The sequence below is a fragment of the Dipodomys spectabilis genome, unplaced genomic scaffold (genome assembly GCF_019054845.1).
Source record: "Dipodomys spectabilis isolate Male_0828 unplaced genomic scaffold, ASM1905484v1 ptg000157l, whole genome shotgun sequence".
NCBI lineage: Eukaryota > Metazoa > Chordata > Mammalia > Rodentia > Heteromyidae > Dipodomys > Dipodomys spectabilis.
Window position 1 is genome coordinate 24,570,918 of NW_024870834.1, and position 288,358 is coordinate 24,859,275.

The 288,358-nt window shown below is 40.0% G+C and overlaps 1 protein-coding gene across 1 annotated transcript; it reads right to left on the reverse strand.

The window, feature by feature from the left end:
- Positions 1-22,830: 22,830 nt before the first annotated feature.
- Positions 22,831-184,544, reverse strand: LOC122118876 (DNA repair protein RAD51 homolog 2-like). The gene is made up of 5 exons (XM_042692845.1): positions 184,431-184,544; positions 173,408-173,504; positions 73,024-73,127; positions 33,392-33,470; positions 22,831-23,837 (listed from the first exon to the last, which is right to left on the reverse strand). Exons 1-5 carry the CDS (start codon positions 184,542-184,544, stop codon positions 23,833-23,835), a joined length of 399 nt encoding a protein of 132 aa, XP_042548779.1. The 3' UTR covers positions 22,831-23,832.
- Positions 184,545-288,358: the final 103,814 nt, after the last annotated feature.

A 288,358-nucleotide genomic window follows, 5' to 3' on the forward strand; every position in this document is an offset into this window, starting at 1 on the left:
CTGTCAGATAACACTAATAAAGGGGACTAGGGTGCTTTAGCACAACCCAACATTCCCCATGTGTGTTTCACTGGCATTTTGCAAGTTTCCTTCACCAATGTTTCTACAAACAACCTGGTGTGGGACTTCCGGATAAAATTTTCACCCTTTATAAAGGAAAGTAGTCCTGAGAATCAGGTAGCAGGGCTAAGAGTCACATGGGACAGATTTTGTTCATCCTTAAAAGCCACTTTTGCCAAGTGCCCGTGCCTTTAATCCTAGCTACTCAGAAGTCAGATCTGAGAATCACAGTACAAGGCCAGCCTAGGCAGGAAAGTCTGTGGGACTCTTATCTCCAATAAACTATCCAAAATGCCATAAGTGACGCTGTGACTCAAATGGTAGAGTGCTGGCTTTGAGCAAAAGAAGCTTAGGGACAGTGTCCAGACCCTGAGTTCAAGCTTCAGATTTGGCTGGCGCACGTGCGCGCGCACACACACACACACACACACACACACACACACACACACACACCCCCGCTTTATCCAAAGCCCAATACCAGAGTGTCCGATGTTTTTCACCATGCCTTCTAGGCTGTTTCTCCCTTAATCAGGACCATAGGTGGCTTCCCCATTCCCCCAGTATACTTCCAAGACAGCTCTTGGTCTTTAGGTATCTAGCAAGGCAAGGAGGTGAGGCTACGATTCCTGACAGGCATAGAGAGGGAGGTGTGCATGGAGTGGGCAAAGCATGTGAACCTTGCTGGCCTTTCCCTATGAGCAAAGGCCCAAGTGAAGAGCCATCAGTACAAATGCTACTTGCAGGAAGTGTTGTCAGAGCCCTTCCAAGTCTATCGAGGCCTGATGAGATCATTAGGGAAACAAGCAGAGAAGCCATGCAAATCATTCTCTCAGAGGCTAGACAGATGACATTGAGAGAGCAGTCTTAAAGTGGGGTTGGGAGTGTGTGTTGGGAGCTCTGACTTGGGAGCCTATTTCCTGCAGAGCAAAGCTTGGACCCTAAGTGGAGGCTCTTCCAATGAGACAGGCTGTTCTTCTAGCCTGCCATCACAGTGGTCTGGAGACTCCTGGAGGCCAGTCACGTGTGGGCCTTGGAGAGAGTCACACATAGACAGAGTGCCACACTAGCTCACATAAAATGTTGGCTCCAGGCAGGGGCCTCCAGCTAATTGACTGAGAATTGTCTGAGAGTGACAGAAGGACGAAGTCCCTCTGTCATCACCATAAACAACTGGAGCCCTGCAGCAGATCAGGGCAAAGCTTGGGAAGTGAGCCTGTCATCATCTCTGGGTCCCTCATCTTGCTCAAAAGTAGCCTTCAGCAGGATTTAGACCTTTCTGCGTTAGTGAACATGTTATGTGGCACCCTCAGCTTTTGCTTCCTGTGCCTCCCCTGGTACCTTTTACTTCCGACAACAACAAGGGTTGTGGTGCAGTCTTCAAAGCACTGCTAAGTTCTCGCTTCATTTCCTGTTTGGTTGAGGCACTCTGTTCTATTGAACCCAATGGTGCTGTCCCTGAACATTTTAGCTCAAGGCTAGCACTCTTCCACTTGAGCCACAGCATTTTTGGTAGTTTACTGGCGACAAAAAGTCCCACAAACTTTCCTGCCTGGGCTGGATTTCAACTACAATGCTCAGATGGCAGCCTCCTGAGTAGCTAGGAATATAGGTATGAACACTAGCACCTGGCTAAGGAGATTTTTTTTTTTTTTGGTCATGAGGCTAGAACTCAGGGTCTGGGTGTCGTCCCTGAGCTTTTCTGCTCACGACTAGCCCTTTTCCACTTGAGCCACACCTCCACTTCCAGCTTTTTGGTATTTAATTAGAGGTAAGAGTCTCACAGACTTTGCTGAGATCCTCAGATCTCAGCCTCATGAGTAACCAGGATTACAGGCATCAGCCAGGAGCATCTGCCTCCCCACCCCCACCCCCATCCCCCAATGCTTCCTTGAATCTAGACTACAGGAGCCTGTGTTCATCAGGAACCCAGTAGATACATAGGACAGCTGATTTAACAAGGTCTTGAGCTATGTCTAAGAGCAATTCTGGCCTTGTGCATAGTTGGTAAAGGCCTCATGGCCCTTGAATGGGACATGAAACACTATGGTTTACGTGAACCATTATTTACCACTATGGTTAATTATCATGAGCTGACCACTACCTGGATAAGCCTATGATCACTAGCAAGGCAGACTCTCAGGAAGTCACATGCCAGTGGGTTTGTTTGCAGAGGGAAATTTCTCCCCATAGTGTAGAGTTCAGAAATGCCTGTCAGTGTGGGTGCACTAGCAGCTTTAGGTCAAACATCCCAACTGACTGTGTGCCACCAATCTGAGAACCTTTTGTGATGTGAAGTCCTCATTCAAAGAACAGGGCATTTAAGTAGTCAAGCTCTCCTCTTCTGTACTACTACACAAAGCCAAGCCAGAATAAAACAGTGAAAAAGCTCATAAACACTTCCTGGGGTTGGGCTGACAAACTACAGCTCAAAGTAGAGCAAGCCAGACGAGTTTAAAAAACACATAAACACATACAAGACTACTCAAGCTGCCACTGCCCAGCAGACTGGGTACAAGGTTGTATTCAGAACAAGGAAGATATGGTTTAAAGATCAGAGCTCTACCTTCTTTTTCTTTCCCCAGAAGCACAGATTCTTGGGTTTAGAATTGTGGATTTACATTGCAAATGGAAAGGGACAAGGACCTCCATCAAGCTCTCCTGTCCTGCTGGTGCACCCCTGTCTGGGCTCCCCTGTGAGACCTGTAGTTTCTGCTAGCAGTCACATTTTGGGTCCTGTATAAACAAGGGTTGGTAACTAGCACAGGAAATGAACTTCACAAACCTGACTGTGTACCATCCTGTGGTATGGGGAGCTTGCCAGACTTTTCTACCTGAGAATTTTCACAGAATCGCAGAACGTTCTTTTAGCTTCCTCGCTGCACACTTGAATGTGGGCACTGCAGTACACACACGTGCATCCGAACACAAAATCTCCTCCCTTCCCATGCACACTGAGGCCTGCCTTCCCCAGACACGTCCCCCCCACCCCAACTTCCTTCCCTTTAATTCTTCCACATATAACACAGTATCCAGGCCAGGCCTGTGGGAGCTCTCTTCCCTGAAGTCGCAGACACATGGAACTATTTCCCGCCCCCCCCCCCCCCCCCCCCGAGCCTAGCCCCTAGCACACAGGAACTGGGGAGCCAAGGATGTTTATATTCCCATGTGTGTACACACACGCACACATGCACGCACACAGAGCCACATTCCAACATTCCAGCACAGCTGGGACAGGCCCCTGGTCTGCTTGCCATTGTTTTTCATTTGCCTCTGTCAAGAGTTCACAAACAGAAAGGAGGTCAGGAGAGGTTTGCCGTCCTGTTTTGTAGCACTTCCCTGGAGCCTGAGTGTGGGGAAGGTGGCTTTTCTAAATAGTGTGTGGGCAGTGGAGTGAAAGGCAGGGACAAAGGCCTCCCTTCCCCTCTCCCGCCTGAGTTTCACTGGCTAATGAGGGCACTTCTGGACAGTTGGAGGATTTCTTTATTTTGCTCGACTGAGACCAGGCTGAGAGCGCAGAGGATTTCTGAAAGTCCACGTTAGACTCTTCTTTATCACTTCTTATAACTGTTCCAATTATTTTAGGCCTAAGCTGCCTGGGGTAATATATGCGTTGAAAGCCTAGTGGGAGGCACCAGCCAAGGAAGCAAAGATGAATTTGGGGAAAACAGAAGGAGATAAAAATGGACCCCAAGAAATACCTACCACCCTTAGAATTCAGGACCAACAGAAAGAAGTGGTACAGAAAAGTTGCTACAGGGATACTTCCCTGCCCCACCCCCAATGCAGAGAATATCCTAAGATTCTTTTAGCAGCACACAGGCAAAAGTAGATACTGTCTTTTTATTAGCAATAATATTAGTTTATGGGCAAGTGTATCTTTTTTTTCTTTCCAAAAGTCAGATGTACTGATTACATGCAAGGGTGTGTGTGTGTGTGTGTGTGTGTGTGTGTGTTTTGTACAAGGGTTTGAACTCAGAGCCACTAGTTCTTGCTTTTATTTATTTTTCTTTTTTTCTCAAGCCTAGAACTCTGTCACTTGAGCCATACCTCTCCTTCTGGCATTTTGGTGTTCAATTAGAGAGATTTTTTTTTTTTTTTTTGCTAGGACCGACTTGAAACCATGATCTTCTAGACATCATTCTCCCGAGTAGGAGGATTGCAACTATAAGCCATCAGCACCTGGTAATGTGCAAATTCTTACTATGTGGACCTGGACAAGAGGGAATGTGTTGTGTTGCCATGTTCACCTAGCACAGCTTTTTCAGTGTGTGCACTGGAGATCTTGACAGGTTCCTCCCTGCCCCCTACACTGTGGCTGAAAAGACATGTATTTTGTCCACAGTCTGTGCTTGTAAATTCCTCCCTACTTTCCTCCCCAGTGGAGTTCAAATAAATTGTTTTTAAAAAGCACAGAGTACAATATTGTTAAAAGAAGGGGTTTCTTCAACTAGGAGATGGGTTCACTGTGTGGATAGGGGAGTTCCATCTGTCCTTGCTTTGTTCTAATTCTTTCCTACTTCAATGTCAGGGAACCTCTGAAGGGTTCCTTGGATCACAGTTTGAAATCCACTATTACAATGCAGGTATTTTCTCATAAGAGTTGATATACTTTAGTACCCAAGGAAACACACAATGATCAAGAGCTATTAAAAATTTGACAGCCCTTCCCAATTAGTCTGAATTTTAGATACTATTCACTCAGGCTCTCAGGTGGGGTGTGACAGAATTATAGACCCCTTGTTGAGCACCACTGGCCTCCCACAGGCCCACAGCCCACAGATGGAGAGTAATTGTACAGAACTCAAGAGAAGAGTGGAAATAAGTCTGGGTTCCAGAGCAGGCTGCTATGGCCTACAAAGGAATTTGTGTCTAATGTTACTTGGCAATAGAGAGAACCACTAAAAAGTTATATGCTTATTTGTCTATCTTTTTTTTTTTTTTGGTTGGTCATGGGGCTTGAACTCTGGGCCTGGGTGCTGTCCCTCAGCTCTTCAGCTCAAGGCTAGCACTCTACTACTTGAGCTATAGTACTGCTTCTGGGTTTCAGGTAGTTAATTGGAGATAAGAGTTTCATGGACTTTCCTGCCTGGGCTGGCTTTGAACCATGATCCTCAGATCTCAGCCTCCTGAGTAGCTAGGATTACAGGCATGAGCCACCAGTGCCCAGCTCTGTCTATTTTTTAAAAAATGTTAAGGCCAGGAAGTGACATGATTGCAAATGAACTAGGAAAAGAATCCTTTGTAGTTTCCATTCCCTCTCCCATACCCAGCAGCCTCAGATACACATTCCCAGGGCCACAAGTCCACCAGGAACAGTTTCTCTCTGGACCTTTAGGATGGACACTGGCGCAGATAGCTTCCTCTATCCTCCATTGGCAGAGGTGCTTATTGTTTAGCATGATATTACCGAAAGTGACTGGTCCAACCTACTCTTCAACTTGTGATGGTGAGCAAACTCAGACATGTAGAAGAACACAGGCCTAAATTAAGGAATGTGCATACGAGCTAACAAAAGGGATATCTGCACTGTGTGCAGGTCAAAGCACAGGCTTAACTGCTCAGTTCTGCTCACCTTCATTTCTAAGACCTTTGACCCCTCTGCCTGCCAAATTTCTCTAGGAACACTTTGGTGTCTTTTGCTGAGCCAGAAAACACAGCTGAAGGTGGCATTCAATCAGGATTGGGGTGTGAAGTGCGCTCTCAGATACAGCTCTGCCCTGTTCGCCTTAGGGGAGAATTGATATCACTTTCGGAACCAGAATGTGTTCATTCTTAAAACCAGGGGTAGGTATTAGCCAGGTGCTGGTGGCTTACACCTGTAAAGCTAGCTACTCAGGAGGCTGAGATCTAAGGATCATGGCCAGCCTGGGCAGGAAAGTCTGTAAGACTCTTATCTACAATTAAAAACCACAAAAGCTGGAAGTAGAACTGTGGCTCAAGTGAAGAGTGCTAACTTTGAGCAAAAAAGCTCAGGAACAGCACCTAGGCCCTGAATTCAAGTCTCAGTACCAGCACTAAACACACACACACACTCACACACACACACACACACACACACTCACACACACAAATGAAAACAAAAACAAAACAAAAACTAGGGATTCTGTAAATGTGTGTCTACCATCTTCAGAAAGGGCTCTGGAGATGAAGAGATAATTAAAGCCTGTGAATGCTTTGTGCTTCCTGGATGAAAGACAACACTGTGAAGTTTTATTATCTACCTACTCTGCTTTTTATATTGTTCCAGTTCCCTTCTGTCTTTCCTTTTGGGGTTCCACATAAACTTTATTGGGTATTCATTTTTAAAAAAGGCATCCTTGTACCTCAGAACAGGATTTATTTTTAGTGTCCCAGAGAATTTCTTTCCATAACTTGAACCCCCCTCTCAAGATTCCTCTTGCTCAGGGTAGATAGAGGCTTGCCTATATTCGGCTTCTCAGCTTAGTTCTATCTAATAAATATTTATGGGACATCTACTTACATCTTTCTAGCCCTGAGAGGCATAGGACTGGAATGAGTAGGAAAGGTTGTAAACTTTGGGTTGAGTTCCAGCTCAATAGTGCCATATGTGTCCTTGAAGGACTGTGGTCCCCAACCTGAACCTCTGTTTAGTCACCTGTAAAATGGAGCTAACCTCATCTGTCTCAAAGGGTCAAGTATTACAAAGATCTAGATCTTAGTGAGCTCAGCCCCTCCCCCACCCCCAGCTGCCTCCTCTTTTTAGGATCTCCCTTCTGAAGAGGGGGGGGTTAGCAAAGAAATGTCTCTTCTTAGGTTCTGATGCTCTTCTCTAAGGCCTTGTGTCCCTCTCCTGAATCTACTCCCAGAAAGATGATCAGCTGGTTGAACCAGCATTCTGAAATTTTCTCATCTCAGTTTCCCCAGCTCTCCAGGACAACTCATTTCACCCATATCCACTCCTCTACCCAAATCTTCCAAGGCATCCACATTATTATCCCCCCTGCCCTCCCTCCAAAACCATTCCCAAGAAGAAGAAAAGAGCTCTCCCTTTCTTTTGAGGAGTGCTGTGGAAGTGGGTTTGCTTTGTTGTACCCACTTCAGAATAGATCAAACCAAACTGCAGGCCCTGTGAAGGGCCAGCCCTCCAAAGGGGCTTCATGCAGGAGGAGGGGCAAGGCCAGGTGGGGGAAGGCTGAGGTTGTCACAGAGGGGTCCTACACAGCTTCCCAGGATACAGGCTGCTTATAAGTGTCCTCATTGCCCTGGACCAGCCAGGAGGATGCCTCTTGAATGTTTCTGGCAAAATGCAACTGTCCAGTCTTAGAAAAGCAAGCTAATGGCATCCACATGGGACCCTTTTCCTCCTTAAATGAGGGCTCTTGTTGAAAAAGAGAGCGATGCAAGGAAGCCCTTGAAAAGGCCCCACTTTAAATTAAGCTTCTGGTGCTTAGAAAGGGGCCTTGGCTTTGCACAAATCCCTCAGTGCATGGACCTCTGTGGCAAGAGTTCAGCCCATTTGATCTTTAAGAACGAAGCCTTGGAAGCCAAGGAGTTATTTGTTTCGGAAAGGTAGGCGCGCATCAGGTGGGTGGTCTTTGCATTTTGTGTGTGTGTGTGTGCTTTGATTCTATGCCTTTCTTGTCAGGACCACTGAGGGGTTTATTTTCCCTCTCCCAGCAGTGCTCCGGAGGCTTGGCTGCACAGTGCATCTGTGCTGGGTTTTCCCACAGGTCCCTGCAAAGACAGCCCAGTTGTTGTCAGAATGCCCTGGGCAGTCCCATAGGGGGAGCCAGCTGCAGCTGTGCACCCCTCCCTTCTGCAACAGGCTTTGATCACTTTTTGTGTGGGGGCTGCGTGCAGCCTGACCTCCCCTCCCCAGCGTCTCTCAGGTGGAAAGTTCTGCGGAGCCCGTCTGTGGCTTCAAAGGCTCTGCTTCTTTGGGGCTGGGATGGGTCTGATAATGGTTCCCATTTTGTTGTGTAATCTCCCAGCAGCCCCATCTTTCAATTGACAGGCTTTTGCTTGTTTGGTCGGACTGCTCTGGCCAGAGTGAAAACACCTTTCTGGTTGAGGAAGCACATTGAGGTCCTCTGTCACTGAGGCCCTTTGATGGCTCAGACATGGCCTACCAGCCAGACAAAGGTGACCGGGAGGCAGTGGCCAGGCACCTGTGGGGTCAGAATCTGAGTGATGAGCAGAGCAGACATCTGTGAGAGACCCAGCCTGCAAGACTGTCAGAGAAATACTTAGTCTCACCCTTCCTAATTCTGTAGAACCAGCTGAAGAAAAGCCTCTACTTTCCTTGAAGGAATCCAGCCCTGATAGTCATGTGGGGCTCCCATCCACACCCCAACTTACTTCGGAATTTGGGCCTAGTGTGGAAAGATCCAAAGTCCTAAAGGTGACTACATCTTTCAAGAACTTGAAGCTACTCAAGAGGCTGACATCTGAGGATCATGATTCAAAGCAAGCCTAGACAGAAAAGTCCAAGAGATGCTTACCTCCAATTAATGAGCAAAAAGCCAGAAGTAGAGGTATGGCGCAAGTGGTAGAGTGTTAGCCTTGTGAGAAAAATGCCAAGTGAGAGCCTGAGACCCTGAGTTTTAAAGGCTCCAGTGTCAGCACAATACATACATACATGCATACATACATACAGCAAAGGACTTGAGCTATTTCCTATCTTGAGAAATAGGCAGTAGGCCAACCAAACTTGTTCTTATAATTTCCAACAGTCGAAGTTTAAGGCTATTCTGGAACTTATTTCTGGCTCCTGCTCCACATGTCACAGATTTTGTGTTCAGCCTGCCAGACTCATGGGCTGGGTAAGAGGATAAGGGTTGGGCCACCAAGGAACTGTCATTGATTTGAATAGAGGTTGCTTCTCACTAGAGGCTGAGTTGGCCTCCACCATGGCTGGCCACTCCTGTGATGGGGACAGGGTTAGGTTGCACATTGCCCTTTTGTTTCCTCACATTTAAAACAGGGGTGGCCAAGGGCAACAGGAATGGCCAGGAGAGCATCCTTCTTCCTCAGCCTGATAGCACAGTGCTCTTCCTTCCTTTTGATCGTACTCAAAACAACTGTAATAGAACAATAAGCCTCCGAGGAGGCCCGAGGGGGATTTATTATGTGGTTGTCCCAGGGCAGCGTCGGTCTGACTTTATCTGGAACAGAGGTCTGCACAGGAGGAAATGTGGCAGACTGTGGCTGTGTCCCGGACGCTACACGGACTGCTGGGAGAACAGGAGAGAAGCTCCCATACTGGCCACACCCAGTCTCAGCCATGGCAAATGAAAATCCACTGAAAGCAGGACCACTGGAACCTCTCATAGTTAGAACTTACCTGGGTCTAGCTCTACAAAGATACCACGCCAAATACTATCTGTTTGTCCAGGTCAAAACCTCGCCAAGATTTTCTCCCCTAGCCAAAGTCCTTCCTCCTTCTGCTGGGGGCAGTGAGTTATGTCAGCAAGGCAGAGAGCAGAGAACAGCAGAGAACAGCCATGAGTACTCCAGCTCCTACCAGACAGCTCATGTGGCTAGGATTTCATCACTTTTGCCAGCATGATTGTGAGGAGAAGGGACCTTGGATCCTTGGGGCAGAGAGAAACTTGGTTGGTTCCAGTCATGTCCACCTTTTCCTCCGTCTGGTTAGCAGGGTCCAACAGGGCATCTCAGCATTTTCCCTCCTGGTACTGGGGCTTGAATTCAAGATCTTCACTTCTGCTTCCAGCTTTCTGCTGGTTAACTGAAGATAAGAATCTCTCAGACTTTTCTGTCTGGCCTAGCTTTCAACTGTGATCCCCAGATCGCAGCCTCTTAAGTAGTTAGGATTGCAGGTGGGAGGCCCTAGTGCCCAGCCATCTCAGTTTTGTGGGTTTTTTTGTTTTTTGGTCGGTCGTGGGGATTGAACTCTGGGCCTGGGCGCTGTCCCTCGGCTCTTCAGCTCAAGGCTAGCGCTCTACTACTTGAGTCACAGCGCCACTTTCAGCTTTTTCTGTGTATGTGGTGCTGAGGAATCAAACCCAGGGCCTCATGCATGCAAGGCAAACATTCTACCACTAAGCCATCTTTCCAGCTCCATCTTAGTATTCTTAATCTTGGTTTTTTGCTTCAACCTCACAGCCAACGACAGACTCCAAGAGTGTTCTTGTTTGAAAACAAATCCTTTCTCACTAGGCAGACTGCTACTGTGGGATGCTGGACCTATGTCCTTGTGGAGTTGTGTGTTTTGTAATGCTATGAATTGGGCACAAGCAGCTATATAGTCAAGATCTGGCTATACTAACATTCACCAAGAGACCTTGAACAGGTTCTGTGACTTCTCAGATCCTCAATTTCCTCATTTGCAAGGTAAGAATATGAACCTTGTAGGATGGTTTTGAGGATTGGTTCAGCTCAGGTTTATGATATAACAAGCATGTATTAAAGATTCTACAATGTCATTTCTTTTCTTTTTTTTCTGGTCGGTCGTGGGGCTTGAATTCTGGGCCTGAGCACTGTCCCTCAGCTCTTCAGCTCAAGGCGAGCGCTCTACCTCTTGAGCCACAGCGCCACTTCTGGTTTTCTAGTGGCTTATTGGAGATGAGAGTCTTACGGACCTTTCTGCCTGGGCTGGTTTTGAACCGTGATCCTCAGATCTTAGCTTCCTGAGTAGCTAGGATTACAGGTGTGAGCCTGGCTAATGTAGTCATCGTTATCACCATCTTTTCTAATCACCCAGGACACGGAGCAAATTACTGATTGAGTTCAGTTTTTCTAAGACAAAAGATTTTCTGTCTTTCTGGCTACATCATCTTTTAGCACAATCCCAACAGGCCGGTTTCCTAAGGCTACAGTGATAAATTGCCACAAACGGGATGTAAAATGACAGAAGTATCTTCTCTCATAGTTCTGGAGGTCAGAAGTGCAAAATCAAGCTGTCCGCAGGGCTATGGGCTCTCTTAAAGGGTCTGGATGAATGTGAAGCCTTGAATTCAAACCTCAGTACCACTACACCAAACCAAACCAGACAAATCAGCTTTGCCTCTCAGGTGGATGAATGAACTATGAAGACTTGCTGTGGGGTGTGTGACCCCTCCCTGTCCCCTTTCTCCTTGCCCTTCTCCCAAGACTCCCAATTCAGAAAATGTCCAGCTTCTCAACTCTCACTCTCTCTGTCAGTACTACAGCTTGAAATCAGGGCCGAAGGCATTGTTTCTTAGCTGCCTGGGCTGGTTTTGAACCATGATCCTCATATCTCAGCTTGACCTCTCCTGTCTGGCTCTTTCTTCAGGCGTAAGGATCCACAACTCCAAGAAAGGCTCCTTTCCTCCTACAGTTTCCAGGCCCCTATCTAAAAGGCTCCCCACAAAGTGCTGATGATGCTTCCACTTCCAAACTGGGAGGAAAGGAAGGTTAGAATACAATATTCTTTTTCTACCTTCCAGGTGCTTTCAAGAAAGAAGCCAGCATGAGCCCTGTCCCTCTGATGGGTCTGATGTAGTTGGTTCTGGGGGTGGCCATGCTTCTATTAACAGCTCTTTTCTTCTTCTTCTTCTTCTTTTTTTTTTTTTAGGTATTCTTCTGATTTCTGGCTTGCAGATGTTGACAAGTCTCATGCATAAAGTGCAGCCTTCATGCATTTGGTAGCTCTGAAGACTGGATCCTGTATTAACAGTCTCCCATATTTACTGGGACCTATGAAAAAGTTGCTGGGTCTGAAGCCCTGAGAACAGAGGAGTAGCAGAGGCTACTTGGAAAGAAGTGAAAATTATACAGAAGTAGACAATGACATGTCAGGTCTGTCCCTGGCGTAATACAAAGGGCACACCAAGGAGATGGCGATGGGTAGGATCATTTCTTCTCTGAACCACCCTTGACCTTATTGTTGGAGGCTCCACTCTCTCCCTTTTCTCTGTGTACATATGTATGTGAAATTGGTGTCTTTACATACAGACTGGAAGCACCCCTTTAGAAGGATCTTTGCTACTCCTGAATGTGACTCTTGGAAGGAGAAGATCCGAGCTGTTCTCATGCCTTGCTGGTGGGAATGGGAAATAGTTTAGCCCTGTTGGAAGGTAGTATGGTGCTTCTTCATGGAGTTACCATGTGAGTGAGCAAATCTACTGCTAAGTTTATAGTCCAAAGACTGGAAACTGTTGCCCAAAGAAATACAAGTATACACAAGTATCTAGCAGTTGTATTCACAATAGCCAAAAGGCAGAAAGAGCTCCCAAGTAGCTGTAGAAAGTAAATGGATAAACAAAAATACAGTTACAATATGTCCTAACGATGGAATATTACTCAGTCATGCAAATAAATGAAGTACTGATGGGTACAGTGTATATGAATCTTGCTAATGAAAGAAGCCAGACATAAAAATGTCACGTACTATCAGGTTATTTTACCTAAAACACGCAGAATAGATAAATCCATAGAGACAAAGCAGATTTGTATTTTCAAGGAGCTGGGACAAGGGGAACTGAGAGTAATCATCAAATGGTTTGGAGTAATGGAAACAGTTTGGAACTACATAGAGGTGGTAGTTGCACAGCATCGTGAATGTACTCATTGACAGGGAATTAATCACTTTAAAATGGTTAATTTCATGTTGTGGAGATGTCAGGTAAATGGAAATTAAAAATGTTTTAAAAGAGAAGATCATTATCCCAATCTTAATCTGGTCCATGGTTCTGTGCATGTACCTCAACCCCTGCTCTCCTACCTATTTGGCATTTCCTTCCTGGGCAAAGCTGGGTGCTCATGTTGGTGCTGATGACTGCCAGGCTTATTCTTGATCCTCTTCTGAACCACATCCCCTGAAATTCAATGACTAAAGCTGTGTCTACAGGGCAGCCAGCAAACGTACTCACACTCGCAGACAACAATGGGTGTGGGCGAGGACACCTGATGAGCCAGGCTATTGTTTCCTAGTATTTTGTTTCTTCAGCAGTTAAGTGGATTTTCTATGCAAGAGAAACAAGTTCTAACATTTCTTACTTTAAGAAGATCTATAGGATGCAGGAAGAAAAGGACATACATGTCAGAGCCACCTTTAAAATGTGTGTGTGTGTGTGGTGTGTGTGTGTGTGTGTGTGTGTGTGTGTGTGTGTGTGTGTGTGTGTGTGTGTGTGTGTATTCCAGGCTGGCATGAAGGGCATACTGGGTTCTCTGTGAAATTGTTGCCTAAGGATGTTTGGGGGGATCAAAGTTCACATTCCTATCTATTGAACTCCCTTTCAGGTTTCATTGGTAAATGTCAAGACCTTACAGTTTTGGATTTTCCAGAACAGAGAAGATTTGGGAGTTGGAGGCTGAAAGTCATGGTCTGGAGATTGACCTGGAATCCATTCATGCACGTGTTCATTCACTCACTGAATGTTGGCCTGCAGGTAGCAGTCTGGAACTCTGACCAGAAAAGACCCCTGCCCTGCCCTCGCTGCTAAAGCAGCTCCATGAAACAGCTGGCAAGCCAGGCCAGAGCAACCTAGAACAATGCTCAGACATGGAATCCTACCAAGGGAGCACGGAGGAGTCAGATCCTGGGGCATTGTTTGAGCCCAGTACTGAAGGAAGATGGATTCAAAGGCTGACCAACATAGAGGTAAGCACTGCACCCACGCTGGCTCGGAGGCATGACAACAGGTGGTGGGTGCATCAGGGGGTGGAGGCTGACTGGGCAAGTTGCAGCCATGCTGGGAAGGACTCTGCATTTGACCCAATTCATTGTGCTGATGTTTTCCTTTTCAGAAGAACAAGAGCCAGAACAATGATCACAAATTGTTTCCTTTAACCCTCTTCTCAGCATCCTCCATCCAAATGGAGCCAGTGAGGCTCACGACAGTTAACCAACGACGGCAAAGAGAGTCTCATCACTGGAACTCTGTCAGGAAAGGCTTGGGGGAAACCGGGGTGGAGGGCTGGCATCCCATAGGAGGCAGGGAACTTGGATTGCATTGAGAATACTTCATTTCTCAGGCTAGAGATGGGCACATGGCTGCTCTTCTGCTTCTCTGTTTATAGAATGTTCTAGGTGCTCTGTTAAGCCTTTGGACTAGTATATAGGGTAACCTCTCTGTGGGAAAGGAGGCAGTGTGTTGAGGTTGAGAGTCTTCTAAAGCCTGTGTGCTGCTGAGTTGGCCACTGTGGTGGAGAGCAGGTCTTTATTTACTCCTCTGCACCAAGGCCTCAGAGGCAATGCTTCAGAGAAAGCAGGATCTGTGGATCTGGCACCCCTAAGGTGGATGATTGCTGGAAGTGATGGTTTCCATCTGGGGATGTTCAAGGAGAGAGTAATGAGTCTGCATCCCACGTGATGTCCTCAGGGACTGCTTCTATGCCCTTTGACAGATAGACCTCAGAGTTCCTTTTCAAGTGAACTTCCCTTCAGTTCCACTGTTTGCTTTTGCTGCCAGAGCATCCTGCCCCCTCCAGTGCAGCCTGGAGGAGGAGGAGATCCCACCCTCTGCCTTCCTGGTGTGCAGAGCTTAAAACAAGAGCCCTCTGCCATCGGACATCCTTACCATTTCCAGCTATTGAGTATAATCAGGTGGGCCAGGATCTCATTTCAAAGCCAAAGGCAAAGGCACTCAGAGGAATCCTCTCTCCCTGTTGCTCCAGTGGAAGACAAAGGGGTCTGAACAAACAGGATGCACAGAGAACGGCAGAGAGCACTCCCCAGCCAGAGGAGTAGGCAGGATGCAGGCTGGATAGAGGGCCTGGGAGCTTGGGCGTTAGCATGTGTGGCAATCATGCCCAAGAGAAACAAAAAACAGGGCAGGAAGACAGACACAGTAACTGAGCTGACAGCCTGTTACTCACCCAAGGTCTGAGGTGCTTGGTGATCCTGATTATCCCCATTCATCTGGCACAGACACTGACATATCTAGACATCAGAGAAATGCCACTAAGCCTCATGGAACAGAGGGGAGGTAAGTACTCAGAGTTCTGTGGCAAATCAGAGCAGAGGTGGAAAAGGCCCACTGGTCACAACCCAATGTTTGAGTCCTAGTATATCCATTTATTTCTGCCCCTGTGTCTAACTTCTATCCCTAATTCTGATATTGAGTAAACCCTCCCAATCATTAACTTGAAAAAGAATCCAGTCAGCGACTGAGCCGACAGCCTCAGGTTCCTTTGGACAACAAGACCCTTATGAGCCCAGAGAAATGGTCAGTATTCTCTCCTTTCTTTCTCACCACTCACTCACATTGTCCATGAGAGAAATCAGGAATGACAATAAATATTTATTAAGACAGAGGCCTCTGAAGGAGGAAGGAGAGGCGGCTTGCAGGGGTGGACTGGCCCCTTCACCGATGGTGGAACTCGACATTTGCCTCCAGTTCACTATCCATCAGAGACAGTATCCCTGGTACCTTGAGCCAGAGGTACTTGGAATACTGTCTAAAGGCACCTCTGGCTGGGAAATGTTCCTGCAATCATTGGGAAGAGGCAGGAAAGGCATATGTCCTCCAGTTCACAGGGCAGTTCTATTCCGAAGAACCATCCCAGATTTTTGCTGATAGAGCAGTACTGTGGAATTGGTCATTTCTGACACTTCACGGAACCTTAAGCATCTCCAACTTGGAGTCATTGAACATGTAACCTCTAGAAAGAGTCACAATCCCAAAGACGCAGCATGTTATTCCTATTTTAGTGCTATCCATACACTACCAAATAATTCATTCACTCATCTGACTATTCCTCCAACCATTTATTCATATAACCATCATCACTCACCTTTTAACACTTCTTGTCTTGCACCCTCTCTACTGGGCAGGTGCACACACACACAAACTGCACTCACACACATACACACAAATGGCAAAATCTGCGTTTTGCAGGTAACATCTACCGTTCTTCCACTTAGATGAACAAGTCTTCATCAAAGGATGTAAAATAGTCTGATGAGGAAAATAGTTAAGGTAGGTGTTATGGATTGAGCTATGTTCCCTCAAAATTTGTATGTTGAAACTAACATCCAGTGTGACGTAGGGCATTTAAAAGTAGGCAAATACGATTAAATAAAGTCAGAAAGATTGGACCCCAATCCACTAAGTCCTGTTGTAAGTAGAGGAAGAGACACTAGGAGTTCGTGGCCAGAGGAAAAGCAGTGTGGAGACACAAAGCAAGGAGAGAGGCCTTAGGAGAACACCAAACCTGCTGGTACCATGATCTTGGACTTCCAGCATCTATAACTATAAGAAAACAAATTCTGCCAGGTGCTCGTGGCTCACACCTGCAATCCTAATGATACTGGAGGCTGAGATCTGAGGATCCTGGTTCAAGGTCAGCCTGGGCACAAAAATCCATGAGACTCTTATCTCCAATCAACCACCACAAAGCTACAAGAAGAGCTGTGGCTCAAGTAGTAGAGTACTAGCCTTGAGCACAAAAGCTCAGGGACAGTGCCCAGGCCCTGAGTTCAAGCCCCATGATTGACAAAGAAAGAAAAAAAGAAAAAGAAAGTAAGAAAGAAAGGAAAAGAAGGAAGGAAGGAAGGAAGGGAGCACAAATTCCTGCTTTCTGTTGTGGGGGTGGTGGTGGGAAGGATGTTGTTTTTTTGGGTCCTTGTTGGTTGATTGTAGGGCTTGAACCCAGGGCCTGGACATTTTCCCTGAGCTTTTGTGCTCAAGGCTAGCATCTACCACTTTGAGCCACAGTTCTATTTCTAGTTTTGGGGGTTAGTTAATTGGAAATAAGAGTCTCATGGACTTTCTTATCCAGGCTTGCTTCAAACTGCATTTCTCAGATCTCAGCCTCTTGCACAGCTAAGACTATGGGCATGAACTGCCAATGCTGGGCAAATTTCTGTTAAACCACACATCTGTGGTGTTCTCCTAGGGCAGCCCGAGCAGACTACATCAGGGAACTGTTTTTCATATGTTTTTGACCACTTCTTTTGCATTTTTCCTCACCTTCCCTTTACCTGTACAGGCAATCCCCTGACGCTAAAGGCATAGGGAGTAGCTTCTAAGAGAAGTTGTCATCAGTGCCAGTGGAGAATGTTTATGATTTGTCCAGCAGGATAAAGTCTTGAGGGTTGGGAAATGGAGGAGAGATGTCACCAAAGAATTCTACCAGGAAGATGAACTCAGAGCACTTCCCTAAATCCTATTGCTTAAAATTAACAGCCTAAGGAGACTTTGGAGCTGAGATACAGGCATGGAAAATATTAGTGATAACTTGAAGAACACAGAGCTCTATAGGTCCATCCCATAGCTGGTTTGATTTAACAGAGCTGATTTTGTCTGGAGATTCTCAGGCAGTCTACTTTAAACAGAGCTACAAAATTCACTTTGTTTAAGCCCTCCTGTGGGTCTCCACCAGGTGTTCTAGTTAGAGAGGCTTATGTTATTGACACAGATAGGTGGTTGCTGATTAACCCCAGAGGGGCCTAGAGACCTGGGAGAAAGCCAAACTGGCTCCTGCTCCATCTTCGCATCAACTTCTAAGCTGTTACCATAGAAATGACTTGGGAGTCTGGGTGATGGTGTTGGCGTGAGAGGGTAGGCAAAACCCAGAGGGGATTCCTGGGGCCCACAGGACAGCCAATGGCAATAGATGTCAACCTTAGATTCTAAATGGAATGAACAGGAATCTGGAAGTGATCCAGAATTGGCTCTAGAATCCCAAAGCAGCAGGTTTAGAAATGCTGTCCAGAGTTACCTTTGCCATCATAGTCTCCAAGGGGAACACTAAAATTTTCCTCAATAGACAAAAATTTCAGTCACAGGACAAGTCTGACTGATGACTTAATCAATGTTGACATGCCCAGAGCTCAAGAAAAGACAGGGAAATGAAGTTGTTTAGATTTACTGCTACTTTAACCCTCATGACCATTAAAATGAGCATAGAATATTGAAGTCTGAAGGCAGATGGTTTAGGTTGGGCTTTTACTTATTGGTGAGGCACAAAGGTAATGGTAGATATTTAAGATGGAAAGTCTGGTATCACGATTCAGTGCTCTCCCAGTCCCTTGATTACATCTGAATTCATGCAGAATACAATTTCTCTAACTCATTTGAAAGAGCAATACTACATATGACTAGCTTTCCAAAGTCATTGTGAAGATTTGTGAATAACTTCAAACCAAGAGCTCTGGGAATTTTTGGAGAACAAAATTGAAAAAACTTGATCCAAATGGGGTCTTTCACTTGTATTCTAAACCTTAGTGTGAAAATAAATTGATTGCAACTTGTTAGTCAAGAATGTGGGTCCAAAGGAATTTGGGAGATGAGTGACGAGATAATGTCTAACCATTTGCTCAAAGTTCTCTCTTTTGCTAGTGTATGCTTTGAGGGGGAAAGGAAAATTACTCCAAGGGCTGGGAGGAGAAAAAGCACCTGAGTCTCATGGTGGAAACACAATTTTCTTTAGCTAAGAGTGTTTTATTTTCATTACACACCTCCCTCAGTCTTTCTTGTATTTCTAAGTATGTCTCACCATTCTGCGCACTGATCCTATTCATCTGTGACTGTGTATGTAAACAACAGAGAAGCAGGACTAAACTGGGGGATGGAGAAGTGATACAATATGCCTGGGCTGTGACAGAAGTGACAAGGCCAGGTCTACAGTGATAGGATGAAGCAAGCGAGAGAATGGGTATCAAGCGGCAAACCAGTTAAAGGATAGAGCATGTATTGGAGTTTATCATTACCTTGCTTTCTCAAGATCCAATACAAGCACCCTTACCCACATCTTTTGCAGCTCAGGCAACCATGTTTTCAGTGACTCCTAAGCCCAAACTTGATTGGCTGGCTGATGATCAATGATGCTATCTGAGACAAGATAAGTCTGAGCCAATCTGATTCTTCTTTAGGAATTTTAAACAAGTGAAAGAATGAATGGGAAATAAAGTTGAGAAGTTGAGATGTCACCCAAAGGAGCTACAGACATCAATAACGTCCATATGTACTGAAACTTCCAGTAAGTAGAACTATGGGATCCAGGATAAGAATGCAGAGAAAAACAGGTACATGCTGACAAACCCAGAGCTGCCTCCCCTCCTAAAGACTTTAAAATCTTACATTGCTCAAATCCTTAATGTTACCTAAGGCAATTAAAGATTCTTCCAAATGAAAAGAACCCAACCTACCATGTGGGTAGGTTGCTGTAAGGAGAATAGTAGGCTAGCTCTTTTACTAAACTTGGTCCCACCACCATAGCTAACTTTGAAGCCATTGGTGTTCTTAAGACTAAGTTTGAGGCAGGAAATAGCATGACCTAATTTCTTCTTTTGTTCTTAGGATGTCAGAGCAGGCCAAGACTATGCTTAGTTTCTAAAGAAAGGAAGTCTTGGCCTCTACAAAGAACTTATCTGGTCTTAGAAAGTCCCTTTTACATGACCAAAATCTGGATCCACAAATCTCTCTGAAAGGAAGCCTTGAAATAATATCCTTTTACCTGGTTAAAGAGAACAAAGAGGTATAAGAGCTGTGTTGGTTCACCAATAAGATCTCATGAAACATTTCTCACCTCTGATTTCAGGACTCAAGAGGACTAAACTGGACAGAAATCCAGGAATGGGTCTTGTCAATACAAGACCTCATCTTTTATGTCGGCAGTCTCTTGGAAATGTCCCCTGGCAAGGCTGCCATTGACACTTGACTCAAAACACATGGAGGCAGACCACTCAGAGCAGGAATTCATTATTGGAAGAATATTAAGGGAAAGTTTTATAATTCTCCCCCACACCTCCCCACTGAGGGAGAGTTGCTTTCTGGAAAAGTCACAGGGCTGAAAGGGAATTTAAATCATGTCTAGTAAGAAGAGAAGGAATGGAAGTAGAAAGGCACATTTCCAGAAGCATTTTCACACAGAGCATGATGGTCCTGGACTATTCAAAGCTGGTTGTTCCATCTTACATGTATTATTAAAACCAGGCCATGGGCTCCTTTTAACCCACTGACCTTTTCCAGAGTTTCTTGTGTCTGATGGCATGAAGGAGAAAGTATCTACAGTTAACTGGTCCTTTCTGGATACTCTCTTTCAAAAAAGTGTAGATAAAAACGGGCTGCAAAACCATTTGGTATCCCTTCCTCAACACCACTCTGTAGATCTTTGATGTATGCCAGATGATCCAAGGAAAGGTTCACATAAAGAAAAAAATGAAAAAGAATAGTGGTGTTTATTGATAGCTAGTTCTCTTTTCCTCCTAAACACAGGGGGAAGCTTGTACTTTTCCATTTCCTTGGTGTTTGGCATGGCTGCCTGGCTGTGTAGTTATAGATGTATAAGTAGTGTATGTGACTCCTTGGAGGAAGAATTTAACTGTCAGTGTTTCTTCTCACACTTTTTTCTTGATCTCTCCTCTTTCGCTCTGAAATGGCAGCTTTTTGAAGGGCATGTTAATACTGAAGTACAATTCTAAGTCACTACATAGGAGAGAGTGGTTCTAGAGACCCACGACATGGACAGACTTTAAGGGATTTTTTTTTGGGGGGGGGGGGGAAATAACGTGTTTGTTTGGCAGCAAAATCAAATCTCTCCTGAGATTTGTACTCTATGATTTGCTGTTTTTCTTTCCTCCCAGATTCATTTGGAGTGCTGGAAAATTGGTGTTTCAATTGAGCTGTGCTTCAGCAGAAGTCAGAAAAGTAGGCAATGTGTTTTCTCTCATACTTATAGTATTGAACTTAGAAGTGTAATGGGTTCCTTTCTTCTATCTGAGGGCTTTGAATTCTGCAGTGAAATACAAGTTCTCTTTCCACAGCTAGAGGACAAAAGTGATAGAGATAATACCAAAATGAAAAGCAAGTAGTTCTAAGACCACATTTTGTTGTTGGTGGTGGTTTTGTTCAGAATCAGATATTTCAGATTTCCCTTTGCTTTCATCCACTTCTTGCCCCAAACCTAAACCATTACCTTCCATTTCCAGAAGTCTCTTTAGGCAGTCTTTATTTTGTTGGAGAAACTTGTACGATGCTATCTCTGAGCAGTATCTTTTGGTTTTTTCCCCCAATATGCAACTTAAAAGAAAGCATCCACAGAATTCAACACCTCTGAGTTAATCCAGAAATATTCTCAATTCTACCTCAGACTGCAGTGCCTCAACCAAATAGCTGGGTTCTGGGTAGACATTCATACAAACACACATACATGTGCACAAGATATATAAATATAGATACACACACATATATATGCGTATTCTCTTAACATCTCAGAATTGTATCATTAATTACTTTCAGTAAAAGTAACAATGTAAGATATCTTGCTAGCATGCATGTCAGACTGAAAGGTTTTTTCAACCTGTTACCACCTGTGTCTTCTTTCCTGCACCCATTCGCTAGGCAACTTTCTTGCCCTTTGATGGTGGTAAAAAGTGATGACCTTCTGTCATCTTCTCAGCTTTATGCCCAGACCTTGTGCAGTTTCTGCTTAGAGCAGATCTAACAACCATAGGATTTCTGGTGATTCTTTTATTTGGAAAACATTTGCTGGCATTCTATAGAATTGTGTGTATCGTAGTACTGTGGGAAGTAGTTTAGTGAGAGGCTTCAATGGCTTGTGAACAGAAATACCACAGGGGAAAGGGATGAAAGTGAGGAAAACAGGGACTGTCTGCACTTGAGTCAAAATTCTGTTCTTTCCAGTAAAAGACAAGTCCTCTCTTGTCTAGGTTCCTCATCAAGTTCACTCCCCTCTATTACATTCCCTTAGCCCCTTGCCCCTTTTCTGCAATAAAATTGATGCGTCTTATGCTACATTCATATCTATCTATCTGTCTGTCTGTCTATCTACCCAGACATCTATATTATTTATATGGATTGTACTTTAACCTTCTTTACTCCCTAGTGTCTTCTTCCCCACCCAACTGATTACCCCACGTAGACCCCTCTTTTAACTCATATCTCATCATCATTATGATTATTTTATGATCTTGGTTAGCATTCTTCTTCCACTGGCTTTCCCTAGAGCAAGGGAAATGTCTTAGCCACATCAGATGGGCCCCAGAAACCATAGGGGAAGAAAAGCAGAATCTTGTTCTCACTGGTTGCAGGATCCTGACTAAGGCCTCTATAATAAAAGATCAAAAAGAGAAAAGCATACAAATTTATTTAATACAAATTTTACACAACATGGGAGCCTTCACAAATGAAGACACAAAGAACTAAGGAAACCTGTGGATCTTTATACTTAGGTTTTGAAGAATGGACAGTCATGCGGAAGTATGATTGGAGCATAAGAGGTATGATCTAATGGTAATAAACTAGGAGGGACTTAGCAGGGTCTGTTTGTTCATATTCTGTTGTACATCACTGTGTCTTCAGAGATAAGGACATTCTTTTCTTCTAGGTATAAGGAGGGCACCTCTGGAATGATGTTTTAATGATCTATTTGAAAGGAAGACAGCCAGGTTTTATGACCTGCTTCAGAAGAAGGGGGGGGGGGATGAGACAGTAATCTTCTTGCTTCTGCTGTTTTCTCCTATTTGGGGTAGTATGTTCTCAACTCTGTCACCAATTCATGTCACAAGAATTCAAGGGAAACCTAGTGTAATCAGTTGCAAAGCTCAATTTGGTTTTCACAAAAATTCTGTGGAACACCTCAAGTTCTCAACATATACCTCACTTAGCTTTTTATTTTAATTATTAGTTTGAGCCTTTGTGTAATACATTTCTTGAGGACATGTATGCATCCTATTACTTTGAAGCTTCACCTGAGCACTTGATAAAAGCTCAGCAATTTACTAAGTCATGAACAAACTCAGACTGCTATCTCTTTATTACTCCCTTGTGCCTTTGTGCACAGCTCTCTGTGGGGCACTGATAGGAGATGGTTTGATTCTAACCCATATCTTATATTTCATCCATATCCAGAGACTTCTAAGCTGCTTAAAATCTCTGAAGGGGGTGCAGGTTAAAGTGATTCTACAGTAGACAGTTTGGAGTCACTAACAACTTGGGTAGTCAGCCTTGGAAGGGGTTAAACCTCGCAGACACTGCACTGAAAGAACTCAGCTGAAGTTTTGCTCCAGGGCTTCAGAGTAGTAGGAATTCATAGACTGGGTGTTCTGCTGGGAAGAACTAAATTATCCCATGGGTCACCGATTGATTTATTTGCTAATTGACTGGCCCAGCTTTGGGTTTGAAATCTATAGAAATCATTTCATCCTTTATTAAATTCTGCTCTGAATCTCAGTCTTTGTTCTGTAGGGTGATACAACAATATACCAGTGGAAGTTGCATTTACACTACAATAGTTAGGCCACTAATGACCTCCCAAATGCCACTAATACCATACATACTCTTCGTGGTTGAATCCGAAACTGTCAGTGAATTCTGAGGTCACGGACCTCCCTGTGACACGGGGGCGTGCCTCCACACTCATGCCCGCTCAGCCTTCCCCATCATTCCATGATTTCATTTATGAATCCGTTACTCTTGGGAGACCCCCAATTCCTTTACACCACTCTCTTTATTTGGTAGACAATACTTTATTCGGAAATGTTCCCTCCTGTAATTACAAATCTTGTTAGTCACCCTCCTCCTCTCCCCAGGAAGATTGTGGGCTTTAATTAATTAATGTGGCTAAACGGCTTTGAGGTGCCTGGTTGAAAGGTGCTATGTAAGTGCAAAGACCTCAGCCTTACATACATCTTGAGTCCTGAACAAAGGCTTCTTCGTCCACACCTTCCCTGCTAGGTCCGAAATCACAGGCTCAATGGTCTAGGAGCAAATCTGTTACCATCTCAACAGCAATCAACTAATTAATCCTCATTATGTTGGCTTCCGTTTCCTTCTTCCAAGTAGCACAGTCCTGTTTCATTTCACAAATCACACCCCCCATCAGCTCTAGACAAAGGTCACAGTATCCCTATGGCCTCTGTTAACCTGAAAGGAAAAAGAAAGAGAGAGAGAGAGAGAGAGAAAGAGAGAGAGAAAAAAAATTTGAGAAGAAAACAACAACAACAAAAAGCATATGCACTAACAATCCATCAGCAATCTAAATAAAACCCTGCAGCAGCAGTCTGCAAATCCCTATTGCTCATCTACCTAGGCACTCTGCTTGCCAGAGACATCCAGAGACACAGTGCAGGTGGAGGTCTGAGGTCCCACAGCTCTGGCTTGACTCTCCACAGTTACAAACAAAGGGCACTGGGTGGGAAAAGGTCATGTAGGAACGCAAGAGCCCCTCTCCAGATTTCTCTACTCTCCCTAAGTTTCCCCTGAGAAAGCCAGCTGCCATCTGGAGCCAGGAAGCCCTCACAAAGGCCAAGGACCATGATTTAGATGTTTTGTGCTACACCTAGCACACCAGAGCCCTTAACAAATGCCCAGTACTTCCACTATGATGGTAGCTATTGAAAGCAGCCCTGTGGGGGAGACTCAGCCTCTCTTAGGAAGGCTGCTGACCAAAACACTCCTTACAAGGTTGTGCCTCAGACCCTTTGTTCCAGTGGATGTGGGCAAGCCTCAGGGGGTCATGTCTTCACCGGCCTTCATTTATCCTCCCTATTGAAGGGCTCCTTCAGGACATCGGTCAGTCTCTGTGGGAAATGATTTGGAGAGCAACAAAAGAACTTGGGCCCTTTGGGGAGCCTTCAGAATTCAGTAAACATCTGGACATGGAAGGCCAGGTTCTCAAGCAGTCTAGCTGGGGACATGTCAAAAGAAGAGAAAGAGCTGTGTGTGCAATGCAAGCTCTCAGTTCTGTGGCGGCATTTGTTGTTGAAAGACACAGACGCCCCAGTAGGTGGATAGGAAGACTTTTCAAAAGCTCCTCTATTTGTCAGCGTTTGTGAGTGCAGCTCACTGTCAGTTCTCATGGTAAGTCAGAGGAAGTGGAAGTTTCGCATGGCTAGCGAACAGCGTGTGATGGATGTTCTGATTCTGTACATATCACTAATAAATAACCCAACATTGCGTAAGCCAGGTAGTTGTTGTTAAGCATTTCTGTTACCTTTGAGGCCTGGAAAGCACTTTCAAGTCAAGGTGACTTATTGGATTCTTTGGGATGAACACATTTGAATTGACAAAATAAAACATGAGGTCCTAAGAGGCTAAGTGATTTACACTTGATCACGGGGGGAGATTCAAGGACCTGAACTCTTGACTCAGAATGTTCCCTTTATTGTTGACTCAATCCATTTAGAACACATTAGTCAGCATGATTCAACATTTGTCACTAATCAGCATTAGTGATGGAACTAATCAGCATTGCCCAGTGTCCTCAAATCTCCCTCCAACAGCAAAAGAAAATGGCCTCTGTCACTCAGAGACAATGGGATGCAGTTTTTGTCAGGATTCAGAAGCTGAATTCAGTTCAAGTCCCCATGCTCTCAGCCCTTAGGAGGCTCTTCTGTCATCTAAATTAGAAAGTGTCTATCTATTCTTGTATGACCCGCCGTTTGAGCCACCATAGCAAGTGTCTCAGCGTGCTGTCCATTAAACTTATCCAACACCCTTGTACAACTACTTAAAGATACCACTACTAAATTTATCTAACTGCTTTGTTTCTAATTGGATTCTGAGTTAGAAACTGTTCTGTTTTATTTGTTTGTCCCCCTCCCCACTTAGATGAGTGTTGTTTGCTTGCAAACAATAGATGTTCAGCAAATACTTGCTGAACTGAAATAGCTGGCATGGAGCTTAAATAGTATTCCAGAAAGAACACCAAGTCCTTTTGAAAGAAGTTTTCATCAATGTCCAGATAATTCTGGACATCCTTTGGTGTTACTACCTGGACATTTTCACAAATGCAAATTGTTAAGTCTACAAAAGGCTTGCAGGTTCTCAAAGAGGACTGTGGATCCAGTCTCTCTCACTTTAGTCCAGGTATTGGGATAGAGGCTCAGTTTTCTATAATCTTAGTTCAGCTGACATTTTGTTCTGTTGTTTTTTTTAATGCAAGCAGAAAAGCACATTGGAGGGGGAAAATATATTTAGCCTATGGGCCCAAGTTCAGGACCTAGTTTGTACTATAAGCGCTAGAAACTTTTATTCAAGTTTCTTTCTCCCATACTTGTGCAACATATACTAAAGTTCCTGCCTGAGGGAGATTCTGTTTGAGAAGAGGGGACTAAGATTTGGGGGTATTGATCCTTGATAGAGTAACTGATGGTGACACTATTCCTTTGCTCAAAACTCTGGAATCAAAGACAGGGGGTGGAAGAAGAAGGAGGAGGAGAGATCATTTTTAACATACACGTAGTATTTACACAGCATTTCAAGAATACCAACTATATGCAGTAAGTCTAGTCCTAGGGTCTACACTATGGTGGGGATGAAGCTCTACAACTAGGATCTTATGAAAGGGCTGTGGCATCGAACATTCACTTTCTCCCCCTTTCTCTCATGGTAATAGAGCCCCAACATTTATTTGGGTATAAAAGCACTCAAATTGTTAACTACATCTTCAGCCATTCTTGTATGTGTTTGCATATATACATATTAGTCAACATTATATATAGCACAAATAAAGTTAATAGCTTCTAGTTAATGTCCTTAGAGAAAGGACAATGTTTTCCATCATCCTTCCCACCATCATGTTATATTCCACATAAATTCTGTTGCTGGATAGAAGACATGATGTTGAGCTATTCTAGGGACCATGACAAAAATACCATAGGTGTGATGGAGCCTGGACAAACATGGGAATCTGATCTATTCCAGCTCTAAGCTATGCTCCTTCCCAATGCTAAAGGAGCAGGCAACAAACTTTATAATACTGTTAGTTTAGAGAGTGGTTATATCCAACTGCTTGCAGGGAATTTCCTGAAGGAACATTCTATCGGTGTAAGTGGTCTATTTTTGCCTAGAATTTCAAGACTGACAGATTCAGGATGGGCCTGGAGTATGTCAATAAAGACCTGCAGAGCTTGAGAGATTAAGCGGCTGTAGGGACTGCCATGATGGAAGAGGAGAGGGCTCCAACCCATTTCTGATTTTCCCAAATCTCAGGTCCAGGCTGCAAACCCACTCCTGTGACAGTGAATCTCACTCACTTCACCTTTTTGGAACTTAAGTTTCCTCACCCAAAGACCAAGATAAGAACTAAGAAATAAGATAAAGCCTAAAAACACTCTTTTTGGGGAACTATGCATACAATTAACTTTAGAAGTAATAAAATAACTTCTATGAGTAAACATTTAAGTACATGCATAAAATGCACAGATTAGTGAATCTCTCTAGAGAATATAGTAAACATACACTCCAATGACAAAGATGAAATAGACATTTATAAAGAATATATAATAAGACTGTCCATGGGAACCTGACAGGAAATACATAATTAGAGACAGTGTAAATTGATAATTCCCTTTGGAGAACAGTATTTGAATATATATTAAAGATAAAAATGCACATGCTTCTTTAGTACATACAACTTAAGATTTTCTTTCTTCTTCTGAAGTATGTTTAGACTTTTTTGTATTTGTACTGACTGTGTTCATATGGTTTAGCTAAGGTTTTCAAAATCAACTTCCTGTAGCTGTATTGGTTTCTAAAATAAAATTTGAGCTGTTGAAAATTTTTTAAAAAGGTGCAATTTGTTATATGTGTTTTCCAAGGCCTTGGTGACACTTGGCCTGACAAGGCAAATGTTTCAGCCAACACCACTCTTCTCTCCATGACTTTTGGGAGAGAAGTTTGTGCTCTTTGTCTGCACTTCCACAGGAGGGCCAGGGAGGAAATTCACCATGTTCATACCTCCATACTGGGGTGGAAATTGAGAATCTTCTAGGTTACTTCGAGTCCACTAGGCGGAAAACATACAACTAGGTTACTAATTCAAACTGAAATGGAAGTATTTGGTGGGGCAGGGGGAGAGGGACTTTTTCCATTAAAATATCCGGTTGACTTAGTGACTGAGAAAATGGTGTGGAAGAATTTAACCTAAGTTTGTGACTAGGGCATAAAGAAGGTGAATGGTTTTTCTGACATGCTTCAAAAAGTGGCCAAGCATGACATTCTAGATTGTAACAGCAAAGCCAGAAAGAGGAGGCACATAGCTTTCCAGCTCTCAAAACAAATCAAAGCAAAACCCAAAAACAGTAACAACAAAACATTGTTTCTTCTGAGTCCCTATACCAAGTGATTGAAGCTAGTTTTGAATCCAGAAACCTCTCTGGATCTATGTCAGATAAATTAGTATAGAACAACTTGGGTGGGATTTAGTGCTCCCTTCTCTCTTCTCAGGTCAGTCCCTTCCTTAGAAGCTCGCTGGGAAAAGTGAGGTGCTGGCTTCCCCTGGGCCTCCTGTGGCATCAGAAGCACAGGCTGACTGCCATTACCATGTTCTGGGTGCTACTACAATGGGGCTTGCTGAGGAGACAAAGGATACAACCACGGCAGATACAAGGTGGAATTAGACTTCACTAAACAACTCTCCTTTGTGTGTATGTGTATGTGTGTATATGTGCACACACACACACACATGCACATCATGATACCGGATTTGAGCTCAGGTTCTGGGTGCTGTTCCTGAATTTTTTCACTCAAGGGTTAGCACTGTATCACTTGAACCACAGTTCCACTTCTGGCTTTTTGGTGGTTAATTGGAGATAAGAGTGTTAGGGGCTTTCCTGCCCTGGCTAGCTTTGAACCATGATCCTCAAATTTTAGCCTCCTGAATAGTTAGGATTATAGGCGTTGTTGTAAGGTGAATCATCCCAGAAGCCACATTTTAAAATATATAATATTGGAGTCTTTATTAGACCGTTAGCAGGATGCAGGCAGCCAGTTGTTACAAAGGCCTGTGGCTCGCAAATACACATAACACAGCTAGGAAATATGCTAAAGAGGAAAGAAGGAACAAAATCAATACCAAAAATCCAATTCAGCTTCAATGGAGAGCTGAATTGGGATGCCATGATGACTGGAGATGAGCCAGGAGACAGGACACAGGACTCGATCGCGGAGACACACATGGCATGGTGTAAGGGCCGTTAAGCTGGTCCAGGCCTAAATAGGTTGGTGCAGGGGGCGGATCCTCAGGAAATTCCCAGTCCCAGGCACTGGACTGACAGATTCCATAACCTATGAGCCAAGTGCCCATCCCTGCCTCCAGGGATCCCGGCACGCCCATTACCTGGGAGACAGGTGATGGGGGGGTTCCTCCCCCAGCATGAAGACAAGATGCCAGACCCTACCATCCACCATGTGGCCAATATGGCACCAGCCAGACCTGACCTCCTTACTTCAACATGAGTCACTAGCACCTGGTCCTTCCTTTCCCTTTCTTTTTGTAGTCAGGCTCTTTGGAGGCCCGCCCTATTCAAGTCAACTTGTTTGCCTTTCCCTCATTCTGGGCTAGTCAACACTCTCAGAGTTTTTACATTTGGTGAGTAATGGGCTTTTCACTGGGCAAATGCAAAGGGGGAAATGGATTCAGGACTCCCCCTCATCTACATCTTTCCTACTCCAGTTTTACAAAGGGGCTGAACTCTCCTTTTGCCCCTACCTGGCCTCCTCTCAGGCTGAGCTGTTGGTGAAGCTGGTGGCTTCCAGCTCACTCTCCTTTGAGGCCCAAGAATTTCCAGGGCCTATAGCCCAGCCAGGAGAGGCCAGGCAGACAAAGGATGGTATTACCATCATGTTAATGGCCAAGTTCTGTGGCCTGAAGATGCTGGGAGGGCGAGTTTCTTTTCCCTACCTTTCTCTTTCTTTCTTTCTTTCTTTCTTTCTTTCTTTCTTTCTTTCTTTCTTTCTTTCTTTCTTTCTTTCTTTCTTTCTTTCTTTCTTTCTTTCTTTCTTTCTTTCTTTCTTTCCTTCCTTCCTTCTTTCTTTTTCTTCTTTCCTTCCTTCCTTTCTGTCTTTCCTCCTCCTCCTCCTCCTCCTCCTCCTCCTCCTCCTCCTTCTTTTTGGCAAAAGGAGAATAGTTCCACTTTCTCTTTTACTACAATAGCATGGACAGGCTCCTTCAAGTGTTTCAAAAAGCTGCCTGAGAAATCTCTAACCAGCTCCTCATCCCTCTAGCCTGCCCTTTCTTTGTCCCCCTCCCCATCCCTGTGAACAAAGGGGAGAGAAGGGTGTCAGGCCCCTAGTAGGCGCCTGTTCTCAGAATTCTAATCCCTAAGAATGGCCTGTGGAGCTGAGCAATTGCATTTTACCCTCACCTTTTATTCCCTCCTTGGGCCAGCCAGTGCACTCAGAGAGTTCAGGTATTAAAGGGAAAAAAAATCCCTCCAGGGTCCGAAGCCTATAGGATCTTGGGATAAAAGGCATGGAGGGACCATTCCCATGTTCACCTGCCTCCAGGGAACCCTGCCTGGAGTGTTTTTCCCACCATTCCAGCCTGGCTTTATTACAGAGACGGATGTCAAGCCATGGTGCAGGTGGCTTCTCTCTTAGTTGGAAGCATGGGAACTGTCTCAGTCTACCATTTCCTTCTCTGCTTCCATGCCCCACAGACATGGTTACAGGTGCTACCCAGAGCTCAGTGTACCAACTCCATGCCATCCCTGGCCATCATGTCAAAGCAGTCTCTCACACCAGCCAAGTTGCTGTGTCCCCTTCCAGGGAGCAAAGGTCTCTCTGCTTTAAATCTGGGGAATTGTGGCTCACATCTGTAATCCTAGCTACTCAGAAAGCCTGGGCAGGAAAAGTCCATGAGAATCTTATCTCCAATAAAACTAACCTCCTCTCCCCACAAAAATCTGGAACTGAAGCTGTGGCTCAAGCGGTAGAGTGATAACCTTGAGCAAAAGAAGCCAGGCCCTTAAGTTCTAGCCCCAGGGCTGGCACCAAAGGACAACAACAAAAACCCCAAACCTAGGGAATTGGGCAGGTATGTTTTAGCTCAGTCATTTGGTAACAATAGGGAAAAATAAGCCTTTATGTTCCAGCCTTTGGCATCTCAAGGATACAACTATACCAAGCTAGATGAATGGTAAGCCTCCTAGAAGAATTGGGTAAGGCTGAAGAGAGACACCTTTAAAAATCACCCAGGCTAGATGACACTTACAATGAATCACACAATAATGAGATAATCTGATATTTTTATATGTGATATAATCTGATAATTTTATATTCTCAACTTCCTTCTTCCCTTCCTTTCTAAGTGCTGGTTGTGACTCAGTCTCACTTTACAGGCCACTAATGGGTCACAGCAAACTTTCCAGAGCCTTGAATCATATTTTCATTTTCAAGCTGACAAAACTAGGTCCCTAGAGTTTTGTGTTTTGTTTTTTTTTCTCAAATTCATACCAAAGCTAGAACTGAGATCCAAGGGTTCTTTCCAAGGATTCCCCTGTTGTTGTTGGGTTTTTTTTCCCCTCTGGGGAGCATATCTAGCCATACTCCCAGCCTCCTCCCCCCCAAAATCTTGGAGCACATAGCAAGAAGGCCAGGAATATATAAGATTGTATTTGGTTCATGACTGATAGAAGCAGGAGGGCTCTCCAATGTCTAGAAACCTCAAAGAGGGAAATGTAGCTGAGAGGGGGGAGGTGGATGGTGGGGATGGTGGGGAAGGAACAGGTTGCTTCCAAAGCAACCAGTGAGATTCTCAAGTCTCCCAGGCATTTTCCTTCCCAAATTCACAGGTTGTGGGAATCTTACATCAGAAGACTTCTTTCTGAATTTTGAAACTCACTGCTCCAGTCAGTTGTCTTAAGCAAGATACCTCCCATCTTTCTCATATCATCTCTTGTTGCATGTTGTGTGTAGTTACTGTTTTAAAATTCCACCAATTCATTGCATCTCTCATTTCTAATTTATCTAAATGTCCTTGTCAAAACCATGATCTTAGTCATGAGTTCTAGGGAGGCAACCCAGTGAATCTTGTCCCCACAAATAACCTCAAGCCATGTTAGACCAGGCCTAGAAATGCTGTTTATCAAAAACAAACATTATAGTACAGCTTTTAATACAAGCTAGCTAGGTGGTACAGATTCTTTTCCTCCTGAATTTATCTTGTAATCTTCCATACAAGTTCTTGAAATCTTCATTTAAACTTGTTTTCAGCTAGATTTCTAATCTTTTAAGACATCCTCTAAAAATGAAGAGCTCAAAGCCACTCTGTGCACTGGGTAAATATAAACCTAGCTTGCTGATTGCTTATTAGTGATACACCCTTACAGAGTATGTAACAAAGGGGCCTGCTATTTGCTTTGCTTAATCTGGTCTTAAAATCTCTGCCTCTTTGTCAGAAAACAATATTTGCAATTGTGAAAAAAAATATTTACCAAGGAACTTGGATAGCACAAGTCAAAGGCTAAGAGCCAAAGGTCAGCAGTTCTTACCCCAGTTTTCTGTGGACCTGGGAGCTGCTGTACCAACAACCCCACTGCTGGGTGAGTCCATTAAGGAGCATATATTTTAGAAGGGGAAAAGCAGGGAGGGCTGCAGCCTGTTCCTCCCTCAGAAGCACAAACTTCCCGGCCTACCCACAGAATCCCTGCTGTGTATCTTCAATGCCATGTACATCCTTAGAGGGGCTATTGCAGAAACTGCTTTGTTTCACAAACCTGAGAGAAAAACCTCAATTTGCAAACTCCTACAGGGCAGACATGGTTCCCACACAAATTAATGCTAATGCTCCTCTAAGGTACAAACTAGACACTCACCTATGTATCTCTGTATGGGCTTCTTGTCTGATAGTAGGCAACAGATGTGTATCCTGAACACTTTCTTTCTTTTTTTAAAAATCTATAGAGCAGCTTTATACATTCAAATGGTGTTGAACTGTGTTTGAATGTATTCCTGTATATTTAATTTCTTTTCTGGAAGAATTCGGCAGTCAGGAGCCCTTCCTAACCATCAGAGTACCCAGAGTTTTGGAATGAGCTACCACTATAGCTCCGTGAGTTTGAGGTTGTGGCCTTGTGATATTCCACTTTGAGCAAGAACTCAGCTCCTTCCAAGTCTAAGCTTATGCCACAAGGCCCATGTTGGCAAGGCCTGGAGCAGGGCCTGTTAGGACTTGAACACAAGGAAAGGAAATGGAGTAACTACAAGAAAACCATGGAAATGGGCTCCTGGGGCCCTGGCATAGTGTCCTGTAGGCGGCAGGCCCAGATAATGCTGCAACTTGTGAAGCATTTATTGCCCAGTTTATATCCCAGAATCTGTGAAGAAGACAGGTGTTGACAATCCCTTGCTTTATTGATTTGATTCTTATTATTTGGTTGTTCCACTGTGGTTTTGCTTAGTTTTGCAATGATGGGGCTCAAACCTAGTGCCCTGCACATGCTAGACAAGTACTGTACCACTGAGCTACGGCTAAAGCCCTTCCACTCACCTATTAAATTCTATAGCTGTCTCTCACCCCCTTCCTCAAACTTCTATCAAATTCTTGCTACAATTGTTAATCTTTTGATCTTATTCACCTTGGCCTTTGAATCTGTCCTGAAATAGATTCCCAAAGGACCACAGCAGTGCCCACTAGCAATGGGCAGCACTGAGTATACTCAGCTTAAATAAGTGATACAATCTAAGGATCTCACCTTGAAGAACCAGGCCTTCCTCCTTGATGCTGTAGGCAAATGAGGTGAATGGAGCCAAAGGTGACTTGGCGATAAGAATCTGCAGAGAAAGCATATTTTTCCAGGGTGAGACAAAAGATCAGGAATGAGCTTCTATGGCTCTTTCTACTTTGACACAAAATGGTAAAATATGGCCATGAGCAATCCACTTTATCATTTTAAAATATTTTGGAACAAAATATTCAAATGATCACTATTTTTTTTCAAACTGGTCACCTTGGAACAATGCTATGCCAAATATTCTAACACTGAATGCCATATTCTTGAACCAATTCTTGCAGAAATAGCATTCATTATTTTAGGTGACATGGTTCAATAGCTACCTTTCTGCTCAAGCCTAACCTGACTCCTAATTTTATCCATAAACTTAGCTATTAAAAAAAAAAAAAAGAAGAACCTCAAAGCTACCTTAAAATTACTATCATTATACATACTCAAAATACTGCAACTTGCTAAGACAAAACAATTGTAAGTTGCTTTATCAACACTATTCTCACTAAGTCACTTTCTCATATGACTAACACTGTACAAGTGTGTTTTCCATGTGTTTTCTTGACTGTGGAGTTGGTCACATGACTGGTGGCAAACAGGTTGTGCCAGTTCCTAGCTTAGACCTCAAGAAGCTCAAGTACTTCCATTTGTTCTTTTACACTTTTGCCATTGACAGAGGAAAATATGTTCAGGGTAGGTTGCTGTCTCAGAACAAGAGTAAGAGATATCTAAAGCAGAGCTGGCAGCCAGGCCCAGCCTAAACAGTTGTCCCTCTGGAGACCCACCTGTGAACGAAACATTGTTGTACACCTCTAAGCTTTTGGGGATGGAGTGATGAAGTAATATCATGGCAAGTGCTGACCCATATTCCAATCAAAACAAAATCTAAAGTGTACTGAACATGGCGTTCTCCTGAAAACAAATAGCTACTGGAAAGAGAAAATCATTAAAGTACTTAAAAAGTCAGAATTATTATCTTATATGTTTCTACAGAACTTCAAAGAACTGGTAGATTATTCATTTAGATACCAAGGAACAGAAATAAGTAACAAGGTCGTTCATGTGACTTTAAAAAAATCTGCTGCTCATAGTCATAGTATATTTTCTAAATCATTCCTGTCTGAAGAACATTTAGTACTTTGCTTCTATAAACTACATTTTTCAAAATCTGCTATAAAGCATTGCTTGTATTAAAAGTGATGCTTTTTTCATTCATTACTTTATATGTTGAGGACATTATGTTCTATTCTTTTAGCAATAGACAGTTAAAATTAGGTATAAATGGGGGAAAGCTTTTTTCTTCTCTTTTCTTTTTTTGGGGTGGGGGGGGGGAGGGAGAGGAGGGCTGGTCCTGAGGCTTGAACTATGGGCCTAGGCCCTGTCCCTGAGCTTCTTTTGCTTAAGGCAAGGCTAGCATTATAACATTGGAGCCCTAGCTCTACTTCCAGGTTTTTTTTTTGTAGCTAACTAGAGATAAGTGTCTGAAGGATGTTCTTGCCCAGGCTGGCTTGGAACTAATTCTTAGTTCCCAGCCTCCAGGGTAGCTAAAATTACAGATCTTAACTACTGGGTGCTCCATTTGTAATATTTTAACAAAAACCTAAAACCCTTACATTGTGTGGAATTCTTAACGATGTACATAAACAAAGAAGGATAGCAAAGAACATATATAGACAGTTACCCCAAATTCCTCAATTTATTTAATGCTTTCTGAGTGTCCTACACGTACTCTACATGGTGCTATGTTAGGGAGAGATGAAGAGGTAGTCACTGAATTTATGCCATATGGTTACAAAATAATTTATTTACTGTAGTTTCATTTTGTAAATATGTACATATATACATAAAATATCTGGAAATGAATATATATTAATTAGCCATCAATGAGTGGGTAAATTAGTTATTTAAAACATAAAATAATAAGCATTTCTTTTGGAATACAGTTTTATTTAAAAAACTTTAGAAAGAAGCTGAGTGACAGTGTTCATGTCTATATGTTAGTTACTCAGGAGGCTGAGATCTCAGGATCAAAGGTCAAAGACAGTTCTGGTAGGAAAGTCTGTGAGACTCTTCTCTCCAATTAACCACCAACAAACCAAAAATGGAGCTGTGACTAGGACAGCACCCAGGCCCTGCATTCAAGCCTCAAGACCAGCACCAAAACAAACAAATAGAAATAATAAATATAATTGCTGGGAATTTTATTGTAATATTCCTACTGAAGGATATCAGTTTCCTCTTATACAAATAAAAATAACATTATCAAAAAAAGTAGCGGTTTGATATAAAACCACTTAGGTAATCAGGAAAGCAAGGAAGAATTTCAAACAACCAAAAACCTTACACATATTTTTTTGTTGTTGTTGTTGTTTTGTTTTTTTTTGTCAGTCATGGGGCTTGAACTCTGGGCCTGGGCATGGTCCCTCAGCTCTTCAGCTCAAGGCTAGCACTCTGCCACTTGAGCCACAGCGCCACTTCCCTTACACATATTTTTATATATTTTATATGTATTTAATATGTATTTTAATGTACTTAAATTCAACAAACACTTACTGACTGTAAGTTTTAAAAGGTAGTGAAAAATGGAGTGAACACCTCATAGATTCTAGTCATAAAGTTTCAGTCTAGATCTTCTACTAATCAGCTGCCTATGTTTCCCACCCCCCTGCCACTTCCCTTCTTGCTTTAGTAAATAACTGTCCCACTTTTTACACTTCTCTGCCTCTTTTACAGCTAGATGTGACAATGTGAATAAAAAAGATAGGTGGGCTCCTTCCTCACCACATACTCTTTTCCTTCCTTCCTTCCTTCCTTCCTTCCTTCCTTCCTTCCTTCCTTCCTTCCTTCCTTCCTTCCTTCCTTCCTTCCTTCCTTCCTTCTTTCTTTCCTCCCTCCCTTCCTTTTCTTCTGGTCATGGTGGGGCTCAGGGTGTGGGTGCTGTCCCTGAGCTTTTTCCACTCAAGGCTAGTGCTCTACCACTTAGAGACATGGCTCTAGTTCCAGTTTACTGGTTGTTAATTGGAGGTAAGAGTCTCATGGACTTTCCTGCCCTGGTTGCCTTCGATCTGCTATCCTCAGATATCAGCCTCTTGAGTAGCTAGGATTACTGGCGCCTAGCTCCTCAGTTTGTTTTCATAAGAAAACTGCATGTCCTTGAGTTCCCTCTTCCTCTTCCCAAAGGCTGGAGCCAGTTCCATCCACAGTGACATAGCCAAAACCTGCAGCTACTGAAGCAACATAGGAGGAGAAAACTGGGTGACCTCAGAGGGTATTAAAGCCTCCCACCCAGGTCACCTGTCTCAATCACTGTATTTCAGACGTTTTTGTCACCAGAGCATAGTTTGAACTCTCAACAATATTATGACTCTTGAGTCTCAGCTTTCTGACTCTTGAGTCTCAGCTTTCTAAGTGGAATTATTATAAGGATTGAATTAAGAAAATAAAATGCTTGTCACATAGCAAGTGTGTAATAAATAATAGGAATATTTCCAATCAAGTCATCATGCATGCTTCCCAAATGCCCTGTCACTCTTATTTACCAAAAAACAACATACTTTGCTTTTACCAGAAGGAAGCCTCCAACTGAATATCAACAATTTTTATATCTGCTCTAAAGTTATCTGATAAATGTGCTCATCATTCTTAGAGCCAATGAATAGACTCAAAACTTAGGGCTGGGAAGGTAGCTCAGTGGTAGAGCGCTTGCCTTGCATGCCTGAGGCCCTGGGTTCGATTCCTCAGCACCACATAAGCAGAAAAAGCCGGAAGTGGCGCTCTGGCTCAAGTGGTAGAGCGCTAGCCTAGAGCTGAGGGACAGCGCCCAGGCCCAGAGTTCAGGCCCCACGACCAGACCTCAAAAAAAAAAAAAAACAAAAACAGTGGACACTTAACGCTTTCATGTCAAAAGCATCTCATTTGAAAATTGAGGTGGATGCATGATGCAGCAAGGTGATAGTCTTGTTTGTAGTGTATCTGAACGGGGACTCAGAATTTGAAAAGGAAGACAAACCAATGGGGGACCAACACACGGTTAGCTGTCCAATGCAATCCACAATCACAGACGCTGCAGGGCATATGTGATGAAAGAGAACTGGGGTGAATGTGCATATGGCTTGCACACAGCACCACTTCTGGCTTTTCCTGCTTATGTGGCGCTGAGGAGTCGAACGCAGGGCCTCATGCTTGCAAGGCAAGCACTCTACCACTGAGCCACCTTCCCAGCCTGCAATATGAGTTTTCATTTACTTCACACATGTTACTAATGGGAAGGTAAGTTTTAGCTTATTAGTTTTAAAGGAATGTAAGTGATATATGTTATTTGTCTTTGTGAATACTCAGTTGCTTTCCTTTTCTAGATTTGACCCAATAATACTCCCTGCCCTTGTGCTTTTCTGCCACTTGAACTATGAACTATCCTCTCCTAAAGCAAATAACCCCCAGCAGATAATTATAGGCTGTGCTGTTTTTGATGATCATCCATCTCATAAACTTAGGGTATTTTAACTCGTGTGTTATTCCATCTTCTCTAATGCATAATGTTCTGCAAAAGTGCAAGGGGCTAGGTGCCTAAACACACACACACACACACACACACACACACACACACACACACACACACGTGCGTGAACTCTAGATCCCTAGCAAAAAAATTATGGTCACAACTCAGTCCTGCATGCAGTGTGTGGAGAAGGCCTGGGGCTCCACGTGGACAGTGTGCCGTACTGTGAGCCATTGATCTCGCTTCCCACAAATAGCCAGGTTGTTTTTCTCGTTTTCTTTATATTAGACCAGTTCAACTTTAACTATACTCTAATGTATATTCATTCTCCTTTCTTTATTCTTTCAAGGAAAGTGGTCACCAAGATTTTAAAAATTTGTTTGAAGAACATTTAAGGCATACCTTATACATTCTACTGGGTTGCAAATTCCACTCTCCATTATTGACCTCGTCCACTTATCCATGCACTTATTCAGTGTGCAAATATTTACTAGGCTCTTTCCTTTGTGCTAGGCCTTATTCTAGATACAGGCGATATAGCAGGGGACAAAACAGAGAGTTCCCTGATGTCACTGACAGGAGGCACAGGTAAACATTTAAGCCTTTGGCTGTTTTCCACATTGATGCTCTATGTGCCTTTCATTCTTGGGCATTGACTCAATCTATCAACTTACATTTATGGAGTACCCACTCTGTGTCAGGCAGATTCAATTTACTCTGTGTCAATTTGCACTTATAAAGACAGCCATCTGTTCCTACTTCAGTTTATTTCTCAGATGCATGCTCTAAATTCTCAGTGAGACTGAGACTATAGGCATGTTCTTTGATCTTTCCTTTATCCCTTCTATAGAGAAAGCCCAGTCAGGGCTTTGTAGTTGTGAATGTGAATTGTGAGATGATTGCTGGGCATTTTCCTCATGGTTCTTTATTTTAGGCTGTTGGTGTGGAGGTTTCTTCCAATTTACAAGTGAAAATACAGAAGCCTAGGTTCTCTAACTAAAACATGTAAGCAGTTATTGGCCTCTGGGGCTCCTCACTGGGCTCCATCCTAGACACTCTCTCTTCCTTTTATGACCCTTCCTCTCAGGTAGCTGAGAGGACTTCTCCTTAGTCCAGAAGTGACAGCTGGCTTCAACCTTCCAGTGTTATCTTCCTCAAGTGTGTTCATTTTAATACAAGACTCTTTAGGGAGAGGAATGGCTGGAGCTATGATGGTAGAAAGTACATTAGAACTGGGGCAGGGGCTGCTAAGGATTTGAAGAAAACCACCACCACCAGCAGTCATTCATCTTTCCAACTACCTTTCCAGGTAGGTAGCTTAGGAATGCTGAAGCTGGATTCTAATTTGAGCTTCATGGTTCAATAGTCTGTACTTACAGAGTGTGATGGCAGTTCACAGTTTGGCACATAAACAATACAATTTTTGAGAGTCATACATCAAATGAAGTAGAATACATAATAGCAAATACAGAACTTTTTTGTAGGAAGGATACTGAATGATGTAAGGCAAAGAAAGGATTGCACAGGGCACTATGTGTTGTGTAAGCTGTTCATGGCTTCCATACCGGCAGTCTTTCGCGTCTGAATGTCCGGTCCTATCTATTCTTCCTACCTCAGGCAAATGCGCCCTTCCCAAAGTTCATGCTGTTTTCTCTAGCCTAGGGTCATCTCTCTTTAGTCTCACTCAGCATGCTTCAACTGAACTTCTTTAATAATGCTATTGATTGTTGTTTCCCAACTGCTTTTTTTGGCATTTGTTTTTTGTTTTGGTGCTGGTCTGGGGCTTGAACTCAGGGCCTGAGTGCTGCCCCTGAGCTTTTTTTGCTCAAGTCTAGCTCTGTACCACTTGGGCCACAATTCCACTTCTGGCTTTTTGGTGGTTAATTGGAGAACAGAGATGAATTGCTTTTCCACCCAGGCTGGCTTTGAACCTCAATTCTCAGATCTCAGCTTCCTAGAATTACAGGTGTGTGCCACTGGTATCTTACAGTTCATGTTACCTGATGCTTTATCATCACCAATGATGACAGCATCGCACTGCTGCCACTGCTGTTAGTCTTCCCCATACAGTACTATGTATATAATTGAAGCTCATCTATGAAATGCTAGAGTGGATGAATAGTGCACAGATTGGTGACCTGCAGCTGCTCTACTGACTTACACTCACTCTAAGCTCTCATCTGACACCCTTTCTGTAAAGCTAGGGGATGTAGAGAATGCCGTAGAAAAGAGCAGACTGCTACGTCTAGTCCTGCCAAGATTCTCAGCTTGGGCAGGGCCCAAAGTCACAGCCTTTGGATCTAGCTTGCTATAGCATCACATGTTTTTCCTGGTCTGATCCCATTTCTAAGCGGCTCAGAAAATGGAAAAGGAGCCACAGAACAGAAAGTGCTGGGCACAGGGAGACCAGGCTTTTTCCAGGATAGTGAAGCCTTCTAGGATAGTACTTATGTTGTCTTTTGAAAGTATAAGTGTGCCATCAACTGGAGCAACTCAGCCCAGGTCTTCTCCGTGGGTGACCAGGATGTCCAGTGGAACATGGATGTCAAGACCCTTAGGGACAGGCTATTCTGCAGGCTGTTTTTGGAATTCCTGCAATAGAGCCCAACCTCAGGAAACAGTGAGTTTAGCCTATGTGGCCTAGGAAAGTGTACACCAATAGGCAGCCATGTGCTGGGAGCAAGCTGGCACTGAATCTTGCACTTTCTCTTCCCCACTTCCTATGCCAGGAAGCCTTCCTTTAACACTGGTGATGAATACTTCCTCTCCTCCATTTCCTTTCCCTCCCACCCACCACCCCAAAGCATACATTGCTTGGACGCGAAGGGCAGAGTGAAATGGTCTGGCAGGGGAAAAGTGTAAGCAGAAGAATTTCTTCATGCAAGGGTGGGTGGTCGGGCTGGTTTTCTGTCTTGCTCTCTGTTATACAATGACATCATAAGATCAGCTGAGAAGACTAGGGTGAGGAGCAACTGAGGGAAATAGTTCAGAAATATGACTCAGTATCATCCACAATTTCCTGTTGTGCTAGATTTTTTAGTTCTGTCTCAGCCTCCTCCATGATAAGCAAGATTATGTGGTTGTTGAATTCAGTAGTGATAAATATATCTGATACTTTGATCTGCATGCAAGGGTCCTCTGAGAAGCTTGGGAGAAACCACTGACTCTCAAATGCCCTTCAACTGGGACCCTATTATCTCACTTCAACTGGAGTTCTGGGCTCATAAAAACCATTGCTAAATTAAACAAACCTTTCCTCTAGTTATGCCAAGTGTCTGCGACAAAAAGCCTGCATGCCAGGGTTTCTCCTCCTTGTCCAAGATTTAGAAAAAGGTTGTTGTCTCAGCTGCTTGGGAGCCCAGAAAGAGAGCCAAGGAGGCAAACAAGCCAGTTAGTCTTGCATCAGATAATTCAACAGGCTTTTGATAACCTTCAGTCTGCCCCTTCTCTAGGTTGAGATGAACTCACCAAGCTAAGGGACAGAGGGGAGGAAATATTCCAGACAGGAAGATCTGAGACTGGAAGGAGGCCATAAGATCAGGGAAACTTGAAGTACACTTAGTGATCCCCACAGGAATTCCCTCTCATTGTGCTGAGAGAGCTGGAGGGAAGTGTGGCAGGGGTCCAGCTCCCAGACCGTATCTGGATCTTAACACTGATTAGAATCTGCTTCATCACTTGGAAAATCAGCCTCTACTCAACACTAAGGCCTCAATACCAACAACTTCCCAGGCTCAAGGGGAGAGCAAGAAAGAGTTGAATGGCAACTAAGCTTCTCCAAATAGAGGAGTATAATCTGTAGAAGACATATATAGTACTAGAAAATGGCGGGGTAGAAACATGAAACGTATTTGAGCAGACATGAATTTTATTCACTTTGACCAACTTCCCTTTGTCTGTAGCCATTAGGGGGACAGAAAATAAGCTAGTCTACGTCCCTGATGAAGTGGAATTCTAGACCTTGAGAAGAATCTCCTAGAAAGTTTACATCTGAGGCTATAAAATCTTATTCCTGCACAGAATATTATAACACTTCCCTAGTGACTGTTTTCAAAATGTTTAATTATTACATATTAGGTTCTGAACATGCATAAAGTTATTGCCTAGAAAGGTGTTTGCTTATTGAAGAAAACATCAATTTCTTCAAGTCAGTGGGATAAAAGCTCTAGTCAATTATAAGATAGTGATAGTTTGAGGTTAGAACAATATCTTCACTTTATCATTTTTGCCCAACATCATATTATGAAAAATTTCAAGCATACAATTTGAAGAATCTTATAATAAATATCCATGAAAGTAAAATTTACATCTAACATTTTTATTATATTTGTTTCTATCACATATATATTCATCTGTCAACTCATTTTTATTGTTGTTGCATTTTTGAAGTGAATTATAAACATTGGTTCATTTTCCCCTAAATACCTGCTCATGATATAACTTTGTGTTTTGTGGAGATTTGTTTATACATTTAAAAAAATCATGTTGGGCTTTTTTTTTTCAACTGCCTTTACATGTGATTTGAAAGTATTAGTGACTCTTTCCAAATTTTACTAGAGTCAGAGAATGTAGTGACAATGTATCTATAGTAGCATGCAAATCTGCACTGTAAAAATATAGACCATTAATCTTTAAATATTAATGTGTTTCACTGATAAAATTTTCATGCAGTAAAATTACTTTTAGGGCTGGGAAGGTGGCTCAGTGGTAGAGTGCTTGCCTTGCATGCATGAGGCCCTGGGTTCGATTCCCCAGCACCACATAAGCAAAAAGGAAAAAAGCCAGAAGTGGCGCTGTGGCTCAAGTGGTAGAGCGCTAGCCTTGAGCTGAAGAGCTGAGGGACAGCGCCTAGGCCCAGAGTTCAGGCCCACGACTGGACTCCCTCAAAAAAAATAAATAAAATAAAATAAAATTACTTTTAGTAAGGCATTCAAGCTATAAACTTCCTCTGCAATTACTTTAACTATATCACATAAGTTACAGTACATTATACTTCTATTTTCATTTTCTCAAAGTATTTTCTATCTTCCTTTGTGATTTATTTTTGATCTGTTGCTTATTTGAGAATGTTTTTGTGTGTTCTAAGATTTGTACACATTTTAGAATTCCCCCAAACTTCCATCTGCTATTGTCTACTAATTTCATTCCATTGCAATTAGAGAAGTTTGTATGATTTCAATTTATTGGGCTCATTTTATAGCCTAAGATATAGTTTATGCTGGAGAATATTCCATTTGAGAAGGATGTGTATGTTTGTGTGTGTGTGTGTGTGTATGTATTTGTTGTTGTTGGGTGGAGTGTTCTATAGATGCTTATTAGTTCAACTTGATTTATAGTATCCTTCCCTCCCTCCCCCTTCTCTCTCCCTCCCATTATCTCCCTTTCTTTTTTACAGTACTGGGGCTTGAACTCAGGGTCTCAAACTTGCCAGGCAAACACTATACCACTTGAGTCATGCATGCCTTCTTTATTTTTCTACAATTTTTTAATGTTAGATACTTTCTAGAATATAATTTTATTAAAAAAAATCTTTTGTTCTTTCTTATACTATACATTTTTTTTCTTATACTATACATTTTTGAGTTATTTTCCCAGTGCTATTTTCTTAGTGAAGATTGATATTAATTTTGTGTGTGTATGCCTGCCTAGGCACTGTTCTTGAGCTTAGCGCAAGGCTAGTAGTCTACCATTTGAGCCTTACCTCTACTTCTAGTTTTTTGGTGGTTAATTGGAGATAAGATTCTAAGGGACTTTCTTGCCCAGGATGACTTTGAACTATGATCCTCAGATCTCAGCCTCCTGAGCAGCTAGGATTGCAGGTGTGAGTCACCGGCACCCAGTTGATGATAATATTTTAACTGAAAACTATTTAGTTAGGTTGAACCACCTTAATTTGAGCACTTCAATCTCTCTGGGGTTTACTTTCTTCATTTCTAAAGTGAGGACAATAAGCTTCACAGGATTGTTATGAAGACAAATGATATGAAAAAAAATAATGACAAATATGGCATATCATAGAAAGCTAAAAGATATTAGTTTCTTTTCATGGTGGAGGGTGAATCCTTTAGGAGCAAAAAGGTTAAAAAATTAGTATTATATTTGTTTTTATACCAAGAGTTAACATAAGAATAATCAATTTCAAATAGGTACAAACTGATTTTTTTATTTTGTCATTTCTATTTGGAATCTTCATTTTAGCTCCAATTAAAAAAACCAAATATTCTAATAGATAATTTCAAGTGACAAAGACCTCCTCATTGCTTTCGTTTATCTTACAGAAGGACTATAAAACTAACCAGAAAACCAACATTTATAGGAGCTCTGTACAGCTGTCAGCACTGAGCTCTCTGGACATCCAGTTAGGCAGGCTTGACTATCCAGCTCCATCAACAGACACGCAGGAAGCTGCAAGCTGGATCTCCTTGTCCAGGCTTATTAGAAAACACTGCCAAGGCAAGGCCACACTAGTCTTCAAGGGTCACAGAAGGAAGGCTGTGGTTATATGATTATTATAGTAAAAAGATGCCAGGAACTCAGAGGGTGTGTCTTGAATTCTGAAGCTGCCTATTACATCAGGCTTGGGCCACACAGGATTTTCTTCAGTCTCATAGGAACTGATTCAAAGAAGGCAACATGTTTCTATGTAAAGAGGCTGAAATTTGGGCTTGACACATCCAAAAACAGCTGGTCAAGTGGAACTGGCTTGTGTAATGTACCACATCCCTGGCCCCGCTGTGATGGGTGGAGGAACCAATGGGAGAAATCAACATGTTCTTTCTTCTAAGCATGGTCAAATTAATTCTCCCTGTTACCACAGCATTCTTACTATTTCCCTAAAGTCTTCCTCCAGTGAAAACAAAAAGGACAAAAATGAACACCAGGCAGAAGTTCAGAGGAGATGAAATATGTAACAGAGGAACAGAGAAGTACCTTTCCCAGCCTTTCCTTCAGAGCTGGGACTTAATCTAGCTTTAACTAGCCTTTGTAACAAGCTCAGTAAGATGGAGGTGAGCTGGAATTTTATATAATAACTTCAGTGTGGTCAGGCATTACAAGGAACCTGTCAGCTTTATCTTTTGTATTTCAATGTGACTGTGTCTAAAATTCATACACACTAACTATAAACATAGAGTGACTCATTCATAAAAGCATTGTTGGGAAATTATAGTATCTTTCATCCACAGAAATAGGGCTACAGATTTGAGTAAGTCAAGAAACAGGGATCTACATTAGGTCTTTAGAAAGAACTTGTTTAGAAGAACTTTATAGCAACCAGATTGGATATATAAGGAGTTTTTTCTGTTCTATCTCTTTGTGAACCCATCAGATTACCATTTGGCAGCCTACTTCAAACATCACAGCTCTTGGAAGACTGTGGATAATCATAGTGATAAGAACTAACATTTGTTAATTAAGATCTCTACTGTGTGCCAGGCACTATTTCTAAGGCATGTAATCCTCATATCAACCCTATGAGGTAAATATTATCATCCCCATTTCACCTATAAGGAAACTGGCATAGACCAAACAAGTCTACCCATCAGAAAACAAGAGGAATTGACTACTTATGTCATGCCTCAAACTTTTACTTACAGAAACCTGAGATCAACAGGCCTACCAGGCAATCACTAACAAGATCTGACTTGAGGATACCAAAAGGTCCCTTAGTTAATATCTCCTCTCTCTTAATGACTTGTTAGGGTCTGAACTTCTCATTAGAATTCTCTATTTGGACTCAATCTGCATAGTCAGGAAGTCTAGCTGGTCACACACACACACACACACACACACACACACACACACACACATCCCACCACCACCACTACAACCAGTAAGAACACATTTTTGTGTGTATGCTAGTCCTGGGGCTTGAACTCAGAGCCTGGGTACTATCCCTGAGCTTTTAAGCTACCTACTACTTGAACCAGAGCTCTACTTCTGGCTTTTTGGTGGTTAATTGAAGAGAAGAGTCTCACAGACTTTACTGCCAAGGCTAGTTTTGAATCTCTATCCTTGGATCTCAGCCTTCTCATGAGTTATCTTGCCTGGAACACACAGCCTTGACACTGAGAATTCAGATGAATATCTATCATCAAAGGAGTCAGACACTATGTCAGATAAAATATTCCTGGGTTGGAAAGTCTGGACAGGGTCTTTGTGGGGTCTGGCATAGCCTGGCACAAAGCCCGCAAAGGAAGGGTGGTAGTTGTTAAAGTTTTCCTGTTTAGTCAGCATGCTAGGAATAGCTTGGCTTAGAATTCCTAGGGGCCCTTTATAGCCCTAGAAGTCTCTCTTATTGTTAATGGTGACTAGCCTCCACTACGACTGTGTATCAGTCTTGCTACGGAACACCTTATTTTCCTCCTCATGCTATGAATATGGCTCTAGGTGGTTCTGTTATATAAATAACATACGTTCATGATAACAAGTCAAGCAATATGGAACATTAGGAGGAACAAAACAAACCAGAGCCTTCTCAGCAATTCTGTATAAGGGAAACTTCACATCAGAACCTCCTTACAGAACAATGTGGGCAAAGTCCAGAAGACCTGGGCATTAAAAGGCCTAAACTATCTGGAGGTCTTTCCAATGGGAGCTTCGGTCTGTCATCCCTTTTCCAGGTAGGTTCCTGACTCCTGGAAAGGCCCACTGTGGCCCTGGGATTGGCTTACTTAGGAGGCCAGTAAAGTAGAACCCTCTCTCTGTTTCCAGGGTTTAGGAGTAAACTAAAGCTCTGCCTAATTACTTAGAGACAAATCTTTCATCTCCAAGAATAGAGCTGCAAGAGTTCTTCACTGTGTAGGCCTAGTTCTTCTAATAGCAGGAGGAAGCCTGAATGAGAGATAAATACCCTACTGACACTTCTCCACACACACAAATATGCTCTCTCCCTCTCATGCACCTACTCACGCATGGTTGTGGGGGGACAGAGATTCATCCCCAGGGATCCAGTCAGCACTGAGATCCCAAACTGAGATCCTAAAGGGTACAGGGGGTAGGGAAGGGCAATGAAAACAAAAAAAAAAGTCAGGTTTCAGCAATATAAGCCTTCCTCAGAGGGCTCAGTCCTCCTTACCATAGCTGCAGAACCTCTGACTGTTGGGTCAAAGTCCTGGATGAGGTGAGGGAGTCCCAGCTTGGGGCTGGATGGGGATGGGTGTTAAGGCACTTCCTTGTTTGGAGTTTGGATTCATTTGGTGACCTGGAACAGTTTACTCTGCTTTAGTTATTAATTTTAGTTTAGTTTTTAAATTTTTTTGGGGGGGGGAATAGTGCTTATGATCAAACCTAGGGTCTTAATGTATGCTTAGCAAACCAAGGGTTCTTGCATTTGCTAAAGCAGTGCTCTACACTGAACTATGTATACCTCCAGCTTCATCTCTCCCTTTAAAATTTTACTGTAAGACAGGCTCAGTTAAGGAGGTCTCAACTAAAAGACATTTAAGAGCAGTAACTAGTTAAAAGATCTGCTAGGTCCAAATCAGTACATAATGACTCCTTTTTATAGAGTCTTTGTAAATGTTTATTTACTGTGCTCTTTGAGGTCCCAAGGTGAAAGGGCTGGGCTAGGTTAGGGACTAAGCAGAGCCTAGCTACAAAGTTCATGCTAAGTCAGCTACTTCTGAAGCTGCTGCCGCTTCTTCTTTGGATAGAATTTTATTGTTGTTGATAATGATGTTCAATAATTAGAAATAAAATACTTCCAAGTTTTCCTAACAGGAATTTAAGAAACCAAAAATTTTATTCATTCTAAGGTCATCATCCTCTTGACCTCATAGATAGATAGATAGATAGATCTATATATATAATACCACCATACTATGGAATAATATGTTTCTGTGACAAAGGATTAGTAACTAGATATACATGAAGAGGTTGTCAGCAATGTCTAGGTTATTTTTAAAGCAAGTTATATAACATATATATATATATATATATATATATATATATATATACATATGTAATACTTACATAAGGGAGTGCCTCAATTAATGTATATGTATACACACATACATTTTCATATGTGCAGAAAAAGTATTATAAGATTATATATCAACACAGGATTTTCTCTCTTACTCTCTATTATCCTATATTGCTTGTAATTAGCATGCATTATTTTTTTGTTTATCATTCTAGGAAAAAACCTATACAACAACTTCCTCTCCCTTATGCAGGTAGGGCAAGTCCGGTTAAAGACAGATTGAGTACGCTCCCATATTCGGTCGGCCATCAAGCCAGAATAGGCAATTTGTTCTTGCCAGAGCTTTCCTGTGGAGCAGGCTGTAGCCTCAGTGAGAACCGAGTGCCACTGAGCGCTCTCAGGCCAGAATGAAAATACAAGACCTTAAAAGGGCACACATACTTTGCACTGATATAAAACTGTATTTACAAGAAGTATAAGCAATGGTTACTTAGAACTGAATGACTTATTTTATGTTATATTCATTCAACAAATATTTACTGAATATCTTCTATGTTCCAGGTACTGAGCTAGACATGAGGGAAAACAAAGACAGATACGATGAAGTCTCTGCCCATAAGTAGCTGAAAAGTCCAGCTTTGAGGTAACCCAGAAGGCCTTGGGAATCCAGAAGATGACACATGCTTTTAAAAAAAATACTTTACTTCCTACCTTTTTGCTTGGGGTAAACAGCAGTCCAGGGCCTTACTGGATTAAATACCTATACTTGTAGCTTCCTCAGATTAATGTGACCAATATACAAAAGAAATGACCTGGTAGAATGTACAGATCATATATCTAAATAATTTTAAAGTGCTTTCTTCCTCTGTCAGACAAATAAGAACTCTGCATGCAAAGCAAAAGCCTTCACCAATAAATTGCAATTCTTTTTGGTGTGTATATTTGTGCCAGTCCTAGGACTTGATCTCAGGGCCTAGGCACTGTCCCTGAGCTTTTTTTGCTCAAGGCCATTGCTCTACCATTTAAGCCAGAGCTCCACTTTCATTTTTTTGGTGGTTAATTGGAGATAAGAGTCTTTTGAACTTTCTCCCTTGCTCGGGCTGGCATCAAACCATGATCCTCAGATCCCAGCCTCCTGAATAGCTAGGATTATAGGCTTGATTATGGTCACCTGGCTAGAATGTTTTTAGCATCTTGAAAGCCATCATCTGTTCCCTGATACATATTTTTTTACATCCTTCAACAGATCTTCCTCCATATGGGCCAATTTCCTGCTTTAAGCTCAACTCTGCCTTCCTGATCACTTCCAAATTGGACCCTGCTAAGTAAATGTGTCAGAGCTACCTTTACTTCTTGGACTGTTCTGTCTACACTGTATGAATTCCACTGGCACTCAGCTCAAAAGTTATCCTCTCTTTGACTCATAAATTGACATATTGAATTGAAATTTCTTGTACAACTATTTAAAGACAATACAAGTCATTCTCTGAAGTCATATTTCACACTCTCAGTGTCACACAGCTGTTCCTCTTTATGTTTTGATGAGATCTCAATTGCAGAGTAATTTCAAACTCTTACTCATAAAGCCTGACTGGACCAGGTTAGCCATTCCAGTTGTGCAAACACTGAAATTCTGCCATTCTATTTGGCAAATAGCTGCTGCCCTTAGTTCTCAAACACCCCAAGGCAACCCCAGGCACAAGACTTTCCTATGTGACCCAACCACTAAGGGGGTATTATTTGCCACTGTGTGTGTGTGTGTGTGTGTGTGTGTGTGTGTGTGTGTGTGTGTGTGTGTGTGTGTTTTGGCACTAGAACCAACACTCCTTGCCCCGAGATTCGTTCTGCAAGGTCTCTTCCTATGCAGTCATTAAATATTTTTACTATCCTCTTGCACATCATACTACATTATGGTCAGTGGTTCTGACACAGCACCAATTTGGCTAGATTTTGAAAATTAGGTTTTATTCGGCTTTGCTTTTTTTTTTTTTTCCACAATCGAGTCCAGTTACACAGAAGATGCTTAGTAGGTATCAGCTTGCTATTCAACCACATTTCCAATATGATTAGTAATTTCATCTTACTTATTTGATGTCACTTTTGAACTGGAAAGAATATTTTACAGCCCATCATTAATGATTAAGTGAGACTAACCAAGCAAAGGCTGTATTTTAGCAGTGGAAGCAATGACATCAAGGACTTCCATCCAGTTTAATACGTGCCAAAGAAGTCATGGATAGAATGGCTAACTAAAACCCAAAAATGATTTTTAATTGCTTTTAAGTTGAAATTTAAAATTTACTCTTTATCTGAACTTTTTTCAAATAGCTGCATAAGCCAGCAAAATTATTTAATGCTACTTAATGTAAGTATCATGCTTTTTTCCCCTCTCCTCTCTGCTATGGTGGAGGTGAATAATGAAAAGGCTAAAAGGACACCAAGAAGAGAAAGAACAAAGGAGGAAAGGGAGAAGCAAAGAAATGGACAAATTTAGAAAAAAGTAAACCTAAATAATCAGAATTTGTCTTTGCCTTATAGAGGATATGATCATCAATTTAATGATCAAGGTTCTCATTAGAATTTTCTGTCTTCATATTTGCATGCAAGTCTGAGCATCTACTGTATGCATTACTTTTCTGGGTAAAGTAATAGAGATGCAAGTTGGGGGGGGGGGTGTAAAAAAACCTCAAAAAGGGAACTTACTGGGTTGCATAACTGGAATGTTTAGAAGTAACTGATTTCAGGTAGGGTTGGATCCAAGGTGTCAGATGATGACCTTAGAAGTGCCCCACCTGCTACCTGTTCCCCTCCTAGCCCCCTGCCCAGTATCAGTTGGTTTTGTTTTATACTAGGCTGATTACACTTATTAGCAAGTGGATGCCCTATATATGGTGGCAAAGATGGCCACCAGGAGTTGAATGCTTACATTCTACCACTTCAGCCATTCTGCTTGTTCAGCTAAGTCTTAGGTTTACTTTAATCAGCTTAGCTTGGGTTCACCAATCTCTAAGGGAACATGAGCCTTCTTTTGCCTGATATAGAGCCAGTGGGTATTATAAGGCCTACCTAGACAATACAGGCTCAAAATTGAAGACTGGGGTTTCCTTACAGGAAAATCACATGCAGGCATTAAAAGAATACATAAGAGATCAAGGGTAAGCAAAACATTAGCAGTCTATTTTACAGTTTATGAGGCAAGATTGGCAGTGGCTAACAGTCACTTTAGAGTTTTGAGTTTGATTCCTTTTTCAGCATTACTAGTTGTTTTAGTTTTAGGAATGCTTCTTAATCTCTCAGAGTTTATTTCCCCATTTGTAAATTCAGGGTCATGGTACCCAGCTCACAATGTTATTGCAGACAGCTTATAGTTTATTACAAATATGATGTTTATATAGCTCTTAGCATATATCTGGCACAAAATGGCAGGTTGTGTTAATTATCAGCATTACTTGTACATAGCAATAGAAAGCACAAAGGCTATAGGAAAGAAGTTGCATAGCCATGATGTACAACACCTTTAAAGTCCCTCTGGAGTTTATTGGCTTGATTTCAGCATTTGAACAAAATCCATGTCTCCAATTCTGTGAATCCTTCTTAGTCTAATATCACATTTGTTTCCACTTTATGGCATAGGTTTCATAGGAAGGACAATCCCACTTGCTCATCAAGTCAATTTCTTTCCCTCTCTCCCTCCCTCCCTTCATCCCTCCTTCCCTCCCTTCCTCCCTCCCTCCCTCCTTCCTTTCTCCTTCCTTCCTTCCTTCCTTCCTTCCTTCCTTCCTTCCTTCCTTCCTTCCTTCTTTTCTTTTTTTAATGTTGGTACTAGTTCTTGAACTTAGACCCTGGGCACTGTCCCTTAGCTTTTTCCCTTAGCTTTGTCACCCTAATATTGAGCCACAGATCCATCTCCAGCTTTTTGGTGGTTAATTGGAGGTAAGAATCTCACAGATGTTCCTATCTAGCTGGCTTCAAACCTAATCTTCAGATCTCAGCCTCCTCAGTAGCTAGGATTACAAGCATGAGCCACTGGTGACCAGCTTAATAAATCATTTTCTGTATACCTGTTTGTGACATTAAGAAAGTCCTAATTTCAAGTTTCCCAATGTAAGGATAATGTACCTTGAAAATAGCCAAAGTCCATTTATTTTTTAAAGTGAGCCAGCAACTATGAATGCTAATTTAAATTATTTTATTATTTGAGGCTTAGTGTTTCAAATAGAAGGAGGAAGGAATCCAAGAAACTCAGTCAATTTTAAGATCTATTTTCATAATTGAATCTTGAGTTGGGGAATAATATAAATAAAAAGAGCTGTCAACTCTTTGAGACTGAATATAAAATGGAGATATTATTTGTATAAGATGCATAGAGAGGGCTGGGAAGGTGGCTCAGTGCTTGCCTTGCATGCTCGAGGCCCTGGGTTCGATTCCTCAGCACCACATAAGCAAAAAGAAAAAAGCCGGAAGTGGCGCTGTGGCTCAAGTGGTAGAGCGCTATCCTTGAGCTGAAGAGCTGAGGGACAGCGCCCAGGCACAGAGTTCAGGCCCCACTACCAGACCCAAAAAAAAAAAAAAAAAAAGATGCATAGAGATAAGAGCATTTACCTTCAAATATCATCATTTTAGTACATCGTAAATGGTTAAATACTTAATGAATATTAGCACTACTGTGTGGAAAGGCAGCAATTAAATAATCTCATTGATCTTTTCTAAGCTAGAGATTTTTTTCCTTCTGGGTGAAAAAAAAGTTTATGTGATCTGGGCAATTATATAGATTTAGGGAGATGGGAAGACAATTGAGCAATTTCTCCTCTTAACTTGTCTCTTTGTTCTAGGCCTTGTGGGCCAGCTCTGAAGGCTATAAGGAGACTACGACTGTGGGAAGACATCCTGTACCTCTAGTTTGCTGTTGGCTTTGGGCTCTATAATGAGGGTCTTTGCCTACCTCTGGACTTTGTGAGAGGAAATATTAGCCAAAGTTCAATTATATATCAAAGAAAGCCACAAAGCCAAAGAGCTCCTGGAGGACCCACACAGACACTTTGTCTACTGCCAAAGCCATGGCCCTAATGCATGGATACGCCTGTCAGCCAAGAGCCAAAGCCACAAAGCTCCACTAGTTCATTTAGCCTTGGCATTTTGACGTACTGAGGGATCTGGTATTTGAGTGGTTGTCCCATTGTTAAGGGTAAAAACAGACATCTTCTCTCCCCCACTCCCCCAACAAAGTTGTGGTCATCTGAAAACCAATATACTATAATCACCACCACTCCCTCCACCCCACCCTAACCTCCACGGTGAGAATAGCCCTATTGCCTTGAGTGACAAAATAGAGCCAATGTCAGCTTCCCTGGCTGGAGATTCCTGGTCTCTTTGTGGTTACTCTTTCCCACGAGCCTGACTTGGATGGGTAAGTTACTACAGTCTAGGGTAGGAACAGTCCTGTAGCCAGTGACACCAACCTGAGTCTGTCTTGATCTGTTTTTCTAGAATGAAATACCCTTTGTGACTTGATTGCTATTGTGATAACCTTTCAAATCTTACTCTAACACCTTCCATCTGAAAACACAAATAAAAATATGTATTTTTTCCACTTGTATTTGTATTTGTATTCTTTGTGTTTGTATTCTTTCCACTTGTGAGATTTGCTTGTTTCTTTAAGTGGTGTTCTCAAATCCAGTGACTACGACTTCCTTTCCTGGAAGCCATGATGCATTCTAAAAATATTCTAAAAATGTGTCCAATTGGAAAACTAGGTAGCAGATTTCCCACAAGAGAATCACAGTTACAGAAAGAAGCTTGTTATCTTTAAAGACATTTCTTCCACTTAGGTCAACAAATGAATGTTGGGTATTTACTCTGTGCTAGGCACTGAGTTGGATCTTTGAGCAGAGCAGCTAGCAGGACAGAAACAGGCAGCAGGTAACTAGACCTAAAGTCATAGGCAACAGTACTCTGAGGGAACCACTTTTTCATGATGGTTTGTTTGATAAGAATATAGGAGAATAGAATCATTAAAGCCAGGCCCATTGGAATAAAGCTGATAAGTTCTAGGCACTACCACATATTGCAAAGTCTTACTAGAAACATACATGTGAATAAAAATCAAATTACAACTAAAAGAGGTATTTAGCACTAGTTCTATTTCTTATCTATGAATTCTGTTTAAATATCCCAAATCTTTCACTAAAAAACTATTCTTTTATTCTTAGAAACAAAAAAAAAACTTTAAAAAAATTAATTTTAAATAAATTTATTTTTTCTTAAAGTAGGGAGATATAATTCTTATGAAAGGAATTATTCAAGGCTGGGCAAAATCTGAACTCTGAAAGTGACCAGGCTGAGGGCAACCACAGAATTCTCATCTTCTGCATTACTATAAGACCACCCTGCTGCCTAATAATAATAATAATAAACCAATGTCATGTCTTAGTTTTGAGCAACTGAAAACAGAAAGCAATGAGACAGGTCAAAATCTCTGATTACCTGGCTTTCTGATTACTTTGAAAATCCACATCAGGCACATGTATCACTCTTCTCTCATTTTGTCAGCATCTGAATTTGTTTGGTCATCATGTGAGTGATGAAAACTTAAAAGCTATGTTGATACATCCAGCATGTGGAAAACCACTCCCAGGTTCTCTTCGCCCTCCAAGAGCCAAAGGTTTATGTACACATTTCCATACACCCAAACACACTGATTTGTCCATCCATATGCACATTCAACACCAACGACACTAGTTTAAGACACAGTGTGTGCTGTGTGCTGTCTTGATCGGAAGCCACAGGCTAAGTTCTCAGACACTAGCCAAGAAGAGATGGTATCCAGCCCATCCTTTGACCACAGGAAAAATACTTTTAACCACAGAGCTGGCTGCAAAATATTCCTTTTGTAGGAGACAAAATGTTTCCAGCCCTGGGATTTTTTTTTTCCCCTTTCACTGTTATTGAGTAGGAGAGGCAAATGCTTAAGCAAGAGGCCAAGTAAACATCTAAGGAAACCCAAACCAGGCTTCTTTGCTGGAGAGTGGAACACATGGCGAATGAGCAGCACACTTGAAAGCTTTGGGAGAACAGCAACTCTACGTGTTTATAGCTTCAGTTTAATCCTGCTTCATTGAAGCTCACCTTATTGACTAAGTAGGTCTGGAAAAGTCACTTTACTCTTATGAGCCTCAGTTCTATGTCAAATGTGAATAAAAATAGTAATATCATATGTTAATATAAAGAATAAAAAATTAGGGGGTAAGGAGTATAGTTCTGTGGCAGAGTGTGCTTAGCATGCATAAGGGCCCTGGGTTTGACCTCCTGCACCAAAAGTAAGAAAACAGACAAACAAACAAATGAGCCTGGTCTGTGGCTTATGCCTGCAATCCTAGCCTCTCAGGAGATCTGAGGATCAATTTGGAGCTAACCCAGACTCATGAGACACAGCTCCACGTGCAAGTGAAACAGTGGCTCAAGGAGAAGAGAGACAGCCTTGAGCAAAAAAGCTTAGAGGATAGCACCCAGCCTCTGAGTTCAAACCCCAGTACCAGCACCAATAAGTAAATGATTAAATACATAGATGAATAAAAATGAAACACGCATAAAACCTACACAATGCCCAGATAAGCATTCAAGAAATACAATTTATTAAGTTAGGCTCAGTAACTCTTATAGGTCACTAGGGAACTACTTTCATGGCCAATTACAACCCAAAGATATCTTGGAGATTAATACACCAGTCTCCATCTTTCATAAATGAAGAAATGGTCCTAGAGAGAGGAAAGGGTCTGGCCAAGTCATCCAGGCAGCAATTAGGACCTTGCTGGCACAAATAGCAAAGAGACCATGTCATTCCCAACACAGAATATACATATGCCGGCGGTTGACAGTGTCACTCTCAGACTGTATGTTCCTAAGAATCACTCAGGAATAGAGAAATGCAGATTTCTCAACATACCACCATAGCTGCTGATTCAGTCTGTGAGGGCCCCACATTCTGAATTTTTAAAAGACTGTATAGAAAGATTGTAAGAGATATTCTTCTGACCACCTGTCAATAAATATTACAAGGGAAGTCATCAGCCAAATTGCTGAGCAGAATGCTAGGATTGTATCCTAGGGGTTAGCCCAAACAAAAGACATGGCAAGCTACTGTAAATAATGAAGACTATGCCTATTGCACAAAACAGTAAAGAAGATAGAACATGATATTGTGTCTTCTTCATAGAACTAGAAAATGCCATCATCTTCTAGGTCCTTTCTCTTTCTTCAAGAAGAGGGCCCTATGACTCAGAGATATCCATTATATATCCCAGATAATCTAATTACAGACAGTGCCAGAACATGATTCTAAAATCTTTCGGGCAGTAGAAAATCCTTCTTTGGTACTTAGAGATAAAAACAGTGGTTTTTGTATGTATATTTATATTTTAGAACCCTGAACTAATCTTAATCTCTGAAAGAATTTTAAAACCATCTTAACTTTTTGATACATTCAAAGGCAATAGTCCTCCCATGGGATTTCTGGGGCCATGACTCATTTCATAGGCTTTCTTTCAGGCTAATGAAGGAAACTTGCTCAGAAGAACTAACAACGTCACATAATGCTGGACATTGCAGAGATACTTGGAACTTTAGTTATATTTCTGCACGCCACCTGCTTCTTTTTCTTTAGAATCCTACTCTTTTAATATAAAACATATATCCAACCTCAAGGTCTATCTATAAAGTCCCATGCGTCATCAAATAACTGCGTAAGTAATGAATGCTGTGTAAAAAAAATTGGAGTTCTTAGACACAGCCCAAATCATTATGGGATTGGGTTCAAAGCATTTTCAAAAGGACAGTTTCAGCTGTTCCCTGTAGTGACAGCATGTGAAAATATCTTAGCAATTTCTGAGATTTTGTCCCTCCAGACTAGCAATGATAACTACTTTCTGTTTTGGTCAAATGCTGAAGATCTGAGCAGATATACACATATAGGTCCTCCACTTTCGCTTTTCTTTGATTAGTGTTTTAAGACAGCAATAACCTTCCTCTCCAACGCAGTCCCTGCTGAAAGTTGCTATGAAAAGTGAGCAACATAGCCAAGTGAAAGCCATGCCACACTTGAAGAAACACAGTCATGCAGCCTGTAGTTGGATGATGCGTGGCCTCACAAAAGTCTCCGAAAGCTCCAATTATTAAGTTAGAAACAGTAGCGTTAGAAAAGAGTCATTATGATTTAGGTCAATTTTACAGCCATTACTTAACCAAATGAGGCCTCCAAAAGGAGGTTATAGGAGTCTCCTTGTAGGATCTAAGATGGTACTTGACCTAGAATCCAAATGTATCACTAACTGCTTTACTATCCTTTCCTTCTTGTATAGCGTTTTGGCCTTTGAAGCAGTTCTGTTCCATGTCATCAGAGCATTCAGAGAATGCCAATGCCTTTCTATGACACAAACCCACTAAAGGATGGGAGCCTGCCATGCATTCAATGAGGAAGGGCAGAGTTTGGATATGTACGTACAGATTCTGGAACATTTCAACACAACTCTTTTAGAGGAGACTGTGTTGGTTTCAAACTCCAACCCCCACAAGACACTATTTCCAGCCATTAAAATTTTTCCTGAGCTTAGATACATCTGGAAAGTTTTAGAAAATCCTACAGGAAAGTGACAAGGCCAAAAGAACTCATTTTCTCTTGCCAGTCAGGAAGTACTGCACAAAATCTTTTCCTTCCAAGACAGTCCAGCCCAGGAACCCAACTCTCAGGGCTGGAGAACTATAGAGATAGGGAAGTCCTATGAAGAAGCACCTATGAAAAAGACTTGGAGTCCTATACTAAATATTTACCAAGAGAGAACTATGCGTCCCATATTGATCAAGGTCCCTCAGAAAGAGGCTAAAACTGTTCGATCCAGACCTATGACAAGAATGGGATTAACGGGAGACTATAATCTGAGACAACTCTGAAAGTAGGGACAAAATTTCTTTCATTTGTTTACTCTACCCCATTCCCAGGATCCAAAATGAATGGAATCAATGGAACGAGTGCTTAGGAAATGCCAATTGTAGGGGTAAGTTCCCACAATGCCAACATCTTGAAGGTCAGGGAGTACATGTGAGAGAAAACAAGCTATTGGCTGCATGAGCCAGCGGTAGAGATTCTTGATTCCCACTTTGTAGATGGAGGCTTTTAGAAAATCTTGAAACCAAAATTTCTACTTCTCCAGATTTGCTATTAATGCTATACCCTTGGACTTGAAGTTTGGTAGAATTCATTGGAGAAGCAGACAGAGTTATCCACAAGGGTTTCTCCTCTCTTTGCTCTACTGCAAATAGTTCCTACCTTTCCTTTTCCCTAGGAAGCATTGCAAAATTTTGTTTCTTATACATTCTGATGGTCACTATCTATACAGTTTTTTTTTTTCAAAGTAAACAGCACTAAGGGTGCTTAAGAAAAGAATGATGGGTGGGAATGGGAGCAGAAGACAAAATTTCTATACAAGAGAATATGCAATCTTAAGGAATCTCTTCTGATCTACAAACTAATTATTTTATTAAAAACATTTATTGTTTGTATGTTCTTCTCCCACAGTATTACCCCTGTTCTCACTAGATTTGATGCCGGTGTTCTGCACCTTGTATATACATTTGTGCAATTTGGGGAAGGGAAGGGATATTGGGGAACACTTAAATGGGGATGCAGGCTGGCCCATTGTGATGACGAGATGTACAGGACACTATGTTGAAAACAAACTTTACAATGTCGGGGTGGAGGGGGCAGGAGGAGTTGGGGAGGTGGGGAAGGAAGTGATGGTAGGGGGAAAACAAAGGAGGAGGTAAAAATGCTCGCTAAGAAATGTACTCATTACCCTACTCATGTAACTGTAACCTTTCTGTACAACATTTTTACTATATATATATATTTATTGTTATTATACTAATGTTATACAGAGGGGTTATGGGTACATAAGTCAGAAAAAGAGTACATTTCTTTTGGAACAATGTTACCCCTTCACTCACTCTCTCCTAGTTTTTCCCTCTCATCCTCACCCACAAGTTGTACAATTCATTGTCAACATAGTGTCTAGTGAGTGTCATTGCTGCATTTGTTTACTTTGTCCCATTTCTGTGTTCCCCTTTACTCTCCCAAAGACAGATGAATGAAAAAACAAGGCAAAAAAGGAAATGAAAACAAAAATAGCAACAAAGAAAAGAAAACCAGCTTATTTCCATTTCCTAGAGTTCATTCCAATAAATATTTTATATGGTCACATATACTTATCAATTGTGCCTATGTGATCCTCTCCTAAGAATATCCTCCTTTGGTCTCACTGTGTGAATGTTTAGAGACCTGTACAATTTATTATGTCCCAATGTACTTTTTTTTTTTTAACATCCAGTGTATTTACTTGTAGATTTGTAGGCCATTCTAGTTGCCATAAATGAGGGAACCCATGAAACCTATATTTCTCTGGGGCTGGCTTACTTCACTTAATGGAATTCTACTCATCCATCAGAAAGAATGTTATTGTACCATTGGTTAGGAAGTCCAAACTAATTCTTGATGACAGTTACTGAAGTCTGGAAAAATGGGAGCAGCAATACTATGACACATAAACAGGCAACTATGCAAGCTTCACATACAGCTTGAACTTGCTTCCCTCCCAGAACTGTTATTTCTCCTGTGCTAGCCCATTTCAGTGGGGGATAACTTCATGAGCTCCCTATAACCTCAGAAATAATCCCCTGCCCACACTCGCCACATCTCTTCCTTGTACTTAAATGCTGTTGATCTTGTGCCCTTACCATCTCAAATCTCTTCCTTCTCCATCTTTCTGACCACTGTCATGGTTTAGGCCATCATCTCTTTGCATCCTATTTCCAATTCCTCCAAATCCATATGGAAAACCCTTGCCCCGGGTGTTCTGAAAGCACAAATCTGATGCCATTGGCTTGTGGGGAGTCAGTGGAACTCTGAAAACCTGGTTTGTCCTGCCCTTCCTTACTTTATATTTATGTACAGGCCCCAGTTTAACCTCCATTCCAGCTATCATACAGCCACAAATCTTCCTCTGGAACGCTAAAGACCTGAGTTCCCACCTCAGGGCTTTTACTCTTATGGCTTCTCAGTCTCCTGCAGTATCTGCCTGGCAAATACCAAAATACCATGTAAGTTTTGCTTCAAATATCATACCTTCCTCTGAATCCTTTTCAGAATAGACTTCTCTGCTGTGAGTTCAAGCAGGCCAATATTAATACCTATACTATGCTCTTCATATTTCCTGTAATATCTTCTTAAACTTATTTGCATGTCTGTTGCATGTTCTATCTTCTCCTACATATTCTTGCAAGTAGGAAAGGCAGGAAAACTGGGCTTTATTTAACTTCAAATTCCCAGTGTTTGTACATATGTGTAGCTGGAAAATTTTTGAAGGAAAAATAAAAAAGGGGATCTTCACAGGGGATAAAGGTGGACAAAAGGGAGGAGTGTCAGCCCAGCACTTAAAGGTTTTGCCTCAGTAAAGTCAGAATTAGAAGAGGACCATATCTATGGCTAGAGAATTCATGGGCTATTAGTATAATTAATAAAGTCTCTACAAGATTTGTTACTGAAGATTTTAAATTGTTATGTATACTGTCCATTTTGTGCTACTATAATACTACAGACTAATTCATGATGAATAGAACCTATTTCTCACTGTCCTGGAGGCTTGGAAGCCCAAAGGTGGGGGAGGGCTGCATCTATAAAGGAATTTTTCTTATGGCATCACATGGTTGGAAGACACAAAAAGGGTTGGAAAGAAACAAAAGGGGAACTAACTCATATTTGTATAATGACAGGATTAATTTGTTCATGAGGGCAAGACCTACTAAATAGCATAATCACTTACTTCTTAATACTGTTAAAAAGAACCATTTAGTTTTTTCACATGCTTTTTCTGTAGTATATCCCTTTTCTAACTAAAAAAAATGTTCATGTTTTAGGGAATAAAAAAAAATGACCATCATCAAAGATGCTATGGCAGCCACTCATTCAACTTGTTTTTGTGAGTTTTCTTAGAAAACTTTTGACCTTTGAACAGCCACACATGTAGCAGAGGCCCTGTTGTTTCATTCAAATTAAGATTATATGTAGTTCCTGAGGCCTGGCCTTCTCATGTCAATGGACTCAAATGCTGACTGATTCTTAGCAGTCATTCACAAAGATCTTGGAGCAAAGTCAAAGTGGGTCAAGGCAGAGAGTATGGTATAAGCAGTCAAGGCCAACCTGGGCAATGATGGCCCATGTCTGTAACCCTAGCTATTTAGGAGCTGAGATATAAGGATTGTAGTTTGAAGCCTGCCCAGGCAGGAAAATTTGTGAAACTCTTATCTTCAATTAACTACCAAAATGCTGCAAGTGGAGCTTTGGCTCAAGTGGTAGAGGGCTAGCCTTGAGCAAAAAAGCTCAGGGACAGTGACCAGGCCCTGAGTTTAAGCCCCAGCACACTCTCCCTCCTCCCCTTTCTCCCTCCCCCGCCCCCTCTCTCTCTCTCTCTCACACACACACACACACACACACACACGACCAGGGCCAAAATGGAAACACAAGTAGGAAACAGATCAGTTACAAAGAAGAGTCTGACATTCCAGTGTGGGTCAGTATAGGGCAGTATGTCTGGAGAGAACATTGTATAAATAGCCATAAATAAGAGCAAATAGCCTGGCATAAGCACAGCTGTTGAAGGTTAGAGGCCATGTTGGATCTAATAACCTTTCTGTTTTAAGGAAGCACCAGTAAAAGAACATGGAACTGCCAGAGAGTTTTCCCGTTTCACTAGCTAATGGTTAAATCTTTAGTATTTTCTTTGGAAAATTCTTTCAGAGAACAGAAAGGACATAAAAGAAATGATGCAGTTGATTACTATGTAGGAAAGTGAGTTAGTGAGGAAAATTAAGAAATAAATAAAGGGCACACCAAGGTATTTCCTGGACCCTGTCAATTCTCACTATAGGGGATCATGGAGAGGCGAGCACAGGTCTGTTCCCAGCAAGGCTCTGCAGGTAATCTCTCTTTCTTCTTTAACAATAAAAGGCAGAACACTTAACTCAAACCCAGGACATAAGAAAGATGTCAACTGGAAAAGCTAACTTGGAAACAGAAAGAGAATGGGCCCATACTTCTCCTGAGTGAATAAGGAGATTCACCGCATTATGTTCTGTCAAGCTCATTCCGATTTCAAACTACTTTGTGCCAAATAAAGCCACAGAGCTATGAGAAATAACTAATGAATATCTTAAAGAGATTGAAACAGCTACAGCTCTCTCATACAAAGTATCATTCTGCCCTTTGAAGGAAGCATTCCACTTAATAAAACCAGTGAAGGTGGTTATCCCACAGGGGTTGACAGGAGAAATTAATTCCAAGAAGCATACATGAATAACCTCACATTATCATAGGATCTAGTATAGGATGACTGTTCAGAACCCAGGAATGTAGAAGGTGGAGTGCAGGTATGAGATTGGAGGTGGGATGGGGGCATTAAAGAGAAGAAAAATTCTGGCTTTGCCTCCTTAGAAGCCATATGATAAAAAGCAAAAAAAAAATTTTAAGGCTCCATAAACTCCAGTGTATTAATCTATAAGTTATACCTAGTTCTATGTAGAATTGTTGTAAAACTTGAACACGAAAATGCCCACAAAGCACACAAAGAAGATTCTATAAATTTCACACAAAGAAGATTCTATAAATGGCTGAGGAGACAAAGCCAAGCAACCAGAAAGCCAGGGCTCTCAAGGCTTGGATAAACCAGGTACCATGTTTATAATTTCCTTAGATTCATAAAGATGTGCCGCTTTCTGGAATTTTGACACTGAGAGAAGAGTTCAGTTACAGAGTTCTGGATAATCATCCCCACTCAATCTCTCACTGCCAATTCTGGAAAGAGGATTCAGAAAATAGGCAGTGAGGCTCAACCAATGTAGTCTGGCTCTGCAAAGGTGTTCTCAAAAGCATAGTCCCTTTGGTAACAATAAAACAGTAGTCCAAGACTCAAAGCACACACAGTCTTTGTCCATGATGCCAAAATGCTTAAACTCTGCCAAGCCAATAAGGGAAACTTCCAGGAAGAGACCCTTAAAGGAAAACTTGAAGGCAGTCACCAGAAACCATTGACTGATTGAAAAATCTCCGCAGGAAGGCAGAGGAGAGAGGCAACTGGATAAGATGAGGAAGGCCAGAGGCTGAAGGAAGGAAGGAGTATGTCAACACCGTAGCAACTGAGAACTCCAAATTATTTAGAGCAGCAGAAATCAGGAACCTGCAAAGGCTTACATTGCATTTGACAATCAATCACCCATTGGGCAATGTATAACATATTATAAAATGGTATGGTAACATAATAAGACTTACCTAAATTCAAACTGAATGCTTCTTATTGGATTTGTTTTTCTCACACTTCTGTCATATCAAACCTACATCTCAGTCCTCGACCCCTAGCTTCACATGCTATTGGAATAATGGAAGGAAGTACCTCACTCTACCCATTGCTCTAATCAGTGATCTCAAGGAAGGATTTGAAATGCAAACTAGCATCATACCATGCTGTGTTTTTTCTCAGTCATAGTTCCCCAAAGTAGAGGCCACAGACTCATGCAGTGTACACGGCACCGTGAAGATTCTGCTCCAACAACAGCAGCCAGATTGCAGTGCTCCAAGCTCACACAGAGTTTGTCCATGTGTGCAATCTCTGCTTTTCAATTCACACACATATACAAAACAGCGAGCTTTTTCCTGATCACAGTCATGTGTCAGGACTATTCCAACTGAAACAACACCCAGCATAAGAACAAAAAGTCAAGAAGTAGTTTATCATCTCCTCCTTTCATGTCCCTGACCCTGAGTGGGAGCTGTAGTTCGCATATGTAACGCAGTAAGCTTTGTAGTTAAGTAAAATGGCTAGATTCAGTAGACATTGGGGAAAAGTCCGAGAGAAAGATAACGTGGACATTGTATTCATTCATTGAAAGCTAAAGGAATAATTATTACTAAGGCTTCACTTCCCCCCCCGCCCCCACCAACTCCTCATTTTATTCCTGAACTTAAAAACTTTAAACAATAGGGCTTGGAATGTGGCTTAGTGGTAAAGTGCTTGCTTAGCATGCATGAAGCCCTGGGTTCCATTCCTCAGTACCTACCACATAGACAGAAAAGGGGCAAAGTGGTGCTGTGGCTCAAGTGGTAGAGTGCTAGCCACTGAGTTCAAGACCAGGACCTGAGTTCAAGACCTAGGACTGGCAAACCCCCTCAAAAAAAAGACAACCACAAAGAACTTTAAACAATAATATCAACAACCCATTACATCTCAAAACACATGGGATAATGGTATATAGCAAAAAAAAAAAAAAAAGAAAAAAGATAAAAAGAAAAAGAAAGTGGGCTCTGGACTTTGACAAATCTTGTCTTCAATTCTTAGTCTCCAATTCTTAATATTACCATTGGATTCAAGTTATATATTGGACTCACTAAGTTTCTTTTTATAAAAATAGAGATGGTAAAATCCATATGGAAGACTATTTTAGGGACTAATAGAAAAAATGCAGGTGAAAGGTCAAATCTGATGGCTGCAACCTGTCCATACTCAGGAAAACAAACTCTCTTCTATTCCTAGAAAATGAAAGAGTGTTAGTATTTCCTGGAACATGGCAACTCAAAAAGATGTTCCTCTCTTATCAAGCAGGGGGCCCTGAAATGGCAAAAAAAAAAAAAAAGGGTTCCACACAAGCTGCCTCCTGCCTCCTCGCCTTTCCTCCACTTATCTCGCTCTGTCTTTTCAAAAATAAAGAGGCAAGATTCATCACAATGGTAACCACCAGGCTAAGAAGAGCAGGTCAGAAAATTCTTTGTTCTAATCATCACACTCTTTAGCGTAGCAAGATGGGCAATAGGAAGCTTTGGTCTTCAAGGTGGCCCCTCCATGAGCACAAATGGCATTTATAGGAGAGAGGCGATATAGCCAGCCCTGTTATAGGATGTTGTTCATAAGTAAAGTCACTACATTGGGAGGTTTATGTTCATTGTGAAGTTCAGCTTGGAAAAAGTTCACTTCTTCACAGGCCTGAAGCCAAGAATTTAAAAAGGTTGACTTCTATAGTTCATTGTGATGTGGGATAAAAGGGTGCTTAATTTTTTTTTCCTGCAGAGATCTGTAAAATTCTTTAATGAAATATAAAAAAATGTAAAATCCTTTAATTGAAAGTGTTAGGACTGTAAGTATAACATTACCTGCAAAATTTGCAATAATTTGGTTAGGTTTGAGGACATTTCTTTTCCCCAGTGTCTTCTACTGTAAATTATCAGATAAAGTACAAAAGACAACAGCTCTCTATTTCTTCTACTTTACTGATCATGTGACTTATCATAAACCATTTAACTCCAACTGCCTACCCACATCTGTAAAATGAAAGGTTGGAATAGAGTATGGGACTAAGGACCACCAAGTGAGAATCACCCAGCATGCTTGCGAAGAACCACAAATCGTGGGCTTGGTCTGTCCTCAATGAATCCATCAGGCAGGGCCTGGAATCTTCATTGATCAAAGCACCAGCATTTCCTAGGCTCACTGTAATTAAGTCGATGGATAAGATCCCTAGAAGGTATCTTCAATTGGACACTGTCAGATTCTAAATGTGTTTGTTCCAGTGACCATTGGTTCACAGTTCATGCAGATACAGAGTCCTAACCAAGGCTAAAATACAATATCCTACCCAATCTTCATTTTTAAGTGAGCCAAACACATTTCAACATCCTTGACTCTCAGGTCACTGCCTTGTCCAAGAGATGTCATAGCTGTTTCCTATGTTGTTTCCCAACTGAAAGCGTTTTTCTTTTCTAGCCAGACAAACAGGGTCTTCAGTTTAGTTCCAAAGGCCTGTGTCTCTTCTATTTCCTGTAACAGCTCAGATTTCTCTAAAAATCTCTCACCCAGCTATTTGGCCTACTTTACTTAGCCAGTTAGAGCTAGGAGGGTCACTGCATAAGGGGATTTGGAACCAGACAAACAGTATGTAAAAATAAAACTAGTCAGAGCTGGAGGAGAAAGATGGCGGTGATAAAATACCTGGTGGAATGAGAGGCTCATTATAGGGGAAATCCACCTTTCAAATGCTCTGTGCATGGATCCATCATCAGATAGCCCCCTGATCGTAGAGATTCCAACACTCAAAGACAAAAATAAGGATTTATAATAAGTCTACCATAAAAATAAGTGCATTCAGTTTAACTACATTAATAAGCCTGTTTCTTTATTCATAGGTATGTCCTTTGAACTTTTTGATGTGAAGGAGCTTTTTCCTTTTTGAAATGGTGGTAACAACTAATTTTTCACCTCTACTTGATAAAAAATATTTTGTTTTCATTTAAACTCTTACTGGCCCCAAGAGAGTTAAAGAAATCTCTGAGGGAAAAAAAAAAATCTCTGAGGAAAGACTACCTCTTCAGCAAAGATACTAGTCAACAAAGATCAGGGGGAAATGACAGCATAGGGAGCATAGTTTTAACCATTTTAGTTTAATAGTAGCTCCTTAAGGAGCCCTCTTTATTGAAACCATTCAGTACTCAGGATTTCTTGGGCACACTGGCTTTTCAAGTCCCATTTGGGTTTCTTTGTTTGTAGGTGGTAGGAAAGATATATTCTTGGTTGTTTTTTGATGTTGTTGTTGTTGTTGCTTTTGGTCTGTTGTGGGCCTTGAACTCTGGGCCTGGGAGCTGTCCTTGGCTCTTCAGCTCAAGGCAAGCACTCTACCACTTAAACCACAGTGACACTTCCGGTTTTCTGGTGGTTAATTGGAGATAAGAGTCTCATGGACTTTCCTGCCCGGGCTGGCTTTGAACTGTGATCCTCAGATCTCAGCCTCCTGAGTAGCTAGGATTACAGGTGTGAGCCACAGGTACCTGGCTGGAAAGATATATTTTTGTCTCAAATAAAAATAGGAAGTAGAGTGGGGTGTGTATTGGTCAAGTGGTAGTGTGCCTATCTAGCAAGTGTGAGGCTCTGAGTTTGAACTCCAGTACTACAAAAAACAAAACAAAAAACAGAAAAAACAGGCAGGCAGGCAAGAAGAAAGGAAGGCAGGAAGGCAGGCAGGAAGGAAGGATGGAAGGAAGGAAGGGATTAGAAAGTATCCATTTGATATCTGTGCTCTCTCTCTGTTGTCCTTGTCCTGTTCTCTGAGAGTATAAACTCACTGCAGCTATTTGCAGTTCCTCCATCCTTTCAGGGAAGATTTCTCAGATTTTCATAAAAATCTGAAAAAGATTTTCTGCAGAAGAATCTTTTCAAAGTCACCTTTTCCCCAATCTTTTCAATACCTGTTAGAACACTTCTGATGGAAGCTGAGCTTTCACACGAGCAGCTCTGAAAAGGGAGGAAACACTTCTACCCAAGGCAAGGGACTTGGCTGGGATTCCATGTTCCTTTTGCTATTTCTGCTTTAAAAAGAATTTTCTCCCACCCCTGCAGCATAGCCAAACTCTCCTCTAGTTAGTCTCTCTTTCTGTCTCTCTGTCTCTGTCTGTCTCTCTCTCTCTCATACACACACACACACACAATGTGCCTAAAAAACAGCCATGAGCTGGGATAGGAAACAAGAAATAATGATGATCTGGAACCACTTCAGCAAAGAACAGGGATTCATGTTTGAGTCAGGGCAACTAAGTCTGATCCTTCTTTGGAGGAATCTGAGAGTAGAAAGATACACAACTTTGACTTACTTCATGTAAAACATCATTCTAGTATCTCTCTTTGGGTGAACACGGATTATAATATATTGAAAATCTACTTTAGAGCTTATGTAGGAAAACTACTTTAGTATCTTTTCTTCAGTTATTCAGTCCTCCATTAAGCCTTCCTAACTACAGATAAAAGTTAAGATGGTAGATAATGGTAATAAAAATGTCTGCCTTTCCTACAACCTTGTCCCTAAAAGCTCCTGGAGAGCCTACCTCTCACAGGCTCTGATTGGCTCAAAGGAATTCAAAGGAATTTCTAGCAGTATTCTAGGGGTAGCCTGTCTCCTTGTCTCTCGCAGGCCCTAGCAGATTGGTTCTTTAAAAAAACATTTCCTGTGGTCTGACTTTTTTATGGTATTTTATAGAGCTATCTGCTTATAATTGCCAATGTATGATACTAACTTTTTAAACCAAAAATTTACCTATGCTTTCAAGGAATTATTAAACTATAAAGCTTAATTTTTATGGGTAAGATTAATTTGAAATCAGCAATATGTTCTTCCTCGAGGTTGCCTTCATGAATAGATAAAATAATGTGTTTCTTTTTCTTTCAAAATACTTGTATCCAGTGTACGCCAAGCATTGTCCTTACCTCAGAGGGACCACAGATAAATTCAGTCACAGGTGTCAAGGGACTTGATGCAGGGCTTAAAAGCACAAGAAGAGGGATGAATACCAGGTACAGCCGTGACCCACAGAGGACAGGGGCATAGTAAGTCTGGGTGCCATGCAAATCGTCACTGTGATGATGTCCAAGACTTTGAAAATACGCAATGGATGCCGAGAGAAGAATTCTATCATGAGAAAGGAACCAGAGTATTTCCAAGGTACAAAGCAACCTGGGGGCTTTGTGAAAAGCCCGGAGGTTCAAATGAAGGCCCTGGCTGTGAGTAATCGTATCGGTGCTGTCAACAATTTCCTAGCTTATCCCTACTGAGGAGGCAAGTTCAGGGCGCCTCCTAGTAGAAGATGAAAATATTATTATAAAGTCTATTTAAATAAACCTCCTATACAAAAAGTCACCCCTTTTGAATTTGTTGAAATAAGAGAGTCATAATATTTATTTCATGAAGAGGGTGTGAGGCTTAGGATTAATTTACTTCATTACTCCTTAGAGTACTTTGAAATTTATAGAATCCCATATGTGGGTTTGGAGGAACTTGATGGGGAATATTCTAGATGCTCCATTAGGTTTTGTATCATCTTCAAGTGCAGTCACCTGCACTCCATCTTTTCTGATCATCATTACAAGACACCTGGTACCCCCAAGGGCCTCCCAAGTGCAGGCCTCAGCCAGCCCACTCTAGGTGATACCTCTTTAATCATTCTAGAAACTTCCTCTCCTCTTAATAATTCATGACATTCTTACAGCACATACTGTTCATATGTTTATGTGTCCCCAAGGAGACTATAGACAACTAGAGATGATCAACTAGCTTTCCTTGTTCTTTGACTCTGGTATCTTACATGGCTATTAGCAGACAAGAAGAGGAAATTAAATAAAGGTTCATTGAATGAGAGCAAGAACTCTGCTCTAGTTACAAGGCAAAACCTTATCGGTACCGTCAGAGGATGGTTTTTATTTGTGCTGTGCATGGACACCAGCACTTCCCCTTTCCAACTAACAATGAATTTAATACCATCTATCACTTAAAGGAGAGGTTCTCACCCTTAGCCACACATTGCAGCCATTTGGGTACAGTTTACAAATGACAAGACACTGATGCCTGTTTCAACCTCTCCCATATCTAGCAAAAATTTTGATTTAATTGTTCATGGTGGAGGTCGTTGGCCATGGTCTTTTTTAAATGCTCCTGTGCTGATTCTGCTATCTAGCTGGGCTTGGGTTACCCAGACTTAATATGGTACTTAAGGAGGTCCCCACCTTCTTCTGGAGACTCAGTGTGATGATTTTACTTTCCTTTGTATTCAGCAGTTACTGTTGTAACCATTCACTAGGTAATAAATGTTTTCTGGGGACAGTACATCAATACTGATTAGTTTAGCTCCTGAGTTACAGTTTGATCACACACACACACACACACACACACACACACACACACACACACACACACACACAAACACACATCTTCTATCCTAGATTGGAATCATCTGGAGGGCAGGAACTATGTCTAGTTCTTCCTGGCATCCTAATGACATGCACATAGCAGACCAGACATGTTGTGATGACTTAAACCAGGGCCAACAACAAATCTAGCGGAGGCCATTTTAATTCTCCTGTGAAGACATGTCTTTGGGAAGAATAAAAATATTGAAGAAAGGGAGGGGTGGAATTGAAGCAGAGTAGAAAAAAAAGAGTAAATAAAAGTCAAGTGGAAAAAAAAAAAGCTAAATTAGTCCAAGAGAAAATATTTCCCGGCTCCTTAAGAGGATTTTTTTTTTTTGTAAACACTGAAGCAGAATAAACAAGAGAATTAACTTGGCTTGTGCCTTGATAAGGAGATTTCTTTCTTAGTTATATAATTTTACAAAGTTTCCAAGGGTGTAAAGAAAATAATCAGACAGGGAGGATTCCTTCTCCAGGGCAATACCATTCAGCTCTTAGGTTAATCAGCTTGAAGAGCTGCTAAGTTTGACCTGACCCCCTTCCATCTCTGTGATCCCAGACTAAGCCTAACATTCAATAGCCCTGGTGGAGAGCCCAAAGTCATAGAAACGGATAAAACATAATCCTCTTTCCATAACCTTGATCCCTTGGTGTAGTGACCTCTACATGCAAACCAAAAAGAAAAAAAAAAACCTAAGAAGCAAAACTCCCCCCAAAACAAAAATCCCTCAAAAAACAAAGCAAACCAACAACAACAAATTATGCCTGGTATCTTCTTTGGCTGATATCTCAGAGGCATAGCTGTATGGATAACTTGGAATAACCTAAGCCTGATTCTTTACTAAGTGGTGTTATAAGAAAATTAAACTTGGTGCAATTACCTTTGAGTCAAGGCTTAAAGCCCAAAAGGCTTATCTTCATATGGTTTCTATACTTTTCTGTGAACTAAGATCACAGGAAAGACTCCCTGCTAACTATGAGGAAAGGTCATCTGATAGAGATGTTTTCTGTATCAAACATTATCCTAGTCACAAATTTAACAAGTGGGTCCTCCAAAACAGGCTTATTTCTACAGAGTAATTAAATATATGTTCTTTTGCCTGTATTGTCCCTTAAAACATTGATTGTTTATTATTGCTTAAAAACAGGGCTCAAAGGAATTTAAACCGAATCCTAATTGATTAGTTGGGATAGTAACAAGTTGTCCTTTGTAGATTAAGATAACACCACTGACCCATCTAATAGGATATGAGCTAATAGACTGTCACTGATCCATCCTCACTTGGCTCTTGGTTCTTGTGAACAGTGCCCTGAATTTGACCTTTTCTGCCAAGAGCCACCAAAATCCTTTAGTCACCAAAGAGATATAAAACCATAGCATTTGTCCTATTAGCCACTTCCTGTTGACACTGAACACATGGAAATGATTAGACATGTTATTACAAGGTGGAGAAAAATGTGGTTATAACTTTGCTCATAAACTCCAGCTAGAAATTGGTAAAACTAGAATCAGGGTGTCTTGAATTGATGATATCATATGTAAGAGACCACATCACAAAATCAGTGCATTACTATAAGAATGTCATCTGAAATATAAAACAGAGATAAACCATCAGTTTTGAAGACGTGAGGTTAAGGATCTATGCAAGTGAATGAGTCGATACTGATTCACAAGAAATTTTTCTCCCTCTAGCGGAGTTTTAGATAGGAATGCCTAACACTCCTTAGTGATATTGCTGATAGCTGCGAAGTTTGTCACTATTTACCACCTAGGGTACGCCCCAAAGCCCACTAGGGTTTCCAGGAATGTTTTGAATGTATTCCACCAAGAGGGGAAGAAGTGGACTCCATACCTGGATCATCAGGGAAAAGCTATCACCAAAATAAGGAGCATGCCAGGGCCTGAAAACCCATGAACACTTACTTCCCTGATGAAAACAAGCTGCTTTATCTTCTCAGACAGGGCTCACCCAATCACCAAGATGGAATGTTATTTACACAGTCCCAAGAAAACCAAGAAGAATCTTCTGGTCCTTAACCAAAGTTATTCACAAAGTTATGTCTAGAACAGGCAATGGCTCTTGTCTGTTTTGGATGCTTCCTGCCTCCTTGATAAAGAGCCAATTACCTAATGCAGGTAAAGGCAACAACACCCACAAACACCCCGTCCTACCTCTTCCAGAAAGGACCACCTGCATGATAGTTTATGTTTCTTTTATTAATTACCTGGATTTGCTGCTTATTTAGTAAGACAGGCAAATTTGGCTTCTAAATTCAAAACATCAGACTATTCACCCTGACTCTTTCCTTCTCCTTCTTGTAGGGTGAGATCATGATTGAGTGATCACAGCAGTATGAGGTAGAGGGAGGATGTGAGGAAAAAGAAATTTCCCTGGTTGTGAGAGAGGTCAGAGGGTGAGGTCTCTTTTTCTAGAATGGGTAGAGAAGATTAAAAAGGGTGGAGAGCAGAACCCATTTTTATTTTTATTTATTTTATTTTATTTATTTGTTGGTGTGGGGCTTGAACTGTGGGCCTGGGCACTGTCCCTCAGCTCAAGGCTAACACTTTACCACTTGAGCCACAGCACCACTTCCAGGTTTTTCTGCTTATGTGGTGCTGAGGAATCGAACCCAGGGCCTCATGCATGCAAGGCAAGCACTCTACCACTGAGCCACCTTCCCCGCCCCAGAATCCTTTTTTAAATGTGTGTGTGTGTATGTGCGTGTGTGTACGTGTGTGTATGTGTGCGTGTGCATGTGCGTGTGTGTGTGTGTGTGTGTGTGTGTGTGTGTGTGTGTCTATATCTGTCTGTGTGTCTGTATGTCTTCACTCAAGGCCAGATAGAAATCCTACTAGGATGTTCATCCTTACAGCGGTCTCTCTGGCATCATTCCTTATTTGAAATCTCTCTCTTACTCAGTAATATAATAGTTCTCAGAGTCTGGGGGATCACTTACTCACTTAGCAGGATCTGTGCAGCTTCAGGCTTTCAAAGCACAAACACGCCAAGAAAGAACATGACTATTATTTAACTTATGAATAAATTTTTATCTAGTCCTCAACAAATATTAGCTAAGTAAAATGATCATTTAGGGAGAATTTGAAATCCCCATCAGTGTGGGTCTCAGTCATTTTCAAATCTCAGTGAGGATGCTAACTCTCTGGGATCTATCCTTACACTGTCCCTCTGCCTGTGGCTAACCCTCCTACTTCATTGTAACTTCTGTTGTGGCATGCAGGGTTTCTTTATCCTCCCCTGGCCAATGCTAGCCCTGAGAAGATAAGAAGGTCAACACTTTCTGAAGAGGCTCTGACTTTTAAGTTCCTTTTGTGCCCTTCATAGTCTGAGAACACTGTCAGAGTACTCACCTGTTTTCTCTCTGAATCAAGGTGCTGGAGAATCAGCCGGGTGTTCACGCTATGACTCCAGGTGTTTCCCAGTGCAGCTACAACACAGCTGGATCCAGAAGTACCTGAAATGAGATAAGGCAAAGCCAGGTTTATGGATGTTCCTTGCTTGTGATGGCATTTGATAGAAACAGTGCCCAGTCATTGCTCATTGCTCAGAGAGTACTTAGAGACTTGGTTTACCGCCACAAAAGCTAATCAATTAGAGGAAGAAGAGAGGGGTTAGGGAACGTGAGACCAAAAAAACAAAAACAAAACAAAACAACACCACTCCCCCACACACAAAAAAAAACCCAAAAAACCAGCACTGGAGTTCCTTCAGCCACAGTGGCAATCATCACCGCTGGGCTGAGAGTAACAGTTACATGTCACCAAGAGTTTGTATCAGAAAGCAGCACGGAGTTGTTGCTAATAATGAACCACGTGCCTCCCCATCCCTGCAAAAAAGTATACTGCCCTTTTACAGGATAACAGCCAGAAATGAAAGTCAGAGCTTAACAGATTTGTTAGAAGATTTTAGTTTCATTTTCCATATCAATACAGAATATTGTGGCACATATGTAATTCTTTTGCTCTCCTCTTTCTGTATACACACAGAAAACGAATCTGGAGGACCTCAACATTTTACATAGAGTCTAGCTCTGACAGTCCTATTTCAAGAGAAGAATTTCTTTACCCTAAGACTTTCCTGTAAAGGGGACAATTGGAAGTAAACTTCATCTGAGTTCCTAATCTACCCCACCTTATACTTCAGACATTCCCTTACATCTCAAAGCTTAATAGGTCCCTCTTGCCAGCACCAGGAAAAGACCATTCCTGATCCCTATGCTTTTCTTCTCCTGAGGCAAGCCTTCCAGTTCTGCCACTGAGAAGCCAGGTTCCACCACTATGCCTAGCACATTCTAAAGTCTTTTCCAAAGTTGGCACAGGTCATGCCAGAGATCCTGGCCTTAGAGGAGTCTCAAAGGGTATTATTTTGTTACCTCATAACCCCAGATGTCATCTCTATTCAATGAGGGGACTAAAGGCATAGAGACTGAAGCCCGCTGAAGTTAAAAAAAAAAAAAGGACTTCAGTTTCTCATTTGTTGCTCCCACTGTGTCACCTGATTTGCATAACTCAATATGAAGTAGGAATGAGTTTCTTTTCTAGGTGTATTTCAGGGTGGTCTGAGGACTGCATATAGTCTTAAGCTCCTAGGCCTACATGCTACAGTTGATAGGTGTCAATTCAGTGGTTTTTAGCTGGAGTCAGCAACATCCAACTGGGATTGCGACTGGCACCTAGAAGGTAGAGATTAGTGACACTGCTAAACAACTTATAATACACAAGATAGGTTCCAAGACAAAAAAAAACTAGCCCAAAACACAACAGCACTAGGTTGAGAACCCATGACTTCGATAATCCCATCCATACATATTTTTCCTGATTTAAGCAGATTCGGCAACTATTTAGATGGAAATAAATAACAAGGGCTTTGGCAAGCTGGGGAGCCCAGCTGAAAGGGAACTTTAGCATCGGAAAGAGCAGAACTGGGGGTAAACATGGTTTATCCTATATACAAATCACGGCAAGCACAAATCAATGTAAAGCCAAATAATCTAGGCTGTGTGGATCTGATTATTCCATTCACCTCAGTTGTTTTCCAGGCCTGAGGATAAAATCTTAAGTCTTAAACAATGATCTCTGGGCGCTTCTCCTCCACCTCTGCGTGTCCCTCTGGTCGCGTCTTTCTTAGGATGACCTCCTGACGTCTCTGTCCTCATCCTCCTTGGCCTCTTGTCAGCAGTTGATAAAGCTTCTCCTTCTTGGCATCTCCTCTCCTAGTCTGTTTCTCCTTTTTACCACGCCAATTACCTCTTTCCCTTCTCTGCTTTCTTTCCTCCCTCTCTTAGCTGGGGAGTTGGGTATGACCATTTTTTCCCCTTTTCTGATACCAAATGCCTTCAGTGGCCATGAAAATAATGTTCATATAAATGTACCCTAATTGTGAAGGCAAGTATTTGTCCATTAGCACACAGAAATTTCTTATTACTACAAAAAGATATACTCTCTTCCATTTTTCTTGACATATAGAATGCTCTCAATTCACCTTTCACTTTCTACTTCTTGAGACACATTTACAGGGAAATACTCTCTGCTGTAGAAAACTAACACTGCAAGAGAAATAGCAACTCTATTTGCATTTTAAAAGACAGCCTTAGTGAGAGAATTCATACATCACCCAATTCATCCGTTTAGAGCATATAGCTCAATGACTTTTTAGTATATTCACCATTATTCAACCATCACTGCCATCCAGTTGAGAGCATTTCATCAGCCCCCAAGAAAGACTGCACCTCTTGGCCATCAGTCTGGTATCCCATGCCTCGTCCCAAGTCTAAGGCAATCATGAATCTATGCCTCCATAGATTCAGCAACTTGCTTTTGATCTTGGAGTGTGAGGGAGGTGATGAGGAGTAGCAGGACTGTGGTGAATTGGTGAATTCATTCAGGACCTCAAGGGAACAGCCTCTATTTAGATCTAGTTGCTGTTGTCATGTGGCAAAGTGAGTTCATAGTTAACCACATTTTTTTAAAAAAAGATAAGCCACGAATCAATATTTTTAAGAAACATTTCCTGGCGTGGCTTAATTTTTACCTTTGTAAGTTTTAAAAACAAACACATTAGTGAGCCAGAGAGACCTCTATCCCATCAAGTTAGCAATGTCTGCTCCATGGGGTGTTTTCTCACTGTTGACAAGGATGTCACTTCCATGTAGGTGATTTCTGAGCTTTTATATCATTCTCTGAATGACATACCTGCCCTTCATTTTCAACCAGATTTTTAACATTCTAACTTTGATATCTTCAAATCAAGCTCATAGCTTTCCCTGTAAATGGACACCCCCTCCCCCTTTTTTTCCTTTTTCCTTTTTGACTTTCAGTTAATCTAGTTTGAAACCTCACAGTTCTGTTTTTAGAACTCTTTCATACTTCCAATTAAGTGTGAAATCCTAGCTGCACACTGGTGGCTCATACCTGTAATCAGGAGGTTAATCAGGAGGCTGAGATCTGAGGATCTCAGTTCAAAGCCATCCTTAGTAGACAAATCTGAGAGATCTTCACTTCCAATTAACCAGCAAAATCTGGAAGTATGGCTCAAGTGGCAGAGTGACTACTTGGAGCAAAAAAGCCAGGTGAGAACATGAAGCCCTGGTTCAACCTTCGATACCAGCATGAGTACATGTTCACACACACACACACACACACACACACACACACACACACACACACACACACACACACACACACACACACAGAGTACGAAAGCCTGTTTATTTACCTGTAAAACCCTATTCTCTTCCTACAATTCCTTTCCAACCTTAGGTCCATATTAGTGTCCACCTATGGGCCACTATTTGAGCTATCTCACTGGTGTCCATGCAGCTATCAGCTTCTCATTACACCACATCCTCTGTGTTACTACCTGATCATCTTCCTTCAATCACACATTTAAGCTTATTAGCTATCCTACCATGTACAACCAGCGTGTTCAAAAACTTTCAACGGCTCTCAGGTACCTTAAAACAATTCTAAATTCCTGAGATGGACATTCAAGGACCTTACCACTTCTCTCACTCCAGTTCAGCTTTTACTCCAATTTAATCAATCCTTGTCCAAGTCTCCTATTCAGCTGGAGTGTACCATATGTCCATAAGTTCAAGGTTTACCCAAGCCTTCAATGACATTTCCCATGTGTTAACTTCTCTTATCACCACAAAAGCATGTGGTCCTCTTTTATACATTCATAACACCTTATTCCATCCTATTATGTTCTATTATGGTGTATTATTTATACACTTTTCTTATTATCCTTAATATATATGATAAAAGAGTCCAAACCATGTCCAATTTATGTCAGCGTGCCTGAATCAAGGATGCTTATAAATACCGATTAAATGATGAAATCATAAATTACTTCCAACAAAGTTTGGATCACGTTATATACTTACTTCAGCAACAGATTTACATTCTTAACTCTATCTTGTTTAAGATAAAATTAATAGGCTTACATTTTTAAAGCAAACTTCAGAAGCCAGTTGCTTACATGTCTGTCAAGTGGCAGGATGGAGTGAGGCTAATCTTTAAAGTTTGCCAAGAAAACACTACATGTGATAATTAGGAGTTACTAATTGTATAAGCACTCATTTTCTTTTTGTGTGTGGGGGATAAAACTGGAGTTTCCCAGGTATTAAGGAAGATTCAGAATGATTTCAGAGCTCACATTTTTATTTGGACCATAACTTTTTAAAGAACCCTATCTCATCAAACCAGTGAGAACCATATAAAAAAAGTTCTCATGTACTTGGCTGTTATCTAACTTGGGTCCCAAGTAAGAGCCATAGTACAAATGGCCACAGAAAATCTTCCAGTAAAAACTCTGAGAGTAAGTTTGAAGAACTGTATTTTCAGGAGGTTATACCAATATCAAGCCAGTCAGTGTAAGAGTAACTACTCCAAGGCCCTAAAAGTTAATGATGATATAGGCAATGTTTGTAAAAGTACCATATGCCAGGTACCATGTAAGCCCTTTAAATAGACAGAGCTTACACACTGTTTGAGTTCCATGTCTTAGTCCCATCTTTTTTGATCCTCACAACAACCTGTGAGGTGGGTAATATAGTCAATTCTATTGACAGACTGAGGCTGTGAAAGATTAAGTCATTCCCTTAAGGTCACATGGCTGGTTAATGACAGAGCCAGGCTTTGAAACTAGCCTAAGTTTTAACCACTACTTCAATTAGCCTTTTCCTACCTCATGGATGTCTTCAGTCAAATATCTTTCCATTCTGCTAGCCCAGGGGGTGGGGGATGGGGGAGGTGAGAGGGTGAGGGTCAGGTCCTAGAAAGCCTTGGAATGCACAAAGACCCACCTCTGACAACAAGGTCTGTTGTGAGCATCTTATCACCAATCTGAACTCTACGTGTCACTCAGCTCCACACCCAGCTTCCTCTGTTCTGATGTACACTGATAACCCAGGGTAAGAGGTTTCCAGAAAGGCAGCACATGCCCTGGCTTGGCACAGTATTTAACCTCACTCAACTGGCCCAGTGGATGGATCCATGCAAATCAAGTAGTCTGTTACTGACCTTCCCTGGTCAGATGTTTTAAAGTCTGGTCTGGAAAGTTATATCACTTATTAGAGCCTTGAGTACAAGAACACACTTGAAGGTGATTGTACTAGTATTATCACTGGGAGATGGGGAATCTGCTAGGTACTATAGTCTTGCCATCTTAGTTTCAACGAGAAAATTTAGTGATCTCTTTATGTCTTTTGACTTTCTAGCATACTTATAAGAGGGTTGTCACAAATGATCATTAATGTTGTTTATGGGAAATTTAAGGTTGGAAGAATTTGCTTACTGGTTTTTCAGAAAAGGTGATTTCCTCCCCAGTGACCTAATTGGTCAGGAAACAGATAAGTGAATCTTCTCTAGGCTGATTTTAAGCAGAAGTCTATTCTTCCTCTCTCCTTTTTGACAACTGTGACATTTAGAATTGCCAAGGCTCCATTGTCTGGAATTTGGTTGTTTCCAATACAAATTTTTAAAATCCAATAAAAGAACTGGGGTTTGAAAATATTTTCATTATCGGGATTATCACAGGATTGAACCTGTAGAAACATCTGGGTGAGCTACAAAAGACTGTGGGAACATTCACTCACCACTCTCTGACCTTCTTTTAGGTAAGTCAAAGCAGGTTCTCTTTCTGTGATTGCTTACCCATCTGTAAAAAGTGAATAATAATTCGTGATTGCTTACCCATCTGTAAAAAGTGAATAATAATTCCTGCCTTCAGGCAACCACAGGTTTTTGATTGGTGGCTTCTAGATGTAGATATTTGATATAGATAAATAATAGGAACAGTGGTGACCAAGCATTTCTCCTCCTATCTAAGAAGAAAAGAACTTTTTAATTACCATCTTCTCTATTATTTTTATTCTGTTAATGATTAGGCAAGATAGTCAAACTTAGTAATGAAGTAGTTAAAACAATAGGATTCAGAATCTGGAACGTCTTTCACGATTACTATCTTTTGGATCCAATTCCCTACTCCTCTGGAGTGGGAGGAGGACAGACTTCTTGGGTGAAAAGGAGCTATCTGCTTGGTTTGTATACAGGGGTGTAGCCCTGGAAAAGTCAGACTGGAGGAGGATAGCCAGATTGTTACGTAGCCCTGACTTCCAGAAAGGTAATGGCCCTCTGGTACCAAGCTGTGTCAGTATTTAGAAGAGGCCTATAATGAGAAAACTCCTTCTCTGAAAACATGTCAATTTATGACTCCTCTGCTAGGTATTTCTGGGAGGTCAGACTGAATCTCTAGTGCATAGCAAAAAAGCACTTGCCCCCAGAGCAGATGGCTCAACTTTAAAAGAATAGACTTTTACATGTACAAAAAGAAAAGTGAAAAAAAAAGCACAATCAAATAAACCCAACCAATCAACCAACTAAACAACCAAACAGCCAAACAGCCAAACAAACAAAAATCTCCAAAGCAGTGACTCCCATAATAGGTACAGAGGGGAAGAGAAGGAAAAGTTCAAGGCTTTGGAGGGTTGGATATTCTGAATATTTGATCCCTCCTGTTAATTATGATGAAAAGAAACCTACTGAGACAAGGAGGAAATTTAAAAATATATATATATGTGGTAGGGAAGGATAACAATACATGTATTTTCAGGATTGAATAAATCTAGGGTTGGGGTGATATGCTACCAATGGAACTTCCAATGTGCTTCATGATAGCCTGTGGTCAGCTGCTGGCTAGGAGGCCAGGCCACCACCTGCAAGTTCTATTTCTGCCTTGGCTGTGGGCTTTTAATAAGTCCAAGTAGGACAAGGAGAGTGGTATAATGAAGAACAGTGGAGTAGGCCACGGTAGTGACTCACTTCTATCACCTCTCTAAGCCTCAGTTTCCTCATCCGTGACAAAAAGGGGTTGTTTGAAATGACCTAAAAAAATTGCAACTCCATTAAAAATTCTAAGTCTAAGCTAGGCGCAGGTGGCTCACGCCTGGAATCCTAGCCTAGTCAGGAGGCTGAGATCTGAGGATCACGGTTCAAAGCCATCCCGGACAGGAAAGTCCGTGACTCTTATCTCCAATAAATCACTAGAAAACCGAAAGTGGGCTGTGGCTCAAGTGGTAGAGCGCTCACCTTGAGCTGAAGAGCTGAGGGACAGCACCCAAGCCCAGAGTTCAAGCCCCATGACGGAGGAAGAAAGGAAGGAAGGAAGGAAGGAAGGAAGGAAGGAAGGAAGGAAGGAAGGAAGGGAAATTCTAAATCTATAGTATTTTAAGGACAAAAAATAAATGCCTCATTCAAGACCTCATTTTCCCCCCCAGGCAATGTGAAAATGTAGTGTGTTGAGTGCTATTATTGAATGGCTGCTCTGTGAGCACCTGGAGACAGTGAAAACCTGTGGCCCTTTTCCATTAGCAAAGTTCTCTTCAGACTAGGGATTTTCTTAGTCTGTTCAACCTACTAAAATAATTATGATGGGTAAACATGTATTGGCCAGTGGCCAAGTCCCAGCAAACAGAACTTCATAATAATGAAGCTGAAAGAGAAGTCTGGATGCTAAAATAGGGATTAGAAGATTATTATCTACTACATTCGGTTTCTCTTGTTTGAAACCAGGCCTCAGAAAGTTGCTGAGCCTAATATATGTTTTTTTTTTTAATTGGGTCATACATCTCAACTAGAAAAGTGGCTGAATATTGGTTACTTCCAGTATAAGAGTGTGTGTGTGTGTGTGTGTGTGTGTGTGTGTGTGTGTGTGTGTGTGTGTGTGTGTGTGTTAGGGAGTAAATTTGCTTTCTCTCTAAATTTCCAAGTAGTCCAAGTTACCTGTCAGTAGTTTACCAACTTTTGTTTTACTTAATGTAGAAAGAATTTCAGCAACTGGAGTTGAAGGAGATAAACTCTATTTTATGAAAGTGGGAGGGAGATTGGCTACATTAGGTTATTTCTAGAACAAAGATTCAAGGTGACCTACCAAGCCATTGGGCAGAGGTACCAAATAAACGATTGGGGTAGGCTCAGGCATCCATTCTTCAGTGAAATTAATTTCCTTGGGGGCTTGTAGTTCACTAACTGAACCTGTGAACCAGCTGTATTTAGTGTGCGTACCACTTCCTCAGGTCTCTAAAACTGACAATGGTCTGTAGGTCAAGTTCCAACGGAAGTGATATTTTTGATCTAGCTCTATAAATACAGCACTGGAAAAAACCATCAGCTGCCGTGGCCCAGGGACCACACTCTATTAAGTAAGTAACCACAGTATCTATGCTACCATTTTAGATAGGAAAGAAATATCTTGTGTGTGTGTGTGTGTGTGTGTGTGTGTGTGTGTATGTTTAAATAATCTTCTGAGATTCTCAAAATACTTTAAGGCTATTAGCCTTTCAGATTTACAAGTAAAGGATCTAAAGCATAAAATCATGTAACAACTGCCTCACCCAAAACCATTTGCCCACTGAGGAAGGCAGCAAAAATACGGTTGCTTCATTTTAGGGAAGCAGAGAATTTCAATTCCAATGTCTTTTGGCTAGGAATGAAGGAACAAATACACTCCTCCAGTTTGTGCTTGTATTATACATCTAGGCTGATTCAAGTCTCCCTATAAAACCTGTTATTGGGGAAAGTAAGAAATGTGGAGCAGAAGACATAAAAGGTGAGGCAATCCTCACCTTTGGAATGCAAGGTTTAGGGGTGGATTAGTCCTCCACAGCAGTGAGTGGAGCAAGAAGGGAGCTAAAATTCTAGGATAAAGGCTAGTATGCATCAGCACAACTCCACTGGCTTGGGGGGCAGGGAAGGGGGTTGTGGTAAAATAAGTTTCCCAGAGTGGTGGAATGTACATGTAAGATATCATCCAACAAGGAAGACGCTTTTGAAATTGGAATGAGGATGTTTTAGAAATTATGTTGAGATGACAGAGATAGATTGGGGTTGTTCCAGAAAAGACAAGATGTATGATCACCCTTTAGGGAGGCTATGAAACAAATGTCCAGAATCAGGGTGAGGGTGCTTGCTCTACTTAGAACAGGTCAGGATGGAAACCATCTTTGGCCAAATGCTCCTGCAGGGATCACTGTAACAGGCTTCTCTGTGTGTTTGCAGGAACAATCATCAGGTTCCTAAATAGTGCTAGGAGAACAGTGGCAGGCTTGAGAACAGAACTGTACTAATTCCTGAGGTCCTTGTATCTGGGTAGGAAGAAGCCATCTCTTCCCACCAGTGCAACTCCCAGGAGGCCACATCTTTTCCAGTATTCCAGTGTTCCTCCTGCTATCTTCTATTTAAGGGTAAAAATCTTAAATGGTCACCTGTAGCCATAGCTCCTGAATCTCTGAAACAAACTTTTTAATTAAAAACAAATTCACTAGTGGGCACAGTAACTCAAACTTGTCATCCTAGATACTTGGGAGATAGAGACTGGGAAACTGTGGTCCAAAATAAGCCTGGAAAAAAAAACAAAAACAAATTCAGGATACTCCATCTTGACCAATGGGTGAGTGCAGTGATAAGTTCCTGTTATCACAGTAATGCAGGGAAGCACAAACAGGAGGACTGTAATCCAGACATAAAGAAAGACTTTATCTTGAAAATAACTAGCACAGCCAGGTATTGATGTCTCATACCTTTAATCTTAGATTTCAAGAGGCTGAGAGCTAAGGATCACAGTTCAAAGCCAGCCTAGGCAGGAAAGTCTGTGAGACTCTTATCTCCAATTAACCACCAAAAAATTGGAAGTGGAGTTGTGGCTCAAAGTGGTAAAGTGCTAGCCTTAAAAAAAAACAACAAAACAAACTCGACAGTGCCCAGGCCCTGAGTTTAATCCTTAGGACTGGTGCATGTGTGTGCAGCCCCTGCCCCTGCCCCCCCCCCCCATATAATAGCCAGAACAAAAAAGCCTGCCAGTAGTGGTAGAGCATCTGCCTAGCAATTGGAAGGCCCTGATTTCAAATCCCAGAATAGAAACAACAACAAAAAACAGTTCACTTATTGGAGAAAACGCATCAATGTTGGGTAAATCTTAGCAAAATAAAGCATAGAAAACAAACCTAAAGCAATCTAAGACATTTTCTTTTTGAATTTCAACTCCATTCAAGTCAGGAAGATGCTTACACAGAATATTTTTATCCCACCACTCCTACATGTGTTCTCTTTGCTTGCTGTGAAGTTTTCAAATCATGCATATCAGCTGTCTTGGCCTGAGCTTTGCTTTTCTGCTTCACTGTGGAATCTGAGGCAGCAGGATGCCAGAGCTAGACTCATGTATTGTACACATCTCATCAGCTCACGTTTTGATCACTGGACATTTGTTTCAGGAGACATGGGATGATACAGAAGACAGCTGCTCAAGCTGATATTAGACTGGCTATAGCCCTGATGGTTGGGAGAAAAATCACTCAGACATGTGTATGTAGCCAAACTGCTTTTGGAGAGAGCTTGGAAAGGGTAAAAAATGGCTATATTTTTTTTTTTGGGGGGGGGTCTGGTTGTGGGGCCTGAACTCTGGGCCTGGGTACTGTCCCTCAGCTCTTCAGCTCAAGGCTAGTGCTCTACCACTTGAGCCACAGCACCACTTCTGGCTTTTTTTTCTTTTTGCTTATGTGGTGCTGAGGAATCAAACCCAGGGCCTCATGCATGCAAGGCAAGCGCTCTACCACTGAGCCACCTTCCTAGCCCCAAAATGGCTCTATCTTTTATTGGTTACTCTTTGTGGGGAAACCTAAGCTATTGTGAAGTAGTTTTTGATAGTTTTATATATTGAGGATCTAGTTTGAATGGGAAAACTGGATCACCACCCATTTCGCTGAAAAGCAAGAGGCCAAATATATGAGCATGGTTTGCAAGGAAAAGCCAGGTCAAGGGGCTGAAGGTGATACAGACTCAGGCCTGGATAAACCTGCTAAGCAGCAAGGACTACAGACAAAAATAAATGCTTTTCTTTATTAGGAATTATGTTGTTGACAAAGAAATTTCTGTGAAACCATCCGTGGTGTAAAACTATTAGTGTGAAATGATGCTTCAACTAAAAGCAGTGTCTAATCCTAGATTGCCTCCTGGAAAAACTTGCCATAAAAACATTACTAGGACACCTGACAAAGTCTGAATATTGCTTATATATTAGATTATAATGTTATATATTATATCTGTTCTAATTTCCTGGGTGAGATCATTGTATTATGGTTATATAAGAGAGCTTTGAATGTTGGTGAGATAATTCTGGAAGTCTCAGGGGATGGAGGATCATGATATCTACAGTTTATTCTCAAATGGTTCTTAAAGGATAGTAAGTCAATAATATTGTAAAGGATAAACTGATAACATGAATATATAAAAGAGATTAACAAATGTGACCCAATATTAACAGTCCAGGCAAAACTACACAGGAAATTGACTGTACTTTTCTTGAAACTTTTCTACAGGTTTGAACTCTTGTCCCATATCTCCCACCACCCAAAATTCAGTGTGAAAATGTAGGTTTGCCTACCATAGATTACCTGAGTCATTGATATAAAAGGACACAGGTTTTTATCTCAATTCAGTTCAAATATGTGTTTTACATAACAAAATCACCTGGTTAACTTCTTAAAATGCTGAATTCTAAGCCCTGTCTCAAATCTAACACATTAGCCTCTTCAGAGGTGCTGTCCAAGGATCTCTACACTTTGAAAAATCTCTCCCAGCTGGTTACTATACGCACTAAAGTTTCCAAACAAATGAGCAAATAAAGCCCCATAGGCTAGGCATTGTCCATTTTGCTTGCGATGATTGACTTTCAGTCTTGACAGACCATGTGTATACTGTCACAAATTTACTCGCATGAGAAAAATCTCCACATAGTTATTTTGCAATATGCCCCCTTCTCGTCTAGGAGACATGGTTTTGGAGAATGCCCTTCAGGCTAGTGTTTAAGACTCCTATCTGCTGACTTTACCCTCTATTCTACTTCCCAAGAGGAATAGACTGGAGAGATATAAGAGCTCTTTATAATGGCCATAATTCATCTGGCTACAGCTGTTGTCAACCAAACCACTTATTCAGAAAACCTTGGGGGAGGAGGGGTGGTTGACAGCCTGGGTCATGAAACAGGCCAGGGCTGGTGTCCTGCCAGATCGTCACTTAGAGACCCTCATTAAGGTCCCTCTTCAGTCATGATCCTTGACCTGCAGTTCTTCAAGACACCAAGCATGGCTCAGTTTTCAGAGGTGTAGGCTCCCCTTGTCTCTACAGAGCAACCGAAACAGTCACTCAGAGAATCAGAATCAAGTGGGACAAGAGACAGATGCCCTGGGGTGCTTTGGAAACTCTGGGGATATAAGTACAGCTGATGTGTTTCTTTCCTTTGATCCTAAGATATGGGAAAAATCATTGCTCCCTATTTAGTAGACAGAACTGACCACTGAAACCCCAACTTACTGGAGGCAGAGCTGGGGCCTAAGCCCAGGCCTTCCAATCCTTTCCGCTGTCCCAGCTGCCTCCCTTCTGGCATCTGAGTGTACATCATTGTGGAGAATGCTTTTAATTATCACCTTGCTCAAGTGTGAAGATTTATTATTATGCTTTCCTCCCACCCATTCAATTGCCCCTTTGGGAAGTAGAAGGATCGTGATAGGAATCAGGACATACTCTTGTGTGGGAGGGAATAGAATGCTGGCATCCCATAGGCCTGCTGCCCGTAAAGGCTCTTAGAAGGGGTGGGGGAAAAGGTTGAATGGTGAAGAGTTTTATAGAGTCCATGCTAGTGTCTTGACTTTCTGAAGTTGTTTTTTTGTTTTTGTTTTTTTGTCTTGGTTTATTTTTGTGCCAGTCCTGGGCTCCAACTCAGAGCTTGGGTGCTGTCTTTTTATGCTCAAGGCTAGCACACTATGACTTGAGCCACAGCTCCACTTTTGACTTTTTGGTGGTTAATTGGAGATAAGAGTCTCATGGACTTTCCTGCCTGGGCTAGTTTTGAACCTTGATTTTCAGATCTCAGCCTCCTGAATAGTTAGGATTACAGGTGTGAGCCACAATGTCTGGCTGTTGACTCCCTGAATTTCAGATGAGAACTCAAAGGGCTTTCATTTCCCACACTGGCAGATTCATGTTAGTTGCCAAGTTCCCTCAGTGTGGCCTGAGTTTCCTCGGCATCTAGAAGTGGGCTCACAGTTCAGACTAGGAGAAGCTGCTGTTCTCTCTCTCTCTCTCTCTCTCTCTCTCTCTCTCTCTCTCTCTCTCTCTCTCTCTCTCTTTCTCCCTCTCTCTTTCTGTGGGGAAAGAATGTATATAAGGGATCAAATGCATGTGAGAGATGTCCCCTGGCTATCATGGCAACACAGGCACACACAATAAACTGAGGCCACAGGAGAGAGGAAAACTCCATTTATGACAGGCATTCACAGTGACCCTACAGATCATAAGTTACAAAGTCCCAGCATTGCCTTAGCAATGGGCATGACCTTGCTTTAACATCCTGAAGTACCCCTGACAGCATGTCCCAATCCATGAGGACTGTGGGGCACTTTCAGGCAGCCGCCTCAGGGCAGAACGGGGAACTGACGAATAAGATGTGCTAACATCAGCTGAGCTATTTTAACTGATGGAACTAGTTTCGGTGGGCAGTCGGTACATCTGCAAAATATGAATTCTAAGCAATGCAATTTCCTTCTTCTTTGACTGACTATCTAGAAATGGGATAGAATGATGGGGTTTCCCAAAAGTGGGTACCCAGTGCCAGAAGAATTGGGAAGATCACCAGTTTATGTAACACATCCCACTGCTCAGACATCAGCTGACACAGACATAACCATCAAGACTTCACAAGGGAACATCTGGGACAGCCAGCATGTTCCAGGTGCTTGGCTGAACACCTCACATTAGCTCCAGGACACAGGCACCAGCATCATACCAAGTTTTGAGAGAAGGAAGCTCAGATTCAAAGAAGGTGATTTGTCCAAGGTCACTTGGCAAGTAGAGTTGAACGGTGGCCAGGATTTGAACTTTACCGTCAGACTTCCAGTGCCTCTCATAACCACATAGGAAGCATTACCAGGATGACTGTTTAGCTCTCTCTCTCTCTAGGAGGAAAAAACTCCTCACCCCCCCCCCCCCAATTTTCTAGACCGTACTTGTTTTCCTTTACTCATCAAATTGCAGAATGTAATTTCTTATTCAAAACCATCTCTGCCCTTCTAAAAACAAAAAGCGTATTTTAATAATGTTTCTCCCCCTTTTCGGAAACTCTTAGTCATATGATAGGTTTCAAGAAATTGAAACTGAAGAAAAATAAATCTCCAGGTTTTCTCCAACTGAAAATATGTAAAATAATCCCAGTTGCCAAAATCATGATTGGCTGTCTTTCTGAGATTATATAGTCCACACATCTGGTTTACTTTCTTTGCCTGAAGTGCGTGATTATATATCTTTTTATGTCTTAGGATATTTCGACATTTTATGACATTTCTAAGTTGTAAAAATTTCTAAGTTAAGCATCATTTCAGTTCCACCAATAATAACATGCTTTTTTTTAAGTGAAAATAATAAAGAGAGTCAGGTGTGAGTGGCCCATGCCTGTAATACTAGCTACACAGGAAGCTGAGATCCCAGGATCACAGTTCAAAGGCAGTTAAGGTAGACAACTCTATGAGCATTTTGTCTCCAATTAACCAGCAAAAAGCTGGAAGTAGAGCTGTGGCTCAGGTGGGAGAACACAAGCCTTGAGTTTTCACTCAGGAAATGAGAGCCCTGGCCCTGAGTTCAAGCCCCAGTACTGGCATAAAGAAAGAAACAAATGCCAAATAGAAGAGTCTCCAGCCCATGTTTTATACCTATACTGTGCTTGTGGAATAGGAAGAGGGACAGTAATCATAGCTGATATTTGCAGGCATCTACTGTGTGCCAGAAACTCTATTACTAAGTACTTACATAATAAAAACAAAAACACTTTCAGTTATCTTGACAGAGATATGAAGTAGATACTATTATTGCTCCCATTTTACTGCTATGTGAATAACTAGCAAGTGGTAGAGCCATGATTCAGACCCCTGCAGTCTGGCTCCCTGGGCCTGTGGGCCAGCTTTTCTCATGATTCTGCAAGCAGCCAGGACTGGGATCTTTGCCCTGCATACTTCTCATGTCAGCAGTCAAGTTAGATCCCAATGGTGGATCATTATCACATCCTTAACCGAGGATGGTCAATAAAGTTTTCATTACCATAGGCTCATCAGATTTATGAACTCAAGTCATTGTACAAACTGGAAAAAATGTGTTAAAATGTTATGAACTAGAAGATTCTATCATCCTTGTTGCTTTCACAAAGTGATATGCTGAAGGTTACTGGTGAGAACGGGGACAAACACCCCCAAGTTGGGGCTTCTGTGTCACTTCAGGGGCCCTGTGAACTAGGAGTGCCTGAATCTGGTCTCCTCTGTAGACGTTGATGCCTTTGTTCAAGTGACAACCTCTGCAGCAGCCCTTCGCTCTAAATTAAAAGCAGCACAACAACAATGATATAGCAGTAACAGTGGAGTAATAATAAAATAAATAGCCAAAAGACCTTGAGAGTGTAACATTTTTCTTAAGCTGATCATCAAAGGCAGGCAAGGAGGATTTCTTCTTTATAGAGACAAGTGCTTGCCAGCAGGAGCCTAAACTCATTATGATTCTGTATTTTCTGTTCTCTTGACTGGATAGTGTTTCTAGCCTCCCCCTTCCTATCTCTCTTAAAAGAATACCCCCAAGACAATCACAAACTTTAAAAGTAGCAAGCCTTCGGGTTTTAGAAAGATTCGTAAACAAAAACTCCAGCTCCCATAGTGGTGGCAAAACTATTTTGTCTAGAAGAAGGGGAAGTTTTATCTTGGATGAGACTAATTTCACAGGACTGGAAAAGGAGAGAGACAAGAGAGGAGAAAGGGGTAGGGGTACAGAAGAGGGGAGGTGGGAGAGGAGGGGATAAAGAGGAAGAATCGCTGGCTTTAAATAGCAACATTGTCCAGAGAGGTGAAAGGGAACAGATGGCCGTGGAGAATGTGGCCCTCAAAGCCCTAAAGAAAGGGGCAATGCTGACAGATCTTGCTGTTTCCCATTGATGCCTGCATGTTCTGGGGTGGGGAGCTGAAGCTGGTGCCGGGGACAGACCTCTGTTCCCAGCGGTTCTCGGGGACACAGGCACTGAGGCTCACTGAGGAAAAGGGCAAGTGGGGAGCAGCAGCTGTGGCCAGGGGGAAAGTCCACACAGGAGGGACTGTGGACATCCATAGAACTCTCGTGGCTTAGGCAGGTCTAGGCTTTTGCCCTGGCAGAGGTGTAGAAAAAGGACAGGAGCCAAAGTTAAACTCTTGGTATCTTGTTCCAAGAAACCTGCTGGCAGAGAAGAGGTGTGTCTGGAATAAAGGAGACACCTTGGAAGTGGGGAATGAAGAAAGATTACAAGTGCTTTTAGTCGAGGGTACCATTTAAACTACAACCAACAAGAAAGCTGGGTTTTGTTGTTGTTTGTTTTTTGGTGCTGGTCCTGGGGCTTGAACTCATAGCCTGGGCACTGTTCCTAAACTTTTTTGCCCAAGGCAAGTGCTCTACCACTTGAGCCACAGCTCCACTTCTGGCTTTTTTGGGGGATGCTTATTTGGAGATAAAGGATCTCACAGATTCTTCTGCCCAGGCTGGCTTTAAACCTTGATCCTCAGATTTCAGCCTCCTGAGTAACTAGGATTAGTGATGTGAGCCACCAGTTTCTGGCAAGAAATCTGGGTTTTAGAAAGATTCAGCTCAATCTCATATTATGAAGTCTCAGGGCAGAGATGCAATGGGCCGAGAAAGATTCAATCATGAGTTGGTAACAGATTCGGGAAAGAACCTGGGGTGAATTTCAGAGGTCAGCTAGTCCCCAAAGGCATGTGGGTATGCAGAGCAGGCCTGCCAGGGCATGGGAGGATGGAAAGGAGGAACTGAGATGTGCCCATATGTCTACTATGCTTGAATGAGGACAGTATGCCCACCACACTGGAAGACTGTCACTCGAGACTCACAAGTCATTCCAGAAAACCGTGGCTGGCTGGTGCGGGTGGAGGGAGGGGTGGAGATACGGTTTGCGGAAGCAATGATTACAAAGAGGCTCATAAACTCCAGGGGGCAAAGATGCAATCAGCGCAATTTCCTTAATATAACTTTGATCAGGAAAATGATCATTCTCAATGCCCTCTTGACCCCTCTCTATTCCTTCAGGAGGGTGATGGGAAATTAAACCCCATTCTTGCCCCTCCACTAAGAGGGAGCCACATTCTTCCTATTCCTTGTCTAGGCAGCCCTGAGGACTCTACAAGCTGAAAATATTTCCCTGGGTCTGTGTTTCCTCTCTTCGTCTCTGGCCCTGAAAATGACAGTGACCTTCCCTGGAAGCTGGGGGTCTTGAGACAAGTATAAGTGAATGTATCAGATCCCAGAAACTTCTTTCGTCTGATCTTCCATAGGAATTAAGTGAATTAACAGAAAGCTCTGAATATATTTATATATATTCAGACGAATATATATAAAGCCTGGCAAGTTGGCTTTACCTGAGGCTAGGCCTCCACTTCAACCTAAATAAGGATGCCATCATCAAACCCCACATTTTGCACTGTCCATACATCGGAGTTGCTGAGCAAATTCCCATAGAATGACATAGTCAAAAAGAAGAACCATGATAAAGACCTGCCTTTATTTCCCTGCTCTGCTTCCCCAGGCCCTGTAGACACTGAAGCTCCACTAATCAGCTTTATAAAGCAGCAGCCCAGCCTGGGCATAGAAATTACTTTGTGTGGCTCCTAAGTGAAATTCCCCTGGGGGAAACAGAAGATGCCCAAGGCTTTAACAATCACAATATAACACAGCCTCGGTAGGAGAATAGAAGACAGGCACACTTTGACATCCCAATTGAAACTTCAGGCTGAATTCTACATGGAAGAATGCAATTACCTTTCCTAGTTTGATGGTACACTAAAGAAACTGGAGAAGTGGAATACCTATTAGGTCTCCACTAATCCTCCTCCTAAATTCAAAGCAGGCTAGTCCCCGGAATTCATTTCTGAGTATTCTTACTCCCCACTATTGTTAAGCAGCTCAATTGATAAGTGCTTCCAGCTAATAATGCTTTCTGCTGAGCTTCCCCCCTCCTCTTTCCCAGGGCTCAAAGCACTTTACAAATATCACCTCATTATTCTTTATAGCACTCAAGTGAGTCTGATAGGTGGAAAGGTTCATTATCTCCTCCTTACCAATAGGGGAAATAGACAAAGGAAGGAGAAGCGACTGGCTGAAGCCAGCAAAACACAAGCAGAACTGGAACTACAACTCAGCCCTTCGCCTGAGTCCCAATATGTGCACATGTCCTATGTCAGCTTGTAAAGCTGATCTGCTGACAGGCAGGATTTTTCTCGCTGTGGGCTCTGTTGTAATTGGCAGGGCCGCAGAATGGCGACCTTGGTCTGGAGGGGAAAAGGGCAGGAGTTGAGATGGAGAGGCTGAAGTCCAATGGTCTTACCTAGGTCAGACAAGTTTCTGTACCTGAGTCTCAGCACCCTTCTCAGAGAAAGGTGTTTAGATTAGGGGAGTCTTCTAGCTCCTGAGAGTTTCAAAAGAGGGCTTCTATTTCTCACCAGAGGCTGTGACCCTCTGGGCCTCATTCCTCTTGAAAGCCTGAAATAGCATCCCTGTCCTTTTATAGTGAGGGTGGGGACCAGATAAGTTGTGAGAGGTGGCAAAGAGACAAGGAGATCTTGAGACAGTAAGTCCAAGCAAGAAAGAAGAGACAGAGACAGGCAGGTAGGGAGAGGAGGAAGATGAAGACAGAAAGGGTGGTAAAAGGGAAAACTGGCAGACAAGATCTTAAGCCATGTCTCAGTCTTAACCAGCAGCACTCCTAATATTCCAAATATCCTATAGAAAGTCCGCCAAAGCATAGGCAGGCCCCACAGAAGCAGAGTTTGCTTTGGTTTTCCTAACACAGAGTTTACTTGCCAACTCCCAAACCCATGGAAACAATGCCCCAATGTACCCTGCAGTGGTGGTTTTCCATTTACACAAAATTTCATGTCAATGAAATAACACTGATGTGCCTACTTCAAGTTAATTAAAACCGGATTACATGGGAGGTTTCATAGTTGATAATTCATGTGTTTTGAACCCAGTAAGCCTGAGCCTTTAGAAAGCCTGCTGTATCTGATTATCTATACTTTCTTCTCCTAAATTATACTTTGTTACTCTTCATGGACCACAAGGAGAGCCAGAGAGAGAGAGAGAGGACAGTCAGTAAGATCAGTATTTGTTTGTAGATGCAGTCCCCACAACCCGACTAATGACCTTGGAAGGAGTTTGGGGTGATGGGCTGATTACAGTGACTTGAGATAGAGGACTGTGCAGCGGCCAGAAGAAACACATTTTTGTAATAACTGAGTTGTTTCTATTGGCCTGGACTTTTGCATTTACCCTGGGAACCGAGTCAAGTTTGCTTGCTTTTCTTTCAGAGATTACAGCTCTGTCTCCCTCTCCCTTCCTCTCCTTCCTTCTTTCTCTTTCTCCTTCTGCTTCTCGCTCTTTTTTTTCTACATACAGGGTCAGAAGAATAAAGAGCATCTCCTGAAAGAGGGAAAGCATGATAAATTAACACCTGTAATTCCATAATCTATAATTCCAGCTACTCAGGAGGCAGAGATCAGGAAGATATCTGCCAACCTTGGCAAAATGTTAGTAAGACCCCACCTCAACCAATAAGCTAGGCATAGTGGTATAAACAAAAATGCAACATCCTCTGGGACATGATAAGTTATACAGGACTCTAGGCATCCACATACAGTGAGACTAAAAGAGGATACTGTTAGGTGAGGAACACAAAGACAGAATGCCTATGTTCATCTGATCATACAAAGTAATTTATTGAAATGAACTTCAGAGAAGGAAATGAGAGTTTTTTTCTTTGTTGTTGTTTTTGCTGTCTTTTCTTTTTGTCTTGTTTGTTCCTTTATATGTCTTTGAGAGAGTAAGGAGAGGAACAGAAATGGAGGGACAAAGGGTGAACAAATGCAGGGTGGTACTCACTAGACACAAAGTTGAAAATGAACTATACAATTTGTGTGTGGAAATGGAAGGAAAAAATTGGGAGAGGGGAGGGAAAGGGTGACATTGTCCCAAAAAGAAATGTAGCCTTTACCTGACTTATGTAACCATAACCTGTCTGCACATCATCTTTATAGTAACAATAAAAAAATAAAAATGAAACACCCTATCTGAAAAAGAACTAAAGCAAAAGGGATGTTGGCATGGTTCAAGAGGTAGAGTGCCCACATACCTAGTAAGCATAAGGCCTTGAGTTCAAACTACAGCAAAAAAAAGAAAGTAAGAAAGAAAGAAGGAAAGAGAGAGAGGAAGAAAGACAGATACAAGTCCAGCTGTAAAGGCAACTGCTTGCAAGCTCTATTCCATCTGCTCTCTCAGAGGACCTCAGCCTGACCTTATAGAACTCTCTTTCTGGGAAGTTAAAGAATTTCCAGAATTAGCTCAAATCCTGAGGCTGATGATTGTGACAATCTACAAAGCTCTCTTAAGGTAATGATTCAGGTCCCATTTCTGTCCAAGGCCAAGATGGCCCCCGGTGAGTTGGACATTTTCTCATTTCCTGGACCTAGATTATAATGTGAGTTGACCCCGGAAGCATTTGGGAAGGACAAGCCTTGGCATCTCTGCCTACTAAAGATTCCACAACTGATACATTTATGACAGCTGGAAGGAAAATCAACTTGAAGAGCAGGGGTGAAAAGGTCATCAGAAACAAGTTTTAAAAAGCACACCACAAGAAAAGAGTCAATCATGGATATTCAGTTGCTTAAATTAAATATAGATTTAAGTCTCCTTCATCTAATTTACAATTGCTATCTAATTCTGGAGGAAGTTATATTGTGACTATCTCCTAAACTATATTTTGGAATTCTTCAGCAAAAGCCAACTTTCCAGTGCTGACCAGATAAAATGTTGAATTCTTCTAGCCATCACAATTCCAAAATAAGGACAACAAATCACTCTTTTTGGCTTGGGGAAGAGAAAGGCCTTAGCTCCTCTGTAGATGGCACTCTTCTAGTGTAGCAGGCTTGGGGGGGGCCACCCGCATCACTCTGCAGAGACACTGTTTGTACCTGAATCTCTACATAGTGCAGGCTTCTGGGTACTAGCTGAAACACCACTGTGACTAAATCATCTATGGCCTCCTAAGACCTTAGTTTCCCTGCTTGAAAAATGTGAAGTAGAGACTAGAGGACCGACCTCTAATATTCCTCCTATTTCTGAAATGCCCTATGACTACTTATGTCTGCAAAAACTGGCTCCAGCACGTTCCCCAGCTAAGGTATATTTTCTCTACCTTTCAAGTGTCACTCAATGCTTGTCCCCTAGGGTCTCTGACAGTCATATCATCAATTCAAGCTTTTCTGGCCAATGGGAATATCTGCTTCTCTCATCCCTGCAGGATGAAGTTAAACTCAGAATTCTAGTGTTTTAGCTGACCTCGCTCAGGAAAACCCACTGGCACATGCCAATATCTACATCCAAAAATGGGTAAGGATGTGAAGATTCTATAAGAAAAAACAAAATGACTGCAGGTTAAGTTCCAAGGTAGCTTTTGAAATAAATGCAGAATCTCAAAGCTTGAGGGTACCTCCCCCTCCCCCAACTACTCAAGATTTGAAATCTAGTTAATAACCTAGCTCAGCAACTATACCCACAACCATGTGTTTCCACAATGGTAGTTGAGAAAATTTGAAGAACAGTCAGCAACTCCAAAGAACTTTTCATTCAAGGACTCCAAAATGTTATGTAAGTATTATTTCTTATGATCCCAAACAGATGTGAAGATGAGGCCATTCAGCTGAGAAGAAATAAGGACTATTTTATAGACTGTCTTAGCTTGTAGAGTAAGCCAGGACTTGAACAGACAAACCAACAAATCACTCTCGGAATTACCTAGTCGCTAATCTGTTATACATTAACAGAATATCTGACTTACAATAGTAAAGAGAAACGAAAGGCCCAACTTGTTCTGAGTATCAGATTTCCCTAGCAACTCAGGGGGGCATTTGATTACTAACTTTATTTGAAAATCTTCTGGAAGTTTCATCAAAATGGACCCAATTTAGAATTGCCAAAATGATGAATATAAATACTGATCTGTGTTTTGGTTTTGTTTTATTAAAAAGATTTCTACTCTTCTGTATTTGATTCAAATTGGAATGAAACCTCTTTAAGATAAGACTAACATTTATGATGCATTGGTGGATCTGGTACAATAAAAAGAAAAGTAAACCACAAAGTAGCTTGTGTGTTATGGTCTAATTTTATTTTTTTGAATTCTTTTTTTAAATTGTTATTATAAGGTGATGTGCAGAGAGGTTACAGTTACATAAGTCAGGTCAAGAATACATTTTTCTGGACAATGTCACCCTTCCCTTGCTCTTTCCATAATTTTTTTTGTGAAAAAAAGTACACAAGTATTTACATACTTGTGATTAGAATTACAAACACTGATATTTTACATTATGCTTTAGTTTTGTGCTCTTGAGACAGGGTCTTAACTATGTACTAAATAAAAGGCAGTCTTTCACTTCTAGACTAGCCTTGAACTAGTGATCCTTCTGCCTTGGACTCCTGAGTGCTGGGATTACAAGTGTCCAACACCATATGTGAATCGATGTACTGGAGATGCAATTTTTATTTTCATTATTTGCTTTATATATTTTCTACTGTATATAAAACAACATGGATAGACTTCATAAACAGGACACTAAGGAAGAGAATCAACACCAAAGAGAAAATCTACTATATAATTCCATTTATATAAAGTTCAAAACCAGGAAACATAATGTATGATTATAGAGGTCCAGAAGGTAGCAATAGCTACTTTGGGGATGAAGGTGGAGAGATCAGAGGCAGCAATGACAGGAAGAAGGAGTCTCTGGGACACCTACTCTTGTTCTTCTTCATAATCTGGATATTGCTTATACATGTGCTTGTTTATTTATGACGTATAAGCTTTTCTGTTTGTATAGATTTATTTTAAAAGTTACTTAAAGGGATCAAATACTAAATAGCAAGGTTCCTCACACATACTGTCAGGAAGTCTAAAGGAATGACTGTTTGGGGAAGGCAGAAGAGGGAGATTTCTAACTGTGCTCTCAATTATACAGTTGCCTCCTTTGGGTACTGGCAATGACAATGATAACCATACCAATGTAGCCCCCCACCCCCCCGGGTGAGAAAGGGACTCTAGTGTCCAACTCCAGAAAAGCGGGAAGAGAAACACAAACCTTCATCAACAAAAAGTCCTGACTCATGAAAATCAGCATCGTTTATACCTCCCTTGAGAACCCAAGACCCATGTTGCCATTAAAACCCCTGTGGGTTTTTCTTTTCTTTTTGTGGGGTACTGAGGTTAGAACTTAGGGCCATGTGCTTTCTCAGAAAGCATGCTATTGTTGAGTTATGTCTGCCTAGCTCATTTCTGTAGTGTCTATTAAAGTTTTACTTCTTGCCCAGGAGTATGCTAGGACTACAATCCTTCTCTCCTCCCACACCCCTCATTTTTTTGTGCTTGAATACCTAGCTGTGTCTGTGTCAGTGAGCTGTTTTGCTCAAGGCTAGTGCTCTGTGACTTGAGCCACAGCTCCACGTCTGGCTTTGGGTGGTTAATAGGAGATAGGAGTCTCATGGACTTTTCTAACTGGGTTGGTTTCAAACACCAGTCTCAAATCTCAGCCTCCTGAATAACTAGGATTATAGGCATGAGCCACCTGGCTCACAATTCTCTTTTTTAAATGTTTCCTGCTGTAGCTGGGATGTCCCATCACACCCAAATATTGTTTGAGGAGTCTTGGGGCTGGCCTCAAACCACAATCCTCCCCACCTCCCACACAGCTGAGACTGCAGGTGTGAACCACTGGCATCAGCTTCTGGTGCCACCTTAAAAAAAATCTATGTTTTCACTGAACTCAAGCACAATTAAAGGGCTTGATATTCATCTTGGACCAGATGCAGCCATGGCGGGAAGTGCACTTTCCACAATAAACTCCCATTCATGAAAATAAGAGGTTGAATGTGCTACAAGAGAAACTTTGTGATGTCAGAGACCTTGGATCCCCAGTGCCTAAAGCAGAACCTTTGTTGAACGGGGCTATTATTTGGACAGTGAAGGTTTAGAATATCCATTTGGTGGCTGCATGTGAGAGAGTATGACAGACACAAGCTAGGTATTCAACCTTGGTTCCATCAGTTCTTGAAGTCATTGTACCAGAGCCCTTCACTTCTACCTTAGTGCCAGGATCTTTGTGTTAATTTCACTTTCTGCTTCAGCCACATTGAGTATGGTTTCTGTCACAAGCAATAGAAGAAGATAGATACAGAGAAAACATGCTTTGGGTGCCTCTTACTGTCAGATAGTAGACCCTAAATCAGCATTGTTGTATTTATAAATTAAGAAGTTAAGTTAGAGCTGGGTTCTGATTATAGGCTCACACCTGTAATCCTAGCTACTCAAAAAGGCTGATATCTGAGGATCATAGTTCAAAGCCAGCCTGGGCAGGAAAGTATATGAGACTCTTATCTCCAATTAATCCCAGACAAAGCCAGAAGTGGAACTGTGGTTCAAATGGTAGAGCACTAGCCTTGAGCAAAAAAAAAAAAAAATCTAGAACACCCAGGTCCTCAGTTCAAGCCTCAAGACTGACACAAAAAAGGAGAGGAAGAAAGGAAAGAGAGAAAGAAAGAGGGAAGGAAGGAAGGAAGGAAGAAAGGAAGAAAGGAAAATGTGCCATCATTTTATTTTGAAGCGTTAACATTTTTTAATATAATTTGCTGTAGGTTATACAATCAATTTGTCAATTCCTTTTGTGAACAAATGAACCAAAGTCAAGTTCCAACTTGAAGAATTCCAGGTGCATTTTAGCTGTAAATTCTGAATCAAACAGGAGTTTAATAAGGCGCAGGCACTACAAGTTACCTGGATACTATCCATCTGAGACTGCCACAATGTAAAAGAAATTAAAGTAATAGTTGTTCTCTCAGCCAACACACCTCCTGCTTCATCTCAAGGCTTGTCTTTCTGCCAACACACATTTACATTTTCTGTGTGTCTCTAGTTAAACATGGAACTGGAGTTTGAGAGGAAATGGGCCAATGGTTAGAGTTTGTGGAGGGAAAGGCAGCAGCCATCCCTGCTACTAAAACCCAAATCATTTGGTGATTAAATAGCATAAAATTTACATTCCAGTGCCATTGTTTATTCCCCTCTGTTAGGACCCGAGCCACATGAGAGAAGTGATAGCAATGAATATGGCTTCTTCTCAATCCCATTTTCTTTCCTATGTCAAGAACCAGGCTTTGGGCATCTTAAAATTGCCAGTGCTACCCTAGTTTCTGGGATGTGCTTATAAGAGGTGTGGCGCCATTCATTTGGAAAGGCTGGATTCAAGGAGAGGCAGAAACAATTGCCTTCCTGGTGACAGAAGCTCTCCTGGGCTGGGGAAGAGTCTCAGACACTGAGTGTGACAAAGAGGAGTTCTTGTTAGGTGTTCAGAGCCTCTGATACTGAAGGGCCCAGGGGATCCAGGAATTCTGGAGGAGACAGGAAGGGTTGCTGGGCTACTAAGCAGTATCAGAGACAGAAAATACCAGAAAGATTAAGCTCTCCAACATCTCCTTCTGTTAAGATTCTTGAGTGCTCCCTGTCTGTGCTGAATGTAGGAAGAAGGTTTCAGAGTTCACTGTAACTCCTGCCATCCAAAGAGGTGGAAGGTATACAGTGCGTGGCTTTCAGCAAAGAGGAGAATGGGGTATGGCATGCTATGAACCTGCGTGTAAGTCCCAGGCTCTTGAATCCCTTTATATCTTGCACAGGTCATTCAATGTTTAAGTGGGAAACTTGACCCAACTGTCTCTGAAGTTGGACCACACACCACTCCTGATGTGCCCTGATTTGCCTTGGTTGAAAGGGTGAAGCAGGTCAAAGATTACTTCAGCCTTCATGTTTGAATTTGCTTGTTGTGCTCGTCCTAATTATGAAGGAGAGAAACAGTGGATGCACATTCCAGCACAAAAGCAGGACTCCTGTGTTCTGTCTTTAGCTTGTGTGTGGCTTTGAAGTCCCTGCTTTTGCCTTAAAGTCCCATTTGTGAAAAGCAGGCAACAATAACCTCCAAAGAATACTGCTCTGCGGATGAGATCATGCCAGAATACCTGTAAGCTTTCAAAAACACAGGAAAGAGAACAACAAAGTGACTGAGGGACCTCCTTACTTGACCAAAATAAATAAACGGCTAAGCCTTGGACAGTGAGTATGATAGAGGGGGTGAGATTGTTTGGAATACAGTATAAACTGTGTGCAGATGTAACAGGGAAATCCTTCCTGTTCAACTCACATAAGCTAGTTTAAGCAAGGAAGAAAGGGAGAAAGAAAACAAAACAGAAAGGAAGGAAGAAGAAAGGAAAGAGAGAAGGAAAGAGAGAAGGAAAGGAAGGTTAAGGCTATAGACTCTGGACCTAACTTCCTGGGCTTAAATACTGCCTCTGCTACTGAGCTACTACAAATGACCTAACCACTTTGTGCCTCCCTTTCTTCATTTGTAAACCAGAAATAGCAATAGTATCTATCTGCTAGGTATCCTTATATAAGAACATGTGTTTTAGATGTTTAAAACAGTGTCAAACACATATAAATATTAGCAAATCCCATTATCAATTAGCATGGCATTCTTTTATTTAATTAATTAATAAATTAAATTGAGACAGGTTCTCCCTGTAGCCTAGGCTAGCCTTGGACTCATAATCTCCTGCTCAGTCTACCAAGTGCTGAGATTATAGGTGTGTAACACCACACCTGACTATATGTCCACTTTTAAAGCTAGAAAAGACACACATATACACACACTCACACATGTTTAATATTTCTCAGAAACATCCTTTTACAGATGAGGAAACTAGGGCTCACAGGGGCCCACATAAGTCAATGGATATGACATATATTTCAGGCTGCTCATCAGAAGAGACATTTCTGAACAATGATTCTGAGAACAGTTGGATGCTCTTAAATACTAGCTTAGGACTGGAAGGCATAGGACTTGCCTTCTGAGTATAATCCTGGGGAACAAATTAGGCCTTACGTGTTGGTTCTTAGCTGCAGGTCATCCTGAAGGGGTTGCTTGAAGGGCTGCTGGGGATGGGAGAGTTGGGGTTAAGAGGCCAAAATAGATCACATTGCATAGAACAGTCTTTGAAGAATGAGCTTAAGTCCAGAGCCTTCCCTTTTTGGTGTGGGGGCTGGGAGGCTCTGTTGCTACGTGCTGCACAGGGAAGGGTGGCAGACCTGGCCTGCTGCCTGACACAGGGAAGCTGTGGCCCAGCTGACGGGTGAGTCAGGGTGATCAGTTCCTCTGTTCCCTTGAGACTTGGATCAAACTCACAGCCAGGGGAAGTGGGGATTAACACAATGTGGCATCCGAGAGCTAATGAGTTAGCAAAACAGAGACAGATGGCAATTGAGTAACTTAACTCGCCCATCTCTGCTTGCCATCCACTCCCGCAGCTTCTCCTCTGTCCTTGTGCTATCTCACTCCACCCAGCCTTTCCCATCCATCCCTGAAGGAGACAGCCTTGGAATTCACATCCCGCCTGAAAAGCCAAGCCAAGCCCACTCTCTGAACATCACTGTCTCTCCCCTCCCTCCCCCGCCCCGTTGGGGTGCAGTGGTGGGGAGCAAGGCTTTCAGATGGCTTTGGACACATACTGACTTCTGGTTTTGGAGAGAAAGCAAAGTGGTTTTTATTGAAGTCTTGTTATTTGATATTTAAGATATAATTCCCTGTCATAATGGTTTAAAAGATAGTGTATAGGATAAAGCTACAAAGGGATATCATGTGCAATTTAGGTAAGAAAACAAGAAAAGGCAACTTTTACACTGGCCCCCAAACAAATTTACATTGGTCAGATTCTTAAGACTGTGCAAGTTTCCTTCACAGGCAACGAGGAGAAGCGCCATGAGATCAACCGGCTCAACCCTGTCACTGTGCCACAAGGTTGGTGACTATCTTGTGCCTCTTTTAAGTTTTTGGTTTTTTGGCACTCCCACCCATGAGCATTATTTCTAGATGGCACTGTGCAGTCAACCACAAGACTAGCCTGACAGGGCACGGCCATTTTGAAAATTCTGCCTTATATGTTTGAATGTTGGGTCTTTGTTTTTGTGTTGGTCCTGGGGCTTGAACTCAGGGCCTAAGTGCTGTCCCTTAGCTTTGTTGCTCAAGGCTAGTGCTCTACCATTTGGCCATGGCTCCACTTCTGGCTTTTTAGTGGTTAATAAGAGTTAAAAATCTCATGCACTCTCCTGCCTAGGTTGGCTTCGAACCTCAATCCTCAGATCTGTGCTGCCTGAGTAGGTAGGATATAGGCATGAGCCACTGGCATCTGGCTGAAGATTGGTTCATTTCTTATAATAATCTCTTTGATAATAAAATTCTAACAACATAAACAATAAAAGAGTATTTTCAGAAGAAAGAGTTTTTTTTTTAAATTCTGATTTATGTATTTTGGTAACTAGTTTATTTTTTTCTCTCGTTCTACCAAGCTCTTCATTCAGTGAGGTAATAGGAAACTCCAAAATCGTTAAGTTCACCCTCATTGGTGCAAATGGAATTTGTTTTTGTAAAGTGAAAAATCTGACTTTATGGGAAGAGACTTCAGTGATTATTGGATGATTTGATCAAACAATTCAATGGCTTTTGAATAGAATTTCATAACAATCAGTTTAGGAGAAATAAGAAACAAATCAATATTGCTTTAAGTAAGGTTTACAATTAGTTCTTCTAAGAAACAGGAGAAGACATATTTTCTGGGGGAGATTACTTGATCAAGTGGAAAGACTGGAAATCTGGTAAGCCAGTTTCTAGCTCACTAAACTAGCTGTGTGGCTAGTTGGAGATTTGGTTTTTCTCATCCAAAAACAAAAGCTCACTGCCAGCCACTAAACTGGATGATCATTGGCACAAAGAAAACAGAATGTACAGGGAAATGGGAAAGGGTGGAGATTTGGTAGAAATATGAAAATGATTTCATGGCTTAGATTGATGGCTCTTTTAATTCAACAGCCTATCAACAGATGCCCATGAAACTGTAATTTCCCTATGTTGATCACACTTAACTTCAAATGCTTGAAGTGTCTCCCCCACTTGTTTTGGTCTGTTTATTTGTTTTTATAAGACTGGAAGAAATTACTCTTTCAGAATGAAGGGTGCCTTATGGGGATGAAAGTGGAATTACAACACAGTCTTCTGCAAGTTAAATATTTGAGCCCAGTGCTGAAACAGTGAGGGGCAAGGGGGCAGCTCAAGTAGTACAGTGCTAGCTGAACACACACAAAACCCTGGGTTCCGTCCCTAGCAACTACCAAAATAAAATAAATGAATAAATGAACTTACATGGAATAAGTTAGTGAGAATGCTGAGGTTGCAAAAAAACATCAGGAATTCCATGTCCGTGAAAATGGACTTTTGAGTGAGTTATGGCCCAGATGCAGCCCAGAGACTTGGCTTTTTATTTATTTATTTATTTATTCTGTTTTGTTTGATTTGGTTTTCCAACTGATGACTCTCACTAAGACATAAAAGCCAGTGATCCCTACCTCACCACTCCCCCACTCCATCTCTCTATGGGGCATTACAATATGATTAAAAACCCTTAATTATACATACACACTGAAATCCTGAGGAAACTGATGAACACTGCCTGGCAGGAAACATAGGTGTATATTAACTCTAACCATCTGGGGCTGCCGAGGCACTAACCACACTCCTTGGCTTCTATTCCCCAAGTGAGATGTCATTCTGGGCCCATGTGTGTGGGTCAGTTTTAATCATGTGTGTTTCAGTTTGGCTGGGTGAATATATTCTGCAATTGTACTTTGGGCCTCAAACATTCTTCACTTTTCAAAATGACCAATAATCCCTGTCAAAAAGGAATAATTAGTTTGGAAAGTCACCTCTTCATTGGCCAAGTAAAGCCAGACCATCCTAACAGAGACCCCAGAAGCTTCTCTGAGGCACACTTGAAGTACAAGAACATCTCCAGAACCCAGAGGCTCTGACAGAGAAGTAATTTAAGGGAATGAAAGCAAAATAAAAAGCCTGGAATTTCAGGAAGTGGTTCCAGGAACAACGAGCATATAAAGATGAAATGGAATCACTTTTTCCAGGCAATCCACTTCCATAAACAATGCAAACAGAGGACAATAACCAGCATTTATGAGTACGTGAGTATACACTACGTGTTTATAGATGCCGCAGCAGACGCTCACAGAAGAGGGTGAGTGGATCCCTTTGTGAGCAGCAATCTCTCCTTCCCCTTCTATAACTTCACTGTGCCTCTGGGAACTTAGCTTACCAGCCCAGCAAGAGCTTCCCTGATTAAAATGTGATGTCCTATAGAGGAAAAGTATCAAAACCACACTAGGGGAGGAGCAGACGAAACATGTCTCCCCTTTCCCTGCAGACATTGCATTCATCACAGACATTGTCTTCCCACCAGCCTCTCTGCTTTCCAACCCAACTGTCCCACTTGCATCTGGTTGCCTTTCTACTTACTTTACACACCTTTGTCATTCCTCTTCTCTTCCTATGATGGGATTGGGCAATATGTTCAATGCCAGGCAAAGAGATACCATTGCTCATCTCCTTGCGGAAGCCTACCAAGCTGCTGGTCATCTGCTGGCTTACCAATACATCTCACTCCTAGCAGTTCCCTTTTTCTTTTCCTTTAAACACCTGGCAGCTTTCTAACAAATCCTACTAACTCAGTACTTGAAAAAATGTTGGCAAAAATCTGTGTCACATAAATGATCTCTAACATATTAATTTAAATCAGAGGGATTTAAAAAAAAAGATTTGGTCATTCATTCACTCATTCCATATTTGTTGAGTACCTTTATGTACCAGGAACTGGGCTGTGTGAGGCTGGTTAAGTCTTTCTATAAATGATAATGTGTGACACATCTGGCAACATCAGTCTATCCTTGAATGAGAAGCCCTGCTTATGATTTCCTGGAATAAGTAACAAAGCATGATATGGTGAAGAGGAGTTCCCAATCTATGTTGGTTCTAGGGGAGGAAGAAGCATTGGTGGGAAGAACAAAAAGCCAGAAGTAGAGCTGTGGTTCAAGTGGTAAAGTGCCAACCCTGAGTAAAAAAGTTAAGTGACAGCACTCAGGCCCTAAGTTGATGTCTCAACACCAATACACACATAACAAACAACAAAAACAACCAAACAACACTAACAACAAACAACATTTGATAGAAAAAAAATTAAAAAAAAAAGTCTCATAGACCTTGTAGACCCAAGGAATCCACACCCCCTATTTTGAGAAGCAGTGCTTTTTGTCTCAGCCTTGCCTTTTATGGATGGAGGAACTTGGACCTGTGAAGACAAAAATGACTCCCCTAATAGCCACATACAGGCTATTAGCACAAAAACTAACCATAAGTTCAGGTCACCTGATTTCTAGAACAGAGCTTTTTCCTTCTTTAGACAAGGCCTCCTCTGTGGTGGCAGAGCTCACTATCTGCTCCAGACAGATACTGGCATTGTGTTAGCCCCAAAGACTGGGAAGCAGGCGGAGAGGAGAAGGTTTGAAGGGGAAGTGATATGGGTGTGGTTGATGTAGCTCAACATCCTTGTAAGCTGGGCCTCTTTTTGAAAGGAAGGTATTACCAAGTCTGCATTCTTTTACTCATCTCTGAAACAAAGACACTTTGGGTGGAAAACACAAGTTGTTTTAATAGCCATCACATTTCTGCCTAACAAGTTTGGGCAAAAAAAAAAAAAAAAAGGAAGAACACAGTCCTGAGTTAAAAACCTTAGAAAGAACTACAGAAGGTATGAGGTTATAATTCAGGGTGGCCAATTTAATCAGCTCATATTCATTAAACACCCACATACACATGGGGCTTTACAACAACCCCTTCCCTCACGCTGAAGCATCCACAAGCCTGTTTTAAATGGGCCACCCCTGTACATGCTGGGATCTGGCCAGGCAGGGTGTTAAGGCAACAGCTTCCCTTCCTAACAAACGCAGGGGGAGATTGTTAGACAACCACAAGTAAAGGTTAAAGCCTCTAGTTTCACATCTCATCTGAGAGCTGGAAAGATTTAGGAAACCTGTTTTCCAAGGTGAGTTTGCAAAACTCAGTAATGTACTAAATCCTTTCATTTCAAACTCATACCATCCCATACCATCCCAGACTTCTGCCCTCCAGTTCCCTTAGGTACGTTTCCCCTCTTTATCCGGGCTGAACTCAAGTGCTTTATGGATATTCCCACATAATGACTGAAACATTATGGCCCTTGAGTTATATATAATTAGCCAATCAAGGATTTTGGTCACTTCCGGCCCTGGGATAATGAACTCATTGTAAGTACAGAAAGCATGTTTTTACCACTGCCTGTTTAAACTGCCAGGAATATTTTCAGCTTGACTGATTTATCAAGCAACTTTTGATTGCAATCTGATGAGGGGAGTGACTGGGCCTGTTCTCTTGATACTCCCCAAGAGGTCTAGCAAACTTTAGGTATTAGGTGATCTCTGAATGCCAGGAAACAAGACAACACATCCCCTACTTGGGTCTCCCATCCAACTGTGTTGGTAGGTGCTGTGACTTTTCCAAGAGACCTCTGATACTTCTAAACATTGCAACCCACACTCAGGGCATCAGATCATCAGGAAAGACTAAACAGTGGCCCTGAGACCACACCCCTCTCCATAGCTTTCTCATGCTTACATGATAATATCCCCTTGAAGGCCCCATGGAGCTCAGAATAAAACTATAGGCATCCTAATTATGACTTATAATACGAAGCACACCTAAGTGCTGAAGTGAGCTGGGATCCAGAGGTAGAAGATGAGAAAGGAGAGCCAGGATGGTTTGTTTGCAGTGTCCCAAAGATGTGAGCAGGGAAAAATAGGTATTTTTTAAGGTAATTAGGTGAACAACTGTAACAACTATAAAGCAATAAGGCGACTTTAATAACACTTCATATTTTGGAAAATCCTTAGGAGACCCCAATAGCTTTGCCATAGGTGCATATGAAATAAATATCAGGCGAATTAGTTGGCATGCCCTTCTGATTCAGGTAAGACTTAAGCCCTTGGGTCCTCAGAAGTCTTTCAAATTATGAAGAAATAAAATATTGCCTAAGTTCTAGAAGCTGCTTGCTCTCCTACACAAAGTTAAATTTTATTCTAAACTTTGTTAAAAATCAACTTCGTTTTCATGAATGCTTTTGACAACATTTTGGAAATTAGGATCCCCAAGTTGATATGAAGACAGATTTCTTTTTTCATTGGAATTAAATCAACTAGTTCCTTAATTCATTCACCAGGTGTTTTCCATGGGCCAACTATTAAGAGAAACAATCCTAACAAGGTAGACCCATCCTTAGTGTTAGTTGTAGATGTGGAAAGAGCACCATGGGCAAGGTGAAGGGAATGTTGGCTGTGTAACCGGTGGCTACAGCCAGGGGCAGATGCAGGAGTTGGGAAGGGGTCTCCAGGAAAGCACCAGAGAGGGAGTTAGATGCAGACACAAGAACAGTAGGTGTTAGTGAGAAAACACAACCATTGTTTAACTATTACAAGTTGTTTTTTAAACCCAAACCTTCAAAACATGGAGGTCTGCATAGAGAAATAAAATTAAATTTAGAAAGCACTTTCCAGAGTAACTCTGCCCCCTGAAGAAGCAACGTGTGGGGAAGAGGGTAGGTGTGCTAAGAAAATTCAACCTTGCCATCCCACCTGCACAGATTAATGAAGATCTATGTGTCCTGGCTCTTGAGGTGTTGTTTCCCAAGATTATGAAGCAGATCCACCCCAAGTCTTGTTGAAACAGTTCCATCTTCACTAACCTTCACAAACCATGACTGTATCAGTTTTTCCAAGCAAGAGAAATGGATGGAAAGCCAGGCCATGTCTTAATAAGGCCCGGGTGAGCTAATGGGTGTGATTATTTCATTGTCTCGGATTCACGCCAGCCCAGGCTCATCAGATTCAGGCACAATCCAGGAGAAACATGAGCTCACTTTCAACATGGGACTATGCATGCATGCCGATGCCAATAGGAATTTAGCGATCCCTCAGTGCAGGTAAAACTGAACTCTTTATGGTTCCAGCTAATGAGAAGCATACCAAAGTTACCTAAAACAGTTAAAGCTAATATTGACATTAACATCCTAGATACTGTTAGGGTAAGGGAAGCCAGGAAAAACTTCTGAGACCATCTGTGCGCTAAGTGTGTCACATGCATAATGAGGCATGCATTTAAGATAAATTGCCATCTCTTTAAATGATTAAGTACCAGATTTATGGAAAGCTATAAGCCCACCAGGACCACAAGGTTGTTAAGTAGTTAAGGCTGTAAAGGTGAGAATCTCAAAATTCCAATTCTGCCACATTGTTCACTGACTTTGCAAAGTCTGTGCCAAGGTAACCTCTGTGCCTCAGTTTTCCTAACAATTCTGTGTGAAAAGAGTAAGATTTTGGTAAGCAGAAACATTCATGCAGTCACCCATTAATGCACAGAACTTAACTGGATGGCCACCTCCATTAGAAGACACAAGAAAGCACAACCAAAGCTCAGTGAACTCTAATTGCATCTCACAGCATGGTCCTCACTATTCATTCAATAATCTTGCCTGTGAACCTATTGTGTGTCAGAATGAAACAATGTTCTAAACACTAGGAATATAAAAACATTAAAAATAGACTTCCCAGCTCGGTGCTGGTGACTCACTCCTGTGATCCTAGCTACCCAGGAGGCTGAGATCTGAGGATTTCAGTTTGAAGCCAGCCTAGGCAGGAAAGTCCATGAAAATCTTATCTCCAATTAACCGCTAGAAAACCAGAAGATCTGTGGCACAAAGTGGTAGAATGCTAGTCTTGAGCATAAAACTAAGGGACAGCACCCAGACCCTGAGTTTAAGCCCCATGACTGAAAAACAAACACCCCCAAACAACAACTCAAAACAAAACAAAAAACTCCAGACTTCCCTGTTCAGTGGAGCTTAAGAGTTTGCTGACAGCATCAGGATTCACTCTTAACTTTTTTGTGTGAACTATATGATATTGGGCAACTTAATTTCTCTGTTCAAGTTCATTTCTTCACTGAAAATGAAGAAAATAAATATAACCTGTTTGGAATGTGAAAGGGTCTAAAATTATATCTGACACATATTAAGGAACCAATAAAATTTAGTTCTTCAGTTCCTCTCTAAATAATAAACCAACAAGATAATGTTAAGAGTTTCTGTTTTTCAAATCAAAGATGTTTTACAAATGTAAATGACTAAGACATTCTTATCATTGGCCACACAATATATGGTCTATAGTATGGTATAGTGAAAAGGTCTCTTGCTTTGGAAACAGAGACCAGAATTAGAATCTCTATTCTCCTGTGTACTGGATATGTGTCCTTGCATATGCCATTTAACCCCCTTTCTTGGCTGCCACATTCTCACATGTAAAATGGTAATGAAAGAGCAGCTTTGAAAATCAAATGAGGTGCTAACTATAGCATATCTAAGAGCAATAAGTAAGCAGTGGCAACTAAATGGTTAATTAGTAAGTATGGGAATTCTCTCTCAAAGGAGTTGGTTTGATTTAATTATTATAGTATTATTTGTACTTGTGAGATTCACAGAGCTACGAAAGCAAATATCATTATCTTATGAATAAAGTATATCACAGCAGGACTTCTGTAGAGAAACAGTGAAAAGAGTAAAAAAGAAAATCACCATTTTGAAGGGGGAAGAATATTTTGTTTGGTTCTTAGGTTGCCATTCTTCGTTCAGAGATTCCAGAAGAAGAAGGAAAACAGTTATCATCAATAATTTTACTTCTTAATCACTTCCAAATCCAGTAGTTCAACTGTCTAGTTTCAGATCACCAATACAATTATAATTAACCTCAGAAAATATATGCCAGGAATGCAATGCTGAGAATAATCTTCTGGCTGATATCTTATTTCCTCACACTCACTGTTGGGCATGTAGTTTGGGTAGATGTGAGTGTCAAGAACTTTTTCAGTGATTTGCCACTGTCCAAATGGCTATGCAGTCTTGGTTCAACCTAAGGCCTGCCTATATATTTGAGCCCTCGTCCAATACTTCCTCTACCTTCTAGGTCTTTCATTATGGGTTACTCCTTTTCTCCCCACCCATATCCCATTTTCTCTCCCTTCTACATCCTGTACATCCAAGTAAAAATACCCAAAACAAAACAAAAACCCCACCCGCCTTCAAATAATAAAACTTTTGCTTTTTCCAGCTACCACTTAAAGTTCTGTTTCTAATTGTCGTACAGTGCCTTACAAGACTTGTCCATGAGCTCTGTTTCTCTGTGTACCTTACTCCAGTCAGGCTCAAATACTCCACTGAAGCCGTTCTTGCCAGGGCCACCATTGCCTACATCCTGCCAAATCGAAGGGTCAGTTCTCAGTCATCATCTTATATGTCCTTATATCCGCACTGGGCCGACCTTCCTTTCTGAAATAGTTGCTTCATAGAAATCACATCCTCAAGCATTTCTTCCCACTTTATTGTCCCCTTCCTTCCAGTCTGCTTGGCAGGTTTCGGCTCCTTTTCTCCACTTCTCAGTGTTGGTGGTACCTCAGGAATCTTAGTCCCCATGTTCCCCTTCTTTGCTCAGCCCCTCCTCTGAGTTTTAGGCTCATATTCTATTGCCTTGGCACTCTCCACTGGCACGACATGTCTAACTCTTGCCTCCCCTATTCCAAACCACTCTTTTCTTCAACATCTTAGAATTTTTGTCCCCCCCCATCAAATGACATCATTTCTAGAATTATTTAGGTTCTACATTCTGAGATGATAATAAATATTTTAAATATTTGCACTTTGTATCCAGTTTGTCTCGATTCTGGTCAATTCTCACCCCTTGATCACTGCTCCCAAATTCAAGGCACCACAATGTATTTCCTGGGTTGCTGTTGTGTTTCCTGACTGGTCTTACAGCTTCCATCTGGAAGCACACCCTTATGTGCTATGCTCCACACAGCAGGCTGAATGAGCTTTCTCAAAATGGAAATTAAGTCATGTCCATTTCTGGCTTAAATCTTTGCATCATTCTTAGAATAAAATCCAAACCCTTGCCAGGCAGGGCCTGGGAGACCCCATTGAGCCACACTGCCAGCCCTAAAAAATCCTAACTCTTTATCTGTCCTTCCACACCCAGCTAAGCTTTATAGATCCCAGTACTCTCCAACTTTCCAGCTTCACTAGGTTGTTATGGATATAAACTAGATAAAAAACTTTAAAATTATTATCATAAGAAGATATTATTATTATTGCTATTATTATTATTGGATCAGCTGCCCTCTGGTAAGGAGTTTTAAATATGCCTTCTAAGCATAAACTGTAATTCATGCCAATGGTTATATGTCGCTACAGACAGATTGTGTAACAGACAAATCCTTTCATTCTTGTTAATAGGCTCAGGCATTATGTTCCTTCTATATATTTAACTTTGTCCTTTTCCCTTTTGAATGTGGATGTCTCTTACAGGAAACAACAGCTGTGCCACTAACCCTGGAGCTGATCCAAGGCCATTTCCATATCCTGTGAGAGAGTCATCCTCTCAAAGTTTGTTTTTGAAGCACAATATTTAAAAATATATATTGTATATAGTACTTTCTGTCCAGAAATGACTTCTGTGTGACCTAGAGAGATAACTAGGCCACAATCTTCAGTCCTGAAACTTGTGCTGAGCTAGTCATTATGATCATCCCAACTATCTCTTAATTGGGAGAAGCCATAAATGATGTCTTAGAAGAGAAAATAAAGGATATGGTCTCAATTTTAAAGACAAGGATAAATTTTATTTATTTATTTATTCATTCATTTATTTATGACACACTGGGATGTGAACTGAGGAATTCATGTGTGCTAGGTCAGAGCTCTACCACTTCAAAGTGAAGTAGGTAACATGACCCCCATGAAGCCTAGAACACGTTTCACACTTTACCCAAGAAGAAACAATGATATGACTAAGAGAGAGCCATAGATGACACAGCATTGCTTTGTGAATCACTGCTTTCTGAGTGCCCTAATTTTCTTGGAGAAGGTTTCCATAACTGAGCTCAGTGGACTTGGTCTGTGCAAGAGCTAGGGTGCTGTGTGCAATGGGCCCAGTCAATGCCGTGCCAAGAACATCCTGATGGTGGTTTCCTAGATGAGTTCCCAATTTTTACAAATAGCCAAACCCATTGGCACTAGACTATTTGATTAAGTGACTTTTATTTTTGGAGGAAAAGTCAACAAACACAGGAACAATCTGGGGACTGAAAGCACTAAGACCACTGGGTGATATCAATAGGGAATCATGTCTCATCTCCCAGGAGGAATGAGTCATCTGGCCTCTTTGGGACAAGTGAAGTGTTAGCTGTAGGGAGGAAAGCTGTGTACTAGCTAAATTTGCCAGCCACAAAAGTTTACGACTCAGGCCATTGCTTTTTTTGTAGTTGCCATCTATTCTGTGGAGGGGAAAAAAATACAGTAGACAAAAAAAAAAAAGATATGCAATAGCAAGAACAGTAAACAGATTCTAACGGCTACCCTGGAAACAAGCTACAAAACACAGAATTGAATTGGTAGTCACATTTCAGATGGTTGTAGTCTATTTCACTTAGCCATATATGTTATTTTTCCCTTTTTCAATTCATAGCAAATCTCTCTTATAAATTCTATTTCATTTATAGAGCAACAAAGGTTTGGGGGTTTGTTTTTCTTTCTTTCCTATTTTGGGGGGTAGGCATGGCTTTTCTGTGGGCTTTAGATCGTTTATCTCATGTACCACTTGCAGGATGGAGTAAAGATACTCAAATAGCATCTCCTTGATTACAGATGTGCAGCACAATGCTAGCCCTGCCCAACCACAGAATACATAGGAACAGCTGCCCAGCATTTCCAGCACAGCAGTCTAAGTAGTCTCTCAGTAGATAAATGTTTAGAGTTGAATACAGAATGAAATCTATTTGCTATCTTTGGCATTACAGGGGGAAAAAAGGAATAAAATACAGCTACTTTATAGAAAAATAAAAGAACATTGTCAATGACAAAATCCAAACAAACAGAAGATAACTCAAATACTCTCCCTTTACTCTGGCATTGTGACTAGGATAATATGGAAGAATAGGTTATGGACAGAACACAGGCTTTGCCACCAATTGGCTGTAGAATTCTGAGGAATTTACTTCTCTAACGATGTTTTCTCTTATGTGAAAATACAGGTATAAGAGTTGCCTCACAGGACTGCTATAAAAATTACAGGAGGAAAAAAAACACATATGTGGCTCTTTTAAGTTAGAATGGTACACTAGTTCTTACAAGCAACTCTACCAAGGTTTAGTAATTTTTCCACTGTAATCAAGAGTCAGCAATAAACAGCAAGAATTCGCCATTAAGAATCCATTCTAGGATCAAGAAAATGTGGTATATATACACAATGGAATTCTATGCCTACATCAGAAAGAATGACATTGCCCCATTTGTTAGGAAATGGAAAGACTTGGAAAACATTATATTAAGTGAAGTAAGTCAGGCCCAAAGAAACATAGGTCCCATGGTTTCCCTTATTTGCAATTACTAGTATATGTCTGAGACAAGTAGAAACGGTCAGATAAGTTGATGGTAGGGAAATGAACCCCAAGATAAGGATTCAAATGTTTCTTCTTTCTTGTGATTATCATATTTATAAGAGGATTTCTTTGTTGCTTTGTATGTCCCTCCCCCATGGTATAACCCCTGTTTTCACTGTATTTGATGTTGGTATAATTTGTGGAGGGGAAGGGAAAAAAATTGTTTAAATAGGGATACAGGTGGACCCATTGCAACAATGAGATGTACAAGACGTTATGTCAAAAAATGAACTTTACAACTTTGGCAGGGTGGGGGGGGATGGAGGGGATAGAGGGGATGGGGATGGGGAGGAGGGGGGGATGGGAAGGGATGGGAAGGGGAAACAAAGGAGGAGGCAACAATGCTTGATAAGAAATGTACTCATTACCTTGCCCATGTAATTGTAACCCCTCTGTACGGTATTTTCACAATTAAAAAAAAAAAAGAATCCATTCTAGAATGTTTCCTAAGAGTTCTTCTTTTTTATGCGGTTGACAGAAGTCTCAGAATATGCTATCCCTAAATTTCAGAACAATGTGTTTTTCGTGAGTTTTCCTGTTTCCCTTCGTTTTTCTCCCAGCTATGACATCAGCAGTTTATCTCTGTCATTTATAACCTACTTCCTCAGGACTCAATAGAACATCTCTGATTCTTCTCTATGGCAAGAATGACAATTATTAACCTGCATCATTTATCTGGTCTAGATGACTCATCAACGCAGCCTTTTAAAAGATTCTGTAAAATTTTTATTTACTTTACCCTCTTCCTGGAATACTTTCCATTTCTCTGTCACATAAACTCATCTCTTGTCAACTCCTCTAGTCTTCTCCACCCTTCCACATACCTAAACATTTATGGCCCTCTCCTCAGGTATTCTTTAAGAACCTGTTTGTTCAAATATGTTAATTTCAAATATCAGTTGCTGTACTTTGTACTTTTTAATATCCTGAAGTCTGGTGTGTAGTAGGTATTCAATAAATGAAGAGTCTGCAAATTAATGAATAAAAATATGAATTGATGAAATGTTCCCTGCTTTTCTTAGGGCCTTATATAGCTCACACATAAACATAGGGGTGTGTGGTAAGTCTTGAGGTCCTTAACTTCAACTATATGACATGGAAAGCTTTCATTTTCACAGTCTCAGCATAAAGTCATGATGGAACTCACTACCAGGCACAATTCTTTAAAACATTATTGTCATCATCTTCTGAACCTAATACTACTTGATCATGAGTAGCTTCATGAAGTGGCCATTTTACAGAAGTTTGCAGATTGCCTTCCTGTCTGATGGGACCATACACAACATTAAAAATTCCACAGCTGTTTTCAGATTCTTCCTGCATTTTATTAAAAAAAAAAAAACAACATTTCAAAACTCTCTGGAAAAAAAAATCGGTTATGTTTCAAGGATCCTAAGAGTGAAATGTTACAGCTAGAAATGTCTGAAGCTCATTTATACACTGAAGTTATTAATCCCCTTCTTATGTGTTTGATATAAACCCTAGGGCACTTGGGAGGGTGATCCAATTACCCAATTTAGAGAATTGCCCTTTTCTTTCAATCAAGTTCAGAACTCTGAATTTTTGTCCCACCAATGACTTTTTGTTTCAGTCAAACAAGGTCATGGAAGAGGCCAATATCTGCCAAGGCCAACAGGGGTTTCATTTACATGCCCACTAATGTGAGCAACATAAGAACCTCTTGAGAGTATTAAACTAGGGTGTAGGGCAACAAGCTTGTTATTTATTTACCAGCTCCCAAAGCTACTAGGCTGGTTCCTTGCTATGCATCCATTTTGGTTACCATTTTGGATTTAATGAAACTCTCTTCTATGTATCTGGAAGATGTGGTACAATGTGTCAGAAGACAAGAAGCAATCAGGAGATGGTCAGGTGAGCTAGAATTCAGTGTTATGAGGCAGATTATGCCCCATTTGCACTGCCTTTGAAGCCAAACATCCTTAAAATTAGCTTATTAGTGACTGTAGCTGAGGGGCTTTTTTTTACCACTCATCATCTGTCACAGACTTTATCGTACTGGTAATGTTTAACTTCTTCAGTTATTTTGATTGTTATTTCCTTCACAATGGCTACAGAACACAAGTCAGTCTAGCTTTAGCGAAGAATGCTTCCATGATGGCCAGAGTGAGGATGGTCTGGCCAGCATCCTATCACCGTCAGAGTCACGGGCTGTCTGCTGGATTTGACTGTTTGTTACTTGAAGTTGATGAATAATAAGTACTTCTGCTGAGAAAAAGCATTTAACAGATGATCCAGAGAAATAAAAAAGTATGTCAATTCATTTGTCAAAATTTCTATGACATTAGGACTCACATTTTAGAATTTGTGAACATTAAAATGACAATCACTTGCTTTTCTTTTTGTTTTTTCCCTTGTAGTGTCAGGATTGATACTGAGATTTTTAATTTACCAAAATGTGAAGCCGTCTTTGAATTGTTCTGTGGAGTGATCAATAGAAATACCTGGAAAACTCTCTTCCCTGTGCATTTCACCAAACATCTTTTAATTATCACAGAAAACAAAAAATCAGGAAATGAAGAGGAAAGTGAAACGATTTTATTCTTCCAGTGTCACAATCACAAAGATAATAGCTTTGAGTCTGATATGTCAGAGGTGATAAAACATTGTACATGGAGTTCTGATATATAAAAAAAACAACAACAAAGAAAGGTGGTCTTAAATATGACTTAGCCTTCTTCAGTTTATACAGATGCAATTTTCTGACCTGCTTTGCTCAGATGAGAGAAGTATTTTGATTATGCTTTTGTTGTTTTGTTTTCAGAACAAGGAGAAAGACATAGCTCATATTATTTAGTTAATGATCTGAAAACTAAAGGATCTGGATTTTAATCTCCTAGAAATTAATTCATTATATGGCCTTGGGAAAAACTTCAATCTTTCTAACCTCATTTTCTCCACATGAATTATCTAGATTGCATGATATAGCATGAGCCTTCAAATGCAACATCTTTATAGATAATAATTTTTGCTCCTGAAAGCTCTAAGGTTAAACTATGGGTGGAGAATCATGTGACAAATGGACAGTTGTTTTTGTTTCCTAGTGGCATGCTCAGCTGTAGACATTCCTTCACATCTTTCCTCATCACACCGATAAATTAGGCACAGAACCTGCATCTCTTTATTCTACACTGAGGTTTTCTTTTTCTCACACATTCCCATCAAGTTCTGGTACTAAAGCTCCTGTGCTGTTCTGAGATGGTCCATAAACCCCTCCTTCCTCCTGCTTCATATTCCACTTTCCCTTTACTGTGAATCTCAGCCCCACATAGTCTAGTAAGTCTAGCGCTTTCTTCAGACCCAGGAAGACAAGAAGTGTTAAAGAAGCACCTCTGTAATTCCTGCTGAGCTCTCTCACTGGAGTAGAAGGCAACAGGGAGACAGAGCACAGCTCTGCCACTAACACCTGCCAATTCCTGCCTAAAATTATCCAAAGAATGCTGGGGGTCCAGGGAGCATAAATGGGAAAAGGGTAACAGCCAGAAGGGAAAACACAATCCTGGTCTCAAAGCAGCAATAAAAATAAAATTAAACACACACACACACATACACCCACACACGCACATACACGCAGGCACGCACACACGATTCTTTATGTCCTCAATTGAAGTTGCCTGAGTATTTCACACTGGAACTACAGGCAAGAGGATTTTCTGAAAAAACAAACCACACACACAACAGACCTTACTGCTCCCTTGAAGGGGCTTATTTAAGGCAAAACAAGGCCTCCCATCATTCCTGTGAGAGATCATTGTCCCCCTGGCTGCCACAGCGCCCTGTGAGGCTGTGGGAAACAAATGACCTCAGAGGCACTGCAGTGTGTGTCATTGCAAAAGAAAAGAGAATCTTAGGGGCTGAGGGGGAAGGGAGGCTGCTGGCGAGCAGAGCTCTCCACAGCCCAGCAGTCCTCCAATGATATCCCTCCAGGCACAGCGGGAAGGAGGCTTGCGGGCCCCAGGAGCCCCCATCCTGCCCTGTAACAGGATTAGAGTTCCATTCCCCTGCAGCAAAGCTTCTTTCTCAATGTCCTGCTGTTCACCCTGGCTACTCTGGCTTCTAATTGGTCCTCCTCATGAAGTGCCCCATGATCGCTAGTGTTGCATCAGGCTCCGCTTCATGGGTGTCTTGAGTCAAGAAAAGGAGAAGTAAGTGGGAGCAGAGAGAGGGAATGAGAGGGATGGCCAGGGGACAAACAAACCAGGACAATCCAGAGAGCAGGAAGGCAGAAATGGGGGCGGAGGAAGAGTAAGGATGAACATGGGAGACAAGATGGCCAAGCAAAGCTAATTTCTCAATAGGCAATGCCTTGCCACACACGGTGAAAGCTAGAAGCCTTGCTTTCAGTGCAGGTATGTGTGGAAAAGCAAACATGGTAGTCCAACAGGAGAGTGCTTTCCCCATGTGAGCCTCTGTCCAGGACTTGTTACTGATTTTACCTTCTTTGGAGGTCTCTGTGAAGTAGAGCTATGGACAGGATTTCCATCTTACACATGGGTGCTCAGAGGCACGATAGTTAAGGGTAGGCTCTGAGTCTTATCGAGTTGGTTATCTCTACCTTCATACTCTGCCCCCTGTCACTCTGTCTCTGTCTGTCTGTCTGTCTGTCTGTCTGACTGCCTCCCCCCCCCCACCCCCCTCACACACACATACACACACACTGCTAGTCTCAATTTCTAGCTCTCTGGATAAGAGAGCATCGCATTTTACTTTCAGGGATCATACCAGTCTCAGGCCTTTGCTGCTTGAACTACAAATCTGCGTTAACCACAGCTTTTGACTGAGGAGAGGGGGAGGGAGGAAGACAGAGAAGGTTCAGGTAAAGGGAGCATAGCACACAGGATGAAGAGGCCAACCTGATCCAGAGGCTGCACACATGAGGAAATTATACCTATACCAGATACAATTTAGAACACACAAATAAGCAAAAACATTCAAACAGGTTAGTATGCACATCCACTTATAGTCAGTGTGTAAAAGTCTCCTTACATCCGTGCTTCACAGTGTATACATTTTTTACTGACTGTTGAAGTATGTAGGTTAATTGTGTGCACAGCATCAATTTCTGAAAATATGAGAATTAACCAAAATTGTTTTTACACATACTATTTGTTTGGGTCTCTATAAAATAGGGAGATGTCGTTGACATTCTCAAGGGTAACAAAAGCTTGTTGAATGTGAAAATCTGTTTGTACCCCCAAAAACCTCTTGCCTCATAGAACAGCCTCAGCTCTCATAATGCAAGTTTTTGTGCCAAGTTGGCAACTGGGAAATACGAGTTTGAGAGAGTTTGGTGCAAAAAGGTCCTGCCTATTTTAAGTTTACCAGAAACACAAATGTTTCGCTGCCCTTCCTCATCCAGTCACTGCCTGGGGCAGTGTAAAACACCAGAGGCATCTGCCTTCACAGACACACTCATCTCCTGCAAACAACTATAGACAAGGATGGGAAGGAACCAACTATGCTGCGTCTCCATTATGCTTTTGATAGAGGACTGTGATTAGGAAAGAATGTAGGCTGTGGAATGAGAAACTTGGCCTCAATCTTTCTGACCTAACCTCTCTATGTCTCCACTTCCTTTCCTATAAAATGCAGCTAATGATAATACTTACATCATCAGGTTGCTATGAAAATAAGTTACTATAAATTAATGAATATACAAAAAAATTTCCTCAAAATAGGGCTTGAAATATAGGAGCAGAATGATAAGCTATAATGATGATTGGGATTAATGCATTTCTCTTGGCTTATTCCCATTTAGTAGTCTAGTCAAGGATTAATACAAATTATTGGAGCTAACATTTCACTTTGTATCTATTGCTAGAGGTCCTCCACATGAAGTCTATATGTTTAATTTTCATAATTTTCTATGAAGAAAGTTTGTAGGCATCCTCTTATAGGCTCTGATTTAGTTGGAAACATGTGACAGAGTTGGTACTTGACCATTTTAGACTTTAAAAGGCAGCCACTTCATTTAGTTTAGTCCAGTTTGTTTGGGGGGTAGCAATAAGAACTTCAAGGAAATAAGAAGCAGGTCAAGAAAGGCCCAAGAAAGAGACCAAGAAACTACCCTTCGATCACTCAGCTATAGGAACAAAGCTAATAGATCTAGTATAAAAGTTATGGCTCTTCAAATTCGTAGAAGTTGCCTCAGCCCCTCTAGGCTCAAAAAAGGTTATCATCGATTCATTCATTCAGCAAGTCTTTCTGAAGCATCTAATAAGACCTGAAATAGAAGATGAGTAAGACCCAGCCATTTGTTGGCAATGTGACCTCAATTTCTAACTTTTAAGCCTCAGTTCCATCCATACAATGGAGACAATGCCACCTGTCATGGATGGTTGCTATACTGTACAGTTATTGAGTGGATAAGAGATAGTACATATGAAAAGTACAAAGTACAAGGCCCAGTATGTGGCACAAACTCAATATGAAGAGTAATCGCTATTGCTACTGCTGCTGTGCTCTGTGCTGGACACCTAAGGTCTCTTTCCAGGATTATCAGCCTAGGAAAGAGAAAACAAATAACAGTGATGCTGTATGCCATGTAGGGAGCTCAGGGAGGAGGACTTCCCCCAGGGAAGTAGGAAAAGGGTTCCAGAAGAGATGCAGGAAAGGCATGGTAGGCTCTCTTGGTAGGAGACAAAGATTTACACAAAGTATTGGGGGACAGAGAGAGGAGGAAGGGAAGGCTTGGAAAAAGGCTGGAGCACAGAGGGAAACAAGTAAGGGTATATTCTCCTTGCCTCACCAGGAGTTCAAAAGCAAGTAAAGACTAGACACATTTTTAGGAGATTCTTCTTTTAACTGCCAAATAAAATTGGTCTCATTGTTTGTTGTCAGAGACCCAGGAGCCCATCCCAGACGGCCAGCTCCCTGCACCCTGCAAATAGTGGGAAAGGTCAGAAGCAAACAAGCAAGAAGGCCCCAGACCAAAGGCAAACTGGAGGCAATTTTTTTCCCTTTCTCTCTCTCTTTTTTTCTTCAGTGTTTGAAAGGACTGGTCTCTAAAGTCTTTATTTCAAACAAAAAAGAACAGACAATTCCAGCTTCTAAATACTGGCAGAGAACAACCACCCTTTTTAGAGAGAGAAAACACACCACCCACCACCCACATTTTTTGCCAGCAGCATTCAGAATGATTCCTTTGAATGAGCCAAAGAGGAGCTGAAGAGGTGAAAACCTCACAGCTCTGCATGGCTTCTGAGGGAGGCAAATACCACGAGGAGTTGCCTGGCTCTATAACTGCAGATGACTGGTCTGGCCGCCTGGCCGTCCCTCTCTGCCTGGATTTTTGGGCAGCAGATGTTTGTATTTACTGATCAGTACCTTGAAGCCAAGGAGAGAGGAGACTTCATTTTGTGTGCCTCCTTCCCCCCTCCACCCCCTCTCCCCCCACTTCGGGACTGCCATTCTCCTCTTGCAGTTTGAAGAGCTCTCTCCTCAAACAACAGAACTGCCTGCTTGCCCTGAGCTAAAAGAATCCAATCACCCAGAAAGAGAGACTTTATGAGCTTTCTGGGGGCTCTGGGCGGATGGAAGGGATTAAAGTGAGGTGTGTTTTATGTCTTTTGTACTTTCCTCCCTGGCTGCCTTATGAAATAGCCAATTCCCCCACCTCAGACAGGTCCTCTTGTTCCTCTTGGTGGGTTCTGTTTTCCTTTCCTCGACCCCCCCTCCCCCATGGTTTGTGTGTGTGTGTGTGTGTGTGAGGGAGAGGGAGGATGCATTTCAAGATGCATCATAAAACCCAGAGAAGCTGGCCTAGGGTGGCTTCAAGCAGGTAGGGTGCCTTCCCATTGGGACAGCAGCTCTGCCACCCATGCATGGTGTAAACTTAGGGAGGTTTCCAGACGTTCTGCTACTACCTGCTGGCACTGCAGCTGGCACTGCAGTTGAGGAGCCTGGCCCAGTCCCACTTCTCTAAGACTAGCACATCTCTTGTTAGCAATGTGAATCTACTCTCATATAAAGACAGTAACTCCTTGGAATAGTTCATCGTAAAACAAGATATTCTGCAAATGAGCTTTCTAATGATTTTGTATATGTTCTTCATCAGGTGCTTCTTGCTTATCACAGAGAATAAATTCCAGCCCAGATCTTGCATCCCATAGACCAACCAGACTACAACCCTCTCAGAGTTCGCAATAACACATAAGTCACAATAGGAGAATTACAAATGAGCAATGAGCATTTTAATTAATTAATTAATTTTTTGCAGGTCCTGGAGCTTGAATTCAGGGCTGGCGCTGGTCTGAGCTTCTTTTGCTCAAGGCTAGCACTCTACCACTTGAGCTATTGCACCACTTCTGGCTTTTTCTGTGTATGTGGTACTGAGGAATCCAACCCATGGCTTCATGCATGCTAGGCAAGCACTCTACCACTAAGCCACATTCCCAGCCCAAATGAGCATTTTTAAAGATGTGCTTTCTCTCCAGTAATCCAAGTAAAGGAAACAGGAAAAACAAGGTATAATCCTCACTTAAAAGATTCACAAAGGGGCTGGGAAGGTGGCTCAGTGGTAGAGCACTTGCCTTGCATGCTCAAGGCCCTGGGTTCCATTCCTCAGCACCACATAAGCAAAAAGAAAAAAGCCGGAAGTGGCCCTGTGGCTCAAGTGGTAGAGCGCTAGCCTTGAACTGAAGAGCTGAGGGACAGCGCCCAGGCCCAGAGTTCAGGCCCCACGACCGGACCCCCCCCCCCCAAAAAAAAAAGATTCACAAAGATTAGGGGGAAATATTAGGCACTGTTGTAGGGAACCAAGTATTCACAAACACTACTCATGGTCATGTAAGCTGATATGGTCTTGACAGGCAGTTTGGTAAGATATATAAAAATTGAAATATGCAGCCAGGAGCTGGTGGCTCAGGCCTATAATCCTAGCTACTCAGGAGGCTGACATCTGAGGATCACTGTTCAAAGCCAGCCTGGTCAGGAAAGGCTATGAAACTGTTATTTCCGATTAATAGCCAAAAAAACAGAAGTGTAACTATGGTGCAAGTGGTAGGGTGCTAGCCTTAAGCAAAAAACCTCAAGGACAGTGTCCAGACCCTGAATTCAAGCCCCAGGATCAGGAAAAAAAAAAAAAGGAAAGTGTAAGGTCCTCTCCTGGATGGCGAGCAGACTCCACCCTCCTCGCAGCAAAGTCTCCACCCAGTATCTGCATGACCTAGGCAAGTGGGACACCTGGAAGAGGTCACATCTGAATTGGATGTGGCCGCACCTTTCTCCACCCATACTCTAGAGAAGGCCTAGCCCAGGCCCAGACTTTCTTTCTCAGCTCTTTCCTTCTCAGCTCTTTCCCAGCTCTCTTAGCTCTTTCCCTCAGCTCTCTCTCTTTCCCAGCTCTCTCTTTTCCAGCTCTCTCTCTCTCTTTCCCACCTCTTTCCCAGACACCCTCTTTTCCCAGCTCTTTCCCAGGTCTTTTCCAGGCCTTTCCCAGCCGCGTGGAGGGCCAAGATGGCCTGGTGCCAGCCAGAACAATGAATAAACCTACCCCTTACCTGAATACCTCATGTGTGGTGTGGTTCTTACTCTGGCTACCTCTTTTTAAAAACCTAACAGGAAGGAATAAAAAAATATGCATAGGATCTATCAATATCACTTCAGATTTATACCCTAAGGAGATAATTAGATAAGTTTAGAAATCTGAATGCAAAAGGATGTTCATTACAATATGTTGATATAAAAAATTTAAAAACAATTGGAAGTTGCATAAATGGATTATGACACTGTTATTTTATGGAATATAATACTAAGTTACTATAATTAATGGTATCATTACTTATGGAAAAGAGGTGTTCACAAAAGACTGTTGGATTAAAAAAAAAAGTATAATTAAAAATGGCAACAACCATGCTGGGCCTGTAATCCTAGCTACTCAGGAGGCTGAGACCTGAGGATCAGAGTTTAAAGCCTGACTGAACAGGGAAGTCCATGAGACTCTTATCTCCAATTAATCACCAGAAAAACAGAAGTGGAGCTGTGGCTCAAAGTGGTAAAGCAAAAGAGTTCAGGGAGTTCAAATCCCATGATCAAAAAAAAAAAAAAAAAGTGACAACCAGCAAGTACAGTGTGACTTTGTTTTCTACCAGTGGCATCCACTTTGTCAGAGTTACCTGGACAGCTGGAAAGTGAACTATGATTCTTTCAGTGGTATGGCAAATTGGCTTTTCCCTTTTTTCTTTATACTTTCAGTTTTTTAAATTGGAAAACAACCATAATAATATGTCTATTCTCATTGGGATTAAAAAAAAAAATACCTCAAACCACCATGTCTGTCTGGTTCTGGGAAAACCAGAAAGATAACCAAGGCCTAGTTGGCTTCAGAAAGAGGCTGCTTTTGTATAGGTGCTGGGACTTGGGCACTGTCTCTGAGTGTTTGTGCTCAGTGTGAGCACTCTACCACTTGAGCCATAGCTCCACTTCTGGCTTTTTTGGTGGTAAACTAGAAATAAGAGGCTCATGGACTTTCCTGTCTGGGCTGGCTTCAAACCACAATCCTCAGACCTCAGCCTTCTGAGTAGCTAAAATTACAGGTATGAGCCACTGGTCCCTGGCCTCAGAAAGAGTTTTTAATGTCAGGAATAGGAGAGGTTAAATAAAAATGTCCAGAAAACGTGTGATGGGTTAAAACTAGAGAACAAAATAGAGCAAACAAACAATTATTTTTTAAAACCAACTTCATTGTGATGCTGGAAACAAGAGAAAGTAAACGTGATAGAAAATTCAAGTGGTGTCCATGTGACCTAAGTATATCCCATAGGTTTGGGGGTCCCTCATGAGGTTATTCCTGATGGTTTGAGCTGCTCAGAAATTTGAATAGAAACATAGCTCTGTGGATACAGGGGAAGGGCTTCTTTAGCCATTCCTCAAAGTTGCCACCTTTCAGAAATTATTTCCGTGAAACGCAAGGCAGTATTTCAGGGCTCCCTTCCTCTGTTGCAACTCCCAGGCAGCCGTACCCCAGGCCTCTCTGCCACATCTCACACTGTGTTGCTATAACCTGCCTCTCCCTCTGCCTCCAAATCTTGATTCACTCTCTTGAAGATCCCACAACACCTAGGAGACCTACCTTCTCCAACCATAATCCTTGCTCTTATCCTACCCAGTGTCACAGGTCTTCATTGGGAGAGTTAGTTATAATAAACAAAAGAGAAAAATGTGCCTACAGGACATACCAGCATCTTAGCTTTGACTTCTGTGTTTAGAGACATTTACCACCCTGCTACCCCACTGCTACAACTACACTGAGAGACCAGAGAACAACCTAACCAGGGACAAAACACCAAGGAAGCTAACTAAGCTGGCTCTTAAAAGTCTCTCATTTAAATATAAAGAATACTTAAAAGCTGGGTGCCGGTGGCTCATGCCTGTAATCCTAGCTACTCAGGAGGCTGAGATCTGAGGATCACAGTTCAAAGCCAGCCTGGCCAGGAAAGTCTGTGAGACTCTTATCTCGAATTAACTATCAGAAAACCAGAAGTGGCTCTGTGGCTCAAGTGGTAGAGTGCTTGCCTTGATCTAAAGAGCTGAGGGACAGTGCCCAGGCCCAGACTTCAAGCCCCACAACTGACCAAAAAAAAAAAAGAAGAAGAAAAAGAAAGAAAGAAAAGAAAAAAAGAAAAAAAAGAGTACTTCAGTGCTTGCTAAATCACTATTACTATGAATGCTTTATTTTCCTTTATGGAGCTAAGTAGGTTGTGGATAACTCAAGCTTCTGAACTTTTTTAAAGGGAAAGGGGACCCTGTAATTCCAAGGGTCTATTGAACATAATGTCTCACGCAAGTACCACTGTCAATTAACTTTCATGGTGGCCTTAGCTTAGTAACCAGGAAAGTTCTTTGGGACTGAGTGTTCCACAATCCAACTATCTTGGAGCCCACCTAGGAAGGGGTAATTAGCAGAGGGTTTTCCATGTGTGCAACCTTTGCTTACCATACTGCAAATAGCTAGTACACACTACCTGTCCAGGACAATTGCATCTGTCTCCTACAAGGATTCTCCCATAATCCCTCCATCCATTCTCTACATTGTAGCCAGAATGGTCTTTCCAACAAGCAAATCTCATTACTTTACCCACTTGCTTGAAAGAGGACAATGACTTTCCTTTGTACTTCCCTCCAGGGAATGTTCTCACCAGTGCCTACTTTGCCTTCCCAGTAGCAGGTATCTCTTCAGCAAAGTCCTGTAAAGTTACACTCCTCTGCTTTGAGGTAGAGATTAGGAGTAACATTTTGATTCATAGTTGTCTCTCCTCTAGACTGTAAACTTTGTGTGGGAAGGGGTAGAGTTTATTTTTGTTTTGTTTATCAGAAGCAATTATTAAATAAAGGAAGTAATTATTGAATAAGGGAAGAGTGGAGGAAGGAAGGAGAGGAGTTATTCCCAACATTCCTTCAGCAGGACCTGTAATTTCTACTTGGAACTTTTATTCATTTATGTTCCTCTAATTCAGCAGATTCTTTTCCACTGCCAGTTAAAACTTAATTTCTCACACAAAAGGTCGATTTCCTATGTTCTTCCTTCATATTTGACATTGAGTCTGGTAAATGGATCTGTGTGGTCTTTCCACATTGCACCTTTTGGGTAGGGTCCATGTCTTATTTCTCTATATTCCCGGCACTCCCCAACCCCTGCCCAGCATCACCTCTGTCGCCACACTCAGTGCTTAGCACTATACCTTCAACGCGTTTGTTGGTGATAAGGTTGGATCCATGAGTAAAGGATTCCTTTTCCAGAGTTGTAGAGTTGGGCTGCCACCTTGGATCATCACATTACTACTGCCTGGTGACACTATATTTATGGCTGTACTGATGATGTGTGTTCCACCAGAATTATAAAATGAGCCAAACAGATGCAATTCCTACTTTGTCTAACACACAACAATGATCCAAATCTCTAGATGTAAGTATTACAGTAAGTGTTCAGTGGGTTTGATGAATGGCAGGGGAGGAAGTTAAGACATACTGGGGTAACCGTGATCCCCCCATCTTTCACAAAATCAGGGAAGCCATCCATGTTCACATAGTTCTATTTACTTCACACTAGCCTAGAGAAACTTGTTGCAGTTTATCCCTCTATCTCATGGTTGCCACAATATAATTTTCAAATAAAGTTTCTAATTGTGGACCACACACAATATTTCAGTGGACCTAACTCTGATTTATGCTAAGACTGGGGGAAGGGAGACATTCTAAGGAAAGATGCTTTGCCAGCAAATTTCTGCTGCCAGCCTTTGCTTGCTCTGCTTTAAAGGCCCCCAGATTTAGTTAGTGTCTTGTTACTGTTGGATTTGGCCCATTCCAGCGTTCTATCATCTCTACTATACCAAGGAAGCATGAAAGTCAAAACTGTGATTCCTAAGGCAAGCACAGTGATAGAATATAAATGAAAAGGCCCTTGCTTGCTTAGCCATCATTCTGAAAACATCAGAATGCAATTTGTTGGACAGATTCTATAATCTGCAGATGAAGGCAGTTACTGAGCTCAAGTTTATCCCGCGTTAACAAGCCCTAATAGTCTAGTTCAGCTCAGACATAACAAACGGAAATGGCTTTAAATTATCCTTCCCCAGAGACATGATTTCATAAGAGAACAAACTCTATACGCGCACAGAGAGATTTCCAATGTAAACATGTGGTAGAAGCTAAAAGCTGCAGCCGGGTTTCAAGCCTGGATATGCCAATGGCAGGGTATTTGATTTCAAAGACACCGATTTCCTCCCAGTGCAATAGTGTGTATGCTTTCTTTTGCTGACTACACTTTGAACTGCAGAATACACTCAAACTTGCATATATGTGTAATTTTATAGTTTTCTTTCTAGCTAGGATATTAATGGATTTCACTTAGACTTTCCATGAATAAGTATGACTGGGATACAAATGCTTATGAGAGGGGTCCTCGTGGAAAACGCAAGGCTCACTCATCACCTGGGCTGTCTGAAATCTACGCTAGACGTTAAGGCTTTGGAAAGCTTAAGGTGAGAATTTTGGCTCTTCTATGTTTTTGTAGGATATCCCTGAGATCCCTCTGCATATGAAAAAGGAGGAAAAGGAGAATCCTCTTATCCAAGGGGACAGAACATCCTATCTTGTTCTTTTGGAGGAGTCTAATCAGCTCTAAAAACCCTGAGGCCAAGATCTTACAATGATATTCAGCTAGTGTCCACTTGGCCCACGTGGTAGATGAGGTAATACTCTCTGTTTTTATAGGGCCCATGAACTAAGAATAGGTTTTGCATTGTAAAAATCACTGAAAAAAGACAAAACTATTTTATGACATGTGGAAATTATATGAAATTCAATATTCATAAAGCAATTTTAATTGGACTCAGCCATGATCATTTGTTCACGGACTGTCTATAGCCTCTTTCTTTACTATAATGGCAGAGTTGAGAAGTTACATTTGACCTGCAAAGTCTAAAATATGTATAATCTGGTCATTTACAGAAAAGATTTCTAGATCTCAGATGTAAACTGAGAAAAGACCATCTTCAATTGGTACTTTTATGTTTTTCAGAAAACGTATACTTTATGCCTAAGAGCCCACAAGTGACCTACATATCCCTTTCATTTATTCTGGAATCTGTGCATCCGAAGTTGAATTACCTTGGTATGGTTTTCCCTCAAAACATCATGTCATGAAAGCGTACTAAGACTCTGAGTCTCAATAGGTTTTGGTTCAAGTCAGTCCTGGGTCTTGAACTAAGGGCCTGGATGCTGTCCCTGAACCTCTTTGTGCTCAAGTGTAGTGCTCTACCACTTGAGCCACAGTGCTACTTCTGGTTTTTGAGTGGTTAATTGGAGATAAGAGTCTCACAGGGACTTTCAAACTGCTATCCTCAGATCTCAGCCTCCAGAGTAGCTAGGCATGAGCCACCATCACCCAGCTTTACACTTAATTTTTAACCACTACAAATGATAGTTGTTACCACATCAAGTCATAAAAGTTGTCTGTGCTTTGCAAAGTATTTTATATTTTTAAATACTTTAAAAAGAGGTTATGTTTATCATGAAAATCTGTATATTAGTTGCAGCTCTGGACTGTAAAATCGAGGGAATGTCTTTCAATGAAAGTCCTGCTGGAGCATGAATCATGCAATGGTCACCTGATACTTGGCTTTACTAGCATTCTTCTCTTCTTGATTTCTCCCTTGCTTGGTTTATTTTCAGAGCCTGGATGGAATATTAAGCAATACATTTCTCTCATTCTTGCTCTGAGAAAGTATATATTTAATGTGCTAAAGGAAAGATGAGACTCCTTAAAGCTTTAAATTTTTTTTCTCCAACTGTACTGATGTACTCTGTGTAGGATTCTCATGCAGTCTTTCTGTGTGAGCCCTCAGTCTTCCCCTACAAGGAACACAGTCTTTCAATATCAAAAGTTAAAACTACTGTAGGCAGAGGCTACTGTTCTTAAACCTGCTTTCCAAAGGCAAACATCTTTGCAAAACAGGAAGCTTTCAGCCATTTTGTAGGAACAGCTAAGCCCATTTCCATTTCCCTGGAGTTATAAGAAGTAATAGAATGCTGCTAACAAAAATTCCTAAACTGTTGCTCTTCATACATATACACATGCATTTCAGCAATATTTACGGAATATTGCAAAACAAGCACAATCCCATTTGCTAGAGATAATAGGAAGTTCATAACTTGGGCTTTGTGCCCAACGATCTTTCAGTGTAATGAAGGCAAAGAGTATTTTGAATAACTCATTAAAAATATATTGAATGAAGCAGGGCACCGGTGGCTCAGGAGGCTGAGAGCTAAGGATCACAGTTCAAAGCCAGCCCAGGCAGGAAAGTCTGTGAAACTCTTATCTCCAATAAACCACCAGAAAATGGGACGTGGTGCTGTAGCTCAAGTGGTAGAGCACTAGCCTTGAGCTGAAGAGCTGAGGGACAGCATTCAGTCCCAGAGTTCAAGCCCACGACCAACAAAAATAAATAAATAAATAAAAATATATTGAAAGAGTCTAAGTCACTGAAGGGACCACAAAAAAGAGAAACTTGATTTTTCAGGAGGATGAGTTGTAAAAAAAGAGTTCAGAGAGTGGGAAGTCACACTTTATCTTGAAAACAGAGTCATCTTTGGGGGTAGTGAGTGGGCAAGGTGGGGAAAGGTAATTACTGGCAGAAGAGCAGACAAGGCAATCCAGAAATGTGACTGGCCTAGTTTGGATCACAATAGCTACTCTTGAGTAATTCACATTGACTTTAGTGTGTTTTGGAGAAGGAAGGGGAATAGAGAAATAAGGTGGTGAGGGAAGCTATTCAGAGAGATATTGAGAACTTAGAGGCTACCAGATCTTGTGAGCATGCTTAGTAGTTTGATCTAAATACCAGAGAAAGAGACGCTGAGGGAGTTCAGAACAGGAGTAATACATCACACTGTTATGTTAGATGGACATCCATGGTGCAGGAAGAACTAGCATGCGCCTGCTGGATTAGTCAGGTGAGAGTTATTCAATGAATGCATTTAGACTCTGGATGAGAGGGTATTGAGGAAGAAATCTTGGTGTTTGAGTGGACAGAAAGGGGCAGCAGAGACAAAGGAAGTTGTTTCACAGGTTTCTGCTTTGGTCCCTGGGTAGTGTGAGTTGAGCTACTCACTCTGGGAAAGAATAAAGGAGTGAGATAACATTCTGTTTGCCGTAAAATTTCAACAAGAAGGCATCAGTCTGATCTTGACCCTGTTATGGGTTAGGACACTATCTCCAATGAAGTTGTACTTCAGAGTGCCCTAGCAAATTCTTTTCCTGTCCTAATGGCTTTTCACTGTCATGAGTGAGAGTACCATGTCTGTTTTGCAAAAAGATGGGATATAAATAAATATACAAAATGTTGATGTATTTAATCTGTTCGCTTCACATATCCAAAGACAATCATAGAAACATGAGGTTTGAGGAGGGCATTCAACTGGGCAGCTTTTCCACAACTAATTCTGAATCCATCAGAAGAGGAAGGCGGGTGGGAGATACGAACATTGGAATGGGCCAACTATTTAGATTTGACTTGAAATGTGCAGGCAAAATTAGACCAGTGGAATTATATCAGAATAAAATGCTTCTACACAGTGAAGGGAATAATGAACAGAGTGAAGGATAACCTATGGGATGAGAGAAAGCACCTGCAAACTATCAATCTGATAGACTAGTATCTGAACACATACCGAAATCAAACAACTCTACAGAGACCAAATAAATAATCTAATTTAAAAATGGAGAAGGGACCTGAATAGTTATAAGTGGCCAATAGATATATAAAATAGGCTAAATACCACTAATTATTGGGGAAATGAAAATTAAGACTCCAATGTGCTATCACCCCAAACCTGTCAGGAAGGCTAGTATGTTGAAAAATGGAAGAGAATAAGTGTTGTTGATGATGTGATGAGAAAAGGAAACTTTGTACACTGTTGGTGGGGATGCGAATTAGTAAAGCTAAGAAATTTCCTTGAAAAACAACAACAACAATAGAATTACCTTATGATCTGGAAATCTCACTTCAGATCAAAAGATTTGAAATGTGATTGTTAAAGAAGTATCTCTTGTATTAACTGTAGAATTATTTATAATAGCAAAGTTATAGAATCAACCCAACTGTCAATAAACACATAGATGGATCAAGAAAATGTGAATATATATGCAAACATATATACACATACGTACCTATAAGTATTCATTATATACATATATATACAATACAGATGTGTAATGTATACTTATACATATGTATGTGTATATATGGTTATATGTGGAGACTATACAGCTTTTGTTTTTTAATTCTTTTTTGTGTGTGTGCCAGTACTGAGGACAGTAATCCCAGCAGCTCAGGAGGTAAAGGTAGGAGGATCTTAACTGAAGGTTAAGATTGTGAGATTCTATCTTAAAAAAAAAACTAAAGCAAAAAAAAAAAAAAGGCTGAGGAGCTTAGCTCAAGTATACAATCACCTGCCTAGTAAGTATAAAGCCCGAGTTCAAACATCAGTATTACAACAAGTAAACAAAGAGATAAAATACAATGAGTAAATCTGAAACAGTTTCAGCACAAAAATACAAATATTTGAGGAGGTGGAGAACCGTTCAGTGATGCAGAGGCAGTGGGTCACAGGGATCCCGTGGCTGGTGAAGGAGCACCCCGGGATGTGAGAAGATCTTTCCCACACTCACCAATCAAGACGTGATGGAGAAGCACGGAGAAGCCAAGAGCAGCTTAGGGAAACCCTTCCTCACAGAGAAGGACATCTCCCCTGCCTCCTATTGTGCTTGTCTAGTTAGAAAAGTCCCCCCCCAGTCTCTCTGTCTCTCTCTGTCTCTCTCTCTATTTCTCTCTCTGTCTCTCTCAGCATATATTCTGTTGCTTGGTATGGTTTTGCCCTTTTCAGCAGTCGATATGATAGAATTTAATTCCTTTTCATAAACACTCAAGTGACTTCTGTGTTCCGGACACTAGAAGAGAAACTGGAAATAAAAGCTCATAAACATAGTTCTACCTTCAAATGTTGACACTATCTCAGAAGCTAGCCCTCCAAAGGAAGGCAGTCATATGGGAAGAGAGATAAGCACAACTTCTGAGGAACAAGGAGGAAGCAACGTGAGTTGTAACCTAGAACGCTCCTGGCGAGAGTCTAAGAAAGTACCTCGACTTTTGTCTTCTCTTCTGTATGGTACTTCAAGTCCTAATTTCTTTTCTCATTAGTGGAAGGTGTTCTCTTGGTGGAGGAGGTGAAAGTACACATCCAAGGTGCCCATATGTAATGCATTGTTGGATGTGCATTCTTTAGCCTAACCAAAGTTCCTTCCCACAATTCTGATAACAGAAGCTTTCCTTCCCTTGGGAAAAGTTTTCCAGCTTCACTTTGGGATCCATCTTCCTGCCACAAGGGCAGACAGTTGATGTAGAGTAAAACAGAACCCCTTTGTCTTAAAAGTCAGAGACAAAAAGGACCTCTTTCCTTCTGAGATCCTAAGCAATAAGAACCAGAAGAGAAGTGGCTTTCCTACCACATGGCGAGACCAATGGAGGATGGCGGAACAGAGATGACACATGATCGAAACAATGATGACATTGTTGAAAAGCAGACTCACTCTCTTGACTTCCCAACTATATTAGGCAATAAATTCCATCAGATATGTCACTGGTCTGTATCACAAATGTACAAATTACTTTCAAACATTGACTTAAGGTTGCTTCTACTGTACTTTTGACATTCTTTATTAAGTTTCAGATTTCCACAAAGCTTACAAAGATCCTTAATGCTTGAAGACAGTAAGACACATTCTAGGAATCACCAATATCCTATGATACATGACATGGTACCAGTTAACAATGAAGCAGTATAATATAATACAGTATAATTTATCAGCTATCATTTTTAGTTTTTATTTTTTTTCCAGTGGTATCATCCTTATGTTCAGTATGTTTCTATAATTCATTTTATGCATCATGAATTGCAACTTAATAAAATTTAGTCATCTCAATTCTTATGGTTCTCTAAAAAGATTAAATCCATGTTCAGTTATTGTTACTAACATTGTGCTTTACCTTAATATTCTTTCTGTCCAACTCACTCTTAATGGCACCTACAAGATTCAGTCAACTCAAATCAAGTATATGGAAATCCTTGCCTCTTATCTTCCCTGAAGGGGAAGGTATTGGCAAAATCAGAATTTTCTATTATAGGATAGGAATTCTTTAGAGATCAGGAACCCTATTTCTCTTTTTCAAAACTGCACTTGGACATATGTGGGGATCTTTAGTACCACTAGAAAAAGTATTGTTGCCCATTGCTTTTGTACTTTCCTTTCCTTCCAGACTTAATCTTTTCAACAGCCAAGTGTCATGGATGTCTTTGGCCATCCCAGGTATGTATGAAGATGATAAGATGGTAAAAAGAATATGCAGAAAAAAAATTATCTGCTTTCCTTGTAACTCTTCCATTGGTCCCAAACTACATAGAAGTAATTTCTGATAAACACTGATAAAATACAATATTGAGATAGTAGAGAACACTATCCATGTACCAGGTACTGAGCTACATTTCTCTTACAAGCACTTGTTCTTCTTTTAATCCTTTATAGAAGGAACCATAAGATCACATCTCAGCATTGTCTATGATAAGCTAGCTTAATTCCCTGAAGCAATCTTTATTGTGGAATTACATGCAGTATAGAAAATGATTTGGATTACCATCTTTTTTTTTTGGAAGGTCACAGGTCTTGAACTCCAGGCCTAGGTGTTGTCCTTCAGCTCTTCAGCTCAAGGTAAATGTGCTACCACTTGAGCCACAGCACCACTTCTGGTTTGGGGGTGATTTTATTGGAGATGAGAGTCTCAAAGACTTTTCCTGCCTGGGCTGGCTTTGAATAGAGGTCCCCAGATCTCAACCTCCTTAGTAGCTAGGATTACAGGCGACACTGGCGCCTGGCAAGATTACTATCTTCTTTAAAAAATACTTTTCACAAGACATTATGTTGGAAATGATCTTTACAAATTCGGCCTAGGGAAGGAGGAGGGGGGTAGGAGGGGAGAAGTGGGAGAGGTGAGGGATAGTAGGAAAAAAGCAAAGGAGAGGGAAACAAGAAAAAATGTACTCATTACTCATGTAACTGTAACCCTTCTCTGTACAGCATCTTTACAATAAAATTAAATTAAAAAATACTTTTCAACTTCATTACAAAGATAAGCATATTTACCAAGGCTCTGATTTTTCTTAACATTTAGATGGAGTCCTACTTATAAGAGGAAGAAGTAGAAAGAGGGTAGAAGAGTCAATGTTTGTTTTACTGGCATCAGCAAGAAAATCTCCCTTGATATATTGAAACTACTGCTTTTCACCTTATTCAAAGATGCAAATATCAATTTAGCTGAAATCAGAAACTATTATTTAGTGCAATTGGTGGGGTAAGATGGAGACTAGGGTATCGGTGAAAACATACTTTGAGATATCTAAACAGACTCCAGTTTGAAGATACACATAGGTGATTCTTGGCAGCCAAGTCCACACCATGTCATCTCATTGTGCTGGGCCAATCAGGAACTGTAATTGCTTAATGTAAGTATGCCCAGGCTGGGAAGTTGAATGAAGGACTTTTAAGCTTGGGTCTTGAGGATGCAATACATTTGGCTGTGTTTACAAAGCTGTGAAAATAACCAGACGAGAAACAGAAGACAAAGGAAGCAGATATACAGAAAGAAATCGTAATCCAAGTCCATGAGGCCTTGAAGTGACCTAGACAGAAAGATCATCTGCAAGCAGGGACTGTCCATCTGGATTTGGTCAGAGCACGAGTGAAGCCTGGCTGCATTTCATGTCCCTTGGTTCTCCTCCTTCTTCTCCTCCACTTCCTCTTCCTCTACCCTCCTACTCTCTCTCTCTCTTCTCTCTCTCTGTCTCTGTCTCTCTTTCTCATTAAAAGTTTGTGTAGGCTTAAATGATTTCTAACCTGGGCAATAAAAAAATAGTTCTTAATTCAGGTGGAACACCTCCAAATTTAAACTGAAATCATTTCTGATAGAAGCATCATGTCTTGAAAAATATTACTTAGTTGGACAATTATAGATTGTGAGGACTTGGCTAGGCCCAAATGAAAATAAGACACGGGTGTGTGCAAAATAGGCAACTGCAAGAGAATGTGGGACAGAAATTCTGCCCTGCACAGGAAGAAACTGAGTCCAAGAGCTGACTGCATTCATCTGACAGTAAGATTACCACCCAAATTATGGAATAGGTTAGTAAGTGAAATCATTCTCCTATTATTTTGACAATGAAATTTATCTCAGGGTTAGAGCACGGGTCCTGTATAAGGCACATGAGAAAAATCACTGGAATATTTGTAAAAAAGAAAAAAGAAAGAAAGGCAATTTTGAAACAACCAGAAGGAAATCTGGTTCTATAGAAATGCATGTTTTAAGAATTACATTCCTTTTGGTTAATAAGTATTAGAAACAAATTAAGATATGATTAGCTCCCCTGAAACCTGGGAATGAATTTTCCACCAAACAAGTGGGCTGCTATCTAAAAGGCACATCAGGATCAATAGCCAATAGCATTGGCTTCAAAAAAGTTGCTGGAGGCCAAGGTGTCAGTAGCTCACTCCTATAATCCTAGCTATTCAGGAGGCTAAGATCTGGAGGATCACTGTTTAAAGCTCGTCTGAGTAGAAAGGCTTCAGACTCCATTTCCAAATTAACCAGCAAAAAGTCAGGCTAGGGGCATGAGTCAAAAGGTATAGTGCCAGCCAAGCAAGCACCAGGCCCTGCATTCAAACACTGGTAGTGGCACGGGGTAAAAAAAGGAAAGAAAGAAAAAATTGGTAAAGAGAATGAGAATATGATTTGGAGCTTAAAAACTTTCTACCACAGGCAGAAATCTGTCATCATCTTATATATGGTTTAAGGTACTTATGTTAAAATGATTGCAGAACTTTTGAGGGTACTTCTTTCCATTAAAATTTTAGCAACTTGATGAATGGAGAGAGGAAGGGTGGATGAATACAGTCATAATATATAATATACATATATAAAAATGGAACCAGCTAACTTGAAGGGATGGATGAGGTAGGGGAGATGTGGGGAGATGATGGAAGAGGCAGATACTGATCAAGATGTATTCATAACATGTTGAATTGAAACCCTTTTGTGCGATTACTTAAAGACAATTTTAAAATGGGAAAAAATTAAATTTCAGCAACTTGCTGGTAATAGTACATCATGACAACTGTCTGGGGATTGTACAATCAGATCTCAAGTCCTCTGCATCTTTGGTCAACTTAATTGATATATATATATATATATATATATATATATATATATATATATATATATATATATATAATGGAAAGGAACCAGAGGCACAACCACACATTGATGGCATTGTTCTTGGACAAATGATCTTGCTTTAAGAACTCTGCATTCTTGATTATAAAACTGAGGTTATCCAAGTCACAGACAAAAGAAGATGCTAATGACAGTTCTGAGGTATAAGTATGTGGTTCCAGGCAATCGATGACAAAATCATAATTAAATACTCAGTGTCCTCAATAGTTAGGTCCACAAATGATGTAATAATAATAGCTAATATTCAGAGGATTTTAAGTGGCTTAGGCAAGTAAACAAGGTTTCATCTTTTTTAAAAAAAAAACAAGGTTTCATCTTAAAGTAAATAAATAAATGAAGTTGAAGTACCATAACCATTGTCCCATGACAATCACAATCAAGAAATTGGAAGCACTGAGTACAATGGCTTACACCCATAATCCTAGCTATCTGGGAAGCTATGAACAGGAGACTTACAGTTTCAGGCCAGCCCAGGTGGAAAAGCTCACCAGACCCTTTTCTCAATCCCTAGCTGGGTGCAGTGATGGGTACCTGTCATGCCAACCTACATGGGAAGCTGAGATTGGGAGAACTGTGATTCCAGGCCAGCCTGGGCAGAAAAGAGATTCCTTCTCCATGGAGGGAAGGTGGACTGATGGCATGAGTACTTGCCATTCTACAACAGTGGGAAGCCTGAAGTAGGTAGATTGACGCTCAGGCATGCCGGGTAGGAAGTGAGACCCTAATTTCGCCTAACAGCAACTTATCTGAGCTTTTCTGCTTGTCTCAGACATATACTAGTTATTGCAAATAAGGGAAGCCATGGGACCTATGTTTCTTTGGGCCTGGCTTACTCAAGTGGTTTTTCTTTCTTGCTATTGTTTCTCACATATTTATAAGGTGATTTTGTTGTTGCTTTGTATGTCCCTCCCCCGCAGTATAAACCCTGCTTTCACTGTATTTGATGTCGGTATAATTTGTGGAGGGGAAAGGAAAAAAACAAATTGTTTAAATAGGGATACGGGTGGACCCATTGCAACAATGAAATGTACAAATGCTATGTCGAAACCCAAACTTTACAACTTTGGGAAGGCGGGGGAGGGTGTAGTCATGGGAAAAACAAAGGAACAGGCAACAATGCTTGATAAGAAATGTACTCATTACCTGCTCATGTAATTGTAACCCCTCTGTACCGTATTTTCACAATAAAAAAACTTATTAATTAAAAAGAAACCGGTGAGAACAGGGCTGGAGGTGTAGCTCAGCACCCTTGATGACCCTTGAGCTTTCAAAGAAAGGCTTAGAAATAGGTAACTTTAAATGATTCTTCTCAGCTCACAAAATGTTGAAGAGTAGAGGTTACTAAACAGAACCAGAAAAGATGCATTGTATTTGTAAACTGCTTGGTTAAATGGCAACTTCTTCATACAACCACTCAATGATAATTTAAAAAATTAATAGCAATTACTAAAAATATTTTGCTTCTGAGAAAGAAGGGAAAATAGGCTTGACTTCTTTGTTCCAGGGATAACTAAAGGCAGTATAGTCTTAGAAATCTTACATGTATGGCCTCTTATCTTCTGCAAGGTCAATGGATCTCTGTTACAACTGCCTTCCCTAAGGAATTCAGTTTTTTATAAAGATATTTTATTAGCACATATTCTTTGTACAAGAGAATTTCATTGTGGTAATTCCATACAATGCGTCCCAATAAAACTCACCCCTCCATCATTTACTTCCGGTGTCTTCTTTCTCAAAAGAATTTCAGCAGGTTTTAGTGTTCTATTTCATATATGTATATGAAGAAGTTTGACCATATTGACCCTCACGCCCTCAGCCCTCCCCATCTCATGAATATCTTCTTCAACAAGGCCTAATCTAATTTCTTGTCATTTTCTTCATGTTTAGTATAGGTTAATTGTACAAAGGGATTTCACCATGGTATTTCACATGTGTATATATAATTTGGTCCTATCAACTTTCTATATTGAACTCTCTTTCTTTTCCCCCTCAGCTTTCTGTGTTTCCTTATGCCCTTTTCATACATAGACAGTATTATTTATCCTCTATCATTTTCTTTCCCTGGATATATGCCTATGAGTGGTATCATGAGGTCTTAAAGTAGATCTATTAGGGTTTTGTTTTTTATATAATTTGTTTGTTTTTATCTGTTGTGGGGCTTGAACTCTGGGCCTGGGATCTGTCCCTGAGCTCTTCAGCTCTAGTCGAGTGCTCTACTACTTGAGCCACAGCGCCACTTCCATTTTTCTGGTAGTTAATTGGAGATAAGAGTCTCACGGACTTTCCTGCCTGGGCTGGCTTTGAACTGCAATCCTTAGAGCTCAGCCTCCAGAGTAGGTAGGATTACAGGCATGAGCCACCGGTAGCTTGCTGATCTATTAGTTTTTAAGGAACCTTCAGCTAATTTCTATAGTGTTTGCACTAGTTTATCTTCCCACCAACTGTGTATGAGGGCTCCTTTCTCTCTGTATTGTCAACAGCATTGGATATTTTATTGTAATTTTGTTTAGGTTGGGATAGAATCTTGTAGTTTTGATTTACATTTTCTTCATAGCTTAGGATGTTGAATATTTTATTCATGTATCCATTTGTATTTCTTCTTCTGAGAATGGTCTGTTCAATTTGCCCATTTAATTGAGGTTTGTATTTTTTTTTTTTTTTTTTTTACAATTCTTTGCGTAATCTAGAAATTAATCTTTTTTCCACTAGTTGGTGAATATGTCCTCCCATTCTATGAGTTGTCTCTTGGATCTGGTGATTACTTCTTTTGCTGAGCAGAGACCTTTTAATTTGATAAAGTGCTATATGTCAGTTTTGTTTCTGACTTTTGGGGCAACTGGGGCCTTATTCAGAAAATAATTACATATGCCTACTTCCAGTGTTTTCCTTATATTTTCCCGTACTAGTTTCGCATCTTAAATTAAGCTCTTTGATCTATTTGGAGTTAATTTTTGTACAGGGTGAAAACTTAGCTCTTTTAACATGTAGAATATAATCTTTCCCAACTCTCTCAGTAGAGAAGAGCTATGCACCCTACAGAGGATTAGAAAGCAAACAATACCATAGTAGGCAGCTTAGATTGCTAGGGTTTTCTTGAAATAACGATCTAATGTCAAGCCTGAGAAATCTTAAAATGAATTGTATTTTGATTAATGAACTTCATTCTGTCAAAATAATAAAGGACTAAAGTGTGTTTATATATACAGAGATGTATATTATACATATGTGTGTATACATCTCATTTGTGTTTGTATGTATACAACAAGAGTGAAGAGCCAGATGTTTTGGCTATTTATATTTGGGAAATGGTAAATTCTGCTAAAAGGAAATTATGGGTGAGAACTTGATATCATGACATTTTCAACAAGACCGGATTCAGAGGGCAAGTGTGGAAATAAACTTAAGAAACAAGCTTCCTGTTTCTAGAAAAGTTTTAAAAAGTATGCCTGTAATATGAACTATTTTGGGTTGGGGATTTGCAGTTGGTTTGGGGTCTTTTGTTGGGTTTACTTGGCTTTGTTTTTAAGTTGATATTCCTTGCACAATTCAAACACAAACTGAGAAGGAATCAGGTAATGTAAAGTCCATTTTCATCAAAATCATCATCTCCAGAAAACTCTCTCCCAGTACTTTCAACAACAAATTTGTAACATTGATTTTCTTTTTTTCCCCAGTTATTCCCTTTAACTGGAAAATTATAAATCTAGAAATTATCACTTGAATCTATTCACAGTAACTGAATGCAAAGTAAGTGGGCCTTTGTTAAATGTAGAGTTACTGAAAAGCTGAAAACCTCCTGGCTAAAATGCTTTTGAGCAATCATGAACGGGAAATGACTGCTGGTGTGGAACACTTGGAATCTGCCTAAACCATGTGGCTCAGGAAATTGCAGAATCCAGTGTGGGGCTTGTTAGCAGCTATGTGGACGCATGAAAACTACAGTCAGAGAAACTTGAACTTACCCAAAGCATCCTGAGTCACCACACACTGGAACTTAACGAAACAGTCCATGTAGCCTTTAATTTTTTTTTTTTACTGTAGATTTTAAATAAGTTTAGATCTATCTAAGTGATAATAATCATCAAAGTCATTGTTCTTTAGAAGAGCTTTTCTATATATAAAACTACAATTATTTCTCTAAATAAAATTCAGTTTCTCAAGTCTTGAGTTTCAATAGGAAATACAACAGATTACTGTCATATATATATGATCCTGACTAACTATGGTTACCCATTCACTTAATTCTTTGTGTGTTTCATGGAAAAACCAATCAAGAGTTGTGGCCCAGCAGCTCCACCTTTGCAAGAATAGAAAACAGAAATAACCACTAGTTTTTAATCTTATTTCTGTTTTGATCACTTTTTACTTGTATGCTATTTGTCCATACACACATTTCTCTATTCAGTGGCATGTTATGAGTGCTGGAATGAATTTCTGGGTAGAACTACATCTCAACCAACTCAGTATCATTTTACCTTTTACTTATTTTTGGCAGTCCTGGGGTTTTGAACTCAGGGCCTTATACTTGCTAGGCAAGCACTCAACCACTGGATCCATGCTCTACCTCCTCTCCTCTTTCGCTTTAATTGTTTTTTTCAGATAGAAACTCTTGTTTTTGTCCTGGACTAGTTTTGGGTGCCCTTACCTTTGTCTCCTATTTGCTGAGATTACATAAATAAACTATGATACCTAGCTTTTTTTTTTTTAAAGATAAAGTTACAGTAATGTTTTTGCTAAGGCTGGCCTCAAAACTGTGATTCTCCTATCTCTACCTCCAAAGCAGTTTAGGTTACAGGCAGGTTCATTTTATCTTTTAAGGTGTACAGCACTAATGGCTTCAAAGCCCTTTTGATAAGGAAATTCTCAATCTGGTAGTAACAGAATATAGTGAAGGTGAGTCTTAAAGGCCAGCTAGTCCAACCTTTTACCTAGTAAAAAGAATCCTATCTTTCACAATAAAAAAAAAAAACCTAAAAAAAGAATCCTATCTGTTTAAAGAAAACCAATTCGTTTGTACAAATGAAATGTCTTAGGCATTTTCTCTAATATACTCAGTGAAGGAGGAAAACATCTGGTTTTTTCTTTATAAGAACTCCTTCTATATTTAAATGCCATTTATTTTCTCCCTTCAATCTTTTTTTTTCTTTCAGTTAAATAGCCTACTTTCATCGTTCTTCAGGGATCTGATTTTCCATGCTTTTAATCATTTCAATTGCTTTCCATATCCTCTGAAGATGCAGAAGCCAAACTGGGTATGGCAGAGCTGAATGAGAGCTTTGCTACTGAGTATCTTCTTAATGCTGAATACTGTAGCTTGGTTTTTCATGCCTGGCTTCTGCTAGCATGGCCTAATATCACATTAGATCTAGAAGTGTGTTTTTTAAATATATATGCATATTTCATTCTTTACTTGGAATGCCTATGTTATAAAAAATTTCAACACACACTTGTTTAAAAAAGAGAAGTCTTCAAATTTTTAATTTTTTTTCTAAGGCAAGAAGCAGATCCCCAGGGTTTAACATACACTCAGTCCTCTGTGGCAGTGTCTGTGTCTGGATCTGTGTTCTCTGGTTATACATCCATGGATCTAACCAATAGTGGATCAAAAATATTTGGTGGAAAATGCATTTGTACTGAACACACAGACCTTTCTTTCCTGGTCTTTATTCATAAACAATATAGTTTAATAACTACTTATATAGCATTTATATGCATTAGGTATTACAAGTAATCCAAGATGATTTAAAGGATGCAAGAGGATATACCTTGGTTGTATGCAAATACTATACCATTTATATAAAGGACCTACACATCAATGGATTTGGATAGCTGTGGGAGTTGGGGAGGTTCTGGAACTCATCCTCCTTGGATACCAAAAGACAACTATATTTATTCATAAATGCCACACACAGCTAGTAAGACATTCTGTTACCAGTCCCAAGCTTCCTCCCGGAATTCCTGAATTCCAGATGTGCAATTTTGAGCTTTCTGAAATGAAAGGAATAGGAAAAATATTCTCCTTAGCTCTCTGGGAATTCTAAGTTCAAGCTGATTTTAGTATCTTTTTTAGTAGCTTGTGACCTCTACGGGTTCCAGAAAGTGTTTACTTCTCAGATGAGTTAATGTTCATTCATGAATCTAGGTTATGCATGACATGAAACCCAAAGGGCTATGGGTAGACTTGATGTGTCAAATCACCAAGGTAGCTAGACCTGCGTGTTCCAATGAAGATGTGAATCTCTCTCCATCTTCTAGCTCTGCTTTTCTGTGTGCTTGCATTCTTGAGCAGGCTCTTCTGAGGTGAGGCTACTGCTTATATTCTACCAGATCAGTAACCCTGACAGACAGAGGCTCCGTCTTCCTGGTAGTCCTGGACTAACTCTTGTGGTGGGTTCTTGTGTGCTCAGTTTGGGTCACATATCAATTCCTAAATCAACCCCTGAGATTCTGCTTGCAAGGATCCATCCTCTAGGGCTGGAGAGTGTTGTCAACTACATGTGACACAGGGAAAGAGAACAGGCAGCTCCCAGTCAGAAAATGGAGGTGCTAGTTCCAAAGGATGGGAGCGGAACAGGAGTGAACACAGCACTTTTCTATTCATAGCCCTCTATGTCTCCCTGTAGCTTTCAGGACATCTACAAATGACCCAGGCTATGATACATAATATGGAATCAGTGAAGGTTTGGAGAATAGATCCAGCCAGCTTTGTGACCACTGGCTCTTTGCTGGCAAAACATCTCAAACACTTAGGGGTAAAAGTAGCATTGCTTAGCCCATCCATAGGAGAAAACATTTGTGGGTCAGAATGGGGAGGAAAGGGGTGGGGGTGGGGGGGTCAAGGGGTATGAGTTGAAGAGATATAGTCCTCTCTATGTAATTTCAGAGAAGGAAACCCAAGAATTAAAGAAATTGCTCCCAAAAATCTACGGAGAAGCATATACTTAAAGACTTAATGAGCATTTCTTTGTTCCCTGGTTCAGTGAAATTTTCATCAGAATTCTGCAGTGACTTGAGGGCAGCTCAGTAAAACAGGCAGGGTGGCCACCCAACAGGGCTGGTTAAAGACATATGAAATATACAGGAAGTGTAGAAGGGACAGATGGCACCACAGGAACCTGAGTATCTCTGGGAGTCTAGGCAGAGGTAGGAGAGCCGTTCTAGGGAATTACCTACCTTCTGAAAGTGATTTAACTGAATATGATAGCAACATAAATGCATACAAGTGAATAATTAGAGGACAAATCCTATTCTAAAACTTTGAATACTATATTAAATGTATTTGAATACTATATTAAATTATACTAAAGCACAGAGATTGACTTTTAAATTCTACTTTGTCTTTTATCATCACAAATATTCCTTTGTGAGTACATGAACACTGCATTCTTGATGAATCTATTCTGTATTTTAATAATACCTTCTTCAACATTAATATCCACGTGCAGTGGTTAGATTTCGAAACAATTAGCAGCCTGTTTGCCTTTGGTTCTCGTCAAATCTTAAGTTAATTATAAAAATATTTGTAAGTAATAAAAGTAACCTCACTGGGAAATATGGGCATTGGTATTAAAAGCAAAGGGGGAACCAGGAAATTTAGTTGGATTCCCAAAGGAGTCTTTGGCTGAGAAGGGCTTGGGGAGCACCATGCTAGACGTCTCCAAATGTAATATATTGTTGGCCTACGCACAGAAGAAGAAAAGGAGAAAAGAAACAGAGGGGAAGGGAAGCAACTCTCTTTCCAAAAAGGAAAATCTCTCAAAACTAGCAATTTTATTATATTTGTTTTTATTTTCCTCTGTTCCTGACCAAAAAAAAAAAAGGACACAACTTTTCCTGAAAAAAAAAAAAAAAGCAGGGTGTGTGTGTCAAATTAAAAGACATCGAGCAAAATATCTGAGATAATCAAATTCATGGTGTAATAAGTATGGTAGAAATATTTTTAATCTATTAAAACATAGTTTGCTCAAACAGATAAAATTGAAATCTATATCCTCACCTCTAAAATCAAAAGTAGAAACATATTTGCCAGATAGATGTCTAACTATGTGTTTCTTATACTCTCTACCCAGTATTAGAACCTGCCTGAGTGGGTGGTATCCTATAGGCTGGCCACTGGTACACAGTGGCATGGACCAGACAGAGGAGAGTGGCATCATACTCAGTTTAGGGTACAGATGGAGCTCACCTGTCATTAGTCCCATAGCACTACCCAAGCCCTTTGAGGTTCCCCATTTCTACCCATTTACTGAAAGCACTCCAGTGATTATTCAAGTCACCTCAATTATCCAAATTAAAGTACACCACCTCTTTCCTGATACATATGGAATATGTTAAGTTGAAGAAAAAGTCATGTGAAAATAAAAAAAGTCTAGTCCCAACACGTACCAGGAGTTTTAGAGTTGAATGCAGGTCAAGCCTAGGTATATGGAGGTTTGGACCAAAAAAGCTTTCAAAAAGCTCACAACCTAGCCAAGAATGTAGAGTGGGATGGGCCAGGAACTCCCTGGCTCAGACCTCCCTCTGCCTGCTCTCCACTTACCCCCATCTCTGCTTGTCCTCACAACTTGTCACTCTTTCTTTTTCATTGGAGCAGAGGGGGCGGGGGGGGGTTGTCTCACAGCACTGTGGCTGATGCTGTCTAGGATAATACTAAACACATAGTGAATCCCCTGGAAGAGACAGGTATTTATTAATAAATTATACAATTACTTAATTTGTATTCAAAAATGCAAAAGAGCTATAACTCAATGAACACTTTAATAGCAAGAACTGTGTCTTATTCATTTTTCTAGGCCTCAAGGCTCAGCACAGTGCCTGGCGCTTAGTAGAACTCCATGAAAACATCTGTTGAGCTCAAACCCAGTAGGATGTGGTACAGGGAGTGGCACAGGGAGGCGCAGCTGTGTGTCCTGAGTATGTGCTTCTAACAGTGCCTTGCTTCCTCTCACTCGTCATAACAGACATCACCTATGTGTCTTCTTTGGTTTCCCTTAGAGATGCTGATGAAAGTAATATTCCCATTCCATGCCAATAAATATAGCTCAAAGACCAAAGATAAGCAAAACCAAAAGAGATGTTCCATGTTATACTGGAGCAGACATAGTTGTGTAGAAAATGGCAGGGCACAAAGTGCTTCAAGGGGGAAGAATCTGAAGCGATGGATTCCAGTTCAGATTTCAGAACAATGTAACCTACTCAAACCCCTAACTTCTGAGAATGAATACCTGTGGATTGATGAAAATAGCTCTCCTGAAGGAAACAAGCACTGTGATGTGTTTTTTTTTTCTATATCTTTGCTCATTTAACCTGCACAACATCCTTACTTGGTAGTAATATAGGTTTAGTAGTAAAAATGCCGTGACCAGAAGTATTTCAGATTTGGGAATTAGGGGTAAGGTGTGAATATTTACATATACATAATGACATATCTTGGGAGTTGGGACCCAAATCTAAATATGAAACTCATTTGTGGCTCATATATACCATATATACACAACCTGGAGATCATTTTACAATATTTTTAGTGTACCAAAATATATTATTTGACCAGCCCATCTAGAATAGACCAGTTTCCTCTCTGAACTGTCTTTAATGCTGGACTCAGTACAGGTGTCAGAAATAAAGAGACAAATAGAATAGGGCACCTGCCTTCAAGACAGACCAATTACTATGTGAGTGGCTATAACATCTTGTGGTTATCATGATCACAAGAGATGAACAGCACATGTGAGATGTGGCCTGGAAGGCCGATCAAGTGTCATCCCTGCCCAGACATAAGGTTGCAAGTCAAGATTTTGTTAAATCGACCTGGGCTTGGTCTTCACAACATAAAATCAGAGATTATTTGAGAACTACCAAAACCACAATGTACATAAATTATATACAGCTTTGTGATATATTGGGTACATACAAAATTAGTAGTATGTGCAATTTTAAGTGTGGTTTTATTTATGATCCTCCAAGAGATTGGTATTCTAGCCACTAGTGACTGAAGGTATTCATCCTAGCTGTTTTTCTCAGCTTTTTTCCTGCTGATACAAGATATCCTGCTATTCCTGAGGACCCACAATGGTCCCCTAAGTCAATAAGGCTTCTGAACACCTCACGTCTGGGCGTCAGGCATCGGGGCTTCACTTGCTCTGACGTTCAGCTAGGTTCCCCTGGCTCCTTTTTATTTGTGCTGGACCTCCTGTCTGACAGGCCATCCAGTTCTCTAAGGACATCATACTTAGCTGCCAAGGTCTTGGACTCAGTGCCCAGTATCTGGCATATAATAAGCACTCAGTAAGCTGGCTGAAGAATGAAGGGACAAAGGAAGGTCTGCTCACATTTTGGGGTTTCTATGGATCCTGTCCTCAGTGGCACCAGCGGTAATGCCTAGCTGCCACTGCTGACGGTGCAGCCATAGCACTGGTCTCACTCTGCATGGCAATATGCAGGATCCGGGCCTGATTCAAAAGACTTTGGTCTTGTCTTTAAAGGAAAACAGCTTTTGCATTGGGTGCTGCTAGGAACACTGCCCTAGAAACAACAGATGTTTTCTTCTTTGAGTTCAAATATCCCCTCCAAAATGCTCAGAAGCCAAATGTACTGGCCAAACTTATGAAAACCAAATATCTAACAAACATCAAGAATACCCCTAAAATGGAGAAAAGGAAAGCATGGTACTTTTCAGTCTCCCAATTTTGTTTCCTGCATGTGAGATCAACGTGGCCATGTAGGCTTAGTAAATACATTTATGAGAGTGAGGATAGATGTACTGTCATACTGGTGTGGCAGAATTTACTTGTAGAGAACATTTTGTTTATCCATCTAGCAAAAGCTGTACAGGATACAAGCACTGCACACTGTGGGGGTGGTTCTCAGATCATCTGCAATGCTCTCGCTGGGCTTCTTGTTTGGTTCTGCCTGCACAACTTTAATAGTGGTGCCTGTATTTCTCTAGCTCTGTTTTCCTAGCCTTTCCAGAGGAAACCCTACACATTATTTTTTAAAAACTGTATTTACCTGACGCTTTTAAACTATTTTGTCAAGGTGAAACCTAAATGTATTCCTCAGAACTGAGCAAAGCCAATATCTTAGGCTTCTATTTTATTTATTTCTTTATTTATTATTTATTGTCGGTCATGGGGCTTGAACTCTGGGCCTGGGCACTGTCCCTCAGCTCTTCAGCTCAAGGCTAGTGCTCTACCACTTGAGCCCCAGTGCCACTTCCCCTTTGCCTTTCAGATTGCAGGCACCCCACCTCTCACTTTCACCCCAGGGCCCAGCTGGCCTTCTCTACTCAGGCCTACATTGGAGCTTCTGATGGTTCCAATACATAACAGGAGACCAACCTTTCTGCTGAGTACACCTGTGAATCCATTCAGATCAAAGCCAGCCCTTTCTTACTCTGTACAAGCTCCAATTAACCAAAATACCTGGATGGAGGACCACCTATGCACAAAGCTCGGGGACGAGACACAAGAATCGGAAATGTAGTCCCACCTTTCAATAGGAGCTTATGACCTAAAAGAGAATATTCTACATCTGAACAGATGCACAGTAACACTGGGCCCTGTGTATTGACAGTTATGTTCTCCATGGGGGAAAGATAATACAAGCAATGGACACATGTGAAGGGGTAGGGAAGGGAATTTTAATGAGGACTTGGAAGGGGACATAGTCAATCAGTAAGGCCAGAATACAGTGAAAGTATATCAAGGCTGGATTGCCAAGATCCTTGGGTGAATTTATGGAATGTGTTATCTTATATTCCTTGCAAATTGTCACTTGGGTTTAAACATTCAAAGGTATCATACAGAGGTTGGGTAAAATTCTTTAGGCATGAGTTAAAAGAAAGATATTATTTCTTGCTTCATTTTATGCATTTATTTAATACATTGTTTAATACGTGTTAAGCACTGTGCTAAATGATTTGTAAATATTAATCCACTGAATCTCAAAGTTATCACTAGGAAGTCAAAATGGACATTTTGCCTTTTTTTTACAGACAAAGAAGAAAAAGCACATAAGTTAAATCACTTAAGAATTAGGCCTTTGCTATGAAAGCAGACTGGATTAAATCCTGCTGTTGGTTGAGCCTCTTAAGAGACAACAACAACAATAAATACCAAGAGCAAGGACTAGTTAATAATGTCTTCCCAGAACTTCTGAAATATTCTAAGTCTAGCATTTACGTAAAAGCCACCATCACACAACATTCTGGAAGGAAACAAAAAGTCCACAAGTATATAAACTGATCAAATTAGACCCTTGGTGGGGACATAGTTAGAAATAGTACAGAGGGACGTGCAGAGTAAGAACCAAGGAGGGGCAACCCTAATGTTCCTGAATAGAGTGAAATGACTTTTCTTAGATGAGGAAAACTAAGGGGGGAGATTGTGCCACATGCTACCCACTACCAGCCCTGTTCCCCCTTGCTAGTTTCTTTCTTTCCTTCTTAGATTTCCTTTTCATATTGGATGGACTTAATTTTAAAATTGAAGAGTCATGGTTCAAGGCAATAGGAAGAAAAAGAAACGGAGCACACTGGGGCCTAGGGACGAGATGACAAGTATGGGGGGCAAGCAGGAGGGGTGCTGCATGTCTACACGGGGGAGAAAGATGAGAGGGGCGCTGCCAAGTCACAGGAGGAAGGCTGGGAAACGTTTTACACGGTTCTCCTGTGACCCTAGCAGAAAAGTTCCTCCAGATGTCTGGGTCCTCAATCCATAGTTTAAGCAATGCTATTGGGAGGCTTGGTAGACCACGCCCACGGAGATGTTTGACACTTCACAACCGTGGCTACAGCAGATGATGGATGGAATGGCTAACTTCATGAACTTTCCCAGCCAGCGATGGGAAAAGCAGGAGCTTGTACAAAATCATTTTAGACATGGAGTGAACCAAGAGGAGGATGTTTAAAAAGAAAATTGTGTTGGGCAGTATATTTCTTTAGAGGAGAGCTGAGAAGGGACTGGGTGGGAAAGAGGCCAGAGCCTCTGCCTTTGGTCAGGCCACTGGCGGGCATGGTGCAGGGCCCTTCTGGGCTGATCATGTAATTCCCACATAAAGCCATCCCAAAGCCGGCAGTGACTCACAGGCTCTTTTAACAATACAAAAACAACCGCAAATGATAAATTGTCATGAAAAATCTTGGGATTTTTTTTCTCATGCCTCAGCCATTTTTAATATAATATAGGAAGCATCCGAAACTACCATCTGCTAACATACATTGCTGTGTGATACACATGGATGAGGATGGTTTGTTTGTTTTTTAAGAGTTAATTCTGGACAGAAAGTTGCTATATCAATTCTAGCCTGTAAAGACCAAGAAGAGAGAGGGATGACTTACTTCATCATCAGGCCAAACTAGGGTTTGGGGAGGGAGTAGAAGAAGGGGGAATCTAAGCACACTTTCTACTTTGCTTAGGTGCAGGAGTTTGGAAGTCAGACTGATGTAAACACTCATTCCAGCTCAGCCTTGCGATGGCTTGTGACTGGCAGCAAGTTCCTTAAACTCTCTTGTCTGTTACTTCCTCACTTGTAAAATGGAAATAACAATATCTATCTCAAGTCTTGTTGAGAAGTATTAGGCACTCATGTAGGTAGAAAATTGACACATATTATGTAGCCAGTAAATGACAACTATCTCTCTTTCTCTCTCTCTCTCTCTCTCTCTCTCTCTCTCTCTCTCTCTCTCTCTCTCTCTCTCTGCAGTACTGGCATTTGAATACTTACTTGGCTTGCTTGTTCAGCTTGTGTTCTACCACTTGAGTCATACTTCCAGCCTAGTTTATTTTTTGCTAGTTACTTTGGAGATAGAATCTCATAGATTTTTCTGCTGGTGCTGGCTTGAACTGAAATCCTCCAGATTTTAGCCTCCTGAGAAACTAGGATTACAGGCATGAGCCATCAGTGCCTGGCTAATGACATGTCTTACTCAGTCAGATAAGAATGTTCTAAAACCAAGAAATTAAGAGGGTCCAGAATGATCCTGGGAAGGTCAAGTTCCTTGGATTACAAAGAGAATACCAGTTCTGACCTGATCATCTAGTTTAAGACTGGGTGGTAGGATTTTTGGTTAGGGTAGCCCTAGGAGGGCCACTTCCCAATAGAAATGGATCCACAGAATTAGCTACAAAAAGATAAATAAAGGAATGAGAAAGGACTTAACCTCTCCTAGGTATATCATGAAAACATGATTATGTTTTTCTTTGTTTGGTCTTAGTATAAATGACTTTCAGTAATGGTAAAAGCTCCTAAGATGCTTGGACAGTCTTCTTATTGAAGAAGTAAAATAGAGTTGCCAGATTTAACAAAACTAGACATACCTTGGAGTTCGTTCCACTTAGCCTCATCTTAAATGGTCATAGGTACATAGCTATCGAGCTATTCTGCTCATCTGCTAGGACTATTCTAGACATATACTAATTATTACCAATGAGGGAAACCATGGCATCGATGTTTCTTTGGGTCTGTCTTACACTTAATATGATTTTTTTCCAAGACATGGAAACAAGAGGTTTTTCTTTGTTATTGTCATTTTTAATGTACTATGTGATTTCTTTTTTCTTTTGTTTTTTCCCCTTATAGTTTATTCCCTGCTGTCACTGTATTTGATTTTGGTATCTTGGGTATTGTATATATGTTTATCTGAATTAGGCAAGGGAAGGGGAACAACAAAATGGTGAGACAAAGGACAAAGGGTGAGCCAGTGTAATACTCATGATCAGTACTACATTAAAAGATAAAGTGTGTGTGCACACATACACACACGTACACACACACACACACACACACACACACACAAAACCCAAACCTCACAGTTTCTAATGCTGTTACTTCTCAGTAAAAGAAGGTCTAAATTTATTATTTGCTGGTTTCTAAAAGACCATTTCTCCAAAAAGGAATTTTTAAAAAGCATCTCAGACCAGAGGAAAAAAATAACAATGGGAGGGGACTTTCCATCTAATGGCATCTAAATGATTGTTAGGCTGACATGACATAGTAAGAATACTGACTATTTGTTTTTTGTTTTTTTTTAACTTGCCTACAAGACCAGATTCTCTTTTCTTTCCTCTTCATGAAAAAATAATAAGCATACAGAAATTATATTCTCCTAAATGAAGTAGCATTTTCTTTGGCAGGTTCAATGCCACTATATACTATGAAATTAACCTTCGGGGCTTAAAGGGCAATGCCCAACAGTGCTGACTATTGTCTCCAGCTCCAGCTGCAGCCTGGCTATTCGCACTGACCCCTAAGAGAGGTCGTCCATGTCATGAGCAAGGCCACACAGTAGGCAGACCATCCATGAAAACAAAAAAAAAATCACAAACTGTCTCTATTTTGGTAACATCAAAAGCAACTGAGTTCATTCCTTTCTGATGGAAGCATTCTCTACTTTCCAAAATTCCTAAACAATTCCAGGTTCAAGGTCTTTAGGAACTTACATTTAGAAACAAATTTAGCTTGCAGAACTCTGGCACTTTCAAACAAATGCTATTGCTTCTTCCTTCCCCCTCTCTCTTTTCTTCCCTTCCTTTCGTCCTCCTTCCCTTCCTTTCATCTTTCTCCTTCCCTCTTTTTCTTCCTTTCTTTACTATATTTGTTGTCCAGTTGTTAAAGCTACTAAGGAATAGTTATTACATTTTTAAAGACAGGTAACTAGTATTGCTGCTGTTTTCATCTTAAAAGGATATATTTAAAGTTCTGGGCCAGGGTTAAGAAACAGGTCCACAGCCAGGTTCATCTTATCAACATAGCATGAAGTATGCCATGCTAGTCAAAGAAGTGCTTTTAAAATCTTGGGGTGTCACTAACTAACAATGTACTGGTGCTTTGATGGCTGTTCAGTGGGTGGTGACCATATGATGAATCTTTCAAGAAGGAACTAGCGAAAACGGATCATCACCTCACTTTGGGGAAAAGACTGCATCAAGGACATAGTACGGTGACCTGCTTCTCTAGGAAGCGGTTCTTCGGCTAGTTTGAATATATAATATCCCCCACAGGCTCCTATTTTGAACACTTGGTCATCAGCTGGTAACATCAGCTGGCATTATTGAGAGAAAATCTGGAAACTTTAGGAGGTGAGGATGAGCTAGAAGTGGACAGTCCTATGGGATGTATCATCCCTAGGCTTTTCTTGTGTTGTTCTCTGCTTTTTCTCCAACATGAGTCAAGAACTTTCTCTACCTCACGTACCCATTATTCACTACAGAATGTCATAGTGGCCAGTGATTGAAATATGAGTGATAATAAGTAATCTCTTCCCGTTAGTAGTTACGTTCAATAATGAATGGGTCCCAGCAATGAAACAAGTAAGTAACACATGTTCCTTGACTCAGGCAAAGCAAGGCAGAGCTCTGCATTCCTTTGACTTCCATTTCTGACATACATATATAGAAATGACTTACATCATAGCACACACAGAGTAATCCATCTTGGGCTACTCAGTGTTTTAGAACATATCCCAAGTTCTCCAACTGTGAGCCTTTGCTCTCATCTTTCATCTGGACTGTTTCTTACCCACCATCGCCTGCTGAAAGCCTACCAAATCTGCCAAAATTCACCTCAAACACAACTTCTTCTAGGAAGGCTGCCACAAAATTTTGGTTTCTTTCTCTACCAAATTCCTTTGCCTTTTCCCAATTTTTCAAAGCTAATTTGGCAAACTGGAGATTTTTTTTTTCCCTCAACAATCACAAGTGTGATTCCCCATCCCCCCACCCCCCGCCCCGACCCCAACCCTTGAAAGGCAGGGACCAGCCCTCATGGTGTTTCCTCCCCAATGGTAGCAGAAGGTAGACACTGTGTCTTTGGTTTCTTTATAACATCTTCTCTACAAAGTCTTTACTCATGAACTTTTAGAGTCTACATAGTACTTATCAAATTGATATCATTCAGTTGATATTTTTGTCTCAGCCTCTAGACTATTAGTTCTTGAAGATAGGGGACTTGTTTCACTAAATCAGGCTGGAGTACCTGAAAAGGAGGGCACATGGATAAATAACTTGAGCATCTAGCTCAAAGTGAACTGTAACTTCACTGAGGCCAGCTTATATTCTCATCTTTGGTACCATCTCTTAATAGTGAGGACACATTAATTGACATTGATATGGGAGACAGGTTATGTGATGGTTTCTCAAATTTTTGACCAGGTCCTATTATTTGTGAGCAAAAATGTGGGTAATTTTCCTATATATAAATGCTAATCTCAAACCTCAGGTACTCTGAGAAACTTGAGACTAGTTGTCTCAAATCATTTCTTAGGTGGCCTCTTGCCTACCCAAGATAGCCTCAACCAATTGATTTTGCCCTATGGCACAAAGTACATTTCATTTAGGATCATTTTTGGTGTTTTTGAAGTCTAACCAAAATTCTAAAACTGGAACGTAGCGATGGTGACCCAGCTCCATAAATCTATTAAAAAATCATTGATTTTTTTATGGTATGTAATTTATACCTCCATAAATCTATAAAAAAAAATTAACACAGTCTCAACAACAGGGAATCCTCTTAGTTTTTGTTTTGACCTACACGGTCTACGCTAGTAACAGATATCATGGCTGTTCCTCGTTAGCCTGGAGGTGCACCCACTCTGGTGGGAGTGCTTAGGCAGGTCACCAAACGTAAACAGCTCTGCAAAAGGTCACCACAAAGGCCCTGTTGTTCTGTCTCCAAGCAGAGAAGGAAAGGAGAGTTGCCACAGAATATCTATCCTTTCTTGAATTTCTAATTAGAAACATGTGGAAAAGGGTCCACCCACGGGTCAACCCAGCCAGAAAGGCCTTGTTTCTCCTGCCTAATGTTGCATGTTGGCTAAAGTAAGACCTCTCCCTAGGCTTGCCATGGGAATGTTTTCAAATTATAACAGTATCTCCAAAGGCCACTATCAAAGCAGGAATGGATTTTTAATAGTCTCCTTCCCCCCCCCCCCCCCTTGATTTGAAAAATACTTCCTTGACCAGTACCTAATGTGTGCCAGCTTGGTAAACTGGAACTCATTCCATTTGTTTGCCCGGCTCAACCTGGCCATGGACCTGTTGTACTCTGGCCCAAATCACACACTGTTCAGACTCCCTTGGGTAGGTAAAAAGCAGAACTTAAAGCTCTAGGCAGCATTTTGGTAGCTCAGTTTGTATGAATGCCGACATCTAAGTTGAACTTGATATTTTTGATTCTTTCTATCTTACAGATGGGAGAATATAGCACCAGTACTTAATCTGATCTAGTGAGGTAGCATGTAAACAAATGATAAGTCAGTATACACTCTATTTGTTACTGTTCTAGAGAAAATGATGCTTAAATTTAAGATATGCCACCTAAAACGCAATGGTGCTGTTATAATTTAGAAGTGCTATAGTTAATACTGACTTTTTTTTTTAAACACTCGTAGACATAACTTGTTTTAATCGAAGACAACTGATAAGAATATATAAGTAAAACCAAGGCTTTACTTTGGGTTTAAAGAACCATAAATGCTGGCAAGGCTAATTGTTTACACTCATGAAAAGGGTGTCCTCTATTAACAAGGTGTAACACATGCAAAGACTGCTATGTGGCCCAACATGGGGCCTTTTACAAAAATCAGATAGTCCAAAAGAAGCCTACTTTGCTCTGACCAAAGGCAGGCATTTACTCTCCTATGTGGCAGAAAGCTATAGTTTTTCAAACAATTATCCAGCCACAGATCTACTGCCAAGCTGCTCCAAGTCTCTCCTCCTAATGGGAAATAAAATGGCCATTTATTTCAAGCCATGTGGTAGAGCCAACTCATGACAGTAAATATACATTCTTTCTTCACTTTAAAATATGTAAAGAGCCAGGCACTGGTGGCTCACGCCTGTAATCCTAGCTATTCAGGAGGCTGAGATCTGAGGATCACAGTTCAAAGCCAGCCTGGGCAGTAAAGTCCATGAGACACTTATCTCCAATTAACCACCAGAAAACCAGAAGTGGTGCTGCAGCTCAAGCAGTCGAGTAGTGACCAGGCCTGAGTTCAAGCCCCATGACTGACAAAAAACAAAATAAAATAAAATAAAATAAGATAAAAAAAATAAAATATGTAAAGGACTAGCATGTCATGCCTATGCTTCAGGAGCAAAACTCTTGTACTCTGAACTCCATTATTTCTTCCATGTTTGCCAGACAGAGGATCAGACACTGATAATAGGTGAACCTTATACAGAAATTGAGCCAACTAGGAGTTAATTTTACATCTGGAGAGTTGATATTCACATGAAGATTGAGATACACAACTGAAACAAGAAGACTAAGAATCCGTCTGGTAAGCCCACACCTAGCTTCCCTGACAGAGAACTGCCTGGGTTCTGGCAACTGGATGGAGGAGGCAGTGAGTAGGTAGTTGTAGCCATAATTTAGAACTTATATGTCCAGCTAAATTGGTCCCATGCTCTACAGGAAAGTGACCATCCATCATTGCCTGTCACAGGGACCAGAGGATCAAAATTCAATGGACGGTCTTGAATGAATCTTTCACTTTCCATGTCTATATGTCAACTAGTGTCAAAATAAATAACCTTTGAAGTGAGGTGGCATAACCTTTTGGCTCTATAACTAAGAGACATCTTATTAACATTACACTGCTTTAAAGAATGGAGTTTGGAAGCTCTGGCTTTCATATATGAACAAATGCCAGGGAACAAATATTCAGCTACTAAATGTATTCAGATTATCTGAGAAGATGTAAACACTTTAAGTCTACTTTTCAAGAGGCTGCAGCCTCAAACTGCTGATGTCTGATGGAAGTGGTTTTTTGCCAGTACTAGCTGATGCTTAGTTGACCCCCCTCTGAGAAAGGGCTGGGTAGAGTGAAGGATGAGAATGAGTGCTGCTCAGGAATCAGGGGATTGGGGGTAAGGATGTCAGACAACTCAGATTGGAAGTAAATGGGCCAAAGGAACTGTTCTCGGGTCAAATATTTTTTTCCCTCTAGGCAGGACAATTCTAGTAAATTTGCTGTCAGCACTCTTAGACTAATCTTTCCCAATGCTTCTTTGAAGAGTGATCATGATCCAAACCTGCTGAAATTAGCAGTTGAGGAAGTAGAAAGAGGAACCTGAGAAACTAGCGCTACACATAGAATTCTTAATAGGAACTTAGATTCAGTCCCCCTGGAACACACACAGAGTTGCTAGTCTCAAAGCTGAGGCATGTAGGCCTGCAGAGACAGACTACAGCAATCAGAGGCCACAGAGGCCTTTATTCTCCTTCCTCCCAGATTATAGAACAGTCAAGAGAAAAAAAAGGAGGAAGCTAGGCCCTAAGAATCCTGGTGCTGAACAATCCTAGCCATTGTTACCCCATTCTGTATCCCTTCTATCAGCAAAACCATTTACATCACTGCAGACCTCTGCACAGTGTCCATAATCTCCCTGACTGTCACTCAACCTATGATGCTTCCAGGGGAATTGCAAGCCAGAGGTGAAGGATTCCTTTGTTTCCATCTCTATGTTAGTATGACATGTGGTCCTGAGTGCCAAGGTACTAAGATAAGAAGGGTGCTCAAAATGCCCAGATGGCTGGAGAATGAAAACCCAGAGCACAGAGCCAAGACTGCAGAGAGACAAGGGCCACTGTGGCCAGGCTGGAAGTGGAGTCCTTGTAGTCCACAGGCAGCGGAACTAAAGGGAAGCCATCCCCCCAACTCAGCTGGTGGGAGCTGGGCAGCTTCCCAGCTGGAAGAGGCTCTCAAACACATCCCTGTAAGCTACCCAGGAAAGACAGAGATGCCGTTAAAAACAACAAACAAAAGCAGCCGCTAATCAAGAGGAACTTTAGACTTAAGAATGGGATTCAGTCATCCTCCCAGAAAGATGCATGCCTGGGCCAAGGCCCAAGAGAATGACATTCAGCTGCTGTACTCCTCTTTAGGAGCCCAAATTTGGAGGCACTGAAAGGAAGAGAGATTTACAAAGGAGGCAGATGGGAAGGCCCCATAGACATGCAGTGTGGTTCCCATGCACAATGTCAACATTAACCAGGTATAAGCCATCAGCTGCTCAGAACTAAATGTTTTGAATGAGAAACCAGCAAAGAGCTCAAAACTCATATCCTTCTCTTTCCCCATACAATTAAAATTTTTTTTGATGCCTATACTAGGACTTGGACTTAGCCTGAGTGCTGTCCTGTGTTTTTGCTCAAGATTGGTGGTCTACTACTTGAATCACTCCCTCTACTTCCATCTTTTGCTGGTTAATTGGGGAATGGGAGTCTCATGGAGTTTTCTGCCCCAGACTGGCTTCAAACTGTGATCCTCAAATCTCAGCCTCATAGGATTACAGGTATGAGCACCAGTACCGGGCTACCCACATACATTTAAAGCTATAATAACTTAATGGTTGGTACACAAGAGCTGGAAACCAGCAGTGTATAACCAGTATGTAAGCACTTGGTCCTGGCCCCTCAGGTTTGATTCCTCAGGACACCCCAACTGAAGGATATTTTTCTTTGTTAAAACAAAGACATTTTGTACAGATAGCTCAATGTCCTTAATTCTTCTCTTCTAAGGTTAATACTAAGCCATTTCTTCCCTAATACTTTTAAGACTGTTCACATTGCTCTTAGTAACATTTAATCTTCCACTAATTCTTTACATAGAAAGTCTATGACATCATTAAGTGAGTCAAACAGTACAAGCTGTGGAAAAGAGAAATGCTAAAAGCTTGATAATTATGCTGGCAAAATATATAAACTATGAAAAAGAACTGCTAATGAGACATTGTCATTTAATTGGGTGTTGAGAACTAGAGTGATTACCAGAGTTAGGCTAGTTCCTGGCCCCCACCCCTTAAAATCCAGCTGCCTTGGCTCATTGGGAGAATTGTACCCATTGACCCAGCCACTCTAAGATGACAACAGGTTTAAGACTGGAGAGGATTCACATCCTTCCTACCAATCTTGTCTTGATGGCTGATACAGGTAAAGCAACAGTCTTTTCCTCCAATTTTGGTTTGAAATGTATTTTCACCCAGAAATCAGCAAGTAAGCAGAAAGTGCATTGTTGTAAATTCTGCTGTGAACATTCAAGTTCAAGACTACTGGGAGGCTCCAGGGCACTTTGCTATTTCCACATTTAAGTGCTGTCAATTCAGACTAACTGAATAATCTTCATAATTCAGTGTTTATAATTTACCCACTGGTATAACACCTTTCACCAGTACTCTTTAAAACACAATATGTGGGACACTGGTGGCTCATGCCTCTAAACCTCAGGAGTCTGAGAATGGCCAGTTGGGACATAAAACTCTTAAAGACTCCATCTCTAAACACAACCAGCAAAAGACAGGGTGGAGGCATGGTTCAAGTAGTAGAGTGCCAGCCAAGCAAGCACAAGGCCTTGAGTTCAAACCCCGGTATCAACAACAACAACAGAAATATAAACAAGCTAAGCACTGCAGCTGATGCTTGTAATCCTAGATACTAGAGAGACAGAGATTGAAGTGGTGCTGTGGCTCAAGTGTCAGAGTGCTCACCTTGAGCTGAAGAGCTCAGGGACAGGGCCCAGGCCCATATTTCAAGCCCCATGACCAACAATAAATAAATAAATAAACATGACAGAGATTGAGAAGGCCATTGAGGCCAGTCTGGGTGGGAGGCAGAGGTTATAGTTACAGCCTAGTCTGTGCAAAAAGTAAGACCTTGTGTCAAAAATCAACAGAGCAAAAAAAGGCTGGAAGGATGGCTAGAACCTCCATTATCTCAAAGACAAAACAAAAAGAACAACAACAAAACCCGTTTATAGCCGGGTGCTGGTGGCTCACGCCTGTAATCCTAGCTACTCAGGAGGCTGAGATCTGAGGATCGCGGTTCAAAGCCAGCCCGGGCAGGAGAGACCGTGAGACTCCTATCTCCAATAAAACCACCAGAAAACCGGAAGTGGTGCTGTAGCTCAAGTGGTAAAGCGCTCGCCTTGAGCTGAAGAGCTGAGGGACAGCGCCTAGGCCCAGAGTTCAAGCCCCACGGCCGACCAAAAAACAAACAAAAAAAAAAAAAACATTTATCTTTCACCATGTTACTATCCCATATAGATGGCTAGAACCTCCACTATCTCAAAAACAAAACAAAAAGAACAACAACAACAACAAAACCCATTTATCCTCCACCATGTTACTATCCCATATAGATGCAGGCCTTTGTTAATACAGAACCCTGTCATTCTCCCTGCCCCAAATGAACAAAATAGTATTTTTTGATAAGTGCAACATGAACCGAAATAGCAGTGTGGCCTTTCAGTCTGCTTCATTTGTTGAGTACTGTATTGTAGAATAATTATAATTACAATAATTATCCTGTTATCTTCTCTTTAAACCCATTCCTTTCCCAAAGGATGACACCTATGTGGAGTCTTCCAAACAGCACTGCTGCTATTTCAGGTCTGAGAGAGAGAGACAATGATGATGGTGTGCTAAGATCGTAGCTGGGGTGCAATAGGAACAGGATATGCTTTGAAATCAGAACGCAAACTCCTCATAACAGCAAGAACTCAGGGTGTGCTAAGTTACTACTGGTGGCATTGTCATTTATACTGGTTGCAGAAGCACACGGCCCAGATTTCCTGAAGTGAAAAAAAAAAAAAAAAGGCTTTTTTCCTGAACGTTCTTCTGACGCAAACCATTATCATTATCTATCTGCAAGACATTGGAGTTAGGGGAGGAATGTACATATGACAAAATGGCAAGCTGTTAAAATAGCCATTGCCTGCTTCCCAAATGATCTTTATAAGTCTCATTTTCTTGCAATGATTTCCTCTTCAGACAAAGGTGCCTATGGGTAGTCATTCAAAATGATTTTTATGGGTTTTCCTTTTCCTGTAGCTAAAAAACAAGCAGATGAACTTGATCTCACGTTGAGCTGCTATTAGACCACCTGAAATGACATCAGCATTCTACTCTGTATCCCTCTATCCCAAAAAACTTTCTAGAGAGAACTAGTTATGTTCACATAAAAAAATAAGGTACACAGGGATGGGTTAAAGGGAGACGATAAGGCAACGAATGGAAGGCCATTGTCTAAATGGTTCATCGTCCATAAGCTGTATGGCAGCTGGCAGGAGCTCTGAGCTAGGAAAGGCTGTCCTACCATCCCTGCAATGTCTGGGGAAGGTTTATGAGACAGGAGGTGGAATGGCTCCTCAAAAGGCTACTGAAAACAAGCAAGAGAAAAGTCTAGAACTGGTTCACATACACATTGTTCAATGCTTTGTGGAGTTTCATTTTCTTTTGGAAAAATGAGCTTTAAGGGGAGACAGGGAGGCAAACGCAGAGAGGAAGTGGGGAGGAGAATGCTGTCATGATACTGATGCATGTCCTATGGATCTAGGAAAACTGAAGGGAGGGAGGAGTTGTGGGGTGGAAGGGATGGAGATATCGGTCAAGGTGCATTGTACTTACAAACTGGCATGTTGAATGGTAACCCCTTCCAACAACTACCTAAAGACAATAACAATATGATTTTTAAAAATTAGCTTTACTTGTGGAGGATGGTGATCTACATTTTTAAAAGATCGCCTTGCACCTCTTCATAGCTAGCCTGATTTGTTCCACCTCAAGCACTCTCACACATGTAATTGGGGTCCTGACAACAATGTGGGGTGCTCCTCTAATACTGTGATTGATGTTGTATATCATGATTTATAGGCTTTGTGAAAACAAAAAAAAATAGGCATAAAGAATGAAAAGAGATAACAATAGAAAAAGCATCAGCTCAAACCCAGGTATCTCCCCTAAAAAAGTCTCCTGTATTCATCTAAGCATGTTTCCTCTAGGTAGAGCCAAGTTACTTTATGTACAGCATCTCAGGTGTGTAAGTATCTTCCTTATCTAATAGCATGACATTCTAGTAAAATCCCCTAAGCATCACAGCCAGAACAACTTTTCCCATCGCTGTTCATTTCTGTTGGTTAGAGGAACTAACTCTGTCCATGTCCAATACTAGCAACTCACTGTCACTCACCCCCACGTCTTTGGCAGATACACTAAACCCTATCATTAGCATAGGTGCTTTGCAGCAAATAGCGCTGCGTTTACAGATGCTTCTTTAGGGAAACAATGAAAGTTATTACCATCATCATTGTGATAAATTATTGTGGAAGATTCTAGGGGTCTAAAACCATGTCCCAAGCTTTCTTTATCTGTCCTGTGATTTTCATTTCTCAAAAGGACTAAATCTAAATCTAGCAGGGACTATTTGGCCTCATGATCTTCGAAGATGCAGTGGTGCCTAACATCTAGCCAGATTCATCCTCTGCCTTCTACCTTTGCCTACAGTTCGCCTCTGTGACTGTCTGCTCTTCCCTACTTGAAAAGAATCATTCATTCTTTACTCTCTGCCTCTGTTTTCTGATCCCTTCTGAATCATGGTAGTGATGAATACAATCTGTCTGTGGTATATTTTACTCCAGCACCAGTGCCATTGAGTTAGCTTTTACTTTAAGAACCAGAAAGTGAATAGCAAACAACCACCCTTGCCAAGGCATCTATCACAGCCGTGTACACAGGCGCCTCTTTTGGTGGAGAATGTGCACTATCTCTTATGCCTTTGTAGTTCACGAGAGTCTTTTCTAAGTAAAGCTTTCTCGATCTGTAAACAAGAGCATGAATAATCCACTAACTGTGAAGTGTTCATCCTTAAGTGAACATTATCAAATCAAATGGTGTTTCATCAAAGGTAAGTTCGTAGGCTGAACGCTATAATAACTGGGGTTACAATATCACTGCAAAGATTTCCCTCTGTTTCATAAAAGCCTACCCTCTCAGGATTGTCTATGAGCTGACATCAATGGCAACTTTTCCAATAGAAAATACATTTGGTTTTAATTCATTTTCATAACAACAGAGACTAACATTAAGCTCCATTGTTCACGCTGAGGATGACTGATTTGGGTGGCAGGAAGCTTAACAGTCTCTTCAGTCTCTTTTCTGGGGAGAAAATGACTGTGGGTATCAAACCTCATTCCCAAGTGACCTCAGCCACCTCATCCTTTAAAAAAAAACAAAAACAAAAACAAAAAAAAAAAACAAAACTCACAGCACTATAACTGTCAGTGCAAGAAAATTAGAGAACCTTCTGAAATCATAGTACTAGATCATTGCCTTCAAGCAATGATCATTCACCTTAGTCTGCAAGGCAATTTTGTTTCTTAGATGATTATATAAACACCAAGGCATTGTTATGTAATAAGGTCTAAGGGCATAGCAAAGTATGTTAGGTTAGACCATCTTTTGTGGGAGCCTTCCATTGTCTTCAAAAAAGAGGAAATGAGTTTTTGTTTTTGAGATTTGGGAGCTTTAGACTTAAGGGGTTAAGTGGAAAGGTAGGAACAGGATCTGAGTTCTCAAGCAATGAGAAACTCACTCTTCATCACTGAAAATTTTTTAGAAATCCTATGCCAGTCACATTTCCATTCCTCTCACTGACAGAAAGGAAGGCATCCTGGATAAGCTAATACGATGGAAGAATTCTGACGCACAAAATGTCCTAGTGCAGTGTCTTTCAGGGGGGTAAAAATCCAAGTTGGGAATTATGCAATTGTATCTTTGATATTATTTAGAAAACAACAGGGGGGAATGCCATCCATTCTACATTCCTCGAGAACCTCCAATCAAGAGCTCAAGCATGTTTCCTGGCTACAGACTGGCTATAAATAAATTTAATAAGGATGAAAAAAAAATCACTGCATCATTTACAGTTCTCTCTTGACTCCAGCTGACAAAAAATCCAGTCCAGATGTTTGTTTTGCAAGAGCAACAGTAAGAGGATGAACCTCCCTTCTCAGTAAAAAGCTCTATAAGCTGAGGATGGGTTTAAAGAGAAAGGGAAAAGAGGGTGGGGGCCAACCTCAGTTTCATACTAATTTTTAACAGACACCCAGTAATTAATTTATTTTGTGTGTCAGAAATTCAGTTTATTAGCCTCTCTCCCGCACCAGTCTTGTCCCTCTCCCCACCCCACCCCCCCCTTCAAAGCCACAGGAGCTTGGCTGGTGAGGCCTGAAATGGTTGTTCCATAACCTTTGCTTTTAAATTAAACAAATGACCTCAGATTTTGGAGCAGTTGTTGACTCAGGGGAAAGTATGCCATTAAAAGTGTGCCAGAAACAGATTTAATTGGTACAAGTTCCAAAAAAAGTGCTCGAAAGAGCACAGACTTCCCGCATATAGATTTCAGGGAAATTACTCAAAGGCCGCACAGCTTTGTCAGAATTTGAGATGTGAAACAAGGCAGCTGAAAGACGCTGTATCAAAGGGTAAATTCAATTCAAGAGATATTAATCTGATTAACCTAAGTAAGGCTGAATATTGGATATGCGCCATTGTGCGCTCTCCGTCAACCTGGACAGCTGGAGGAGCCAATGGCTTCCTTTCCCCTGACATATAATTAAGTTTTAAGAGCCGATCAAGTTACGGATACAAAGTTTTCAGAAATATTTCATTCAGGAGTGGCATTTACAGTACTTGCCTGTTGCAAGAGTCATTGTTCGCTTTATTTCCCTGAGCCACGCTGGAGAGTGTGGGGATCAGGGCCTAGAGGCTCGGTGTTTGTGTTTCAGGCTACAATAAATGCCCTCTGTGCACCTGCCTGGAGGAAAAACCAGTCCAGCCACCTCCCAGGACAAAAGGGCCCTGTATTAAGTACTGAAAACCCAGACATGCACTGACCCTGTCAAATTCCAGCTAGGGGGAAAAAAATCAATATTTTCATCCAATCCAAGAGGAACTGTCATGTAAGTTTCTGGGTTTCGTTCCCCCTCCACAGTGTGTTGAACAAGAAAGATTGGTCAACAGAATCACCTCCTTCCTTCTAAGTCTCTTTCTAGATTTCTTTCCAAGTGGTGCAATCCATTTCCTGGCATATCAGAATCTGTCCTGGATGAATCGGCACCTATTCACCCATGTCTTTCTCCACAAGGTACTTCCCAGTGTCAGTTCACTGTGGCTATGCAACTAAGTTATCCCAAACATGTGGTACCAACTATGGGTACACTTAGAATGCTTATCAATAGACCAGAGGGTCATACTCACTGCAATCCTCCAAACTAGATAGCCACACATAAGAATTTTACATGATGACCCGTGGTAGAACTGGGCTCATTCTATTCCTAAGTTTTTTTGGGGGTGTCCGGTCATGGGGCCTGAACTTTGGGCCTGGGCGCTGTCCCTCAGCTCTTCAGCCCAAGGCTAGTGCTCTACCACTTGAGCCACAGTACCACTTCCAGCTTTTTCTGCTTATGTGGTGCTGAGGAATCGAACCCAGGGCCTCATGCATGCAAGGCAAGCACTCTACCACTGAGCCACCTTCCCAGCTGGGCTCATTCTAATTTAGATTGGGAACAAATGATGCTAGTCTTGGCTCATCTGTACATTATCATAAAGAGAAATGATCACGCATCAAATCTAAAATTCAGCAAGGTGAGGTTCCTAAGAATCAAGGGACAGTTTATCTGATTTGGTGCTCAAATAGCTGGCCAAGAAAAATGGTCACCCACCACACAGGCAAAGCTATGCCAACCTGCCTTGACCAGCCTGATGAGTTCTCAGGAAACATGCAGTGACTCACAGCCTGCCAGTTTCTGAGTGGGTTTAACCAGAAACAAATGTTGTCTATTAGCTGATATCTAGGACATAGTATATGCAATACACAACTGTGATTCAAGACAGAGTCTCTTTAGTTCTGTCCTGATAGAACTAACATCTTCCATCACAAAACATCATGAGCCTACTTCTTTCTGTAAATGTCTCTGACACTAACATTCTGCTTCCCTTACCAGAGCCATTTACTAGGTGCTGTACTATGATGTGACTTTATCTGCTGCAAGTATATGAGCTTCATCTTCTGTCCTTATTTTCTTATCTTTTCCTATTATATGCCCATTGTAGAGAACTCATCTGACCAATTTAGATGTAAGGTTTAGTTTTCATTATGGTGTGCAGAAATCTAGGGTTCCAATTAGACAAGCTGACAATGAAAATTAGCCTTTATATTCTTGAGGTCAGAGACCAGGTCTAATATGACCTTATTGCCCCCTGAATACCTAGCAAGTGTTTTGCATTATAGGTGCTCTTTTCTGAAGAAATGAATGAATGAACAATTGAAAAAGCAGAGCTAATGCTCAAATTTAGGTTTAGTCTCACTCCTCCGGATAGAGAAAAGAACTATCTACCTAAGAGCTGGGGGTTCATGCCTGTAACCTTGAGAGGCTGAGAATGCTAAGACTGTAGCTCATGCTTAGTCCAGGCAGAGCAGTTCATGAGATCCCTTCTTAACCCACAGCTGAGCATGGTGGTATGTGCCTATCATCCTGGCTCTGTGAGAGGCTGAGATAAAGATCACAGTTCCAAGAAAGCCTGGGCAGCAAAGTCATTGAGACTCTATGACAAAAGGAAATGTATTCACTATGTATGTAACTGTAACCCCTCTGTATATCACCCTTAAAATAACATTTAAAAATTTAAACACAACTTGATGGACCTTAGAAGTATTGAAATAAGGTTATCATTGCTTTAAGAAGTTAAGTACTTATCGTGTAGCAGATTGAACCACCCAGTCACCACCTTTGTGTGAATAAGAAATTCCTATTCAAAAGCTGAGCTTTTGCTTCTGTTCTTTCCTTTCCCCACACCACTTGTCATTCATCACACATGGTTTGATAGTTCAAGCAGATTGAATTTTGGAGCACTTCTGATGCCTGAGTGACAAAAGTTACAATGGTGGTTTTAAGCCTTTTAGGTAAATACTGGTCTAAAGCCTTAAATGATTCTTAAACAGCCCCCTTCCTAGGTGTGGATGTCTAATTCATTCAGCAAATATTTACTGCGTAACTGTTATTGCTGGGTACTATTGTAGGTCTGGGCATCTAGCCATAAACAAAAGTCCTACCCTCAAGGAACTTACTTCTAATGATGCTGAAGATAGGATTTTCTTACTGTTTCTGCTTTCATTTAGGATCCAGTGTGACATCTGAAGGAGTATGGGATTTCTTCCTGGCTGAACTTGGATCTACCCCTTGGGTTCTGCTAGTCACTCATTCCCTGACATTTATTTCCTGAGCACTTTGAAGATTTCAATGCTCATTTTATATTTACGGTCTTATTCTGTAATCCAGGCTGGTCTCAAACTTGTGATCCTCCTGTGTCAGCTTCCAGAGTGTTGGGATTACAGTTGTACATCACCATGCTCAACTTATTTGGACACTTTTCTAGCTTCAGATGTTTGTATGTAATTTTTTTAACAAAATAAAGTTTGTCCCCTTGGTTCCCTATTCCAGTACAAGATGAGTATCATTCATTTATTGCTAGAGATGATAACTGCCAGGAAGCTTAGATTCTCCTAGTTATTATTATTACTACTATTACTTTTCTTGTTACTGATATTATTATACATCAGGCACATAATATATATTCCATAAATACAACTATTAATTAATAGACCTGTCTTTTAAAAAGTGAACTTCAGTGGCTTTCTGTTCTTGGTATCAAGGGTTTTCCAACCTCACTATTCTATTCAAGACCTGAGACCAAGTATACAGAAAACATCACTGGCAACCCAACAGTGGCAAATGGCTATCCCAAATGCTGCATGTTTGTCTTCTCTCTTAAGATCTTGTCTCTTAGAGAGTTTAGATGGAGACACATTTGTCTTGCTATATGTGATAGGGGTTAATGAATAAAACATTGCTTTTTAATGTATAGCCCCTCAGCCAGCAGTATCATCAACTTCTCTAGCTTCTTTCTAAACCAACTGAAATTCCTGGACTAGTAGTCCAGGAATATGTAATTTTAAAAGGCTTACAGGTAACACTGATGCATACTAAAGTTTGAAACCACTAGAACAAAGTTTCTAGTAGAAAAACATAACCACTCCAGAAGAACAGCCCTAGTCTATCTAGAAAGGTCATCCGTCTTTTTTGAGCATGTGCCTTTAGAAAGGATGGAAATTAGAACCCATGTCAGAGCTCAGCGAGACTATCCTTGGGCCATTATAGCTGGCCAGACCATGTTATACTCCTCCCCGACTAATCCCAGTAAACAGCACAGATGCATTCTAAAAGTATTACATGCCAATTACAACACAAACCAAATTAGCCTCTAGGTACCACACCTACAGTCATTATTCTTCCCCTTTTTATAATCTCTCTGACCTATCACCCTTGGTATAGAATTCTATGATGATGGCTATCAAGGGTGTTTTCTCAGAGAATCCTTCCAGCTTAAAAGCCTCTGTCTGGGGTCATGCCAACTCAGGGCACGTCATCTATTATGTTTTGGCTCTGTCACTTCTGTAGCCAGACAACTAATGAAACTAGCTTTGGTGTTTTCTGGACTTCTTGGCGGAAGACCTTAACAGGAACAGCTCATGACAATAACAGAGTAAATTATAGATGGCAAAGAGGTCTGAGAATGAGAAGAAAAAGCTTTCCAAAAGTGTTGCGCAGAGCAGGATGTAGTGACCCATACTTATAATCTCAGCACCCTGGAGGCAGATGCAGGAGAATTTCAAGTTCAAGGCCAGCCTAGGTTACATAGCAAGAGGCTGTCACAAAACAAAATGTCTAGCCCAGCCCTCACACAAACTATCCCCAAAACTGCTAACCAAAGAAAATTCTCTGCCTCTCATCTAAATTGATTCCAATGCAACCTATGTTTCGAACCTATCTTTCTTTGTTGAACTAACCCTAGCAAAACAGAACTTAGGACTAAGAAACACTTCTTGGTGGTTGACTTTAATGTTCCCTTTTTCCTTTGGATCCCTCAACCATGATTATATTGCCCCCTAGCCTTCCTACAGAAAGTCCTCAAGTTCCCCTCCCTCTTGTGATTTATAATTTTTCTGACATTTGGAGGCAGTACCCATCTCTCAAGTCTAGTCTCTCCCACCTCACATAATATTTAGACTTTCTTTAACCAAACATCACACATTTTTGATGCCTTTGACCTTTTTTTCTGAAAAGTAATACAGGACTTTGCAAGTGCTGGGGATTCTTGAATACCAGGGAGAGAAGAGCACGGGTAAACGGGTATGCCCCTTGTGAATGAAAGCATGTAAAGCCTTGTTCATTGACATATGTCTATGGCATTGGAATCAAACCTTGTAAGATCACCAGGTCTTTAAAAGGTGCTTGTTTGTTTGTTTTAATCCAAAACTTGTTTCTAAGAGGCAGCAGCAAATCTAAGATTTCACGGAAAGCATTCTGACTTCTGTTCCTAACACTGCTGCCTCACACACACTGGGCGGCCTTTGAGCGATCCTTTCTTCCTTTCATGCTTCAGTTGCTTGAGGTGGATTAAGAAATTTATCATTTTTAAACATTTAAAGTCTGATGGAACAGCTAAGGCTAATCATGTGAATCGTAGTTAATATTAACCTAGTAGTCACATGGTGACATCTTGTATTTTCAAAGCACTAATTATAATCAACCTGCACCATTTCCCTCAGGAGTTAGATTCTGCAAGCTGTCTCAACTATATCCATTTGTCCATGTTCCACACAAACTAATGAACTTTTTCAGTTCAAGATTTTGGCTCTGAAGAGTCTTGGAGCTAATGTGTGGAGAGAGTTCTGCTAGCTTGACCAACCCACCCAAAAGTTTGTGGTTAATGGATTACAAATTTGGGGTAATGCAGAACAATAAATCACAACTAAAATAATAAAGCTGAAAGTACACACAATTTAAGCAGAAACACCAATGTTTTCTATCGGAAACGCAAGAAACCATTGATCATAGCAACTGTCTGAGATTAGCAGGGAGCCACATTTTCAAACATCCTGCAGTAAATCCAGAGCAGATCCAGCTGGAAAGCAAGAGTGGAAATAAAACTCAGAAAATCATACCACACTTTGAAGTCTGCGTCTTTCACAACCATGAGTCCCTGATTTGCCCCAACCATTCTGTGTTGCTCTTGCTTGCTGAATTTATTTTAAAAGAGACACAAGCCACACACACTTGCATATAATCTTTCAAATGGTCTCCAGCTTTTTGCAGGGATGGCTTGTTAGGGAACTTGAATCCCAAAATACTTTCTCTTGAACATGAAATCAGCCATCAACTCCCTTGACTCTAGCTGGGAAGGAAGGATTCCAGCACTAAAAGGAGAAACCACTCTGGGTTCTAGTAAGCAGTAACTTTTTTTCCCCTTATGTTCTTTCCTTGACCTTTTAATTTTTAGGTTTCACGTACTCTAGTCTATAAAAATGGATAATATCAATATAAAAATATCAACATGCCAGATGCTGGTATGGACCATGTCACCACACTGAAAGTAACTGTGACCATACCAAATCATCAAAAGAAGAAAGCTAAAGGTCTAGGTTAAGCAAGGCTTCAATTAAGCACAAGGCTCAACTGTCTCCATACATCAATGTCACCTGCCAACTGTGTTCTAGTAGATGTAGCCTCAAGATCTTTTCTCTGTCAATGTAGGAAGGAGGCGGTCCCTGTGATTGAGGTTCCAACAATCCTTAGGGTCATAAATGGACACAAGGAAGAAGTGGCAAAGGGCTAAGAAACAGAACTGTCACAAAACTAATCACCAACTGTCAGGATAATGTATATACTGGTGTTTTTGCCAAAAATACAAAAATGGAAGAAAATGTATTTAATCACAGTGGCTACCTCAGAATAATGCAAAATACAAAACCATCTCTTCTGTGGACAAAAAGAACATTACTCAGTTCCTTCAGCTGTGATATTATAAGATGATGAGTTGGGTATGGAGATCAGGAGCATTCAGCTACTGATGAGATTTAATTCTCTTGTAAAGAGTGACTAATAGGACTGGGAATATGGCGTAGTGCTAGAGTGCTTGCTTAGCATGCCTGAAGCCCTGGGTTCGATATCTTAGTACCACATAAACAAAAAATTAATAAAAATTAAAAAAGAGTAACTAATACTGCCCTAGGTTAAACATAATTATAAGGACCTTCAGAAACTTTAATCTTGATACTTTGGTGTACCTGTAACAACTCCTCCCCACCCCCCTTCCTAGTGTATGGAAGTCTCTTTCTCACCATGTGTACATTGCTGATCTTGTCATTCTCTTGTTCTCTTTGCTTCTCTCTCAGACCAACATAGAGACAATCAGGTATGTGTCAGCCAATGAGCATAAGAAACACTAGGATGGATGACTTTGTAACTCTTGTCAAGTTTCATGAATTCTAAAAGTTACATTCTCCCAAATAAATGAGATAGTTTGTGAAAGGCAGGGTACACACTGACAAGCACATGATATATAAACAGCATTAACTAAATAAGGGAAATTAAATTGCTACCTCGTCCCTTTCTCAAGACACAAGCAAGTCATTGGCCTTGAATTCACATCTCACTTTTGTGGCTTTCCGGCTTAGGAGCTGGAAAACTCCAGTGGATGAAATCTCCAAGAAGGAAGTCATACAGTGGACTCAAGCAGTGAGCATGGAGTCTACTTAATCTAAGCAACAACCCTGCTGTAAATGTAATAAAGAAGGGAAGGGAGAGCAACACAAAAACAAAGAACTCTCAACCTTACAAACACGGAGAGGGCAACAGCTGGTCAGCTGAGATTAAAGGAGCGTGAGAGCACCTCCCCATCTCCTGACTTCTCCTCCCCCATAAATGTCCCTGCAGCCAGCCCAGGCTCACTTTTATAGCCCTGTGCAGATGACCTTGTTCTAGCTAAGATAGGGGCTCCTTTGATCTCGGCAGGGGATGCTCTGGGCTTGCAGCTGGCAGATATTAATAGCACAGGATCCGCTGGGGTAGAAGAGATCTTTCAGTTGGGCCAGGTCACTTGCGTCAGTGCAGAAGAGCGTTCATTTTCCTGCATCAGCCCCTGCTGGGTCCTCTCCTCTCAGGTCACCTCAGATCATTTTCTCGCTGGCTGCTCTTGACCATTTGTTCTCACCCCACAACTGTTTTAAGCAATGTCCTCTGCTTTGCAGCTGAAATCTATTACAGGCCTCTGTAAATCAGTACATAAACCCCATGCAGGGGTGGGTGCTCCTGGGGTGCAGACCCACCTTACAATGTAAGTCTGTCAGCTGGAAAAGACTTGAGCAATCTTTTAGTGATCCAACCTAACACTGAACCTAAGAGAAACTGAGGCCTAATATGCTTAAAAGGTCAACCCAAGATCATAGGCAAAACTGATACAATGAATGTTTGAAACAAGGCAATTTATGTTTTGAATACTTCATATCTGTAACTTCATTCAGCCACTGCAATAAGCTTGAATGGGAATAAATGTTCTCAGAAATGTGTGTTCTTTTTTTCTTTTCTTTTTCAGTGCTGGGTATAAAACCCAGGGTCTTGTGCATGCAAGGCAAATGGTTAACCACCAGGTATATCCGCAGCTCACATTTGTCTACTTTACTGCACTGGTAAGTAGCTTCATTATAGACTTTTAGAAAAATACTTCTGTTCTTTACATGTTTAGTTGTACAAAAAAGAGATCTAGAAATACTAATTGCATTTTCCCTTGGATGTTGTAATTAGGAAAAGTTGTTTTGAGCTGGTAACTCTCCCTTTGTTAAAACCTCATCATTTTTCTCAAAGCAGTTACACTAGAATTCAGAGCCATTTATTTTGTGTGTTTTGCAAATCTTCTTTGCTTAAGATAAAGTAGGATGTCAAGACAAAGAAAAGTGACTTTTTGACTTTGAAATAAAAAAGTAAGATATTCTCTTCTAGTCTCCTCAGAGATCTGTGTGTATGTGTGTGTGCGTGCATGCGCGCGAGTGTGTATAATTATAACCATTTTTAATGATGTTCCTAATTGTTTTATGTAATTAACATAGTTATTGTTCTTCCAAATGTATGTACTATAATAGTCATCTAGTATTGATTTACTGATTATAATGTGTCTAGAACATTGGTACCACAGGAGCAAACCATCAACACAACACCAAAAACAATGTAAATTATGACTTTAAAAATCTGTCATCTTAGTCAGAAAATATAAAAAGTTGTTAATTTTTCAGGACATTTTCTTTATATAACTGAAAAAGTAGAGAAGCCAGAGAGGAGGAGCAAGTCCAACTGTAGAGGCAAGAAGGTTTCACGTAAGAGGCAGTCTTTAAAACGCTTCCATGTCAAAAAAAAAAAAAAAAAGCCATAGAATTGGGAAAGGGAAAAACTAATTTGTATCTAGACACATGGAGAGGAGTAAGGAGGGCAGGCAGAAGACCGACACACTTGGCATAGGAGTTTCACCTAAGGAATCAGCAGGATGAACTGGAAGGAAAAGGTAGACTCTAACGTGTTAAGAAGCATTAAACTTACCTAGTGGTGTTCTGAAAACTGGTCTACTCAAAAGAAAAGCAAAACACTTGAGTTTTTGCATTTCTGAGGCCATGGTGTAAATTTTTCTATGCTGGCTGATTATAACAAATCTTAAATCTCTGAGTATTCAAATACTATCTGATTCATTCTAGCTCATTTTCAGAGAAGACAATTCCCAGTGGTTTAAATAGGAGTGAGACACAAAAGAAAGAAGCTGGAAGGAGAAAGTAGGGACAAATTGGAAGTGGCAGAGACTTGAGTTGGGATTGTCTTTTAGATTTTATTGAATTGAGATAGTTATGGGTTTAATAAATAAGTTGATCATAATATAAATTATAAAACAGGGGGACAGGGTAGAGATATATTTGGAAAGAAAAATGAAGGCAGACATGGTAATGAAAGCAGGTTTTGAGGAAGTATAAATTCTGTGTGATTCAGACTTTCAGCCCAGGTGGCAGGAGGAGGATGCATCACTGAATTTAGAAAGAGAAAGCATAAAGCATTTGACAACTTTTACAAATATATCATTAGTTTGCACTCTGAGAGACACCATCAAATAGCAGGGTATGGTTCTTGCAACTTTTGGAGCTATATACCAAAGCTGATCCTCAGAGGAATACCCGGGAGTTACTTAAGAGCCTTGCTAAGTCTAAAAGTTTTCTGTGTTCCACTTTGAACAATTCTTAGAAAGGGAAAGGGAAGAGGAGTGTTGAAGAACTATGGTCATCTACTTAGGCCCATAGCACTGTTCCTGAAATTCAACTACAACTAGAAGAACTCAGAAATGTCAAGTAAGAACTTACAATAAAAGTAAAAACCACCCTCTGGCTTGCTGATATAATCTCCCCAGCTAGCTACACAAGGCTCATTGCAACCACAAATATATCCAGCCTAACCTTTGCTAGCAGGAGAAGGTAGGTCAAAATTTGCAGATTTAATACTGTGAAAGAGATTTGGTCTTATTATTGCTATAAAGCTGATCAGAAGAGACACATCTCTAGCACATGCGTTCATCATTAGTCAGTTCAAAGGTATTCGGTACAAATGAACAGCTAAACTGCTATCAAACTACTAGTCAAGGCAGCCTTTGAGCATCAGTCTCAGAAACCGTCATTTTGCAATTTGTCAGTGCTCATGCTAAGGACCTGAGACTAGCCACAGAGGCTGGACAAGCTTCTCTCCAGATGGAAATACTGGATGCTGTGAAGATGACTCATTCATGTGAAAAGGGAGCTCACTTACAGAGACAGGACAAGAGATTTGGGAGCCAAGTGATCAAGTGCCTTGAAAGGCAACCAAGCCTATATGTCCCGGTCCCAGGCTGGGCTTCACTGGCCAGCACCCATTAGCCATATCTCTCAGCTCTCAACAGGAGGCAGGGAGGCAGCGGGGCTGTATGTCAGTGTCAACTTTCAGGACAGATCTCTTACCTTCCGTCAGGGACAAATCATCAGCGGGAGACACCAGGTCTGCCTGAGCAGCACGGGCTCCACTCAGATGCGTTGTAATTTGATTCGTCAAGATAACCTGTGAACAGACAGGGAGGAGGAAGGGGGAGGGTAGAAGAATAAGAGAGAAGACCAAATTAATTATTAGAGCTCTCAAAAGGCAGACTGTGGTTTAGGAGAAGACTGATAAGTACCCAGGTAGGGAAACCCCAGCTCTAACTTTCACCAGCTTATCTTCAGGCAAGGCCTATCAGTTATTCAAAACCCAGAGACCAGAAAACAGGCTTTTCTTCAGAGCTCAAATAGCTAATCAATTCTTCCTAAATGCAGAGAAAATTGGGACTGGGAGGTGGGATCATATTAGCTAAAGAAGCAGAGGGTTAATTATACTTAAGATGCCCATGTATACTTTCGCTTATCAAATTTTAACTTCAAAATTATATATTCACAGCCTATCATATTGCTAGTGCTGACTAAAAGCAATCATTTAAACTCTGGATGTTTGTGGTTTCTTCGCCTATTACCACAAATGTCAGAGTTCTACTTCCAAGCTTGTGAAAGAAGTAAGATGTCTCTAAAGAAGTAACAGTCTTCTTTTAAATTAGTTGACTTGAAAACAATGAATAAAGAGTCCCAAATTTCACTAGGCATTTAAAATATGATTTAACATAATCCCACTTACATAAAACAACATTCCTAACACTCAAAATTCCTGGAAAGGACTCTAAAATGAACTCGCACGGTCTACTGCCATACAATATTTTCACATTTTGATAGGTCAAGAAACTTTATTTTCCTTAAAAATCCGCATTTATACCGTTTTGTTTAAAAGCCCAAGAGAAGGAGGAAATGCAGATTCTTCCCTGGAAAAATATGACATACTCCACACCACACTCATTTTGGATAGTTTGTACATCTCGGTCACTCAGAAAAAAACATCTACTGCTGACAAAGGCAGTCAGCATTTGGTGTGAGATTCAGTGCCTAGAATGTACCTGTAGTTGGGTTATCTCTGTCTGTTCTCAGGGTCAGCTATGACTTGGTTGCCCCTTTGACAAGCCAAAAATGAAGTAAGCTCCATTTTTTATGATCCAGTTTTCTTCCACCCCTCTGTTACTATCTCTCGAATGGACCAGTGGCACATAATAAATCCTATACAAATGGCAGCTTAATTGAGGATGGAAAGAGAGAGGAGCAGGATAGCAAGGCCAGGTTTAAGAATGGAGTATTAAGTATTCTATCAGCACAGACAATCTCTTAAAGACCCATGAGTCTCCAGCTGATCTTCAATGCTAATGGAATATTACAGGATCACATTCAGTATTTGCTAATCTCATCCTTCTGTTCTTCTGAATTGCTATCATTTTCCTTTGGAATGGTAAAAATCATATAGGATATGTCTTCAGTTAAAATGACTTTGAATGACCCAATACCCTGCTTTTTTAAAGAAATGACTCTTCAGCCAGGTGCTGGTGGCTCATGCCTGTAATCCAAGCTACTCAGGAGGTTGAGATCTGAGGATTGCAGTTCGAAGCTGGCCCGGGCAGGAAATTCCATGAGACTCTTATCTCTAATTAACCACTTAAAAAAATAGAGATGGAGCTGTGGCTCAAAGTGGTAGAGCATTAGCCTTGAGTGAAAGAACTCAGAGACAATACCCAGGCCCTGAGTTCAAGCCCCATGATTGACAAAAAAAGAAAAAAGAAAAAGAAATGATTCTTCATATTTAAGAGTATGATTAAGGTCTTGTATTCAACTTTCTCTTAATAACATGGGGCATGAGTTTCACAGTTTAATGTAAGGCGGGTCAAATCTTGACTGACACTGTGTGCCTTGGGAAAATTACTAAATCTTCAAGTTATATGTGTCCATAGGTAAGATAGTGTCTCTCTTATAGAACTATGAGTATTAGATGAAGCAACTAAGGAAGTATTAACAAAGTATCTGGCATTTAGTACATATTTAATAAATAGAAGCCATTGTTGTTATTACTTCCTTCAAGATATGCCATATACTCCAGATAATTAGTTCTAATGATATGACACTCAATCATAATTTCTACACTGACTGGGCAATATTTTGGTACCTGATCATTTCTACCAATTTTAGCCTAAAGGTCCAAAGAAGGAGTTGGGAGAGTTTTAATTAGTAAGGAATTGTGTAAGAAAGAGATAGTAATTGATGGAAACAATGTCAATAAGATACTGACATTGCTCTGAAAATATTATATGCCTTACCTAACAAAGAACAAAATAGTGTATTTGTCTGTACTAGTATTAAAAATTGTGAAACTCTGTAAAGTTTAAATATGTAAGCTATAAATTTTTATGGGATTCTTCTACGATGGCTTGGCAAGAATGCTCATGAGTTCTGGTGATATTTTAACAGCATAAAAAAAAAGACTTAACTAATACAGTGCTTAACATGGAAATCAAAGCATGCACCATGTATATGAAGGACATTGAGACATCAAGGCAGTGTGTGACTTCTCTAGAAAGATACAGACTAAACTACTTAGATCTATTTTGGTCCCATAATGTACTAAGATAATGGCTTTATTGTACAGAACAAATAAGATGATATTCCCCAGAACCTAAAACAAACTACAGATGACTCCAAAAATACCTGTTCTGGGATGAGGGTATAGCTCAGTGGAAGAATGCTTATCTAGCACGTATAAAGCCCTGGGTTTGATCCAAGCAACTTTGAAAACTTCCCACCATCATTCCTACTTCAATAAGAAGAACATGTGAAAAAGAAAGCATTTTCACTCTCCAATGGAAAAAGGAGCTCATAAGTGGTTTTGGTAATAATTGTCTTTCTTTCTGGTATGAGTATCAAAGCCAAATCACTGACGGCATAGATAGCACCAATTCAAGGGTTTGTTAATCACATCATCTTACTGAACTGTGTGGTTTTCTAAATCTGTGTTCAACAAAAACGATAGAATGGAAACATTTTACAGAAGAATTGATTATAAACAATCATGACCTGGGTAGAGGCCTACAGATGTGTTTTTCTCGGAGGCAATCTGGAAATGCAAAAACTATGTTCTTAAAATAACATAAAATACAATTACAAGTTATAAACAGAATCTTAACACTATCTGGTTTCTGAAAATGAATTGTGACGGACAGATACCACAGAGGGGCTCCCTTGGCCTTGCTCTGCTAGAAAGATCAGAGTTTCTGATGCTCAGGACTCCATTTGTGCAAGAGCAGTTTGTACAGTGGTTTGGATAAGGGCTTTGGAATCAGACAGATCTGAGTTCAGATTCTGGGCTCTACCATTCCAAACTGTGTATCTCTGGCAAGTATCATAACCTTACTACATGGAACATTTAACTTACAGGGATGTGAGGATCTGGACATTACCTTAGTCCTCACCACTGTACTCAGCCTATGTAAATGCGACCTCCATCATTGTGTCTTGTTGCTCTGAAGCCTTTTGTTTACTGATTTGTGTCATATTGTTTCATATCAATGAGGTACCATATACCTCATTAATGACAAATGTCATATTTTTACATCTCGGTCAAGAACGAGTTTAAAAAATAAAAATTTTTCATTTTCAAAAGATCATAAAAAGAGGTCTGCTTCCCTTTTGTACAGCTTAGAGCTCAAAGACAAAGCACAAATATTTTCTGTTTATATCTTTAAAAACAATAAAATTTTAATTGAAAATACATGTGCTATTTTTGCCATTTCCTTAAAAGTATGGCTAATTGAAAACATACAGCAAGCCCCACTACTATTGACCACAAATCCAAACACCACAGTGAGACTCTTGGACAATGGGAAAGATACATTCTATAATGGTCACAATTACATGAGAAGCCGGGAGGAAATAGAACCTGGCTTGAAGCTTACTCATCAGGAAACATACCATCTACCTCGTAGAGGGAATGAGAAGCCTTATAAATTGTTTAGAGGGAATAAGAATTATTATTTAGAGGGAATATGAATCATTTAGAGAAAAATAAGAATTGTTCAGAGAGAATAAAAATGGAGAGGGAATTGTTTAGAGGGAATAAGAAGCCTTATAAGTTGTTCACTGATTTAACTCAATGTTTTTTTGGTTTTTGGTTTTTTTTGGGTCTGGTGGTGGGGCCTGAACTCTGGGCCTGGGTGCTGTCCCTCAGCTCTTCAGCTCAACGCTAGCACTCTACCACTTGAGCCACAGCGCCACTTCCGGCTCTTTTCTTTTTGCTTATGTGGTGCTGAGGAATCGAACCCAGGGCCTCAGGCATGCAAGGCGAGTGCTCTACCACTGAGCTACCTTCCCAGCCCCTTAACTCAATGTTTTATTGAGAGACTATTTCCTCTCAAGACTTCTTTGCACTGCCTTTTAGTAGGATAAGTAGAGCTATAGTTGTAGGTAAAATGGCCCCTCACACAATGTCACATAGACCTTGAATCCCATTGTTAATACTCCCCTTCCAAAGGAATATGGGGTTAAGATTTTTTTTCCTTTAGAGGTTGGGAAGGTGGCTCAGTGTAGAGCGCTTGCCTTGCATGCATGAGGCCCTGGGTTCGATTCCTCAGCACCACATAACCAAAAAGAGAAAAAAAAAAGCTGGAAGTGGCACTGTGGCTCAAGTGGTAGAGGGCTAGCCTTGAGCTGAAGAGCTGAGGGACAGCGCCCAGGCCCAGAGTTCAGGCCCCACGACCGGACTTTCCCACCCCCCCCAAAAAAAGATTTTTTTCCTTCAAAAACCATGTCCCTAAGCCAGGTGCCAGTGGATCACACTTGTAATCCTAGCTACTCAAGAGGCTGAAATTTGAGGATCACAATTTGAAGTGTGCCTGAGTAGGAAAGTGCATGAGAGTCTTATCTCAAATCAACTACCACACAGCCAGAAGTGGAGCTGTGGCTGAAGTAGTAAGTGCTAGCCTTGAACAAAAAAAGCACAGGGACAGTGCCCGGGCCCTGAGTTCAAGACCCAGGACCAATACACACACACACACACACACACACACACACACACACACACACATTCATAAACAACCCAACAGGTCCCTCTATTACAGAGAAAAGAAATTGAGAAAAGAACTTAAGGTAGAGAAAAGAGGTTGAAAACAGGCAAGACAGATGAGGTGAACATGCAAGGCAGATGGCTTGGAAATCAATATAGACTTGGTCAGAAGGCAGAGGGTTATAGGCATGAAAATCTAACAAACATGTAAATAAACATAACATACAACTTATTCCCCTAAAATTAAAAAGGCAGCTTTAACAACTCTGAGACCAGAAGTTGGGTGCAGAATAATCTGGTCTATCAGTCCTAAGGGTCAGAGGTAGACCAACAAAGCCCAATTCTCTACTAGTTTATGTGTCCATGCAGACCACCTGCCTTCAGTTGATGCATCATTCCTTGGCTATGCTATGAAGAGACTATAGCTAGGCTATACTACTACTACCCTTAAGTTTATTAAGTTTATTGCTTCTAATATAATCTGTCTTAATGTGTCTAGTTTGATTTACCTGGAAATATCTTTGAGGACTCCATGAATAGTCCTGTGGTATATCAGAATCCATCATGAGTTACTGGTCAGATGAAAAAACAAGAGAGTCTTAAAGAAAATAGGAATGGGGAACTGCCAGGCCAAAAAGGCACAGCCATTGATATAAGAAGGGGATGGAGAAGAGGGAGTTTATGGCTGGGCAGAGATAGAACAGGTTAGCATATGATAGCCGGTCCTATTTGGACAGCAGAAGAAACACTGAAGGACAGCAAAATAACAACTCAATATATATAAGTCAGATGTTTAAGGGATCCATGCATAGGACAAATATCAATAACTGAGCAAATTGTTGAGGCAAATTTTGTAATCTCCATTTTATACTGCATGAACTATATAGTCATAGACAGGAGATTAATTGCACAGGTAGGAAGAGGGATAGGTAGGATAGAAGAGAAAAGAGAGATTATCCTCCCAGACCCAATAACAGGCAACTTGCCCATGTCCTGATGTGTTAGCCTAGAGAAATTAGTCTATGAAAGTCAACAAACAAAGGGATCTAATGCCTAGACATACACTAAAAGATTGGCAAAATGCTAAATTGTGATAAGCCCAATCTTGTGACTCTAATAACCATAAGCCAAGGAGGTATACAGTTTCAGCTTCTACAAATGTCAAGGGTAAAAGGAAGGCTACGTAAATGATGGCAGTCTTTCTGGTGGTTTTCAGTGGTGGCCTGATAGGAATGGATTATCGTTTCTAAGATAACTGGGCGCTTGGAAACCTAAGCTCTTCATAAAAACCTGTGTCTATCTGCAGCAGAATTCAAGAGGTAGATTCTCTAGAGAAACTATGAGGCCACTTCAGGCATCTTGGCATTGTTATGCCCATTAGAACACAGCTTCCTCTTCTACACCCACTCCCTGGCAGAAAGTAGCCACACTCTGACACAGAGAATCAGAGAAGTTTCACTATATCTGGCCGCACAGGACTGGGTATGTGCAGTGATTGTCCTGAGACCCTCGGCCCCTGGGCAAGCAGGCAACCCACTGGATACTAGGGCTAGTGTAAGAAAGAGCAAGAAGAGTGTGTAGGTGTTGACTATATTCAGACTGGAATCAAGTCTACAACTTTTGAAATGAGGAGGCACTGCCTTTTTTTTTTTAATCAGTTCTAAAAGCATAATCTTTCTTTTTGTACTGAAAAGGATCTATCTGCTCCAGGCACCATTTTTTTTTTTTTATAAAAGTTGCTTTGGTAACTATAATGATAATCATTTCCAGATATGATAGAGACCTAGCTTTCTATTCAGATGCCTTAGATAAGCCAGAAATTCTGAGTCTTAATCCTGATTCTCTTAAGGGTTGTAGAATGCCTTCTTTTAAAGAGACAGAGGGCGGAACTTTCCTGTGAGAAATTGTTCGGGTTCATTGAGTTCTTTCATCACTCAGGCTTGAGAGAAAGCCCCTGGAGTGGTTTTCACCATGCTCTCCTCTTGATTCCCAACCATGACATGTCTGCCCCAACGCTTCTCTTGCCACAGAGCTGTGATGAGAGGTAGACAGGGGAGAAAATGAAAGAGAAAGGCTGGGAGGGCAAGAGGCTGAGGAAAGGATCAGAATGATACCGACCATGCAGGACTGAAGGGCCAAGCTCCCAGACTCCCCTATCTCCTTCCCGCTTACTTCTAGCGTTGGGAAAAGATCTTCAGTATACTTGTAAGGAAAAAAATCAGACCAAATATTCTGGAATTTGAGCATTACAAAAACAAATCTGGTTTTACTATTCACCGGCTTAGTTTTGCCAAAGTTCTGGAAAATTATAAATCATTCCATGATGCAAAAAGAACAAAAATATTTTTTTCCTTTTCTTTTTGCTTCAGTGCAGAGAATATCAACTGTCAGTTACAGAATGAAGAACTGATAAGGTTTTAGTATTCTAGCCTGTTATTTCCATCTTGAAGGGCTGTATGACAACTGTTTTCTGGGAAAAATCTGAAAGGCTAAGGGGGATTTTCCGTTTGAAATGTTTGTAATGAAAAGACCACATTTCAATTTGGCCCGAAGACAACACTGGTGTGGGGTTCTGACTGCCCATCTTTTATTTCTGGCTCTGTCATAACCTGTGTGCATCTATCCCTTTGCCCCTTTCTGTTGTAACTACCAGAACTAGAAAGAGAATAGATGTCAATAGAGCAAGCTGCTAAGAAAACTGTTACGTATATTTCTCCTCTCATTAGTACTAGAGTTGTCCTCAAAATTCCTCATTGTCATAAGTCTCACCATCTCCAACTTTAAGCATATTATCCTATGCAGGACCACCTGGCATGGCCAAAACAGAAAGAGGGGAAGAGAGGGTGGAGAGATGATCTATTTGTGGTTTTGGTGAGAATACCTTCACTATTAAGAAAATTCATGACAGACCTAGTGGCTCACACCTGTAATCCTAGTTACTTAGGAGGCTGAGGTCTGAGGATCATGGTTTGAAGCCAGCCCAGGCAGGAAAGTCCATGAGACTTTTTTTTGGGGGGGGGGGGGTCAGTTGTGGAGCTTGAACTCTGGGCCTGGGCACTGTCTCTCAGTTCTTCAGTTCAAGACAAGCACTCTACACAGCGCCACTTCAGTTTTCTGAGTGGCTTATTGGAGATAAAAGTCTCATGAACTTTGCTACCTGGTCTGGCTTTGAAGGGGGATCCTCAGATCTCAGCCTCCTGAGTAGCTAGGATTACAGGCATGAGCCACTGGCACCCAGCTCCATGAGACTCTTATCTCCAATTAACCACAAAAAGTCGGAAGTGGAGTTATGGCTCAAGTGGTAAAGCACTAGCCTTGAGCACAAAAGCTCAGGGACAGCATGCAGGCCCAGAGTTCAAGTCCGGGACCAGAAAAAAAGAAAGAAGGAAAATCCAAGGCTCTCGGAAGCATCTCTCTTATAGACTGCATGGTGAAACTTGTCACAAAGCTACAGAAACATGCTGCCTGACAAGAGATTCCCTGGAGAAGAGTGGGGCTCCATCTGAGCCATGCAGATTGAGGGAGAGATGAATCTCCCCAGCTTTGCCTGCTCATCCAGTCACAAAGGGACAGGTATGAATACGACCTCCATTCTACCACAGTCACTGTCTCTACCACTTCATTCGGAGGAAATGTACTAAGGTAGGATATCTTGTGTCTGTCATTTGGTTAAAATAACACATGGGGTAACTGTGTGCGCAGTAGTGCACCGTAGCCCACTTCTCCCGGTGCTTACACTGGTCTCCTGTCAGTCAGGGATGCTGTTTGTCTGGCCTCCAATGGTTGAGGTGAGCACCTGTTGGTTCTGAGTCTCACACAGTTGGACAGTTGTGAGGAAGCCACAAGCAGCAGGCTGGTGTGCCGTTTCTACCTTCAGCCTGGTGTAGTCGCATCACGTCAACGATCTTGGGCCCATGGCAGGAAGTGACACGCACTGGTGAGCTGTCACAGGGCCGCCGCAGGGACTTCCAGTGATGCCTCTGCCAACTGTGTGCTATTTTGTAGTTAGCAAGGAGCCAAGAGTGTCTGGCCAGCTAAGGTGTGGAAAAGAACAAGGCCATTTGTCAGATGAGTCTGGGGTTCACACTGACATGGAAGAAACTTTCCTACCAGCTGTGCTGTGCAATTTCTGTGCTGAATCCCCTTTGTGTGAAATTTGGTTGTTTTCACCCACTCCCTGTCTCTGCCCACTGAGCCCTACAGAAAGGAAAGGGGTGGTGAATTTCTAGCAGCCCCCTGAGTTTCTGCTGACCTTTTTAGGTGTTTTTGTTACTTGGCGGTGCTTTCTATTCACGTGTGTGCCTACTTGCTGGGGATTCCCCATCTTTTGATTTGCAAGGAGGATTAAAAAGGTGCAGCTTTGTGATCAGACCATCATACACTACTGGGTATTAACTATTTCCCCTCCTTAAACTCTTCTAAGATCGAGAAAACAGTTCTATTGAGTCACTTGTTCCCCAGAGGTATGAAAATATATTCTTGGGGATGTCTGTCTTGATAAAACACTAATTTTTATCCCCATCGGCCCCAGCTACACTTAACAATGGCTCCCAGCAAACAGGAGCAGGGACTCAGGGGAGATCTGGGAAGCCATGTGTTTCTATGCCACCAGCACAAATGTCAGCCTGGCCACCAAGGGCTCTCCAAACTGCACAGGTACAATTAATTCTATCTCCAGAGTGATCTATGGCATAAAATGGGAAAGTCATTCACTATCTGCATAGATGAGGGTTAAAGTCCTGCCTAGCAACAAGTTCCCATATCATCAGATATGCTTTTAGACAAAAATTATTTCATGTCTTCCAGAAAGGGGAACTGTGTATGGTGTTATTTTTAAAAAGGGGGGGAGGGATGAAATAATGCTTCAGTGTCCATACTTAAATAAATGACATCAGAATAAAGAAACAATAATAACCTACAATTAAACAAAGTCAACATAGGAGAGGCAAGAAGAAAAGAGCCAGAGCAAATACATTAAATGGACAAATATTTACCCAGTGAATAGGATTAGGTTTCCTTCCACAGTGATGTCCTCAGAATGAAGCTCATCACATGCTACAAGTATGTTAAGACAGATATCCAGGCTAAAGTTATATCTCTCTTGAGGCCCAAGCCCTAATGCCAGATGATAAAAAAGAATTTTAGTCTCTGATGCCCATTCTGGTGGCTTTGAAATGACCAATTGGAGCTCTGCCAAGAAATGTGAGGCTATGCCAAGACACAGAGTTGCTAGAGGGGAAGGGAAGGTACATTTACTGCACATTGGCTAAACTTGCCTAATAGAACTATACACGGGTGCTGGCATCCTCTGTTCTTTCCTCTCTCATATTCAGGTGGCTGTTAACTTCCATCTTCATCAAGAATAATAGTTTCACGGCACTTTGTGCCAGCATAGAAGAAATGCTGGGAACTTACTAAAGCAGTAGATACAAATATCCTCGGCTCCCATTTCAGCTGTGGAACATGTACTCTATAGCTACTTTATACACCATAAAATCTCTATATGCCTCAATTTTACAACTGCTTACATAACTGAGATAGTAATCATATTTATTGTGAAGATAAAGAGTTAGCAGATAAAACACTGAAAGTACTTAACACCTATTAGGACATAGAAAATTCTACCTTTTCTGTGACATTCTCATTGATGTGTCATTCATGGTTCACTTCCTGTGATTTTCATCCCCATCCCAAATGCCTGTCTGAAGTATCCCTCTTCACTCCTTTTTAAGTTTTCATCTTTTAGAGAGCCAGTTTAAATCCCACCACTTCTATGAAAATTTCCCTAACTGTTGTAGCCCCAACTAACCTCTTAGTTTTTTACTCCTACTTTAGCATAAGTACCAAGTAATTTACTACAAGAAGTTTTCTCTAATTATTTCATATGTTTTATTCTCCTTTCTCTACCTTCTTTCTCTTAATAAGATTTAATATATTTCTGTAACTCTGATCCCACTTTAAAGGAGAGAAGGGAGAAGAGTGGAAACTAGCATTGATTGAGAATTTCCTACATATATATCATACACTTACCAAACAACTTAACACTTCATCTAACAACTCAGTGAGGAGAAATGTTTTTATCTTAGTTTTGAAGATGCAGAGACTGAGGCTGAGAGGCATTGAGCAGTCTTCTGATATAGACATTTTCTAGCCCATGGGGGAGCCATACTCAAACCAGGTCTATCAGTTTATGTTGGTTCTTCTACATAAAATATTCTCAACATGAAAACTTGTGGCCTTATGAGTGTTTATTGGTTATTTTCCTCAAAGTGGGCCATTTGCTGATATCAGATTAACCAACTTCCATGTAGTACAATGCAAATTCATATGTAAAGAAAATTATATAAACTATTTAAGCACGAAACAAATTTTCAGAGTTAAGGAGAAAAACAAAACGAGTCGACTGTTAGAATTCTGTTCACTGGAAATGGAAACGTTGAGTTCACAGGCTGGGAGGAACCATGCTCTAGTAGGTATGGCAAGGGAAAGGATTCAGATTCCTGAATTCTATTTCTGTCTTGGCCACTAGCCACTCTGCTCATATTTTCACTTCTGCTAAAATATGACGAGAGTAGTGGAAGAAGAGTTGCCACATAAGAAAAGGAGTTCATTGGTTGAATGTGGTAGAGTCACAAACAATACTGGGATCCGAAATAGGAGCTCAGAGCTGAGACAGATTCTATCTGCATCACTGGCATAAAATAATCCTGAGTATAAAGTATAAAATAGTTCACTTATGAACTCTTTGAACTGTTTATATTTGTTTTTATTTTCCTATTTGAAATGACATTTGTAATTTTCACGGTGTTACTATGGATGGTGGCAATGCTAAATAAGAAAAAATACAATTGATTCTTAGTATATTTGAAAACCAAGTCATGAATTCTATTAGTGACTCTGCATCTTAATGAAACACTTGGCCTTATAGTGAAGACACAGCTAGTATGGAGGTGGTAGAGACACTTTGTTCTGAATCCTTGAAGTCACTATCCAAGAAGCCAAGCCTTATGGAATTAGTGACAGTGGAGGTTTCCTTTAAGGTATACTGGGATTCCTTTGAAAAGAAGGACACAGAATCTGTGGGAAGTGGCTGTTTTCTCATAGCATAAGTCCTGAGGAATTCTGAATTCTGCAACTGAGAACAAGTCTTGTGGAAGACTTCCTGCTCCCATCAAGGCCTGGAAAGGGATCACTGCTGAGAACAGATGCCCTGCCACTTTAGAGTAGGAAGACAAGTAAGCTCTTCTCTGTCTGGTTATTGACAACACAATGCTCCTTCTCATGGATTCCTCCTGCCCTCCCCAGGCCCACACTGCAATGACTAAATATGCCTGTTGCTCCAGTGAATCCAGTCAAATAAATAAGTCAATTCTCTTTAAGTTTGTGGTCTCTACTCCTTGTTGGTTTATTGCAAAATTAAAGGGCACACAGAGTAGAACCATCAATCAGTAACCAGCAGAGGAATAAGCTCTTTGTGGAATGTACTGAGAAGCAGGAAAGAAGAAGAAAAAAAGAAAAGAAACCTCATGAAATGGTCATTTGTCAAGAGAACAGAGAGGAGGAAAAAAATTCCTCATTTCACATGCAACATTATTTAGGAAAAGCCTTATTAAAGGTTTCCTATCTCACCAGGGGAGCAAGCACAGGAACGCAAACAAAAATCCCTCAAATGATCTCCCATTTATTACTGTTGGTTTCTTGTGGGTTTTGCTGTATTCCATATACAGAGCCAGAGATCATGGGGCCAAGGGTCTGGGACAGTGACTCAGCAGGTCCCAGACCAGGGGAAGGAGATGAGAAGTCACTACTGTTTATTAACAAACAAATAAACATAGCTGACTCCTGCAGCCTTCCATCCCAAGCAGACTTCCCATACCATCCCCTTTATTCAAAGTTAAAGCACCCAAGGATAGGCTTTGCTTAGAATTTCTAGTAAATACTATCTGATAAGGAGGAAAACTAAAGAGGCTAGGGGAAGAAAACTAACATATACGGAGTGTCAAACACCATGCTTGACATCTTATTTACTTGAAGACATTGTAGCTCAGATGCAAAGTTCATAGCTGGCATACATGAGGCTCCAGGTTCAAACTTCAGCATTGCAATAAACAGTAAGTGTCCTCCTTTAATTACCATCTCAGTCCTATGAGGGAGATAACATTATTCTCCCATTTTAACAATAAGATACATGCACAGAGAACTGTTTAAAACTACATTGAGAAGTTACATTCTGTACAAACATATCAAAAGGTAAGAGGCCCTATTACAGACTAAAAGTCCTAATTCATATGCAGCAGAGTTTAAGAAAAACTTTTATCAAAGACTTCTTAGGAAACTAGAGGAGTAAAAACTGAAACAAAACAACAACCAAAATGTTCTCAAATGCCGGTGTGCCTTCAAAGTGCCTATCCTGACAGTGTTCCCTCAATTCTCTCAGATAGAAAAGACACATTAGATTTCAGTTTCCCTACTCTGGATAAAGGAGGTAATACAAAGTAAAAGAGAGTCCCTTTTTTAAAAAAAAGCATTTTCTTAGTCAATTATGTGGATGGTCAGAAAGCTGTCCGCTTTTCAATCTTTATTTTAAAGCCAATAGCAAAATTCAACTAGAGATTTGTTAAAGTTTGAATATTAAATATTCAGGAAAGTAGTGGATCCTGAGGACTCTGACCTAATTAATGGACTAATTCCTTGATGGCATTATGAGTGACCTACTTCCTATTTGAATTCTCAGAGCTATACATTGTCCAAGCCCCTTCCTGTGAATTTTTCTCTGCTTCCTGTCTGCCATGAGGCGAACATCTCTCTTCCATCACATGCTCCAGGCTGCCATGATGTTCTGCTCAAGCATATGGGGCTAAGTGATCATGGAATGAACCCTACAAAACTGAGTTGTTGTCAGATATTTAACAAGACACAAAGAAAAAATATAGGCACTACAATTATAGAATGTTATTTTAAATATAAAATCAGTTATCAGATAAGATATAGGAAACACAGAGAAGCTCTGACTCTAATGAAGATTTGAAAATGAGTAAAATAAAATGTCGTTTTGAAGTTAAACTGGGTAATCAGCACTGATTAGCTTAGGCAAAATTGTATAATAAAAGGACAAAAATACAATCCCTAGACCATGATCATTAAGAGATGCTAACATAATAAGATGAAAAGTTAACAGAGACTGAATTATATACTATCTGAGCCCATGATCAATTGCCACTAAATAATTACAATAAAAAACTACTGCCTGTGATATAAAAACTAGGAAGTACACAGTGCTACCTACAGAGTATTTTTTGCTTTAAAAAAATCTAAATTCTAATGTAATGCTTTTAACTTCTAGTTTAAAGGAAATGTGAGATGTAATAGAACATGTTAAAGGGAACAGTTAGGAAGTCAAATCAAGAATGTGGGATTTTCAATATCCAATTTCTCCAAATAATCAGTATCACAAATATGGGGGAGGGCTGTTATAATATAAAGTTAGATTATAAAACATCCAAGTGTAATATAATAGCCTTAATTTAGACTTTTATGCAAACTAATCAATTCTAAAAGGAAGTCTTTGAGAGAATCATGGATATTTGAATATATATGGACTGAGTAGTAGATGATACTAACACATTATTGATAATTTTGTAGGCATGGATACTATGGTTTTTTTTAATGGTTTGGTAGAAAAATCTTTATCCTTTGATTTCTTTTTTCTTTTTTTTGTACTTTTTTTATTGTAAAAATGCTGTACAGAGGGTTACAGTTACATGAGCAAGGTAATGAGTCCATTTCCTACTGACCATTATTGCCTCCTCTTTTGTTTTCCCCCTACCATCCCTTCCCTCCCACCTCCACAACTACCACCTCCCCACCCCCGCTGAAGTTGTAAAGTTTGTTTTCAACATAGTGTTTTGTACATCTCCTTATTACAATGAGTCAACCTGTATCCTTATTCAAGCATTTTGTTTTTTCCCTTCCCCTCCCCAAATTAGAGAAGTGTACATACAAGATGCAGGGCGCCAACATCAAATACAGAGAAAATGGGGGTTATACCATGGGGGAGGAACATACAAAGCAATGAAAAAATCACATGGTACACTATAAATACATTAGAAACAATTGCAAGAAAGAAAATAAAGTATTTGTGTTCCTATCTTGGGGTTCATTGCACTTAACATCATCTTATAGTGGGCTAAAGACTTAAAGAGAAACTTCTCTGAAGAGGAAATAAGAATGGTCAATAGACACATGAAGAAATGCTCAACCTCTCTAGCTGTGAAAGAAATGCAAATCAAAACAACATTGAGATTCCACCTCACCCCAGTTAGAATGGCTATAATCAAGAACTCCAATAACAACAGATGCTGGAGGAGATGTGGACAGAAGGGAACCGTACTGCACTGTCAGTGGGAGTGTAAATTTGTTCAACCACTTTGGAAAGCAGTATGGAGGTTCCTCAGAAGATTCCACATAGAGCTCCCCTATGACCCAGCAATCCTACTTTTGGGCATTTACCCAAACGATCACAAACAAGGACGTACTATAGCAACCAGTACAACTATGTTTATTGCAGTATTATATACCATAGCTAAGATATGGAACCAACACCGATGTCCCTCAGTAGATGAATGGATCAAGAAAATGTGATACACACACACACATACACACACACACACACACACACACACACACACACACACACACAATGGAATTCTATGCCTCCATCAGAAAGAATGACATTGCCCCATTTGTTAGGAAATGGAAAGTCTTGGAAAAAATATATTAAGTGAAGTAAGCCAGGCCCAAAGAAATATAGGTCCCATTGTTTCCCTTATTTGCAATACTATGGTTTTAAATGCTTTTATTGATTTAAAAATGTAGGTAAGTGATAAATGTGTATTCTGGATAGAACTCTAAAAATATAAGCCATCAGAAGAAAAAAAGAAGAGACATAATCATGGTATATTCTGTAGCTCTGCCATGAATATCTTTATTTTGACAAAAATATAAATTCTAACTTTGGTTTTAACTAAGAAAGAATGGTATCAGCTCCCACGGGCTATCTTACATAGAAAACATAAGATAATGTACCAAATAGAAAATTTTAGACAACTCAAGCACATCAGGTAGAAATGTTGAGAAAATTAGCAAAGCCAACAACAGATGGTTCAAAAGTGGCTGCTTCCAGAGAATAAGAATCTAGGAAGACAGAGGGAACTGGGGCAGAAAATGGATTTTTCAATTCAAAAATTATCCTGTTGGTTTATAAAACAATATACATGTTTTACTTGGATGAAAAAATAAAATTTAAGCTTTATCTATCTATCTATCTATCTACCTACCTACCTACCTACCTACCTATTATATCTACCTGTTTGTCTGTCTGTCTGTCTGGCTGGCTGGCTGGCTATCTGGCTGTTAGTCTATCAGGACATAGAGAGGACATGTGTCAGTGAAAAATTATGTATAAAAGATAAAGGCAAATGTCGTAGTGCTGGTTCCAAAACTTATGTATGGTACCAGAGATACCTGTAACTCAAATGGACATACAGGCCAACCTGTCAGGTAAGTCTGCACTATGGAGATTGAGCAAGAGGCTAACAAAGTTGATATCATGAGCACTTAAATCCCCTAACTCTCTCATATCAATTCTGTACTAACCAAGTGAATGACCAACAATTTTTCTTCTCTTTAACTTGCCTTTAAGGGGAACTTAGGTAGGCATGAGTCTCCAATCCCCTGCCTTCTATCTACCATGTTAAATTGCCTCATCTATTTTTATTTACACAACACATGCAGTAACACAATGCTTATTCTATAGATAAGAAAACTGAGTCTCAGAGAAGTGAAATCACTTTCTAAAGACACAGCTGGGAAAACTAGGATTCAAATTCAAGATTACATAATATCAAAACCTAAACGCGTCATCTGTACTACATTATTTCTCTTTACATTGAGGTGACAGTTCACTCACACCAAAAATATTTATCCAGGATTACTTTATACCTGACAATGCGATCTGGGCACTTAGGATACAAAGGAATAGAACAGAAAGAAATTCTTCCTATGTGGAGTTTATTTTCAAGTAGTGGGAGGTAGATGATAAATACAATGAATAATTGACATATATTAGAAATAATATTGACTATATAAAACAAACATAGGTTTAGCATAAAGTATAGGAATAAGTTGCATTCATAAGCTAGAGAGGCTTGTTGGAAAAGGAAAATATTAATATAGACTTGGCAGAATGAGAAAAGCAGACATGGATATTAACAGTCCATTTTATTTCTTCTCACCAGTAATCTCTATAGGAAAATCTTTTAACCCTTGAAAATCTTATCTTCCGTGAAAATACCAAGGAAACATTAAAGTAAAAAAGCTAAAGGCTTTGGTTTTATCCCCAACCTGGCAAAAATATATAGTATAAGGAGACAAGAAAATATTCACACAGATCAATTGCCATTACAGATGGAAATGATAAGGTTGTTGACTATGTCTGGGTAAGGTAAAAGGAGAGCTAAATATTTTACTTATAAAGACTTAGCTCTCTCTCTTAGGCGGGGCGCAGTAGTTCATACCTGTAATCCTAGCTACTCAGGAGGCTGAGATTTGAGGATCATAATTCAAAGCCAGCCCAGGCAGCAAAATCTGTGAGACTCTTATCTTGAATAAACCACCAGAAAACCAGCAGTGGCACTGTGGCTCAAGTGGCAGAGCACTAGCCTTGAGCTGAAGAGCTCAGGGACAGCGCCCAGGCCCAGAGTTCAAGCTGCATGACCCCCAAAAACTAAAATAAAATAAAAAAAGAATAAGCTGTCAAACTGGGTATGATGATACAAATCTGGAATCTCTGGAGGCAGAGACAGGAGTAAAGCAGTTAGAGGACAGCTAAGCAAAAGTTAGTAAACCCTATCTGAAAAACAAGCTAGGGGTGGTGGTAGTACATACCTACAATCTTAGTTACTCAAAAGGCAGAGGTAAGAGAGTCTAGGATAAAGGTGCTTTGGGAAAAAAAAATGTGTGAGATGCTATCTGAAAAATAAAAACTAAAGGCAAAAGGACTGAGCCTTATGAGGACCTGAGCTCTCAAAAGGATCTGAGCACTTGCCCAACAAAGTTAAAGTCCTTAGTTCAAACCTCCAACCAGCCCCACCGTGCCCCTCCCCCATAAAAAGGAAGGAAGGCTGAAGGGAGGAAGGACAGAAAAAAGAGAGAAGAGAGAGAGAGAGAAAAGCAAAAAGAGAGAAAAAGAAAATGAGAAAAGAAAAGAATTCATTCTCAAAGTGAGTGGTCTTCCCCATGCAATATGGGTGATGTCTTCCTCAAGTTCTTGACCCACAGATGTTAACATTACAAAACTATTCCCATAAAACTGTAGTCTGTAACAGCCAAAGACTGGCTGAACCTCTTTGACCCAAATGTGTTATCTCCAGAAAAACCAACAAGGCAAGCGACATTATACTCTCTGTGAGTACACAAAGTCTGCCCCATACTGCATTAAGAACTTATTATACTATAAGGGTTGTTGGGAGTTCAACTTAAAACTGTGGGAAGTTACTGTGAGAATCTCTTCATGAACTTCACTTTTACGAGAGATCCTAAGAACTCATCCTTCAATTTCAGACTTTCTAATAAGGAAGAATCATGGCTAGACATTGAATTTGGGTGAATAGATCCTGTTTGAATTGTCTTCCTGTTCAAGCTACAGGCGTGTGTCATTGGCTTTATATGGAATCCATAGGGCCTCTCCTGTTCTAGGATGAATCACAGGGCATTACAAAGTAAGTGGGGCCCTAAAGAAGCAAAAAAAAACAAAAACTGTCCAGTTGGTGATCAAAGTGATCTTAGGCTACTATTATGCAATTACTTGAAATGTGCTTCTACTTTTGAATTACCTGTTGACCCCTGAAAAAAAAGAAAGCAGTATTTAAGAGTTATTTCCACTTAGTGGTTGGGCAGAGCCAGAAGCTTCAGATTAAGGGAACAGGTCAATTTAGGACCATGATACGTGTGTGTGTGTGTGTGTGTGTGTGTGTGTGTGTGTGTGTGTGTGTGTGTGTGTGTGTGTGTGTGTGTGTGTGTGTGTGTGTGTGTGTGTGTGTATAGATCCAGAGGAGAAATAAGTGTGGATGCCCTAGGAACCCAAAGAAGACCAGCATGACTAGCAAGTGAAGAACAAGGGAAGAAAACAGGTAAGTGATGGTCTGTCTAGTAGCTCATTTAAGGCTATATAAAAGCTTTCAGTTTGCTTTTAGGATGACAAGAAGACACCAATGGGTTTGAAGAGGAGACTAACATGATCTAGTTTATGGTTTTAAGTATGGCAATTCAGCAAAGTTAAAACATCAGCACTGAATCTTTTTACGGAAGGTACAGTTTTGTGTCTGGTATAACCTGCTGAAGATATTCGTGAGCACCCAATCCCTCCCTCTTAGTGTAAAAGACAGTATATCTACTACAGTTCTTCTTTGTTGAGCTACTAAGAGTTAAGAGAAGTGTAGAGACTGGCATGGTGGGCCTCAAAGATCATGGGAGGAGGGCCATAAAGTCTCATCTCCCCTCAGGTAACACTTGGTGGGGGAGAAGTTGTTTGGGAATATAGTATCTGTCCCAGATGAATCTTCATAGTAGCAAAACACTAAGGCAGCATATTTCTAACTGGAAATATTCAACTAGAATTCCAGCTCTTCTAAGGCAGGATGTGGTCTAACTCTATCAATGAGCAAGTACTTATTACATCTCAACCAAAAGAGTTGAAAAAGTGAATATTGTATAAATTAAAGATGCAGAAAGCCTTTGCCAATTTGAAAGTTCCATGGAGAAGTTAAGCCAGAAGAGGGAAAATAGCTCCCAAGTGGTATATACAGCTTATCTTCATAGACATGCAGATATTTAGAGACAGCTAAACACAGGCCTTTTATTTTATTATTTTATTTTTTATTTTTTTGGGTCTGGTCGTGGGGCCTGAACTCTGGGCTTGGGCGCTGTCCCTCAGTTCTTTAGCTCAAGGTTAGTGCTTTACCACTTGAGCCACAGCACCACTTCTGGCTTTTTTTTCTTTTTGCTTATGTAGTGCTGAGGAATCGAACCCAGGGCCTCAGGCATGCAAGGCAAGCGCTCTACCACTGAGCCACCTTCCCAGCCCACACAGGCCTTTTAATACCTGCTCATCACCGTCTCTGGTCAATGAACTGCAAAGTCCGTGGTTTAGAATCCTAATGATAGGATGTTTTCAGATATCCTGTCAGAAATTTGTAACTCTTGCCATTACCCCTCAGGAAAATAAAGGTCATCTACATGGAAGAATCCACTTCAGTAAATTCAGTCTCTGCCAACTACCCTCAGTTTCACTTCTCCATGGGGAAGCTATAAAATGTACATGGGAGGAAGTGAGAGTACCTTGCTGATGGTCAGCTGTGCTTGTAGAAGACGCATGCCCTCTCTGATACATAGACACACACAGGAACAAGTGAAAGCAAAATGTGTATGTGTGTGTGTGTGTGTGTGTGTGTGTGTGTCTGTGTCTGTGTCTGTGTGTCTGTGTATACATTCATTCTAACAGTTTATCCAAGAAAAACCAATGATATGTGGATGCTAGGTGTGCTGACAGAGTGTCAAGAGTGTCAAAACAATATCTCTCAGATAGGAAGATAAAACTGGTTTCTCTAGCTATCAGGAAATGGGATTTTCTTGTTGTCTACAGGAGAAATGTCAGAACTCTACCAGAGGACTTGTTAGTCTTTCTCTCAATTTCTAACAAAATTAACAAGTAAGTCACTTGCTCAGAACAGCACAGACTTATCACAGAAATGGAAATATTACCTGAAAGCCTCTGGCACATTACTTGACACCTGAAAATTTTATTTAATCTGTGTAAAATGTGAAGCATAAAACTGAAAATTCTCAGAATTTGGGCAGTAGGTTCTTGAACATGAAATAAATTATTTCATTATGAAGAATATCATAAAAATAAAGCCACTGAGAATATTGTTACATTCTAGCCATACCCAAAGTGACATGACTAATCTAAGACACATCAGACTGACAGATTAGATTCCTATATTTGTCAAGCGAGATATAAGACTATATTCTGAAATCCTAAGGCAAATATTTAAAAACAAAAAGTTCTATATACTTGAAGACTGTCCTTCAAAGATCTGGAAAGGCACTGCAGAGTTCAAGCATAATCCCACTGCAAAATGGCTGTTATCTAAAAGTGCCAACTTTTATTAACAATAGTATTTTCCAAATAGTCTATCAAACTCTATAAACTACTCATATATCATTTCTTTAATTTTTTTACAAAATACTTATGAGTTGGATGAGAGTTATTATCCTAAGATATGAGAAAACTGAGGCTCAGAAGTTCCTGGCATTACTCTCTCTAAAGGAAGTAGTATCTGAATCCTAAATTTTTATTTCAATTGCCATTTTGATTTGCCAGCAAAATCTAAGTTAAAATTAAACTTTTATCAAAATTTTAGCATCAAAAAGCAAATCTGTCTGCGTGAACCCCAGGGGAATTGAGGTACCTGACTGCAAAGGAACATGAGGGAGCTTTGGGGGTGATAGAAACATGGTTAGCAAGTATACATGTTTGCAAAAGTTCAAACTAAATGTAAATTTTACTATATGTAAATTTAATTTTAGAAAATTTGCTTTTAATGCAGGTTCCCAATTTTTCTTTTCACATGCACGAGAATTATTAATCTTTATTATTATCTTTCTCTTGTCTTTGTGTAGAAGACTAGTTCTTTCACTTGAATTTTCCAATGCAAACATGTTCTTTTTGTCAGCAGCCCTTTGATGTTAAATGCAATGACATTAAATTACATTTCTAGGTTTGCATAGGGGAATTTTTTCCACATAATACCATATGTATTTGCTTTACCCTGGTTGTCTAAATTGAGGTATGTTTTTAATATCTGTGGTTGTCACAGTGTTCTTATTATTACGAATACGCTGGGGATCTGAATCAGCTGGATTGTTCACTTTCATAGCTCAAAACTGAAAGAGTAAAACTTTCCAAAAAAGCAAAGCAGGTAATGTCTTTGCTAAGAGCACAGAACTCTTCCTCTTTTCAAATTGCTTTTTCTCTAGATCATCAGAGATACAATAATGAAGAAGACTCATAAGTCAACTTTTCAGAGGAAAGAGTACTTAGGGAAAAAATCAAGGCTTTGTCATCTAGTTTAGAGTTGATTCTGTTTTCCTAGAAAAGTAATCTTATGTTTTTGTGGCTCTCTTCATTATGTATAAAACTATATAAAGAAATAATATGCAGATGTTAAAAATAAAGCAATAACATTTTCATATTCTCAAAGCACTTTACAAGGAATGTGAAATTATTTGTGCAGTGATTTGTAAATTTATTCTATATTAATTACTGCACTTGAGGCACAACTTTCTGAGGTTGGTACTATTATCAACCCATTCTAAAGAGATATTAGAATCACCAAGAATATATATAAGTTGTCAAAAGGCACTCTGCTCTTAAGTGATGCAGTCAATTTGATTGTATAGTCCAAGCTCTCTTTATTTATACTGTATTGCCTTTGACAATTTTCGAATTAGAAATGTCCATTGCTTTGACTCCATGGATAAAAATCAGGAAACATAGGAGAGACTATATTCTGAAGAGAGAAAGAGAAGAAGAACATCAGAAATCACAAAAGAGGTAGTAGTACTTCAGAAAATCACACAGAAAACCAGGGCAACTCAGAAAAGCAGCAAACAGTTTCAATCCTGGCTTCCCAGGATGGGAAGAGAAGTGTAAGATACCACAACAAAGACAGACAGACAGCCTGTCGAGAAAGTTCCAATTTTAGTTGTATTATATCTCACAACTCCCACAAGCTTTAATCCCAGGGATTTATGAAACATTAACTATTCTAGCCTTGATAAAGACATTCTGTTGTTCCCTTTACTTAAGAGTGTGGTAGCAGGATACCATGTTGACAGAGGACCTATTCACTAAGACTGAGATACTGTAGTTGCCTGAAAACAAAGAATACTCATGGCTTAGTGAGTCCTGTAATACCCTTTGGCAGAGTCTGACTGGAAGATGTCCATGAGAGGTGGACAAGGAGAGGGAGGTCTGCTGTGATCCTACATGAAAGTCCAAGTAGTGGAGGGCACCAGCAGCGTCAAAGGACAGGGTGGTCAAAGGCCCTCTCCAACCTGTTCAGGATCTAGTCCCATCATCTGAGGCTCAGACAGAAACAAAGCACCAAGCCAATGCCTGGCTGGATATTTGACCTCTAAGGTTTGCCCCCCAACTGTACATGTTGTCTGGTAGGTGGAACAAAGCCCTGCATGCAGACCCTCCAATCATGTCATATTGACAGCCTTTTCTCTTATATAGGGAGGTAGGTTGTCAGGAAGGGCCTGAAAGCACTTACTCCCCCCTTGGGGAATTAAATTTTGTTGTATTGACTGACATCGAGGACTGAAGGTCCATAGTCCAGATCCTCAAAAATCATAGAATTTTCACAGAGAAGAGTTTAACTGCTAGAAAGGGTCTGTAAGCACTGAGACAAGCAGACAAAGTGATTAGGTCCCTCAGTACCTCCCCAACCAGTGAATTAATCAGTTCTGTGTTTGTTCCCCCACCATTGGTTACACTTAGGGATCAAGCTTAGGTTTGGACACTTAGTGCCTCTGGGGACACAAATTAGGTGTAGAGAATACATGGAGCAAGTGGGAACCTCCCCAGCATAGGAGTTGTAACATTCTCAATAGCCAACAGGAACTCCTACTACACAAAGAAGAGAAGCTTTATAGTGAAAGCACTCTAGAAGCCCACAACCAGCACATGAGTCTCTAGCTAGTTTATCTCACTATGAGTAGTTCTAGGCTGATTCCTATTGCTTTCAGGATATAGGAAAATGTATGGCTTTGGGGCCATATTCCCCAGTCCAGTGGTAATGAGAAAGAGCATCTCAACCTGGCCACTATCTTGCTCTGCCTGAACACTGTTACTATTTCAACTGAAAAACTAAAGATGATTAAATTTCCAGTCAACAACTTAGCCTCAGATGTGTAAATCTCATTATAGACTCACAAATAATAAGAAAAATACAAGACAATATATCTCCTCCAAAAAAACCAATAATTTCACAACAAAGAACACAAATGATATGACAGATAAAATTTCAAAAAATGAACTCCAAAGAAAAATAACTAGAATGATGAGCTGGGCACTGGTGGCTCACACCTATAGTCATACCAAGACTCTTATCTCAAATTAACCATTCAAAACCCTGAATGTCACTGTGGCTCTAGTTCAAGCTCCATAACCAACCATTTAAAAAAGAAGAAGAATGATCAGCAAAGCTAAAAAATACATCTTTTAGTACCTGAATAATATCAAAGAAGATGAGAATAAACACCTAAATGAACTCAAAGAGAATTCAAGTCTGTATCTCAATGAAATAAGGAAGACAATGAAAAGTATGAAACAGGAATCCAATAAAGATATAGAAATCCTGAGAAGAAAAGAAAAGAAAAAGTTGAAATCCTGGAAAGGAAAAGCTTAATAACCTAAATAAAAACTGCAATTAAGGGGGGGCAGGGAGAATTGGGTGAGGAGGCGGGGGGAGGATGGGAAGAGGAAACGAAGGAGGAGGCTACAATGCTTGATAAGAAATGTACTCATTATCTTGCTCATGTAATTGTAACCCCTCTGTACAGTATTTTCACAATTAAAAAAAACTGCAATTAAAAGTCTTGTTAATATAATGGAAAAAGTTGAAAATAATGTATCATTGATTAAAGTAGAGGTATTAGGTCAGACAAATAAAGGAAAAATATTAAGAAAATATGAGCAGAACATGAAATACCTTTGGAACACCATCAAAAAGCCAAAAGCTATGAGTTATAGGTAAAGAAGGAGAAGAGGAATAAGCTAAAGGCATAAACAACATATTTAATGAAACAATAGCAGAGAACTTCCTCAATATTGAGAAAGAAAAAGCAAGAGTACAGGAGGCTTTCAGAATAACTAACAGACAAGATCAGAAAGGAAACACTCAAACATCTATCCCAGTTAAAACACAAAATATACAGGACAAAGAATACTGAAAGCTGAAAAAAGAGAACAACAAAATATAGAGAATCCTATCAGAACAACAACAGATTTTCAACAGAAACTGAAAGTGAAGAGGTATGGAATATATTCCAAGTCTGGAAAGAAAAGAACTGTGCTAAGATAATGTATCCAGTAAAGCTTTATTTCATAATTGAAAGAGAAAAGAAACCTTCCACAATAAACAAAAACTAAAGCAACTCATAAGCACTAAACGAACACTGCAGAAGTTACTTAAAGTAGTCCTAAACATAAAAGAGGAAAATATTTACACAAACAGGAAAAAAAAACAGGAAAGAAAAAATCCACAAGATTACAAATCAGGATACAATAAAGCCACCGGCACAACCATGTTTAGTGCAGTACTCTTCACCATAACCAAGGTTTGTAATCAGCCCAGATGCTCCTCAATGGACAAATGGATCAGTGGATCATACCTTTGATCCTACCTACTTAGGAGGTAGAGACTTGGGGGAAAAAAAACCACAGCACAAAGCCAGTCTGGAGAGAGAGTCCACAAGACTCCATTCCAAAGTATTGAGCAAAGAGCTGGGCTGGTGCCATGGTTCAAGTGGTAGAATGCCAGATAAACAACCAAGTGGAGCAAGCAAGGTCAAGCATAAGGCCCTGAGTTTAAACTTTGACTCAAACTTCAAAAAAAGTCAATAAAAGGAAATAGAAGGTATATTCCTTAATACAATAAAGGCTATATGACAAATGTATAGCCAGCATAATATTGAACAGAGAAAAACTTATCCTCTAAAGTCAGGAATACCATAAGGATGCCTACTCTCCCTACAATTATTCTATATAATTTTAAAAATTCCTAGCCAGACAACTAAGGTAAGAGGAAAAAAAAAGATGCAGTTAAGGAAGGAATAAATCAAATTATTCCTATTGCATTTTCATTCATATAAAGAATCTAGATTTGAAATGATAATGATAATAATGAGTGCAAAGGAGGCCTGCTGGGGGAGGGTGTCAGGATGAAAGGAGAGAGAAAAGAGAAGCAATTGTATGGGTAAAAGAGATTGAGGCATGTTAGACATATATTCATGAAAGTCACATAATGAAGCCCACCAAATAGTATTTGAAAAAGTGGGCAGAAGGGAAGGATTAAGGGAATATAACAGAGGGAGCAATTTGTTTCAAGTGTACTATATACATTTATGAAATTACCACAATGGAACCCCTTGTACTATTAATATATGTTAATTATAAAATATATTAAAAATCAATTCCTCTTCCAAAGAAAAGTTGGAGCTCAGGACATGATAACTTGAAATATGGTAACTTAGCATGCTGCGTATTTTAAACTAAAGGAAGTTGAAACAAACAATCCACAGAGGCAGGCAGATCATTCTCTGACCTCCCTCCTTTCTCCCTAAAGTGGAGAGAAAAGAATAAGAGAATTCCCCAATTACCTCCCCTGAAAGTAGGTCATAAGATGTTCTTTCTGAGTGGTCTTATTGTAAACCTAGAAGCAAAGAAGAATCTGAATAGGCTTTGCAACACTCTTTCCAGTTTATGGTCATTAGATTATAATCGTTTGTCCTCTAAATCATATTTCTGCCTGACAGTGTATTAAAAAGAGTTTTCTTGGGTCTTTGGGTCTCCATTTTTTGAGGACTCTTGTATCGCATAAACCTTTGGTTAAGAAATTTCTTGGCTTTTCTCTGACTCTTTAATCTGACTCTGCTATAGTGTGTCATCCATGATCCTTGTGCTGAGCAATAAAATGATACTACCTTTTCTCCTCTTTAGCTTCTGTTGCCTAAAGAGACCTAAAACCCATTTCTAATAGTGCAAACATTGATCACTTTGCCAGACAAGAACATCCTCCTGAGTCCTCCTGAGGGAAATAAAGTAACAGATGTGATAGGACCATTTGTCTATAAGCCTAGTGTGTATACTCAATCCAACCTTGCAGTATTACATTTCATTAATGGTGCATTCCAATACAGACATATTTATAATTCATTTTTTTTAGTGTAATCATTCATCCCTTTATATGCTAGCCATTCCCTTCTCTGTGAGCTTCCCTGATCTTCTGGCAAATTGTGTTCTTACACTGAGCTGCTTGATTTGTACCAATAGAATAGCATTTGTTATCTTAGAGGTATAATTATTTTCACATCTTTCTGTCCCACTGATATGGAAACATCTTAAAAACAAGGATCATGTGTTATATCACTGGCACAGAACTTGTTATATAGTAAATCCTAAGGAAATGATTTCTGAATGCTCATTAAGGGACATAACAATTGTGTGTGATTTATACTTAGTCATACATTAGCAATAAATTTTAAGAACAAACTTTTCTAAGGTCAAACTAATTTTCCAAACATACAGTAACTCTGCCATTTTTAATTCTGAACCTAGTTTAGGTATTCTATTCTGACTACTGATAACTGTTCTCATAGGCTCATAAGACTGTATTCACTTCAGACATTGGGTAATAGGAATCCCTTAGGGTAAAGTGAACTGGATACAGTAGAGGAAGCTGAAATCCAAGACTGTCTTATTCATTCCAAAATGTCTGGTCACTTGGCCAAGACTCTACCTAATACACTTGCCCTAGATTATCCTGTTTATTTCACACCAAATTCTGTGATGAGTATTACATACTATTTTAGAGGTACAGTTCCAAGAGATAAAGGTCTTCAGATTTGCTAGGTCCTGTTTTTCTCCCCTTCAGTTTGGAATAGGTAATAACCAGGCAAGGCAGATGACAAAAGGTAAAAGAAGTTAAACACAAGGCTAATGCCTGTCTCTCACTCTCTTCATGTACTTTCCTTGGATTCTGAAAGCTTTGATACTTTATACTTCAGCACTGTCCAAATGCTTTGAGCTAGTCTTTACTAGTCTTTTCTCTGAAATAATCCCTGCCCAATATAATTCCCCTCATCAATGGCTCAAAGTTCTAGAAAGTCCTGGTAACCAGCGGGTATCAACTTTTATGTTTCCTAGCCTCTAAAAAGTGAAATACTCCAGTAGATGTGTCCTGTATCTCTGACTTTCTGCACCAACTGATGAGGATCTGATACACAGAAGTATCTTAACTGGCTTATCCCAAAATTTCTCACAAACTCTTGGCCATCTAAGGACTCTTCGAACACTTGCTCTCTTTGCCATTATGCTAGACTCATTGCCAAGTCTATACATGTTCAAAACTTTGTCAGGAATCTGGTTCCATCCCTTGTCTACAATACTAATCATAGAACTCCTGGATGCCTAAGAACTTTTTTTAGGACTGGCTTACATAGTAGGCCTTTTGGTCAATGTGACAACCCTATTCCTGATTAACAGAAGAAGATAGTAAAAATTGTCCTACTAATTTAAGAGCCTGAGTTGGAATAAATGTCCCTGTTTTAAGCAAATGCATCTTGAGTGCTCTATCCATCATTGTTTTCTTTTTTAAAAAGTAATTTTATTATTATTTTTTGTTTATGTAGTACTAAGGAATCGAACCCAGGGCTTCATACATCCTAGGCCTCAGTCATTCCCAGCCCCTCCATCATTGTTTTCAATGAGTCCTGGAAGGTCCATGAATTAGAGGGTATGTTTGGGGAGCCATCTCAGGAGTCTGGTAGGCTAGATGATCATCTACCCTTATGGGGCCTTAACTGTTCTCAAAAGAGAGAAGTATAAGGCAGTTGGAAGACAAGCATCAAAAGGTGAAATCTGTAAATAAAATAAATTTACTGCTGAATTTGCCTTGTACATTGGTTTTTGGCATCTCTTGTACCTAGTATACATTGTTTGTGATTTTGGCATTCTGGTTTCTGATGATCAAGGCCGCCATTAGTGCTTATTTAAACCAGATGTTTTCCACAAGAAAATATCAAATGAGGGAGAAGGGTTAGGCCCATTATGAAAGAACTTTCTTCCTAAAGACTGCTGATTTGACTCAGGTTTCCAAATTGAAAGCCTGACATATTCTTTTTAGCTTACAGTAAAGAACAGCTTTGTGTGTTTAAACAAGAACCAGTGTTGGGGGCAAAGAGCACCGTTAAATATACTAATCTTAACTGCATATGTAGCCAATGTTAATTATATAATTCTAAACACATAAAATTAGAGCTGAGTATTCATAATGAATATTATTATGAAATAACATTTAAGTTTAAAAAGCCTTACTTAAAATTTTTGTTTAAAATTAGTTCACAACACTTAGATGAGTCTGGCACTTCATTCCTGCATGACCTGCCTAGGTCTTCTCTGTATAAGCTCGCTAGATCTAGGGTTCTGTCACTTGTAACCAAGTCTTGACATGTTATATGATGCATTAAAATTCTTGTGTGTGTGCTCAAACTCTCTTGCTGGGAAGTTGCTTTATAGGCAATCTGTAAAACTTACAGAGAGGTCCCTGCGGGCATTCCCTTATGTCTCAATCTCACAACACATCATAGTGGTAGGTGCCATCTCTTTGATGTGAATGGGGAAACTGACACTCAAGAGACTTGCTCAGAAACTAATAGCTCCTATACAAGAGAAGGAGAATTTTCCCCCTCACTCATTGCTAAGTTCACAGATGGTTCCCTCTGACAAGCAACAGGTTAACAAATTTATTTAACGTAAGTTTTATGTGACATGGAAGTCTTATAGATGAAAGCCCAAAGAAATAACTGATATAATTTTATGGGTAGGTTTGATAGGGAGGTAACAGTTGTGCAGAAGTAAGATTTGACAAAGGCAAATGAATAAAATGGGAGGAGGCTCAGCAAGGCTTGTTTGTATCTGGGGTCTTCAGAGATAAAGATGCTCCTTTCCTTTGGAGGGCACCTCTCCAATGAGGGTATTATGACCACTTAAAGAGAGAGAAAATTGAAAGTGACCTTCTTGCTTCTGTGTTTTTTTTTGTCTTGTTTTATTTTGAGTAGCATGTCCTAAGATTCATGGGAAGGAGTTGAACTCAAGGGATATGACTTAAAAATCTATTGCTTAGGATTAGGGGATAGGTGAAAATCCCATAACAGGGCTTCATGAATATGAATTTCAATTGTACTGAGAAGGAGTATAGGGGTGGGTTGCTTACCTTTACTTACTTATAATCACTGAAGCTGAATATATTCTGCATTGGATTAAACAGACTCTGGCCTTGGGGTGGTAGCCGGTGGGAAGAGGATCAGAGGCTGGTTCTCCAGAGCAGTTTATGACAGGGATAAAAGGTCTGACTGCCAATCTATCACCCCTCTAGTATCTCAGGTTCCTCACAACTAGTACCACCTGAGCCACAGAGCAACACAAGGCAGAACTTGCTCCTAAAGCCAAATTATGGCCCCTAAATACTCATGCCCTGTCTCTGTTCTGGCACTGCTGGTCTGTTCTCTTATTCTGTTTGCTACATGTGCACACAGAGGGCAAAACTCACATGAAACAACGCACAAACAAGCCTCACCAATAGGTGAAGGGTTCTAGAAGAAAGGAGCTAAGATCCATCCATTAGTACTAACCTCCACTTACAAATGCCCTACTAAGCCCATTACTATATTGCTCTGAGCCTGGCATTCACTGTATGCAACAGTCTCACCTGTGAGCTATCTATCCTTCAGTACCCTTCCTCACCTGACCTTGGAGTGCTTGATGTCTGGTCACTAACCTCAGGTCCTGCTCCTCACTGGAATTGCAGAAGGTCCTTCTGCCTTGCCTAGTCTCCTAAAGTCCTATACCAAACCATACCAGTTACTGGTTTGGGGCTTAAGGATAAATGTGCATCCTAGTTCTGTTCAAATGAGTCCTATTCTTTCAATCAATTCCAGTTCCCTGTACTTAGGGATAAACAGGGTCTTAAGAATACCCAAGATGGAGGGTCACACTGTATGTACATAGGGACTACATTCTAAGGCTGTCATGGAAGCCAACATTTACATTGTCAAAATTACCCTGGAAAATCCCTTAAACCACCCAGCAACCATAAAATGCATGGTTTTGTCGTTACAATGCTGCACAGTAATATGTGTATACAGTAATGTATGTATATAGCACATCTCCAAAAGTACATGCGCAAAATACAGTTCTGAAGCATTTTTAGTTATACACAAGAAAGAAAGCACACACTGAACCTGAATAAATTACATGGGATGCTGAGGGTGCTGCTCTCTATTTTTCACCTCAACTCCCACAGTCTTTCTGCACACTTGCAAATAGGCTTATAGGCTCCATTTACATGAAAAGACAGACAACTCTGGGAACCTTTGAGGCCTTCTCTTAAGATACACAATCACCACAAAAGGAAAAGAGAGAGCAGTCTTTCACACAGATCTCTTTTCCTGTTTTTGCCTTGTGGCAGGAACAAAAGATTTCTGAAAGAGAGAGCCAGTAAAAACTGCAGGCATTAACTTCTGCACTAGGCTCTGAGAGATGCTCAGGTTTCAGAAAGCTTCCTTAGGCTTCTACATCCACAGTACTCAGCCCTGCCAAGACTCAAGGGTCTTCATGATCAGCTGTCTTAAAGTTTGAGGCTATACAGCTTTATTTAGGAGAAAATTGATTCCAAGAGACCAGGCAGAATAAAGTACAAACAAGCATTCTAGCTGATATCCAGACTAAAACAAAAATTAGGCACTTAAAAATTTATGAAAGATTGATCAATTTTGCAAGTGTATTTATTGTTCTTAACATTATATCCTCTAATTCCATCCTTCAATGATAATACCTGTCTGAGCTTGGTGGTACTAGTAATACCTATAATCCTAGCACTGAGAGGCAGAGGTAGAACTCTGAGTTTGAGAGGGTGTGTGTGTGTGTGTGTGTGTGTGTGTGTGTGTGTGTGTGTGTGTGTGTGTGTGTGTGTGTGTGTGTGTGTGTGTGTGTGTGTGTGTGTGTGTGTGTGTGTGTGTGTGTGTGTGTGTGTGTGTGTGTGTGTGTACAGCAAGACCGTATCTTAAAAACAAAACAAAACTGTAGGGACTGGGAGAAGAAAATGAATCAGATAATTTTTTATGTCAGCTTCTGAAATTCTCAAAAACGTGAGGGAATGAATTTATAGTACCATATGGTACAAGAAATGTGACTCCAGTTTGTGGCACATTGACAGATGAGTATTTTAAGCCAAAAGAAATTGGGAAATCTACAGAGGCAAGATCATCTTTCTGACCTTCTCTTATGAAGAACCCCATGTGCTAGGCAGGAGGGAAGGATAAACAGAAAGGTCAAGAAGATTCTTAATAAGTAGGCCTTTTAACCTCCCCCCCAGTTTATTACCATTGTGTCATGACCCCCTTTTGATTCAATCATACTTCTACATATCTATCTAGTCTTCATCAAAGCTAAGCACAAAAATACTTTTCCTTAGGTCTGAGTCTTCATTTTGAAGGCTCCTGTGTCACTTGACTTTGGTTAAGTACATCTGTTAGGCTTTTCTCTTGTTAATCTAGCTTAATTGTAGAGGTGTCAACCATCAACATTGCAATGGATGAGGATATCATATTACTTTTTCTCCCCTACAATCGCTCTTCTCTCCCCACATATATTCAAGACAAACTAGCCTTTTTGTTCTTTTCCCAGTATCTGTGCACCAGCCACTTCTGTTTGTTTGAATTTGTCTTCCTCAATTCTCCCCATGCCTGGAAAATACTTGCTCTAATCTTTCTTAGAAAGGACTTCCCTGACTACATATTTTATAGCAGACAATCTCCCCGTCAACTCTTTATTACTCTACTTTTACTTCCCTTGTCCCATGTATCATAACCTGGAAATTATTATATTTACTCATCATCTGAATCCTTCCACTAACATGCAAGCTCCTTGAAGGCCATATCTTCGTCTTTTAAAACAACTTTTGCCTCAATGTCTAAAACATGCCTAGCCCAAACCAAGTGGCCAATAAATACCTGAGGAGAAAACAGATAATTCTGAGGCAAAACAGCCATGTAGCCACAGCCATATAGTCACAGGTTTCCTTTTGCCTGGACCATAGTTTCCTGGCCAAATCATAATGCCTAACTGGTGCTTGCTCCCTAAGCATGAGGAAAGGAGGAGCTAAGAAGAAAAATGAATTTTCAAGAGCTTAACCTGCCTAAGGTTATAGACAGCCAAGAATTGCCATGGAATTGATTGGTTTGAGGTTTGTATGTATACACACACACACACACACACACACACACACACACACACACACACACACACACATACATATATAATCTCTACTGTCTGCCTACTAGAAAGTGGAGAGGGAGATCAGGGATGCAAAACCATCATCTGGCAGGAATATCAGATACATTGCTGTATGAGCTCTCCAAAAGAACCAAGCTTCCATACCAGTAACTAAAACTCCTTCAACCTTGTCCAGCCAGACTCCTCATGACCACAAAGATCTTCACAGGGAAAAGCCAGCATGATTGTGGCATAAGAATCAGATTCAGGGCACCTGTTTCTTCTCCAAAGGAATTTATCCACTTCTTATAGGAGTTGCTAAAATTCAATTCAAAGACCTGTACTTAATGGAGAAGTAAATATGATCATGTATGAAAATGTCATAAAGAAACCCATTGTTTTTCACAACATCAGGGATGGAACCTAAATTTTGAGACTCAGTATCCAGTCCTCTTTCTATTTCCCCATATTATTTTTCTCAATCAGGTTGTAGTTAAACTATCTTTGTAAGATAGAAAATCACATATCAGATGAGTTTTTTAGGTCCAGCTTTGTTTCTGTCAAGATTATATAGACTTCCAAAGTAAAAAAAACTATAGATCCCAGAAGGTAATATCTTCTCCAGAGAGTACAGGATACCAATTCTTGGCTACATTTTATTTTTTTTCTTTTCAGACCTTTTTTATACAAATATCCACTGGAAAATATCAAGCTGGGAATTAAGATAAATGTAACCACTAGCTATTACCAAAATTTCCTGGGATGATTAAGAAAGTTTACTTCATATAATTCTACCCTCCCCCCACCCACCTCCCCCCGCCTCTTCATCTTGTTTTTTCTGGTACTGTGATCAAACTCGAGGCTCTACAAAGTTTAGACGTAACACTCTGCAACTAAGCACTAAGTCCCAGCTCTCTTAGAGACATCTCCTTCTGCTTTGTATGTTGTGTGTGTGTGTGTAGTTCAAAGTATCAAGAGACCACATAAGCCCAATAAGAAAAGATGAGCATGTTCAACTTACTTACTTCTATAAGTTCTAAGATTCCGATGTTTCCTTAAAATGTGATTACCAACATTTTAATATTCATTCTCAAGCACCAAAAAAGCCAAATTTAGATTTCCTCAGGAAATCCATAAAATTTTGTAGGATATTACAAACATATGATTGTGGAAACAGTAACTGTAGATATGAAAGAGTAAGAAAAATCCAGTATTTTGAAAGATTCTTATATGGAGACTTTAGAAGCTGTGAATGGATTTTGGATTTTACCCTGGGATATATGAAAGGCCTCTGGAGGGACTTGAACAGGAGAATAATAGGACATGACTTAAGTTTTAGAAAGACCCTTCTACACACACTCACACACACACACACACACACACACACACACACACACACACACACACACACACACGCAAATACAATTGTTATGTGGAGAATAAATATAAGAAGACAAAAGAAAAAGGAAGCCAGGTTATATTACAGATAACTAATAATGGGGTTAGAATGGTAGAGGGGGTGGTGAGAAGAGGAGGGACTCAAGGTTTATTTTGAAAGCAAAGCTGGTAGACTTGCAGATGGACTCAATGGATAAATGAGTGAAAATAAGAAATCATGAAGAATTCTGGGAATGAATGGTGTGGCACTAAATGAAATAAAAAAGATTAGGGACACAAGAGGTTTTTATCTTTGTCGTTGTTGTTTTTAATATACTATGTGATTTTATTTGTTTCTTTTATATGTTCTTCCCCCATGGTATAACCCCTGTTTTCACTGTATTTGATCAGAATCAAATACAATGTATATACATTTTTTTTTTCTAATTTGGGGAGGGGAAGGGAAATAACAAAAGGCTGAAACAAGGATACAGGTTGACCCATTGTAACAATAAGATGCACAAGCCACTATGTTGAAAATGAACTTTACAAATTCGGGGGGGGGGAGGAGTTGGGGAGGTAGGAAGGGAAGGGATCATAGAAGAAAAACAAAGGAGGTGGTAACAATGCTCGATAGGAAATGTACTCATTACCTTATTCACGTAACTGTAACCCCTCTGTACAGTATCATTACAATAAAAATTAAGAAAAAAGAAATCAGAAAGATAATGAAAGAAGCAGCTTTGGAGAAAAATCAAGTACTCTACTTTGAACATATCAAGTTTGAGATGCCTATGAAGACATCCATGCAACAGCCTCAAGAGGCATTTGTATATGTGAATCTAAAACAAAAAGATAAGGTAGAGTGGGAATCAGTGTACAAAATTAATATTTAAAGCAATGGGGCAGGAAATAAATAAAGACAGAAAAGTGGAAAAATAAAGGCTCAAGCTCTGGGTTACTCTGAGTGTGGAAGAAGGGGTCAGAAAAAAGACAGAGAAAAGCAGCCACTGAAGGAAGAAACAACAAACTAACCAACAAATCAAACAAACAAGAACACCATGTCCTAGAAGCCAAGCCAAGAATGCACTTTTGATAAAAGCTTAAGAACTGGTCACTGGAGTCAACAAGGCAAAGGTAGTCATCAGTACTGCCTACAAGAGCATGTTAGTAGAATGGTGAGAACAAAGGCTTGATCAGAGGGAATCAAGAAGAGAATGGATGGTGGGGATGTGAAGACAGTGAGTGAGGACTGAAGTTCTTAGGGCTGAGTTAGGCAACCAGAGGGAAAATGTGAAATGCAGAGTAACTTTTTAAAAGATGAAAGCCAGTCCAGTGTATTTGAATGAAACCTCATGAGGAAAGAAACTGTAATGTTTAATAAGGTGAAAGTGTGCTGGGCGCTGGTGGCTTGCACCTGTAATCTTAGCTACTCAGGAGACTGAGAGCTGAGGATCATGGTTCAAAGCCAGCCTGGGCAGGAAAGTCCGTGAGACTATCTCCAATTAACCAGAAAACCAGAAATAGTGCTGTGGCTCAAGCAGTAAAGCACTCGCCTTGAGCTGAAGAGCTCAGGGACAGTGTCCAGGCTCAGAGTTCAAGTCCCATGACCAATCTCAAAAAAAAAAAAAAAAAAAAGGTAAAAGTGCATGGAATTCACTCTATGCAGGGTGGGTAGATAAGATGAGGGGAAACATGGATGCAGGTGAAATGGATAGTTTTGCTGGTAACAGATGAATTCAATATCCTGTGATTGCCTCTGCTTTCTTGGTGAAATTAAAAGAGGTCACTAGGGAGAAGAAGAGAGAACATATCAACAGATGGAGAAAGGAAAAGGTACAGAATGATCATTTTGAAGAGTATCTATAAGACCTGGTATTGAGAAGGACTGAAAGCATTCAAAGGAGACTATGGATGCAGCTTAAAGTGGATATGTTATTCTCTGGTGAAGGCACAGACTGAACAAGTTTAACAGAAATCTTGCTCAGTGAATATGATGAAGGAAAAGAGTTGAGGTTATGTACAAAGAAATGACTATAACAATGGACCATGGAGTCAGTTTTGGTTAAACAGATGAACTGAAGACTTGATGATAGTAGAAAAGTGGTATAATCACTGCCTGGGGGGATCTTGATGTAGTTAAAGTGTTACTGGAGTGGAAATAATAAAATAAACGAACTATACATCATGGAGGTGGTGATCAGAGAGAGGATTCTTGAAATTATAAACTTAAGAGTTGTATAATTGTTATCACTGGGGAGAAGGTAAGACCATGAAAATTTTTGAAATTGGATGCAGGGAAAAAAAAAGACTCATGGAGGTCAGGGACTCTATCTGAGAAGTCAGGATCTTGCACAGATGACTTACAATAAGCAATGAGTTCATCAAGTATGATTCTAAGTATAATATGGAGAAAAAGAGTCAGGAACCTAACAGAGACCAGGAAGTTGATCAAAAACTAGTATAGAACTGACATTTTATTTCTGAACTCTATTTTAGGCCTTATACATATTTTTCTCTCTCTAACTAGAATGTCTTGCCTCTAGTGAATTGAGTCATAGTTTGTATCTAGATATTAATAACTTATGAAAAAGAAATCCTACAGGCCTGAAAAAGTGATAATTTGTATGTCTATGTTGTACACATGTAGATATTGGCCTGCATAATACTGTCTCCTTCTGAGGAAAACAATCAGCCCACAGGTCCTTCTGCCAGTGTTGTGACAACATGCACCCTTCTTTTACCCCTCTACCCTTGAATTTGCTGCTAAGGACAAGTAAGATTTTTTTCTCTGTTTCAAAATATATAACCAAACAACATCCTCAGATTGAAGTTCCAAAATACCTAAAAATCTTGAGCCTCTCCTATTAGTGGCCTAGACGGCCATTTTTGCAATCAAGATGATCTATCCCCAGCCAAAGTTGACTAGAATAGTGTCAAGCACTGAGTCCAAGAGAAGACAGGAAGGAGAGAACTTCCCAGTGTGTGGTAAGTCCTAAAGAAGCAGCTTAACACCTGGTCCCTGGAAACATGGCAGAATGGTGAGCCAGCCTCAAACAAGGAAATCAGCCTGAGAGAAAATGCAGAGACGCAATGTCCAAGCAAGGTGATTTCCATGGCTGTTTCCCCAACTAGACCTGTTGCTACAAAACTGCTGAAAGGGAGCCTCAATAAAACAAGAATGGGTATTTCATAGAAGGAGGTAAAAATCAGACTTAAAAAGTAAAATTTCCCCTATAGAAATGAAATTAGACTCACAGTCATTACATTAAAAGAAATATTTCATGGACATTTTGCTGTATGGGGAAGGGGGGAGTGGTAGTAGATATTGCTGCTTCAGTTCACCTGCAGGAATGAAACCTCTTAATCTTTCCCAAAGAGACCACTCAGGAGACATCAGATGTCAAGGGGTATGACTAATGGCCCTAGACAGGTGGCATATCTCTAAGGATTATAACACTGGAGATTAGTCATCAAGTCCAACACCCACATAGGGTAAATCTGTATCTACTACTCCAACCCACTTGTCACTGAGGTAAGGTGTAGCATATACTTCCTCTGCTGACCACAATCTAATAGCCTGAATCCAGATGAACATTCTGTTAGCACAGTATTTATTATTCTAATAAGCCAAATGGAATGTTTAGAGATGACTAGGGCAATCTGATTGGCACACTGGAAGGGCATTAATTCTTCCAAGGTGACTGGTGCATAACAAGTGAAACTATAGCACTCATGTAAACAATCCATGGGCCTCACTTCCCTCCCCAAGGCAACTCTAATTTTCAGCTTATAAGAGCTGTAAGACGAGCTAATGTTTTTCATCTAGAAAAAAATGGCATTATCCCAGACATAGAAATTACTTTAAGGAAAGTTCTATAGCTCTATAGATGTGTATAAATGGCATTTGTGCCCAGTGACTATTAGGTTGCAGCAGGTAGGACGGACCATAGTGCAGATATCTCAGTAACTGAATACACTCAAGAGTTCCACTTCAGGTGAGAAAATTATGTGGTAACTTTATTCATAAAAGACCTATGCCCTTTGAACCAATTCCCAAAAACAATGACTGCAACTCAACAATATAGTTGCAATATAGATATAATATAGTCACATTCTTTTGAAACAGGCCCTTCCTTGTTGGCCTGTTTGAAAATAGAGTCAATGGTTAACCTATGAAGAAAAAAATTTGTAAAAGAAGTGGGTAGGTCTTTATGAAGGTAAGAGTTGACCTTATATGAAAGGAGGGAGGAACAGGGATTAAAAAAGAATAACATTGGAGCTGATTTGATCAAAGTACATTATATGAGCATAAGTAAGCATCATAATAAGCATCCTAATATAATTATTTTAATAGAAATTTAAAGATACCATACAGATCAAAGTTGCTGAGGAAACCAAGAACTCTGAAGAAATAAATAATTGAAGGAACAATTAATATGATATGACACTAATTTTATAAAGGGCTCTTGAAGAAAGCAAGTCCTTTCCAAGTTCCCAAAGAATGCTAATGTACTGAAGACACAACTAATTGAATAATTAAATATGAGACCCATTCACACAGCCTTTCAAAATTATATCCAAGTAAACTATACATAAACTATTCAAAACATTAAAGGAAAATATGAATATTTTCTTGTTTTTAGTGACTGTTGAGACATAATATTTGAAGTGCAATATGCCAGTAAGATATAAGTGATAGAATATAGAAGGTAGGAGTGAAGGCTCACAACAATACTGTCTGAGTTTAAATCTTGTTTATATTACTAGCCATATGACTCTCTGGGCCTTAATTTGCACATTAATGAATCAGAGATAATGAGAAAATTAAGGCCTAGAGAGTATATATATACCTACACACATACACACACACACACACACACACACACACACACACACACACACGTGTATGAATGGCAAATGAAAACTGGGAAAAGTAACTGAACAAGGTCTAGAGGTGTGATACAAGTGGTGGGCTACCTGCTTAACAAAAACAAGGTCCTGAGTTCAAACCAAGTATCACCAAAAAATAAAAACACAACTAAAACATAAACAACTTCACCATGTAAGGTCCTTAATAAATAAAAATAAAGTATACAATAACATTTCAATAGAAGAAAGAAAAAAAGAAAGAGAAAACTTTCAAAAGATAGATTAAAGTATGTGCAAATCTGAGCCAAAATAAATTTTTCATCCTTCAAATTATTTCTCAATGGATTAAAGACATGTGCATGTATGTAATCAACATGAACTAATAAGTAACAGAATGGAAGTGTACTGTTTCTATAAGATCGCTACATAAAAAGAAGTTGCCAAACAGTTTATATGTAAGTATGTCCCCACACCTGCTTTTACTGTATTTGATGTCGGTATAATTTGTGGAGGGGAAGGGAAAAACAAATCGTTTAAATAGGGATACAGGTGGACCCATTGCAACAATGAGATGTATAAGTCGTTATGTCAAAAACGAACTTTACAACTTTGGTGGGTGGGGGAGGATGGGGTGGGGGGGCAGGGGGGAGGATGGGAAGGAATGGGAAGGGGAAACAAAGGAGGAGGCTACAATGCTTGATAAGAAATGTACTCATTATCTTGCCCATGTAATGTAACCCCTCTGTACAGTATTTTCACAATAAAAAAATGCTGTGTACATTGCTCTACTGTTTGGCAAAGAGTATGGGGGGGTGGGGAACAAAGGGGGAAGGAAAGAAGAGAGAAAACATGGTGGCTGAAGAAGTCAGAAAATATATTAAGGTTGAGGTGAGTGGATTAAGTTTCCAGAATGTAAGCGAGGGCCATATATAAATTCAAACATAACTTGAAAAATGTATACCCAAGCTACATTTTACATTATTTTAGATAGTTCCTATTTTTCCCCTCCTGTTCATATAATTGCTCAAGCAGCTGGGACAAATAATAGAAAAGACCTACATTTGGATTCCTATGCAGATTGCTTCCAAGAAAACTAGGACCATGTCATTCTCAAATTCAAAATGTCCACAAGTGAAATGAAATTTTAGAAAGTCACCATTGTGTAGTTTTAAGTTTTAGCTGCCTGGCCACAGGTATATTTGATTCCTGCTGCTGTAGGATTAGGAACCTGAGCTTCTTCTCTTTTGTAGAAGCTGCAGGAGACCCTTTAGAAATAAGAAGCTCAAAAATAAAAAATGGTTCTGGTAAACATTCCTTTAAATCTCAATAATCAAGTTCCTTCCATACCTTACCAGTTGAGAGGATTTCTCTGCATTTGCATGGCTAAAACAGGGACTGAGAACTATATGCAGTCACACTTAGACACTGATGTTTCTTTGATAATATTATAAAATAGAGAATTTTTACACACATGCACATGTTAAATGTAAACAACACTTTTTTCTCTGAAAAATAGGATTTCATACTTTCACAAGATTCATTTGGGAAAGCACAACACAACAATCTGAAAAAATTCAAGTGGGCAATGGACAAGGATGATGGACCCAATAGTCACACAGGCAAGTGAATTAACTTGGGTCCCTGGAGAGACAGATGTGCTATCTGCAAAACATTCAGAGAATAGAGCCCATCATGGGACAGTCTCTTAAAGTTCTTTCCTGAACACTAGAGTCAAAAGGACAACTTCTCTACATTCCTTCAAAGGCATTATCAGGTTTTAAGTTATTAATCAGCATTTAATGCAGTCATAAAACCCAATATAATTCTAAAAAAACTAAGAAAATTGAGGGAAGAAGTACGGTTGGGAAGGATGAGGGAGAATGATAAAAAGGACACTGACCATGACTCACTGTATTCATAAACTGATTTGTTGAATGGCAACTGTATCATACAACTACTTAAAGATATTTTTTTAAGTTTGAAAAACAAAGCATTTATAATAGAAAAGGAACTGGGGCTTCTTTTCCCTTAAAGCTAACCTCCTTTCTTAAAAAACAACATGACTGGCTCTTTCACTTTATGCTTTTCAGAACGAATGTTAATGGGGCAGGCTCCTTGAGGTGTACAAACTTAGGCAGGAGGAACACAATGGTAAATTACACCTTATAAGGAGTTTGAGAGCTCACTGGCCACTGCTAGTTTTGTTAAGTTCATAAACAACATATGTATTTCTGTAAAAAAAGGAAGGAAGGAAGGAAGGAAAGAAGGAAGGACAGAAGGGAGGGAGGGAGGGAGGGAGGGAGGGAGGGAGGGAGGGAGGGAGCGAAGGAAGGAAGGAAGGAAAGAAGGAAGGAAGGGAGGGAGGGAGGGAGGGAGGGAGGGAGGGAGGGAGGGAGGGAGGGAGGAAGGAAGGAAATCTCCTTGAAAGGTGTAATAGAAGAAGATGAATCATCTTTTTATCCCTCTGTGTCTGTCATATAAGAATCAAGGATTTGTCCATTACTTCAAGAAACAGGGCTTGACAACTAAGCAAAGACAAAGTTGTTTTTTCTAGCATCTCTCTTTTCTCTGAAAGTGTTTTTTCTCTCAATCAATATAAGTTATGAGGCGGTGCAGGAGAACGCAATAAACTAACATTTAAGAACTGTCCATATTTGTTTCCTGCTACCAATATCTCTCCCAACTGCAGTTCCACTCTCTGGTTTTCTTACTGCTAGATCCCTGGTCCTCCGGTCCATGGTCTGAGTTGTCATTTAGATGTAGGTATGCGGTTCTCTAGTAAATTACTACTGGTTGTCCTAAGGCTGTGAGCAGGCCTGGACAATACCCAAATTACCTGTTCCCAGAAGATTTGGGGGAGGGTTTTGCCTGTTTGGGGTAAGCTTTTCAATCCTATGGATAAAAATAATAAAACCATTACCACTGTGTAGTTCACTCTGGAAATACAAACCTAAAGAATTTTGTAATATTTGAAGACATCTAATTAAAAAAAAACTAAGTTTGGGTTGTTTTCTTTAAAAGTAAACTATATAATTCTATACTTCAGGCATAATAGTGAGAAAATTAAGCTTCTTGATTCAGATACAAATATAGAAACAGCAGTGACTCATTTTTACCAGCATTCTGTTCCAGGAACTTAAAAGGATGGCTATATAGTGAAGATCCACATACAAATTCTCAGACATATTTGCTATAACCCTAAGAGCAGAAGATATGAATTAATTGGAGAAGTGTGAAAATAAAGGCAGGACAAATGAGGGGGCGGAAGGGAGAGAGGACAAACAATGGAAAAAATACCATAAATTAATATCATAATAGACATGATACACAACGCAGTAGCAAAGCCTAGCTACTGCTCAGCACCTATACCAGGATATTTTGTTTAACACAGTAATTCAGTAACATACAAAAGCAGCTATTAAAGGAAACAATAAAGTGGCCCCTCCCCCTGGAAATTTTAGCTCTGCTTTAACATTTTTATGACATTTCTTTCTTAAACAAGAAGGTCTCACCAACCTCTTTAGCTTCAAAGCATCATTATGGCACTGGCCCATGTTGAATATCCTTGGGCTAATTTATGTATGCTGTTTGCAATAGTCCCAAAAGTCCTATCATTCATTTTTTTAGATATGTTTTTTATTGTAAAGATACTGTCCAGAGAGGTTACAGTTACATGAGTAAGGTAATGAGGACATTTCCTATCATTTGTTCTTTTTGAATGAAATAGTTGTAATGTTGGCAAGCAAGCAAACCAACCCTTGCATCCCTAATCTAATCTGCAGGGTTATCCCCATTACTAGGACTAACCTGGTCACTTTAACAAGGTCTTTGGGTCTTTGTGTGCACAATTACACTACTAGTAGGACCCCAAGCTAAAAACTAAAAATACCACAGGATTCCCAGTTGGGAAGCGGTATAAGATGTGACGTGATTATGTGTGTAAAACTGCAGCCATTTCTTTTAATGCAACAAGTCAGCTCCTGAAAAGTTGGGAGTTAAATGCACCGCCCCTCCCCACCCGTTTTTTTGTACATGGAATCATTCACAATTCACATCAGGAACTCACTATTCACAATTTAATGAAATCTGATTGTGGTTTCGGTTGTAAAGAATGCTTTTGTAATTAAAATAAAATCTTGTTTGATCAATTGTATATATTCAGAGTTGATTTTCATGGCATTTCTTAAGACAGAGCACACTAAAAGTATTATTATCAGTTGTAGAGGTTGTTTTGTTCCCTTCCCTCTTTTTTTTTTCCACAAAAAGTCCAAAGAAGTATGTCTTTATAGTCAAGTTCATACTTTTCACAACACGAATGAACAAAACTTGCACAGTAGTTTGATTTAGCCTAGCGTGTCCAGTGGCATGTGAGGCATCCAGGGTAGCAACATCAGCAACTTATTAAGGGAAAACTGGAGGCCTTGTAGCCTCCACAGTGCTGCAGAACTTCCGAACCAGCTACTTGGTGCAGTCAATTTCGCAACTGTATTTCTAGACAAAAACTTCCTCTGTATAGCTGAGTTAACCTGGGCAGCCATTTCCAAGCTGATCCTGCTCAGTTTTCTGTCCCTTGGACTGAGTGGCTGGGATATTCACGGCAAGGGCTCAGCTGCCTTCTCCCTAGACCCTCTGTGACCCACCAGCATCACTGGGTACATCCATCTCAATCTGCCATTTTGAAGCAGCTCCTATCTGGCCTCTGCTACCAAGAATGCAATGGGGCAGAAACATTAAAACACAAGGGAGCAACCAAAAGAAAGAAAGAAGGAAAAGAAAGAAAGGAAGGAAGAAAGAGAGAGAGAGAGAAAGGAAGGAAGGAAGAAAAGAAACAAACAAACTTAAAGTCAGTATCTTGAAAGCATATGTTTTAGAATCCCTGCAGCCAGTTCCTTGGCCAGGTTGGTTGGTCTAATCTGCAGCCACAGATGGTTTATGCCTCAGTACTTAGGTCTCCTTCCCCCACCCCCCACCCCCAAACTAGCAGAAACAAAGGAAACTGCTTTGCAGTGTAGTTATTCTGCCACCTAGTGTTACACAAGAAAATAAACAAACGGCATCTTGTAAAAAAAAAAAAAAATGCTGTTTGAATAGAAAGAGAATACGAACTTTGCTAACTTGCTTCGTTCACACTGGCAGCTGGGTGAGGCATGGCCAACAACTACAACTGTTCTTCTCATTTCGATGGGAAGCCAAAGAGCATTGGGTCTAAGTTCAAATGTGAAGGAGAAAAAGAGTAAAACCTCAAAAGTCCATCCTAGTTATGTTTAAAAGGCCCATTCCCTCTATACTAGTAAATAGCAAGAATCTAGTAATACAAACTAGGCAGTGAAACAATTTGGCATTGGGGAAGTGACTAGTCACTGCCAATTCTGCCATGGAGAAGACAGAAAATAAGGATGCTTCTAGAAACATCCTCACTTTAGCAACTAGTGTATCACAAGGTAATGGAATAAGTGTAGGCTTACAGCGTGAGTCTGGGTTTAGGCCCCAACTCAGTAGCTTCTTAGCTGTGCACAGTTAAGTACTGACAGATTGCTCAGTACTCCTGAGCTTCTGTTTTGTCTTCTAGAAAGCAATTATACTTAACATTCATTCTTCCCACTTGAAAAAAAACTGGCCAGACGATCAGTAGGAAATAAATGTGGAGACATAGTATAAACTGTAAAGCACTATGAAGACAATTTCCCTGATGTGTTTGTCCCTAATTTATAGTAATCAGTTATTTCTATGTAGCCCTCTGTGTAAAGGGCATGCATATTCAATGTGTCCTAGATTACCAGTGCTCATTCTTCACTAAGTGCTCTTAAGATTAAAAGAGGTATTAAAAAGATGTTCAAGTACATCATGCAACATATGAAGAAAATCTCATTAGGCTAATAAAGCACTAGCATTGTCGTTTACCATTAGGCTATTCCAAGTGTCTCCTTTTAAATGGATGTTCCAGAGAGAGAGGTAAGGCTATCTTGATTCGCTGTTCTGCTAAAATGGAAATATTCAAACCACTTTTTATTTTGTTTCGCCATGCTGGAGATCAAATCCATGGCATTCCATATGATAGTTAGTAGTCTACCATTGGGCTACACCCCCAGCCTCATGTAATTTCTAAAAGTTACTGAGAATCTGAATGGAATTTCCTTTTTATGGATGAAGCTTACATCATCATAACCAGACACTACAGTAACTGTCCCTACACTAACTAGCTGCTTCACTTCAAGCAAGTTACTTACCTACACCCAATTTCAGTTTCCAAATGTGTACATGAACAACCAATCCTATCAGCTCTATGATAAAAAGCTATTCTGCTTTTGGTAGCTAAATTCAAAGAAAATTCAAAGCTTATTACAGACTAATTAGAATGTAATTCTTGAGAAAATTAAAAGTTTCATAATACAAATGACATCCTACTTAGGATGGCCAGTGTAGTATGGGTGTGTTTGTGTGTTAGAATTTCCTAGAGCTGCTCACAGTCACTATGGACAAAAACAAACAGGCTATAAGGAAAGGGTGACAAAGACTCTTACCTGGGTTTTCAAAACTGCAAAAGAAGGGTTTTCATTAATCTCTGAAAACACCTTGTGCCCCCTTTTAATAATATTTTAATAATACCAAGAAAAGTATTCTATTTACTCAGATTTCCTATCTCCCTACAAATGTCAACACTACTTGGGAATACGATAAAAACAGCCTGGAGTTTTCATAATCTATCTGACAGACCAAAGTCACACCGGAGGGATTAAACTTGGAACATGCTCATCAGTAAAGGGTACAACTCATGCCCAGAAAAAAATTTAAAAAAAACCTAAAAGCCAAAAAACAGCTGTTGACTTCAGTTTCAGAGATCATAACTAATCAGGCTTAAGAGTTCTTCTCATACTTATTTTACATGTTCATCTATTACAGCATCCTTTAGGATAATGCCATTGCTGGAGTTGATAAAAAAAAAAAAAAAAAAAAAAAAAGCTGGACTCTGCTCAGTCTCCTAGATTATTCAGGTTTATATATCCTGGCATATTTTGGCCAGAAAGATTTAGCCCTTCTTTTCTCTCATCTACAGGAACTTCCATCTTCTATGTCAAAAGGATTTTTTCAAGTCTTTCCAATAATCTGCCTGAGGCCATGGAGACAGGTCTAATCAAGGTCTTCATCAATCTTTCTCCACTGCCAAACAGAGCTAGGAGGCTAAATGGAACACTGGTGGATTCTTTCCTCTCCCTCAAGCCATACTGCTGTCCAGGGACCCAGGGCCCACTGGGTGCTTTTAGGAGTTAACATTCTCTTGAGGAAAGTTTAGAGATTTTACATTTGCTCTAAACCAAATATACATGAAACTTTAAATTCCACAGAGCTTTTTTTTTTTTTTTTTTTAGGAGGAGCCTTGCCTCTCCTTAGCTTACAATAACTCCTGGGCGTGTTGTATCTCATTCACTCTGGCTTTTTTCCAAAGCAGCTGACAAACTAAAAATAAGCAATTCAGCCCTTGCTCCTTCCTGCTTCGACCACCTCCCCAAGCATTCTCCATACACAGAACCAGACCAGAGAGTCAAATGTGTGCTACAGAAACTGCATATACATGGACACCACCTGGGCCTTGCTACTCAGGGTTCAATAGCAATCTTGAACTGTTCTAGTCTGCCATTGCAAATCTAAGTCATCTTTGTCTCATCAGACTATGGGTAAGAACCCTATACAATATGGGAGTGCAAGAATTCCTTTTATATACAACAGACAAGGGCCTCAAATCTAAACTATACTTAGAACTCAAGAAATTAAATTCTCCAAAAACAAATCCTCAAAGAAACAACCACCCCATTAATAAGTGGGCTAAAGTCTTAAAGAGACTTGCCCATGTAATTGTAACCCCTCTGTATGGTATTTTCACACACACACACACAAAAAAACACAAAAAAAACTTAAAGAACGATTCTCTGAAGAAGAAATAAGAAAGGCCAATAGACACATGAAGGAATACCCAACTTCTCTAGCCATAAAAGAAATGCAAATCAAAACAACATTGAGAATCCACCTTACCCCAGTTAGAATAGCTATAATCAAGAAATCTAATAACAACAAATACTGGTGGGGATGTGGCCAAAAGGGAACATTACTGCACTGTTGGTGGGAGTGTAAACTTGTTCAACGACTCTGGAAAGAAAATGGAGGTTCCTCGAAAGACTGTACATAGAGCTCCCCTATGACCCAGCAATCCCACTTGTGGTCATTTACCAGAATGATCACAAACAAGGCTATACTAAAGCTACCAGCACAACTATGTTTATCACAACATTATTCATCATAGCTAAGATATGCCCCTCAATAGATGAATGGATCAAGAAACTTTGATATATATATACTAATATATATATACATATATACATAATGGAATTCTATGCTTCCATCAGAAAGAATGACACCACCCCATTTGTTAGGAAATGGAAAGACTTGGAAAAAAAATCATATTGTGAAGTAAGCCAGACCCAATGGTTCCCTCATGGTTTCCCTCATTTACAATAATTAGTATACATCTAGGATATCTTTATCAGATGAGCAGGAAAGCTCAAAAGCTATATACATATGACCATATAAGATGATGCTAAGCGAAATAAACCCCAAGATATGGACACACAAGATCTTTGATGTTGTTGTTTTTAATGTACTATGTGACTTTTTTGTTTCTTTTGTATGTTCTTCCCCCTATGGTATATCCCCTGTTGTCACTGTACTTTGATTTTGGTGCCCTGCATCTTGTATGTACATTTATCTAATTTGGGGAGGGGAAGGAGAGTAAAAAAACTGAAACAGGGACACAGGATGACCCATTGCAACAATGATACTCACAAGATACTATACTGGAATGAACTTTAGAACTTCTGTAGGGGTGAATGCGGGCTGTGGGGGAGGGAAGGGATAGTGGGAGAACAACAAAAGAGAGGGTAACAATGTTGGACAAGAAATGTACTCATTCCCTTACTCATGTAACTGTAACCCCTCTGTACAGCACAAAAGCTGAGATCAAGCCCTGAGTTCAATAAAATAAAAGTTAAAAAAAAAAAAAAAGAATTTGCCTTTCAGGGACGTGTATCTAAGGTCATGAGACTCCTTAGAGACATCCCAGTCTCTACTTCTACACTGCCTTAGTGTCTTTGTCTTCCTTGATAAGCAACACAAAACAAGATATATTGTAAATAGTGCTGCACATTTTGAAACCAAATACTTGAGGCTGGCCACTGTGCTTGGGAAACTTTGGTGGAAGGATTTGGTAGGAGGAAACTTGAGGCAAGATACACTGCAGAAAATCTAAATGATGGGCCCCAAGAGGAAATCTAGGCTCCCCATGTAAGAGGTTACTGGCATATATAACTAATACATCAAGAATGTGATTACCTAGAGCTTCAGGTTTCTGATTCCTCAAACTAGTGAGGAGAGACAGATACTTAGTGATAAGTATTATTTTGTTTCCAGTACTGGGAATTGAACCCAGAGCCTTGCATATGCTAAGCAAGCACACAACTACTGAGTTATAGCCCTATCCCCAAAGAACTACTATTTTTAAAAGAATTTCTTTATTGTTATTGTAAAGATGATATACTGAGGCATTACAGATATATGTCAGGTAAAGAGTACATTTCTTCTTGAACACTGCCCCCCCTTCCCTCCTTCTCTCTCACTTTTCCCCACCCATCCCTACCCCCAAGTTGTATAGTTCATTTTCAACATAGTATCTAGTGAGTATCATTGTTGTATTTGTTCACCCTTTTTCTCTCCATTTCTGTGCCCCCACTTACCCTCCCAAAGACAGATAAACGAACAAACAAGACAAAAGGAAAACAAAACCAGATATGTGTACTCAATCATATAAAATGCTTATTAAACTGAACTCCAAGAAATGGAAATAAGAACTATTTTTTATATATTATATTCATAGACACTCCAATTTGCTGTATTCATGTTGGATGAGCTTCCTCTAGCTCGCAATACAAGTAAAAGGAAAACTCCTGGGTCCAGAATTGGGCATGATTGGCCTAATGGAAACAGAGGGGACCCTGATGACACAGGTCAGGGTTTTGTCTAGGTGTTTTTGCCTTAATATCAATAGATCCACCCATTGATTTTGTGTTTGGATATTGTCTAACTCAACACCTGTATCCTCTTTTTTTGCTATGGGAAGCATTCTAGGAAATTCATGTGTAAGACTGCACAGAGATCGCCTATCCAGCGGCTTGGAATGCAGTGTGACCAAAGGCATTTCCAAAGAGCTCACAGGGCATAATGGTCATGCATGGGTGAATTTACTGGATGGATTAGACAAACCAACCACAACCTTTCCATCTTTTGTTTCCATTCCTTCCAGTAGATTGGCCTTGTTACTAATACTGATGCCAAGACTAGCAACTGCTTGCAACAATGAATTGTTGTTAACCCCTGCCCCCTGCTTCAGTCACTCTAATTATTCTCTAACCATACAATGGCTTCAAAAAGCCTCCAACTGTCCAGCAGTCACTATGTGGCTGAGGAATCACTGAACACAAGCAGACTATCAATAAAAGAGGATACTGAAGCAGCTTCTGTCTGTGTATTTGCTCCATATTCTCTAAGATAATGGGAGAGAAAGCTCAGGGGAACAAAAAGGAAGTTCTGCCCTACAGATCTTTTGTTTGTCTGCCAATGCTATATCTGTTCCAAGTCCTTGGGCGTATCCATCACCACTCCCAAATACAGGAAAAAGCCCATTTCCTAGGAAATGCAGCTTCTATGTATTTGATGTATTTTCATTGTACCCAAATCAGTGCTCAGTGAGGATTCTGGTGAGATTTGTTTTTGTCTCCTAAGGTCAGGTGTCTTACTATATACCAGAGAGATCTGAGCCACTGCAATTCACAAAAATAATAATGCCAGCAAGCCCATTCATCTACCCAAATTCCCATAACATTTTAGAGGGCAACATGAAGTCCACTAATGTATCAGTGTGATGTTTTCTCCTTTTTTAAACAGATTACACAGGTTGATAAGGTTACCAAATAGAAAAGTAATGTATTTGAAGTAGGCCATCATGAAAGGAGAGCTATTTAACAAAAATGAAATTGATATAATAATCCTGGAGGACTATAAATAAAGGGAGGGAGAGAAAATCAACAGGAAATTAAAAGAGAGGAAACCTCTGTAGATTACAAGTCAACATACAATTATACTAGATTACAAGTCAACATACAATTACCCTGTAATGCTGAATGCTTACAGAAATAAAACATTGCCTGTCTCAAACAAGTACTGTGTTGGTCACTTGTTTGGGGAACAGACCAAGACAGTAACCTAGAATCCCAACGATATCCCATAATAAAGGGGACTCAGTATAGTATATTTGTGTCATCAAGTAGGGTGTGCCACCCATATGTAACAGAAGCCTGGAACCTAAAATATGTTTAGTGTGTCAATTACTATGGAGCAATTGAAACAATAAAAACCACATCTCCAACTACAGCAGAACTCTTAAGTGAACAAACATGATTTTTTAAGGAAGTAAAAGACTGGATCAAATAAATCAATGAGCTGATTTTCTAGACGTTGAAAAATATAAAACAACACAGCCATGACAAGTTAATAGTGGTGTTGCTCATTGATGTTTATAAGCTAGATCTCTTCATCAAAAAGATAAATTATTTAAGGCAGGTGCCAGTGACTCATGCCTGTAATCCTAGCTACTCAGGAGGCTGAGATCTGAGATCACAGTTTTAAGTCAACCAAGACAGGAAAGTCCATGAGACTCTGATCTCAAATTAACCACCAAAAAGTTAGAAGTGGAGCTGTAGCTCAAGTGGCAGAGCACGAAAGCTCAGAGACAGAGGTCAGGCCCTGAGTTCAAGCCTTAGGACTGACACCAAAAAAAAAAAAAGGTAGAAAAATTTAAAAATACACAGAAAATTGGTCCTTTGCCTAAAAGTTTGCATAATATAAATAAGTTTAGGATAGGGAAAAACACGAACAATGCTTTATAGAACAGAGAAAGGAAAGAAAAGTGGCCAGTTTTCCCCAAAGCACAGAGATTTAGGAGTTTAATAATCTTGAATATTTATCGCTAGCTAAAAAAAACAGGTTTAATAATTCCAGGCAAATTTTTGGAACAAAACTTTGGTATTTGCGATACCCCAAAATGATACCAAAATTTATAATAACAAAAATTTGATTACAGAGAACAAAGTAATGTCAATGATTATCCTATGCAAATGAAAGCAATGACTGATAGAAAGGCAATAAGTAGTGATTTGCTATACAACTTCTGATAAAAGTAGTCCTACATTTTAGATGTTATTTAATTTCAAAGGGTAATCTTAAATTATTAACATTCAGCACATGAGGCCAGGTATGATGACACACAACTATAATACTTGATTTGAGAAGCAGAGGTAGGACTCAGAGTTTGAGGCCAGTGTAGGCTACATAGCAATACCCTATCTGAAAATAAAGTAGTACATGTAGCAACGTATTTGTGTGGTAGACACTAAAATACACTATTGGAACCCCCTTCAAGGAAGGCCGTGCTACCAAGTACAGGGAATATGGTCAGCAGACAGCCTGCAGCATGACCTCCTTCAGTGTGCGCATGAGACTCAGAGGGGTTTCCTGCCCTAGATCATGCTCTTGAAGCAGATCACATCCCATAAGAAACAGCTCCAACCAGTGAACTTGGGTGACCTTAGCAAGGTACAAACTTCTTTGACATAGAGTTTAGGTACTAATAACCTGACAATAAGATCTGCTTTGTATGGCTGTCATGAGAATAATGTGAGATGATATTTGAAAAGTACTCTTTAGCCGGCTGTCTAGGAAGAGCTCAGTAAATTGTAGCTATAATTATGACTATGCCCCAGTAATTAGCACAGTTTCTAACACCTAATAGGCACTTAAAAATGTTGACATGACCAGGTGGGGCAGTGTACATGTGTGGTCCCAGCTAATTGGGAGGTTGAGGCAAGAGGATCCCTTGATCACAGGATTCTGAGATCAACCTGGGCAACACAGGGAGACACCCGCCCCCTTCCATCCCCCAGAGTCCACTCCCTCCCACACAGTGTCTCAAAAAGAAAAAGAAAAAAGATAGGTTGAGTTATATATTCTACCTTCTTCTATTTGAACATAAGAGGAAGCTACTCAATTTAAACTGAAGAGACAAATAGTGACAAAAGGGGCTTTATTATTTACATACTCAGGAAATGCAAAGCACTTAACATATAAGAAAAATTAGACGTTCTACTTTCAAGGAACTTCTAATCTAGCAAGGGAAATAGAATGTATTATTTTTAGGTAAACCAAAACAAGTGCTATCTGAGTAGAGACATCAATCTCCATGAGGTTGCTGATCACCTGATCACCTACACTGGCTCCTAGGTTAGGATGCCTAGGAAGGACATTTTGAAGGGCAAAAGGATCTTTGGTAAGCAGAGATGAGAAAAGAGTTCATTCTAGGTAAGGGGGATAGAATGAGTCAACTGTGAATTGGAAAAAAAATAAATGTCTTCATAGGGATGCTAAATACTCCAGGCTAGCTGGGGGACAGAAGTTCATGCTGGAAAGCAGTGATTAGACAGATCTAGAAAGAGTCATGTGGAATTTGCTAAAGGTGCCTCGGATGCCAAGGCACAGGTAATAGAAACCAGAGAAAAGAAACTTCAAGAGCCAAAGAATGGCCAGACTGAAACAATCTGATTTGACAGTTGTGTATGGGGTAAACACAGCCAGGGGAGCCTGGAAATGAGGCAGATGTGCCAGTTATTTAATTTTTATAACAACCCACTAAGTGTCCTCAGGTGGGGAAACTGAGGCACTGCCCAAATCACACAACTCAGAACTGATGTCAGTAGGATACAAATTTCAGAGTTCATGAGCAGAGACACGATTAGGCACAGTAAACATTCTTAGGAATGCTAGAAGAAAAATAGAAAAACTGTATAGCTTGGGGCAGGAGATGGGGAAGGTAGGTAGAAACTGTATATATAAAAAAATAAAATCTGAAAGCTAAAAGAATTTAAATTCAGATGGTACCTATATTTCTTAATTTACCTAGAATGATAAAATCAAAATTTCTATCATGACACCATGATTGATCATTTAAAAGAGCACAATATGTTTTCCTCACACGACAGAGAGAACAAGTAAAAAAGAAAAAGAAAGAGAAGGCTGTATACCAGCTTCCAATGGGGAAGATCATTCAATTTAGGTTTTTTAGTGTACCAGAGATACATATTAAAAGGGAAGACAAGAAGATGTCATAGACTAGGCCATGGTGGTATCTGGAGTGAAAACTATGATTTCATACAATCACTGGTAACAGAACAAATGATAGACATGCAAAGACAGAATGTTCATGGAATTGCTTTTCTCTGCAGAGGAGTTACATACACTTGTATGTATGTATATAAAATTTTAGTTTAATACGACAACATATATAAAGAGTTCAGCATACAGCCAGAGGCAAAGCAAATGATATTTTCCTTTTCCTTTCTCTGATAGTTTAACTTGAATTAAAAAAAAATTGGAAGCCGGGCGCTGGTGGCTCACGCCTATAATCCTAGCTACTCAGGAGGCTGAGATCTGAGGATCGAGGTTCAAAGCCAGCCCGGGCAGGAGAGACCGTGACACTCCTATCTCCAATAAGCCACCAGAAAACCGGAAGTGGCGCTGTAGTTCAAGTGGTAGAGTGCTCGCCTTGAGCTGAAGAGCTGAAGGACAGCGCCCAGGCCCAGAGTTCAAGCCCCACGGCCGACCAAAAAAAAAAAAATTGGGGCTGGGAAGGTGGTTAAGTGGTAGAGTGCTTGACTTGCATGCATGAGGCCCTGGGTTCAATTCCTCAGTACCACATAAGCAGAAAAAGCTGCAAGTGGCACTGTGGCTCAAGTGGTAGAGTGCTAGCCTTGAGCTGAAGAGCTGAGGGACAGCGTCCAGGCCCAGAGTTCAGGCCCCACGACCAGCAAAAAACAAAACAAAACAAAAAACCCATAATAATTCTATAATCTTTCAGAAAGAAAAACATCAAAGCAAATCTCCGTGGGTAAAGCCCTCAAGTTCTGGCATTACCTATGAGAAGTTGGGACGGGAATGGAAACACAGCTTGCTTCCCTGAGAAGAGCAGGGATAGCAGCAAACATAAGGCCACTGGAAACAAGAGGCTTAGTGTATTCTCAACACTTTATTCTACCAGTGACTTGCCATAAACAGCAAGTGAATATGTTAGGTGAAACCTCAGTTTATCTTTCTTTGGTTAGAAAAATAATCGCCCTTTAACACTACTTCCCAGAGATTGATGAATAAAGCACTTGTAATGACACATTAGGTGATTGAAAAGTATTAATTCCTTTTTAATAAGTTTTTTATTGTGAAAATACTGTACAGAGTGGTTACAATTACATGAACAAGGTAATGAGTACATTTCTTTTTTTTTTTTTTTTTGGGGTCCAGTCGTGGAGCCTGAACTCTGGGCCTGGGCACTGTCCCTCAGCTCTTCAGCTCAAGGTTAGCACTCTACCACTTGAGCCACAGCGCCACTTCCGGCTTTTTTTTTTGCTTATGTGGTGCTGAGGAATCGAACCCAGGGCCTCAGGCATGCAAGGCAAGCGCTCTACCACTGAGCCACCTTCCCAGCCCCATGAGTACATTTCTTATCAAGCATTGTTGCCTCCTCCTTTGTTTTTCCCCTACAATCCTTAGCCTCCCATTTCCATTTCCTCCCATTTCCTCCCCACCCTCTCTCCTCCCCCTCCCCCACCAAAGTTATAAAGTTCGTGTTTCAACATAGCATCTTGTACATCTCATTGCTGCAATGGGTCCACCTGTATCCCTATTTAAAAAATTTGTTTTTTTCCCTTCCCCTCCACAAATTATACCAACATCAAATACAGTGAAAGCAGGGGTTATACCATGGGGGAGGGACATACAAAGCAACAAAAAAATCACCTTATAAATACATTAGAAACAATAGCAAGAAAGAAAAAAACACTTGTGTCCTTTACTTGGGGTTCATTTTGCCTAACATCACCTTATCTGACCTTTTCTTCTTGACTCAGACATATACTAGATATTGCAAATAAGGGAAACCATGGGACCTATGTTTCTTTGGGCCTGGCTTACTTCACTTAACATAATTTTTCCAAGTCTTTCCATTTCCTAACAAATGGGGCAATGTCATTCTTTCTGATGGAGGCATAGAATTCTATTGTGTATATATACCACATTTTCTTGATCCATTCATCCACTGAGGGGCATCTGGGTTGGTTCCATATCTTAGCTATGTTGCAATAATGTTGCAATAAACATAGTAGTGCCGGTAGCTTTAGTATGGCCTTGTTTGTGATCATTCTGGTAAGTGCTCAAGAGTGGGATTGCTGGGTCATAGGGGAGCTCTATGTGGAGTTTTGAAAAGTGTTAATTCTATACATGCCACATGAAAAGTATTCTGCTCCCTCCTAGGAGTGTTAAGTCATGTTGGCCTAAATTTGAAAGGCCCGCACTACTAATAGATACCACATATTTTTTCTCTCTGCTCTCTCTGATCAGACAATCACTAGAAGATCTTGTTTGTTTCTTACCCTTTCCTAAGTGGAAGTGGAGTTGAGGCTGTTAAAGGTGTCCATATCCTGGGGTGACAAAGGTAACAGGGATGAACTTGGCTCCAAATATACACATTGAGGTCTATTCCATGATAAAGAAAACTAAAGGCCCAAGGTTGTCTTTATTATTGTAGATGGAACACTGACAGTAATAAGCATGCCCTAACAAAACCACCGCTGCTGATAAAGAAGGGTCTGGAACTTCTGGAAAATGTCAGTGTCATACTTGGTGAAAAGCTCTCTGCTTCCAGATGCCTTTGTGGATATTCTTGTAGCCAGATGTGGCCTTCCAGGTGTAGCGAGTAGGTTAAAAGCAAGGAAAATAATGTGGGTAATGTAGCTTTATTATATCCAACCTGGGTCTTTCATTTTTCTACTCAGATATTGATAGGTACTCACAATTGTACTTCAAATTTCCTCAGATAAAAAACAAAGCCCTTGTCAGTAAAATATATTACGAGGACAAAGAAACAGAATATTTGAAATGAGATTATTGAATTATCTACTAGTTATATATCAGAAAGGCCTCATGTGATTCTTTTGGCTGGTGATGATTATAAAAGAAACTTTAAGGTTAAGACCACTAGGCTGAGCTGGTGAGATGGATGGATCTAGGAAAAACAGACAAACGCAGACATAGGGTGGAACCATGAGGCTCAGCTGAAAAAAAAGAGAGAAGAGTTGCCATGACTCTTTAGCAACTACACACACTTAAGATTTCCCAGAACTGGCAAACTTAACAACACTGAGTGCCTATAGTGCTGCTTGTGAAACCTTGAGAAATGGAATTGGAGAAAAGGAGAATGGATGAGAGAGGTCATGAGAAATCAACAAATCCACCTGTACCCTCCAGGTGTTCCCAAGGGCAGTGGCACAGAGGAACAGAGGTATTTTCCTCAGATAACAGTTGTGTCTTATCTGGAATGAGTCTTATGCAGGACAGGGAGTATTACCAGGATAAGGGATACAGCTTGGGATTCATGTGGCCTCAGTGGTCAGCATGGGACCTTGTATGTTGCCAATGTTCAAAAAATGCTTATTTTGTTATTAAGGTGCCTAGATTCCTCCAGAACTAATGTCTCCTAATATCGATTCACAGGTGGTGACAGGACTTCACCACAATAGAAAAGGACTGCAGAGATTATCACCCAAAACCAGAGTAGAAATGGATCAACTCAGAAGCTGAGGCTAGGCAGAGTAATGCAATTTGTTCAAGATTTTACTCCACCCACAGATATTCTGCTCCTGATATTCTAAGTGGGATCCAGGAATCTGAATTTTTAACATGTCAGCCTCATGGAATTCGCCACAGGTGCTCTACAGACCACAGTCCAAGGACATATAACATTACATTACGTGGTCTCACTTTAGGATCTGAAATCAAGCTGAGAGTCCCAAGATGAGCAATGGTTAGCATTATTTATCTGCAACAGTTCCTTGTGACAATTAAGGAATTCTATTTTGAAAAAAAAAGTTTTTGATCAAATCCACAATGAAATATCACCTTACAATGACTAGGATAGCTATAAGTTGACAACAAAAATGTTGGCAAAGATCTGGAGCAACTAGACCCCTCATATACTGTTGTGGTAAAATAGTATGGTCACTATGAAAAAATAATCTGGCAGGTGCTCAACATATTAACTGGCAGAGTTAACATATGATACAATGAATTCATTCCTAGGTATATTCCCGAGAGAAATGAAAATCTATATCCATGTAAAACTTGTACATAAGTGCTCACAGAAGCAATATTTTTGATAGCTGAAAGTAGAAAGAAATATTCCAAATCTTTAAGGAAAGAAAGTAGACTAGTGGTTGTCTTAGGCTAGGGAATAGGGGGAAGGCATGGGAGTAACTGCTAATGGTTGCAATGGTCCTTTTTTGCCCTAAATTTCAATAGTGGCAATAGTTGTAGAATCTTGTGAATAAACAAAAACATCAAATTATATATTTTAAATAGATGAGTGTTATGGCACATCAATTATATCAAGAAAACTGATTAATTTTGCTACCAGAACTTACAAATAAAAAACTACAAAGCAAGGCATGTTACATATACAAGTAAGGTGAGTCAGGTATAAGGAAATAGGGAGTGGTAGAGACTTGGTCCAACTGGGAGCATCACACCCACTCTAAAGGAAGAAGTAGTAGCTGTTCAGGACTAAGGAGTCATCACTCTGTAAGAGTAGATACAATATTGATATATCTACCGATTTGAAGGAAAGCCAGAAAACCTAGATTTTTATATGATTCCTCTCAATTTTAAATGCTACACTGAAATCATATATATGATACATACACATACGTACACACATACACACACACACACACACACACACACACACACACACACACACACACACACACATATTTGGTGCCAGTCCTGGGGCTTGAATCCAGGGCCTGGGCAGTGTCCTTGAGCTTCTTTTTGCTCAAGGCTAGCACTCTACCACTTGAGTCATAGCACCACTTCTGGCTTTTTCTGAGTAGTTTATTGGAGAAAAGAGTCTTACAGACTTTCCTGCCTGGGCTGGCTTTGAACTGTGACCTTCAAATCTCAGCCTCCTGAGTAGCTAGAATTACAGGCATGAGTCACCAGCACCTGGCAATATCCTTTTTTAATGACACCATTGAGACAGTCAAGTAAAATATGCCTGGGGCTAGAGTCTTCCACAGCTGCCAGCTTGTAACCTTGAATTAATGTGTGATCAATGTGTGATCAATACGTGTGTGTGTGTGTGTGTGTGTGTGTGTGTGTGTGTGTGTGTCTTTCCTTGGCAATTGCTAAAGTGGATTGCTTTCAAGAAGCTCAAGTGTATTAGTGTATTAATGTATTAAGCAATCTCCACAACTTGGGAAACTCAACTATTTCACAAATACTTACTATTGATCTTATAAGTGGAAAACAACAACAACTAGAAGTTAGGGGTAGCATGAAATAAGAGTCAATGATAAGAGTCATAAGAAGTCAGTTTTCGTCACAAAAAATTTAAGTGTTGCACTGGTGTCGGAAGGAATCCAGTTGCTTGCACAAGACAGTTGTGACAAAAGCATTACAACCAAAGTTCACAAGTTCCAGAACACTGAGGCTGGGGGGACGTCTTTTGATAACTTCAAGAAAACTGACTCTGGACTATCTGAATCCATTTACTTTTCACTGTTCCAGTGAACAGCAGGAGGAAACAGACCCAAAGTTGCTTAATGTGCTCACAAGCTTCAATTTAATATGCAGTTCATTCTTCAGAGTCAGGTGGGAATAGACACTTGAATCCAGGTGCTTTTTCTGTAAGCTGGAAGAAATTTAAATCCCTGAGTTGGCTCCACTGCAAAAAATATTGTTTCCAATAACTCTCTTAGGAAGAAATTTCCCAGGCAGGGACTTTGGAGGTTGATGCATTGCTGCTCTCCTAATAGAAATATCAGGTGAATGAACGGTGAAGGGGCAGCCAATTTGATGAAGTGTCCTACACCTGTCCTTGAAAACAAGTGCAAGGCACTCGATTTGTATGTTTCCTGAGGAGTCGTAAGGAGGCAATTGCTGCAATCAGTCCAGGGCTGTGTACAAACACGCTTCTTTGGGTGGAAGTCTGCAAATCTGTCCATCACTAGAGGTTGTTGGGAATCCAGGTCAACCACAGAATGCTGAGCAGGAGCATGTGTTTATTTAAGTTACAGAACAACTCTCCAAATTCTCCCCAAAGAAACAGAGATGACAGCCCAGCAGGGGTCATTTCCTACTAGCCTTTGACTAAGCCTTAAAATCTCATTAAAATGTTTTGATAGTCATATATAAGATAAAGCACAATAGAATCCAAAGTATGTCCTGCCATTAAAGCAGCAACAATAACAACAGCAACAACAAAAAGGAGGTAAAACACACCCTTTACAATTCCAGAAACTCCTGTGGTATGAATAGATTCCTTGATATACAATTGATTAAAATATACTCTTTACTATCCTCAACTCCCTTCTCTTCTTGGTTCATCTAACAGCCTGTCTTAGCTTCAAGTATTTCAGGTACTTCTCTTGTTCTTCATGACACTTATGGTCACCTACTGGACTTTTCTGTGCCTAATTCAAATTCATGCTAAACTGAACATGTTACAAGGTAACCTCAGCATTCCCTGAGACTGATTTCCCTTGGAATTCCTGATTGAAGATAATCGTCATTTACCCAGAGACCTAAGTCCCTAAACAGGAGTCTCACAAAACATCAACCCCTGTATCTAACCAGGCACTGCTGTCTGCCCACCTGACTTCTGAAATGTATCTTGGACCTATCCTTTTCCTCCCCCACCTACCACCTCTAACTCAGGCGCACACAGCAGCTTTCCTTTCAGCTGGTCTCTTGTTACCCCTTTCTTCCATACTACATATCATCAGAATTTTCTTCCTGAAAACATACTGAAATGAAGTCACTTTCTTTCTTTAAAAACTCATATGCCCTTATAAAACGTCTGCTCTACAAGGTGCAATACAATCTTACTTTGACTTACTTTTATTTTTCCATAACTATAATGCTTTGCTTTTCCCTGAACATGCTATGCTGCTTCACACCACTCAGCATTTGAACAAGATGTTCCCTGCATTGATGACACTCCTATCAAGAGTTGTCAATTAGACAAATTTTTATTTACTGTTGGAGCTTCAGTCACCTTTCCTTTGCCAGAATATTTTCTGCTTCTTCTGAATTTTTTCAAGAATTGTGCTTATAGAAATCATGAAGCACAAACACAATGGATAATATCAGGTCTCGGGTGATATCTCATACTGCCAATGACCAATATACTAAGACACTTGATAAACATCCATGAACTCAATGAGTAAGCCGAGACTTGAATGAATTACAAAAATAAGAGAATAGACTTTGCACTATGATCCCAAAATAAAATCATAAAACTAAAAATGAACAGTATTTCCTTAAACTTCTTGATGAAGAATACTAACTATACAAAAATAATGTAATTACGACATACACTTAGACGGGATCTTGAAAGTAGATGAATACGGTGTGAGGGAGAACAGGTTGCAAGTGCCTGACAAATAAGCATTCTGTATGTGTTTGCAGTTGTTATTGTTAAAAGGTTATGAACTGGTCCACAGTCGGTCTAAATAGCTATAAAAATAAGCTGTCACAATGGAATTCTGACTGTCTAAGCAACTAGCCTGTAACACTTCATTTTACATAAAGACGCTAAACTACTCACACATACCCAAGTTTCCTGATGAATAGGAAGATTCAGTTGCCACAGCCCACGTGAGCATCCAAGGATAGTGTGTTTAAAGTGTTTAAAGGCTTTTGGAAGTATCACCTAGGATTTTTAAATGCACTCTGATCACACCAATTTCTCTGACCTCCTTGATGTAAACAGCCCATTCCGTACCTTGACTATTTTCTAGAGGCCTGAATGAGTCAGAACAAGAAAATGATTAATCAACTTGGAGAGATTTGAAAGCTGGAAAAGAGCCATCCTGTGAGTAAAGCCTCAGAGCTGTGGGACAGCAGCCGTTGGAAAGTTTGGGGATTTCCACAGTTGAAAACATTTGGCCGCTTGCTATGGTCCTCTGACCTTGCAATAAGACAGAACAGCTCTAGCTGGGTGATTTAACTCTGACAATATCCTCCGTCTGCTGCCTTTGGCTGTTCACTCGAACTTGACAGAAACCAAAGTAATTCCCCCAGAGTCTCATGACTTCGGGAACGAGCTCAGAAAATCCCCTCTGCTTTTTCCTCCCAATGGATAACATTCTCAGGCCTTGGCTCCATTTTTATGCATAGTGAGGTTTAAATTAGAAGTGTATGCAAAGTACCTAGCACAGTACTTGGCAAGCAGTCCGATGGGTCTGTTCCTTTGTTCCACCAGGTTGCTTTCCCAACACTCAGGATGTAGATATCACCTCTCTTTACTGTTTTGCAGGTTGTTACCATGCGAGCACAATTTAAAATCACGTTAAGATTTGGATCACTTGCCAGTGTTCCTTGTCTTATCTATCCAAATTCTTCCAGTTTTCTTTATTGGGAACTTGATTTTTTGCGATTACTTCTTTTCTTCTTTTGTCCAGTACCAGAGAGTGAATTCAGGCTTCGAGCTTAAGTGTTCGTCCACTTGAGCCAGATCCAGGTCCTGAAGTCACTTTTTTTTCCTCCACTGTGAGGAAGGCAAGCCATCTTACACTTTATTAAACGGCGCAGAATTATTTTGTATTGTAATCAGTTGCCTACAATTTATAGAGTTGTAAAATAATACTCACAGGGTTTGGATCCGATACCAAGAGACTGTTTTCTGATCAATGTACAGTTTTTTAGTGAAGCGCATGCTATGAGTTTTCTACTCATAGCACATGTACCCACATATCATTTGCTGTAATGATCTTTTAACTTAACAAAAACATAAAGAGAGTAAATAAGGATTTAAAAAACAAAACGAACATTAAAATTGTAAGGAAGTACTGCCAAGAACTGAAGTCACTTTAAAAAAATAAACTATTGGGCTGGGTGTTTGTGGCTCATGCCTGTAATCCCCACTACTCAGGAGGAGTAGCTCAGGAGATCTGAAGATCACAGTTAAAGCCAGCCCAGGCAGAAAATTCTGTGAGATTCTTATCTCCAGTAAGCCACTCAGAAAAAGCTGGAAATGGTGCTGTGGCTCAAGTGGTAGAGCACTAGCCTTGAGCACCAAGAGGCTCAGGGACAGTACCCAGGCCCTGAGTTAAGCCCTAGGGCCAGCAAAAAATAAAAATAAATAAATAAAATAAAAATGAACTATTGAGTCAGGCACTGGTGTCTCACACCTGTAATCCTAGCTACTCAGGAGGCTGAGATCTGATGATCATGGTTCAAAGCCAGCCTGGGCAGGAAAGTCCATGAGGCTCTTATCTCCAATTAACCACCAGAAAATGGGAAGTAGTACTCTGGCTCAAGGTGGTAGAGCACTAGCCTTGAGCAAGAGAGCTTGGGGACGGAGATCAGGCCCTGAGTTCAAGCCCGTGACCAACAAAAAAAAATGAAAGAAGCAAACTATTGTATTATTATTTAGGTTTTATATTCCTAAAGTACTATAGACAACACAAGTGAATGGTTAATTTCCCCTAGTTTGTTGTTTAACATTAGATATTTTATCATACAAAGAGGGTGTTATATTTTTCCTCATCTATTTTTCTCATCTAGCCACTGGTTATGCTTCTACCTCCATTTCCTTTTTGTTTGTTTGTTTTGGGGGAGTGAGAATGGAGCTGGTACTGGGGCTTGAACTCAGCTCAAGTCTGGCACTCTATCACTTGAGTAAACCACTTCCAGGTGGTTGATGAGAGATAAAGACTTTTCGGCCTGAGCTAGCTTCAAATAGCCATTCTCAGTTTTTAGCCTCCTGAGAAGCAAGCTAGGATTACTAGCCTGAGCCACCAGCACCTGGCTTATACCATTTTCTTGTCCTTCCACTTTCTTCCTTCTTTCTTCTTCATTTTATTTAAATATGTGAATGACCTGGGTTTTTATGACTATTATGACTGTCTCTTCTGGTTTTGTTTTCTGTTCTATCACTGCATCTGTAATACATTCCTTGTGTCTGCCATCAGCACTGTGTCAGCAGGATACTCTGAGGCATGGTTGTTTATTGGTTTCCTATACCTATTTCTCTCTTGACTATTTCTATTTTTCTTATATAATCATAGGACCTCATCCACTAATGCAATAAAGAAATACATGTAGGAAAAGCTTTCTGCTTAATTCTCTTTCTCCTAGAAAAGATCCAGTACTTCTCTATCCAGCAAGTGTTGTCATTCTTGTACACACACATGTGCATAATTGTTTTTATCCATTGATTCATGGGTCACAAGAAACTTGTTGAGCAATGACAGCTGCTGCTCTTCACTGTACTGGCATGGAGGGGCATGGAGATTTTGTCCTTTGCACACAGGTCAGTAAACACATTGGGGATTCACAGCATGGACATACGAAGTTTGGACATGGGGCATTAGAATGGAGGGTTGGAGGAGAAGGGAAATGGAAGAGAACTTCAAGAAAAGAAAGTGAAGTTACAAATAAGGAAATGAAAGGCAGAGATGAAATAAAGTTGGAGAAGAGATTTATTAGAGAGAAAAAAGGATTGGAGGAAGGATAGTGAAATGATTAAGAAGAAAAAAATCAGGAACAGACATAAAGAGAAAAGAAAAAGGTGGCACACAGCTGGTCATTCACTTGAAAAAGAAAGCATGAGGGAAAATATTTAGAAATAAGTAAATACAGATGAGAAAACATTCCAAATCAATGTGCTATCCTCATTTTAAAATCCTCTTTGTTATTATAATCTACTATTTGCAATATGGCTTCTTGTTACAAATCTTTCAGCATATAGAAGCAGAACTACCCCTTCTGTAATTCATTTAAAGTCAGTCACTTAGTCAAAGCCATCAAAGACTCAAGTCTTTTTACTCCATACCAGTCAAAAGTGAGAAAATTACTGGGATGTTATTCCGACATCTTAATTTTGCTGATTATGATTATGATATTTTATTGTATTCAAAGAAATTTTAAGAATTCATTCTGTTCCAAGTCATTATAGACTGACTAAAGATGCCTCTTGCTAATTGTTATACTAAAAGTACATTGGCAGAAAAAGAACACTAAAAGCCCAGCTGAGAACAATTAAAGTGGATAAATCTTTATTGGCAACTACTCTAGAAGCAGAATCTTCTATATCACAATCCATTTTATTGGCTGAAAAATTGAATTCCCTCACTGGATAACTCCCCTACAATAGGTTTTATAGTGGACATCTGTCTTTGAGATTTCCTTTCATATGGAAGAAACACTCTGGTTTGGATTTGGGTAACACCTACATTTATAATGATCAGTGTTGGTGAAGTTGTCTTTATGGGTATAGGTCCTTCCCTTGGCTAAGAGGTAGGCTTATAATTTAAGCACTCTTCTGGGAATATGAATTATTAACTGCACAATTAAGATCAGAAAATATGTGGAATGGAGTCATCCCAGCGGTGGTGACCTGATATGTCTTTTTGTTTCTGTTCCCTGTGTTGTTAGAGCTGTCCTATTGTTCATGAGTAAGCCAAGGTATCTTCTATAATGTCTCAGTTTTACTTGAATTAAGGATTGCCCAGAACTCTCAAAAATTATCTCATCATCTTGGTTCTTACTCTAAAATGTAATATGCTATTCATTTATTCACAAAGGTCCCTCCAGGAAAGTTTTATAAGAAATCCCAATTGCCAAGAATTCTTTAGGCAGGCCAAGAATACAATGAAACAATAGTGACTAGGTTCTCCACTTCCTAGCTTATAAAGTACGTTAGCTTGACCAGTAAGACAACTTGTAAGTCAAAATATAAGACTGAAACATACACAGGTAAAATGTGAGAGAACAGAAGCCTGGTTACAAGTGAACATACATAAAATCTAGGTTTAGTTGTCAATTTTCCTCATTGGCAAAGGATGATATCAGCTATTCCATAAATCATGTCTTTTTGAACTTACGAAGCAGTAGACCTTGAGGAGCTGTTTGTAAATTCAGAATTTTCCTAGTATTTTTAGAGAATATTAGACTCTTCTTCCCAAATCTAATAGATCCTTAGATTCCATAGTAGTGACAAGGAACAGTTGGCAGAAAGCTACAAAAGTTGAGACCTAGAAGGGATTCTAGCAACTATTTGGAGTGAATTCCATTATTTGCAAAGGACAGATTGTATGTGAGTGGTTAGTCAAGAAGTCATGATAACTGATTCACACAGCTGCTCAGTGGTCAGACTACATCCATAGTTCAAATTATCTGTGTCCCAAGTTCCCTTCATTAGAGTAAATGCTTCACAACAAAGCCATATTTAATAGGTACTAAATTCTCATTCATTGATCCCAGCCAACACAAATTTATCAAACATGTCTGAAATGCCAGAGCTATAATAGGGACAAACACAAAATGAATAGAATTAAGTTCCTTTAAAAAAAAGAACCAAAGATTTCTAAAAATGTTAAATCTCAGTCTTGGAGTAAATTTTCACATGGTGGCCAAGGCAATGAAATGAAGTGACAAGTTTAGTAACAATAATGATTCAATTATCAATTAAGCTATATGCATTGATTACTAGCAACATGGAACATTTTCACCAGCTAAGCATACTACCTAGTAAGTCTGATAAATCATTATGACTACTAAGGTAGTCTTGCCAAAGGTGGGGAGGAGGGAGCTACATTGAAAAAGATCATGAGCTATAGGCTTTAAAGCTAAGACATCTGAGTTTAAATTTAAATAGTGACTCTGGCATTGGCTATTTTGTGACCTGGGACAAGTTATTGACCTACCTTTAGTCTCAGTTTTTAAACTCTATACAATGGGGATGAAATAATTATTTATTATAAAAATAAAATACAATGTATGCAAAGAATTTAGTTAAATGCTGGTACAGCCTTAATAAACACTAATTATTCTTAACACTAATATAATTAATGGCATTATAATCTGATCAGTAGGACAATTTTAGAGGAATGAAACTATATCGCACTGTCTCCTCACTTGATGTTTTGCTCCTTGCTGAAATCTGTAAAGAAGAGTTTCTGAAGTGACAATGTGGGGACTGTGGGAGAGCTCAGTGTTAGAAAATGCTTGCCTAGCATGCATAAGGCCCTGGGTTTGATGTTTGATTCCTAGCACCACATGTACAAAAGAAAACACCCAGAGAAAATAAGTATGTGAGTGTGTGTGTGCGCACACACACACACACACACACACTCCCATATAACCCCAGAGATTAAAATTTTACATATATCTCAGTAATGCACTTCAATTCTGCTTGTCAGTAGACCCTTCTTTATGCATATCTCAGATCCTTCATTTTGCACTTTGTGCTGTCCTCAGCTAATATGGAAAACTCTGGTGACTGTGTACTAAACATCTTGTATACATGAAAATTGCTATTAAATTGCCCTTTATCCTCTTTTCTTTCCATGCTGAGTAATCCTACTTTCTTTAAATTCCCTCATATTTCCCAATCCTTTAATCACCTTTGTGGCTGAACTCTCAGCCACCTCTAGACTCAACTCCTCCCCATTAATTACAAACTGCAGAACTGGGCACAATTTCCACCTATGTTATGAATGTCTCCTGGCAAGCTGTTTGTGCCATGGTTCCTGCAGAACACTTCTCTAAACTAGCATAGCATGATCATACTTCGGTTTGTAGAGCTATATAGGCCACCTTCATCTGGACAGAAAGTAGGTTATTTGTAGCTTCTTCATAGGTTATTTGAAGCTTCTTCATAAGAAATTTAAACTTGAACTTCTGGCCACCCGGTTCTCAGTGTGTTTCTATTTCTCCAAGCAATCAGGAATAACTAATTTTAATAAGAAATTAGATGAAACATCTGCATGAAAGCCAATAGGCTGAATAGGAATTCTAAAGTGTGTATGAAGTATGAATAAATAGGTTTGTTTTTGTGTATCACTGTTACTCTAGTAGTTCAAGTAATTCAGTGATATCTAAGAATCAAGCATTGCTGAAGTACAATTTACTAATCATTTACTATCCTTCTGGTGTTTTCAGTTTCTTTGCATAATTTTTCTGAAATTACCATGTTTACAAGAATACTTTTCTAAATTGCACAATCGTATGTCTGATTTTGTTTAACAAATACTTTTCCCTTGTGTTTTCTTGTTTAACAAATACTTTTCCCTTGTGAGGTATAAAAGAAAATAACTTATAAGCATTCTTTTGCTGTTTACATAAAAAATAAGATCATGGTAGTACAAAATTAGTAATTTTCTAAGCCTGATAGTAACATCAGATCAATAAATACTTATTGGATACCCACTATGTACAAACTAGGTGCTTACAGAGCATAATGAGAAGTTAAAAGGTTTTTTAGAGGAGGTGATATTTAAGTTGGACGTAGAAAAATTAAAGGTTTTTTAACTGGTGCTCAAGTGGAAGGGAGATCTGCCGAGCAGAGGTGAGCCCTGAGCAGAAGAAGGCAAAACAGCACCACTTAAGACAGCTAATGAAACACGGGCAAAGGAAATGATTGGGAAATAAGGAAGTCGGATCCTAAAGAGATGCTATTTTTACAATAGCTTTTCCAATTGAAATTGGTTCTTAAGAGCCATCCAAATCCTGAAACAGAGTCACACCATTTTTCAGTGCAACCTCTGGCTGAGAAAACAACTAATTAGCCCAACAAGTCTGTATAGGATGACACTGCATCAAGAGAGGTAGATAAAAATCTGGCAATCCAGGGAACAAAGTTACTTGCTTTTTTATAGTTTCAATAAGTTCACTATGGATTCACAATTTTGTTTTCTTCATTCCATACCTGGGTTGTTTGGTCCCACTTACCAAAGATGGAACTTCTTTGTCTGTGTGTTTTTTAGTTGAAAAAAACAACAAAAAAAAAGAACAAAAAAATGTGACTGAAGTTCATTTGTAATTTTTCACTGTGGTTTTGAATCATGGGTGATATCAACACAGCTACAGAAATTGGGTTTGTCAGTATGCTTCCCTCCCTGCTGGCTAAGCAGCAGAACATGAAACATAAACCATAAAGAAACAATAGCAAGGCTAGGGGTTATTTGTTGTTCTCCAAATATATCTTCGTGACAGAATGGAAAATGGTCAACTGGGAATCCAAACTATTCTCGTCAAAGCCAAGATGGTTTCTTAGCTTAGGATTTTCTTTTTTCTTTTTTTCCTCTTTCTCCCTTTCTCTCTTTCTTTCTTTCTTTCTTATAAAAAATAGCTAACAAAGGAAAAAGAAAGTGGTTGAGAAATAGTTGAGAATGGTTTGACAGAAGGAGGTATGTGGCTTAACTGTCCAAAAGAAATTATGAATTATCAAGACAGAATTCTCAATCCACATCTCTTTAACAATTACACATGCCTGCAGGCTTGGGCTACATAACAATATTACCAATAGACTGAGGGAGTTAAAGAACTGAATAAGAGCTGAAGAATATTCTCTGTATGTGCTTGCAGGCACACATGTGTTTGTGAGTGTGCTGTCCTCTCAACAGAAAATGAAAAGCTATAGAAAAAAATTCCTGCTCACTAGATATTTATTAAAAACATATGTATCCTAAATCATGCCTTAGCATAGGCAGAGATAGTAAGTAATAAGATTGGATCTTTGTCTTGGAAAGGATCCCAAAGAAGGAGATAATAGAATGTAAGCAAACTCAACTGGATATAAGAGGAAAGAAAAGGAGAGTTTGTATGTCACAAAATTGTGACCTAGGACAACTGCACAGATAATAAATCTACCACTAAACAAGATAGGGAAAATGTGATAGGTAGTCACTTCAGAAAGACTAACTGTTTAAACTCAAGCATTCTGAATTGCAGGGAGCCACCAAACACTTCATGAGAGATGCTCAGCCCACACTAGGACACATTAGCTTGGAGTGGTGGAGAGTAGTTGACACAAGGTAAAGATGTGGGACTGGCCAGGAATGGGTTGATTTCATAAGCATAATCTATACACGTACAATGAAGAAAAGAACCAAGGATGGCATCTTGAGTGCTATAATGGACAATAAGCTGGTACCTTCTCGGACAACCACTCTGTACAGTCATTTTGTGAGATATTTCCGGGTATAGAGAGGAACAGAAAATGGAGTTCTAGCCCTCAAGAAGGTTTTTATCCAATTAGTATTTGAGCAAGAAAAACAGTTCTATCAATGGAACTTTCAACATAGTTACTTCCAAAAAGATTACTAAAATTAGATAAGAAAATATTATTACATGTTCTCTAGGCCTTCTCTGTAGATTTAACTTTGCTCTTAAATTTAGGATTATTATCCATTTTGTCTCCTTGATACTATGGCTCACTATAGCTTTTATTTCTTTTTACACAAGGATAATAACCATTTATTGAGCACATTTCATGTGCCAAACATTACTTTTAAGTGTCTTGTAGAAGTCACAACCCTATGAGGTTAGTACTACTATTTCATCGAATAGATAATATAGTTGAAGTACAACTCCTGGCAAATGATACAGACAAAACATCAATTCAAATCTGTCTCATGTTCCTAGGAGAGAATCCTTAGGCAAAGGAAACAGATGGTTCCCCATCCATGACATCATATGTCAAATACCTGCACCAACCCCTCCTATACCTTAGATAACTAGGCAACTCGTTATCACATGTAAAAGAGTAAAGACATTGTAGTGAATGTTTAACTTGAGGAATGAAAACTGGATAAGGATCTACTCTAAAAATGAAATAAGTAATGTTTTGTGCAGATTAGCTTTAGGATATTTCCTCAGTATATAACTAATATCATGCTGAGCAGTGAAATTAGGATTGAGACATCCTTATTAAATTGGAGAAAAAATAATTAAAAGGCTAAGTAACATTCAGAAGTCAAAATTGACAGAGCAGTCCTAGGAGAATAATGGAGTAGATTATTTGACATTAAGAGCTCTGAATTTAATAATTAAGGAAAAAAATAAAGTGTGGGTTGCCTTTACAACAGTATAGTATCCAGCTATAAAAATAGATAGAATCTTAATTCATATTATAATATGGATTAATCTTTAAAAATTATGCTAAAAGAAAGAAACCAAACACAAAAAGGAGTATATAATAAATGATTCTATTTTTAGATAATTTCTAGAATTTATAAATCCATTAAATAGAAAAGAGATTGATGGCTTCCATGAACTGGTGGGGAGAAGGAAGAATTGGGGAATGACAGCTAATGATTATTAAATTTCTCTTTAGCAGTGATGGAGATTTTTGTAACTAGATAATAATGTTAATAGGTATATAACCTAGTGAACATAACTTTTTAAAAATCTCACTGAATTATATACTTCAAAATGAGTTTATTGCCAAGCACCTATGGCTCATGTCTATATTCTTAACTAGTCAGAAGCTTGAGATCTTTAGATCATCGTTTGAAGCCAGCCCAGGAAGAAAAGTCCTTAAGACTCTTATCTCCAATTAACCATCAAAAATCCAGAAGTGGAGTTCAAGTGATGGAGACCTAGACTTGAGCAGAAAAGGTAAGGGACAGTGCCAAGGCATTGGATTCAAGCCCTAGATTCAAGTACTAGAGGAGAGAAATGGAAGGAAGGAAGGAAGGAAGGAAGGAAGGAAGGAAGGAAGGAAGGAAGGAAGGAAGGAAGGAAGGAAGGAAGGGAGGAAGGGAGGAAGGGAGGAAGAGAGGAACGGAGGAAGGGAGGGAAAGAAAGACAGACAAAGAAAGAAAGACAGGTAGACAGAAAGAAAGAAAAGAAAAGAGAGAGAAAGAGAGACAGAAAGAAAGAAAGAGAAAGAAAGAAAAAAAGAAAGAAAGAAAGAAAAGAAAGAGAGAAAGAGGAAGGAAGGAAGGAAGGAAGGAAGGAAGGAAGGAAGGAAGGAAGGAAGGAAGGAAGGAAGGAAGGAAGGAAGGAAGGAAGGAAGGAAGGGGATAGAGAAAGAAGGAAAGAAAGGAGGGAAAGAAAGAGAAGGAACGAAGGAAGGAAAGGAAGAAAAAAAGAAAAATAAAAGAAGAAAGGAAGGAAGAAAAGAGTATATTTTATGGTATATGAATTATATCTCAAAATTATAAATAAAAATTCAAACAGGCCAATGAGATTCACAAGAAGGGATTCTTTGGAATCACAAAACAGTATTTTTTAAAGCAATTGGGCAGGCCTGATGGACCATAGTACCACATTCTGGAATCCAGATGGTTTAAAGGGAAGCTCAGGCTGATTAGAATTGGAAAATAAGATTTATGTGGGAGTGATTCAAAGTGATGGGAATGAATCTATCTGAAAAAAATCTCAAATCAAGGGGGGTTGTTACATAACAATTTCTTCAAGTATATGAGGATTCTTAAGTGGAGAACAGCAACCAGCTGCTTTTCATCTTCTTGGAAGGCATAGCAGAAAGCAGAGAGCTCAGAAGATAACATAAGGGACTTTGAACAGATACAATGAGAGTTTAACAAAGGGTGAAGGGACTAGAGGTCTCAAAAAAAACAATAGAGGCTTGAGAACTTTTCAAGAACATTTGCTTAAGATACAAACATAAAATGTTCTCCACAGGCTCACGTACTGGGCCTTAGTTTCTGCTAAAGGGCATTAGGGAAGTGATTGGATCCTCAGGGCTCTGAGCATATCAATAAACAAATCCATCTGATGGAGCCATAATATGAGGGCAACGTGGGAAAGTGATGAGCAGTAGATGGAAGTAGATGAATAGTGGAGAAGTAGATGAGGAAGTTGGTGATATGGGGAGGGGGTCTCCTGGAAGGATGAATCTTAGGTATCATTCCTCTCTCAGTCACTCTGCTTGCTAATCATGTCATTGCTATGAGGTGAATCGTTTTCCTCTGCTGTGATGTACTCCTGCAGTCAAGAACTATGAACCAGGTGATCATAGGCTGAACTGTGTAATTGTGAGCCAAAATAAATCTATCCTCAGTTGTTCTTTAGGCATTTGTCACAAAGACCAACACAGCCACATCTGTGAATATGTCATTGTGTCAATCTAAAGCACAGTCTTTTCTTTTTCCTGTCTGTCTGTCTGTCTGTCTGTCTGTCTGTCTGTCTGTCTGTCTTTCTCTCTGTCTGTCTGTCTTTCTTTCTTTCCCAGTCTGAGGGCTTATCTCAGGGTCTGAGCACTATCCCCTTTTGTTCAAGGCTAGAGTTGTCCATTTGAGCCACAGCTCCATGTCTGGCTTTTTGGTGGCTAATTACAGTCTCTTGGACTTTCCAGCCTGAGCTGGCTTCAAACCATGATCCTCAGGTTACAAACTCCTAAGTAGCAAGGATTTCGGTGTGGACCACCGGTGCCCAACTGTTTCTATTTTAAGTGGAATAAAAGGAAAGACCTGTTACAGAGCAAGAAAAGTCCAACTATGTTAATGTTAAAACAAGTATCTTTAAAATAATTCAAATTTCTTATTGGTTTCCTTCATAAAAAACCCTTCATGGGAGAAAACTGTCAATTTTTCCTATTCCAAATGAAGAAGGGATACACAAGACTCATGTGCTTTGTCAACAGCACTCCCAGGATGAGGGCTTTAGCTAAAGAGAAGTTGCCCTTCTCTTTAATTTTTTGAATATTTTATATTTGCTCCCTAATTCTAAATCATCAGTGTCAGCTTTCCATTTACCTACCCAAGCCATCACACTGAAAATATGTTCCCACAGCCCTATCATCAGACTTAGCACTTTAGTGTTTCCCCCTATATCCATGACAACTACTATTTTAATTGCATAATCTACTGTGTCTAATGGTGCTAGGTTGCAATCATGTATACACACATAGTGTATATATACACACTCCATCTAACACATCCTATTTTCATACAGAAAATATCACAAACTTTACACTATGATATTATTTTGTAAAATATGTTAGTTGTCCAATTTTTCAACATAGATGTATAAATTTTATAATCAAGCCAATTTTCACAGTTCTTTACTGTGCTTTCTGTCCCTAAAGAAAGATAAATGTACTAACATCATAATTATACATCTGAACTGATATCTGTCACTTGATTGAATAAACAGGAGATCCATGTCAATGCCATAACAATGGCACTCACATTCAGGTAGTCTCAAAATTAAGTCATCACTCAGAGATTAGATTGTTTTCTAACAAGCATATGTTTATCTAGTACCCATCCTCAGAGTATCACAAATATTATTTTCAGTCACATAAACTGTTATAAATGTACTGTCAACTGTTACGAACACTTAACAAAAAATAAACTTTGTACTTTGCTGAAGCCAGAATCAAAGTTAGACCAGAAATAAGCCAGGCAACATTGCAATCTTTTTCCTAACCCCTGGTGCTCATTTGGAGCGGTGGAGGTGAGGGGCAACATCAAATAATCTTTACAAGTCAGGACAGAACAAGTCTTAAAATTGTTTTTGGCTCCATTGCCCATGGTCAGCTGCTAAAACAAGTCAGGCTGTGACTTACTGGCTTACATTAATTTTCCTTTTGCTGCTTAATTTTAGTAGCATAGTTTCCATGTACTCTAATTTCTTGTTTTCAGTGTTGTATGACATGTCTTGTAAATAGTGTGAGGTTGGCTTAACTATACAGCATTAAAGTTATATCCCCATTAGGTCTATAATCTAAAGACCTGGCACAGATAAGGAATAGTTCTGACCTCTATTAACTACTAAGAATTATGGGAGAAGCCCAACAAGGCTCTCTTAGTTATTTGAGCCTAACTTTAAGTCAAAGGCCTTGCCAAGTTGGTCCTTTCTAAATTAAGTAGATGAACACTTTATATTCTGAACACTGACTCACCTATGATTTCTACCTTTTTAGAAATATGTTCTTCTATATGAATGCCCAACTCTCTGCCTCACATTCTTCTTGTCCCATTGCTCCACAAGGTCATATGAAAGTGAGATACATCAAATTTAATTTGGCCCATAGCCACACAATCCCACCAAGAAATAAAGCTTGTGAATTCCACTCTAGGGCAGGGACTATGTTTCCACTTGCTAATACAGCAGTCCTTGACTCTGAATGGGTTCAGATCCAAGCTCTTGGTCAGCCTGATGGAAGTAGAACCCATTCCCCCTGACCACACACTACCATCATAGAGTACTGTACTGACTCACCAAAAAGCACTTGCGTTCTTGATCAAGAGTCCATTAGCAACTTTCTTCATAAAAGAGCCACAAACTCCATATTAACCAAACGCATATGTCTATACTGTGTAGAATTAAGCTGTTGAGATCTAACTATAACTGATCACACGAGTTTCTAAGCCAGGAGCTCTTAGAGGGGAATGAAAAGCATCAGTGAGAAATGAGGAGAGCATTCAGCCCACCTCCAAGTGAAAGAAAAGTTTCAGGAAGGAGTTGGGAACATGGGAGAGTTTGCTGATACAACTTAAAACTGATCAAAGCTATCACAAAGTTACCTTGCTCGAGGCAAATACTGGTGATTTCTGAGATCACAAAGGGATTAATGGCCAGACTCCCCTTGACTCCTGTGGATGACAGTGAGGAGGTCTAAGGATGTGGGAGTCTTATCCATGTATTTACACTCCCCTTGATCCCTGAAGGAGGTCATATATAAATCCATTCAACAGAAGAATATTTCACAGATTTTAAAATATTTCACTGTCATTCTAAATTAAATTTTATAGCAGTAAATAAACTGATGAAGGAACTACTAAGATGATGGAACTTAGGCCTGGAGGACTCTGTCAGCCTTACCTGGGGGACCCTTCTGGGGGAGATTTAAGAATATCTCACAGTATTTAGAAAATGCATTTGATTGCACTTTGGGAAAGTTTCGAATATCTTGAGGTTCTGTTCCTTATTTGTCAAGTGATCTTAATAATCATATGTCACAGGACTATCAGGAGGACTAAATCAGGTAAATACAAGAACCCTCTTACCATAATCCATTCCCAGAAGACACTTGACTACCTTTCCCATTGGCTCTAACAAACCCATGCACCAAGTGTTAGCCCCATTTTAAAATGCAGAAATAGGTTTTGAGTGAGTTTCAGTACCTCATCTATAATTCCTTTATTAGTAAGAGGCTGAGCTGGGACTTTCAATCTTCTTGTCTGCTACCAAAGGTTGGTTTGAGCTCTCCACTGAATACCATTGACTCTCTTGTCTTTCTACTACAGTTACTATGAGAACTTATTTCTCCCAAACTGTTGTGAAATATACTGCCTTTGAGTATATTGAATATATTGAGTATATTTAGCATATAGTATAATATAGTATAATAGGTATACTTGGCACAAACGCACATGTGAATTACTATTAGACAAGAACTACCTTCATTAGCTAATGAAGATAGTGAGAGGAGTGGAAGTGATCATGAAGAAAGAGAATACAAAGAGAATATTAGACAAAAGTCTCTTAGGAGTGTGAGCTTCTCTTTAGTACTCAGGAGTTTCCTCTATGTCATAAGGATAAAATTTGGCCACCCAGGATGTAGAAGATGGGCTACACATTCTAAAATATAGGCTCTCACTCTGCCTAGGCCCTGGGCAGCCAATGTCCTCGGGCAGGTTTATAACCTTTTTAGTTGTGATAATCTAGTGATTTAGAGCATGAAATTTAGAGTCAGAAATTCTAGATCTAAATCTGGCTTTTGCATTTACTGTTTATCGCATGACCATAACTCTCTGCGCAAAGGTTCTCCATCTCAAAATGGGGATAATGATGTCCCTAAATCAGGGAATAAGTATTAGGATCAAATGTGTTACTACAGGAAGTTAGCATGGAAGCCATGTTCAGGAAATGCTTGTTGTGATTGTCACCACCAGTGTTCTCTGTGAGTCACATTCCCTTTTTCCTTGATGGGGACAATTATACCTACCTTGCCTCTTCTGCTCTACTTCCACAGGACTATTTGTGATGATTAGTGTGTGTAAAACAGCACTTTGCAAAATTTACAAGGCCACATAGGAATACAAGGTCATTTTGATAATTCAGGAGAGAATCAAGTATACCTTCTCACTCTTGAGAAATCACAGAGATGAGTAATCTTTCTTGAAACTGTTGTGAAAATGATAACCAAATCCTAAAGTCCTACATACCTAACTGAGGAAAACAAATTGTTCTTTATGTTCTCAGAACTCCAAGTTCTTTTTTCCATGATTATAATTGGAACCCCTAAGGATTCATTTAATTCAAAGTATTAAAGCAAAACAACAACAAAGCTGAAATTATGGGAAGGCGGGTTTCACAGATTGCCCACAAAACTGGGAAATTCTTACTACAGCACAATGGAATAATGAGGCTTCGAAATTGAGTCCTGGGGGAAGAACAGAGCTCTATATTTGTTGCATGTGAGTATTAGAGCCCAGAAGTTGGACTTCTATTCTGTGAGTACCATGTGCATAAATTTGTAGACTGTCATTCCCTTTAACTCAAAACACTAGTGAACAAACAGTTGGCACAAAGCCACCCCAAGAACATGACAAGCCACAGCACTCAGAACATTGGCCGTCATTGCTCAAACAAAGTCTTGAAACTACTGACTTGCTTAACTTGGAATTTTTGCTGTTTACCAACGAATGTCTTAACTGATCTCAGGAGAATCTTAGGGAGGGGCTTTCGCAGTCATCTAAACAACACCCCTCCCCACCTAATGCTAAAAGAGTAAGGCCAGGCCTGCTCTAGGAGTCCAACTTCCTTGCCTGATTTCTAAAGCACTTAATTTAAAAAGGGAAGGAGAGGGAACAAAAAGTGGGCTTGAAGCCACAAATCAAGCCACATTTTCCAATATAGTTTTCCTGGAATAATGCTACTATTTTATTATCAAACTAATGCTCGATTCTACTTCTCAATCAGGAATGAGAAGAAAATGACTCTGGGCTCTCTTAAATACGGGGAAAGTTTACTTTCTCTCTTCATATGACCCTGTTAGGAACAGGAAGGTGATCTTCCTAGTCCCCTTTGGTTTTCTATTTTCCAAGGCAACATTGTGAGTTCACCATTCTTCCTCTAAGGATATAAATCCAGACTTTCTCCTCTAATTACAACAGTGAAGGACCCACTTGATGTCTGGCCTAACTTAGTATGCTAAACACACATTACTACAGTAGAAGAACTATTGCTACTCCTGGTCCATAATGGTACTATTTAAAAACACATCATGTATTTTACTTGTTTTTTAATGTTTGTTTGTTTGTTTGTGACACCTAGGTTTGAACTCAAGGTCTCATGCTTGCCAGACTGGTGGTCTACCACTTGAACCATGCCTCCAGCTCTTTATTGGCACTTTTTTTTTTTCAGCCCTTCAAATAGCTTAGAATGCTAGGCATCCACCATCATATCCAGAGCTATGGGTTGAGAAGGGATCTGGCAAAATTTTCTGTCCAGGCCACTCTTAAAGTGTGATCCTTCTATTCTTGATCTCCTAAGGAGTTAGCATTACAGGTATGAGCTACTGGTACCCACTAGTTGACCTCTTCTTTTTGTAAATTAGGTATCACATGACAATATTGATTCATGTTATGTTTCTTTTTAACTAACATTCCTAGAACATTTCTCTATTACTTGTAATCAAGTAAAGTTCCCACATTCTTTGTTTAGAATATACCATAAGATTTTGCTAGTCTATATTTAGGACTTACATTGACTCCTGTAAAATTTTGATTTGCTATCCCTTGTATTATATTACAGTAGTTAAGAACATTGGCTTTGGTTTACCCCAAATGTGTCTCTTTTAGCTATAGGACTTGAGTGAATGACTTAACATGTCGGTGCCTCTTTAGCCACCTAGAGTGGAAACTTAATAGTGTATTCCTTAGAGAGTTATTACGGGGATTAAATGAGGGAATCCATACAGCATTCAGCATTATACCCAGCCTATAGTAAAGACTCAATAAATGCTACCTATGGTTGCTTTTAGCAAATCTATCCATCAACCTACACAAATCATGTTAGGATTCAGCCTTACTTGTTGTATGTATCTGCCCTTACCTCCATCTTCCAGTCAACCAGTTGTTGTAAAAGCACATCTTTTGTCCATCCATCAAAAGTTTAAATGAGAAAAATGGTCAGAACAGCATCAACAAACAGATTCCTGAGGCTTACCATGACATCCTTCCAGATGGATATCAATCCATCAATCAGCTCAAAACTGCAAGGACATATTTATTCAACTAGCTATGAATCTCCTTAATTAACCCTCAATAAGAAGACAGGATATTGTAAGAATCCCTGCCAAACTCCTCCCAGAAATAAAAACCCATGTTTTGATATCCTCATAACCAATCCAATGAGCTGTGAAGGAATGAAATGTTAGATATAGGAATGGTTTGCTTTTAGTGAGCATATATTATCTCCAAATAATATTATAATAATATTATTTCATAAGCAATCATTCAATGATCCACTAAATTTTGCTGGAGATCAGTGTATTATAGACTCCAGTTTCCAAAATTAGAATGTCTGCTCCTTTTCAATATTCTGGCATTATACCTTATTGCTACAGTTTTTCATAAATGATATGTTCACATTGGCAGTCTGTGTCTACCCTGGGCTGTGGTGCCAATGGAAAGACCCTAGCATTGAGTTAGGGTAGTTCCAGGATGGTCCTATTTTGCTGACTACACAAGTGGCAACTACTCTTTTTTTTTTGAGCAGCCATGCCTTTATCCTGTTTTTGTTTTTGTTGTTTTGTTTGTTATTTTGAAGATGGAGTCTCACAGACTTTTGCTCAGCTGGCACTGAACCTCAATCCTTAGACTCTTAGTCTTCTGAATAGCTAAGATAAAAGGTATGAGCCACTGGCACCAGGGGGGCATCTATGCTTTTGCTGCTGCTGCTGATGTTATGATGAAGATGATGATGCCAGTGAAGATGAAAACAGCTGTACTTACAACTCTAGGTCAAATATTTTGCAGGTGCTACTTTAATCCTCAGAGCAATTCTTTTTTAGTTTAGTGTTATGATAGTGTTTTGTTTTGTTTTTTAAAGGGGGGAATTGGGCTTGTTTTGTTTCTTAAAGGGGGGGATTGGGCTTAGATCACACAGTGGGCAAATGGCTGGTTTAGGATTCAAAAAGGCGTTCAATTAGATTCAAAAGTCTAAGCATTCAATCAAGTGCTGTATAATCCAATCCCCTTTTATTAACTAAATGGCACGTATGACTTTATAAGCTATACAGTCAGAGGGGCAGTCCCAGCCCTAACCCTACAGACACTAAAATTTGAATGTCAAGTTGAATTTCCAACAAAGGAGAACAATTTTCAGTGGCATTGAAAGTCTGAAGTCTCCCAATATTCCTGTCTCTATGGCGTTACTAAGGGCAAAGAGCATGCCAGTGTTTACGATCAGGTGCTTCTGATGCCAGCCAGCCCTCTCTCTGACATGCCTGTGCTCCACTTCTATGTTTATGCTCCCCTTAGGCCTAAAGTCAACCACTTCCTTTAGGCAGCATTCTATAACTCTGTTATGATATATTCTTTGGTGCTTAAGTATTATTTCCCATCCAAATTCTTAAGTAATCTTCAATATCTAGTCTATCATAAATAAACTCTGAACAAAAGCCTTTGACTCACTTAAGAGAACTAAGAACTTTCCTATTTTCATCCTTTTTTCCTCTTTTGCCTTTTAAAACATATGTACAAAAAACCCTCCATATGTACCTTGTTCAATTGATAATAAAAATGTATGTTGTACTAGTATAGGTACTATAAAAATAAGATGTTTTTTCATTCTTCTATCTTTACCAAGCACTGGCTTTATTGGGCAGCAGGGGAGGAAGAGGTCATGGGACACAGAGTTAGATGTCTGTGCTGAGGGAGTCAGACACTTGAACCACGGTCATATTTAGCTCTGTCCTTAAGTAATCAGAATCACTAGGTATTGGTAGGAGGGCAGTGGGCAGAAGGTCACAGAGAATATTCTGATCTAGGCCATTACTGATTCTCGACATCCCTACCTAGGAAATGCACCATGAGTAATGCTCTCAACCCTGGCCACAGTGCATTAGTCAGAGAAACAGCCTTCCAGAGAAGGTCAAGGAAGATAATGCAAGTGTTTAACTGTGAGAACCTCACTAAGCCAAGCCTGAGAACTTACTTGAAAGTGACAGGAACTAGGACTGAGGGGAAACTGTTCTGATGGTTAAGAATGGAATGTGATAACAACAGATGCTGGAGGGGATGTGGACAGAAGGGAACCCTATTGCATTGTTGGTGGGAGTGTAAACTTGTTCAACCACTGTGGAAAGTAGTATGGAGGTTCCGCAAAAGACTCCACATAGAGCTCCCCTATGACCCAGCAATCCCACTTTTGGGCATTTAGCAGAATGATCACAAACAAGACCATACTAAAGCTACCAGCACAACTATGTTTATTGCTGCATTATTTACCATCGCTAAGATATGGAATCATCCCAGATGCCCCTCAGTGGATGAATGGATCAAGAAACTGATATGTGTGTGTGTGTGTGTGTGTGTGTGTGTGTGTGTGTGTGTGAATATATATATATATATATATATATATATATATATATATATATATAATGGAATTCTATGCTTCCATCGGAAAGAATGATACCACCCCATTTGTTAGGAAATGGAAAGATTTGAAAAAAATCATATTAAGTGAAGTAAGCCAGGCCCCAAAAAACATAGGTCCTATGGTTTCCCTTATTTGCGATAACTAGTATATATCTGAGACAAGCAGAAACGGTCAGATAAGTTGATGTTAGGCAAAATGAACCCCAAGATAAGGACACAAGTGTTTTTTTCTTTCTTGCTATTGTTTCTAATATATTTATAAGGTGATTTTTTTCTGTTGCTTTGTATGTCCCTCCCCCATGGTATAACTCCTGTTTTCACTGTATTTGATGTTGGTATAATTTGTGGAGGGGAAGGGAAAAAACAAATTGTTTAAATAGGGATACAGGTGGACCCATTGCAACAATGAAATGTACAAGATACTATGTCAAAAAATGAACTTTACAACTTTGGCTGGGGGGGGGGGGCAGAGGGAGGAGATGGGAGGAGAGGGATGGTAAGGGAGGAGAAGGCAACAATGCTTGATAAGAAATGTACTCATTACCTTGCTCATGTAATTGTAACCCCTCTGTATAGTATTTTCCACAATAAAAAACGTATTAATTTAAAAAAAAGAACGGAATATGAAAATAAAATGAATATTTAAAACACAATACACTTTTCACTGTCCTTCATTTTACTTGGTGACTCAAAGCAGGAGTTTCTGTAATCCCTACAGAATTCTGTTTGGCAAAGTGACCTATCTATTCTTTTTGAATGACCTTATTATCATCAACATCCAGGGAACCTCTCCAGTGATCATGCCAATGATTGCAAGCACAATTCCTTGCTTTTTCAGGGACTATAAGGCACTCTCTCAAGTACTTTCTCTTGTGATGCTCTCTCCCCCACTTACACACATTAAGTGAAGGGGGGACTGCTATCTACTTTGTTCCAGCTGAGGAAACTGCTTTATGGTCAGTGGTATTCCCATGATACCACAGCAGTGGCAACTGCTATACAGCCCAACAGGTTTCACTAAAGGCAAGCAAAATACACACTGCGATCACTCACTCAACTGTCCTTAACTAACCCAGACCTGGTCATGTATAAGCAAAGAATGGTAGTCACCACCCTTGACATCTTTAAAATAAAGCCAACACATATAAGAGTACCCAAATTCTAGGTAGTCTTGTACACTTGGCCCTGGTATATTTGAATACTACAACACAAGCACTGGTCACCTCTATTTGCTTAAGGCATGGTATATAAAACCTGTGGTTCAGTGAATAGGCCCCTTGTTACCTAGTGTAGCTACAAAACTCTTTTAAAGATATTCCTAGAGTGTATTTCACTTGGATTAATATAGCCCGATGGTATTTCAATGCCAAATAAGGAAAGAGACCATGTACTCCATTCCCTGGAGGTATATTATTGCCTGGCAAGGAGCTTCCTTCAGTCTCCATTTTTAAAGATTAGCAAAGGTTAGGTGGGGAGGGGGACCCAAACCAAGGTAACAAGCAAAAAAGTTATCATTGGAAATTCTCAATATAATTTCTTTCTTTGATTCCTACACACAGCATCTCTAACATGATGGCAGTAGTGAAAAGGTATGAATATTCATAGTGGCACAAATTCGAGAGCATACAGAAGATTTGGAAGTTGTCTTCCCAAAGGAGATTTCTAAAGGTGTCTTTCATATCCTTCAGACCTACGTGTTCTCCTTTTTTATTTTTTCCAGTCCTGGAGCTTGAACTCTGGGCCCGGGTGCTGTCCCTGAGCCTCTTTGTGTTCAAGGCTAGCATTCTGCCACTTGAGCCCCAGGGTCACTTCTATTTTTTTCTGAGTAGTTTATTAGAGATGAAGACTGTCACAGACTCAGCCTCCTGAGTAGCTAAGATTACAGGCATAAGCCACCAGCAACCGGTTAGTTCTCATTTCCTCTTTGTACTCACTTTGGTTCTTTCAATTTTTAAAGGAAAAATTGGAAAATAGGCCATAACAAAAATTTGTCAAATTCCGTTGGCAAAACTTATCTTCTTATGGGGAGGAACAAATTTCCGCAAGAGCACCATGAGGCTGTGAAAACATGAGGTCTCAGGACGCCAGAACTGTCAGTCAGCAAATAGTATAGCAGGGATCACCAGCAATGGTTGCTATACCATCTTTCATGGCCCTAAACTTGGGAAGGACAAACATCCTTATCAGCCTCATAGTACCTAGCATGGTGCCTTGGGTTCATGTAGAGTTCTATGAAGTAATTACTGAGTGAAATTACATGAAATGGAAACAGGTTCTTACATCTCCCAAAGGTTGAGACTAATGTTCTGAAGTAGAATTGTTCTCTGTAGGGAGAACGGAGGAAAACATACTGCTTTGAACTAAATGTCTTCAAATCTTGCAATGTGAGGGATGAGAAAAACCCTCCTGGGTCCTCATGGCTTCCCAAGATGTCATCCCTCATGTAACTTTCATGTAACTGCCTTCTGAAAGGTCTACAACCACTCAACCCAACAGGGCTTCACCTCAAGACGAGCTTAGCAAACATTCTCCACAGATGACAGTTCGGTGGAGACTGCCTGAAGAATTTGCTGGTATGTGCTATTAACTGTTGCTAAACATAGTACATCTCTACTGTAGTGCAACTTGTCATTATAACAGTCTCTCTCTCTCTCTCTCTCTCTCTCTCTCTCTCTCTCTCTCTCTCACACACACACACACACACACACACACACAACACCTAGAAGGTAACATATAAGTTTGTAGAGGCTTTTTAGTTGGACAGAGGTGCTATACTGTGCAGTGCAGCCACAGACCTGGGTAGAGAACCATATCTGAGTTGACTCATTACCATTTTCTAGCTTGATGGCCACAGACACATTATTTCACCTCTGTAAGCCTTTGGTGTTTTCCTCAGTAAAGAGAGAAACTTCAAATAGATAACCTCAAGGATTCTTTCTAGCTGCTTAACACTGGTAACACTCCACGATTATGAAGAAAAGGAACTAAAACCAAACCCTGTGTCTCATACAAGGCCCAGAAAAGCAGGTTGATGCATCAGCAGGTCATACGGGCATGAATCTTATTAGCACATTCTCAGCCCTTTCTGTGGCTGAAAGGAACGAGAAGAATATTTTGGCTTTCAAAGTGGGCAAAGGTTTGGTTTGGATTTCTCTCCAAAAAGACAACATGTCTCAGCAGTAGAAATGATGCCAGCAACCACAGGCTGGGTCACTGCTTTTACCGAGGCCCAGCAGGCACAATACAAATTTCTTAATTACCATTACTATAACCTTTACCACATCTTGTTTTTCTTGGGGGTTCTTCTGGTCAGGTAATCTGGGTTCCATCCAACTCAATTTATAAAGTTTGAAGCTTTTCCCACTGTAGGTAAGATTACAAGCTATTTTAAGAAACCTCTTGGGGGATGAGGAAATATGTTGTTTTCCTTTTAAATATTATACTGTATATCGATTCCAAATGCTAACCGAGCTTTTAAAGAAAAACATGAGTTCCCTAAAAATAGCCTGTCTACAATGCCCCTTAGACTTGGGTACTTTTTACACAAAGCATAACTTGCTTAGCATGCGATCAGAAATAAAATAATTCTTGGTGACCATATATAAAAGGTTTAGAAAAATTAAATATAAATGTCCCATAGGTACCAAATAAATATTAATTAATGCAACTGAGCTATTAACTTAGTTATATTTTAAGAAAAAGCTCAAATGAGTTTCTAAATCCACACTTAAAAATCTCTGCCAACCAAAGATTAATTCCAAAGGCCCCCATCTCAGTTTTCAATTTTTCTCTGATCATTCTGTGGCTTTTTTTTTTTTTTTTTTGCCCATCCTTAGGCTTGGGCTGGGCCTGAGCACTATCCCTGAGCTCCTTTTGTTCAAGGTAGTCACAGCTCCACTTCTAGCTTTTTCTGTGATTTAGTTGGAGATAAGAGACTCAAAGACTTTCTTGCCCAGGCTGGTTTGAACCACGATCCTCATATCTCAGCCTTCTGAGTAAGCTAGGATCATAGGCACCCAGCTTTCTGTGGCATTTAACTTCCCAGATTATTTCTAATCTTGACCACCATGACTCAACATAGCATTTAAAACTTTCTTTTTGACACCAAACTATTCTTTATCTCTCCTATTCATTTGCCAAACTGTTCACTCCACAGCCAAGAAGCAAAGACATTGAGATAGCAACAAACACAACTATGTCTAAAATGTACTTTCTAACCCTATTTCCATGAAAAATAACTATGGATTCTTGGAAACATTAGTGATTTGAGAGCTAAGGAGAACAGGTATAAGATGTGCCTAGGAAAAGTTATTATTCACAAAAGTAAACAAATGCTAAAAATACTGTGAGGCTATGACTCAAGAAACATACCAGCAAACTCTGGGATAATTTGAGAATCAAAATAATTCAATGTAGTACTAACTACTGAATAGAATAAGAAACTAGGAATTCATAATTCTAAACTGAGAAGAGATGCTAACTGGAAAATGTGAAGAGAATGTTGGAGTTAGAAAATCATAACCTTGTAGCCATCTTACAAGCTTAGATTGTGTAACATATAGATACTAAATCTAAAGGTGGTGATGTTTGGTGTTCATTTTCCAAAAACTACTTTGTGTAAAGGGAAAACAGTAACTATATGAAGAAAAATTAGACAATGCCTTGACTGTTGATAAAAATTTATATCAATAGTGCATGGTAGATGGATATTTTTTTAACTTTTTTTTTTTTTGGTTGGTTGTTGTGGGGCCTGAACTTTGGGCCTGGGCGCTGTCCCTCAACAGTTCAGCTGAAGGCTAGCACTCTACCACTTGAGTGTCAGCCCCACTTCTGGCTTTTTCTGCTTATGTGGTGCTGAGGAATAAAACCCAGGGCCTCATGCATGTAAGGCAAGCACTCTACCACTGAGCTACCTTCCCAGCCCCTGGTAGATGAACATTTTATATGGCCCCAGAAATTCTAATCTGAGGGCAAAGCATCATCTGGGTAGCAAAGAATAACATAATCATAAGGAAACAGCAGATACAATTTTTTAAGTTGAAGGGGAGGGGTTGCTACTGAATTATTCAGATATAAGAACACATATTAATTATACTAGTGGCTCATGCCTATAACCCTAGCTACTCAGGAGCCGGAGATCTGAGGATCATGGTTCAAAGCCAGCATGGGCAAGAAAGAAAAAGCCAAAAGTGGCACTGTGGCTCAAGTAGTTATAGAGCTAGCCTTTAGCAAAAGGTGCTCAGGGACAGTGCCCAGGTCCAGAGTTAAGCCCCAGGACCAAAAGAAGCAAAAAAGAAGAAGAACATACATACATACATACAAAATAATTAAAGAATAAAGGCTATAAGAACATTCTAGATTAAAGGAACATCAATCAATTGCAATAGTTAATCTAAGACTGGACTAGTGCTGGAAGAAAGAAATGCTATAAATGACCTAGCTGAACTATTGATTCATCTGAATGCAAATGGTAGATTAAAGTATTTAAACAAATGTGCTAAAATTTGTAATTCTAATATGGTAGAATGTAAGAGAATGTTCCTTTTTATGGAAGGACACACTGATGTGTGTGTGGAAGTTAAAAAAAATCAAGAAGAATACAATTTACCCTCACTACAGTAATATATATAATTCACATATAAACATATGTATACATAAGGAACATACAATAAACTATAAAGCAAATGTAAAGTATTAGCAATAGATGAATATAGGTAAAGGCATATGAGTATTCTATGCATTATTTTTATTTTTGCAACTTTTCTAATTCCAAATAAAAAGCAAATATATTTTCCTAAGTAGGAAATCGCACTCTACACTGTCTTGTCTGTTTTTCATTTTGGTAGTATTGAAGATTGAACTCAGAGCCTCACAATTACTAGCCTCACAATTACCACCACTTGAGCCACTCTTCAGTCCCTATATACTTTCGTCTTTTAAAAAATGATTAATCTTTATTGAAAAGGTGATGAGCAGGGGGTTACAGTTACATAAGTAATGTACTGAGCACATTTGTTTTTAAACACTGTTACCTCATCCCTCATTTTTTCCATTTACCCCTCCCTACTCCCCTTCTCCCCCAGTTGTAAGGTTCATATCCAACACAGTGTCAAGTGTCAATATACTTTCTAATAACATGTATTCTCATCCTTTTCTACACCATGAGCATTTCCCCATTTGCATAAATATTTCATATAACATGACTTTTTAATAACACTAAAATAATTTTCAGTGTACGTATAAGCAGACTTATTCACTTTTCTGGGTTTTCTTTTTTAATTTTTCATTCTAAAAGTAACCCAATGATATAATCCTAGCTACTCAGAAGGTTAAGATCTGTGGTTGTGGTTTGAAGCCAGACTGGGCAGGAAACTCTGTGAGACACTTTTTCCCAATTAACCACTAAAAAAGCCAGAAGTGGAGCTGTGGCTCAAGTGGTAGAGCACGAGTCTTGAGTGAAATAAAACTCAGGGACAGTGTCCAGGCCCTGAGTTCAAGATCTATAATGGGCACGCACATGTGTGTGCACTCATGAGTGCACGCAAACATACACACAACGAAAACATTTGTACATGTGTGCTTGTGTCCATCTCTCAAAGTTTTCCTAGGATGAGGAGCCAACCTTTTAAAAAGTTAAATGGAATCACATCTTCTATAACTTACTATACACAGAACACTATGAGCTTCTTTACTCCCATGTTTTTAGTCCCTTTCTCACAGTATCTTCATGCCTCCTTTATTTCAATCCAATGCATAGCAGGTAATATAATTTAAATGGGTTTAAATGAGAAGAGCCCAGAAAAAGTCGGTGAATTGTGAACACCTGTACTCACTCAAGAGTCCCCTCTTATCTAGAATTTTTTCTGTATCTCCTACAGACTACAATCACTCCTTACTGATACAACTGATACCAGGCAGAAAGGAAGGGAAGAGTAGGAAAGAAGAAAGAAGGGAAAAGAAAAGAGAGGGCATAGGGGAAGGGGAAAGGTAAGAAAGTAGGCTGACAAATCTTACCCTTCCTTGACAAGCTGGTGGCAAGTATTGTGCATGCTCACTGAGTATATAAGTAAGTTCTAAAGCCTACTCTATAAGAAGACCCATGAAAAGGATAATCCTGGAAAATGTTTTGTGATTCTAGACCTATCTATGTGAGGTCCTAAATTTGTGATAAAAGTACAAGCTGACTGTAATTCTCTTTTCCAGAAACGTTACTAACATTCAAAGAATTACCCCTTCCTATTGTTTTCAGACATATGTAACTTAGAATACACTAAAATGTGTAACTGAGTAGGACTTTATTAAACTGGCTTTAATAAATATTCATACATGAGTTATATTTTTAAGATTGATAAACTGTATGTGAATATAAACGTTTAAGGCATATAAGAGTGCTTGAAGAAAGATTTTTCTCTTAAATAGTTTCAGTATGAAACTTCCTAATATGATTTGGGTTAAAAAACAATGATTCATAAAAAAATTAGAACAGCAAGAAACTTCAGTACTTAAGCAAAGCAGAAGACAACAATGAACTCTGGTAGTGAAATCTTAACAGCAGCAATAGCATCTGAGAGAACCAGCAATGACTGTCATACAATGACACAGTATTATCCATTGGTTCTCCAAGATGGACAAGTTCCATCTTATCAAAGAGAAGCAAGAAGGAAGTGGCTGATATTGCTGTTAGTAATCCCTAAATCAAAGCCACCATCTGACAGCCTCTGTTCTCAGGCTCCCCCATGCTGGATACTGAGATTGGTTTCATGGACAAGGAAGATCCCACAAAAGAAATGATTAAAAACAAGAAGACGATTACTCCTTTGTGACTCTTGCCTGAGAGCCTGAAATCTGAGTAGAATTCATCTCAGTTTCTCTAATGAATTCCTCTGCCGCTGTCATGCGGTTAATTCTCTACATTTTCTACTACCCTGATTATTAAAAAAAAAAGTTAAGAAAGAAAGAAAAAGAAGTAAAAAGGAAAGGGATCCAGCCAACATAAACATCAAAGGGTACTCCCACTTCTGTGGCCTTCAGATATTTTCCAGAGCTCAATTGTGGGGACAAAAGAGATTATAGAGAGTGGTGGGGGCAGGGGTGGCTGTTTTTTGTTTCCTCTGGGAGATGATGGCCCAAACCTGCCAGACAATGCTTATAATCCATGTAGGTAGCATACAGCTAGGCAGTGAAGGTTTCGTCAGTGAGGCTAGAAGATGTTCCCTTGACTTAGCCAAGAGAGACTCCAGTTATTAGTGGATGGTAGAATGAAGAAGATACACTGGGGTCCTCCCTAAAGGGAATCTAGTTGCAGACACCCTCCATTGGGCCCCAAACCAAAGCACTGAAGGAGTTGAGGGAGGCAATTTGAGAAACTTAAAACCAGCATAACTTTTCATTTCCTGAACTTAAGCAAATAACTGTTTGTGGTATTCACTGGAGTTTCAGTGTTTTCCTCTGGCCAAGTTTGCAGAGCCCACAAAAGAATGACTGGAAGATTGTCCTGAAGTTAATAATATGAAACTGAATGGGAATAAATGTAAAAAATCTATTACATGGATATGAGAAAGAAAGTTATTGCATGCCTGAGTTTATGATGGGAGAATGAATAGGCTGAACAAGAGTTCACATGAAAAGTTCTAGGGTTTTAGTTGACTAGGAACATTATGAGCCAATACTGACACTTGGCTGATGAAAACCCCACTGTAATGTAAGGCTAGATTAGCAAAAGCATAGTGTTCAGAGTAAGGGGAACACTTACTGCGTTGGTTTGGAAACAGTTGGAGTGCAGTCCCTACTCTGGGGGCCAAGTTTTAAAGAACATACAGAAAAAGTGGAGCATGTCAGAAAAGTTACAGAAAGGGCACGGAAATCATGTCATATGTGAGGAATAAGTAGAGAAACTACGATTATTCCAATAGGCCAGCTATCTGCAAAGAGCTGGTGAGGGAAGAGAGAACAAATTTATCACCATGACTTCAAAAGGGAGACAAATGGGAAGAAAAGGAGCATTACCATAAGAAAAAAAGTCAAATTATTCCCATAACCTCAAATGGAATAGGCTGTCTTGTATGATTGTAGCCTTTCCAGCATGGGACAGGTTTCAATTCTAATGAATATCTGTCAGCTATGTTATAATTGAGTGTCCAGCATTAAGTAGAAGGCTGGTCTCTACAACTGTAAGATTCTTTCAGTCTTTAAGCTTCTGAGAAGTACACAATCATATAGAAATAGCCTCATAAATTAAAATAGCACTGGCTTGTCTTCTTCATATATCAATGAAATATAGTCATAATCATTCAGCAATACCACTGCAGTTCCATAGGTTTGTATTTAAAGTAGGAAAACCTCCCCTCGGATTTTTATAAGAAATTCTAAAATTCTAGTATGTATATCAACCTTTTTTGTCCTTTAGATACCTTTTCTTCAGAGCAGAACTCCTTGAGAGTAAGGTCTATAACCTCAGCATCTTTTTATCTTTTTAGGAACAAAGCATCTGGTACAAAGTAAGTGCCAAAAATATTGTTGTCTATGAGGATATTTTAGATGCTGTGGGTAGAGTGATAAAACAGAGGAGAGCTCAGCAATCACAGAACCTACAACCTAGTGGAAGCCACTAATATTCAACAAAAGTCATCCAAAGAAACAGTCACAAAATTATAATAAACATGGGGAATAAAAAGTACAGAAGGGAAACAAGAATTATGAAGGGCTAATTTCCTTAAGGGGGTGATAATTACCCAGACCAGAAGAGTAATAGTTGCTGGGCAGGTAAAGACCTGGGAAATGAAGACTATTCTATGGAGAGGAAGGAAATTTGTGTGAAGGTGACATAGTGGGAAAGAGCCAGGGTAAGGCAGAAGGAGTACCATTCGGAACCTTAGAGACCATGCTATCATTTCTAAGAGTGTAATTGGAAGCCAATGAAAGGTTTTAAGCAGGGAAATGAGGTGAGTTATAATGTTGAAGTGACACAGTGCATTTCAAACCATTAATGGGCATGAAATGAACTTCATTGACCATGCTCAGCATGAGAAAAGAAAAATAAAAATTTTTTGATTAAATGATTTGATTTTAAATGAATCATACAAAGTAAAAATATGCGTTATTTGATTGAATCCTTTCACATTCACTTAGAGATTCGCAGAAACAAACTTCTATTTGTATAATGGAGATTATTCATAAATGCAGTTTTTTTTATTGTGGATGGATGAAATCCTTGAGAGCTACAGGTTAGAGGAAGTGAGAGCAGAAACTGGAAGACCAGTTAGAGGTGACTGGAGTAGTTAGGATGTAAACACATTGTGAACTAGAGAGACTCCATACATTCTGGAAACAGACATTTGAAAGCACTAGGAGAATGTTTGGGTCTGGAGACAAATGAAAGGGAGATAATAGGGGTGACTCAAGTTTTTAGCACTCACCAAATTGAAAAATGAATGAATGGATGAATGAAAAAATGAGTAAACAAAAATGGTATGGTAAATCTAGTTAAAATTGCAGTTTGTTTCAAATTTAACTTAAAAAAAAAACAAGTAACTACTTTAAATAAGAACTTATTTTCCCCTCTCAGGGAGAAATGAAGTGATATTTTTTAAGTTTTAGAAAGTAAACCAACTTGAGATAGACTTTTTAATGAACCACTCAAGTTGATACTTTCATAAGCTGGAGAATATCTTTAGTAGTATAATCATAGTACAAAAGCACTCTTATTCCTTTTGAATATTCGAAAGTCCTTTTCAAGCACACTGTTGTATCTCATTCTCTGTATTTACAGATATGTGAGAAACTCAGAGTTCTAAGTTCACTGTTGTAAACATTACTTTTATTTTTCCTGTGTAAATTGATACTGTTTAAAAGAAAATAAACAGGCCATAGCTAAGATACGGAACCAACCCACATGCCCCTCAGTAGATGAATGGATCAAGAAAATGTGGTATATATACACAATGGAATGAATTCTATTCCTCCATCAGAAAGAATGACATTGCCCCATTTGTTAGGAAATGGAAAGACTTGGAAAAATTTATATTAAGTGAAGTAAGCCAGGCCCAAAGAAACAGGTCCCATGGTTTCCCTTATTTGTAATGACTAGTATATGTATGGGACAAGCAGAAAAGGTCAAAAGCTATGGACGTATGACCAAATAAGATGATGTTAAGCAAAACGAACCCCAAGATAGGGACACAAGTGTTTTTTTTTTTCTTGCTATTGTTTCTAATGTATTTATAATGTACCATGTGATTTTTTTTTGTTTCTTTGTATGTTCCTTCCCCACAGTATAACTCCTGTTTTCACTGTATTTGATGTCGGTGCCCTGCATCTTGTATATATGCTTCTCTAAATTGAGGAGGGGAAGGGAAAAAACAAAATGTTTAAATAGGGATACAGGTTGACCCATGGTAACAATGAGATGCACAAGATATGTTGAAAAACAAGCTTTACAATTTAGGCAGTGCGGGGAGTGTAGTTGTGGAGGTGGGAGGAAGGGGTGGTAGGGGAAAAACAAAGGAGGAGGTAACAATGCTTGATAGGACATGTACTCATTACCTTGCTCATGTAACTGTAACCCCTCTGTACAGTATTGTTACAATAAAAAATGTATACAAAAAAAGAAAATAAATAGGTCACTGAGAATATCCAAGAAATCTAAAGCTACCCTGGAGCAGTGTCCACAGTAATCCATTCCTTGCCACCTGGTTAGCAGTTTGCCATGCAGGTCTTTCATTATACCTAACACCATTCTTTTGTTGGCCCTAGTGCATATGAGTTGTTTATTCAATTTTCAGTCCTTCAAGGGCAGTGACCATGTCTTCTACTATTACTGTATTGTTTCATAGTCCTTAGCAGTTCTGACACAGTAGACACTGAATATTTCAACTGGACAAGCTGTAAGATTAACACAGAAATTTTCTAACATAGAGGTTGTTGAACTAGACTTTGTTTCCTTCATCAAGCTGTTGTCAGCCTTAAATGAAATTGTCTTTAGCCATCCTCATCTTTCATTATCAAAATAGCCTTTCTCAAAACTGAAAACGTTTGAGGTTACACTTGGAGCTAGGATGTTAAACTGTTGATCAAGCAAAGATTTTTATCTGTGCTGCAAAGGAGGAAAATATAACTCATACACTTAATTCTTTAAACAAACCCCACAACTCTGTTCTTTTGGGCCTGGACAGCTTTCTTAGCTTGTTTGTGTTAATGGCCCATGCTATTTCCTCCCAAGTTTCTGATGGTAACAAGTCCAGTGAGTGTGCTCACTTGAACAGACTATGGCTGGCACAATAGGTCTGATCTCTACCATGTGAAGTCTTAACATGCCATCCCACACCAAAAGAACACTGGGAAGGGAGATGCCATAGAGAGGAAGCAAGAGGTTTGGAAGCCTGAAGCAGACCTAAACAAACAGCATTCACTTCGAAGAGCTCATTTCTTAGCACGCTTGCTTCACTTGGTCAAACAAGAGGGGCAAAACTGTAGGAATTTTTATTCTGGATGGTTGTTCATCTTAATTTTTAGATATCATACAAAAATGCCTATAATCCCAGCACTTGAGAGGCTGAGGCAGAAGGATCACAAGTTCAAGGCCAGCCTAGATTACAGAGGAGTTCTAAGCCACACTGGGCTACACACACACAAACGCATGCACGCACACAAGGGCACATAACTGCTATGTCATAAATCTGTCACTGAGCACTGAGGCAATCATCCTTTTGGGAACTTTTAAGAGAATTTTGGGTTTGACCAGATATTTTACACTCAAACTCTTGACCCTCCCTCATAGTAGTTCTGAGAAATATATATATACATATTTTTTTTCAGTCGTGGGGCTTGAACTCTGGGCCTGGGCGCTGTCCCTCAGCTCTTCAGCTCAAGGCGAGCGCTCTACCACTTGAGCTACAGCGCCACTTCCGGTTTTCTGGTGGTTTATTGGAGATAGGAGTCTCACGGTCTCTCCTGCCCGGGCTGGCTTTGAACCGTGATCCTCAGATCTCAGCCTCCTGAGTAGCTAGGATTACAGGCGTGAGCCACCAGCGCCCGGCTAGTTCTGAGAAATATTAAAAGCAATCTTCTCATCTATCTATAAGAAAAAAGAAATGTGCCACTTTTGCAGAGCTAATTACTGGGATACTGCTTGAAGATATGACTCTGGTCCTCAATGAGGCTGCCCCTCATGAACAAAATGAATTAAAACACAAAGCAGAGTAAATTAAATGCTTCAGTTATAGATCAAATAAAGTGGTATAAGAATGGCATTTAAGTCCAAGTGGAAAGCAGAGGGAAATTAAATGATGGAAATAGAATGGGAATGTTACCTTGAAGGATGTTAGGTATGGCTGAAGGAGAGATAAGAGTAGTCCTGGCATAATCTGTAAGTAAAAGTTCACAAGAATGAAATACATGAAAGCATTATCACTGAAGAGCAAATATGAATTTTAAGGCTTGGAAAATGTTTCAGTGCCTCAAAGCAAAGAAACTGTACTTGCTTTTGTGTTATAAGCCCATTCTAGGATGAAAGTGACAAATCAAGAAATTAAAAATTATAACCTATCACTAAATTTTTTGATTAAAATTCATTTATATAAATAAATTATTTCAATATTCATTTTAAAAATAATCTTATCTGAACTCCAGGATTTGCCCTTCTTTGAGCCAAGGAAACTCACAAGATGAGGTGAGTATAAACCAAAAATATAGGTGTGTCAGCGAAAAGGAAAGAGACATACAGATATGGGTGGAGCCAGTAAAGAGCTCTGCTCCATTTATCTCAACTTCATTGGAAAGATAGTTAAGGGGAAAAAACAAACAAACTTGAATTCTGAATTGAAGAGTCTTGCCAGGTGGCTTCCACCTGTAATCCTAGTTACTCAGGAAGCTAAGATCTGAGGATCGCAGTTCAAAGTCAGCCCATGCAGGAAAGTCCATACAACTCATCTCCAGTTAGCCACCAGAAAACCGGAAGTGGTGCTGTAGCTCAGGTGGTAGAATGCTAGCCTTGAGCCGAAGAGCTGTTCAAGCTCCACGATCAACTCTCCCCCACCCCCACCCCTAAAAAAATAGTGAATTGAAGATTGTGGGCTGAGCCAATATGCAGTTTTTGGTGAATGACATTTAAGATTTAATCAAGTTTGGGGCCCATTAAAGGAATTGTCTAGGGAAAATTGGCTGCACATTTCTATTGTCATTAGCTGAAAGATAAAGATTATAGTTTCATCATGCAATTTGGAAGAGAAGAATTTGTTTTCAGAGAGGTCAATACAACTTTTGCAAGTCAACATGAAGTCTTCTTGTCCTCACAAGGAAAGAAGACCTCATGAAAAAGTTCCTTTCAAAGAGTGGCTCTTGTTATATCCTCTTGATGAAGGACTCATAAATAAAAGGACACAACAGCTGCAGCTTATGATTAACCAGGTATAGTATTTCAAACAGTGAACAACATTATAGTTGCTAGAACCAACAAAACTTCTTATATTGGTTAAACATATGACCTTGGCTTTGTCTGGCCTGGAGGTGACCTGAATTGAAGATAGATGTCTGGTTTGAAATTTAACTCGGTGTCTGAAAAGCTATGTCACATGGCTGGCAGTCAGTAATGCTGCAATGTCAGGAACCTCCCCTCCTCTCAATGTGATTGGATGGTGTAAAGGTGAATCTGAAAAGAGCAGTGAAAAAAATAAAGCTACTTAGTCAGTCTGGGACAGTCCTTGAATAATGCCCAAACATTTGTGACCAGTCTAAGTAAACTACTCAGGCTATTCTTAAACAACTGAGGTAATTTTACTGCCTGCCATGGGCAAGTGCCCTCTAGATTACAGTGGTAAACAATTCTCAAGTGATTAATGACATATAGTGTTTCTCTACCCTCTATGGAGGGCAGAACTCTCTTAAAGAGAACACACATATGTATACACACACACACACACACACTTACAGACAAAAATTAAGCAATCTGAGTTTTCTGTAAGTAGGAGAAGTTATTCCTAAGTAGGGGCTGGGCTCTCAAAAGACAGTTGAAGACAGGAGAAAAGAGTTTTCCATTGTCTTCTAGCTTAGAAAATATGCTCTGTGAAGTTGCCAGTATTCCTAAGGTTTAACATAGGTGAAGGGTTTGATTCTAAAAACTGTTTTCCCTTTGTGCACAATACATTTTTTAAAAAACTAAAGGAAAGCCTGATATTTCTCATTTCAGCTGGCAAGTAATCGTATTACTTAGTACTGAGGCAGTTTCTTATCAGAGGGGCCTCAAATTACCTTTTATTAGGTGGTCCTATTAAATGACTTGATCATGGTTTCAAATGTTGTTATACCGAAGCTCAAATTTCCATAAAACAGACCTGTGGCCTCTGTAAAACCATAATCCAAGCACACATGCTTAATTTTTATCTATTTATTGCTAAGTTATATGTTGCAACTACAGAAAAAGTTGAAGTTTCACATCTAAGATTTGAGCAATTATATTTTACTTCCAAATCTGTTCAATTCCTCTAAATTAAACAGTAAAATTTATTAAGCATACTTATTTTTGTTTTCACAATAGTCTTTTAGATGAGAATATTGATTTTTAAAAGGTCTATAGTATCATAGCACTAACTAATATTATTTAGACAATCAATATTGGGAACTAATGTGACACGTACTTCTATTTCTTAATTACTAATGAAATGTGTGACATTAACCACAAAAATTATAATTCAGTAGCTATAATTTAAATCAGTGAAATAAAATGCTAACTTCTAAAGAGATTATGGATTATGATCTTGAGCAGTACTGAGCACAAAATAGATTCTAAATGGGTATTTCATAAAGTGAGCCAAAAATAACCACAAGTTGTAGAACTAACTTTTTGAACATAGTTTTAATCTAAAATTGTCATCTTGGTAGGTATAAGAGGCATTGATAATCAATGAATGAATGAGCTGGTTAATTAACTAATGGAAGAAGAAATTGTATATTAAAACTACTACAAGCTGAGAAGGGGTAAAGGCATCTCAGTAACTAGATATAGTAGGAAAATATGCCCACTTGGTGCTATTATTTACATTTATATTCTTATATTACTTGAATTAGTACTTCTCAAAGAAGAATTTAAAATCACAATCAGTGTGAAGTAATGATACCTTCACCTGTATTTCCTAACACAGAAAAGGTAATTGGACCAGCCTTTTAAATTTAGAAATTTGTTTATTTCCTCTGAGGGCCTAATGTAAATTAAAGGGATTGATTTCAGGATCAACTTTCAAGGAAAACTATTGTACCTTCTCGTTGAAACAAATAACTCTGAGTAAATTCTCTGTTTTCTAACTTAAAAAAAATGCTAGCAATACCATTGTGTTTAATATGTTAACAATTTTAGTGGAAAAAATAACTGAAATGAAATGTCATTTCATTTCTCAGGAAAACTTAAATCTAGATTAAAGTATTTGAGAGAAGAATAGTAAAGGACAAAAACTTTAATTCTAGCCTGCCTCATTGCTATTTATACCTAGTCTTCAGATTATTTCTTCTAACAAAACTTTAGCAAATGGATAGAATAGATAAAATTCATTTTTACTTATTTACCCCCTATCATCTCTAAGAAAGGAAATAGTATTTTAGGTTATATCTCTAAACCTTTGAGAGTTGTGGCAATAAAGAAAGCAAACTTTCCTCAGTTTCATAACTGGACCAAAAGAAATGTCTCATAAAGATATGTGCACTGGATGGACTAAGGGAAATTATCTAGTGATTATTCACTATTCGTATAGATCCTTCATTGAGGACCTTTGGGAAAGAAGAATGAATAGAACACGTTTCCTACTCTCTGAAGGCTCATAATCCAGGTTCAAATTTTGACACAACAAATTCATCAACTGTATATACTTAATATTTATTGTATATGTATTATGGCATAATAAAAAATTAACACTGTAGAATGTGCCTCGGTGGTACAGTGCATGGTTAGCACAAATGAGGGCACTAGGTTTGCGCTCCACAAACAAACACATAAATAAAACAGGTAAGTTAAATCCACAGCATCAAGCCATCATAATAAAACCAGGGGACAAGAAGAGGGAGAAGGGAAGGGAGAGAAAAAGAAAAAGAGAAAGAGAAAGAGAGAAAGAGAGAGAAGGAAAGAGGAAGTTCTGCCCAGAGATTCTAGAAAAGTCCCACCAAAGAGAAGCAAACACACAACCTTTATCAAGAAGAGAAGTCACACTCACGCGTGTGCACACATGTTCTCTCCCTCCCTCTCTCTCTCTCTCTCTCTCTCATTCACACACACACACACACACACACACACACACACACACACATACATCATGTCAGAGGAAAGATAGTGTGAGGCACAGAGATGAGTACCAGCAAGAAATTACTATGTCTGAAATTTATGTACATAGAGTTGAGGCTTATCGGTGAGCCAAGAAAATCTGACAAACCTGACTAATGAATTTGGAGTCTTATCTTTTAGAAGAGAAAATAGATTTTGAAATAGGAGAGTGCATCAGATTTGTCTTAGCTAGATAACTCGTTTCATCTTACTAGAACAGAGTGATATCACCCCTAAATTCAATTAGTTTTCACTTGCCCATTGCTAGAAAGAATGTTAGAGTGAAAACAACTGAGTTCATGAGTCACACTATCAATATATCCATCACAAATAATAGACTGGTCAATAGGAAAATAGAGCAGTGTCAAACCTAACAGTGTTACTTTCGTTTTCTCTTAATACTTTCCCCTTAAAAACTATTTCTGAGTGAGGATTCTATAAAGCCTTCATCTTTAAAAAGTAGAAAATAGCCGGGCACTGGTGGCTTATGCATGTAAATCCTAGCTACTCAGGAGGCTGAAATCTGAGGATCGCGGTTCCAAGCCAGCCCGGGCAAGAAAGTCTGTGAGACTCTTATCTCCAATAAACTACTAGAAAACTGGAAGTGATGCTGTGGCTCAAGCGGTAGAGCGATCGCCTTGAGCTGAAGAGCTGAGGGATAGCACCCAAGCCCAGAGTTCAAGACCCACAACCGCCAAAAAAAAAAAAAGTAGAAAATAGTGAGATGAAAAATGAAATAATTATCTAAGAAATATAAGAAAAGAAAACTTGCATTGAAATCAACCCACAACACATTGTCCATGACAAAATAATGGAGGAGGATGTACAAAACATTGTATAATATATAAGCTAATGCTTCACGAAAATGTATAATGTTAATTATTAATTAAAAAACAAAAACTGAAAGGCTATATATAAACATGCTAGCAGCAACTAATCCTAATATTATAGGAGATTTTTTTTTCTCCTTTCTTCATGGTATCTTCCTTAAGGATTTGAATGTTCTTTGGTGTGTGTGGGGGGGGGGGGGGTGGAAAATTGGGTGGGGGGGTGGGAGGAGGATGGGATGGGAAGGGGAAACAAAGGAGGAGGCTACAATGCTTGATAAGAAATGTACTCATTATCTTGACCATGTAATTGTAATCCCTCTGTACAGTATTTTCACAATGAAAAAAATAAATAAAAGGATTTGAATGTTATGAGTATGTACTTTTACAAACAGAGAGATATGTGAAATTCAAATCATATACTACATCATAAGTTGGCAGAAGAGCTAGTCAAATAGAACTACAGAAATACACTGAACCACTAAATCCACTTCTTAAAGATCCCTGGCTGGGAGATGGGAAGGTGGCTCAGTGGTAGAATGCTTGCGTGCATGAGGCCCTGGGTTCAATTCCTCAGCACCACATAAGCAGAAAAAGTCAGAAGTGGCACTGTGGCTCAAATGATAGAGCCCTAGCCTTGAGCTGAAGAGCTGAGGGGCGGCACCCAGGCCCAGAGTTCAGGCCCCACGACTGACCAAAAAACAAAACAAAACAAAACAAAGATCCCTGGCTGCTTACAAAACCCATTTCTTCTTCCTAGACACACAGCCAGACCACACTTTCTAGTTCTCCCTGTAGTGACGGTAGCCATTTAAATCCTAGCCAGTGGAGTGTGAGTGGGTAGAAAGGATCCGAGACACTTTCTCTATAAACCTCCCATTTTTTCTTTTTTCCCCTAGATCTTTCTTCATGCTCTGTTCTCTCCAAGGATGACACAGAAAGTTATTTAAAAAAATGGAAGTCATAAGATAGAGTCTAGTTTGAGAATTAGTGCTTGGAGAAAACCTCCTACTCATCAAGAATATCAACATGTAACTTCAACTTTACTAGAACAAGAAATATATTTATATGCATAAAGTCATTGAGATTTGTGAGTTTATGTATTACCATAGCAAATATTGCAAGCTCCTAGACAAGTGACAAATAGGCCAGGCCACAATGGGCAAGGCTACATTCCACATAGTCTAAAATCAGCCTGTCTTCCATCAGTTCAGGGTCATACCTGCTCGACAGGTTTTGCTGGACAAATGACAAAAGATGCTATATTATGTTTTGTCAGATAATTCTTATTCTACTGAATTTTATTGAGTTAAGAAAATGACAGATAGAATCACATATATGTTATAAACAACTTGTAAAAAGACTCAACCGAATTCCCACTCAAGTTCTGGGAAGATGGATAGTGTTTTGTAGTGAGGCACAGCTGAAACACATTGAAGTGTATAGATTTTTGTCAATTAAATATACAAGAGGAAGGTGACCTTTTTTAAATGGACTTGGGGAAGGCATCTTGAAACTTATTTCTGTAGTACATGTTTCGTCTAGCTTCTGGCAGAACAGAGAAAATTAAATATTTCTCTGGCTCTCTTTTACCAAACGAAAACCAACATGTAAACAACACACACACACACACACACACACACACACACACACACACACATGATATGCAGACAATTTAACCACAGTTATTCTAGGCAACCTGACCTTCAACCTGGCATATGTATGGAGGACACAGAAGAAAGAATCTAAATTGAAAAGAATATTAAAACATTCATAAAGCTTATATATTCACTGCTCAAAGTAAACCTTGTGGCCTGCCCTTGCCTCTGAAAACACTTTTCATCTATGTGTTATCAATCAATGTTCAGCTGAACTAGGGAGCAACAGACCAAAATGCATACAGCAGTCGAAACTAGAAGAAGGAAATCACAGTTTACCAGTATACTCCATACCTGTTAATTTAGCTTTAGAAGAAAAAAAAAAATCTCTCTTAAAGGGGAACTTCTAAATTACAGCCACAAAATGGCCTGAATAGTAGTAGAGGTTTGTAGGAAGACCAAGGTCCTATGGGATTATAAGGACCACACATTCAACATAAGGGTCTCTCAGTACCTTTCACCTCACCCACTAGGGCTTGGAAATCTAAATCTACAATGCACACATAATTATATTCCTTAGCATGGCATTGAATCTAAATGGAAAAAAAGGAATGTACTGTTCAAGTCAATTGCACTTAGTAGCCATATAAGATTGGAGAACAGTATGCCTGACTTCTACTCGAGAGTTTTTCCAGTGACTCGCAGTGTAATTCTGAAGACAAAGCCCTTTGATCTTTTAGTTCCTTAATTTACAAGCAGAGTTTTAAGTTATGTACCCCCGCTCCTTATGGAGTTACCCTCTCCAGCTTCTCTTGCTCTTAGATGAAAGCATCTATAGACATGGAAAATTGTTGTTTGGTGATTTCCTATAACCCCCTTTCTAGTATTTCAGCTGTTCTCCTCTTACACCTGAGGGACACTGCAGAGAAATCACTGCTACACACAACTGAAGCCACAGGCTTAAGATTTCACTGTTGGAGAGGCAGATTGAGAAGGAACAAGTCAAGCTTTAACACTGTAAGTATCTCCAATTACCAGTGTGGGCAGAAAGAATACAAAAAAAAGAACAAGGAGAGATGGAAAGGTTCTGGATAGTCTTTAAAGCTTTCCTCTAGGGAATGAAAGTTCCTCTCTGAGACTCCCAAGGCCTGGGCAGCCCGCACACCTGGAGTGCATTAATAGGTCCTGGACTTGAGGTGAAACTGGCTAAATTTCATCTAGATGATTTCCACAATCCTCTCTCATAAAAGCTCACAGTAATTTTCTGGCTTTAGGACAATACGGCATGGTATTCATGGAGTGTTGAACCCATGGATTACCTTTGAGAGTCCTGGTTAAATCCCACCGTTCATCTCTGTAAATACACTTTCAACTTGATTACTTTAAGTCAAGAAGACTTTCATTTTGTTTGCTGTGGCACAAGGTCAAGACCAAGACCCACTTAAAGATTATTCTCAGACATCTCCTGAGAAATTGTGAGTTTCACATTAGGCTGTGTGTTCATTTAAACACAAAATACCAGTGCCTCTGTTTATTAGTCTTCTACCTACCTTGTGAAGGTGATGCTGGCTTTATTATATTCTTAATTCCCCAAACCAATGTCCCTAACCAGTATGGGAAGGAAGTAGCACTGTAATCAAGAGCAGTCCCCAACTTCGCCCTGGAAGCTAGTGGGGCTGCTCCTGCTGAGAAGGACCAGCATCTCTCCATATTTCTCACTTCTGTCTTATACCCTCAAAGTCTAACTCAGTCTAAGGTTCATCCAGATAGCAGGACTATGTACCTGCTGCTACCATGCGACACCCTACCACTATCTACTTAGTGAAATACAGGGAACCAGCTGCTCTAGTGTTGCATTTTGGCTCTACAATTCACTACCTGTCTGATCCTGGGAAAATTACTCAGCCTCTCTTTGCCTCAGTATGTTGAAGGATTTAATATCATATTTTATATCATATCTTGCCTGAAATGTTACAAAACGCCAGTAACTGATCATGATAATACCTTTATTACTGGAGTCAAGTTCTTGTCTTAAAAGGGTACTACTCTTCAACCAAGACCCCTTTAACATGTATAACCCCTTCACCTAACAGTGTAAGAGTGACTTCATACTTCTTAGGTAAACAGTTATTAGAAAGCAGGCTATTGCATTATCACTGCCTAAGACAGTTCTTCCAGAGATGAACTAGATGGAGCTCCTTAAACTGTGTGTACTCCAAACTAAACTCTCAAAAATGAAGCTTATGGTTTGGATCCTATGCAAAGTTGGGAATACTTGGAGGTCAGAGGTGATAAAACTTCAAAATCATTATTAGTATGACTGACTCCCAGAAATTTGTCTTAGGCTTTCCCTTGTACAGTTTCATTAGTGCTGAGAAACTGTTGATGCCATTCTAGTAATAGAATGTCAGGTGGGAATAAAGCATAAAATGTAGAGCACTCTTTCAACTATGTATATACATACATTCCCATACACATATACTTCCCACCTGTGGTGTAATTGTCATGAAGACTGGAGTTCTAGCATTTGGAGCTTCTTAGGAGACATATGTGCCACTTACATAACAGAAGGTATAATATCCCATGGTGTAATGCTGGAAGCATTTATTTACTTATGTTACAAATGCAGTCCTGCTCCTACTAGACACAGTAAGAATATAGCATACCAATTTGCAATTTGTAGATCTAAGTTATGTCACTACTATAGATGGTCTTTGAAAAAGTATTTGATGTGTCATATAACTATTATTAATTTTATGCATATCCTGGCACAAGAAAGATTGTGAGTCAGTGTTCTACAGGAGATATATCTTGCAATTCACTGAGTTTATACTAAGTATAAGGAATGTGATACTATACCTTCAATATTCTATACTTCAATATCCTAAGTATAGAGAAGACATAAAATAAATATATTGGTCTTGGAGGAATGAAGTTAGCTCCAAGTGTTCTAAAGTTTTGAAGATCTAAAAAATAACCAAATATCTTTAATTTGGTACCAAAAAAGTTCCATCTTATCAAGAGAGTCTTTTCAAAAAAGGAAAAAAAGAATAACAGAATTTCATTCTAAAAACAAAGCCTGAAATCTAGGGTTATATGAAGACTATCTACTACATACTAAGTATAGTAAGGAAATTATCAAGAAATAAACAGTAATTAAATTCTAAAAGGAATGCTGAACACATATTAGAAGCAGCTCCTTTATCATCAAAGGAAAAAATAAGAATGAAGGAAGACGGATCTGAGAGTACTTTGCAGGAAGATGGCATTGATTTTACGTGCCTTTATGTCAAAACACCAACGTGAAAAACACTCTCACAATCCTTTTACAATCAAGATGTAATCTCTGTGATGCAGATGGGAGCAGAAATTTTTATCTAGGGGGCTGGGAAGGTGGCTCAGTGGTAGAGCGCTTGCCTTGCATGCTCAAGGCCCTGGGTTCGATTCCTCAGCACCACATATGCAAAAAGAAAAAAGCCGGAAATGGCACTGTGGCTCAAGTGGTAGAGCGCTAGCCTTGAGCTGAAGAGCTGAGGGACAGTGCCCAGGCCCAGAGATCAGGCCCCATGACTGGACCCAAAAAAAAAAAAAAAAGGAATTTTTATCTAGTTTGCTTTAGTTTTGACCTCAAAAAGTCCAGTTTTGGTGGGTGTGGTGGTATAATGCCTGTAATCCCTGCACAGGGAAGGAGGGAGCTGAAGGGAGGACCAAGAGCCAAAGCCTTGCCTGAGTGAAAACCAAGACCTACCTCACACAGACAAGCAAGTAAACAATCTTGCTTTGAGTCTAGCTGAAAAAGTGAGGTAAGATGTTGTCTTTGCTTTTTCATAATCCAAACAACATCAGTAGTAAACCATAGAAAGCAGAGCCAATAGAAAGTGCAGAGGGATTTACATGGTGCTTCGTTGAGAAGCACCATCCTCTCTTGAACCTAAGTTCTGCTAACTTCCAATCTACTAGCTGTCAGCCAGCACAAAGAACAAATGCTGCCCTCCCTCCAGAAACAGCCTAAAAATTCCTCTGTTTACTTAATGGAACAAGAATAAAAATAAAAATATCTGGCCATCAAACTTAGGCATGTGATTCAACAGGCTCCCTATATCCCAGCTACTTAGATAATTGAAGCCTTAGTCAAGTTTCCAGTGCTCGCTCCTCATGTAGTATTTGATAGATAGCTAATCTCATTTCTTCATTCATGAGGTTGGCTAATAAAGAAAGGAGTCAGAGAGGCAGAGTGACAGAAAAAAAATTAGTATGTTCAGCACATTGAACAGACTGGGAAGAGGTACAGAGATAAAATTGGAAGAGGTACATAAGCAAACTAATGATACATCATCTACACATTAAGTCTTTCTCCTATAGCTTCAGAAAGACTATTTCAATTAATGAGTTACCAAGAAGTAATTATTTAAGTAGCTCTGTGATAAATAGGTCCAAGTTCTAAATAAAAAATTTAAAGCTGTTAATGGATGTATTCATATAGTGCATTTACTCCACAAAAAGAGATGGACTTTAATTCTATCAAACATTCTCAAGGTAGGGAAAAGAGGATTAGAAAGAAAGATGACTAGTTATTAACAAATGAAGACGGCAACATGATCATCAGCAACATGCCAGAAAAGGGGCATAGTGGCAGCAATGTCAGGCTGACCTGCATCCATTCAAGCAATGCCACGGTCATATGCATTGAACTGTGAAAGATACTGGAGAGGGAAACTGTTTACAATCAAGGCAACTTGCTTTAGAATGTTCTCATCCCGTTCATCAGTGGTTCAAGAGACAGGAAAGGTAAATGGTTAGTCAAAGGCTGGAAGGTCTGAACCTCCTGGCTGCAGATTTAAATTCTTTTAACTCTTGGAAGATTTTCTTAAATTTATTTATGTTTGTCAGACAATTAACCTGGAATCTTAAAAATATTTTACTAAGGGGCTGGGAAGGTGGCTCAGTGGTAGAGCACTTGCCTTGCATGCATGAGGCCCTGAGTTTGATTCCTCAGCACCACATAAGCAAAAAAAAGAAAAAAGCCAGAAGTGGCGCTGTGGCTCAAGTTGTAGAGTGCTGCTAGCCTTGAGCTGAAGAGCTGAAGGACAGCGCCCAGGTCCAGAGTTCAGGCCCCACGACCAGACCCCCCCCCCCCAAAAAATATTTTACTAAGTTTTTCAGTGCATTTTACTTCCATTTCTTTTCTTCTCCCTGGTCCCTAGATCAAGTGAAAGTTGGAGATGCTTCATGATAATACCAAAATTAAAGCAATTATATAGATGTTCTCCTTATAAGTGGACTTTAAGGCTAGACAAAGGAGAGGAGAGATAATCATAAATGACTGACTGCATGTCTGCAAGAAAAAAATCCACTGAGGAAACCTCATTAAGTTTGAAAAATGGATCTTAAAATGTATGCATTATCCTGCCCATGTAATGGTAACCCCTCTGTACAGTATGTTCACAAAAAAAAAATAATAATTAAAAAAAAAGAAAAGAAAAATGGATCTTAGTAGCCAAAAATCAGTAAAGTATATACAATTCAACCACTCTGGTACTGGTCAGTAATAAAGGGCATTCTTAAAAAAAAAAAAAAAGAACAAAAAGATCTAAAGTGTCCACATGTGCACAGCCATCTTGGCAAATGTGCTCACCCACACAGACACACACAAGCACGCAGGTCCATTCAGACACAGAGGTAGCAGCTGGGAGGTCAAGTTCCTTCTGGTAGCCAGAAAAGTTTTTAAGAAAAAGAAACATCATTGACTGTGTGTGTATTCAGAATTCCATGTTGTTTGCTCTTGAAAGTCAATATGAAATTGTATACTCAGTGGCATTCTGGGTTTATAAAAAAATGTTTTATAGAAAGAAATTTTAATCCTGTGTCTTCCGTGACCCAGTCTAGTAGTTATAGTTGGAGGAGAGAGGTTTCCTTTGCGCCTTTTGTGATGGGCCTCAATTGTAGATGGCACTTAATGGCAATATTATGAACAAAGGGATTTAGAACAGATCTCTAGTTAAAAATCAGAACTTAGTCTTGACATTGTCTAGTCAATTATTATACACTGGGACAATGCAATACATACCCCTGCTATAAATGAGACAATCCAGAAGCCTTCTCCGGTAGTTACTTGACTTTGGTGACCTTGTTCTATTGTTCTACCTTCTTTTAGTAGGTATAATTGTTTCAAGATTTGCTCAAAATCTAATTTTCAGATTTTGGATGTGTATGGTCTAAAACTTACTTTTTTTTTAATGAACCTGCTCAGAAGTCTGAAATGCTGTAAATTCATGCAATTTTCATCCTCTCTAGAGATCAGATGTCTTTTACAGATGCTTATTCATACTGAAGTGATAAACTTCATGATCCTCATTTCCTCATGGACAGATAATCTGATAATGATCATTGCCAAAGGGGAAGTCACTGACTGATGGGATGCAAAATTTAAAGTTCCTGATTTCTTTTTCCAGCAGTAGATTTTATTGCATTATTTTTAAAGACATGACCAGTGATTTGAAAGCTAACTCTTTGAGGGTAACGTATTTAAGAGTATAGATTTAGCCAGGCACTGGTGAGGCTGAGATCTGAGGATACAGGTTCAAAGCTAGCTCTATCAGGAAAGTTTGTGAGACTCTTATCTCTAATTAACCACCAAAAAAGTCTGAAATGGAGCTGTGACTCAAGTGGTAGAGTGCTATCCTTGAGCAAAAGAAAGCTCAGTGACAGTTTCGAAGACCTAATTTCAAGACCCAAGACTGGCGCGTGCGCGCACGCGCGCGCACACACACACACACACACACACACACACACACACACACACACACAACCAGAGTATGTAGGTTTAAGAATTAATGGGATCTATGAATCCAAATTCTATGTGCTGTTGTAGACCTTAGTTTAGTCATTTACCATCTCTGTGCCCCAGTTTCCAATAATCCATACAAAGACCCAATAAAGTAGATTGGTGTTACTTGATGTATTAACCAAGATAGATGTCAGAGATGAAATCTGCCTCCTCTTCCTCCTCATCCTCATCAACAAAGGACATTTTCAGAATTACATAGACTAAAAAGTTCAAACAGACTCAAAAGTTCATCTAACAAAAGAGGATTCAAGTTGAGTACAAGCTCAGCAGGCAGATCAGCGACTTATAACCCATGACTGTGATGTACTAGTAAGTGCAACGAGCAAGCTTCTGTACTATAGCATTTATCGGGATGAAAAACAAGGAAAGGAGAAATAAACAACACCTCAACAATAGACATTGTAAGCTCTATTATTGCAACTACTCCAGAAACTAAATATATAGTTGAAGACATGCAGCCATTGGCTTGGAACTCAGAGAGAGGTTCACTCAACAGAGTGGTAGTAATAGAAAGATTTGAACCCAGGTCAAATTAGGCACACTTTTTCTACCAATACTCTGAACTTACTAGAAAATGATGTTTCCACATGGAAGTGATAACTAATAATCTATCTAAGCCACCTGGAATTTAAACATGTATCATAATTCTAGAGCTTGAATTTAGGTAGAAAACCATGAAATCATTTGGACTGTTAAGACACCAGCACAATTAGCATCATACTCCAGCATTCATTGATTAAAAAGAGTATCAGAAAATAAGTCAACAATAGCTTTTCCAACCAACCTAAACACACACACACATACACACACACACACACACACACACACACACACACACACACAAAACCACTAGGAAGTGGTGCTGTGGCTCAAGTCATAGAGCGCTTGCCTTTTGCTCAAGAGCTGAGGGACAGCACCCAGGCCCAGAGTTCAAACCTCACGACCAATAAAAAAAAAAATACAAAACAAAACAAAAAAACTAAAAGGCATTTCTGAGCTTTTTCCCCATCTAAAGATTATCCTCAGCCAGCTTTGCTTGTATGGTATGATGAGCTCATCCTGAATTCAATGGAAGAACCATGGACCAGTGCACTTGCCACAGCTGTATAGACCACGTCTAGAATGAACACAATGGAAATAATCATACTGACGCATTCAACACGTAAATTACTCTGCCTGGAAGATGAAAAACAAATACTGTTCCTCCTTAGTTTGCTTTATTTCTATTAAAAATACATCAAATTTGCCAGTAAGTGTGTCTTGACTTCTTTCCCTGTTCCTTAATAGCAAAAAGATTGAAAGAAGGGCCTGAAATTTTATACCTCTGATGGAAAAGCAAAAATACAAAAGTGTTGGGGAAATGGTTTCCCTTATTTGCAATAATTAATATACATATAGGATGACCTTATCAGATGAGCTGAAAAGCTCAAAAACCATGTACAAATGACCATATAAGATAATGCTAAGTGAAATGAACCCCAAGATATGAACACAAGAGGTCTGTCTTTATTGTTATTGTTTTAAATATACCATGTGATTTTATTTTTGGTGTTGTTTCCTTGGTCTGTTCTTTCCCCTATGGCATATCCCCTGTTGTCACTGTACTCGATTTTGGTACCCTGCATCTTATATATACATATGTCTAATCTGGGGAGGGGAAGGGGAATAACAAAACACTGAAACAAGGACACATTGCAACAAGGATACCCACAAGATAGTATATTGGAAATGAACTTTACAACTTTGGGTGATGGGGGTGGGGGTAGGAATGTGGGGTGAGGATGGGAAGGGATAGTAGGACAACAACAAAGAGGGGAAGGGATAACAATGATCGACAAGTATGTACTCATTGCCTTACTCATGTAACTATAACCCCTCTGTACAACATCGTACCAATAAAATAAAAAGTGATGGGGAAGAATGGGGTTTATCAGTATATAAAAAGGGTTGCACAGTTCAAATACTTCAACTAAATCATCTGTTGCTTTACTTCATTTAAAATTTAATCTCTCTGGGAAATGCTGATCCCTAGGACTTAAAGAATAGCTGGAAAAAAGGAGAGAACCTTCTGTTCCCTTCTCACGAACAAATCTTAATATTTATACTAATACGACTATGTGCAAGAAGAATAAAAGTTAAAAAAAAAAACCTTAGAGATGGGTTGTACCTCTGGGTCTCCCGTCTACAGTGTTAAGCATTCTTCTATAGTACAATCCTTGAAAAGAGGATTAATCAGCATGAGGTTTCAGCCAGTTCATTGAATTCATTCAAAGTTTAAATAGGTGGGCCAGAATTAGGTTTGCAAGCCTTATGAAGAAGGTAACATTTGAGCAGAAACTTGAAGAGGTGAGGGAGCTAGTTATGTGTATAGAAGAGGAAGAACATTTCAGTCACTAATCTTGATCCAATCCAATGTCTGTTAGTATTGGCCCCATTGGATAGAATCTTACCCACATGCCGCTGGCTTCCCTCCAGCATTGTTCTGTATTTCCAGTATGACCTGTCCTTTGGCCATACTTTTAAAATAACTTTCATTAAAGGCTCAAGGTACTATATTGAAGTTGCTCTTATCTTAGTCTGGAAATCCTGAGGTCTGTCAAGATTATATTCTTTTTTTTTGTCTTTCTTTTTTTTAATTGTGAAAATACTGTACAGAGGGGTTACAATTACATGGGCAAGATAGGATTATATTACTTTAATCAAAAGAATCCTTATTACTACTCTTCTTAGAACCACCTTTATCCCCTACTGAGAATGGACTCCAGAATCTACCAGAAAATACAACTCACTAACACCTCCACTGGAGTCTAAACATGCAGAGCAACGTAAGAAATAGCAATAGCAAAATGTGGGTCATTAGGAAGACGGGGCATTGGAATTAATAGGCAGCTACTAATCACATATATAGTTAATGCTAAACGGAACCAACATGGTGAAATAATCTAAGACTTGGGGTAGTCAGTGCTATAATTACAAGAATGCCCTACAGAGTAAATTTCTGGTGGTTGAGGGTTCAGTGGCTAGAAGCTCCCCCTCACTGACCAATCTGTGGCCACAGATGCCCTTCAAATGACCTAGGTAGGAGTTGTTTATATGCTCTAGCCATCTTAAGACTTTACTCTTTCAGAGCTATGCATTCTTTCTTGAGTAAATATTTATCTGTGCAGTCTAGTGGTTAGAGCTCAAGGGAAGGAAGCCAGGAACCATGAATATCACCCCATGTTCTGCTGCTGCTCTTCAATAAGACAGCAAAGAAGTTATTTCTTCTGGAAGTTTCCCTTATTGAGGAACAAAGACAGTTTATGCCCCTGGATCAAGAACTAGAAACCTATCTTTATACAAAATTATTCCTATTCCATGTGATTCATCTCACAGAAGGGTCTAGCTCCAGGAATCTAAATCAATGAACAGTCACCCTTAAAATCGTAATTAGTATTTCCTGTTCAAACTCTTTAGCCCAAGGGCTAAAACTTAAATGGCTGCTGTTTTGGAAAATAAAATCTTGGGTTCTAAGGTCAGATGATACCACAGGCAGTATGGAAAAATGGCAAACAAAGTGAGTAGTTATTTTGGGGGGAGCAGGGGGTCAAAGTATACAACAGAAAATGAAATTTGAAGTCTGACATAGGTTTCAGTAGCAACAGAGCAAACACACACACAAAGGTATCAACTACAAGTGATTTCACTTTGTCTTTAAAAATAGGAAACAAAATGATGCCTCTACGAACTAGACACTACATACATTTGAATTCTGCTGTGGAATTTTTGACAAGTATAAGCTCCCTGAGTTTGGTTTTTTCATGTATAAAATTTTAAAAAGTAATACTTTACTAACTGGGTTTTTAAGTGAAGCTAGGCTGTTGGCTCATGCCTCTAATTCCAGCTACTTAGCAGGCTGAGAATAGAAGGACTGGTGTTCAAGGCCAGCCCTGGCAGAAAAGTTCACAACAAACCTTCTTAACCCATAAATGGATACAAGATACATGGGGGCTGAGATTAGGTGTACTTCAGCATGATACCAGCCAGCCTGGGAAGAAATGGGACTCTTATTTCAACATAAGGAAGTTAGACATAATTCTGGGTGTCTACTATCCCAGAACCTACAGAAAGCCTAAAAGTAGGCAGACTGCAACTCAGACCCCAACAGGAAACAAGACTCAATCTTATAAATAACCAATGAAAAACACAGCTGGAAATATGGCTGGTGTCATGTCAATTTAGCATGAGCCCCTGAGTACAAACTTCACTAAAAAATGAGCTGGTGCCAGCAGCTAATACCTGGAATCCTAGCTACTCAGGAGGCTAACATCTGAAGATAAAGATTTGACACTAGTCTGGGTAGGAAAGAGGAGACTCTTAACTAGTTATCCACCAAGAACCAGAAGTGGAGCTGTGGTTCAAGTGGTAGAGCACCAGCCTCCATCAAAAAAGGAAAGGGAGGGCTGGGAAGGTGGCTCAGTGGTAGAGTGCTTGCCTTGCATGCATGAGGCCCTGGGTTCAATTCCTTAGCACCACATAAGCAGAAAAAGCCAAAAGTGGCACTGCGGCTCAAGTGGTAGAGTACTAGCCTTGAGTTGAAGAGCTGAGGGACAGCGCCCAGGCTCAGAGTTCAGGGCCCATGACCAGAAAAATAAATAAATAAATAAAAAGGCAAGGGACAGTTCCCAGGCCCTGAGTTCAGTCCCCAGTACCAGCACCAAGAAAAGGAGAGGAGAGGGTAAGGGAGAGGGAGGAAGGGAGGAAGAAAGAAGGAAAGAAAGAAAAGAAAGAAGAAAAGAAAAGAAAAAAGGGGGAGTGGAGTGTGACAGCATATAATTGTAATCCTAGCGCTCGGGAAGCAGAGGGAGGAGGATCATGGATTTGAGGATTTGAGTCTAGCCTGAACTATAATATAGCTGAGTCGGAGGCCAGTCTGGACTACATAGTAAGACAGTGCCAAAAAAAAAAAAAAATAATAATGGAGGGAAGGGGAGGGGAGAGGGGGAGAGGAGGGAGGAGAGACAAATGTCTGGAGCTGCATAATCAATTCCATCATATTCAGACTAAAACAAAGGATAGACTCCCTGTGATCCAGGTGTCCCCACACTCAATAATAAGAGACCTTGGAGATTTGGCTCAGAAATGAGTAAACAGACTACAATAAAGGAAGGGCAAGCTACTAGGGAAGGAGGCCAATGCAGGTTAATCATTCACAGGATTAAGTGTCTTATTTCTCTTTCATAACATAGGCTTGACTAGCTGGAAGCATACCCAGCCAAGCACGAAAAGCCATCAGTGGTTAAAAGAAAATAATTGAATGGGAAAGGAACCATGCTTCAGCTCACATCATTTTAATTCTCTTAAGTTCTTTTCTAAGGGTCTTTCTTCACTCAGAATTCAGGAGGTATCAGTTTAATATGGATATACAGAGCTTCAATTATTTTTCTTGCCTGTATAGCTTCTTATATATGATATGAATGAGTCTCCACACGCTTATGGATTTTTGGAGAAGAATTTCACTAAAGTTCTCAATACTTACAAATAGTTATGTGACCTAGTAAAGAAAGTCTCTTAATCTAGTTAAGCTTTTTATTCCCCCCACATTAGAAAATAGAAATGGTGAGTTGGGCCCTGGCTCATAAAAGGAAAAATCCATTTGTGCCCAGCTCTTCTTTCCTTAAATGTGTACTTTGTGTTGTGAGCAGAGGGCAAGTCAGTATAGGAAACACAATCCACATGCAATAGGTTAATGACAGAAAAATATACAGGCTCCACATCCCCTTCTCAATGATGCCTGAGCATTTCTTTTCCTCTCCTAAATGACAACTGGGTGCTTTAAGGGATGAAGAAGGTACTGAGTGAAATTATGGGATGTGCTGTTCCACTGTAGACCTAACACAACGTAATGAAAAGAAACATATTAAAATTAGCTAGTGACAGGCAACCTCCCTATCTCAAGACAAATTTTAAAAAGGTAGATACTGGGGATGAGGGTATAGCTTAGCAATAGAATGTTTGCCAAAGTGTAGGCCAGGGTGTGGGTTCAAGTCCAAGAACTAAACAACAACAAAAACATTGGCTAACTGATAGACAAATTTAAACACAGCTTAAGATACAGAGGTGTTGAATCTTTTAACCATTTTCTTCAGGCTAAACTAAGAATATAAAATACAATATATGAAATAAAAGGTAATCTGTACCCTATTTAATATTTTCTTCAAAAATAATAAAGCAAAATTTCTAGTGGAAAAAGATTGGTCTTAAATACTTTTTTTCCTCCAAAGATGATTTTAACTACAGATACACTTTATTTGTTTGCTATTCTATCCTGCTATAAATAACAAGAGAAAAAGAGCTTCTTCTATCTAAGTCAGCTGACTCAGGCTGAGACTCTGTGCCCCTTTTATATAGGAAGGCCAGAGACTTCTGCAGTTAAGGCATGAGGAGAGCCTGAAAATCACAGGCAGCAGGACTTGCCCTTCCATGATGCCAGATGACAATTCCTTTTGTTCTACCCAAAGGCTAAAACCAAGACTTGTACCTTTTATTTTTGGAAACCCTGGTTTACAACTCAATGAGGAAGTTTTATTTATGGAGTTTTTGTTTTGTTTTGCAATCAGCCTTCTAAGTTTAAGAATGAGAGTGAATAGTCTTTTTCTAAAATGTAACTTGCTGTTCAACATTGTGACTAAAACAGGCTCAACTTAAATGCCTAACATCTAGAAGAATGGCTATAGAAATTATATTACAATTGTGAGATAAGCCATTCTGTTTCCATTACAAGTCTGTTAACAAAACAGGTTTTACTAGGGTGAGAAAATGTGCATGGTAAAATGGTGAGAAATATTATTTAAAAACTATATGTAGATTATGAGCTGAAGTAGGTTAAAAAAAAAACCTAATTAAAAAAATAATATTGACCATAGACATTTCAGAATGGGATTTTAGGGTCTTGTTTGTTTGGTGCTGGTAGTAGAGCTAAAGCTTGAATTTGGGGTGTGGGTGCTGTCCCTTAGCTTTTTCCCCTCAAGGCTAGCACTCTACCACTTAAGCCAAACTTTCATATGTGACTATTTTTGCTGGTTAATTAGAGATAAAAGTCTCATAGATTTCCTGTCCAGGGTGGCTTCAAACCAGAAGTCTCAGATATACTGGTAGCTAGAATTATAGGCATGAACCACTAGCTGAAAGGTGATTCATTTTTATGGCAGTTTAACTGAGATATAATTCACAGATTATTCAATTCATATGTTGAAATATTTCAAAGAGTTTTTAATTTATTCATAGACTTGCATAACTATTACTATCATCAAATTTTATAACATTTTTATCATTTCAAAAAGAATTCCATCCAGGCACCAGTGGCTCATGTTGGTAATCCTTAACTACTCAGGAAGCTGAGATCTCAGGAT

Excerpts from the sequence above, each read along its gene's own strand:
- LOC122118876 (XM_042692845.1), bottom strand. The coding sequence starts at position 184,544 with ATGTCTATATCAGAAGACTGCTCAATGCCTCTCAGCCTCAGTCTCTGC. Across the intron at positions 73,128-173,407 it reads TGATTTGTCCCTGACGGAAG|GTACTTCTGGATCCAGCTGT; the intron begins GTAAGAGATCTG and ends ATCTCATTTCAG. Across the intron at positions 33,471-73,023 it reads TTGATTCAGAGAGAAAACAG|ATTCTTATCGCCAAGTCACC; the intron begins GTGAGTACTCTG and ends CTTTCTCTGCAG.